Genomic DNA, 282974 nt, shown 5'->3' with positions numbered 1-282974 from the left:
GGGCTTCCCCCACGGCTGCCTGTCCTGCTGCCCGGCACGGGGACGGCCCCAGCTCTGCCCCGTCCATGGGGACTGGTGGACGAGCAGGGGTGAGACAGGAGGATGCAGGAGGCTACGCTGACCGCTGTGAGTAATGCTACTTTCTTGAGGGGTGACTTGAAACCTCTCGTGGAATCATTAACTTTAAAATAACAACCTGGTCAGACAAGGATCAGGGGACCTGACCTCCTTCCTCGAAGAATGAAGGATTACGGAAAGGGACACACTGGTCATCCACAAGCGTGATAACACGAGGTTTCACTGTGCAATAGATCGACGTAATGAGAGACTGTAGGGTGGAACTCGAGCTTTCCACGTAGCTGAGCAAGCTGCAGAAAGAATTATCAAAACCCTCACCCGGGGAACAACGATGTCATTGCAGAGGGGACGGCCACTTTGTGAAGCAGCCTTCTTTCAGTGAACTCTTCTGTACTTTCACCAGTCGGCTTGCTCTTGAATTCCTTCCCATGTGAAGCACCCTCTCGGGGAGGAGATTGAGGCTTTGCTTTCTGGGGGTCTCTCTCTGTCTGGCCACAGGGGACGCGGATGGCTGGAGCAACACATGCCAGGCCCCGCTCCAGCAGCGGGACATCGTGCCAGCCTGACGGATCCCACCCCAAGGGGCTCAGATCCTGGTGCCGGGTGGGGAAGGTGCTTCTAACTGGAAGCTGAAAGGCGGAGCTGCTTTGTCAAATGATTCGATTATTAGGACCATAGGGAGCAGAGCCTGTCATCTGTGTTGATTTTTATTAAAGCTGAATCCAGGAAATTCAAAAATAGCTGCCTGAGTCACCAGCCGGGGTTGTGTTTCAGGGCGGACGGCAGTTGGCTGAGCACAGGACTCAGGCTGGGAGGGGACCTGGAGCCCAGAGGACATCCAGTGTCCCTCTGTGTTTCTGATTCTCATTTGCCACGTGCAGAGTGATCGTGAATCTGAGCAGCAACCCACGCCGTGGGATGTGATGTCACAAGGCTCCACGCCACACTCACTCACGACAGAACCACAGTGGGCTTTGCTCCGTGCCAGGCCTGGGGACCCAGTTTCTGGTTCTTGCTCCTTTCATCCCATCACAGAACCGTTATCCTACCCTGCATCTCCTGTGACCTGCCGGTACAGAGGCACTTAGGAACTGAAACTCTGTGCCGTGGGCAATGGGAGCGCTTCATCAATGTGCCCTGACAGGGGACACGACCGATGGACAGGAGAGGCTCAGGACAGTGGCCTGGTTCCAGAAAGCGGGTAATTTGTGGAACAGCTCATTTCCCTAAGTGGCCTTGCAGAGTGGCTGGGGCTGGAATCCCACAGGACTGGAGATACTGGCAATGAAGGAACAGGCAGCGAACTGTCCAGAAGGCCCCAGGAGCCTCGCCAATCACGGAACCCCACAGCACAGACGCCCGCATCAGCATGACGCAGGTGAGTGACACCGAGGGAACTCGGCCACTCCGTCCGCCTTGCCAGGCCCTGGCCCACGCTGTCTGCCTTGTGCACGACCAGCCAGGGCAGGAGCCCATGCCGGGGAGGGTGAAGGCTGCAGGGCGAGCAGAGCTGGTGTGCCAGGGCTGGGAGACAGAGATCCGAGTACGTGGTCCTGTCTGCCCCCAGCCAGCTGCCCAAGGCCGGCCAGGGCTGCCCAGCCCCTGTCCCGTCCACCAACCCAGCTCTGGCACTGCCTGGAGGAGCAGCCGGCAGATGGGGCAGGAGGGCAGGAGCTGGCGTGCTGGGGGGAACTTGCACATGACCCAGGGCCAGGCACCCGACCTGGGGGAGTTGGAAAGACAGGACAGCAGGCTGGGTCCCCTGCCCTGCTGCTCCGCATCTCCCCACCCGCCGTGAACAAGACTGATGCTCTCTTAGAAACCACATTTTAGAGGCTGTGGCTGCTTTCTGGATGGTTCCACCCCACTATCCAACAACGATCAAACCCCCTTCACCCCGAACAAGGCCACGTGGCATGGGTCCTCCTGGTCCTGACATTGACGAGGTCTTTGGCTGCTCAGCCATCAGATGACGGAGAGTCCGAGTGTGACAGGGGAAGGGATCTCTCCAGGAAAAGGAGTGTCCACGCTCCTCCAGGACAGAGACTGTGTCCAGCCACCTGTGCTTAGGACACAACTCGTTCGTCATCTTCGAAAGCCCGGCCACTGGTCTGCACTTGGGGGCTCTGAGGCGGCCCCGGCTCTGTCCCCCACACTCCCAGGTGCCCTGGCCACCCGCCCCAATGCTGCTGGCTGCACATGGCCCACCCACCTCCCACCCTGGCTCCCCGTCCCCGAGCTGCTCTTGGGGACATGGCCGCCATGTGGTCGGAAGCCTTTGGACAGAACACCCAACCTCTGTGTTCTTCTTTCTGTTTCTTCAGCTGGAAAATGGGAAGAATTATGGTCACCATCTTCCTTCCGGGTGACAGAGTCATTGTGAAGACCGCCTGGTAATGATTCTAAGCCCATTGTCTCTTTGGACAAAATGTTGCTGCATAAATAAAACAGCTTGGCCCAGGGCCGGTTCCACACGATTCTTTGAGGTCAGTTTTGTTTACCTTCCTGGTTCACAATCCCCAAAGGTTGGGGTGCCCCAAAAGGCAGACCCGCCCTTGCAGCAGCACTCTCGTGTCAAATTAATCTGCTGACTTGCTGGAGCAATGGGCTTGGAAGGGAGCGTGTCCCCGTGGGGTTGGCAGTGGAGCCCCTCGGGAGACAGGGCAGACGCGGCCCCAGAGCGACGGGCCTCGTGCCCCGCCTGGAAAGCCATGCCATCCTCGGGGCCTAGGCTCTCTCCTCATAGCAGGGTAAGGCCACCAACCCTACCACCCGAGAGTATCCCTACCATCTGGTCTGAGTGTCACAAGAGCCATGTGGGGCTGGCAGGCAAGGGGTTATTTTCCCTACTGTACAGAGAAGGAAACAGACTCGTTCAGAGTTACAGAGTTGCATGGGGACATGACCCCAGCCTCTGTCCACGTGTCTCCTGGCCGTGCAGTGCACATCCGCACCCCAGCCCTGAGCTGGAAGAATGTGCGTCCCCTTCTGGAAAGGGGACAAAGCCCTGCACGGGGCTGCTCAGCAGAAATACCATGTCAAGCTACATATGCAGCTTTAGAACTTTCTGGTAACCACATTTAAAGACACAAAAAGAAACAAACAAAATCGATCTTAATATTATATTTCACTTAACCCTATATATCCAAAATATTATTTCAACGTGTATTCAATGTAACAAAATTATCAACGAAATATTTCACCTTCTTACTGTCTTCAAAATCCAGCGTGTATCTTACACTTCCAGCACATGTTAGTTAGCCCTAGCCCCCTTCCCATGCTCAGTAGCCACACGTGGCCGGTGTCTACTCTGTGGGGCAGCTTGGCTGTGCCCGCCGCAAGGGTGGGCACCTCCCGTAAGGCTGTCCCTAATCTGAGGCGCCTCCAGGGAACAGCAGGCCTGCTAGGGGCAAACTTGAGACGCGGAAGCAACCCGAGTGACACTAGGGCCCGGTGTCTTCAACCTTCCTTTTGCTCACGACAGAAATCTTGTGCAAAGCCTCAGTACAGGAAAGATCAAATTAGAGCCCCCTCGTGGAAGGGGTCAGACCAGCCACCAAACCTCTCCAAGGTGTCCCCCGAAGCTGCCTCCTATCACAGGTCGAAAACTGCTCCTGGGGTCCAATCCGCCACCGCCCGCCCCAGACTCGGCATATATCTGAGGCACAACCATGGAACCGTGCAGCCCCTCTCTGTCACCTGCGGGCGGAGGTGGCAGGAGGTGCTGACGACCACCGCCCAGTGCCCGTAGCTTTTCAGACTGCGCTTAAGACACCTCTTGACTCCGTGAAGTGGGCGCAACTGTCCTCATTTTGCAGAAGAGCAGTGCGACCTGCTCCAGGCCTGCAGCTGGGACGTGGACCGCGGCCTGTGTGCCGCAGAAGCCCATGGACTTCCCGCTGAGCAGGGTCAGCCCCGCTTCAGACAGCTCTTGCAGGGGCCAGCGTCAGGCCGCAGCACCGTTTAGGACATTAAGGGTGCTGAGATCTGAAGCAGCACACGCATCAGACGGGCCGTGGAATCAGGCCTTTGGAATAAATATGTTTGGTCCGTAGGGTCTAAAGCACTATACGATTTTTAAATATTATTTTAGATGTCTCGTGTGTAGATATATTTGCTAGGGATGTCATTTAAGTGTACCTACGGGCCTAAAACATGCCTTGAAAGAGTGTAGATTTATCTAAGGTTTACCAGGTGACTGTCCTGTGCTAGGAATGTTGAAAGTGTGATCTCACGCTCTTGCCCATTTTGGACAGAAGCTCAGAGAGGGAAGTTATTGGACAGAGACCCAAGAGCCAGGACAAAGGGGTCCCACCTGGCTGCTCTGGCTTCTCCCCATCGCGTGGGAAGCTCCCAAGCTGGGCTCCGTGTCCTCTAGAGGAGGTATGGTTGTCCCCACTAGAGGTGGCATTTTCTAGGCACGAGTCCCAGGTAATTAAGAACATGTCCCACAGTAGGCAGCATGCAAAGACATCCCATCCCAATCCTGGGAATGTGTGACTACGTTAGGTTACATGACAGAGGGGAATTAAGGGTGCTAATTAGCGGCCTTAAGACAGGGAGATTTACCCTGAACTATCCAGGTGGGCCCCATGTCATCAAAAGGGTCCACAAAAGTGGGAAAGGGAGTTGGGTGAGGAGATCAGAGGCAGGTGTGGCTGCAGAAGAGAGGGACAGACAGACGCCACCTCGCTGGCTTTGAGGATGGCGGGAGGCGGTCAGGTGCCAAGGGGTGGGGGGCAGCCTTTGAAACTGGACAAGGGGAGGAAGGATTCTCCCCCAGAGCCTCCAGAAGGAGCACGGCCTCACTAACGCCTCGATTTTATCTCAACGAGACCTCACTGGACTTCTGACCGACAAAAGTGTAAGATTAATGGAAAGCCTCCGTTTGCATTAACTTGGGTATAGCGGCAATGGACGGCTAATGCGTACATATCCTTAGCCCGTCCCTGGGGTCCTGTCACTGCAGATGCGCACCCCGACTGGAGTGAGACGACGGTCAGAGGCGAGGGTCCCGGTGGGCAGGTGTGAGGACACTCTGTTCTGCACACTTGTCACCAGCAATCCTCACTGGATCAGTTCAGCGTGTTTGTCAAAAGCAATTCAACTTATACCAGGGCACTTCAAAAAGTCCATGGAAAGATTTATAGGATCTTTCGAGTCTATTTTCCCACGGACTTTTGGAAGATGGTCGTATGTCTGGAGCTCTTTTTTTGAATTCATGCCAATTCTACACTATCTTTATCAGGGGGACTTTACAATAAGTCTTGAAATCAGGGCAAATCCTCCCACTTTGTTCTTCTCAAAATTGTTTTGACTACTCTTGGTCATTTCAATTTCCACACACATTTTTAGAATCAGTGTATCAATTTCTACAAAAACAAAAACAAAAAACAAAAAAAAAAAGCTCTGCTAAGATTTTATTTGGATGGCATTAAATCTATAGATCAATTTGGAGAGAATTAGTATCTTCATATTGAGTCTTCCAATGCATGAACATGGTATCTCTCTTTATTTATTTGCCTTTTTAAATATCAGCGACGTTTTGTAGTTTTTAGTATGCAAGTGTTACATTGATTTCGTTAAAATTTCCCTAAGAATTACGTTTTTCAGTGATCTCATAAATGACATTTTAAAAATTCATTTTCCAACTTATCACGAGCGTATTGAAATAAATTGATTTTTGTGTATTTTCCTTCTTCCTTATGACCTTTCTAAATTGGCGTTCATTTCTAGTAGCTTTTTCTGTGGTTTCCTTAGGATGTTCTATGTACATGATCACGGCAACTGCGAATAAAAAGAGCCCTAATTTTTTCTTTTTTTCCCAATTGTATGCCACTTATTGCGTTCTCTTGCCTTAAAGAGCTGGCTAGGACACTCGCACGGTGTTGCGTAGAAGGCAAGGCAGGTGGCCTTGCCTAGTTCCCAGTCTTGGGAGAAAAGCATTCAAACTCTCACCATTTAATACGTTGTCAGCTGCAGGATTTTTGTAGATGCCCTTTATCAGGTTGAGAAAGGTTCCTTTTATTTCTAGTTTGCTGAGACTTTTCTTCATGATTTGGATGTTGAATTTTGTCAAACACTCTTTCTGCATCTATTGAGAGGATAATAGGGCTTTTCCCTTTTATTCTGTTAATATGGCGAATTACATGGGCTGAATTTCAAATGCTAAGCAAACCTTGTGTATCAATCAGGGCTCTCCAGAGAAACAGAATCAATGGGACATACATATGTATATATGGACTGCAAGTCTGACAGTGGTCCCATAGGATTACAATGGCTACACCATATAGCCTGGGTGTGTAGTAGGCTATCCCAGCTAGGTTTGTGCAAGTGCACTCTAGAATGTCCACACAAATGGCAAAATCACCTAACAAAGCATTGCTCAGAATCTATCCCCGATGTTAAGCGATGCATGACTGTAAACGTGTGAGTTTGTCTATTTCTCTTTTCTGTTCTGTCCATCTTTGTTTCGTGTATTTTGAAATTCTGTTGTTAGGTATATACCAGTTAAAGGATGTTATGCATTCTTAATTAGCAGACCCCTTTTTCATTAAGAAAGGTACTTTTTATCCGTGATAATGTTCTTTGTACTAAGTCTAATGTGTCTAATAATAATATATCCCCTCCAACTTTATTTTGATTATCAGCTACAGGTAACACGGTATATTCTTTTCCAATCTTTTACTTTTAACCTGTCTGCATCTTTATATTTATAGTGCGTTTCTTGTAGACACCACATAGCAGAACTTACTGTTTTATCCGTTCTGACAATTTCTGCTTCTCAACTGGAGCATTTGCACTACTTACACTAAATGTGATTATCAGTACAGTGTTGCGTACACCTATGTCTTGTTGTGTTTTATATCTGTCCCATTTGGTCTTTGTTTCTGTTTTTCCTCTTTTCCTGCTTTCTTGCTGATTATGTTTTAGCATTCCATTTTATTTCCACAATTGACTTTTTACCTATGCATCTTGCTTTAATTTTGTAGTGATTGCTCTGCTTTTTATAATTTGTATGTTTAACTTATCACAGCCTGCCTTTACAGAACGTTACACCACTTTGTGTACAATGTTAGATCTCTGCAGCAGTATTCGTACATTTTACTTTCTATATATGTTACAAATGCCACAATACATTGTTGTTATTTTTGCTATAAACAGCCAATCATTTTACTAAACATTTTTAAGTCTGGGGAAAAAAAAGACTAATGTATTTATCCACGTATTTACTATTTTCTGCACTATTCAATCCTTCGTGCAGATCCAAGTGTCTGTCTAGTATCATCTTCCTGTTGCCTAAAAATCTTCTTTTAATATTTCTTGTAATGCAGGTCAGCTGGTGACACATTAATTCAGCTTTTGTTTATCTAAAAAAGTTTTTAATTTGCCTTCAGTTTTGAAGGATGTGTTCTGTTGGATGTTAAACTCTAGGTTGACACTTCTTTTTTTTTTTCCCCAGCACTTTAAAAATGTTGTTCCATTTACTTAAAGCTTGTATATTTTGGGATGAGAAGTCTGCAGTAACTCTTATTTGATTTTTTTTTTTTTTCTCTGTGTACCTAATATTTTCTTTCCTCTGGGTGTTCTATAGATTTTCTCTTTCTTACTGATTTTCAGCCATTTGTGGCATGCTTTGGTATGTTTGTGTGTGTGTGTTTACCCTACTTATTAAACTTCATTAAACTTCTTGAATCTGTGTATTTATAGTTTTTATCATTTGGCCATGATTTTTTCAAAGTTTTTTTTTTTATCCCTCCCTCTGTCTCTTCTTCTAGGACTCAGGAGACTCATAACATTGGATCCTATAATATCTTCCCACATAACACTGAGGGTCTGTTTATTTTTTCCTAATCTTTTTGTTTCTCTGCTTCATTATGAATATATTCTACTGCTAGGTCTTCAAGTTCAATAATTTCTGCAGTGTATCATCTAATTTTAATGTAATCCAGTGAAATTCTCATTTCAGATATTGTTGTATCTCTGTAAGTCCCATTTCTCTCTCTGTTATTTTCACATTCTACTTTCATCCTTGAGCATATGCATCATGTTTATAACAGTTGTTTTAATATCCTATCTGCTGATTCCATCATCTCTGTTATTTCTGAATTGGCCTATGGGCTTTTTCTCCTGTATATGAGTCCCATTTTCCTGCTTATTTGTACATCTAGTAATTTTTGATTGATTGCTAGACATTGTAAATTTTATGTTTGGTGTTAGATTTTGTAATATTTTTATAAAGAGTGTTGGACCTATTCTGGCAGGCTGCTAAGTAATTTGTGAATTGGCTTGATTCTTTCATGCTTTGTTTTCAAACACTTTTAGGGCACATATAGACTACTCTTTCTCGTAAGGCTTTTGCACTTCTAATGCATGGCCCTTCAAGAATCTCCGGTGAGAGCCCCACATATTCAACATGGCTTGCACTTTGGCTGGAGGGAAACTGGATGATTCTTGGCTTTCTGTGAACTCTGGGACTTGCTCATCTTACAGCTTCCTGGTAACTGTTATTTCCTTAGAAGTTGTTGTAGCCCATGCACTAGGGTTTCACCCTACAAGTGCACAGATTGGTCTTTAGCCAATGACTTAACAGAACCCCTATGCAGATGTGTAGAAATCTTTCTCTGGAACTCTGCCCTCTCACATCTATCTCCCTTGACCTCCCCAACTCCAGACTCACTCGCCTCAGTTCAGCAAGATTGCCAGGCTCTGTCTGGATTTCTCCCTCCCTGTGCTGCAGAAATTGTCCCAACATACTCAGGAAGAACCCTATGTGTATTTCTGGAGCTCTTTCTGTACACAGTTCCCTCCTGCAAATTACAGCCACCTTTTCTTCCCCAAGCTCATTCTCCTAAGCTCAGAGAGACTTCCACGCTGTGCTGAAGATCACCCTTCCTGCAACATGGTCCAGAAAATGCCTCAAGCCAGAAGGCCAGGACAATCACACTTCCTCTGTCTCCCCTCTCTCAGGGATCACGGTCTTGCACTGCCCACTGTCCAAAGTCTATAAACAGAGGTTTTGCATAGTATGCCCCCCTTTCTAGTTGTTTATAACATGAGGGTAAGTGTAATCCCAATTGCTTTATCACAGCCAGAAGCAGAAATCCCACACATTTTTGTTGCTGTTGTTGTTGTTATTTAAAATTTTTTTTTAACTGAAACATAATTATTGTACATATCCATGGGGTACAGCATTGGATATCAATACCTGTGTGCAATATGCAATGCTCAATCACGCACTTTTAAGAATTTCCAGCTATAAAATCATTGTGTGCCCATATATTTGGCCTGCCTCCTCCATTAGAAGAATGTAAGCCCCATGAGGGTAGTGACGACACACTGCTGAATCCCAGTGCCTGCACCAGGCTGTGACATAGTAAGGACCATGAAGAAAAAATGTATTATTGTGATCCTGGAGCTAGATGTTGGCGTGAATCAGGGGAGGGGGGCAAAACATGGGGTGGGGGTAGGGACACAGGGCTGGAGGTGCAGGAGAACTGCTGGGCCGTGCAGTTACCAGACTTGCAGGTACACCTCACTTCCACTCTGGGCTGTCCCTGTGAAACTCACTTTCCACTTGGACCTGGATATTTTCACAATAAAAGATTGGAAGTAGATGCTTTAAAATGCTGGTGTTGTGTTAAAGCCGTCCACCATGTTTTTCACACTTTATGTAATGTAGTTAGGTGACTTAAAATAATTTTTAAACACCCTCACACATGTTATTGTCTATGATTTTACTGGGTGACAAACCCTTAGGTGGAGTAAACTTCAGGTTGCTGTGGTGAAGGCGTCAGCCAGTGGATGAAATCACCTCCCCACCCACTCAGCCTGCGTGGCTTCTGTCCCGCAAGGACCAGGGCATCAGACGTCACTAGTTCCCACCCCACTCTCCTCCCAACCTGTTCCATCGCCCCAGCCCCATACAGAAGTGCCTGGATTGATACAGGGGGCATTATAGATGTTGTCTGATGTGCAACTACAGAGAGTAACACAAATCGCAAACACAACTGAGCCACAAGAGACCTAACCAGTGCTGGCCAAGGGCCACCTGTGACCTAACACTCCAGCTAAATAGATGAGACTGCTGTCCGATGCGAGCACTCAGCAACAGAGCTAGGCTGTGGGACGTCTCACCTCCCTGCAAGCAGGCGGCTACTGTCACATGGTGACTGGTCCACTGAAGACCCCTCTGTCATCATCCTCTCCTTCCACCCCATCCCACCCCAGCTCCTTCCATGGGCGACCATTTCATTCTTTCAAATGTGCCTTGTTTGTGGGGACATTTTTAATTTACACGATGGTATTGTTATATACATTCCAGTTTGTCCTACATTTTTTTCTTTTTTACAAAGTAATGTATTTGTTCAGCTCCATCCGTGTTTCCATCTGTACATCTAATTTGTTGCTTTTAATTGCTGCATAATACTCCTGGGGCGGGTCCACCACATTTTATCTGGCCCTCCTCCTGGTGACAGACATCAGCTGGCCACCAGCTCCTGCAATAGCACTGCAGCCAACGGCCCTGGGCAACGAACAGGCCCAAGTCCCCGGGTGAGAATTTCCCTGGGTTGTACATCCTCGAGGGAGATTTCAGGGCCACAAGATATACGTATACTTAACGTGGCAGAGCAGTACCAGATGGCTGTCAACACTGGCTGCACAGTTCCCAGGACTCCTCAAACTCAGCACCATCCACATTTTGGGCTGAGTGACTCACGGTCGTGGAGGGCAGCCCTGCGTGCCGGGGGACATTTCCCGGCGTCTCCAGCCACTGCACACTAGGTGCCAGGAGCAGCCCCTCTCCAGGAGTCACGACTCTGCTACATCTCCCCAGCGTATCCCATTTCTGTCAACACGTGGCATCACCTGCTCTCAGTTTTTTTCTCTGAGTACCAATTATTTCCAGCTCCTTTCCACATGCTCCAGTTTTCAGGCTGTTCTCCGATAATTTCCTATCGCAGCTGCTCGGTCTCTTTTTGTAAATGGACAGGAGCGCCTTGTGTGTTCCTGATGCTGTCCTTTATCAGAAAGACATAGCAAATATCCGTCCTGTCCTTTCAGCTAATTAGCTCTCTCCACAGTGCACTTCACAGACGGAAATCCTAGATTTTTACGTACTCGGATTCAATACTTTGCCTCACGGTTTGCACTTTTGAGCTTTTACCAGAGTCCTCCCTTGTCCCGGGTCACAAGATGCTCTCCTCTGCTAGGTCTGTTTTACCTCTTACGATTTGGTCTTTAATCCACATAGAGCCCACCTTTTGCATAGTACTGGGTAGGAATCTACATTTATATTTCTCTGTACACTGAGAACCCATCCACTGGAGAATCCTTCCTTTTTCCTGCCAGTCTGTGGTGCCACCTGGGTCGTGAATGAAGGTCCCACATATGAGTGGGTTTCTCCCTGAGCCCTCCATCCTGTTTCCTTGGCCTACTCATCTGTCCTCGCACCAGTACCCTCAGACTAATTCTGTGGCCGCTTTCACAAGTGACAGAGCAAGCCTCTCCCCTTTTAACTCCTCAGTCAACCATGTCTGTTTGTAATTGAGAGTAAATTCACCAAACTGCTCTAATTATCCAACTGCAATTTTTATTTGATTGCACGAATGTTATAAGATGATTTGGGGAGAATTAACACTTTTATATGAAGTTATCTCATTCAGAATTATTTAGATCTTCTTCTAATTCTTTTTAATTTTTGTAGTTTTTGTGAAAGAAGTCTTTGCATGCTTGTTAAGTTGGTTGGTTTAAGTTTAAGTTGGTTGCAGGATACTTTATATATCTGATTGCCATGACGAGCGGTATTTTTGTTTCTAGTTTGGGTTGCTGCTTGTTAGGAGCTGAATTATGCCCACCTCAAATTCACATGTTGGAGTCATAACCCCCAGGACCTCAGACAGTGGCTGTATTTGGACATATGTCTTTAAAAAGGGTGTCAGTTAAAATGGGGTGTCGGGGTGGGCCCAATCCTATATGACTGGTGCACATATAAGACAATGGGATTTGGACATGACAACACAGACACAGGGACAGCCTTTTAAAGGATGCAGCAAGAAGGCCCAAACTTCTGACATGCTGATCTTGGACTTCCAGCCTTCAGAACCGTGAGAAAAACATGCTGAGGCCCCCGGTTTGTGGCATTTTCTCACAGCAGTCCCAGCAGCCTCATGCTGCTCTTCATTTCTGGGTTTACCTTATACCCAGGGGTGCTCGTCTCTGCCCCAATTCAGAGATTCAGAGACACCGGTTTCCTCCCGGGAGCCCACGCTTGGTATCCAGGTACCTGGAAAGCGGGCAGTTCACCAGATGACAGAGGAGCGTGGGATCAGCCCAGAGAAATTGCTAGAAAAGCCCCATAACCATCCCACCCCACCACAGCCGGCATTCTTGTCCCCGGACTCAGCACCTTCCCTCCCTGGCATACCGTGTCTCTATGTCACAGCTCCCTCTTGCGCAGACACACTTTCTGGACGTGTTACTATCACGCACTGAGGTAGCGTAAAAGCTGCCAAACCCAGGAGCTTGGGAACTATTCTGTCCCCTCCCCTACTGTGTAGGAAGAAGCATCCAACACTCAGCGGTGCACAAAAGTCATCAAAAGCCCCATATACCAATACATCAGCAAGGACAATCCCTTGCTCGCCCCAAAATCTTTGGTCCCAAAGGCAGCAAAGGTCACAATGTGCGTGATAAGAAGTTAGGAGAAACCTGTCACCCTGATTCACCATTTTCCTGATGGGTTTTAGTTCTAAAAGCTTCTTTGATACGGAAAATTGACATCTAAGCATTCTCCTTAATCTATAGTTGGTCATTTACCACCTGCACTTTATTTAGTGACTAGAAAAGGCCATGCTTTAATTCTGTATTTCTTAAATAAAATTTTTTTTAAAAATCAGCTTCAACCAGACTCGACATGAAAGCTCTCAGGGGGACAACATTTGCCTTTGAGTCACTGTCACTCAATACAATAAGCTCGTCTTGGAAAGTCTTGTCCCACAGCCCTCCAGGGCAGAGCCCACCCTCCCGCCAGGAGCTGTCACCTCCCTGACCCGCAGAGAGGACTGAGCCAGGACTGTGCAGAGTCAGCTTTCAGGCTGGCTTGAAGTAGCATGAATCCAGTCTCTTCTCTCCTGGGTTCCATTACCATCATCCTCACAGGCGTCCTGACGCCAGCAGAGGCCCAAAGCAGACACATCTGGCATTTTTAAATGGCTTTATTAAAGGATATTAGTATAAAATATGACCAAGTTACAAGCTGTCAGTAAGAATTTATCATTTTTGAAAATGTGTATCAAAGAAAGAGACGCTGCAGTGACATCCACACGAGGGGTGGGGCTGTGGTGGTGACAGGCCCCGCAGTTCCCCACGTGGGCAGTGCTCCCAAACCCAAGGGCCAGGGAGAGGCCCCCAGTGAAACACAGACTGATGGAGTCTGACTTCCTGGGGAGCTCCTGCAAAATGCAGTCTAGGAAAGCAAGACATCGAATCCTTGAGCTGAATCCCAGGTGCGGACAGCGGGGTTGGGGTGGGGATCCAAAATGACCCATGGCTTCAGCCGAAGTGTGCATTTTTAAAAAATATAAAGTCCTGATTTTAGAAACTCCACCCTGATGCGTTGGGGACACGGGGGGCACAGTAAACACAGAGCGTAACTACTCCTGCCACTCACAGAGATTATCTGGAGGAACTGGAAAGAAATCATCTTGGCACAGACTTGCCCGGGCGTGGAGGAAGGTCTGCAGGGCGGGCAGGGTGGAATCCCACCAGCCACGTCCCCCAGGCCCTCACCTCTCCAAAAGCAAAGCCAAGCAACACGACCCGAGGACACCCTCCAGGACTTGCCAGGCTTGGATTTTACGTTTATGCTCAGGAGGCTATCCCACTAAGAAACACTCTTAGGAAGGTTAACTAGATGCTGCTGGGCACGGGCCCCAGGGGGTACTGAGGCAGGAGCTTTCAGTGATCCCCACACCCCGCAGCTCCGGGGAGAACTTGAAGGCAACACTGGGCTTCATGAGAAAGTGGGAAAGGAGTAAGCATTTCTCCCAAGAGAACAGACAGACGGCCTTGATCAGCCGTCCTGACCAGACCTCTCTACGGAACGCCGCTCACAGGGCGTGCTCCCGGGTCCTCGAGATGGCGGTGGAGGCCCCTGATACCCGCTCAGCCTGTGCCACCGGGACTCGTGAGTTCCTTCCCTCATCACCAGCTGGGAACCTTTCTACCCACATCAACTATACTTAAATGCAACGTAATGAACCTGTATTTGCAAGTTACGGTCAGTCCCTAAAGGAGGAAGGTAAATCCCATGCCCCAAGGGACCAAATGAGGTTTAGGGACACAAAGCAGTTGTTGGGGACCAAATCAAACAGAGGCTACACCACAGCCCTGGCAGAAACCTCCCCAGGCAGGAAGGCAGCAGGGGCGGCAGGGGAGGGGTTGCCACGTGCTAGGAGCCAGGTAAGATATTCTGGAAATCATTTCAGAAAGTCCTAGGAAAAGGGCATTAAAAAAAAAAAAAAAAACAGACACACTTTGGTATTGAAACCAAGTGCTCATTGGCAGGACTCGCAGGGGTTAAGGCTTCAGGTGAGGAAACGCAGCGACACGTGGTGCAGGTCACACTGGACGGGGTGCGGCTCTGCTCGCTCGGCACCTCCTGCAGGCTCGCAAAGCTCACGGGTCCCCTATGTGGTCTGGGACATGGTCACCTTGCTCTGCAGGGCAGCCGCGGAGTCTGCACCAATGTCCATACTGCTGTGGTGACAAAAGTCTCCAGGAGGCACTGCTGGGGTGACCAGAAACCACTCTTCCATTTCTGGTGGTGGTCAGGGTTGGGGGAGGGTCTGCCACGATGCAGCCTGAGCAGTCCTTGGGATGACAGACATCCGCTGCCTGGCAGTCTCATGCTGGAAGGTTCTAACATGACTAATCAGAAGAGCCCTGTCCCCAGCAGCGCCTGCCGTCTGCCCTGACTCCTGCAGGTGCCAGGTACAGGCAACAAACGACGGGTCACAGAAGGAGGAAGAATTTGCAAAAGAAAACTGGTACAAACCAAGAAAAGTGGTGGCCCCATGGCTGCTAATCTACATACAACATAAGGAAAAGTTAATACGAAACTTTTAAACATGCCACTCTTTTTAAACATGAGCCACACCCAGACTAAGCATAGGGGCAGTCTGAAGAGGACATCTGCCACATGCCAACGGTCTGTTTCCTGGAAATGACAGAGGGTGGGGTGCGGGGCACATGGTGGAGAGACGCACCATTGGCAGGAGAAGCCCTGGACGGCCACAAGTGCTTGGTGGCAGCTGTGCCGGGGACAATGTCACCACGGCTGAGGACGTCCCCATCAGTCCACCATCAAAGGGAACCCCACGCAGTAAAAAAGGAGGTGGGGGAATAGAGACGGAAATCGCTTTTACGATTTTTCTGACTTGGCTGAGAAAACTCCCTTTGAGGACGGGAGAAACTGGGAACAGAAGTTTTATTTACAAGATTTATTAAATTCTGAACAGTCCTTAAAAATTCCAAATGTAAAACTTCTGTTATCAAATCACTGAAAATAGCATGTATATATGGTTTTACCAAAAAAGGGAAAAATCTGGCAATACTGACTGGTTTCCAAATGATTAAGAAAAGACTGTAGAGAAACCAGGAAAATACCCAAAGAAACGTTGCCCTTTGCACCCTCCTTTGCCACACCACTTTGGAGAACACTTTGGGGTTCTTAGTTTCATTTTTCCACCAAACACATTTTACCAATTGTCCAGAAAATCAAAGCCCGTCTTCAGGACGATGTTACTTGAGCTGACCTGCAGAGGGACAAAAAACACTAATGTCAGGCACGAATGTGTTTCTCAGTGACGCGTAATCTAAAAACAGCACCTCATTTAAAATGACCCAAAAGACCCAGCCTGGTTCTGTCTCAGCAGCTGCCTGACCTTAATTTACCTTGGCACCTGGGCTGAGAAAATTACAGAAAATTCTACGCGTGCGGCCCTGTGCAGGCCCCGTCACTAACCCCACTCCACCGCAGGCACGTCCACAAGCGGCTGAGACCTGGTGCAGGGAAAAGGAAACGGTGCACTTCTCCTGTCCTGTTCTGAATGACAGACGTGCTCCAATTTAGTCACCACACAATATGAGAACAAGTTATAAAGATGTTGTTTCTAACGTGAAACACACACACATGCAGACACGCAAAACAAGAACACACACACAAAACAGAGAAAAACGTGGGGAAAGAACCTGATGCTTCCTTCATTCGGATTATGTCAAGGTCACAGAGTGATTTCCCCAAATCCAGGAATGTTCTCCGTTTCCAGGGCAGTGGGGCCATCCCATCCTATGGGGCCCCCTCTGTGGCCGTCCCTTGGGGCTGGTGTGCTCACAAGCCCCCCGATGGCTTCTACGCAGCAGCCTGTAGTTCAAGCTGCCCTGGTCTCCAGACTAACCCGAGCAGGTGTCCCCGGTGGGAGAAACCTTGACGCCCACCCCCCACACACCACCAAGCACAAATGCTCGCGTGGAGGCCCTAGAGGCCCCGGAGCTGGTGGCCTACCCTGGGAGCCTGTCTGAGCCTGATGCCACATGCGCCAATGCAGGGAAAGCAGAATTCTGGCAAGTGTCCCTTTTCCTGGTTTCCCTCCGGTTTCTAGAATGCGGTGGCAGCTGCCTCTGCACTGTCCTCTCAGAAATCCCTTCTTTCTCAGGGACCCCGTGAGCTCTCTCCTCTCCCTGCCCCACCACACACACTTTTCTGTGACTCTTACAATCGAGACTTGAGGGAAGATCCGGCTGCAGAGTCTCGGAGAAAGACACTGGGGCACAGGGGAGAGCTGGGCCCGTCTGCAAGAGGGAGCCGATGGGAAGGAAGGTTCGAGACAGAACACACCAGTGGGGTGGGCAAGGTGCCAGTGCAGGTGACACACTCCAGATGGGGGATTAATGTGAAGAAGAGGACAGGCCACAACGCTGACGTGCGGCTGGTGGAAGGTGGAAGGCACTAGAGTCCCCGGGCTCCCCCTCCTCCAGAAGATGGCAGACGCGGTCATCCATGAGGCAGGCGGGGACACACCAGGGCCCTCCAGGAAATACCCAGTCATTAGGAGATGACCACAGCTCAACGACAAAAGAACAAACAAGCCAGTGAACGCATGGGCCAGGGATCTGAATGACATTTCTCAAAGACACACAGACGGCCACCAAGTGCACGAGAAGACGCTCGCATCCACCACAAGACGCCACCGCACAACCATCAGGGTGGCTGCCATCCAAGACACACAAGCAGCAGGTGCTGGTGAGGAGCTGGGGAAACAGGGCCCTGTGCCACCGCCGGGGACACCAGCTGGAGCAGCGCTGCGGAAAACAGCGGGGCGATTCCTGCAAAAGTACCAACGCAGCCACCACAGGCCCCAGCGACTCCACAACGGGCACAGACCCCACAGAACTGAACGCGGGGTCTCGAGGACAGAGTCGCACACACGGGTTCAGAGCAGTGTTACTCACAAGAGCCAGAAGGTGGAGGCGGCCCGAGGGTCCGTCAGCGGATGGGTGACAAGCAAAACGTGGCCCCTCCACACAGTGGAACACTACCAGCCTTAGAGGAAGGGAATCCCGACACGCTCCAACACGGACCTTGAGGACACTGCACTGAGTGACATAAGCCAGGCACAAAAGGACAGGTGCCGTGTGACCCACTTACATCAGGTCCCCAGAGCAGTCAGATTCACAGACGGGAAGTAGAACGGGGGTTGTCAGGGGCTGGGGGACAGCGGGGGTGGCCTGGTGAGGGCGTTGGCGTGTACGGGGGACAGAGTTTCCGTCTGGGAGGATGAAAGACTTCTGGAGACGTGTGGCAGTGATGGTCGCACAACACTGAGAAGGCACTTAGTGCCACTGAATTTACTCTCTAAAATGACTAAAATGGCAAAAATGTGTGCATTTTGCCACAATAAAAAGCTTTTAAAATACGTAGAGAAACCAAAAGAAAAGTGACCACAAGACAGCCAAGGGGTCCCAAGGGACAGAGGAGGCTGGATGACACAGACGTGGAGGAAAACACATCCTGGCCCCATCAGCCAGGCAGCCAGGAGCCCAGCGAGGCCCTGTGCAGGGGGCACCCAGTAGGACCTCGCCATGTGCCTGCCTGCCTTGCCAGCAGGTGGCTCCCCCCACCCAAATCCAGACCCAATCCTAAGGACGGGCTGCTGGCTGGGGGGCAGCTCCCCCACCAAGCAAAGGCCTAAGACCGCCTGGAGCCATGGTGGCCCTGGGTGCAGAGCCTGCAGGCTGCGTGGGCAGTGGCGAACGTGTTTGAGGACGATAGGGTTCTTGTCACCACACGGTCCCATCTCAGGCCAGCACCGCTGGGGAGTGCTCCGGGGAACGGGGGACCTCGCGTACTCCCTATACCCCCTCAGGACTCAGCCAGCACCCGTCCCCTCCAGACAGGCTCCAAATGGCCGGGAGACGTGGCTGTCCCGGGTCACAAAGAGCCATCCCCAGAGTGGACAGAGGAGTCTTGCAGAGGCTGGGCCGGATGCACGGGTCGCAATTCCCCAGTAACACGTTTGTCCTGAAACAGGCCTCTAGGCCGAGGCCGCCCTCTCAAGTGTGATGAGCGTCTTTCTCTTCTTAGTTTTGTGTAATCCTCCAACACTAGAGCCATTTAAAGTCATCCACAAACATTTTGTCTTCTCTCTGCTGTCTCAACGTCCCAAGCACCCCAGGCCGACTGGTGCAGACCACGGTCCCCACTCCAGGACACGGGACCCAGACACAGGCAACCGGGTGAGTCTTTTTCTCATGGGTCCTGCTTTCCCCAGGATCCGCCCACCTCTCCAGGGACCCAGGTCTTCCTCCTGCTCCTCGGTCCCCTGGAGAGAACTCTGGACCCCTGACTCCGTGCTGCCTGGGCATTCAGCAAGAGTCCCCTGTGGTGACGCTCCTGGAGGAGGCTCCAGGGTCCCTTCCTCATTAGCGCTCGACTCCCAGGCCCCCCACGCTGTGCACCTTCTCTCGTAAGCTGCCTGTGCTCACACCCAGGAGGGGACACGTTATGTGGGCCACCAACAGGAAACAGGTCAGGGCACCAGGACGGAACTGCAAGCTCATCTCTTGGCATATGTATCCATGGCAGAGCCGCTAGTAACCCGGCCCCTGACCCCAAAGCCCTTCAAGGAAGAGGCAGGGAGGGCAGGAGTGGGGGAGGCGTGTGCAGAAGGAAGCAGGGCCCGTCGCCCCTGGAAGAAGCACCGCTCACCTGTACAGGCATGGGGTCTGCGAACAGGACATCCTCCCCGTCATCCTGCCTGTCCTCGGAGGTCGGCAGCTTCCCAGTGGGCTCGGCCAGGACAGCCTCGGGCCACGCCTCACCGGGGCCCTGGACGGCAGGGGTCCACTCGTGCAGCTCCTGGGGGACAGTGCCGGGCCTGTCCACCTTGGCCTCCCTGTCCTTCAGGGTGGGCTCTGGCCGGTGACAGGCGGGCAGGACCTTCTCCCCTCTCTCCATGGACTTGATCTGGCTGGGGGTCAGCGACTGGAACTCGGCCTCAGGGCCCTCCCCGCGGGACCGCTCCGCATTGACCTTCCAGAAGGACGCCTCCTCCTCCTTGCGGGCGGGCCCCAGCGCATCCAGGCTGGACGACCGGCTACCCTGGGAGCCCTTGAGGGTCTGCGAGCCCTGCAAGGCTTTGGACAGTGGCCTGGGCTCGCTGGCAGCGGTGCCCAGCTCCTGGACGGGCAGCGAGGAGATGCTGAACTCCATCTGGCTCTGTGGCGGGCATGGGAAGGAGAGAAAACAGACAGCGCCCTTAGAGTTGACCGTGACATGTGGCCCCTCTCCAGCATGGTACCAACACCAGCAGCAACGTGCTGGGACTTTCCGTCTGTCCTGAGCCACCCAGAACGCACCAGAAGCCCTGATGCCAATGCCCTGCCATGCGCTACACTACAGCAGCTCTGGGGCCCCTGGACCTCGCCAACCCTCCTGCCTCCCCCAGCGTGGTCTCTGCACCTTCCTGACCAGGAGCTGCCCAGTGGGTGATGGGGTGGACCCCAGCCTCAGGTGGTGATACCCCCAGAGGGCAGGATGGGGCCTGGAACCCAGCACAGCAGGCACCCACCCGAGCACCGCAAATGCTTTCCTTGACCCGGATGCTGGCCTCCCTAAAACAATACTGCTGACCTGCTCTGACCAACAAATCGCTGCCAGCAAACCTAAACCTCTTCAGGGCGGCACACGCCCAGCCTGCCATCCTCCAAGCCCTGCAGAGCAAGCAACCTGCCGTCTCGATCGTGCCTAAAATCAATCCTGAAAACATCTCCTCCCCACCGTGTCCACTCCCTCCTGTTCCTCCCCACTTTTATAGATAACTAAATAATAAGTAAAACTACATTACGGAAAGTTTGGGAAATAGAAGAAAATCAGTCATCAGCCTCCGCTCCCATCACGACGACTTTTTGTATTTTTGTGTGACCTTTCCCATTTACGCATTTTATGAGGTCGGGGTCCTGTTAGACATGTAATTTGGGGTATAGCTTTTATACTTCATCACAAGCATTATCCATACTGACCTGACGCAGGGTCTCTATACCGATTGTTTTTAATGCATGTAAAGTATTGTATTCAGTAGCTGTCCCATCACCTGCTGAACCGTCTCACGGTGGGACAATCTGTCATCTCCATTCTGACGCTGAGGGCTGCCACGCGCATCCTCACGCGTACAGCTCTCCGCTATCTGGGGTCATTTCTTCAGACAGATTTGCAGAAGTGAAATATCAAAACACAAAGGGCTTAAACCTTTCTTTTTTTATGGTTTTAGAAGCATACTACCAAACCTGCTTTCTAAGGATGCCCCTTTTCTAATGCCATCAGCTATACGTCAGAGTAGCATTTTCAGTTACTGAGTATAATAATTCCACACTGTGCTGACTTAATATACAAAACACAGCTCTTTATTCCTTCGTCATATGTCTTCACTTAATCAAGAGGCCATTCAGTTCTTTCAAGTTTCTATAGACAACAGCACTGTCCACTCTCTCCAGTGGCCAGGGACGTGTGTGTCACGGCAAGGATAAGAAAATACGGCTTTGTCTGCACACACCACAGTGTGTGTTCTCTGAGTCTGGGACTTCTCCTAAAGCTCGGTTTCTGGTGGCCAGAGGTCTTTGCTCCAGCTCGGAAGACGAGATCATGAGGCCACAAAGAACTCAGGTTCCGGTCACCAGCCCAGGCTGCCCTGAAGCTCAGTGTTATAGGAAATAAAAGCCAAAAAGCAGACATCGAAGCACTGGCTCTGCCAGGAGCTGCGGCTAAGAACAAATGTAGATCTCTGCTGTCCCAGATGCATCAGGCCTGTAGCCTTTTTAATTTTTTTCATTCTCAAATGAAAAAAATGGGAGTTTGGAGTGATTACGTAAATTGCCCTAGGTCATTAATCCATTAGGAGACAGAGCAGCTGGGATTGCAACTCGGGTTGCGTGTTTGCAAGGCCTGAAGTCGCAGCTGGTCATCACCGCAGGTTCAGAAAGCCACTGGCTGCTGCTACTGCGTCCACGGAGCCGGCCGAGAGCCTGAGCGTGGGCAGCAGGATTTCTATATGCACATCCACCACCTCACTGGAAGGACTATCTCTGGGAGAAGCATTCTGAATGCTCTGCGCATTTCCAAATTCCACACAGCACAGGAGACTGCAGGCACAGAGATGGTGGTTTCCTTAAATAAGCAAATCGTTAGCCCAACTCGGAAGTGGGGCCTGAGACTCAGGACAGAGCTGACACTGATCTGGAAACTGTAGTGTAAGGAAGTTTTAGTAAAAACGGAGCTCTGTGTCAGATCCAGGCTCTTGAAAGATGAGCAATTTCTCCAGTGGGCATCTTTGCTTAGAAGCTTCCGGAAGGTGAGGATGAATATTTTGTCTACATGGAGGTCAGCCATGGCCCAAGCCAGGGATGCCAGGGAGACACCTGTCACCACAGCTCTCCAGCTGCTTTGGGGACTGGCTGGGTGTGACCTCCTCAAACAGAGCGTCTTGGGTAACCAAGGCCTTGTGACAGCCCCTCCAGGGTGGGTGTCATCTGGTTAGAAGACAGGGTCACGCCAACAGAGTGGTGACCAGATTTGGGGCTTCGGAGATGAATATGACCTTAGAGAAGAAAAATGCTCTCAGACATTTTCTCCTAAGTCTTTTTTCCTAGGTGTATGTTGTTCTCAATTTTGCCAATAAAGGATAACTGAAATTGCCTTTAAAATGACAGTCCTCCCCGATCACCATGCTGGGTGCCGACGTGGGACCTTGCACCACTGGACGACAGCAGGAGCTGCAGTTGCTGGGCACATACCACGTGCCCAGCATGGGGCCGAGACCCATGGCCGCACCTGGCGCCCAGTGTGTGAGCCCTTCCCAGAGCCCCACGAGGCAAGGGGCACCAGCAGTCCCATTTTATTAAAAAGGAAACGGGCCCAGCTGGGCAGCCCTGCACACCCGCTACCTGGGCCCTCAAGCAGCTGCAGGGCCGGGGAAGGGCAGGGCGACGGTGGAAAGACAGCAGAGTCCCAGATGCGACCCTATTTCTGGAAAATAGTCCATTCTGTCCGGGTGTGGGAAAAGAGCAGGGTGTTGGGACGGAAGGTCGTGTCGGTCTCTCACGCCACACAAAGCAACTGGAGCCAGGGCACAGCAGCTGGCAGCCCTGGATGGCAGGTCATCGGCGCTGGCCATAGGCAGAAAGCCAGGCAGGGGGTTCAACTCAGGGTCTGCCACAGTCTTTGATACAGAGGAGCTGGGAGAGGAAATCAGGAAGCCCCTCTCCTTGCAGCCATGCTGACAGCCTCCTGACCCCATCAATGTCCCAAATGCCCACGAAGCCCAGGGAGGCTCAGCCAGGCTGGGCAGCGGTCACCAGCATGGGGACATGGGTCTCTGCTGGCCACGCCTGCTCTAAAAACAGAAAGACCACAGTGGAGCCCGGTACCTATTTTTACGCCCCACTCACTGGAGAGGAATGTGCGATATTTCAGGAAAGGGGCTGCACGCTGCCAAAGCTGACTGCTTGGCTGGCAGCTGGCACTGGTCTCAGCTGTTGAGACAGAGGCGACAGAGATGCTGTCAGAAAACGTCCTGGTGCACACGCGGCCCGGTAAGTTCACCCTCGCACGTCTGTTCTTCCCGCCTCCCTCCAAGAAGGAAGGGGACAGACAAGAGGGAGCCCCAAGAACTTGAGAATCACATATCAGCACAAGCGGCCGGCAGATGGGACGTGACAGCACAATCGGGACCCAGCAGTCCCCCTGCCCAGGATAAACAACACACTCTATGTTCACGGCCAAAGCCACAGGGAGCTGGATGACAGTGACGGGGCTGGAAGGGGTCAGGTTCCTGGGCAGTGTCCCCGGGGGTAGGAAACCTAGTGGAGGCCCCATGGGTGGGGGTGCCCCAGGGTCGTCCAGGTTGAGGGATGAAGAACAGTCTCTGCCCCCCAGGGGCTGTCATCCCCCGGGGACAAAGACAGACCAACAAGGAACGCACGAACACCACCTCGTTCTCATCTCGCTAACATGGAGGAGGGACAGTCCTGGAGCAGTGGCAGGGGCAGGACCGCCTGGCTCTCTCTTCACTCTGTGCCTCGGATTCCTCACCTGTAACAAGGGTTGTCATGAGTGTTAAAGGAGGCCAGGCACCCAGCACAGACCAGCCACTTGGCCACTGCCGGGACAGTCGTGAAAACAGGATTTGTGCTGGGTCTGGAGGGCAGCTCGAGCAAAGATGCCAAAGTGACAAGGGGCATGGCCCCTGTGGCAGGAGGGAATGGGGGCTGGGGGGCTGCAGGAGAGGGTGGGGGGGAGGACCCCGGCGCTGCAGGGCAGGGTGGGCAGGGCTGGCACGGCGGGGCTGGGGGCTGCATGGCTCCTCACAGGCAGGGCAGGGAAGGTCCAGGGCAGGGACTGCAGGGGTCAGCTTGGGGGTCTCAGGACAGGAGGCAAGGACAGCTCAGAGGGCAGGATGGAGGCTGCAGGGCAGAGATGGGGGTCTCGGTGAGGACGATCCAAGCCCCTAGCAGGGCGGGGCTGTGCTGTGGAGGGTGGGGGTGCAGGCCCTCAGTGACGAGCAAAGCTGTAACCTGGAACCAAGGGACTCCTTGACATACGGGAACTCCCCCACGGAAGGGCTCTCTGTCCCCGTGGGCAGCAGATACCTGCACACCACACACAGGTCCGATCCCATCTCCTCACACACTCAAGCTGACAACAGCCTGATGTCCCTGAAGCCGGTGTGCTGACCACAGCAGGAGCAGGCATAGACCTCCCAGGAGGGAAAGAATCCCACGTGGGCACATCCCCACCCAGGAATGGCACGGACGAGGACGTGTGCTCCCGATGCCACCTCCTGTCCCTGAGGAAGGGGCTGGCAGCCGCCCTACTCTGGGAACGAGCTATATGGGCTCTCAGGGATCTTCTCATAGACAAGGAATCAAGGAAGCGATCCCCAGCCCAGCCCACTCACTACCCCAGAACAGACAGCTGGACACCACGTGCGGGAAGGGGGTCGGCAGGAAAAAGAGGCCAGGTAGCTTGGAGGAAGGGGGTAAGGACGCAGGTGGGGGTCCCAAGAGCCCTGGACAGCCATCTCCTCCAAATGCTCCAGCTCAGAGTGCCTGGGGGTGCAAAGGATCCTCCCCACGCCCTTCCTCCTCTGTCTGGAGCATTCCAAGGGCTGGGCTCTTCCACTCGGAACATCAGTAGCACAAGAGAAGAATGTGACATCAGGCCCCACAGCCCCGTCCCAGCACACTTGCCACACTGCCAGATGACAGCCACCACCCCCCAGGACAGGCGGGCTTCGTCTGAGCCTCCCACCCTGGGTGGGAAACCAGGGCTGGGGGACAGGCCTGGGGAACTACTGTTGAATAGGTACAGAGTTTCAGTTTTGCAAGATAAAAAGAGCTCTGGGGATGCTAAGTGGCTTAGTTTAATCATCCCACGATCTATACTCATATCAAAACATCTCATTGTACACCCTAAGTATATGCAACTTTCCACTGTCAAACAAATAATAAAAAAAGAAAAGAGTTCTAGAGATGGATGGTCACACAACAACATCCATGTCCTTAATGCCCCTGAACCGTGCACTGAAAAACAGCAAAGATGGTAAATTGTATGTTATGCATATTTTACCACAATTAAAAATAAACCTTTTTAAAAATCAATGAATGATGGTTTAAAATGGAAAGAAATGACCAGGATTAACAATGGAATGAAATGACCCAAATGCTGGCGTGCAGAAGCTTAGATTAAAACCGGCCTCCGGCGAGAGGAGCAATCTCTTTCCTGCCGAGCCCCGGCTGGCCGGTGCCTTGACTTGACCAGTACGACAGAGACGTGGGACTGCGCAGCCTCCAGCCCGAGCCTCACGAGGCCGCATGGGCCCCCCACCCACCACAGGTCTCCGCCGCCACCATCAAGAAGCCCACGCCGGCTGACTGGAGACGGGGCCCAGCTGATGGCCAGTGCCAACCAGACACATGAGCAAGGTGGCCTTAAAGTACCCAGCCGCTGTCGGGCTGTCCGATGACCCAGGAGTGATCCCAGACACGGCCAAGAGACGAACAGCCCCACTGAGCCCCACTCAGACCGTGACCACAGACCCATGGGCACATGGAACGCAGCTTCAGGTGGCACATTGTGGAGCAGTTTGTCATGGTGCGGGCGATAAGTGACCGGGTGAGGAAAGCCTCGACTGAGGAACCGCAAGAAATGGGGTCTGAGTCTCCGGCCCTGCACATGGGGATCGAGGCCCTGCCTTCTCTAAAGCCACCTCCTGTTTGGCTCTCCAGCAAGGTTCTTATAAAGAGGGTAGCAGATCCGTAGAAGCAGGGGACAGGGCACCCTGAGGCCTCTGCTCTCTGGGATGTCCTCTGTTTTGCCTCTAGAAGGTTCTAGCACTGAACTACAGAAGTCTGACCTTGAGAGGTCAAGCGGAAAGGCGGGGACACAGAGTGAGCCCACCGGTTTGTGAAACATACTAATGCCCTCTGCAAGCCAGCATGGCATGGGACAGAGAATTCTGAACCACAGAGACTGCATTGTCCTCCGAAAGGACGCAGGTTATGGGGGGCAACACACATTCACTCAGTTTTGGCGAGCTGGGTCCTGAGGGACACGGCTGGCCTCTGTGGACAAAGAGCGTCAGGATGCTGCGTGGGCTCCAAGTGGACCGTCTCCACTGTCCTCGCTCTCGGGACCTTTTCCAGGCACCTGTTTTCCACGCTGGCCCCAGGAGCAGGACCGTCTGATCCCAGAACGTCACTGGCACTCAATTAACACACAGCTGACTTGGGAACATCTAGCAGGGTAAATTCTTGAGAGCAGATGCTCTCCTGGGGCACGAGGAAGGCTTAGGTGTTAGTGCATTTCAGCCACTTCGACTTCCCTTTGTGTCCATCACTGTGACATCAGCAGACGTGGAGCCCAGTCCAGGAAAGTGCACTGCTCCCTGGGACACTGCACCAGGGGGCTGCTCACCCCAACACGCAGAACACAACCTGCCCAACACAGCTGGCGTCACCTACAGTACTGGTGCATCCCACAACTACTGTCACTCCTGGCCGCCCCTGGACATCCCCCAACTCAACCTCAGTCACCTCCCAACCAGCACCCAGACCCCTGGGAAGACCCTGGCTTTTGGGGAGACCATTCACTCACCCTGCCCTCTGCACAGTCCCAGGTTCTTTCTTTCTCTGCCGTGCAAACGAGAAACAGGACACGCAGGATGCAGATGTTTGCATCGTTACATTTGGGATGTTTAGGGCCCAACGTGATGCTGCGCCAGAGGCAGAGGGAATCTGTGCTTGCCAAGTGAGCGTGGTCACCTGCATTCAAGCCACGTATTCCCCAGACCACCTCTCAGCTCTAATGTAAGAACGATCTCAACTGTCACAGGCCTCTGTGTCCCGAGGCCCCTCGCTTCACCCAGGGCAATCAGCGATGCTCACTTTAGGGCCGTCCATGTGCAAAGAACAGCGCCTGCTGTCCCTGCGCCTCTGCATCCTGGAGAAACATTCCATCTCAAGACGCAGTTCCCCATGCAAGAGCCTCTCGGGGTCCCTGTGGAATCCCCAACCACCTTGTCCCCCCGACCCACCCTCCTCTGGGCCTCCTGGACGCCTGTGTCTGCTGGGCTGAGGGGCTCCGATTAGCAACTGCAGGGACAATAAAAATCCAAGAAACAGGCCTTAGTGTCAACACTTGAAAACCCTGGTCTGGCCCCATTCCAGGCGTGCAGTTGCGTCCATCTGTAGCACACCCTCATTCTGGAAGGAACTCTCCAGACCTCAACACTGAATGTTCTGGATTCAGAAAACCTGGTCTTTTGCTTCTTTTCCTCGGGTTAAAGACAACTGACTTTTGGTCCTTTTGTTGCTTATGAATCTACTGGGGCAACTTGGGAGGGAGGAAAATGAACTAAACTCAGCCAGGCTCGATGCTCTGCAGCAACTCTGGCAATGATGATAATAATGAGGAGGGGGACTCGGGACCAGAGGCGGCGATCCGTGGTGGTGGCATTAGCCACATGCATGCGCTGTGTATGTACGAGGGGTCTTCAGAAAGTTCCTGGAAAGATTCCTAGTAACTTTCAATTCCATTTTTCCATGAACTTTCTGAAGGACCCTTGTATGTGAAATTGCCCGAAGTCACCTACCTACCGTTTGCTCAGAGCTGGGTCTCTGGAGTGCCCCCAACCACCAAGAGCTGAAGTGCGAACAGAGAGGGGCCCCCAACAGGGCTGACCTTCCCCGGGTGGCCAGGGAGCCCAAGTCAAGGGGCGTCGTGGGGCGTCACTCTGAATTCTGTCACCAGACCACACACAGCTGGTTCCCAGCTGCTCACAGTGCTCCCAACCCCCACCCCCTCCTGTCACCTGCTGCCTATGGGGTGGCCGCTGCCTTCTGAGTCCCTCAAATATCAAAAGAAAAATATATGACAACTTCATTCTTTTTCACAGGACAAATAAACTTCAATTTAACCCGACTTACCCTTGTTTCCCAGGAGAAGGGGGCAGAGTGCTCATCCTGCCACGTAATGTCCTGAAATAAAAATTCAAGAATAAATCTGAGACCCAAACTCAGACATACCCCATGCAAACATCCACCCAGGCCCAGACATACTCCATGCAAACATCCACCCAGGCCCACAGGGGAACCATTACTTGGGCATAACCCTGACCGCTGGGTGGTGAATAAGCCTGACCCTGTGACACTCCGCACACAATGTGCAGACGGCTCGGTCTTCCCTCCCCTTTCCAGCTCGGGCTGCCAGGCGCCCCATGCCCTGCCCAGTGCTTAGCGGGTACCAGGGAGGCCCCGAACGGGTCGGCCAGAGAGGAAAGCCAAGGAGAAACAGAACAGGGCTGCACGGTCTCTGCAGAAATGGGCTTAGTGATCAGCCATGTGGCCGTGGAAAGAAGACTTAGCCTTTGCGAGCCTCAGTTTCCTCATCTGTAAAAGGAGAATCATACTTCCCTGGCAGGGTGGTTGTGAAAATCACACGAGGTAACCCAGGAAAAGAATGCCAGGCCATGATCCGCCCGTCAATGCCAAGACACCTGAGCTTCCCTCCGCCCTGCTGTGCCAACCAGACACCTGAAAGGCATCGGTGGGCAGAATCAATGAAGAAAACGCCAATTTAATACATGTGACTAATCACAACAGAACTCTGAAGTCACTCCCCACGCTCACACGTCCACGCAGACACGAAGGAAAGAGCCCTTCAGAAGGAGCACTGCGAATGGGACCTGGGACCCCGTGTGCTTTGTCCATGGGCCCGAACAAACCACTGGGGAACGGCCCCTGCCCGGCTCCCGTCCCCGCCCGCAGTAGCCTCTGCTAGCAGACGTCCCGTCTGTGCCCAGCTCCTGCTGGGGATCACAGTTTCTGATCGAAAACTGGGACATGCCGGGTGATACAGACAAAAGTGGGATAAAGTATTTTTAATTGAGACTGACATTAAGATGATCATATCCATAACTCCCCCACCCCCTGCAAACCCCAGTGATGTACGTCCTTCCATAAAGCACCCCAGGTCAATTCTGTCTCTTCCCACCCAGGTCAGGTGGCCCAGCTCCCCACTCCACAGGCAGCTCTGGCAGGGCCCACTCCACCCCCAGCTTGGCCTCGGGGATGACAGAGATGGGGGCGAACGCCAGGGCCCATAGTGGCAGAGCCTCCCCAACACGACTGCACACTGCAGCCTTCCGGCCTGGAGTGAGCATCCCCTGTGCAGGAGGCAGCCAGTGGGCGCTCAGTCTATAGACAACAATCATGCAGGCAGGCCCAGGTCCAGGAGGGAGCGGTGTGAGCACTGCCCAGCATGCCCCTGGTGCGGCCAGCCTGGACCACAGAGGCACGAGGCCGGGGCCCTGGTTCACGATGCTATCCCAGCGCCTGCTCTAACTCTGTGAATAGACGAACTCTGCACTTGCCCAGATCCTTCCACGGGTTGATCGTCCTCTCCAGCCTCTCACGTCTAACACCCACACACACCCCCGACTTCCTAGGGTGGGGGCCCAGAGCCCAGGCACTTCAGGGCTCCTGGCTGCAGGAGGTGGAGTGGGCCACCTACAGGGCAGAGAGCCAGCTCTGTGCCTGGCCACACTGGGGATGAACGCTCAGTGGCTGTGCAGTCGGGACGGGTACACCTGTGGCCCCCAAACTCACATGTACTGGGGACAGAGCAAGGAAGGCCCAGAGAGGAAAGGGTTGGAAGGCCAGGACACAGGTTTTATTTTCCCATGAGTGCATTTAAAAGGGCTAGGTTTACTTGTATCAGGAAAAAACTCTACTAACAAAGGTACTATTGATAAATATTGAGAATGCCCCACATGGGGAAAAACACCTAGAAACTGGGCTAAGCAGCATAAAAGTCGTGTCGAGCCGTCAGTGTCGAGAACCACATGGCGTGTGCGACTGACTGCCACGTGCACAGAAGGACGGTCCCATCCCCGGAGGGTCGGATCCGTTCTCAGGCAGCAGAGCTTGGTTAGGACCCCGGCTTCTGGACTGCTCTGCACCCTCTGCCATCACTCACGGCTGTCAAGCAAAACTTTTAAAAATGAGAGGGACGGGGTCACTGCCTTCCCGTTTGGAATTTCAGTTAAACCCAGTTACTTTCCAACATACAAACTTAGTTCCTCCAAAAATGGACATGGGCCGTCTGGAGGAATGTGAGAGACCAGGAGTCTCCAGCAGAGGCTGGGGCCGCCTTCAGCTGCAGAGGCTCCCGGTCCACATCTGTGTGCCTGCTTGGGAGGAAGGCGCGGTGGAGCCAAATGACTAAACTCTGTGATCTCAGGACCCTCTCAATTCCTGTTAGAAATAATAAAACAAAAAGGGCTTTGTTTCCAGAGGGAAAAAATAAAGGTGCCCAGTGGCATGTAAATATTTATTCTATATTTGGATCTGTGGAAAAGGTAAAAGGAAATCAACTGGTAAATATGCTCCTTCCATCCAGAAGTGACAGCCTCCTGGCTGCCCCTGGGGACAGAGAAGGGCACAGAGACTCACGGGGCAGGCAGAATGCAGGGTGCAGGGGTGCAGGACCACCGGCCCATGGTAGGGCAGGCTGGAACTGTACCCCCTCCATGTGATAAGATCTGTCTTTTGAATATTAATTATGTCACTTGAGGCCATTTGAAATCTGCAAAGATTAAAATAATACAGCTTTTGGGCTTTGAAAGGTGACTGAGTGAGTGCAAGACTTCGAGGAACAAAGATTTTGCCTAGAGCTCTGCACAAGCCCAGTCTCCAGCGGTTACAGCCCCTATCGGCTGACATTCCAAGGGGGTCACAGAGAGGGGCTTACACTGTGACTTCTCCCCAACTTGGTGTCAATAGTCTTTTGTTTGCTCCAGCAAGAAACAGTCAAGGGACAGATGCCTGGGATTTCTGCAATTCTGAGCTCATAAAAAATAAGAAAGCGCTTATAAAAATAAACATGCCAAGCAAAAATGTGATGGAAGCTCTGATGTCAGCCATCAGCAGCACACTGCAGCCACAAAAAGCGCTGGCAGCAGGAACAGGCTCCCCAGGCTGTTGGATGCAAACGGCACCAGAATTGCAAAGCGGCAGCACACGCACGCACACATGCACATGTGCACACATGTGTGCGCTCAGACACACGCACGCCCACCCTGCTTTTCTTTCTTCTACTCCCACAATGACCAGCAGGCAACTGAGGTGTGCCAGGCACCTGCTTGCAGACCAGCCACATGGGCTTCCTCTGGGGCTACTTCAAAGTCTCCCCTGAGCAGGGGAGACTCCTCCCTGGCACCCAGGGTCTGAAATGACTCAAGCACTAAAACGTGTCTGTTACTTAGGCCACAGGACAATGCAGAGTGAGCTTCATCTTATTTTAGCCACGAGTTACCCTCAAGTTCTTGTCCATAAGAGACACCCACACCCACACCAGAGGCAACACCGAATCTCTCTGGACAGCAGAGGACAATGCCTTGGTCATGAAATCCCAAAGGAGAAAGCCACACTGCAGGGTGGGAGCCACAGAAAGCCACGGGGAGCAAAGAGCACTCGGCAGTTATCATTGACCAGCGCTCCTGTGAGTGGCTCTGCCGGTCCCCACGGCAGCCCCAGAGACCCAAGGACAGACACACACAAAACCATGTTTTCCTCCAACATCCAGAGGCCTGGAGCACTCTCTCTTCATCTAGGAAATGCTTGTCCAACTCAGTGTGTACCTACTAAGGGAAACAGTATTTTTTTAAAAAAATAAGAACACATATTCTCTGCCTGTAGTACTGGAGCGCAGGTTTGCATGAAATCTCCAGCATCTACTACTTCACTAGTTGGTAAAAAAACATATGCCAGAGAGTTTAAGAACTCTGCAGGCCCTGGACGTTTTTAATTTTGGAGGCTGCAGCCAGAGGTGTGCTGGAGCAGGCTAGCAGCAACTCACGAGCGCTGACGGGGGAATTTGTAGTACACGTCACACCCCTAAGGATGGCTACAATCAACAAACTGAAGGTGACAAGTGTTGGCGAGGACGTGGAAAGCTGGAGCCCTGGCGCGTTGCTGGTGGGGATGTGCAACAGGTAGCCGCTGCGTGGGAAACGGCTGGGCAGGTCCCAAACAGTTAAACACAGAATCGCCATCTGACCCAGCAGCTCCGTTCCTAGGTATTTTATACCCAAAAGAACTGAAAGCTGGGGCTCAAAGAGATACTTCCACGCCAGAGGTCGTACCAGCATTACTCACAGCAGCCAAAAGGTGGAGGCAGCCAGGTGCCCACTGACAGATGAATAGATTAAAAACACGTGCTATGCACTTACAATGCAATATTGCTCTGTCTTAAAAAGGAGGGAAATTCTGACACATGCTACGAGATGAGTGAACCTTGAAGACATCATGCTAAGTAAAATAAGGCTTTCACAAAAGGACAAGCACCGTATGATTCCGCTTACACGAGGTTCCCAGAGGAGTCAAAATCATAAAGACAGTGCAATGGTGGTTGCCAGGGGCCAGGCATAGGGAGAGTGGAGAGTTATTGTAATAATGCATGCAGAGTTTTATTGATTAATGAATACAGAGTTTCCTTTTGGAAGCCAATTCTGAAAAGGCTACATATGATTCGTATGATGGCAAATATGTGACTTTCTAGAAAAGGCCAACTATGGAGACAGAAAAGGGTCAGTGGTTGTCAGGGGTTGGGAGAAGGGGTTAGATCAGGAGCTGCACAGAGGGTGTTTAGGGCCGTGAAACTGCTCTGCATGATGCTGTGATGGCAGCACACCACGGAGAGTGAGCCCTGATGTAAATGAGGGACTCTGGTGACAACGCTCTGGTTTGGGATGGTGACAGTGGGGAGGCTGTGTGTGTGTTCAGGGGCAGGGGTACGTGGGAACTCTCTGTACTTTCCATCCAGCTTTGCTGGGAACCTAAAACTGCTTTAAAAAATTAAATCTATTTTTTTAAAGTGCCCCCCCCAAGGTAGTAAACATTCAAAACGCATCATTTCTTAATTAGTTAGCACATTTCACTGTCGGCTGCACGTTTGAGGTTATTTCCATCTGTTGTATGTGTAAGGTGGAAGTGCTACACACCGCCCCACCCAGCACTCGCTGGGAGCCTGCAGCAGGCCACCATCGAACACCTGCTCCACGGGGACCAGCAAGCGCTAGCAATCGGGGCTGGTCCCCCTTACCCGCCTGGAGCCAGACGTTAAACATTTACCAGCACACCACAGGCTACAACCAATATCAAGCACCCTGAAACATCACATTCTACTATAAATGTAATCTTTTGATACAAAAATTTTAAAGAATTTTGGTAATATTGCTTTTGAAATTATCTACTTACAAGTACTCGTTTACAACTGGTTGTGATGTCTCTGTAAAAGTCATAACTATTCAAAAATTGTTCTAAAAGAAGAAACTCTGGATTTCAAATTCACATGTAGTGAAATTTTATACTAACATTTCCTCCAAATGAATTTGATTAGAGACTATTAAGCATTTATTCTTGGGTAACTTTCATTCCAATTTTAGGACCAGGGTTTTGGGTTTCTAGGGTGTGGGAAGGATAGCACGCATGGACCATGCTGTCAGCGGGGGACGGGGGGGGTCCCTTAGGTCCTCCACAAGCTGCTCCAAGGAAGGCAGCCCAGGAGCAAGGGGCTTTCGCTGTCACCTCCAAGTACCACCCACAGTGCAAAACGAGGAGCTGGCAGCCAGCAGACAGAGGGCTTTCAGGGGTATCCAGAGGGCATGACCCCCCTCAGTCCCCACTGCCCTGGGTTGCACTGCAGCTGTTCATAGACCCAGACTCTCTGAGACCCCCGCCTCGTGGTTCCCAGGTCTGGCTGTAAAGCAGAACCACCTAGGGTGCTTGCTGTCTTAATCACAGGTAATCTGTGGGTCCCACCTTAGTTAAAAAAACAAAAGCAAAAAACAACCTGCCTAGGTAATTCTTTCTAATGCAGCCATGTCCCAGGGCTGCTTACTGAATTCAGCCCTTCACAGACGCCCGACTGTCCTCTTCCCACGTGGCCACATGGGCCATACTTGCTCCTGGTGCTCAGGGGTCCCCGTCTGTGTGCCCAGATCTGCACAGGCCCACCACGTGCCAGGTGCCCTCGGTAAGTAAAGTTAGCTGCGTGGCTCTCGTATCCCCAAGATGTAGACACCTACTAAACCGACCCCAGCTAAGGGTGCTCTCACGAGGGCCAAGGTTCCCTGGACCCGCTGTACCCCATCCCAGTTTGGAGCCAGCAAAACCATGGCTCTGTGAGTCATGATAGCCAACCAGGACAAATTAGCCTCCCCACACGCTGCAGGGCTCCGGCAAAATGAGAACCTCATTTAAAGGCTTTTGTTCTTGCCGGCATTCAAAGATTACATACAAAACGACTGCCACAGCGTTTTTAATAACAACGTTTCACAACTACAATGACTATGTTACCGGAGACAGTAAACACTGTCATCCTGTACAGTCAGAATAAGGGCGGACAATTGTTAAATATCACCTCCTGCCTGGAGTGCTGAGTTTCTAAAAGTCAGAATCTCAACTACTAAGCTGCCCAGAAATAGATTTAATTTTTCTTGGGTGATTCAGAAGCAGCCTCAGGATCCGGAACACTGCAAGGAGCTAATTGGAACCATAAATTGTCACTGTACTCCTGAAGTCCACAAACTAGGGGAGTTTCTGGTTGATAAATTTCAGCAGCTTGGCTTGAAGTTAAGAATTTTAAACTGAGAAATGCTATAAGCTAGAGAAATATGGCTCAGACAGCAGAGCCCACAGGAAGGGACAGAGGTCCCTTACGTCGATGACGGTGTCATCCCAGTAGTGCTGTCAGGGGACAGGGGCTGGCTCCTGGCTCATCCAGGATGGAACATGCCATTCTGGTGGGCTTTTTAGTGTCAGTCTGTACCTCCTAGATGCAAGAGCCTGTCCCGTGGACCAACTGCAAATACCAAGTGACAAGACAGCAGCCAGGACAGGTTAACCAGCTGAGCACAGCTCACAGCTCCACTGGCAAACTCCACGGTGCTTCTACGACATTTATTTCTCCACATTAAAAGCGGGAGTGAGGCAGTCATGCCCTTTGGCATCCCAGTGAGTTGAAAATGTACGTCCACCCAGAACCTGCATGCAGATGTTTACAGCACCCGTATTCATAAACGCCCACACTTGGAAGCAATCAAGATGCCCTTTCGGTAAGTGAATGGCTAAGTAAATGGTGTACACCTAGAAAATGGAGTGTTGCTCAGCACTAAAAAGAAACAAGCGACCAAACCATAAAAAGTACATAATAAATACCTATTCCAAAGTGAAAGAAGCCAATCTGGAAAGGCTGCGTACTGTATGATGCCAAGTATAGAATATTCTGGAAAAGACAAAACCATGGAGGCAATAATAAGATCAGTGGTCGCCAGGGGTTAGGGAGGAGGCAGGGACGAGAAGATGGAGAACAGGGGATTTGGGGGGCGGTGGAACTACTTTGTACGATGCTGTCATGGGGGACATATGACATCACACGTTTGTCCAAACCCACAGAATGTGCAGCACCAAGAGCGAGCCCTAACAAACTGTGGGCTGTGTGTGATGTGTAGGTTCGTGGATTTTCAGCTGTACCACACCGTGGGGGACAGGGATGGCAGGGGAGGTGGTGCACGCACTGGGGCAGGGGGTCTATGAGAACTCTCTGGATCTTCCACTTAATTTTGCTGTGAACCTAAAATGGCTCTAAAAAATTACATCTAAAAAATTTAAAAAGGGGTAATAATGAAGATGATGAAAATATGTTCCTTTTTACCAACTGCTTATGCTTAGGAAATATTGTTGACATATTGATGGGATCGATGCTTTTCCCTTTTACTTGAAATATATTTAACTCTGCTGAGATAAGGGGGTTTCCATATCTGGAATGCAAAACTGCAGTTCCCAAGACAGAAAGCAGTTATGATTTAACTACTGGGCACATTTCACCGTGAACACAAATTCAGAAACTCAGGCCTCCGCAGATCACAGCAGGGACAAAAATTCAGTGGCCACATGCTAACGGGGACGTGGTGCAGAGCACGTGGAAGGAGTCTAAGGAAACAAGCAGGACGTGAGCGGGAAGTCTGGACAGACAGATTGGGCCTTTGTTTATTCGATGAATGCATGTTTTTCCAGTCGTGTGGGACTCTCTAGCTCAGAACGTAAAAGTGAGTCCAGGGCTGGCCGGTTAGCTAAGTGGTTAGAGCGTGGCGCTCATAACACCAAGGTCCAGGGTTCCGTCCCTGCACTGGCCAGCTGCTAAAAAAAAAAGGACAGAATGCAAAAGTGACTCTGTCAATTAAAATGATGACTCTAAACCTACCAACGTGCTTCCCAGCTCTGCCCCCTCCCTCCCTGATGACAGCAAACGAGCCGCTTCACTTCCTTGCAAGACCTGTTCCCTGGCCACCACTGGGCCATCCTCCCACAGAGCCAGCAGAGGCTCCTGGGGAGGTGAGGTCGGCGTGCTGCCCCAGCTCCCCAGGCACCAGGGGACCACTCTGGGTGCCACTCTGGGCGGAGAGCATCAAATCTGAAGCGGGAAGCCTGAGGGACTGGCCCGGCAGCCCCCTGGAAGCCTGTGGAACTGGCTTTGGAGCGCGGGTCACGTCTCCACTCCTACCCGGTGCCCGCGCCATGGCCCCGGGGGCAGGGACTCAGAAAGCCACATCCACCCTGTCATCTTTTCCAAAAAATGCACGGATGTGCCAGACAGAAGCCAGGACTCATAATTCATAATTCTGCCTTCCTTAAAAAAACAAGCCCAAAATACTGAGAGAGCAACTCCCAGATTTCCTTGTTTTTTAGCAAAGGCTGAAAAAAGAAAAGGCTGAGCTGCTAAAATGCAAGAAGGAGAGAGGAGAGGTCACCTGCCACAGGCCCTGCGTGATGAAGCCACGCGGCCAACCAGACTCACAACTAACCAAGATCTCACGCTGAGGAAAGTGCTGGAAGGATACCGACTGCTTTCTATGCTGCTTCCGCATGGTTTGGAACTTTCATAAGAAACTAGTTTATCATAAAAAACATCTAAGCTGACCAGAGCCCAGGCCCCCAAGACAGCCAGAGCCTGGACATTAGGAACGGAGGGGCCAGGCAGGCCTGGGGTTTGCTGAGCACAAGTGTTCCCACGCAGCCCCAGGCCACAGGGGACACCTGTGGACTCAGTTCCTCAGCACAGGGGCTGGGGAAGCCATGGGGCCCTAGGGAGCCTCAGGTAGGACATGGCCCCAGAAGAGGAGTTAAGACCAAGAGGAGTGAGAGCATTCCAAAGCACCCAGGGTCCTGCAGGGGGACAGGTGCGGCCCGGGGCAGCAGCTGGTCACACTAAGCTGCTGAGGAGGGACAGCACTACCTGGCTCCACATTCTACAGCATGTAAGACCTGGCCCAGGGTCCTGAGGGCTGGCACCTGGGAACACCACTGCTGCCAGCTCCACCCCCTTTATGGACAGGTGGAACGAGATGTGCCGGCTGCCCGAGTTTCCCCAGTCATCCGCTGCAGGCGCCTCTGAGCCAAGAGGGTGGCACAGAGCATGGAACCCTGTGCCTGTCACCAGTGTACACAGATCCTGCTAGATCAGCAGCAAGGAGTCTGGGGGTAGGTGTGGGGCGGGGAGCAGCACATTCCTAAAAATGCAGGGTTGTTTTTTTTTTTTTTTCCTAATTGCTAACAGGACGCAGCAGAAGCAGACAAGGTGATCCCTAAAACCTTCTAAGATGAAAACCTTTGATCTCCCAAAGTGAGCCATTCCGGAAACTTCACTCTGGAGGAAGAACACGGCAGTCATGAAGCACCAGAGAAGTCAGTCTGTTAAAAGCATCCGTTTGCAAATATGCCTTCATGTTCTTACCAAAATACCCAACCCAAAGGGCATGTCTCCAATGTCAGTGCCTGCTCCAAGCCAGGCCTTGTGAGCCACTGGTTCTGCCCCAGACTTCACAGAGGGGAAAACCAGCCCTGCAGAGGGTGGCGCCTTGCTGCGGACTCGGCCAGGACTGGAATCCAGGTCCTGTGGCTCCGGGTAGACCTCCTTCTGCCGATGATAAGCGTCCTGCAGCTCCAGATGCCCCACACAGGAGGGGACTGGGGAGACAAGGAGGTGGGGTGGGAAGGGGCTGGTGGCCTTGGTGAACTTCTCTAGTTTTTTACTAGATCCTGTGTCCATGTGGGGGGATTTTTGAGCCAGAGTGCCTCTAGTTTCTAACTCAACAGGCCTTGAGAAATTTTTGCTCAATTGATTTCCAGGGAAGTAAGAACTGAAAAACTGACAGGTCCCTTCACTTCAATACTCAAAGGCAGCGATCTCCTTCTCTTCAGAGGACCAGGTAAAGTCACCAAGTCAAGGGGGGATCTTCCTGCCTCAGGAAAAGCACAGGTGAAAACGCACACACGGATGCCACATCACTACGCCTGTCCTCTGCACAGGCAACGGCGGTGTGTGAACTGGCCCCTGGCCACACTCAGAGCCACCAAGACCCATGATCGCTATCCTGTCATCAAGTTTCTATTTGTTCCTGCAGAACATAAAAGGGACCAGAAATGTCACCACATTTGGAGTCTATATTTGCATGCTGACTTAAAATGTTGCTATGTGGCATACAAAAATGTTACTGGCAAAGGGGGACAGGGTTTTCAAAGAAACAGGCAGCACCGTCTAAGTAGCTGGAGGAGTTTGGAGGCCCCTGGAACCACGTCAGGAGACAGATCAAATGGGAAAGGACAGAGGGCCCTGATCAATCCAGTTTAGAGTCCTTTTGGACCAACCATGGGCCACCTCTTTGGGCTGGTCCAGCAATTTACTGGGGGTCATCCCCACCTTGTCATCATCTCTCATGCCCAGGAGCTGGTATTCCTCCGTGAATGACCTTTTGGGACCACTTGGGTGCCAACCTCTCCCCCAGTCCAGGGGACTTTAAATTCCACAAGGCCAGTGCTGGCTAAAAGGCACCCGGGCAATGTTCCTGTGTTCCTCTCCTAAACGCAGGGTCTATCTGTCCCTCTGCCATCTGTGCGGAAGTTGGTCAGAGGCATTCCAGGGCATGAGCTCTCCCAGCCCATGTTGCAAAGCTGAGTTTCGATTCTGAACAATGGGGCTGGTCTGCTCCCAGAAGGGCACGCAGGCACCTCAGCACACAGTGCCGTTTGCTTTCAAATCACAATGGGTTACGAATTCAGAAAGAGCTCAGTCTGGCACCAGAGAAGGAGTGAGAGTAAAAACTTAACTTGGACACATCTTTCCTTATCAGTGACACTGGGCTCTTACGTGCCACGGGCCCTTTGAGGATGAGCATGTGGCTATCGTTAGATGACACCAAGCTAAGGGAACGTGGCAGCCCCCCTCCCATGTTTGTAACACAGGTTCATTCCCTCTCGTGTTTATTTACTCGCGATTCCTAGCAAGGGGCACTGGCCGCTTTTCATCCCCCAAATCTGAGCGCCATGCACATGCTTTTACTGAAATGCTTTTACAGAAACACACTGAAAATGTTTTGGCTCTAGGGACATATTTTAAAACCTATATTTTCATCTTCCCATTTGACCACACCCTTGTTTTTCCTGGCAAAGCCCTCTGAGTTTAAAGTCCAATGGAGAATTTTCTTTTAATTCCATCAGCATCAGGCAACGTCGGCAGCATATTTACGTCGTTTCGCACGTCCCTCAGGTCTAAGCGGGCTCATGACCACAAACATTTTGTATCAATAAATGTCTCAGCATACCCAAGCCTCAAAATCTGAAACCTCATTCTAAACTTGGATTCTTTCCACAGCCCACAACTTCCTGGGAAAACTCCCAGCTCCTAACAAACAGGCTTAGCCGCCAATGGACCCCATGGCTCTGTACAATTCCCTCCTCTTGACTCTGCTCCTGGCTGCAGAAGTTGAGTCGGGAAAGGCCAGGCAGCCACAGTGCAAGCTCTAAGGCCACCAAACAGCTTTTGGCCAAACACATCTGCAAGAAGAGCAGCAGCAGCTCTGTGAGCAGCACGGAACACTGGGCCCTTGTGCTGGAGCCGGCGATGTGCCCAGCTCTTCCTGCAGATTCAGGCTCTGCCACCCGAGAACTCCAGGCACAGTGTCCAGCGCTTACCAGACCTTCTACACAGCCGAGCCTGATTGTCCCACTGGAACTTCTCCTCCCAGGGTTTTTTGGTAGAGAAGTGGGGTCACCATGCTCACCCCAGAACACACACCGTGCATTGTGCCCACTTGGGGAACAGGGCGATGAGCGTTGCCCCCTATCTTGGAAGACACCTCTTCCTTCCTGTCACCTCCCTTGGCAATTTCCCTTTCCCCACACAGCTCGTCACAAATGTCAACATTAACATACATCATGGGTCGAGTGCCTTCGGGGGCAGGCACGGGGTGGGTGTCACCGTCCCCGTTTTACACGCTGTAAACTGAGGCTCTAAGGTTAGGTCACCCACGGCCACACAGCCACTAAGAAGCTGGGCAGGACCAGAACCAGGCTCGTCTGCCTCAGAATTCCTGGCTGCTTCCACTTCGGTGTCCGCCTCGTTCAGGGGCAGCTGCCTTCAGCTCGGGGACAAGTCTCTGGATGGGTGGGGGGGCGGCCCCGCGGGGCGGGTGCGGGGGGTCTTTAAACACCTCCCCCCTCGGCGCTTTTCCTAACGTCCCCGCCGTAGGATCCCCCCAACCCCGACCTGCGGCCCCGGGACGCCCCCCAACCCACCGCCATCCCTGTCTTTCCCCTTCCAGCCCCGGCCGAACCGAACCGCGACCGACGGCGGCGGCGACGGCCACACGCGGGCAGGTGCCCCCCGGGCCGGGGCGCGCGGACCCACCTCGTCCCCGAAGCGCACCAGCTTCTGGCCCGTGGGCCCGCGCAGGCCGGGGAAGCGCGCGCGCCCCTCGGGGTCCCCGGGGTCCCCGGTCGCCGGCGCGCGCGGCCCCAGCAGGCGGCGGTCGATGATCGCGTCCTGCTGCGCGGGCGGCAGCCGCGCCCACTCGGGCCCGTACTCCTGGCGGATGCGCTCCTTGTCCTGCATGATCTTCCTGGCCATGGGGCTCAGCGACGAGAAGTACGAGAAGCGCTTCCGCTCGCGCTCGTCCAGCGCCCGGTTCCCGCTCATGACGGCCGAGCGCGACGCCGCAATCGCCGCCGCCATGGACGCCATGCCCGGCCCGCGCCGACGCCGCCGCCGCCGCCCACCCGAGCGCCGCCCACCCGAGCACCGCCCACCCGAGCACCGCCCGTCCCCGCCCACCCGAGCGCCGCCCGTCCCCGCCCACCGCGACTGTCCCCGCCCACCGGAGCACCGCCCACCGCCGCCGCCACCGCCGCGCCCGTCCCCGCCCCCCGCGCCCGTCCCTGTCCCCGCCCACCCAGCGCTGCCGCCACTGCGCCCCTCCCCGTCCCCGAGCCCGTCCCCGCCCACTACGATCGTCCCTGCCCACGGCCACCGTCCCCGCCCACCCGTCCCCGCCCTCCGCCAACCCCGGAGCTGCCCCACCCCGGAGCCCAGCCTCCCCCCCCCCCCCCCCCCGAGCGCCCCCCTCCCCCACCCGGAGCCCCGCCCACCGCCCCCACCGCCCCCCGGAGCTCCCCCCTCCTCCACCCCAGAGCCCCGCCCACCGCCCCCACCACCCCCGGAGCTCCCCCCTCCTCCACCCCCGGAGCCCCGCCCACCGCCCCCACCACCCCCGGAGCGCCCCCCTCCCCCACCCCCGGAGCCCCGCCCACCGCCCCCACCACCCCCGGAGCGCCCCCCTCCCCCACCCCCGGAGCCCCGCCCACCGCCCCCACCACCCCCGGAGCGCCCCCCTCCTCCACCCCCGGAGCCCCGCCCACCGCCCCCACCACCCCCGGAGCGCCCCCCTCCCCCACCACCTCTACCAATCTCCCCCCGCCCCCATCACCACCCCGGGAGCCCCGCGCCCGCCGCGCCCGCCGCGCCCGCCGGAGCCCGCAGCCCCCCCCCCCCGTGAGACCCCCCTCGCCGCTCCCGTCGCCCCTCCGTGGGTCCCCGCGGTGCCCGCCTTTTTCGGGGGGGGGGGTCCTTGGCCGGCCCAGGCGGTGGCTGGCGCGTCCCCCGAGGCCGCGCCCCAAGGTCTAAAAGAGTTTTAGGGCTTGTTCCCGGTGGTGACCCCGGTGGTCACTGCTGGACCGAGGAGGCTTTTCTCCCCGCAGGGCGCCCCCGGCCGCTCCGCCCGCTTGTCGCTCTCCGAGCCCCCAGGACGCCGGCGATGAGCGACACATGCGGGTGGCACGACCTGGGGGACCGGACAGTGCCGGGCCTAGAGCGTTCATAGACGACGAGTCCCCGCCCTCCGAGAGGGACCCGGCAGGTGGCTCGTGCCTGTCCCCGACCCGCCGCACCTGGACTGGGTCCCGCCACTGCGCCTGGAGAGCTTGTCCCTGAGCCGCCGCGTGGCCTTTGCTTTCTCCGGTGCTACGAATGAAGTGGCAGCACCTTTTTGGTTTTGGGGGGGAATCTCAGAAATCCCAAGGACTCTGGGCAGCTCAGGGGTCGCCAGCAACCTGCAGAGGGGGCGACAGTTTTCATAATCGGGCGGAAAAGCGTATCAGTGGGGCCAGGGTGTGCAACCTTGAAGCGCGTTGCAGGCCACACAGTTAAAATTGTGCAAAGCCCAGGTCCGCTTGACCACCTGGCTGGTCGTCACAGGACTGTGACAAGTCTCAGCTGAGAATTAATGACCCACTCTTAAAAGAAAACAAAATTACGCATTTCACTTGGTAGTTGGGGCCTTTGCCTCTGAGGTGGCACTTGGGTAATTCTGAACCCAAGCCCAGAAATCACCTATTTTCAAGTCAGATTGTCTTACCGTCTTCCGGCCCAGCAGCCCTAATGTCATGAATGTCATGACATTGGAATGTCATGAATGTGGCAAGCTCCACCATAAACTACCATGTACTATCAACAGTGTTGTCAGCATAATATATCGAAGCCGTGGGAAAAAAGCACTGTCACCAGATCGTAGCCTGGGTTGCTCAATACTAGTTAGGAAGGCTCAAGCTCGAGAAGTTTCTTTAGTGGTAGTGTTCTCTATTTAAATCGATGCTATGTAGGCACACGACACTAACCGAATCCGCTGATTTCTCTCCTCTAGTCCTGTTTCATGGGAGGTGTTTCCAGATGTATCCTGGAAATTTAACATTTCAGAGCTTTCTTTGAAATTCACATAGGGAGGGTTCTGTGCCATTAGAAAGTTGGTCCCATGCTGTTTTCAAAGCAGTTGCAAAAATAATTGTTGCTGTCAAGAAAGCACAACCCCCTTAAATGTTTCGGATTAAATATGATTTATTGCCAGGGAAGTTTCAGAAATAATCTAAGTATGAGATAATGCAGGGATATTGGCCAAAGGATATAAACTCCCTGTTCTGGATGATAAAGAGTAAATGAAAGAAAAATTCTTCCAGATTATAAGAAACTCAGGGGAGTTAAATGGCTCTGACAGACGTCTTGGCTGAAATTAGAAACATTTTGTGTTTATCCATGTCTCGATCTATTCCAGAGAAGAAATAAAAATAGCCAGGCTGCAAATATGTAATAAAGTGCTATGACCGGAATGTCTATGATCCCCCAAAATTCTTACCTTGAATCCTAACCCTTAAGGTGATGGTGTTAAGAGTTGGGGCCTTCTGAATGGGATCAGTGCCCTTTTAAAAGAGACCCAAGGGAGCTCATTTGCCCTGTCCACTAAGCGAGGACACAGCAAGAAGGTGCCCTCTGTGACCCAGGAAGCAGCTGTCACCAGACACTGAATCTCCTAGTGCCGTGATCTCAGACTTCCCAGCCTCCAGAACTGTAAGAAATAAATGTCTGTTACTTACAAGCTACCCAGTCTATGCTATCCTGTTATAGCAGCCTGGGTGGGCTAAGACATAGGTAGTTCAGCGTGTGGCTCTCACGCTAAGCACCTGCCTGGGTTCCGGCTGCTGTGACAAAGTAGCACGGGGACTGGCCAGTGAGCGCAGGTGGGCAGAGGGCGGTGCTGATAACAAGGTCCAGGGGTCAATCCCTGTACCAGCCGGCTGCCAAAAATAAAGGTGTCAGGGGAAGATTTAAAAGTAGCATAGACTGGGTGACTTATAAACAACAGGAATGTATGCTCACAGTTCTGGAGGCTGGAAGCCTGAGATCAGGGTGTGGCACGGTTGGCACTGGTGAGGGCCCTCTTCTGGGCTGTGCACTGCTGACTTTTGTTATATCCTCACAAGGCGGAAAGAGAGAGATGAAGCAAGCTCTCTCCTAACTCTTGTAAGGGCATTCACGGGGGCCCCACCTTCAAGACCTTGCCCAATCCCAATCACCTCCCGAAGGCCCCACCTCCTAACACCACCACCCTGCGGGGTAGGGTTTCAACATACAAATTTGGGGAGAACCATCCAGTCCACAACAGCATGTTCTTAAGAAGGAATTTGGTGGAGGCAGCCCAGCCTGACTGTCTTTGGGAATTTGGTTCAGCCAAATTCATTCACAAAACGAAGAGACTAACAAAGACAGGGTCCCTGACTCACAGAAATGCTCTGGAACCTTGCAGTCTACACACAGCAATCCCTCTACCCACCCACGTGTTATTGGGACACCGGCTACTATACGTCGAGCACTCTGGGAGAGATAAAAAGGGTGTGAGAACAGAACACAGGGTTACTTTAACTAGATCTGCTGGTGGACCGTCATATTCCACGCAAGCACCCTGAGTTTTCCCATGGCCACACGCAGCGAGTGATTTAACTAAGGACCAGACTGTCCCTGGTGTACTGAGCTGTGGAGTTCTTCCTTTGCAAGTGTCATTTTAGATGTTTTTCTCAGAAGTGTTCCTAAGTCCCCACCAGAATGTAAACTCCACAACAGGGAGAACCGTGTCTGTCTCGTCTTCTGCTGTGAACAATAATGTCTGATTCAGAATAAGGGCGCCGGGACTGTTTGTTGAATGAACTATGAATGAATAGTCACAGTTGGCATTTTTAACCACCTCTTTACAGACAGGGAAACTGAGGCATCAGAGGAAAAGACTCACCTGAGATCGTCCCCTAGCACCCCTCACAGCATGGATGGAACTGAGATCACAGAACAGGGGTTCCTTTGCCTTTTGTTAAATCCCTAACATTATGCCTAAGGTTGATCACTGGGCATACTACTACTACTGCTAATAATAATAATAATAATAATTTTAAAACTGGGTTTATGGGTACAATTTATTAAAGCTTCCAAGTCACTCATTGGCCAAACACAGTGCTAATTTTTCAGTACAATAATAGAATACCCAAGGCAATGACCCACATTCCCATGGCACGTGTGACATCCTGGCTAACAGCCAGAGCCTGAGATCTCCTCTGTCTGGGTCAGACCCACTTAAAAAATCTATGAAGAGAGACCGAAACAGCAAGGCCAGCTGGCCTCGAGGGGCATGAGCAGCCTCTGCAAGAAAATCGCTGCACTTGTTTGAGCTGAGCCTCGTAATCCTCTCAAGGACAGAGCAACTGTCACCTTCCTGTCTGTGGTCCCGGGTGTTCACAGGGCACGTCAGTGACAGAGATGGCATCTATTCTACTCACATGCCACTAGTGTCTTCCGGTAGTAACCAATCTTATCATTTGAAGTAATCAATCGTACATTTCATCTTGCGTCTTTGGCTTTTATGCTTACACGTTCTCACGTTTTATCCCACTTCTACTGAGCAGGATGGAGCTGAAACCACTGAGACCCAGTCTGTGCTACATCTGAAATTGTTTTTCCTTTGTGTGTGGTGTGTGTGTGTGTGTGTGTGTGTGTGTGTGTGTGTGTGTGTGTGTGTACAGGGATGGACCCCTGGACCTTGGTAGCAGCACCACGCTCTGCCCACCTGTGCTCACCGGCCAGGCCCCGTGCTACTTTGTTACAGCAGCGGAACCCAGCCAGGTGCTCAGCGTGAGAGCCGTGCACTATCCTACCTGTGTCTTCGAGGACGTCCACTCAGGCTGCTATAACAGCACACCATGAACTTGTATTTTATGTTTTCAAAGAACTGTCAAAGAGCTTCCTGACTTCTGTTTGCTCGCTCTCCCCACAGGTTGGCGTGAAAAGATCTTCAGGACTGAGAAGAGTGGGGTGCACGTGATGGCTGAAGTGGGACACGCTGGCCGCAGACCTTTGGCCCCTGGAGCTGCGTTGGGCAGGGCAGAGTTACCTTGTTAGCCACAGAGTGCTGGGCCCGGCCTGGCCCGAGGGTTTCTGATCTGGTAGGTCTCCAGTGGGGACTAACAACTTGTGTGTTAACTGGTTCCCAGAGGCCGCTGCTCTACCGGTCCGGGGACCACACTTTGAGAACCACCATCCCTGACTGCTCGGTGTTTCTCTGGTCATGTGGCTCACGACGTGTGAGCAGACCTGAGCCCCGAGCGACCTGGAGCACAAACAATGATGTCTTAGAACTTGCTTCCGGGTGCCGGGTGCCCGTGAGTGCTTCACAGGGAATCAGAGTGACCTGGTGGACAGTTGTGGCTGACAGGAACAGTGAGCTGCCACCAGGGCTCGAATCCATGTTCTGCACAAGGACACCTAACGGTATCTCAGCCATGATTAGCGTCATGACACTTCCTGACTCAGGAACTGTGAGGACCTGTGATTGTGGCACAGGGGTCTTCTCTTCTGTCACCTCCTCCTGGCCTCTCTGCAGCCCAGGCCCAGGGGCCTGCCTCTCCCTTCCTTGTCAGTGCTCTCCGGGTCCCTCCTCCAGGCCTCTGATCAGGACTTTCACGCTCCCCAGAGCACCGTCTCTCTCTCCCATGCTGGTGGGAGCCCTCGATGGCTTCTAGGTCTGGATCAAAGCCCGGCACTCTGGGAAGTGTCCCCTCCAGGCACAGAGGACTCCCGCGGGTTTGCTAACTCCTGGCTCAGCCGCTTCCCAGCTGTGTGACATTAAAGAGTTCCCTTAGCCTATTGTCTTCCTTTTGGCTCCCCTAAAGGCAGAGACCGTGACAAGGACTTGGATGTGTGTAGTTTGTTTGGGAATAATCCCGGGAAGCTGGAACCAGGGAGTGGCAGGTGGGAAACACCAAACATGCCGGGCACTCTCGGGAACCGTGTTGAAAGCACCTCAGAACTGTCCCCACAGGATGGAGGCCGGGGCCTTTACCCTGTGACCCCACTCCCATCCCCCATGGTTGACGGCACCCTGGGGGCTGACAGGATTCAGAGGCATTGGTGAAAAGCCCTGAGACTGTGACAAGGGGCGCACTTGAAAAGGGGTGTGGGTGTCACCCACCTGCCTGCCACAGAGGGGGCCAACGGGTGACGTGAGGCTCACTACGAGCTTCTGCTAAACACCCATCTGAGCCTCGGTTTTTCCATCTTTAAAATGGGCTGACCATGCCAGCCTTCTGGGGCAGCAGTCAAAGGAGAGTCCTCCCCAGCATGCAGCAGTGACTCCGGCCTCTGAGTTCACGTCCTGTGTTCGTCATCTCTACCTACCGGTGAGGTCGCGTGCTGTCAGTTGATGGCTATTCCGGATCTTGGTTGAAGAGAAGGGCAGGGCTCCTTTCTTCTTTTTCTGGCCCACATCCCAAAGTGCCTAGTGCTCAGCTGAGTGCCAGGTGGGCTCTGAATGCCATGTCTGTTGAGTGACTTTGCTGTCCCAAGCAAATAACTTGTGATGGGACTGTTCTCCATGGCGATGCCCACGAGGTCAGGGAGGAGCCGCAGGGCAGGGGCTGGACGTGCTTCTTACAGCTCGGGGAGCAGCTCGCACGTCCTGGGAACCCGCTGCTGAGCCGAGGGGTGGAACGCCAGGCACCTGGCAAACATGGCAATTTGGGGAAGGGAGACTTTTGGTGACCTGAGCCATGGCAGGGCAGAGTGTGGGAGATGAAGCCAGCCTTCCAGATGCTTCCGGTGTGGGTGCAGGCGAGGCTCCCCAGGACAATGACTCAGGCCTGCCACTGTCACTGGCTGTCCCAGACGCTGCCACCACAGGACTGTTCTCTGCTGACCCCCACGCCCACGCCCATGAAGAATGGGTGACAGGTGAGGAAGGGCCTATGCCTCTGGGGAGTGACCATGTGACTGGACAGCAGTGTCAGGACCACAACTAAGCAGGGACAGAGCAAGAAAGGAGGACAAGAGGACGACATTACAAATCTGCTCTCAGCAGAAAGCGTGCTTTGAATATTTGGGGCTATTTTTCCAACTGTAGGGAGAGTCTTCACTGAGACACCATGGTCTGTCACAAACCCGGCGGGTCTGGGACACTCTGCGTCTACAGCCTGCAACAGAGTCATCACCCCTGGGCAAAGCCACTCACCACGTGAGGCTCAAAGCCGACCCTTGTCTCCGTCCACGTCATACTTAGCAGAGACAAGTGGCTTAACCGCCCTGTGAAAGACACTAAAAGGTTCTCAGAAACAGCAACCATCTGCCTGCCCGAAATGCGACATTTGGAAAAGCCTCTGAGATGTTCAGCCTCTAGAAGAAAATAAATCACTGCAGAAGCAGAGCTTCACTCTTCTCTCCCTTCCCCTGGAGCTCCCACCCCGTCATCTCCAATTGCACTAGTGCCATCCTTAAGACCCAGCTCAGCGTCCCCTTCTGCAGGAAGTCCTCAGGGTCACCTGCCCCCGAAAGATGTCTTCCCCGGACAGCAGACACACAGCAAAGGCAGGCATGGAAGAAGGAGTTGACCGTCTTTGCAGTTTGAGCTCAGATGGCCCTTGGTGGCCTGGGAAGAATCACACAGCACTGTGACATTACACTGATACAAATGTAGTTGGAGGCCGGCCCATGGCTCACTCGGTAGAGTGCGGTGCTGATAACACCAAGGCCACGGGTTCGGATCCTATATAGGGATGGCCGGTTTGCTCACTGGCTGAGCGTGGTGCTGACAACACCAAGCCAAGGGTTGAGATTCCCCTACCGGTCATCTTTTAAAAAAAAAAAAAAAAGAAATGTAGTTGGGATGAGGGAGATGGGAATGGCCCGTGCAGAGGAGGGTCCCAGGGCACGCGGTGACGACTTAGTGACTGAGAAGTCGGGATTCTTCCTCCTCCGATGCTCTGTTCCCAGCACTAACCGCCCCAGATGTGGGATGCATCTTCTCTCGGGGCCGCCCCAGCTTTGTTAAATGGGCTCCCGGGCCTGGCTGGCGAATGTCGCTACTTTGAGACCCATACATGGTCATCTGTCTCCCCTGGGAGTGTCCTGGAATGCACCAGAACCATCTGCTAGACAGAAGACTCATCTGTTTGTTCCATGACCTCTTTCATCACTCGCCAAAGCTCAGGGACTTGGTTCAAACTTTATGCAATTAAAAAGACTGACTTACAGGGATCATAGTCTTTTTACCACACTGTCCCTGCTTGGATTTAATTTATGTCCTTGGGTCCCATTATCCTGAAATGCTATCGAAATACCAAGATGTTATGAAGGATGGTGTTGAGCCTGGGAGAGTAGAAACAGCAGGCCAGGGAGCTCAGCTGGTCAGAGCCTGGTGTTGTGACACCAGGGACAGGGGCTCAGACCCCAGTACCTGCCAGCGGCCAAAAACAAACAAAGAAAGCTTTTTTAAAAAGAAAGGAAAAGCGGGCCGAGCCCGTGGCGCACTCGGGAGAGTGCAGTGCTGGGAGCGTGGTGACGCTCCTGCCACGGGTTCGGATCCTATATAGGAATGGCCAGTGCACTCACTGGCTGAGTACCGGTCACGAAAAAGACAAAAAAAAAGAAAGGAAAAGCGAACGCTGATGTCCATGTGTGCAAGACGGGAGGTGCGGGTGACAGCCCTGCCTCTTCTGATGGCCCTGCTGTGGCCAGTGCCTTGGGGAGCCCCCAATAAAAACTTTTAAGTGAATGTTAGGTGGACGGAGGAGGGAGTCTTGCCAGTAACTTGGACCCCACGTGTCTCATTGTCACCCAGCTCATGACTTCATCCTGCAGGGCCACTCAGGAAACAAGTTACCTCTGCTTGCAGCGGTCTTCAGAATATCCCCGCCTTTCTTGCTTTCCCACTGCCACCCCGTACTCCAGTCGTAGCTTCCGTCTGGCCCCAGGCTGGCCCCTCTCAAATGCTCCTGCCTCCCTGGGCCGCCGCCACCTCCATGAACCCTCTGACCTTCACCAGCCTCATCAGTGACACCCCAGAGCGTCCGGTGGGCACGTCCCTTCTTGCTCCTGCTGTGGTGCCCCAGCTCACGTCAGTCCTTTCTGAAGGTTTGGTTTATGTGCCACCTTGCTAACCTTCATGGCACCTGCTGTCCTCTGTGCTGTGACCACGGTGTGGAGACAACGGTCACACAGCTCCAGCCACAGCCAAGTGGCTTAGAGGAGGCCACAGTGATTGCACAGGTGGCCGTGTGCCCACCTACAGGCAGGTGGTCCCCAGAGAGCCTCCTTGCCCTGCCCCCTCCCCGGCCCCGGCCTCCTGCTGTTCTGGCACCTGCAGTGGCTGTCACCTTCCACAAAGCCAAGGTGAACTCCCCAGTTAAGGGCACTCCTGTTGGTCTCTGGAGGAATCGTTGGGTTAAAACTCAGAAATATGGGGCTGTGATTAAGGTGTTTTGAAAACATCATAAAATAGAGACCAGAGAGGTCAAAAAGCTACATTTCAGAAAAGTCCCGCTCCCCTTTAAAGCAGACTCAGAAAAAGCTAAAACCAAACTTTCCATGTGTCATGGACTCAGGGGGGAGGTGGGGACAGGGATCCAGGAACTTCCATCCGAGGAGCTCTAAGTGCTTCAGATGTGTCAGCACCTCGTCCTGATAACATCCCAGTTACGAAGAATGAGGTTAAATTCCCTTTGCCTAATGGTTGGGGAAACTAGGACAGGGGCAGATAATCGTGATTTGCTCAGGCTCACAGAACACAACAGCGTCAGACATGGAAATAAACCCTGGAGCCTGGAATCTCAAACGAGGGTGCCACGACAGTGTGCTGCTCAACACACATCTGTCCATCCGTCCTTCCGTCCGTCCATCCATCCATCCATCCCTGTGTTCTGTGCCAGACACTGCTAGTGGCTGGGAACCAGCAGCAGAGGAGCCCCCACCGTCACCACGCCCACTGTCCCACAGGTGGGCAGATGCAGGCAGCAGATCCACAGATGAGGTAACCAGGCTGCACTGAACATCTTTCAGACCCTTGCTGTGCCCAGCACTTGTCCCCACAGCACCTGTGATGAATATGTGTTATGAGTGAGGAAGTGGGAGCTCTGAAAGGTCAGGTGTGCAGTAACATTTATAAAGCAAATATATTTCACAGGACCTAACTTTTTAAAATTACACATAGGAATGTTAAGCTTGCAAAAGGCAGGAAAGTTTCCCCAGACTAAAGTCTCTGTTGTAGATAAAGAATTGTAACACAGCAACATCACTGGCTCAAGGACAGACGTCCTTGGTGCATTTTAACCTACTGATTGATATGTTGAGAAAGTTGCTTGATTGCTATGTAAACATACTGAGGAAATTGCTGTAGGAAAAGACAGTATTTGCTAAGAACAAGCTTTTGTTGGTGGATTGACTTAACCTTTTGCAAATTGCATTATGGAATATCACTTTGTTTATCTCACTGTTTCCAGCTTCTGTTGTTAAACTATACTTAGCCATAACTCTGCCCATGTCCTTGTGTTCTTTGTAATGATTAAATCAACTGAATTTTCCTGTGAAACTTCCTTGTCTTTACAATAAAAGGGAGAAGCTAACTTTGAATCTGGGCTGTGACATTCAGCTTTCTCCTCCTGATGGGGAAATTACTGAAGTGCAGCCCTTCTGGGCTTCTCAATGCATTCATAGTGCTTTGAGTAATTGAGTAATTCTTTTTTAGGTCTCCGTTACACAGGGGGAAGTGTAACAGTCAGGCACTTGCCCAAAGTCCCACCACTGGCAGGTGGAGGCACAGCAGGAATCTAAAGACACGGCCAGTTCCCTCCAGCAACACCTGTTCCTGCAGAGCCCCTGTGCGGCCACCCACTCCAGGGCTGGCCCCCGAGGGCAGACACACAGGGCTGTGCCAGGCTCCCTCCTCTTCTCGAGTTCATGCCTCTTCCTCCCTGTTATAGGAGAACAGGGTGGCACAGCCTAGTGATGGGACGGTCTCCATCTTAGTGGCTCAGGAGCCCTCAGGGGGCGCCTGCCTCAAAGGAGCATGGTATCCTACCCTGCGGCCTGTCCTGTCTTCCCCAGGCTGGGAATGTCCTGACTTAGCCCAGGAGGGCTGAGGAGGGACCATGGCCCTTGGGGGTTTCTTGTGCCTTTGCAGGGGCCCCTCTGAAGGCTCGGGAGCTGGCCTGGTGGGACAGAGGCCAGCCGTGGACACCACCGCCTGACACAGGGTGGAGCGTAGGTGGCACTGGGCTGCCCTGTCCGTCTGCACAGCTCCTCCTCTGCGTCCAGAAGGGCACCGGGCCGCTTGGCTAGAAAAACCATTGCAGCCCTTTGCACTCACATGTGTGCGGGGCCCTTCTCACTCTCCCCTGCTCCTGACAGTGATCTGTCCTGTCCACTCTGGAGCTAATCGTCCCTCCCACCTCTGTCCCTGTGGGCCCAGGTCTCCCCTCGACACACCCTGATGTCACCAGGCCTCGGGCCCCTCCACTGGATGGGACGGATGGGGCTGTGGAGCTGGTCCTGTGGGAAACTCTCCTCTCTGAAGCTTTCTCCAACATCCTGGGCTTGTTTCTGCTTTTCCCTCATTCCTTCTGATTTCCTTCCTTCCCCAGGCCCAGGCCCAGCCTCTCTCTTCCCACCAGCTTCCAGCACTTCCTGGACATGCCCCACAGGGCTCCGAGGACACATGTGCTGCCTCGCAGGCAGCTGGGCCTGCATTTCCACCAGGCTCCAGTTCGTGCTGATGTCACACACCTGTGAGGGCTGGTGGACCGAGTGCCACCCAGATGTCTCAATTCTCCGCCTCTGAAAGTAAGGAGCATTTGGGATTTACTTGACTGTGAGGCCATCCAGGAGACAGAGACAGAAGGAGCTGAGAGATGTGGAGAGAGACCGTGACGACGGCCACAGGCCTTCCTCGTGGCCACCTGAAGTGCCCGTGCTGCCATGTGGTGGGGCGCGGGACCCTCACCGCAGTTGACACCCTGAGATTTGTGGGGCCAGAGCAAGAGTACAGACAGAGGGTCATACGCTGACCATGTATCTAAATATCTAAGTCATAAACCAAAGCAACCAGGTGTTAAAAAATCATATGTTCTGTCCTCTTAACTTGGAAGGTGCACCTTCATACAGACCTGGATGGCCGGGTTTCAGTTTAGAAGTTTCGGGACACTTAGAGTTCCACCTGGATTGGGGCATGGCAGGGTGGGGGGCAGGTTCCTTCTCTTTCCCCCCAGCTCCGACACACACTGGGAGGGACCCCCATGTGAGTGTGGACACCCCGGCCCATCCAGCCAAGCCCCATCAGCAAAATGCCATCCTGTGTGCGTTATTGAACTGCATATACTGAGCCAGGACAAATGTCATAATAAGGATAATTTTTTAGAGGAGAGAGACAGAGGGTGACAGCACCTGCCATCCTTCCAGAAGCAGGGGCTGCATGGAGACAGCAGACCCGAGTCCGCTGCGCTCCTGCCGAGTCTCAGCTCTCACCCACCTTGCATAGAGGGAGCGTTGAAAAATACCGTTTTTTTCCCAAAAATGGCATCTAAGTGTAGCCAATTATTTTATCTAGTGCTCAGCATAAAAGAGTACAATGCAGTCCCATCCTGGAGGAGAGAAAGGCATTCCGTTTGCTGCTGGATTTGGGAGAGATGCTTCAATATAGCATCATCTTAAGAGATGTTGAAGGATAATTTTGATTATGGTCAACACTTACCTTCTGCATGGCCCTCTGTGATCAGAATAGGTTTTTAAAAATGATGCCACAGGAGGGTGAGCCAGCAGAGCCACCAGAGACTCGGGAGACAGGCAGGAGGCTGCTGTTTCTGGAACAGGAGGTGTGGAGGTCCCGCATGGGCTGCTTGTGGCAGGAGCGGGGACGCGCCCGCACCTGTGCCCGATATGACAAAGAGCTACTCAGCAGAACGTGGACGTGGGCTGGACACGAGGGACAAAGAAGAAACGGGAGAGGTAGCGGCAGGAGGGTGTTCAGCTCGGATAATGGGGACGAGGGTGGACAGAGCCGGGAGGAAGGGCTGATTTCTGGGGGAGAAGAGGAGTCTGGCTACGCACGATTTGCACTTAAGGGGCTGGTTGCCCGTGCGGGCACAGAGGGTCAGTGCCAACTGGAAACGCAGGGCTAGAGCTGGCGGGGAGGTCAGCTGGACACTAAGCAGAGTCGGGGTGGAAACCATGAGAACAGAGGCGCTCAGCAGAGACCAGAAGGACCCAGCACAGGGCCACGGGGCGCCACAGAACCCCTCCCACTAAGGATCTGACCAAGGCACGACCACAGGGAAGGACTCAGGGACGGAAGCAAAATCTGCCCTCTTTAGCTGTCCTTGGTGTGGACGCTGAACCATCTTCTCACGTCTAATCAGTCATTCCCACCCTTTAAAACCTCACGAGAGGGTGACGTCCAATTCCCTGGGCTGATGCAGGACCCCCGCCTTCGGCCCTCAGCCCCGCTCCAGCCCCGTCTCCCATCCCCACACGCCACGTGCTCTCACCTCTGAACATTTTCTCCCAGTTTCGCCTCTGCTGGGGAGATGCTACCCCACCTGGCAAGTTTCTCCTCGCCCCCCGAGGTCCATCACCTCCCCTGTGAGGCCCCCTTGGTCCTCCCCCCAGCAGCTTTCACGTTGTCCTCCTGTAGTCACCGTCATTCTGTGTGACTGTGGTATTGACGCCTTCTTTCTGAATCAAGCCTGAGAGCAAGCCATCGGACTAGGGAAGCAAGAAAAGCCCCCAAACAAGACATCAGACAGAGGAAAGCAGAAGCCAGGGTGACGCTAGGTCCAGGATCAGGTGTCAGATCAGAGGCTGAGCCAGGAATGACAGACACAAGGCCACAGGGGAGCACAGCTCCAGAGCCGGCAGATGCAGGAGCGGTGACCGTGTTTGGACTTTGAACCACACCGATCTTCCAGAAGCTCTGCCCTGGCAGTGTTGGGGGCAGGGTGAGGCTCGGCACTAGCTGTCTGTCCTGAGATTTCATATCACGCTTTTCTAATTAACCTTGACTTTTTTCCTGACTTTTCCAGACTAGATCCCATCTCCAAGATTCCTAGTAAATCCTGTGTCCAAACCTCTTACCGGGTGTCCCCGTCAATGGTGTGGTTCTGGTTTTGAACCTTCACGTGCTGGCTAAGCAAGGGCTGAAGGAAAGGCCCGCCCACCCCAGCCTCTGCAGCAGGTGCATTGTCACCTGGAAATTCCCCTGGATACTGCCCCTCCATGATCCCCTCACTTCACTGTAAAGAAAGAAAAACCAGTGGTTTACGTGGAACAGTGAGATGCCCATTTCCCCCCAAAGAAGTTTCTCTTTCTGACCTGTCCACCTTTTTCAATCATATCTATTGCTAGAATTGTTATTCATAAATTGCAGGCAGTGTTTGAATTATGCCTCAAATACTAAAGACACAGCTCTTTAAGATGTTTTAAAGACACGATTTCTGAAGCAGTGACTTCAGGCCAGGACCCTTTCCAAGATCTTGACTTTGCAAGGAGCATTTCAATAGAACATTACAAAATTTTAAAGAGAAGGTATTGAATTATCTCCTCCAAACTATTTCTAAAAAGAGCCACTGACTCTTTTTAGGTCATCTTTATTGCATGTATTTATATGTTGACTTTATTTTTCGTGCTTTATCTTGTTTTATTGGCAGCTGGCCAGTAAGGGGATCCAAACCCTTGACCTTGGTGTTATCAGCACCACACTCTAACCAGTGAACAACAGGCCATCCCCTATTTGTATGTCTACTTTAGAAATTAGAAAATATCTGATTCAGGATATAAATTATGAGGTTTCTTTTTTTTCATTCCCATCTCAGGTAAAATTTTATTGAATTTGTTGGTTCGTTTTAAAAAGCAACTTTGTTCTGATTATAAATGTAATAAATGGCAACATAAAAAATTGGAAAATAGCAGGACACACACATACAAAATATAACTATGTGCATGTCGCGCTGTATACACTCGGGTCTTTTCTCCATACACGTTTATATACTAAAAATAACAAGGAAATTATTTCTATGCAATTAAGTTACCCTTATTATATGCTAAAAATAAATCTCACTCTGTAACTAACCCCTTTCCCTCGACAATATTACGAACATTTTTTTTAACCTTGTTAAATATTCTGAAACATGATTTTAAAAGTCATATAGTATCCCAAAATAAGAGAATACATCATTTATTTAACCAAACCTATGTTTGGGGGCTTTTATAGACACCAGGAGGAAGGTCCTTAGGGCAAACCCACTTTTCCTGGACCCACAGCCCCCTCACCCCACCCCATGGCCCTGGCGGTATGATGCCACATGTCCTGTCTCCCTGGCAACAGGCCAGGGCCAGTTGAGGGCTTTACTTAGGAACCTGAAACTGTGCCCACAAGACAGGTCAGACAATCTCTGGGCAGTAGGGACTGCAAGAGAGAGAGAATCCTATTCTTTTGAAACGTGATTTGGAGGGAAAGGGACGCCAACCTCCTGGCTCCTTGATAACCAAACACCTCCCGTCATGGCCTGAGGCCAGGCTGCAGGAAGGACAGGAACAGGCCTGTGCCCTTGTAGGAAATTGTCCCCAGTGAGCTTGAGTAGCCTTCTCTTTCTTGCTACCCAAAGAGTTCTACACAATAATAAAGGAGTAAACATTTTTAGGGGTTTGGATACATACTGCAAAGCTTTCTTCCAGAAAAGTCACACCTACGTTGTAAGTTTCCTGAATTTTGGTACAAAGGACCTTTAGTGGATGTAGCTCCTGCTGGAAGAGGCCACTGTGGCATGAGGGCCACCAAAGGCAGAGAGCAAGCATACCCATTCGCAGGTGTCAGCTGCGCCTGAGCGTGCATTTACAGGGACAGTGACGGCAGCTATTGCAGCGACGTGCGTAGGCACAGCACCAGAGTACATGTGGAATTTTCCTTTTGAGAGGCTGAGGCGAGGGTAATTTTCCTGCCTAATTCGAAACAGAGCTGTTCCTGTAAACTGCAGTTATCCAAGCCCATGTGCAGGGAGGCGGTACACTTAGGGGTCCGTTGCCATCGTGGAAACCCATTTTAGCATCTGAATGTTAAATCCTTACTTGCTGGTAAGTGGTCTCTCCAGGAGAGGACTGCAACAGGAAGGAAGCTGACGCAGGCTTCTGCAGACGGTCTGTCTGCACGCGGCTCCCGAGGGGCTCATGCCACACCCCACTGTATGGACGACAGATGTTTTCCCCGTAGCTCATGAGTCCTCATATCAAACCCTCCGTGGTTTGCTCTTGTGTTAATTTTCCATCTTTTGCTTCTCATGATTTCCAAGCAGCTGTCATGTTTGCTCAGTAGCTGGGCCCTCTGATTCTGCACAAAGGCAAAAGTAGATAAAGTCTGGCTGGACCTGACAGCCCAGGCCACCTCCTCCTGTTCCTCTTAAAAGGAGGAATTCCTCTGCAGCAATTTAGCCCCACAGGTGTCTGCTCAGTGACCCCTGGCAAGACCCACCTCATTTTACAAATAGGGGATCTCTCTGTCACCCAAGTGAGCAAGTTGGTAGACTTAAGACTAGCTTATTACAGTGCTGCAACACCAAACTAACAGAGGTAAACTGAGGCCTGCAGTGTGCTCAGGGCAAGGGCTGAATCCGCTGTCTGTGCTGAAGGAGGTGCTCCTCTGCTCTGCAGAGTCTCCTTGAACTGCACCACCAAGCCACTGTCAAAGAAGGATTTCAGGACATCAGCATCCCCCTCACGCCTCTGTCATGGCTCTTATCTCATTCGGCCCTAATCACTGATCTTCTCTGGAGGCCATCAACGAAGTCGGTAAAGACCCAGGCCCTGCAGTGAGACTGCCTAGGTTCAAATCCCACTCCCCTGCTTGCTGGCTGTGTGACCCTAGTACGTTGCTTATGTTTTTGCCTCTCCCATTTCCCATAGGTGCTGTTTTGCTCTGTGTCTCACATGAGGATCAGACGAAGTAAATGCCTGGAAATAGTAACTGCTCCCCCACTGGGAGCTATCGCTATTGTTTGACTATTATTATTTACTTGTCTATTTCCTTAATTCAGCTCTGAGTCACTAGAGATTGTGTCTTTTTCATCTTATATCCCAGCACTGGGCACAGGGCCTGGCACTTGCGGTGGGTTCTTGGGAAACCTGTGTTGACTGATGGATGGATGAATGAAGGAGCTACAGACGGGCTGCGTGTGAGGTCCCCTTCCTTCTTCTTGTATTGGAACATCAAGAAAAGAGCACGAGCTCTTCCCGGTGTCTGTTCTATAGATGTCATGTTCCTTGTCTACTATCATGGTCTCAGAACCATCTATTTGCTATTGTCACCAACATGTTTTTCCCTGGACAAAAAGATGAACTATCTACCTTTATGATTAAGAAAGTAAACTAACGAGTGAGCGATCGGGTTTAAGTTATTTCATCACCAGCGTGGTTCTAGAGGATCTGTTGTCTAGGGAGGCACGTTGTGACGGATACAGCCATAAGCACAGGAAATAGTACAGAAACATACATGGGTGGTAAAAACACAATGACATGCATGGGCCGTATGACCTCGAGGGGGGTAGGGTCGTGACCTCCTGGGGATGGCAGGGAGTGGGGAGGATCACGTGGAGGGCTTCAACTGCATTGGTCAAGTTTTCTTTCTAAAGCCGCGTGGAGAACACACAGGTTTTTGTGCATCATTATTGATACTCTGTGTGCATTTCAAATACTTCTTAATAAATTGAAAGCAGTAGCTGAAGATCATGAAGAGAGTCCAAAAAAGAAATATAAATGGCCAATAAACACCTAGGAGATTTTTTTTTTTCTTTTTGGCGGCTGGCTGGCACAGGGAACCAAACCCTTGACCTTGGTGTTGCCAGGTGGCGCCCCAACCAACTGAGCCAACAACTTAAAGATTTTTAAGTTGGGGGCAGGGAAAGAAGAGAGACAGGTCAAGATCGAGATCTAGCAGAAAGGGACCCTGGACAAAGTTTCACCAACAGACAGCAGGCAGCTGAGCGGAGGTCGCTTTTCTGCTCTGTGTCCTTGTGGGGGTATCCGGGGGCACCGGGCACTGAGTCGGGGACACACAGCCTCCAGCTCTTGACGCTGAGGACACGGTGAGTGTCTGTCAGTGGGAGCCAAAGAACAAAGGGGCATTCGAAAGGCTTTCCTGGGAGTGCTTCTGAGTTTTGCTTTTCTACTCTGAGGAGGGAGAAAAAAAGGCAAAGTTGAGACTGTGACGTTATTTCAGCCCTGACGCCCAGCAGTCTGGTTTCACTTCACCAGCCAGCTCTTCTGTGGCTGGTTCCCCTCGAACGGCCCCTACACCTGCCATGTGGGATTCCAGGTGCGAGGGCCCTTTGATAAAGGTCTTGATTAGTGGAAAGACCTTTGTGGTCACATCAAGTGCATGAAAAATGGAGACGCTACCGTATTTTAAATTGGCTCTGATTTTTTTGAATCTTGTTAAATTAGCAAATTAGAGAAAATTTGATCTAAGCATTGGTAATTGCCTCGCTATACGACAAATCAGCATTTTAAAGCAGGAAAAAACACCATGGATTATTCAGCTTCACACTTTCGTTGTCCAGATAAATTAAGGCCCAGAGAGATTGGGCAGGGTTGGTTGGGGAGCCCACGTGTCCTGACGGTACTCTGCAGCAGGTGACACCCCTTCCTCATCCTGAAACCTCAGGGGACTCCCGACCGTGGACTCCCACAGGACCCTCTCCAGGGACTGGCGGACGTTCTGGTGTTTGCATGTGGCATGAGCACTTCACGCTGTGCTCTCCTGACCACCTGCACGCACACCTGGAACACCTATTCCAGACTGACCTTGGGGATGGGGCAACATCCCTGATGTGGTTCTCCAGGCCAGCAATCACCTGTGCGCCTTATTACCAACAACTGTCTTAGCCTTGCATTGTGTAGCTAATAAAGACGAGAGAGAGGCATATTCTAGCATGCCAGCGTCAGCAGTTAGGAGGCGCTTGTCACCCGGTCCAACATTGCACCCTGTGGGCCCTTTGCCAGTGTCCTCAGGCAGAGCTGCTCCTGCTACTGTTCCCACCCAGACTTCCTAGGCCACGTCATGACCAAATTTAACAGACCTCTCTGCCTTCAGTGGGTTCACGCCATGCATTTACTCAGAATAATGTTTATTCTCTTATTGCGCATATTGACTAAGAAGTTATTAATGAGATAGAATTAAGATACATAAATTATGCAGGGCCAAAGACCTTAGTTTAGAAGGCCGAAGCCTATAGTTAGGTGGCCAAAGCCCAACCCTTTAGGAAAACACATAGGAATGCTGAGACAGAGAAAGACCAGAAAACTTACACAGGACTAAAGCGTGTGATGTAGGTAAGAGAATTGCAGCAGAGTGGGGACCGTTCCGGGGGCAGGTGCCCTCAGTGCAGCTAGACCTAAGTCACTGGAAAGTGTGTGAGCTAAAATCTTCAAGGATATTCTGCTGGTTAGTGCTTGGAGGACGTTCCACATCCTACCCTAAGCTGTTTCTTTGAGTTTCTTGGGGAGTTAAGCACTTGGGTGATTATCTCATTGTTTCTTTTTATACGTCACACAGCTTAGTTTTATGACTCCTTTTGACAGTAAATTGCTTGAACTATTTTAAACTACACCTGCTTTAATGAAGATTGTCACGTAGCCAGTTTGTTCGTGTTTTCACTATGATTGATTAACCACCTGTTTCTGTTCTGTAACTTTCTTGTCTTTACAATAAAAACTGAAGCAAAAACTGACCCGGGGCTGTGCCTGGGCTCTCCTTTTTGAAGGAGTTTTCCTCGGTGCAGTCCCTTCAGGTTTCTCACTGCTCTGAATACATTGGCTCTGAGTCATCTTTTGCATCTCCATCACTCTGTGGGAGGTGACAAGAGGTTCAGCTTTCCAAACCTGGGTCACAAGGAAGACGGCCACGCAGCCGAGTCTGTGCAGAACAGTCCCGATCTGTGCCCAGCGTCCCATTGTAAAGATTGATAATGCCACCTTTTCTTCAGAAGCATCCTGGTGTGAACGCTGATTCACGTGGGGCCCTGACTAGAAGTGACCTTCATCTGGTGAGTGGAAGTTCACTGAGATGTCTGTTTGGCGCATGCAGTGCCTTCCTCTCGGACCCAGCCAGCAGCTCCCAGAGGCCAAGCTGTGTTCTCAGTGCTGGAGACAGTCGAGCAAGACAGAAACCTTGTCCGGGGGAGCGCCCAGTCCTGACAGGGGACTACACAATCACAACGGACCAGTGTTAGTAAGATGGTGTTGGACGGAGGGGACAGAATCGCATCGGTGGTGCAACAAAGCTGCCTTAAAGGGCTGCTGCAGTCTCTGCTGTATTTACAGAAAGCCTGTGATATGTTATTTACGGACACACTTACGTACATTTCTGGGCTGCTGGTCATGTTGTTTCTTGATCTCAATGCTGGTTATAAGTGTGTTGGGTTTGTGAAGATTCACCAATGTGTACACTTACATATGCATTTTTCACATGTGTGTTGCACTTCAATAAAAAGATTTGAAAAAAGTGAAGATAGCTCCTTTACCCTCTGCACTGGCCAGACCACACTGGACTGTATGTTTAAGCACGAACCCTTCATTTTCAAGACATGAAGAGGAGGTGGGAGCAAGTGAATGTGTGGTCCAGGCTGAACAAGGGAGGGCCGGGGGAGTCTGGAGTTTTCTGTGCGTCAGGCTCAAGGACACTGCTTACTGAGGTCGACCCCAGCTCTGCAGCACCACTTGTGTGACCTTCAGGAACCTACTTGCCTCGTTAGGTCCCAGCTTCTGCGACTAGAAATTACAGGTGCTCAGCTGAATGGCTAAGACCTTCTGAAATTCGCAAGTGTCATCAACATCAAAAGGCACATGTGCGACATGTTTAGGTCCACGTGCACCAAAGTTCGCTGGTGCCCGCGCGTGTTTTTCTTTTGTGTTGCGTGTATTTTTTTATATGGTTGTGAAGCTGGAATGGATAGTTAATATTTATACGTTCGCCTGAAGCGGGAAGTGCTACATCCACTTTAGAAACGACTTCTATGCCAAATTGGTAATTTAGGAGTTCATTTGCACGTGAAAATGGCTCCCGCTTTGTAGAAGTCTACTCACTGAAGGATTGATTGATTCAGAGTCTACCTGGGGGCAGAGATATATTACATAAAATTCTGATCCTAATAAATGACGATTCTTAGTCTTATGTGGAGATTATAAGCCATGGTAAGTGTGTTGAGTCTTACATGAACTCCTCCAGAATTGCTGTAAATAACACCCCAATCCCCACGGCCCCCTGACCACTGAAATCCTCTAATAACATGGCGGCATTTCTACCCGGCAGGTGGGGGCTGGAAGCAACGCGTCCCCATGACCCCAGGTCTGATCTGTGTGCATGAGTCCGGGAGTGGAACACTCGGAGTGACGGCCCAGAGCACGGCGGCCAAACCCCACGGCCCCGCCGCTAGGCTCCAGGCATCCTCAGTGTGTGGCAGGTGCGCTGCGCAAACTTGGAGAGCCAGAGTGGGCAGGCCACTTGCCCATCAGAGCCCTTTGTCACTGCAGTGGGGATAATGCCAGTACTTACCTCACAGGCCTTGTCAGAGGATTAAATGGCTGATCAGTGTACGATGCTTAGAAAAATGCCACCCACAGTACGAGGCAGCGGGTGACGGTCCCTCTTGGTTACTTACAGCTGCTGGCCGCACGCAGAGACTCAGCACTTGAAATGCGGCTAGTGAGACAGGAACAAGCGTTCAGTTCTGTTTCATTTTAATTACTTAAGTGTAAATAACTCGGGCTTGGGTACAGAGGAGATGGGCAGACATGAACAGATCGGGGATGTTCCTGGCGGTAAACTGGCCACACGTGGTGGGGACAGTCTGGACATGGGGGAAGGGCCGGTGCAGATGGGGAGGCCACCGGGGCGTCTGGCTAAAGCTGCCGGTGCGAAGGGAGCCGTGTGACACAGGAGGAGCAGTGAAGTGACGGGCTTCGGGGTGAGGAATTGCAGGCTCCGGGACAGACACCTTAAGACGGGTTCACGAATCCAGCCAAACCGCGCTGCTATGGGGCGTGTGGGCTCCCCAGGTGATCTGGCTCGTCTCTCCTCCCATCGTATGGGTCTTATCCCCGCACCTCCAGATCACCCCAGGGTAACTATCGGAGAGCTGGAGGAGGTCACTTTCCTGTCCCGCAGACTTTCTACCCCAGGACACACCCGTGCCATGCTGACATTCCCAGTTTACCACCCAATTTTGATCTAGATGATGTTTGAGTTAATTTTTTGAAACTTTGAACATCTCGGTTCATAGGAGCAATTTTACAAAGAGAACTGTGCATGATAAGAAATACAGTCTCTGCCCCTGGTTCCTTGAACAAATCCCTAAAACTCTCGTGATTTCCTAGTGGGTAAGAGGAGTCTTGTTTTTCATGATAAGCCCCTTTCAACCTTCCCTGAGTGTGCTCATGAGTGGATCCTGGGGTGAGGGGCCAGAAGGAACAAGGGCCTTGGGGACGCTGATCACCCCTGGCCAGCAATGTAGTCAGCCATGCCACAGGCACCCCACCTGGAGGGCTCAGGGCACGATGGGGTCGGCGCACCACCCCATCCCCCACTCTGTGCACCCTTTAGTTGCCATTGCTTTGTGTCCCTCATAAGAAACCTGTAGTAGTAACTGCAGTGTTCTGAGTTCTGTGGGCCATTCTAGCAAATAAAGAACCTGAGGAGGGTTGTGGGGCCCTGCTTTGCAGCCAGTCAGTCAGAAGGATGGGTGGCCTGGCCTCGAGACTGGCATCTGAGGTGGGGGCGTCTTGTGGGGCCGAGCCCACAGCCTGCGGGGCCTGCCTGCGGACCTCCAGGAAGCGGGTGTCAGGACTGAATTGTACGACACCCAGTTGGTGTCCGGAAAGTTGGGGAGTTGGCAGGTGTGGGGAAAGCTCCACACATCTGGTGTCAGAAATGTGAGCAAATCGGATCGTGGTTAGAGCTCAGCTACTCAGGCAAGTCTGTAATGTCACATTCAGAATAACACTACATTGCCGCTAGAGAAGAGCATTTGGGATTATTTCTGTGGAAAAATCTTATTCTGAAGTCTACCTAGGAACTCTTGAGGCTGTGTGGTCCCAAACAGTGCCAGCAGCCCACACACGTCATCACAGGAGCTCTACAGGACGAGGCACAGTGCGGCCAGCGCGTGCAGAGGACGAACGGAGACAGCTCGGCGTGGGAAGCTGAGCCAGGCCCCAGGAGGTGGCGGCTTCGCGTCCAGGCAGTGAGCAGCTGTGCGGTTGACACAGAGCCGCTGGGGATGAGCCAGAAGACGACAGGAGTGTCCGTGAGGAACCACAGTGGACCAGGGAGAAGGGCAAAGCGGAGGGACAGGTGGTGCTCTGCAAGGGGACAGGACGGCGGCCTGCCGATGGACGGTGTGGGAGCGGGAGGGAAGAGCGGATCCTGATGACACCCGAGGGCGAACCCACAGTCCAACACATTCCAAATCCCCCAGGGGGTGAAGGGATCCAAAGATGGACAACCTGCAGGCAAATGAATGAATGGCCTGGGGGTTTCTGACGGTGACAGCCGCGGCACTGGAGAACCGCGATGCAAACACACATCTAGTCGACCCGCACAGCCCCGGGAGCTCGGCCTCGCCACCCCCACCCGGCGCGGGCAGAAGCGCGCCCCGAACACCCTCACCGGCGCACCCCGATGCTCACGCCAGGGATCAGCAGGACGAGGTCACCAACAGGTGGAAACTGAGCAGGCAAAGAGCAGCCTTGTTGCCTCGGAATGACCAGAAGGTTTCAATATTAAAGCAAACTTGACTCTAATTTTTAAGAGATTTATGTTTTTAAAAAAGCTGTAAACACAGGACAAACTTTTATGATGGAACCCTGGTTGGTTTTTAGGTGAAAGTTCTCAATTTTACAGACGATGTGATGAAAGAACTTCAAATATCATTGTACAAAATGCGTTCCCTGTCTCCATGGTCTGAGACAGGAGCCCTCGGAGACGGGAACCCAAGCACCAGCAGGTGTCACCTTCTCGTCCACCGAACACAGCTGAGGTGACGTTTTGTTCAGATCACATCCTACTTGGCCCAAGCACCTGTATTTAGAGGCCTAGGGCAGAAGATGGAATGCTTGCCCAGAAAATCTTGCAATCACAGGCTTTAGCGTATCATTTCCAATGGTGTTGTAATTATGTAACTCGCATGAGTGGAAAGTGGGCTGTTAAAATAAAAACTGAAATGTAGTCACTTGGAGTTGATAAACTAAGTTCCAAGAAGCATACCGTCTAATTCTGGGGTGCTATGGACTAAATACTTGTGTCCCTCCCAAATGCATAATTTGAAGCCCTAACTCCCAATGTGACAGTGTGTGCAACTGGGGCCAGTGGGAGTTATTTAGGTTTAGATGAGGTCATTAGGTGGGGTCCCCGAGATGGATTGGCATCCTTATAAGAGGAGACGCCAGAGTGTTCTCTCTCTCTCTGCACCATGTGAAGACATAGCTAGAAGGTACCATCTATAGGGACGGGCACTCACCAGACACCAAATCTGCCAACACCTTGATCTTGGGCTCACAGCCTCCAGGAATGTGAGAAATAAATGTCCCTTGTTTAAGCCACCAAGTCCATGGTATTTTGTTACAGACTAAGCTAAGACATGAGGTTTAGACACACTCCATCACATCTTAGAAAAGTCAGTTTCCCAAACACTAACACTTAAAAATCATAAAAAATTGGTGATAAAAAAAAAAGAAGGATTTTAAGATAATAGGCAAGAAAGAGGGAAAACTTTAGAAACCTCATTCATTTCTACTTTGCTAAATGTCTGCGATGCTGGTCTTGCTCTGCAATGCTGTGGGGTGTGTCTGAACGCAGCTCGTGTGTGCCTGGGAGTTCAGCTGGAACTCTGGGAAAGAAAGTCACGCTCTCACCTACACAGGACTGTGCGGCACGTGTCCCGCTGTGGTCCACACTGCACCTGGGACCAAAGATGCAGGTTTCAGGTTCGCTCCTTATTAGCATCAGTCCTTTCTCTAGGCCCCCTTCCCTGGTTCGTAACACGTACAGAGGGCGGACCAGCTCAGTCAGAACAGGACGCAGTTAAGATGCAAAGATACATGAAGATTTTGCACAGTATGGTGTTAAGAATTCCGAGTCTTGAGGAAAGCCAGAGAATTGAATCCTGGGCTCCCCAAGACCATGGTGGGGCAGGGCAGGCCTAGGGTCAGAGGGGACTGGTTAGAATCCCAGCACCACCACTCCAACAGCTGGGTGACTTTGGAGAGTCATTAACACCCCGGAGCCCCAACTCCTTCACCTGCAACATGAAATGAAGACGCTACTCTCTTCCGAGCTCAGCCTTAGCCTCAGCAGAAAACTGATCTGTGGATGCGAAGTTTGTTCATAAAAGGAGGTGTGCCTAGAGATTTGTACCTTATCCTCTTCTCCTTGGGTGGTTGGTTACCCAGATGAGAGAGAACATGAGCCACGTCTTTGGGGCTATTTCAAAGCTCGTGTCAGTACCCAGAACAGCACCCGTGCAGAGGGCACGTGCCATGTCCTGCCGTGATGTGCAGACGCTCTGCTAACAGCCAGCGCCATAAGTCACCGCGAGCACAGACTCCTGACTGTGAGACCCCGACATGCTACTCTTATGCAAAGTTTCTGACGAAAAAACTGAATAACGAAGTAGGAACAGCTTGTTTTAACTCCTTAGAAATCAGAGAACAAAAAATGGAGGTGATTCGGAAAGGGCAGCAGTTTAATAACCCATTTCACTCACTGTCATTCACCCTGTCTGGAAAACAACAAGAAAAAGTAATTTTCTGAATGTTCTTATACCTGAAAGTGAAACTAGCTCACAAGATGAAAACATACATCATCCAGTGCCCAAAACTGGTGATCTACAGAAATCACCTCAGTTTATTTTTTTCCAACAAAAGACATGGTTCGATAACTCAGTGTTGGGGACCTTGGCGAATACCGTCTGCGTCACTCAGAATCAGGTCCCCTGGTGCAGGCTGTGACACACATCCTTGGCTCACCACCTCGCAACGTTCACGTGAGACAGAGACACGGAGATCACGCCGTCGGAAAGAGATGCCCCATCACGATGTGCGTGAGAAGAAAGTCTTTGAAAAATACCCTAATCTCTGACGGAAAGAAAACACCCCGATTTTGCTCTTGGTCTTGCTCATCTTAGTTATTAATTTTTGGTTTTGGAGGTAAACTTCTTTGTGCAAGGAAGGAGTCGTGTGACTTTAGCAGTGGAAACCACCGGGCCGCTGGCTGACGCGCACACGTGCCCTCCCGGTCACGCAGTTTTCCTCTCCCCAAAGACCCTCTTTCGTGATTTTTGTTATGGTTCAGAAAAGTAAAGAAAATTATTTCAAGTATTGAATTCCTATCAAAAATTGGTATCAAAAGTAATAAAGGACCTAATTTCTTTATAATTCCATGTTTTAAAAAATAACTTAAGTAGCAAGAGGTCCGGCCCTTTCCTGTATAAATCCCACAGCGTCACTAGAGTTTCTTAAGACATGGTGGAGAGGAGTCTGTGTTTAGCACCTCGATCATGGATCTTAGCGTGGGGAACGTCTCTGATACTGACGGAAGAGCCTTGTAAGAAGGTGAAATACTGAAAAAAGAAAAACACAAAGTGCAAGAAAATTAACACAATTTTACCAAAACAGGGGGCAGAGCTTAGGTTATATTTATTCCTGCTGCCATATCCATTTTCCGGCACCCCATAAGTGCATCGTATCAGGCAACAGCAAGAAAGCAGAGAGGAACAGTGAACAGAACAGAGCCTCCAGCCAAAGGCTGGGGTATCGGCAGCTCCTGCTCTGAGCTGCCTGGGAGTCCAGCTGGAGCTCTGGGACAGCAAGTCGCGCTCTCATCTACACAGGACTGTGCGCCATGTGTCCCGCTGTGGTCCACGCTGCGCTTGGAACCAAAGACGCGGGCTTCAGGTTCGCTCCTTATCAGCATCAGTCCTTTCTCTAGGCCCCCTTCCCTGGTTGGTAAGAACAGGGTTGGTATTCCCAGCTCACTGAGTAACCTCGGGCACCGATGCCATGACGTACATCAGAACACGTTGTGACATGCTGTCCGCACGGCATAAGGCCTGCTGCTGCTCACAATGTAAAATTACGTAAGAAATGGAAGCAGGATCTTTGATACTGTGGTCATAGGACCAACCAACACACGTGCACTAGCAAACCCCACACAAGAACTCATCAGGACGAGGTGGGACTGCCACAAGTTTTCATCGCAAAGCTCATGGTTGCTAATAAACTGGGCGACGGTGGGTGGCAGACAGGAGTTTCTCCATGTGGACAGAGTACAAATCACCCAGCAACTACTGGAGTGGTCGCTACAACAGACAGACATGAAGGCACGTGGGGCGGTTAGGATGTAAGAAACATGGAGACGGGGCAGGAAGACGCCAGGTCGGAGCTCACTCTGTCTAGTGAGCTATGAATGTGTCTGTGAGCTCAGTGTCACAGCCTCCTCTCCAGTGCTCTGGGGACACCGGGGTCTGCTGGGCCCCAGCCAGGGATAATCCCCAGCTAGTATTTATGGGCTTGCACATGCTCCCTGCGTAAATGACAGTGAGGTGCCACTTTCTCAAAATGGGAGTGCAGTGAGACGCAACTATGTGCGCAAAGTGCCACCGCCTGGACTGACATGAAATGGCTCAGTGTTCAACTGAGCCCAAGCGTGTGGGATAAAGGGTGACTGGGCAAGAGAAAGGAACAGCTGGTGACGGGAATGAGACGTTTGTCACTTTTCTCTCACAAACCATTTTCCTTATTTCCTATTCCACACTCATTGTTATCCATACACTCGCCCTTAAAGGGTCTCTTACAACAGCAAAACATTGTAACCTTGAAATCGTGGATTTAATTCACTGTACGAAATATTAACTTCTAAAAATGGGTGTTAACGGTTCTGATTTTCACGTAGCCCCACAGCTACAGGAAGCCCCTTCCCGTGCTGTCTGACGTCCCCTCACCCACCCCTTCAAGTGGTTACCTTTTCAAGTTCATCCAGCTTTTAGCTATTTTGCTAAAAGCCTCTGAGCCGGGGGCTGTCATAGCTTCAAAATCAACTAACTGAAAAAGAAAGACATTTGGAAACGTGATCAACGTGGAGGCCTCCGTTTAGATCGGCTGAACTCGGGCAGCTCACGGTCAGCACCCGCGACGGGATCGAACGCCCGGCCAAGCTCCCCCTCCACATCCCACGTACCTTCCCCTTGGGGATCTTCCCAGCTACTTCCTTCCCACTGGCCATCAGCGCCCCCACGATGACTGAGTAGGCGATGACGCTACAGATAAACAGCAACTGTCAGTTGGCGCCTGTACTGGATTGAATTATGTCCCCCCAAAACTCACTGAAGCTTGAATTGTGTCCCCCAAGTTTGTGTATTAGAAACTTGGTCCCCACTGTGACTGTTAAGAGGGTGGGAATCCTATTACGGTCACTGAAAGGTGGGGCCTTGAAGAGGTGATTGGATTGTAGGACCGTGCAGCAGTGAATGGGTTAACAATGGTGGTCAGGGGCCTGGTTCTGAGGGCTTTAAAAGAAGAGGGGAGTCTGTCTGTCTGTCTGTCTGTCTCTCTGCTTCCACCATCTTGCAATGTGAGACCCCAGGATGAACTTTGGACTTCCCAGCCTCAGAAACCATAAGTAATAAATTTCATTTTCTTATAAATTATGCAGTTCCATGTATTTTGTTATAAGCAACAAAAAACAGACTAATACATGCCAGTTTGCAGTCACCATGGTAACACTCACCAAGGATTTTCCATTGTAAAACATAGAGTTTTACTTAAGAATTCTTTGGAATAAAACATTAAATGTTTAAACATAAGAATACTCTCGTTTTATAAATATTTAATCATTTACTACTAAAAAATATTTAATGATTTACTAACTTAAGGGTAAATTGTAACCAAGAACATTCTTTTTCTCAGGGAAAAAGAGTGTTTCTTTTCACGAGGAGTTTGTTATTATTAGTAGGAGGAGGAGAAGGCGTTTTCTTCCCACTTGCTTTTTCTATTCCTGTGAAACAATGAGTTTAAAATGTGCCTATTTATATTTTTAACAACTTTCTGAGGCTTGGCTTTAAAATGCATTACCGTATGCAACGTACTTCATAAATACAAATTAAGCAGCAAAAACATCAGCCCCCAAATAAGAAAAGCAGAATACATTGTCACACTGTGCTGAGACCGCCGGTTTGGAACTCCAGGGTGTGCGTACAAACTGTGGGTGAGAGGCCTCCAAGGGGGGGGGGTCCCAGGGGCTGTTCACGGCCCAGGGGATGTAGGGGCCTTTGCTTGCTGGGTGGGGGCTCGTGGGGTGGGTCTGCTGCCTGGTCACTCCTAGACAAGCGTGAGCAGCGTGGGTGCAGGGCTTAGGTAGGTGTTTGGAAGGAGACACACTCCTGCTCCCAGCCAGAGGAGAGAGGGGCTGGCTGGGTCTGGAGGAGAGGACGGCAAAAGGCTTAGGGACCCGACAATGGGAGCAGGTGTCCTGTTTTTCCCAAAAGCCATCAGCTCACAACACCTAAGGCTCTCGCCTCTGAGCCTGCGGCTAAGCAGGGAGACAGGGTGGCCAAGCTCCGTAGGGGGCAGCTTCCATGTGCCGTGGGCAGACCCCAGGGAAAGTGAGTGGGTTCCTGGTGCTGTCCAGGGCTGGCGGCACATGGACGTGAACACTGTACACTCAGTGCCCCGCACAGTGGGAGGAGGCAGCGGAGGGGGCCCGCAGGGGAGAGACGGGGCTGTTGGGCGAGGGGGTGACAGGCCAGGCAGCCCTGCCCCTGAGCTCTGGCCCCAGGAAGGTGCCCAGGGGTGGTGGGGCTGTGCACTGGGAGCGGGGCGGGTACGGGCAGAGGAGCAGGGGCAGGAGGCAGGGCCGACAGGCTCCACTCTGGATTGCGGCTGTGGGCACGGGGCAGGGTCGAGGACTGCTCTGCTGATCTCCCCCTGCCACCATCCTGCGAGTCAGCAGAGCAAGGACAGAGATCACATGTCGCTGGTCCACGCTGCACCCACGTGGGCGGTGGTGAGGGCAGCAGGCAGAGTCCTGGCGCCTACCACTTACCCAGCAGACGCACGGACAATAACCATGCCAGTAATGTGACATTTACGTTCTTATCTTGTTTCAATGCCTTTTAAACACCATAACACAATTTACCACCACAGTTTAGGGGAGTCTTACTTTCTCAAGCGTTGATGAAAGATAAAGACATTCAAGTGTATCATTTTAACCAAAACCCCTAAAGTTCAAACGAGGGCTGGCAATGGCAACGTGCCACTTACATGACTTACAGGACACGGTACTGGGTGTAAGAGAATAAAAAGAAAAGGCAATGCACGTGTCCCTTGTTTTAATGACTCCTGAACAACTCCTGATGCACTCACGCAAATAGGAAGATTTATCCAGAATAATAAAAATAGTAAGGAATGACTGCTGACCCGAAAGTATAAAACATTAGGGTTAAAGGTCAACTAATGGCCAAAAATGGAGGAGGGGTCGGGGGCAGGTGAGGGGCTGCAGGTGGATGTGCCATGCACGGCACACGGTGAGCCTCAGCGTGCTTCTCTGAGTGCATAAAGCCCTGTCCTACTAAACGGAAGCACACTTTATTAGAGCTATCTTTTATAATTCTTTTGATAATATGGTAGATCAAGGAAATAACTTCATGTGGATTCTAGGGAAAAAAAACCCAAAAAACCGGGGGCCTTGCCAATTCTTGGTGTATTTTTGAACCTATATCCTTCACAGGGAGTGTAAGTAAAAAAGAACATTTTTTTCGCGGCTGGCCGGTGTGGGAATCCGAACCCTCGACGTTGGTGTTAGAACCCTGGGCTGTAACCAACTGAGCTAACCCACCACCCCAAGAACCCGTTTTCACATTTCAAAACATTTTAATTATAGGGTGTCTCTTACCTGGATCCTCGAGAGAGTGGCATTAAATTATAAAAGTAATAAACTAAGGACAAGATCAGGTTGCAGACAGCATCAGCCTCCTAGGAAAGAAGACACGGGTCATAAACTCGCACGCGAGATGACAGGCTTGCTTTTGATCGGGTGACAAGGCACATAAGAACCATTCACATCAGGAAAAGGATGGCTTCTTCCTCTCCTGTAAGAACCTACTTGCCACATTCTTGAACATTCCACACTCTCTTGTGTCATTTTTCCTAGTGAAGGAGTCTGTACAGTTCAATGTGGGTCATGTTTCCCCTCCAGCTGTTTCTTAAACGGTAACCTTTTGATAAACATAAAACTCTGTGTCCTTCGATGCTATTTGAAATGTCAAAATATATACTGTGATTAAAATTTTAAAAAGCACTTATTCATACCAATCAGCTTTCTGGAACAACATGTATCCCTACCCCGAAAGGTTCAGATAAGCCCCCACCCCACACTCTGCACTGAGATTTAGATGACACATATGCTTAATTACGTATATAAACTCAGATGCTCAGTTACGTACGTGAACTGATTAAATGTCAGAGAAAGAAAGTGATTTCCGAGGGTCCAAGGCATCTATTCTGGAACATGGGGTGGGGCGTGGTGGGAGAGGGCACCCACCACACTTGGCACAGACCAGCAAGGCCCCACGGGGGGAGGCCCACCCCAGTTGGGGCAGATGCCAAGAGAAGAGGCCTGAGGCCAGAGAAGGTAGCTGAGTGCAGAGGGCACACGGCTCCAGTGCCCTCAGTGCCACGGCCGACTGGAGCGCAACGCTGCTTCCATACGGACCAACGTTCTCATCTAAGCCTCATCAGAGCCCAGACTCACAAGGAGGCAGCATGGTGCTAATGACATAAACTACTGCAGTCACCAAATATGGAGATGTTTTCCCCATAGGAATATTGAGAAATATTTATAGGCCAGCTCGATCTGGTTTGGAGCATAAGATATATGATCTCAATGAGAAGGCAGAGGTTTTATTTAACACGTTTACAAAAGAACCACAGGAAGAATAAAAAGGAATGGAAACAGAGACCTACCCCAAATTCTGACGAAAGAATCAATACTTTTCCTTTTGCTGTCAGATCTTTGTAAAGTGCATCTATTTCAGCGTGATATAATTGCGTCCTCTCTTCTGTGGTTTGAGTTTCCACTGAAAACAGAATATTGCCAACTCTGAAAATACAAGAATGAGGGTCAGAGGCATGTACTATACAGTTCAAACAGCCAAACACAGAAAGTTTTTTAAAAAAATCACACAGCACTCCAATGCGGCTCTAAACACACCTAAGCACACGCTCACCTCTCTAAGCACAGGCAAGTGAGCTTTTCCCACCCTTAAGTGAGCACAGATTCGCTTGCTCGCAGAAAGTCTAACCAGATGACAAGGGTACTGCTTGTGGAAAAGCAGAATTAGAAGACAGTATGACCAATCTTTCCATGAACTATTTGAAATTCCCTTGCGTGCACTTACGTGAGCTTAAGATAATAGATGGGAAACAACACACATGGTAAAGGATGCGTGTAAACGCCCAGTGAGCATTTTCCCAGACAGCTGCCCCATGAGGCCTGCAGAGCAGGAGCGAGATCGGCTGTAGGAAGGCAGCTCGAGGACCTCACTGATTTGTTTTCTTAAGCCTCGGTGGCATGCTTAGCTGCACAGAGGCCCTGCGGAGGACTAAGTTGGATGCGACAGGTGTTTACTGTACAAGGCCATTGGCAAAGCATTGCACTCAGCTCTCAGGCTCTACAAAGAAAGGCTCGGCCATTGCCTTTACTGAGGAAGGCAGAGAGAAGCGAGGTCACAGGTTACCATGTTAGAGCACGGCCCATCGGGGGCTCAAGAGGGGAGAGCTCAGGTCTAATTTGGAAGATGTGGTAAAGGCAGGAATGTTTCATGGGAGAAGAGGCCTTTACGTGGGTCCTCAGGATCCAGATGAGAGTGGGCGGCCCAGATGCTGGAATATGGAGGTGAGCTTGGAAACAATCTGTCCACTCGGACCAGCAGGCCAGGCTCCACCAGGAAGACAGGCCAGGTCAAGCAGCAAATGTCATTTGAGGACACATTACTGGGGGCCTTGATGCCCAGCAGGAAGCTGGTTTGGGCAGCAACAGGCAATGACAGGGTACGGGGAGGAGAGTGGTTTGGGGGGCCGGAGAACACCCAGCGGAGTGGAGCCTTAGAAAGGCTGGTGATGCAGGGGACGGGAGATGGGAGAAGGGACGCCAGTCATGAGTCGACAGGGGGTTAGAAGGCCCAGGGCCGGGAGGAGGCAAGTGCAGAAACGGGCAGTGGAGGAGAGATGGCATGTTTCAGCGGGACTTCCACGTCCTCTTACTCAGCAGCTCCACTTCTACCTGGAATTTGATCTGACGATACACATCAGGGTGCATGAAAAGGCAGGAGAATAACTTTTACGCTAAATAGCACACCCTGCAATTCCTGTGGGGGATATGACCTTTACTGGGAAAGTTCGTTGATAAGAGGCTTGGAGTAGAGATGGAGACCTCAGGGATACGGAAAAGCTGCAAAATCTGAAGTAGATGTGTGCTAACCTGGTGTTCACTCATGAAGGCCTGTGTAAATTGTGACACGAAACTTGCAATGTAGCTCTTTGTCATTTGAGTAATAGCACACGAAAAAGTCAGAGCTCAAGAGGCAGAGGGACTGGGCGTGGGAGCCGCGACCCGGCTGAGCTGGTGGAAGCCACAGGGAGGGCTGGAAGCCTGCGTGGGCTCCGCAGGAGAGGAAGGGGTATGGGTGTGTTTGTGTATGTGTTTCTGTGTGCGTGCATGTGTGTGCGCGTGTGTGTGTGTACACACGTATGCACGCATGGTTCGAGGTGGTTCCACCCAAAATCCAAGGGATACAGAGGCTCTTAGACAAAGTTTGGATTTCAGATGTCATTAAAACATAGTTATAAATACGTTCACTGCAGTGCTGTTTATAAAGCAAAAAAGCGGGAAACACCAAAATGCTCAACAACAAAAAAATCAGTGGGAGCAAATCTTCAACAGCTACAAATGGAATACGCAGTTACTGAAAATGCTTGTACGAATGTGACTGAGAAGACGACGGTGACAGTATACCGGTAAGGGGAGGAAAGAACAGGTTACAAAACAGTTCGTACAGTATGATCTCAGTTTTTAAAGAAAATAACTTGATTTTTATTTTGTTAATTTTGCTTGTCTATTCTAAATTTCTGACAATAAGACCATACTATTCTTGTGATAAATAAAACCTGTATAAATATATATATATATATATTTTTTTTACTCTTAAAAATCTTACAATGGCCTCCAGTCTGCCAACTTCTCATCTTTTTTTCATTTTATTAGTAAAAGCCTTCCCCCCACAATGAACTTCAACAACCTAGAAGAAAGCTTTCTGCAAACTACAGTAGACATTATCCGCAGTGTCCAGAAAGCTGTTAGATTATACACAGTGAGAAGATGTGTCTGCTGGTGCAATGCTCCTGGAAGCACATTAATAAATACTGGGTGTAAGTGCACCCCCGGACCTAGACCCTTGACCAGGAGCCCCATGGCAGTGGCAGGCACCCATGCGGCTCCTGCCACCAGCCCCAGGTCAGTGCCCCATGGAGAAGCACACGTACTTGTCTCCTGTGACGGTGACCGTGAATCCCTCATACTCCTTCCCCTGGTCCTTGAGGCTGGGGACTTTTGTGTTCACGGTGAACCCATCCTTCGTTTTAGTATTAAACTGCTTTCAGAGAAAGAGAAAATTCACGTTACTTGTGCATAATTCCTTGTAAACCCAACTGCAACTCTGCAGAGCTGACCCCGACTCAGATACTTTTAAGAAGCGTCAAGGAAGTCACCTGATGCGAGAGACTGGACACCTTCCACCCTAGCCAACTGGCCATGGACACCCCTGCCTGCCCACAGGCCCCAACTTGTTACACCCCCATGGCCCCCACCAGCAGCCAGCAGAGACCTCTGCCCCTATAGCACACAGGCTCTCTTAACCAACAAGAGGTCCTGCCCACTCCTATGAGCTCCTTTTGAGTTTTTCCCTCATGTCCACCTTAACAGGCAGCAACTGTGATTCTTAGAACAGGTGCAGCCAACATCTCATATCCCGTAACTGAAGAAGCAACCATGTCCCCACGAGTGTTCCTTCAGAGCAGACTCCGATCTTCCTGAAAAGCATGAGAATTCTCTCAGTCCACTGCAGACACTCTTCCGCGCCCACCACAGGGAGGTCCGTGGAGGGAGCTACTCAGAGCTGAGAATGGTCCTGGGTCAGGAGCGTGGATGCATTTCAGATGCTAACACGTCTGCGGCACACCCGAAATGCCAGGAGACTGGTCTTGGGAGTGCTCTTGAAAAATCAGTTGCTTAAGATTGCCAAGTTTTTTTAGGACTGATGGACGTGAAGTAAGAGAACAAGCAGAGAGCAGAATCAGGAGGCACCGCTTCACCCAGACATGGCCAGGCAGAGGCGTCCACACCGCGTGCACAGCAGCTGCTCCCTGAAGGCCTGGGGAGGGGCGGAGAGAGGAGGGGCACCAGCCGGGCCAGCATCTTCTACGCAGAGGATGACTTCCCGAGGAAGAAACACGTGGCACTTTCCACACGCCCAGGCTCCCCTAATCCTCACGACATTCTGGGAGGACCAGGTCTGATGTCCACCTTCTGGATGAGAAAACGCACTGGGAGAGGCAAAATCCAGCCTGAGTTGTCGAGAGCAGAGGCCTGGTGGGAACGTGTGGCCTGGCCTCGGTGGCTTCCAGCCCCGCCTGGCTGCTACGCTGCCTCTGGGGGCTGAGCAACGGCCCGGCTTGGTGCTTGGTCAACAGACAGCACCTAGTGTGTCACAGTGGAAGCTGCCTTGGTACATACCCCATTGCATCAAGCGCTCTGGACACTCAGGTACTTCTTTTAAAGACTTCTGTGTGTGCCTTGTAAACAGCAATGTGTCCTTGATCCTGGGCCAAAGCTGGATGCACGATGCCCAGGTGGACGCCACCCCCAACCCAGACGACACTGGCTGGCAGCGACTTCGCCCCAGCGGTGTGGAGTCCAGAGCTCAGCCTCGCAGGCTGTATTCCAAGTGACTCTGGTCCTGTGGTCCATTTTGCCTTTGTTTTTAAACAAAGACATATATAAAATATTACAATCTCCCGAAGCTGATTTTGTATTCGGCCTAATACCTTAGTAAGTTTAAATAAATAAAACACCCACAGGAAAGCAGGTGAAAAGCAGATGCACTCCAGTTTCTTTCCATGGGGCACACCCCATGGCTCACACCCCGTGGCCTTCTGTGAGGCTGTTCTGCCCTCCAGGGGGCACTGGGGGTATCTGTGGGAGACTCTGGTTGTTACAGCAATTGGGTGGATGGGGGCCAAGATGGCCAGATGTCCTGCAGCGCTGGGGATGGTCACACACTGTGCATGACCTTCCGACGTCCCCCCTGGAAGTCCATGTAGACAAAGCACCTGTTTATAACTTAATAATTACATGGGCCTGGAACCAGACTCCGTTTTACACTTACACACAATCTGTTACAGTTTAATCACACACCGAATTTTCCAGGGATGCAAATAGCATATAAATGGAGAAGCGAATGTGTTACACACAGTTTGGGACTTTACTAAGTGTGGTTTACCATTTCGGAAGTGTGTCACCAATGACAACGTGGCTCACCAAGCACAGATATGGAGCTGCACCTGTGACCGTCACGATCACCTAATTCTACATATAGGTGTGAGCCGCTAGCCACCTCTTTATGGCTTCTCAGGAAGGTGCACCCAGATATCGACACACTGAAATACACACAGGTATGAACTACCTACTTTTCCTAACTCCTTCAGGGCACTATGCTGACTCTGCATGGAATGTTTTGAGGAGGTGGGGACTATTCCCTATGAATTCCATCTTAGAGCCATAAAGTACTCAGTAAAGGGGGCATCCGGACACGTGTGCTGAGTCAACGCAGTGGGCTTGAGAAGGCTGGGGACCCCGCACTGATTCGTCAGAATGACCCCCCCGAGGCAGGCGGGCCATTTCCTGGTGTGGAATGGCAGCTGAGGTACCAGCGTGGCCAGAAGCAGGATTCAATCCCACGTACTTTACATTTTCTTCTGTCTCCTACACTGACTGCTGCCTCACCAGGTGTTTTTCTGTTTGAGTCTGATGCCTGTGTTTTATTTTGGTGACTGTACGGAATGTGTTCATATTAGTGATTTCCGATGGCATGCTTTATGAATTTTAAACACTTACGGCATAATAGGAACAAACACGCATTTAATAATCATGAGCTCTTTTTAAAAAAGTGCTGTGGGGTTTTTGTCCCCTCCAAAGACACCTACTGCTTGGATCCCCATACCGGCCACCCACCACAATAAATAAGTAAATGAATTAAAAATTAAAACGTACAAATGCCCCCTGCAGCTTTGGTGACAGACTTACCTTCATAACGGGAAGAAGGTCCTCGACTCTGTGCACCTTCTCCAGAGCCTCTCTAACTTCCAACAAGCCTTTAGGGTTATTAGCTCTTGAGAAAGAGACAGAGGAGAGAGATGCCAACTGAGATTGATGCAGAAATGTGATCATTAATTATGCTATTATCTTCAATTTAAATAAACTGTCCTTAATTATGAGTGACTCAATATTCAACATGTGGGTGACAGCTAGTTTCTAAGCAATGGGATGGTTTGATCCTAATAAGTCTGGGGCTGCAGAGGAGAATTCAGGAAGCAGCCGCCCATCTAGAAGGCGCAGCAGCGAGAAGCGGAGTGGACACCGAGAGCCGGCGTTTGCATACACGTGTATGAGTTTGGTCACAAAACCTGGATTCCCCTGTTCCAGCTCTGAAATTAGAAGCACCGTTGTCCCTTGGTTTCCGAGGGGGATTGGTACCAGGACATCCGAGTATACCAAAATCTGTGCATACTCAAGTCCTGCAGTGGGCCCTGCAGAACCCACATGTATGAAAAGCTGGCTCTCCCTATAGGCGGGTTCCAATCCCGCAAATACTGTATTTTCAATCGGCAGTGGGTTGAAAAAAAGTCTGTGTGTAAGTGGACACATGTGGTCCAGACCGGGTGGTTCACGGGTCAACTGTACACGTTTTTTTTTTTTTTTTTTTTTCCTAAAGCTGCTTGAATGAAAGTATCTTCTAGGTTTTTATACCCATTTTATACTTACCTGGTGATATTTAACAGTTCAAAATTTCCTCCCGTCCCCCATCTCTGCTCACTACCTTTCAAGACTGAAATGAACTGTTAAAGCTGGAACCCCTAGCAGATAAATCCAAAGAAACATCATGCTTTTTAGAAGAAAGACGTTAGAAAAGTCACAATATTGTGTGCAAGGTTAACAAGACTTCCGCTGGGGCCCGTGGGTTTGGTGAGGCTATCAAAGAGAAGGCCGGAGTGAGTAATTGTGAGACTCTGATTCTAAACGCTACGTAAAATTTGATGCCGTTTTAGTCTGTCAACGGGCTCAGTGTTCAAGTTTCATAAATATAACAAGTGTAAAATGTATGAAATCAAGCCATTACTATGAAAGAGAAAACTGAAAGCTTACCCATGATAAACAAGGATTCTGTCTTTAATAAAATGAAGTATTTTCTCAAAATATTCCAGGTATCTCATGTTAATCACCTGACCCCTACAAGGCAAAAATAGTAATAAAATTAAGAATCTTTGTACAAAGGAATATGCTCAAAACAACATGTAATTTCATAGTTAATTAAAAAAAAAAAAACAACAACAATAGAGCTATGAGAATAACATAGCAAAAAAAAGTCTGGGAAATCTGCTTGTTCACAGTGAACGGGAGAAGCAACGTCCCGCCTCTGCAAGATCGCCGGCCAGCTCCCGGGGCTCATCCTGCTGGGAAAGGTGCAAACCCAGCTCCAGCTACACCACGATGGGAAGAGAAATCCCCATGCACTGAACCGAGGCTCCGGCTTTGGGTCCAACACCCTCTGCGGGATCCGCCACCTTTTAGGCAGCTGCATCCTGTCCCTCAGTCCCCCGGCAACACGGCCTGCTGATGCCTCCTGCCTGTCACTCACGAGCAAGGCTTCCTTCCTCTACCCGCTCTCAATATGACTTGCCCCACAATTCTATGCCCTTGTTCTTTTTCTATGCTCGCTCCCAGAACTGCACATTCAGCCAACGTGCCATGTCACAGGACGCGTCCAGCTGCTCCCGGGGCATCACTCCCTGGGTCCCCACGGGCATCCCAAACCTCCAGGTCATATCTGTCAAAAAGGAATTCTCTCCCCACACGGCCCCCCCCCCCCCCCCCAACACATCCGCCTGCTTTTTGTCCTGGCGCTACCCGGCTAATGGGACAGCCTTCCTCTAATCGCACGCCCTCTCGTGCCTAAACCTCTGCGGGCTCCTGCTCCACCTTCTAAACACCTCCTCTTCCTCTCCAGCACATAGCACATGGCCTCCGAGACCGTGGCGCGGTTCACCTGTGCGACTACAGGTGAACCTTCTAACCTCTTCCCCGCCTCCACGGTGACTGCCCCTCACGCATCTATCCTGCACCCGCTGCCAGAGTGGTCATCCAAAGGGCAAAGCTGGTCATGTCCTTCTCTGCTCACAATCCCTGAGTGGCTCCCCATCGTCTTCAGGGGAAAAAACAATTCCTTGGCATGGACCGTAAAGTCACTCACATTCGGGTTTCTAAAGCCTGTCTTCCTAGCCTCGGTTCTTTATAATTTCTAAACTGCCGACCGATCACAGGCATGAGCTGGTCACAGTCTCCCGGCCACGTAGTGCCGCATCCCCACCTCTCTCTTCCCAAACAGCTCGGCGTCACCAGAGGCTGTGTTAGCGTCCCTTCTCTGGCCTCCCAGGGCATCCGGCCACCTGACCACTAATCCTCTCTGCTCACTGCACAGTGGGCTTTACTCGTCTGTCTCTTCACTGGGCTGTGAGCATTCTGCAGTCAGGGGGACCGTATTTCCCGTCTACATCACTGCCATGCAGCACAGCACGCTGACTGATAAAGCTAGTTGGCTGAGTCTACCTGTAAATGTTGCTAATTATTCCATGAGAAACAGGAATATACAAGTCACAGGGGAAAAGAGATTTATTTTCTAGAAATTAAAAATATATACATACAAATGCCATTTCCATGAAAACCCAAACTTAAGTGTCAACGTGGTATAGTATCATATTTTCTTGATTCAGGTTCCTGGAACTAGAAGCACTTTAGATGTGACACCTCATTTGTAAATGTTATCTAAAATTAAATTCATTACAAGACAGGCTAATAATTTGGGCCCCTTGCAGCTAATACTCTGTAACACCTGTTCATTTATTTAGAGAGCTGCTCAGCACAGAGGTGGGCGTTTCGCTTCTGGACAAGGCAGAGGCTCTCCAGTTAACCCGACACGCTCTCCCCGGACAGCAGCTTAGTGATCAGACAGTGTTATTTATCCAAGCCCTGTGTGTGTCGGGGACGCAGGGGGGGCGTTTCCTCTACCACAAGAGACCTGTCAAAGAATTTCTCTGAGCCAATCACTATTACCAGGATATCACGGTAGATGTGATGTTCTCTGTCTAGTTACTTTCTACGCTGTTTAAGAACCCCTGAAAGACGGACATCTAGGCAAACTCCTGGCAGCCACCTGTCGACTGCACTCCGCCCCAGAGAGCGGAGCTGGGGAAGCGTGGCACGTGCTGCATTTCCTCCTGCTCTGAATGAGCAGAAAGGACTGCAGGCACGATGCCACAGGTGCAGAGCTAACCACGCGTTTCCTGGTCAAAGTCACCAGGCAAGGAGCCCTGGGTCATTCGTGGTCTCCACGGCCCGTCTACTGAGAGTAAACTCCTGGGAAAATAGAAAAGATGCATGACAGCTTCATACCTGATTAAATTGATGTGGTTGTTAAAACCTCTGCTGAGACTTCGTGCTGGCATTTGGTCTAACCACAGCACAGGCTGATCTGGGTCAGCAATCCTGCAAAACAGAGCTTATTAAAGATGAAGACTTTATAAAACTTACAAGGGTTCAAAAACATTCAAAATAAAACATGTAGAAGCCTTGCAAAGGTGGGGGTAAGCCACAGTTAGTCCCAAGAACTAAAACTACGATGCACAGCCTTGCAAATTCCAAACATATGGTCCAAACGGACCGAGTAAAAAGCCAGTAAAGGTTTCCAAGAAGAGCAGTGTTCTTCTCATGAAAATGAGTGTCAGAGGCTCCACCCTCTAAAGCAGCTGTCGGCCAGGCAAATGCTGAACTACAAAGGGATGAAGTCCATTCACAGTTACTGCAGTAATAACCCGCTCTTTCAAAGAGATTGCTTTTCCTAAAACACTTCATTTAAACATGTGCTTGGAAACATGACCATCGATTCCTATTTCATATATACTAGTCAAGTGTATTTCAAAGAATAAAGATGCCAGCAATTTCTAGCAAACTTTAGAGAGGAAACCTTAATTTAGGGGGCCCATTATTAGTAAAAAAACAGGGTTCAAAACCTGTGAGCCAGAAAAGACTGAGCATCTGGCAATGCCGAGCCCGTCTATTTCCACCGGAGCGCCGTTACCTCCGCCACTTCACCGCGACGTCGAACATGTCTCTCCACTGCATCAGCCGTGTCTTCCCGTTCATCCGGACCTTCGAGTTGGTCCACGTACGCTGTACGGCCTGCATGACTTCCAAAGCTGCCAGACCCATGGCTGCAGGAGAGAACGGTGAGAAAGCAGGGTTGGTAGGCACACGCTAGAGGACTGGTGTGTACCCACTGTACACGGTCCCAGGGATAACTCAAGGGCCACCACATAAAGAATCAGAAAGACAGCACGCTTCTGTCATGATGGTCCTGCTAAAATGAAAACCCATCAGAGGGAACTAGGGACACCCCAAGCTGTATCCTCCCCACTCTGCCCCTACTGAAGCAACTGGAGGTCCAAACCCTGCCTCGCTCCTGTAGTAAGGACACAGCTTCCTGGATGAGCTGTCTGATCCATGGCAAGGACCTACATTCTGAATCTACACTATGGCAACAGCAAAAAGCCAAGCCTGGAAGCTCCTCTTTCAGAATTTAGTGTGAGTGATTCCACATATTTCTGTTCTGATCACACGGTGAGTAAGCACAATAAAAAATACTTTTTTAAAAAGCACAACATGGTCTAACCACCCTCACTGTGATGCCAGAAATATTTCCAGTTTCAGAAAGTTCCCAGAATACCTCTGTGTATCCTCTTGTTTGGCAGGAAACCAGGCGTCTCGTACTGCATCAGGGATCCCAGACGATCGGCCGCACAGATCAGTTCCTGCACTTCAGGCTTATAACTCTCAAAATTCTGATGTAGCACATCTCTGGAAGAAACACCACACAAGTGAGAGAGGCTTTCACAACAGACATGTGGCAATCCGATCCCACCTGAAAGTTCTCCACTGGGAACTAATCAAGAAATCCATGACCAATAATCAATGCTTTGCGCCCAACTGCACGCAAATTAAAGAAGGAGTCTTTACAAGAGTACATGCACAACTGCTACAGCATGCTGGGTGGTGACCCTGACAATGCGTGTGCAATTCAGAAGGCACCTCTCACCATTATCTGCTTTGCAAACTTCTCCAGAATACAGTCATCACTCGGTATCCATGGGGCATTTGTTCCAGGACACCCACGGATACCAATACCCAAGGATGCTCGAGCCCCATAAATAAAATGGCATGGGACAGTTGGCCCAATACGGAGACGGTTGAACCTGTGGATTCAGCGCCGACTGTGCGTACCTGCATGGACCGCCTTTTTCAATGAGCAACCAAACCCTCGCCCGCTGTCCCCACCCTCCCGAGTCGTATCACAGCAAGCACACTTGGAATGACATACTAATTGCTATTGTGTAGCTGCCAACCTGCTCAGTGTTTCTACAGCAAATATTGCAGCTCTAAGTTACAGGTTGCTTTGAGGTCTCCGAGACCACCTTCAGGCCCAGTAATTTGCTAGGACTCAAAGGACTCAGCACATAGTCACACTCACGGCTGTGACTTACTACCGCAAAAGGACACAAAGCAAAACTGCAAAGGGAAGAGACGCATGAGGTGTAGTCTGGAGGACACCAGCTCCGTGCTTCCAAGGGTCCTCCCCGGGGGAGTCACCCAGCAACGAATGTGACATGTGTGACATGCTACTAACAGGGAAGCTCGCTGGAGACTCCATGCCTGGGGTTTTCACGGGGGCTGATCACACAGGCACCTCTGCCAGGCTGGCACCCAAATTCCAGACTACCAGAAGGAAAGCAAGTGCTCGGCGTGAACCATGCTGTTTATACAAACAGTTTAGGCCCAGAGAGCCACGCTTGTCAGTGAATGACAGGACCCTCCCAAATCCATGTTCCCAGATGCCAGCCAAGGGCCACCCTGCAAGCAGGCCCTTCCAAGGACAGCAGTCTCGGGCCTGCTGTGTGAGCTGCATTGTGCACACAGGCACTTCTCCAAAAGGAACAGCAGGGGACACATACAACCCCACCAGAGCAATCGACTTTCTTTTTCTTATTTTTAAATTTTTCTTTTCCTTTTTTGGTCCAACAAACATTTATTCTTAATTGAACTGCAGGCTCCAAGACAGCACTTCATTCTGGTTATAGGGGGTTAATTTATTGGTCAAAAAATATCATGATGAACTGATAGCTCAGTTTTGAAAAAGAAAAAAAACAAAAACAGAAACACTCCTCCTTACTTTATGTGGGGCTGCAACCCAGGCTGCTCTTCATAGTCGCCTATGAGGAAAGGCAGATTTTTAGCCCAGTGGTCCTTAAAGCTTCCAGGCAGGTCCACGTCAACGTTATATTCCGTGAGGGGGGTGTCAAGGTGCGCGTGGAGATACCGAGAATACTCTGCAGACAGGAAGTGAGATGTGACACACCTGAATACTGCTAAAGAAACATGTTTACAGCTAGCTGCCACACGAACGCTTGACAGCAAGCTGTGATTTAACTACAAGATGCTAGAAGGAGGCTCTAAATTTCAGTAAGTTGCCATTATTATATGATAAGAGGGGTAACCTGCCACTGACTTGAGTCATCAGGGTCCAATGTAAGGCAGTCGGTCTGGGTCTCCTCTGGCTAAATTTTAACTGCCTTCCCATGAACAACACCAAAGATCTCATTTCTTTTCAATTCCAGAGCCTGAGAATCCAAGTTCAGTGTCAGACAGAGCCTGAAACTCCGTCGACTGATGGATAGATTAACTGGGTATATGGTTTTGCCAACTGATGACCTATCCCTAGAGAAAAAATATGGGAAAAACCACAGCACAGAGTGCCCGACCCTGCAGTCTACAGTTCACAAGTAAGTTCTGCTAAAGCTGGGGAAAGGAGGGAGTGATTTCGGGTAAAGAGCGGTGCTATCCAACAGGCAGCGCCTAGCCACTTGGCCACCCAATACTTAAAAGGAAGCTATAGTGACCGAAAAACTGAATTTTAAATTTTATTTAATCTCAATTAAACTTAAAAACTGACATTTGATTCAATTATTAGAAAAACTTCAGTATGTTTAGAACAATTTGCGTATATGAATCTACTTTGTCAATTGCAAATCTTATAAAATCTACATTCAGAGCAAGTATTTCCAATGAAAATTTAGCATTCAAATTGAGAGGTACTGTAAGTGTAAAATATACACCAGATTTCAAAGACTTAGTGCAAAAAATAATGTAAAATATCTAAAAAATAGTGTTTTTATGTTAATTATATGTTGAACTAATATTTTGGATATACTGAACTAAACAGCATGTATTACTAAAATTAACCGCACCCGTTTTTTACGTTTTCAGTGTGGCTGGTACAAATGAAACATTACAGACATAGCTCGCGATCTTTTTCTGTTGGACGGTCACAGTACAAGGAGCCAATAACAAAGGAGAAATATGTGAGCTTGATACAAAAACAAAAGTATCTTTATGTATGGAAGAGAAAAGGTAAGACAATGGCGAATAAAAGGATAACAGAAAGATCTGCTTTCTTCCTCACCTCCTTTTAATTTCTCCAAAACTTATGAGAATTCGGATATTAAGGAAAAACAGGTCAAAGGCACCGAGTTCACGCTCAACAGTAAAACCTCACGGGAGGGGGCCTGCGTGTCCTTCAGTGACCGGCACTGAATACCCTGGAGGAGCATTGCCGTTAGTTCAAGACAGTTTCTTATGACTCAAGCAAAACTTTAACTTCAGAAAGAAGAACTGCAGGAAGTGGTAGAAGAGGCATCAGACGGGTCTACAGAAGACCCGGACGCTGTCTAGTTCTGACGCCGCCCCTCACGAGGGTGGCCGTGGACAAGGCACCCAGCCTCTGTGACACGCCACTGACTCATGTGGAACACAGAAGCGTCACGCAGTGTGATTTCTACAGCGTGGAGCATGAAAATCCAGCGGTTCTGCGACCTCCTGACTCACCTCGAAGGTACTTCACTTTAAGGTACTCCGGGCTCGCCTTCTGGCCTGGGAGGGGATCGTTTAGCATCACTTTTGTCTGTGCTTTTATTCCTTCGTAAAACTGGCCCATCGCCACGTGGCTGAGTCCCTTCATGTACTGGCACACTTCGTTGTACGGCTCCAGCTGCAGACACCGCTGAGGCATTGACAGACAAATGCTGCGTTAGCACCCACATGGTATGAGAAAACTTTGACATGCTTTATATTCTCTCGTCTGGAATTGCAAGTTTCCCCTCCAGGTTAAATCAGACCAAATACATGCTGTGCACATTAGTCTGCACAACAAACAGTGATTTTTTTCTTTCTTTGTGTTGACTTATAAACACTAGACTCTGCTGGAGAACACTGCGGGGACTCCAGCGACAGTGCCGCTGACCCACAGAGGCTCACCTTGAAGTTCTTAAGCGCTTCCTGCAAGCTGCCGTGGTGATAGAGCGTCATCCCCCGGAGCTGCAGGGTCTGCACGTGGTTCTGATTGAGCAGCAGTGCCTTCTGAAAGCTCTCGGTGGCCGCTTCAAAATTGCCCAGCTCTCTAGGTATTTAATAACAGTTACGAACACAGGATGGACATTGCAGTCGACATGCAGAGTAAGCTATCCTCAGAATCACGGCCAGTGTGTGAATGAGATACTGCGACGGGGGAACTTCCTCTGTCATTTGTCACTTCACTCCACGGCCTTTGATGTGGCCCATCCACCAACTCCTCCTGAATCTCACCAGCAGATAGGATAACCACAGAGCTCTCGAAACTGTCTGGGGAAAATTAATTTATCGACTCCCACAGACAAATGCCTATTCAGACCCTTCTTCCCTTATTCAGAGCTTCAACCCCTGAAAAACTGTGTGTCAATTTTAGCATATGGATAAAAGGACACTTTTCCCCTTTGGAAAAAAGTACACAGATTATAATCATACACAGGTTTATCATTCTGAATCAAACTCACAGGCTTAAAATTGTATTCTTTTTGGTCACTGAAGTTACCTCACTTAAAATCTAGTAAGTCATAACGTAATTTAAAATTCTGAAAACATAGGGATATTTTAGGATTGCAATCCTTCCAGAATGGAAATGGTTGTTACTAACCAATCTTCTTTTATTTATTAAAAATTTTGCATAGAACAAAAGTAACATCAAAACACTCTATATATCAATTTCCTACAAATAGCGAATATTTAAGAAGATATACTGCCTGCTTATATTTACAAGACACTTTACAAGGCACTCTGAAATCCATTTTCAATTTATATTCCCAGCAATTCTAATGGACTGGAAGGATAAGTATCATCCCTTAACCCCAAAACAAGTCCAGACACACTTCCTCCAATTTAGTTGTAAGAGAGCTTCTCAAACTATCACATCCTCTGAATTTTTTTTTTTTTTTTTTTTGAAGCCCAAAGTCAGAACAGCTCTACTGGTCAGCAAAGGTGGAGCCAGGGAAACGGGCGCAAGCCACGACCTCCTGCTGCTGACGAGATCTGTTGTCATCATAACTCATCCACCCCTTTATTCTAGGACTCTTCAAACAGACCACAGCAGCGACGTGAGGTTCAACCTTAGTCACTGCCTAAGCAAGCAGCAGCCGCAGCAGCTAAAACCCGGCGGCTTCTAAGGCCACAATGCAAAGCAATAGCCCTGGAAGGATTTCCATCTTCTAGGCACTGAAGTTAAGAGAGGAGACCGTGCATGGTGACATCCCTGACACATGGGTCTTTCTACACTCCAGAGAGGACATCAAGGATGGACGTGCCCATGCAATTTAAAATAACCATCTCTTTTGGTTAAGAAAAGCAGTTTCTTTTTATTTATTTATTTTTTTTCTTTTAAGAAGATGACTGGTAAGGGAATCTTAACTCTTGACTTGGTGTTGTCAGCACCACACTCTCCTGAGTGAGCCACGGGCCGGCCCCTGAGTTTCTTTTTAAATCCCACTATTACGTGAGGCTCTCTCGTCTTCCCGCCCCAAAAGTTATTACTTTACCCACCTGTAGGCCTGCCCCAGACTTTTATACGCATCAATAAAATCGACTTTCTGCTTCAAAGCTTCTTTGAAGGATTCAATAGCTTCCTGTAAAAAGTAGATAGAAAATTATTTCATTTGCCTAACTGTTAAAATCCAGTTTCACTTAAATCACTAAAGGATTTAAGTATATGTTACACATGGTCTCTGACAGATTTTCTTTTTAATAGAAGGACTTAAAAAAAGAGAAGTAGAAAATGCAATAGACCACGAGTCAGCAGGATTTCATTTCAAGAGCAAACAAACGTGTTACTACAAAAAATAAGAAAGCCTTAACTTTCTCCCTTTTAAAATGGGAAAAACGGCTTCCCGTTTACCTACTGCTTTACTAACTACTTGATTAGGACTTTGAGTACTAATGATGTCACCTTCATATTGACAGCACTTCCTTAATTAAAGGCTGCACCGACCAAAAGTAAGCCTAATAGGTGTGTGAGATAACTCAGTGACTAGCGGCACCTAAAACTGAGCCAGCAAAGGAGACAAAAAGGAAGAGCCAATGTGAAGTTGCATGTAAAACAAGCAAAAAGGCCCCTCGCTTGGCTATCTAAAGGACCCCTGTGATGTATAATGAAAAAAGAAACAGTAAAGCAAAATAAAACAAAAGCCTCAAGGCTGGGGGCGTTGGGGGCACAGCTGTGCCACCGTGACAGCACGTGTGTGGCTACAGAAGTGAGACCGCGACACAGGCTCTGCGCTCGGGAAGCCGCCTTGGACATGTGAGGTGACTTAGCTACTGCGCGGGAAGCCGCCTTGGACATGTGAGGTGACTTAGCTACTGCACGGGAAGCCGCCTTGGACATGTGAGGTGACTTAGCTACTGCCCAACCCCCTCCCTGTCTGCAAAAACTGCTAATAAAACACACCACTCTGTTCAAGAGTAGAAACCTAGGCTTAAACCCGTACTTTTCACTGTGACTCAATTATGTCCTGTACTAGAAAATTGTAAAGATGTTTCACACTTCTCCCCAGGAAGAAGTGTGTCTTACTAATGTTAACTGCTACAAAGCATCGTGATCTGTACCAGCTTTAATGAAAAATACTCTCACTCTAGGTGACTTCACACCTGCTTAGGTGATTCATAGAGGAAGCTACTGAAGATGATATTTGCTTTGCACATGGTAGGCACTCAATAAATATTTAACGATGTGGCAGGCACACAAAACGGTTTTGCAGAAGCAGGACGGTCTTAGCTCTTTTCCAAACGCCATTCATCCCCCGCATCCTGCTTTTCTCTGGGAAGACGGCGGGGCAAGAGGCTGGCTCCCCAACTCTTCAGAGACGGCAGTGGGAGTCGCAGCCCACTTATTAAGGACTCTGAGTGTCTCCGGTTGGGTAGAAAGATGAAAATGGGTAAATTTTAACCTTTAAGAAACGTTAAGGATCACTCTTAATTAGGCTTCCTGCCTTGATCTTTTAAGATTTTTACAACTATGTTAACTCAGCAAACATGTATTGAGCGCCTACTATGTGCCAGGGGCAGTGTGGGGGGCAGGGGACACAAGATGAGCGCGTCATTATCTCTGTCCTCGAAGAACGCAGTCTAGTTAGAAAGCCAGTTAGGGAACCGGGTTATTCGGGTGCGAGTTAAGAGCTACAATAGAGACGCGAGTGAGTCTCTGGGAACAGAGAGAGAGAAACCACGGACGGAGCCTGCGGGTGTCAGAACAGGCTTTGGGGAGGAGGTGACAAGTGAGCCGGGCCTTGGAGGAAGAAAAAGAGTTTGGTAAAGAGAGAGGGCGTCTTGGAGAGGGGAGCGGTGGCAGATCTGGGGCAGCAGGCGCACGGGTACATGGTGGGGCAGGACAGGGGGAAGCGGGGTGGAGAAGGGGTGCAGCCAGCCTGGGAACCTCACCTGTTAGAGGTGATTCCCACCAGCAGCCACAGAGAAGGCAGCCTGGGGAGGGGAGAGGGTGAGACCGGGAGCCTGACCCGGAGGCTGCTGCGGTATCCCAGGAAGAGATGATGAAAGCTCTGAGAGTGTGTCCACGGAGAGGACGGGAGGGTCAGGGGCAGGTGCAAAGGCGACAGAACGGGGGGCTGCCTGGGGGTGGGCGTGGGGGAGAAGGAAGGGACGGAGGCTTCTGAGCTGAAGAGCTGGGGGGATGGCGGGGTGTTAACCAACACGAGGCAGGACGGTGACAGGCCGGCGGCGGGTGGGGGTGGGCGGGCGGGGTGTGTTAGGTCTGGAGTGCTGTGGACATCCGGGTGGACGCCAGGCCATCTGCCACCCACTCCACTTACAGCATGCTCGACGCCAGCGTTCTTCAAAGTCTGATCTGTCTTCAGCTTTTAAGAGTCTTTGGTTTCGGGGTTCCTGTCTAATCACTGCACAGCTGTCTACCTCATTCTGCCAAAGAGGGGACACAGCAGAGTCAAGATCTGAAGCCGTGGGGACAAGGAAACGACGCTCGCATGAGTCGGTCTCTCCGCACGTGGCCTGGCTCTGGCAAGGGCCACCACCGCCACTCTGGGTTCCCGTCCCTCTCGCCAGCTGGCAGCAGCTGGCTTGCAGAGCTGCTCGTTACAACCCCGAGAACGCTCTCAACTCCTGAAGCGAAGGCGCCCATGAGTAGGGACTTAGAACGCGCAAGTCTTGAAATATCCTTACAACATAGATAAAACAGATGGAATCCAATGGGAAAGTTTTTCATGTTGTTTCCTATGAAAATCCGAAACACCTGGTTTAGCCACTGAATCGGACAGTTGTGAGATCTGTAGTGTAATAGTGTCTGACATACCTTTAATGTACTGTATCATAAAGTAAATGTGCCATCACCACCTAATTCATTTCTAAATTGCTGCTGGCCTGGAGAGTGTGCCTTTAGGATAGAAAGATAGCTGAAATGCATTGGTCCATTGAGTACCTAGTCTCTATGGTTAACAAGAGAAACAGAAGTGTCTAGACTACGTTCATTCGTTAATTCAGACATTTCACCACTGCCTCAGTTTTCCAATCTGTGTAATGGGGATGCCCTCTGCTCCTTCTGTGGCTCACGGAGAGGCCACTGGGACGGAGACAACGTGTAACCACTGTGACCTCCACGGGCAGCAGAATCTACGAAATTCATAGCAAGAGTTCCCATCTAGCACCCCTGCTGACGCTGTGCTTGTGAGCCCGGTGAGAAGGAGAGAGGACCAACCAGCTTGGAAAGACCGAGGGGCTTCTAACGCTCAGAAAACGAAAGCATTGTTTCTAGGTTCCCATCCTGTAGATCTGGAATAAACCAAACTGAATTTTAGCCCTTGTCCAATTTGTAGTTAGTGTCTGTTACAGATCTTTTCTGAAAAATGCTCGTTTCCAAATAACCCAAAGAGCCCCTCCCACATCCCTAAACTTGGCTTTAAAGTAATAAAGTTAAAAGTGAAACCATTTGCGTTTGTTTACTTATAAAAATATTTTTAACGTCTTAATGCTAATGGGTTGGAATTTCCTGTATTTCTCAGCTTTCTCTCCTCCGTGAACTAGTCGGGAGGTAGAGTTTGAGTGTGGTGCTGGGGTCCTGAACATTTTTGTTTACGGCGACAGTGAGGGAAGATTGGACCAACGGGGGGCAGGTGCAGACTCAGCTGCAGGAGTCCCTCTGGCAGCTGCTCAGAGCACATTTTATAAACTGCTGTCAAAGCCCACGGCAGCCACTCTGAACCCCAAGGAAGACAGACATGTGAGGTGTACGACCTGGAATTTGTAATGGGACAGGAGTTATTCATTTAGAATCTATAAAACCTAGATTAAATTTTTCCAGGTAAAATGATCTATAACAATTAATACTTGATTCCTGCTTCCCTCTGCCACCTCCTCCCGATGGTCTGGCGGTCTTCAAACATTACAATACCAGCCACCTCAGAGATGTCCCCGACTATTCCTGCACCCCCCAAGAGCTCAGGCAAGTCTCATCCCCTCGAACCTAAATGCTAGCAATGTCTCCTGCTCAGTCTCTGTCCCTGCTCTCTTCGGCCAGCACAGTGTCAGAATCTACTTCCTAAAATGCAGGTGCGATCTCAACTGTGCAGAATTCATAGCTCCTCTGGGCCTACAAATTTAAGTCAAAATGCTTAGCAGAGGGGGCTGGCTGGTAAGTTCAGTAGGTTAGAGCGTGGTGTTATAACACCAAGGTCGTGGGTTCGAATCCCCATACAGGCCAGCTACCAGAAAAAAAAAGAAAGAAAGAAAAAAAAAATGCTTAGCAAAGTAACTAGACTGAGAACCTGCCCCAGCCAACTTTCCAGCCTCACATCCCTGGGACACACGCCCAGTGACCCGTCATTCCATGTCATCACTCATGCCTGCGCTGCCTGCAAGGACTCTTCCCCACCCCAACCCTACAAGAACCTAGCAGACAGTAGGAGCTCAATAAATATGTCAATTCAGACCACTTTGTAAAATAGACTGGTTAGATGCTTGAGACATTGTTTTAAAACATGTCAAACTAAATTCTGCCAAATTCCTCCCACCCACGAAAGAGCAGCAGAACCTTCTTGCTGTGCACATGCTGCACGTCACACCTTCACCTTCAAAAGTCCTCTGTGGAAGAAAGTTAAGCCTTTGTACAGCATAGCTATGGGCTGGTTTTTGTTCAGTTCTAGGGACTGCTGAAAGTCTTCGTGGGCTGTCGCATAGTCCTATGAAAAGAAGAGTGGGAAAAACAAAATAGTATCCATTCGATATTTGAATATTTCCTACTTTTGAATGGTAGGGAAAAAAAATCTCAATTTATCCTGCACGCTTTTTGGTTTTAAAGGAAAAATAATTATTAGCTGAATGCTCATGCCACTTGTTAAAACAGTCGGTTTTCTCAGGAAACCGATTGTGAGAAAGACCCACAAAGGTTTAATTTAAGTATTTTGTCTCAACCATGAAAATATTATTTTAAAGGCTATTAAAGTGATAATATATCAGAGAAACTTCTGGTACCAGCACTTTATCATACTGGATACTTCTAAAATAATTATGCCATAGATCAACTTTAAAATATGTTATGCTGAGATTTTTTTCATACATTTTCTTTCACAAAAGAAAAGTGTTATTAAAGGTACTGCAATCCCACAAAAATAATTGTAGAAGATAATCCTGCTAAATTTGGGTCACTTACATAGAGAAGCTATAGTCTGCAAAGCCTTGTTATTTCAGGTTGTGGTACCCAAAGAAATTCAAATTGTACCTGCAGATCTGTTGTCACTGTTACCACACTGCTATCATGCACCCCTGCTTTGCTACGCTGACATTGGCAAGAAAGGCTGAAGTAAAACCCGTGAGCCAAATTTTTCTTCTCTGTTTCTCTCTTTTTTATGCCAGTCCAGAATTAGTTCCTGCTGACAGCTCAAAAATGAAAATGTGTTTTCGGTACTTAAAGTTCTCCACTGGGTTTAATTTCAGCTGAAGAAGATGCTTTTATAAACGTCTTGTAGCGTAAACACATTACTGAACAGCCCACGTCTATCAAACAGCAGCCGAAGTCAAGGGAGAAGTGAAATCTCTGCTATCGTGGACGGAACTGTCTCGAGACAGAGCAGACTCACCTCGGATATGAAGTACAAAGTGCCCCGGTGCCTGTACAGCCGGGCCGAGGGCTGGAGCTGAATAGCTTTCGTGAGATCATTCACTGCTTCATTAATTCGTCCCAGAGGTGACAGGATCTAGAGATCCAAGACGCGCAATCAGGAAAAATTCCAGTGATCAACCCTGAAACTGCTAACGTTCCTGACTTTTCCATTCCACCTCCCCACACCCCACGCACAAAGTCACTCTCTCTGCGGGCTGCAGTCCTGACCTCGTGCTACACGGTGGGGCTACTGGTCACCAAGCCGCGTTGCCTGTGTCTCCTCTGTTCGGTCAAGGGGGCTGCTGGGCCCCGACCACACGGCTGCCCTGTCGCTGCTGCACATGTCACCGGGTGACAGTGGATTCTGCACTTCTCGACACATGACCTTTTTTCTTGACCTGTAATTTATCTTTCCAATCAAAATTTGGCATACATACATAAAGATGCCAAAATTATTCTGAAAGATAACTTTGAACCACTGAAACAGACTAATGGTTGGACACAGATTAGTGTCTCCCCTGGTGCTTAGTTCTGTCCTCTGTGGTAATCAAAACTGAATGACAGTTTCTAAGACTCCAGGTGCCCCGTAAGTCCTCATGTGTTAACTCTTAAATCATCGGTCACGATCTGCAAAGCTGGAGGAAAGGTGCCCACAAGACCGTTTGGAAAAGCTCTGCAGAGCAAGTGATCGGTTGTGGTCAGGCAACACGACAATACAGAATGCAGCTCAGAGTGCAAAAGGAAACCAGAAAGACATAAGAAAGTCCAAAATGGGTACCAGCATTCTTGCAATTGAGCCCAAGCAGCTTATTCTGAACAAACGTCCTTAAATTAGGGTTTATTTTGTTCTTATAATACAGGTCATTTCTATCAAGTTTTACTAACTGGTTTCTTACTCTGCACGAGCTTAAAACCAGCAAGAGAAAGGATCCGGGCAGGCTCACCACCGGCAGTAAGAATGCCATCCCAGAAGGAGAAAAGAAATGCTATGCCTGAGAATTCAAAAAGCACACTGGGCCGGGTTATATTTTGGAAGAAAAAAATCCCTACCTGGTTTATTAACCCCTAAGGACCTAACTGAATGATCACACCCCAGCACAATAATCAGTATGCATAATAATGAGCAAACAAAAAAGGTTAAATTATGTTCATTAAATACAGACTACTTGGGAAAGTATGAATGTGAAAAATTCCTTATAAAATAACTTCTGACATGTATAATTGGAATGCTATAATTCAGTTAGAAAAATCACTACGTAGTGACCTTAAATGCTGGAAGAGAATATTACTAAATATTTTTAAGATAATGAAAATTATTATTCTAATTGCCAATATCAGTTTTAGATAAACAATTAGGTTTTTACTGTACGTGCAAATTTTTAAAACCCTGTTAAATAAATCTTACCTAAGTACACTTGAATAAATTCATGATTTATCATAACATTTTAACATAACACCAGAGTAACGGAGGGAAAAGCTTCAATGCCCCTCCCAGGAGCAGATGAAGATCAAATTAGCTCCCAAATGCCAACTAAATACCAACGAGAGTCTAGAGATGTGACACTTAATCCACCTTCACTTAACCCTTAGCGTTACCACCCAAAACAGACAAGAGGTAAGGAATCGCATGAGAAAGATTTTATGCAAACAGCCAAATCCCCAACAAAATATGAAATTCACTTTACGAGGCTGAACTATAAGATGCTACAATTTTGAGAAAAACATAGCAGTTTTTAAATCACTAAATACTTAGCGCTTCATGTACTTAGTAGTTTTCTTCCCAAAAGAGAAAAAAAGGAATTTCTTCTGTAGTTCAGCTATGAAATCACACCATCTCAGACGATTAAAAGCTAACTTTTCTGCAGACTGGATAGTCACACACATGAAACCTGGATAGCTTACTATTATTACTTTAAGAAAACGGTAGAACAAACACATTTCACTCAAAAACAGGATAAGGAGCATCTCTGCACACCCCGCTCCCTGCTCTGAACCCTTGTGTGCCTCTCCCCCCAGGCCAGCCTCACCCCTGCAGAAGCTCCTCCTCTCAGCGCCTACTCAGGCCAGCGCTACGTGGCATCTCTGCACACGTGACCACTCTGCCACGTGGCATCTCTGCACACGTGACCACTCTGCCACGTGGCATCTCTGCACACGTGACCACTCTGCCACGTGGCATCTCTGCACACGTGACCACTCTGCTACGTGGCATCTCTGCACACGTGACCACTCTGCTACGTGGCATCTCTGCACACGTGACCACTCTGCTACGTGGCATCTCTGCACACGTGACCACTCTGCTACGTGGCATCTCTGCACACGTGACCACTCTGTCCGGACCTCAGGTGATAAGCCCCTTTAAGATCTGTTTAAACTCACCTGCACCTGATCCACGTATCTATGTAGACAAGTCTATCTACAAGAATTATACATGAGCCCCCCCCGCACACACCCGCACATCAGTGTAATGCACACTCCCTTCCAAGGGCTATAAACTTCAGTTTGGCCAAACGGTCATAGTAAGTCTTGCTAAAGTATGTCACATACACAGCAAATATCACGTGTGACATATTTTTCAATGAATATTAATATGCAGTACATGTCACGACCGCATATTTTAATGCTAAATATTGCTCTCATGTGTTAGGTCAGTGGTGCCATTCGGTCCATAGTTTTCCAGTCATTTCACCCATGCTTAAAGACACCAAGGACCTATGTAGGAAAACACAATAGGCATAAGGGAGTGTTAATGTTTACAAGTAATAAAATAACAGGAAAAAATATCAGAGATTCGACTAACCCAGTGACAACAGAGGGAGAAATAAAATCACACTCACTTCTGCCCGCTGCTCAAGTACCTCTGGGCGATCTGGTTCCAAGGTAACTACTCGGCTCAGTTCGAACAGAGCAAGCTCAGCGTTCTTAATGTCCTTGAAAAGGCATTACTTAGTATGAGACATGCTGTGACTCGAAACCAGGCGGGAAAGATTTTCTGAAAAAACTAATAACTTAGTAATGAGATAACCAGTTGTTTAGAAATAAATACTAACTTCACTTCAGTCATGACATTACAATTATTTAACTCACTCAAGTCTACCTACCCACTGGCTACCTATCACAAGTTCCACAGGCGGCAGGATATCGTCTAAATTTAACCTATTTAAACACTAGGTCAACAAATTTCAAGGGATGACTGACTGTGACAACACTGGCACGTGAAACGGTGCTGGCCAGCGGCAGCAAGCCTGCGAGCGAGCCAGCACCTGCAGAAGTCTAGGTAAGTTCTCGTTAACACCTGCACGCAACTTTCACATCAGAAACGCATGTGCACCTTTTACTAAAGATAGAAGCAAGTTTTGTGTCAAGATACGAAATTTAAAAAGAACAGAACTAGAAGGAAGCAGTTTATCTCTGAACTTTTCCGGGGCAACTTCCACCGTCACTCGCCGACACGACGAATGTCATATTGTTTGCTCCTTAACATGTCCACCACGCCCAGCTCTGAATTCATTCTCAGTCCCGTGTCTCAAAACTATACGAATCTTACAGAACATTTCTCCAACAGACAGCACCAGCTGAGAACAATGTTTTTTAATTTTAATATTTTTAATAAATTTTAATTATAATACGAAATTAAAATGTTAAAGACTTGAATATTTTTAATGCGAAAGTTACAAAAGTGTTATTTCTACCTCAGAGCACAATATCATGTGAATATTTTTAGTATACAATAAGACAATAGAAAAACTTTGTGGACCGTGTTCTAGACTAAAACTCTGGAGAGCTGAACTTAGCCCATTTCATGAATTACTACATAATCTCAGGAAAGTCTTCATTTTTATGCCACGGTGCCTTAGTTTGCGTAAAATACTCTCACTGTGACCTTCCTCCTGCCTGTCTCAGAGAAATACCGGAAACGGCTTAATTACAGCTCAAAGATATTACTCCTATCTGTGAAAAGTATAAAACATAACAAATAAAAAAAATTTCACACACTAAATAAAACCTTTTGGGTCTGGCTGGTTGGCTCAGTTGGCTGGAGCACAGCCTTGTAACGCCAAGGTCAAGGGTTTGGATCCCCATACCGGCCAGCTGCCAAAAATTAATTAATTAATTAATTAAAAAATTTAAAAACCCTTTTGTTCTTTCATCTGACATTTAACGACTGTGAAGGGAACTCAAATTCTCAGTCCCACTGCACTGTCGATGCCTCGTCTCTGCTTCCGCCAGTGACTATTTCTTAGGAATGCAGTTAAGGGCCCGTGCTTTGCTCGGTCTACGTCCTGTTCATCAAAGCTGACTTCAGAAGACGCTGGTGGAAGCCCCCAGTCTGTGGCTCACAGTCGCGTGACCTCGAGCGAGTCGTCTGCAGCTGTCTGCTCTCTGTGAACTGGAGCGCTGCCCTCCCTGCCCCCTCGGATCTAGAAAACAAGGAGTTCTAGGAGAAGCCTGGTCTGCATTGGGGCACGTGGGCGCAAAGGCGATGGTGACTATCACATACTCACATGCAGTCCCTTCTTTCCATAGGCTATCCCTCGGCCATAAATTGCACTAACCAGATCAGGCTCCTCCTAGTCAGACCAAAACAGAAACACGTCAAAGACTATAAACAAAACAAAACAAAAAATCATTTCTGCTTACAGCATGTTAATGCCGTGGGTGGCACCTCTACGTCTTTATACTACAGCCATGGGTGAGTCAACACGCAGTCCCCAACCTGGCCAGTCTGTGTTCTTAAAGCTCATTTGAATGAGACGTGACTACAGTTTTGCACTGAAAAAATAACAACACGAGGAGAAGGGAAGGAAGCCACGAGCTATCCCGTGTAGAATGTAATCCTCTTGCCAGCCCCACGACTGGCAGCGTCTGCGACTGCGGGGCACAGAGGACAAAACAGAGGCTCCGAAGTGCAGAGCTGTGGTCAAGAGTTGGACACCACCTCTTCCTAGTCTGTTTCTACTCACATATCCACGAAGAGTCTGAAAAGGAAAGGACCCCCAGCGCCATCAGAGCAAGGCACGAGGAGTCCACCCCACGTCTGCAGGAGGTTAAGCCCACCCTTTGTACCAACGGGTGGGAATTAAAAACCAGACCTTTTCTGCAACCTGCTTGCTCTCTCCCTTTACCTTCCAGTCCAGATGAAACTCCTATCAGGCCCAAGGACAAAGCACCTGAGGTCCCCGGCCATCAAGTCCCTACGCACGGGTTAGTGGGATGGGCTGTCCCAAGTGCTGAGTGAACAAAATACCTCTGGTCTACACTCAGCCTCTGAAACGTCTACCTCTTCTCTGAACTCTCAGCTATACATTTAAGGAAGAAAAGTAAACGGCCTCTGGCTGTGAGGTCCTGGGTGAAATGCTTGACACAGATGAAGAAAACAGAACTGCTCTGGACTAGGTGCGTGACAGACTGATCCATTGTAGAGTTCCACATCTGAGCCAGTGTTGCAGAAAAGAACACAGTGACTTCAATGATGAGATAAGTGGAAAAAATAACGGAGAAGGTGCCATGCGTTTAACTTTTTTTAAAAAAAGTCTACTTAAGCCTGCTTTATGACATCCATATGCAGTGGTTGATGGGCACATTGCTGACATGACCCAGACAGTGGGCTGTCCACACAGTGTATGAAAAACTGCACAAATTCAACTAAGCAACTCCAGGGTTCTAGCTTCTCGGACTATCAAAGGATCCAACAAAGACAGTCAACATCTTGGCATTCTCACATGCAAGAAAAACCAAAAACCAAAGTAACTAGAGCGAGGTACTGCTGTCTCTTCAGACAAGGGTGCATGTCCCGCGGTCTGCCACGGGCCACCCATGGCTGCACGTGACATCACCTGCTTTATTACTTCAGTTACTGCCCGAGCCCCGACACCGTTTTGGACTTGTGATTTGGACTTATGTGTATCTGGTCTCAAAGCTGTCCGTGCTATTTGATAAGGGCAAGAAGGACCAGGTGGGGGCTCCAGAGGAGTGCAGTTTCATCGTATAAATAATACTTATACAGTATGAGACTGTGTGGGCTGTTGCATGCACAGGAAAAAACTCTCCAAAATACTGATAGGGCCGGCCGGTTAGCTCAGTTGGTTAGAGCATGGTGTTGACCCCCACACTGGCCAGCCACTGAAAAAAAAGAAAGAAAGAAACGAAATACTGATAGTAACTTACTCTGGGGAATGACATCGCTAGATATGTTCCCACTGTGCTTACTACATTGCTGTATTCCTCTGAATTGCTTAAAACAAATCTGTATTCATTTATAATCAGGAGAAAAAGATGTTTTAAGTAACACATTTCATTACAGAAAATTTTCAAGTTGAAGAAAGGCATAAAAAAGAAAGAGTAAAGGTCACCCTAGAATGCTGCCACGCGGTGTCACCACTTTAAACATTTAACTAACCTTCCTGGCTTACAAAAAGGCAGGGCAGGTGCTGAGGAGGCAGGACAGAGGGAGAGGGAGCAGGAGGCTGCCTAGTGCCTCTGCACAGCAGTGACCCTGGCCGGAAGACAGACCGTCATCAGAACAGAGCCCGGCCAGGCTGGGGTGACAGCAAGCCCACAGAGCTCATCTCTGGGCTGACGACAGCTCCAGTGAGAAGCTACTGCTCAGATTTGCTATGGTTCAAAATATGCGATCCAAGCAGCTTTCCTTCCAGCTGAGAAAATGTTTATTCCAGATGACCAGGAGGTGAACCAGAAAAAGGTGTAAGTAGCTATTCTATCGAGGTGACTGGCATCCCCTGAACCCAGCAGCCAGGCTGCCCTGCAGACATCCTCCTGTCTCCCCAGCTCACCCCCAGGTCGTCTCCTGGACCGACAGGTACCACCCTGCACAAGGTGGCCACTCTCACCTGGCTCCGGCACAGCCACCTAGCCCGTCAACCCCCACCCACCTGCCCAGAGCCAGCCTTCTAGCACTGAAGCCCGAGCACGTCAGCCCCAGCACCTGCAACGGTGCCATGCAAACTTGCGCTTCCTCTCCAAGCTGCCACTGAAACTCTTTTTCCACAGCAACCCAGTACACACACACCCACGTGCGTAACCTCCACACATATCAGAAAACACTTCCACTAAGTCATACCCACACCTAGCATCACGATGCACACGGGATCTGCTATTTCCTAGTCCCGTGCACTTCATTTTTTAAGAAGTGCTAGCCTTGACTGGCCAGTTAATTTCAGAACCCCCTAAAGAGCAGCAATCCACAATTCCAGAAACACAGAGATAACATCTAAGTGCCTCTGCAGAAAGGATGGACCACTTTCCTGCTCAGCCTCATGTCCCCCACTCACCTCCACACTCTAGAAATCGGAACTGTTTAATAATTCCCTATGGAGGAGACTTCTGGTCAAGATGGTGGAACAGACGGTCACCGGCGTCACTCTCTCCCACAAATCAACCAAATTTACAACTATAAAAATGTAACATCAGCCAAGCCGTGGCCGCTGGAGCTCAGGGGAAGAGGAGGAGAGACCTATGAAGTTCATAAAGGTGGGAGAAGCCACGAAGAGAGAAAGAAAAAGCTGCTCTCAGCGTTTCAGGCCGCAGCTGCTTTAATGATGGAGCACAGGAGCAGGAGCCGGCAGAAGCTGCAGCTGTGCGCTTCAGATGGCGTTACTTGGACGTGGCAGGTGAGAAGAGGGCCTTGGTGGCCCCCAGGACAGCAAGACCACTAATAGGGTTCCCGTAGATCCACATAGGAGCAAGGAGCCACAACAACTGAAAAAAAGGATCCACTCAGAGGCTGGTGGGTCATCACAAGGGACCAGCGCAGGGCCTGTCCCATGGGAAGCATTTGCAGCACAGGCGGTGGGGAGACGGGCCCACCAGGGAGAACACTGGGGCACAGCAAGGACAGCCAATCTGTCCCCCAGTCAGTGCAGGACCACTCAGAGGAGACTGGTCGGGAATGAAGAATTGCATGGGGTGCAGTTTGATGAGAAGACTCAGGCCCAGATCAGAGTTTCTACACAATCCAGGTGCATCTGGTCTCTGGAGAGCTGGAAGTGCCTATAAGATCAACTATTAAACCCTGAGCTGCACAAAAAGCCTTCCCTAGGGAAACAGCAGGAAAGCAGCAATTTAGCTCAACCACACAGCTCAAGTACTGGTCCTCACAGGAAGTTCCCCCAGGTTAGAAGCAAGCAAAGGACAAAAACATAGTTCCAGCCCAGGCACACCATGAATGCCTTGGGGCCCACCAGGGGACATGAGTTATGGAGCCAGCGGCAGGACCCCTGCCCACAGCTACTCACACCACCCACACCTCAGGGCCCCACCCAGAACTCGAGGATTGGAGTCAAGAACCAGACCCCACTCCCACATACCGGCACACCACCAATGCCTAGGGGCCCGTCTGGGGACCCTGGGCTAGCAGCCAGGGACTGGACCCACTTCCAACAACCAGGCATGCTGTGACAGTGCCTCAGGGCCCCACCTGGGGGCCCAAGGTATGGAGAAGGGGACCAGACCTCCCTCCCACGACCAGGCACACCACACCAGCATCTCTGGGTCCACCTAAGGACCCGAGGCATGGAGATGGGGACCAGATGCCCCTCCCACAACCAGGCACACCATACCAGTGCCTTGGGGCCTGTCCGGGAACCGGGGGCATGGAGACGGGGACAAGACCCCCCTCCCACAACCAGGCATGCCAGGTCAGCACATCAAGGCCCACCCAGGGGCCCAAGGCATGGAGAAGGGGACCAAACCTCCCTCCCACAACCAGGCACCCTACACCAATGCTTTGGGGCCCACTCAGGGACCTGGGGGAAGGAGAAGGGGACCGGACCCCCTTCTCACAACCAGGCACACCATGCCAGTGCCTTGGGGCCCATGCTGGGACCTGGGGCATTGAGAAGGGGACCAGACCCACCTCCCACAACCAGGCACTGCATGCCAGCACCTCAGGGCCAGCCCAGGGAGCCAGAGTATGGAGCCAGGGACCAGACCCCCCTCCCACAACCAGGCACACTGTGCCAGTGCCTTGGGACCCACTTGGTGACCCAGGGCATGGAACTGGGGATCAGACACTCTCCACAACCAGGCACACTGCCAGCACCACAGAGCAGTCCGAAAACATCTCCTCCATGTGGGTGGCCCACCATAGCTACCACGATAACCATGGCTTCCTCAAAGGCGGCTAGATGCCACAAACACCATGCAGATGGTCCGCCAGCCACTGGAGTGCATTGACACAAGGAGAGTCACCAGCAGAGATAAAGAAAAGAAGAGGACGTCTCTCTCCACAAAGCCCATTCCAGAGTGACAGGAGAAGCATCTGCTCTATGATAGTATTAGGGGACCTGATCACACCTCTCAGCACTGGACAGATCATGTAGGCTACAAATCAACAGAGTAACCATTACTCTTTTAGAAGGAGAGAAGAAATCTAGGGTAATTAGAGGGGGGAGGGGGGAGGGAGGGGGGATTGGGAGAGATGGGACAAGGGGCAGAAAGAATAATTACGATTTGTAACAATACATATGGTAGTAATATTGATTTGATCAACATATCTCAATGTTGACCCCCAAAATATATATCATCAATTTTGATTCAATAAAAATTAAAATAAAAAAGTAATACAAATAAAAATAAAAAATAATTCCCTGTGTACCACCTGCCCTCCTCCCAGCCCAGGGCATCAGCACCCCCCACCACCCCACTGCCTCTGCACCCAGGAAATTCCTTCTCTCCTTTAAGCCTCAGCTCAGACACCACTTCTTCTCCGACTCCTTCCAGACTCCTCTGGAAAATAAACATGTTCCTTCTCCTTTGTTCCCACTGTACACTGTGTGGACGTCAGTCCCTCATTCAACAACTTTCACTCAGGGCTACTGTCTACCACATCGGGTTCCATGTGCCGGGAACACCATGCAAAGCCTAGCACAGAACCACAAACGTGACGTTACATCTTGCACAAGCGCCAGAGCAGTGAGCGGTGCTTTCAGAACATGCACAAAGACCTAGACCAGGTTCACGAGGACTCCCTAAGGACGCGATGGCTGCGCCGAGATCAGCAGGAATGGAGCGGGCAGGAATCCCAGAGTGGCTGGTCCAGGCAGAGAGCAGACTGTGCAAAGACAAGGCTGGAGAGCGGGGGAGGGACCGGACAAACGATGTGCGTGTTTAAAGGGCACATGTGTGCAGGGTGTGTTCAGAATGGGCATGAGGACAGAAGCCAGGACACAACAATGCTTTGGTCATCGGGCAGACAATGGTGTTGTGGGTGTGGCCCGCACCGCAAGAGAAGGGCTGGATTCGAGATCCAGACGAGGCAGGCAGCAGAGCTTGGTGAGAATGAGCAGCCACCCGCTGGGTGGAGCACGGGGACTCACGCTTCCACACGCAAGGCGGTGCCTGGCTCTGAGCTGGGCACCACTGGAATACGCGTGGGTGGGTGTGTGCAGGGATGGGGGAGCAGGAGGTCGACTGGGAACCCCTGGAGCTGAGGACCTTGCTGACAGCACGGTGGATACAGCTCCATGAAGGTGATTCTCTTGCTATGTCATTTTGCATTCACATGCTTGTGACTCTGCCGGAACACACCACTCTGAAGACACGTCTTCTCATTTTTATGTTTGCAGCACCCAGCACGATGCCTGGCACACAAGCCTTAACACGTGACAGTGATTATTCAGCAACAAACACTAACCCTATATTAGGCAGCTAGGAAAATCTTAATGAATACTCAAGGCTATCAGAACAAGGTCAGCTTCTCCAGGGGGATGCAAGCAGGGTGCCACGGTTAGAAGCAGGGCTAGAAACAGATGGGGAAAGGCCAGGCCCGCGTTCCAGAAAGGCAAAGCTCACGAAGGACACACCATGAAGGGAGTCTCCATCTACCATGGCTGTGACATTTTTAAAGCAATATAAACATTCAAAAAAACAGCCATTCAAAAGTTTCTAACAGTTGAAATATCAAACACTGACAACCTCCTGAATCCAGTGGTCATCGTCCTGGCTTCTGGATGTGACACGTACCCCCACGCTGCCCCACGCACTATCCTCCCGGGGTCTGATCATCACTGCAGCACTGAACTTGTTACTGTGCATTTAGGTTTTCTCTATTCAATTTACTCTTTCTTATTAGAATTTTTTTCCGACAGCATAGAAGGATGTGTAACTATTGTGGCTCTTATTACATTCATAGTCTAGTACTAAGTGTTCCTAAATTTAAATAATAGATTTTTACTACTTTTTAAAATTGATACAACTTTATTCAGTTATGTTTATATTTTATAAAGCTTTTAGAATTTTAAATGAGTTAAATAAAAACTATGATTTCAATCTTCCAATTTTACTTACAAGCAACTGCAAAATCATGGTAGAATAAGGTAGTTACCTTAATGGAATTGTGTCCACTTGTATGTCTCAATTCTTAAAAAAAAAGTTTAAAGTATTATCCTCATTCTATTACTTATACAAAGGTACTACAAAAAGCTCATGGAAAAACAGAAGTAAAAGATAACGTGAATCTTTCCGTGAAGTTTTGTAAGTGTCCTCATATAGTGTAGACATTAAATTTTACAGATAATTTATTTTCCCCCACAAGGCTGGGGATTTTTGTTTGTTTTGTTTTGTAATTTATTCTCTTTTTTAATTTTAGCTTCTCAATATAAGGCTGGGTTTTTTATTGAAACTGTCAAGTCACTGGATCCAAAGACAATTTTACAAAGTCAGTGTGCAAGCGACGTAACATGTATTTACATAAAGGATGTTTTAAAAACTGCTTGCAGAGGAATGTTTTCAAAGTTGTCTGCTAATGTAGAATAAGAAGCAAAGTTCCTTGATGAATTCAGCTCCAGCATAATCAAATCAGAACAGATGGGCTCAGAGCCACACAATTAAGAGCAAAGGCCACACTGCCTCACAAACTTGCTGAAGCATTTCTGGTACCCACGGGGACCAAAGAGGCAGAGAAAGCAGGAAATGTTCTGGTCCTCAAGAACACAGTTATGGATACGCAGACACGTGTGGAAGTGTCTTCAGAGCACAGATGCGGGGACAACACTAACTCAAAAGCTTTTAAAATCCAGAGTTTTCAGTGCGGACTGAACCTTGTAGCTGTGCTCAGTTATAACCCTGCTGCCCGGGGAGCATTTTGTTCCTTTATACGAACCACTGGGGATAAACATGCAAGTGAACACTTTGAAGCACCCAAGATTATGAAAATGTCTCGTACCCTCATGGTGTGGCTAAGACAACGGGGAGGTATAAAATCTTTACATCAGCAGGTCATTCTGGAATTTAAGGATCCCTTATATGTGATCTGAATTTCACATTAAATAATCTTATCAAAATAGTGACTCTAATAAAATCCAAGCCCCTGTGGTCCCATCTGTTGTCGGCTTTCTACAGATGAAATCAGATCCCACGCTCTACTCTTTCATACTGGAGTTCATGGGCTGTCTAAAAGGAAAGCTTTGTCAAGAGGTAATGAACTCGAGGAAACCAAAAGGTTTGTGTGGGAACAGTTAGCACTTTGCAGACCTGTTAAAGGATTTACTGTCTTAAAAACACAGAGTTTTTGCACAGGACCATCTGAAAGGTCCTGCAACGAACAGGTAAAAACATGTTCACACTGTACTGACAAAAACAATTCTCTAGCGATATTCAGTTTGGTTTTAACTTGAAGAATGAAACACAGTACAGCAACAGAAAAGCTTCACCACTAATGTGAAATACTGGATACGAAAACGCCTTGTTGGGGTAAAAATCCATTTCATTACCAGAAGAAATGTTATCGCTACATTTGCCAGTAAAAGAAAACAGAGCAATTAGATTCAAAGAATGATCGTACCTTTAAAATAGAATCTAAAGAGAGTGGTTTATGTAAATTATGATTCATGGTGAGAAAAGGAGTTTTGTCAACTGGAGAAGCGACATTTGCCGCCACTTGCTTGTACAGTGTCTTGATGAAACTGGCTATTGAGAACTTGAAGAAAGCAACAGAAAACTCTTGTTTAATAATTGTGTGCATCAATTTCAAACATAAAACCTAATATAGGAAAGTTTTGTCCAGAAAAGCAGGATCACGTTTCTTATTAAAATTTTTGAAAATAATTTTAACATTTAACATCGAATCTTTGTATTTTTCTAGTTCTTATCATAATATAATGCAAAGAAAATGCGACAAATTTTTGCCAAGCTCTATCTGGGTCCCTCTAAATCTGCTCCCGCTTAACTCCAGCGAGCCGTGCAAAGATGACTTCCCATGTGTGTCATGATGTGGAAAAAGCTGGGAAGCCCCGCAAGAGGGTGAGAGAGAAATCGCCAAGAAAAGCACGTGCAGGGAAGCCGAGGGCATGCTCACTGCCACATAAAATCACATCATAAACGATCGCCCCATTCTCTCTTCTGCATTGCAATGTCCTGCTGCTTCCACCCAGGCCCCAGCAGTAGCCTGAATCACCGGGAAAGCAGCCGACCTTAAAATCCACACATTCTCAGAGAAAAATTCCTGGTTGAAAGCAACCCATCATATCACAAATTGATGAAAATGCTGTATCGAATTTCAATACATTACTATATTTTCTCTGCACCGAGAGAAAATCTGAACTGCTTTCCGAACGCAACTGCAGGAGAAATATATTTTACAACTATAAATGGACAATTCAAAACCATATTATAGAGCCATTAAAACCATAAGATTGTAGAGAAACACTGAAAAACATTTATAGTATAAAATCAAGTGAAAGACTAATACAAAATAGTACAGATATTCAGATTACAAAACATAAATGCATGCTTTGAAAAGGCAATAAAAAAAATAATGTTAGAGTGGCAGAATTAGAAAATTTTTATTATTTAAAATTTTTCCTTTAACGTTGTTATACTGCCTTCAATTACACGGTAATAATATTTTCAGAAAGTTGAATGAAATGATAATACATCTGCAGACTCCTATTGTTTTCTGCTTGTTGGTCACCATAAATGAATTGACATTTGCTCCCATAAATATATCAAAACCTCCTTTTCAAACCAAGGCCATGTGTTAACTGTGTAAAAGTGCTTGCTTACCTTTTATAACATTGCAACACTAAATAGAAAGGTAATTTAAAAAAACTAATTATAATCTACCCTGTGTACTTCGAATTCCACTGAAGAATATTTTTCTGTATAACCAACCAAACACACAGCTGATTAAATCTGAGGACTTCAAAGTAATAACTAAAAATATCTGGTCAGTTTTTTAAGAACACAGAATTATCAACAGAATTAATTTTATCTTTTAAAAGGGAACACAAACGCAGAGCTAAAATTTCAAAATTAATATTTTAAAATTAAGTCGACCTGCTAGATTGTAAGATATCTGTTGGCTTTTACTATGACTAACACAGAAGAATATACCAGAATGGTACTTGGAGTAGCTAAAATTTACTGAGCACTTACTACATGCCAGGTGCTGGGTACTAAGTATTTATAGGATATTCATTTAAACCAAAAAAGAATTTTTGTGGGGGTGGTTATTATCCCCATAACCCAGGATGTTAAATAACCTAGTAGCAGGCAGCAGAGTAAATGAGAAACTGAGTATCTTTAACTCAAAACTCCATGTCTTCTTCACTGTACTTTACTGGACAGACATGTCAACAATTGATAAATGGTCAAGAACCTACAGTGAAACCAGCTGAATAACGACACGAGACATAAGGCCAGGGACCCTGGGCTGCTGCGGGTCCCTCACAACTCTTGTACACATATATTTACGTGCCTTAATTAGACTTTGTCACAGCCACTGGTCAATAAAGGCCCAGTGCTTCCATCGACGAGTCTAGTAATTATACTCTAAGGTAAGAAATGAATCTGTGGGTGAAAATTAAGTTAAACATGCAGACCAACTCCTGTGGAAAACGGAGCTGGAATTTCAAGACTTTGCAGGGTCCACGTCTCAGGGAGACAGTGTGGTAGAGAGGAAAGTTGAGCCGAAGCTGATGTCTTTTTTAAACGTGCATTTGAACCCCATCTCGGTTGCCTGGTGGCTGGGAGACCACGAGCTTAACCTCATTAGAGTTCCTTTTCCTCGTTTACAATAAAGCAATACCCCAAAGACGAAATGGAAGCAGGTCACGAGACCCAGCACCAAGAAAGTGCTCCGTCCACGCTGATTCTCTGTACTTTCTTGCATGAGCTTAAAACAGACGTGCCACTGCAGCACATCAGCCACGCGTGAGTTCGTATTGTCACGACTACAAACTTGAAATTACATAATTGAGAAGAAAAATTACCTGCAGCATCGTCGAAAAGTGCCTTATTGCTTCGTCGTAGAGGCCACTGCCAATCAACACATAAGCGATAGCTATGAGACAAAATACAAAAATATTAAAGGAAAGACCGAAGGAGCACAGACTAGAATCAGTGACTGAATTCCTTGCTAAATCTCAAAAGGCAGCTCCAAGGACTGGAAGCAGTTGAAGAAAACCGAGGCGGTCATAAGATGTCACTGAATTCTTCCACTTTCACCAGTCAGCACTTGCTAATCGGCCTGCCAGCTCCATCTGGATTTAAACTTCTGAAGCCATCTATTAAACATCTGCCTACAAGAAGTACTTACCTATTTCCAAGCCCATCACTCACTTTCAAATCCCAAAGAACCTTTGTGATGTTTCCTATCTAAGTAGCAAAAGAGCTAGCAATGGTATCGCTAGAATGATAGTCACGTAACACGGCAACGTGGTTTCACCGTGAGCGTCCTGAGAAATACCCACAGAGCATCAAAAGTCTCCACTCCTGGGAGTGCTGAATGTGCCGCCAACTACCTGGTAAGAATGAAAACCGGGGCTCAGACAAAACACACTACTGTGATGCTTAACTGTGGGTAATTCACACCCCTGCAACAGAAGGAGCCTTTTTCCTACTTCTTCTATCCCAAATATAGCCAAAACACTGCTCAAAATATACACTGAAGATGAATAGTGTTTGGCCAAACTGTTTAGGAAAATAGTGTTGTGAAATTAAGAGCCAGGACCATCTCTTAAAACAGGACAATATTCTGACTAAACTCTCTCACCCATTCAAAAAAACGACATGTGAGTATTCTAGATTACATTTCCAACTACAGTATTTGCCCTAACCCCTTAACCCCCCAAAATCCCCGAAAAGCATTTTATTCCTCACTTAACATGATGACTATTTTGATCAAATTTCTTTACCAAAAAAAGCTTTACTGGAATACCCTCTAATTCTAGGACCTAACAGGTGTTCAAGAAGATGGGCAACTTCGACATTTAGTGTCATTCAGAGCTTATACTTCCTGACCGTTAAAAGCAGTGGAAACATTAGATGCAGAAAAAGATTTAGAATATTTGTTTAAATAACCTGAGAAAAATAAAGTCTGAAAAAACAGAGCATCATAACAATACAAGAGCTTTGGGGAGCATTCTTGGAAACAAAAGGAGGGCTGTTTTTACTCTGGTTTCCTGTTCAGACAAGATAACCTCCAGGTAACCAGAGACACGCTGGGGGTGGGGGTGGGGGAGAGATGGAGGCTGCAATGGTACTACAGTAAAGGTGACAACGGTAACAGCAGCGGTTACATGCGCAGCACTCTTAACAGGTGCCAGGCACAGTCCTAAACCTTCCCAGGTATTAGCTCATTTACTCCTTAACGGCAATGAGGTAGTTACAATTACTAACCCTTCTGCAGACAAAGAAACGAAGCATGAAGCAGTTTAAATCCATCATCCGAAGACAACAAGCAGGGAGCAAGACACGGGAACCAGGCTGCCCGGCTCCGGAGCCCACCCTCCAGCCAACCTGCTGTACTAAAGCAGATCCGGCTGTAGCGAACCTCGGGGCGCTGGGCTGGACTGCAAGCCGGTCAGATGAACAGGGACTGAGACACACACTTGCACTGTTTTGAATACAGGAAGATGACAATAGTGGAATGCCATGCTCCAGGCTCCCATTCTGGCTCTGCCACTCCCGGGGCATGACCACGGGGTCCTCGGCCGCTTCTCGTAACTCCCTGGGTCGTGCGTAACAAGCCTGTAGAAAATTTTCTGAACAATTCCTTTCCAACCTAAACTTTTAGTATTTCCCATCTGTCTTCCCACAATCAGTAACTATCTGCCGAATGAACAGATGAATAAATTAGCCATAAAAACAAATGCAATTTTAGGGATAAATTTTGTACTTTAGGAACATATATATTCAAATTGTGGTCCACGGTGAGGCTGCTGAATCCCATCGAATAAAATCAAATGCAGTTCTCGAATCTTTCCATCCAAAAGTAAACACTTTGTTGGAAAAACCCAAAAGTATCCATTAAAAAAAAAAAATACCCTAACCCAAATCTTGCACAAATATAAATATTAGGATCTAAGTTTTGTTGTGAGAGTCCAAAAAAAAAAAAAGGAAAAACTGGTATAGCTGGAATTCTCACAGAAATCTCTATTGACCAGCAAATCCACAGCTCCTGGCCATGTACATGTTGATGGAAGTCATCTGTCCAAGAAAAAATACTGTGGTACAAAAGACTCTAGACCAGCTCAGGGCCTACACCACCCCAGGGTCTACTGGGATTATCCTTGGAGAACAGGACAGGTCTGGCACATAGCAGGCCTTTAACTCATGATTTAATAAGTGAACAGAATCCAAGGACTTCAGAAAAGACCAAATCTGATGCCTTCAGGATTAATATCACTGATAAGTGATTGGCATTTTCAAAAACAGTCAGCTCCTGGTTATCTGCACTAACAGAGGAAAGGAGCTGATACAAGCAGCGTTTAATCGGTAAAGACAGAATCATCACGGGCTAACTAGACAGAAAAAAACTCCTGCAGGCGCTCTGGTGCTGGCCCCGCAGCAACGGGCGCAACAGGGCCCCAACTCTGCCCTGCACTCGATACGTTCCTGCTCCCTCAAGTGCCAGCTCACCAGGCACCACAAGGGCATGCCCTACACCCAACACCCGCAAAGCCAGCCCATTCTAAAACACATCACGCACATACCAAACTACTGGGCTCATTTGCCGCTTTCCACAAATTCGATCTTTCTACACCCACATTCTTAGACCCACTAATAACTGACTGGCCTCCTGAGTAAAACAAATGTCAACGTCGCTGTTTCATTACACAGATTAAAGCAGATGTTTTGACATTCTCTTCTGCTTTCTCTTCTCTGCTTTCCACGTGCGATGACAGCACTCAACCTTTTAATGAATGGTAACTGCTCATGAGAACTCATTAACGTAATTATTAATTTCCACAGAAACACGGAGCTGGAACTGTCCTTAGCAATCATTCCATTCAAACACATGACACGCGGACCCCCAGCAGGGCTGGATCAGACAGCTCTGACCGCAGAGCCAGTCTCTGGGTCCTCTCTATCTCACCATCTGGCTTCCTGCTCCACATCAGATCACGAATCCCCGGCAAATACTACAGCAACATTCCAGGTGCACGTCTTACCTAGTTCCTCATTTGTGCTGTCATTGTCTGTAGCAAACGGGAATCTCCTTTGTTCTGCAATAGACTTGGCCTGGCTCTGAAAAAAGAAAGAACCAAACATACATTTTAGCTTATCACAGATGAAGGAAAACTTGCATAAAAAAACCCTGTATTTTAAAAAATTAAAGCTACATTTGATTTAATTGGAAGCAAGAAGATATTTGCTTTAAGTCCTGTCAATTATGTATGTCAGAACGGTTTGTGGTGTAACTGACGTGCTTCCTCCCTTTATCTCTGGTCGCTCTGTTTCCAAGAAAAAGCGTCTCTGCCTCCACAAGGATTAATCTCCTCCGCTGCTTCGACGCTCCCTCCACATTTTCAGACTATTCAATGATCTCAGCGATGTTGCAAAGATCACATTCCAGTCATCAGTCCTCCAATGTGGCTTGATAACAGAATATTGCTTTGCAAACCCTAAAAAATATTTTAGAAATAACAGCGATAGGATGTACAGAGAGAATGACATAAAAGGACCAACAAAATCTGACCAAGAAACAAGACACTGTATTAAGTGATCACAGCAAGTGGGGGATATAACCTTCCTGCTTAGTGTAGGAGACGCACCCTGAAGAATCATGCAGGTACACACACGTGCACCTGGAGCAGGGGCGCTAGGACAGAAGCAGAAACTAGGGAAAAACAAAGTAAATCATTTAGCTTGGTTATTGGAATGGTATTACATGGAGTATTTTTCCACCATGCAAAATGATGGCCCCATCGTGTTCTGGAGATAAATCAGGTCTGATAATATAAACATCTGCCACTTCACCAAAAGATTTGACTGGTACCAATAAGAGGTGATGAACTTATCCGACAGGGTGCACATTAAAATTATAACTTTTTACCAAATTCACTAAGATATGACTAAAACTCACGTACACATATACAGGAAACGCTAAGACAGTAAGAGACTAAATCTGTCACTTTGAACAAATCCATGGGATCAGAACCCAGTTATTGGGATTCCTCTTTTCTTAGTTCATAGTACGGATGCCCATTGGCGTATGTGGTAGGTGACACTTATAAATGGAACACTCCTGTGACTGATGTACGTGATATTTCGCTAAGGATTGCTATTCGATAGCCATGGCTGTGATCTTGGCACTTCACTGACCCAAATAATAGGATCACTTATACTCCTCTGCACTCAAAACCTAGTCTACTGTTCAGACACAGAGTAGTATTTGGCTTGCCTATAAAACAGGTCAAAATAAGTGAGTTGGTATTAAAACACAAGTCACTGCTTAAAACCACAAGTGAAAAGAGGTGGGCCAGCGGGGCGGCCCATCTCAGCAAGTCCACGATTCTCACGTCATTCCACCCAGGAGTCTGGATGAAATGAAACATCAGGAAATCCCAGTACCCTGGAATGTCCACCCTTTCTCTCTTCAGTAAAACCTCAGTGACTAGAGAGAAACTCTTATCAGTTGTTTCTTGCTCTGTCGTGTAGCTGGGAGCATCCACACATGGGAACCTCGGGAGGCTTCTCCAAGACGCAGCAGATGTAACGACACATGTGGGTGTCACTGCCGATGTACGTCTGGGTGTGACCGGAGCAGAGTCCCTCCCCATTGTCAGATGGTTACAGACAAGCACACAGATGCAAAAGATTGTTCCGCTTAATACATCGCTTAGGTAGCCTGATTAAGGTAATCACCTCACAGTGCATGTGCACATCACATTCAGTGTGATCACTGAACACCTTTATATGTGCTTTTTTAATTTGTCAGTTAAACCTCAACAACACTGGAAAAAATAAATTGCTTAGAGACAAGAACAAGAGTCTACAAATATTGCTCTTACGACTTAAAAAGGCTTCTCATCTCATCTAGTTTTTGATGGAAGTCTACCATTGGCCAAGCCTTTGTGCAAAAAGATTCGGAGAAGTGGAATCCCAGGAAAAGGAGAAATCATTTGTCAGGCAACACCAAGAGCACACTAAAGAGTGCATCTGATTTTAAATTGCTTTTGTTACATTAGGAAGTAGAGAGAAAGCATAAAGTACAGGCAAATTAAATCCTTGATCAAAAGGAATGGCTTCCATTTCTAACGCTGCACCTGTAGTTATCTTCTGCGGACAGAGGTGAGAAGCTTCCAGAAGCAAGTGTAAACACACAGCCCGACATAACGAGCAGACTGATTCCAACCCAGCCTTCTCACCCCTGCTTATGTTTCGCTTCCTGAATGCTGCCCAACTTAGGGGGGATTATTGTTGACCCTTTGCTTTTCCTCCGTGTGATGTGCACAACTGCACGTCTAAGTGTATCTGCATAATTACCTGGTTGGTGACTGAAGGAGTCACGGAGCAGGGATGGGGGCTGTCTGGCTCACTGCTCTATTCCCAGTACCAATCTAGCACAACGGTGGCATGTAACAGGTGCACAATAAATATCTGGAGAATGAATGAGTAAACAAATAGTCTAAATCCCAAATTTTCAATTTAGGAAAAATGAAAGGCCAAGACTGATGAGTTTCTCCCACAGATTACTAGTTAGTGCCATCTTAAATCGGAAATGCAGCTAGTAGGAAATGCATGCGTTACTACCATTAAGAAGGACCCTCTTAATTCCAAGAGTCCAACCGCCTGTGTAAGGTGGGATTATCCAGTTTCTACACATTGACAGCCAACTCACTATCTTACGACATAGCCCATTCTGGTTCTGGACAAGTATAATTCACAGGCTTTTCCCTATATCAGGTTGACTGCTGAGCAGCGAGTCCGGTAAAAGCAGCTGACCCTTCTCTAGTTTGCAGTTCCTACCTATCCATCTTCAGCAGTTCTGAAAAACATGAAAAGGCAAAGCTCTTTTGGAAAAGAAATAGAATCCTGAAGGAAATTTTAAACAAAAGACACAAACGATTCCTACGGGAATGTCCAAGGAAAGGGCCTGGAGAAAAAATGTTAAACTTGGGCACTGAAAGAACAGTCAGCTTCACAGGGTTAAATGTGAACAGAGATGACCTTTCCACCTGGACGCAGCTGGGCAGACACGTGCTAACACGGACAGGCAGACACAGGTGTTACCTAGCCCAGGTGCTCATCCCTGAGGTGGAGAGGTCCCCTGCACAGTTTAGTTGGTACTGATACAAAAATACAGCTATAAAAGACACCCACACGGGCAAAGGCTGAAAAACAAGATTATGCTATACCTCATAAGGGTGAGCCATGATCTCCTCTTATTCCTTGGAACTTATTGAAAGTCCTCGCTCCAGAATGATGAACCATCTGACTCGTAAGTCACAAAAATTTAATGTGACCGAATACCAGATGACCCATCTTTATCTTATGCACATAGACTCCTAGTTGAGAAACAAAGGTGACCTCTACCTTTGGGAACGAGCATCACCGTACTTCAGGTCACAAGAACAGAAAGCGTGGAGAGAAGATGCCTACCAGAATCTTTTCAGTGTTGAGGGAGAGCAGGGAGTCGCAGGGCGGTGACCCTCTGGGTTCGCAGTCTGAATCGTGGAAGCTCAGAAAGGATGACTCTGAAAAGCAAGCATTTGACGTTACTGTCCTCCTCTTAAGTCTATGCTCTCAGGTGCTCAACTGTGAACTGTAGGGTAAGAATCCACAAAACCAAAACAAGGACAAGTGTAAAAAACACCAGAAGAGGCATCCTCCCCTCCACCTTTACCACTGCAGATGCTGTACGGTGTGCAAGTATCTCACACGTCCATCAACAAGGGTCCCCACAGCCATTTGCTCTGGAAAGGGGTAAAGCCAGTTAGCTTCCCAGATGGTAAAATGAGGCTTAGACAGTTTGTAACTCACGTAAAGGCAACGGGGCAGAAACAATAGTTCAACGCTCGTCTCACTACACACACAGAAGTATCAATGCTCATCTCATTACACGCACAGAAGCAATGTAATTGTTAAGACCTTACAGTCAGACATCTCCTATCCAGCAGCATTTACCATAGGTTTAAAAAAAAATCACAAAAGGGAGAACAGAGCCAAGTAAATGCAAATCTAACCATAACGAGCTGCCTCTTCCCACCTAGTAGGACGACTATAGTCAAGAAAACAGAAATAGCAAGTGTTGGTGAGGACACGGAGAAACTGGAACCCCTGCGCACAGCTGGTGGGGACATAAAACAGGGCAGCCGTGTGATAAAAAGGTGGGCAGTTCCTCAAAAAGCTAAACAGAATTACCACGTGACGCAGCAATTCTACTCCTGTGTACACGTCCAAAAAGACGGAACACTGGGACTAAAACAAGTACCGTACACACGTCCACAGCAGCACCACTCACAACAGCCGAGAGGCGGAAACAGCACACACGTCCATCAGCAGAAGAATGCACCAACAAGTCACAGTATGTGCACACGTGACATGTCATCCAGCCATACAAAGAATGAAGTACTGACACGTGTTACAACGCAGAAGATCCTACTCCAAAACATTACTCTACGTAAAGAAGTCAGACACGAAAGGTCACATATTATCTGACTCCACTTATATAAAATGTCCCGAACAAGTAAATCCATAGAGACAGAAGGCAGATGGGTGGTCGCCGGGGGCAGGGGAAGCGGGGAATGGGGGAGCTGCTCCGTGGATAAGGGGGTTGACTTCGACGTGATGGAAATGTTTTGCGGTAGCTGCACAACATTGTGAAGCCACTAAATGTCACTGAATTGCTCACTTTAAAACGGTTAATTTTCCGTTATGCGAATATCACCTCGTTAAATTATTTCATAAAAAGAAGCGTTCTCACTCAGGAGTCATTAAAGAGCATCAACTGTGTTCACGGAACCATCTGAGGGAGAGAACGGAATATAAAGTGGTATCAAAATCAACCCGTGTCCTCAGGGAACTTACAGTGTGGCTCACTTCTCATGTGGGACGTTTCAACCATAGGAAAGAGGATACAGGGTTTACAAGGATGGATGATTCACACTGAGGTTCAGAAAGGATGTTCCAGGCAGAACGAGTGGGCTACGCAAAGGTACAAAGGCAAGAAAGTGCAGCCGGGTGGTTAGACAGCCAGCCAGAGCAGGGAGCCCATGTGGGAAAAGAAGCGTGAGGGTCGGAGATGAGCAGGGGGCTGGAGAAAGTCTCACCTAAACCCCAGAGAAAGGCTTTAGTCATGATTTGTGGTGGGTGGTTTGAGGACAATGACTCGATGAAGGATATTTTGGAAATACACTAATCTACAACCTGTTTGTCATCCCTATTTTAAGCTAACATGTGAAGACTTACCACATGCCAGGCATCACGCAAAGCACTGCGTACACAAACACTGCCTCATTCTTTCTATTCTAATGACCTCTCTCCTTGGTGGAGTCCATCTCTGCTTCAATAAACACACATCTACATAACTTTAAGTATCTGCACAGCACTCCATAGTATGGAATTTAACCATACTCCATCACTGAATCCATACGATGCACCTACTTTTTTCCTTAATATAAACAGTATTTCAATGAGTATCCTTGATCTACGTTTTTGCAAGTTTATCCAACTGGGATAAATTCCAACAAATACAATTGTTGAGTCAAAAGGCGTTCACAATTTTAAGTCTTTCCAAATATGCTGTCCCATTTCCTTCCCAGTGCGTAGGAACAATTTCATTCCCACCAGCAGTTTGTTCCAGAAAGTCTACTTTCCCTCCACTTGGGTCACTGACGTTCTTTTTATTCTCCAATCTGGAAACAAAACTAGGAAAGTTAAACTTCTGGCTTATTGGCCATCTGTATCTTTTCTTTTGAAAGTCACTTATGTCCTTTGCTCATTTTTTTTTTTTCCCTGACCGGTAAAGGGATCACAACCCTCGGCACGGTGTGGTCCGCACCACGCTCAGCCAGTGAGCACACTGGCCATCCCTATATAGGATCCGAACCTGCGGCCTCAGCACTACCAGCGCCGTACTCTCCCAAGTGAGCCACAGGGCCGGCCCTCCTTTGCTCATTTTTAAGTAATCTGAATCTATTCTGGCATAAGATATTGAGAAGAATTTCTAATCATCTATATTCCAAATGGGTAGCCGGTCATCCCTGTACCACTAATTTAATTAATTATCCATTTGAATGCCACCTTGATAAAACATTATAGTCACTAGCATGTTTCTAGATTTATTTTTTAAAAAAGAAATCTGTAAGATTATTTAAATCCAACTTCTACGATAGTTCTGATACATAACTGTCCAATCACTACATGGACTTTTTTTTTTTCAATTACAGTAATAATCCATGTTCACTGTAGAAAACATGGAAAATATAGAAATTCACAAAACATTAATAAAAGTGATTTAGAACAGCACCATTCACCAAGAACCACTGTGAAATTTCTGGCATATGTAACTAACAGTGATAATTCTGAAATGAGAAGACCTCGCTTTGAATTATTAGTGTCTGCCTCTACTTACTAGCTCTTGGCCACTGAATTTTCAGGTTCATTTGCAAAACAGGGTCAATAATAGTAGCTACTTCTCAGGGGTGGTTGAAGAGATTTAAATAAGGAAATACTCATATATGTAAAGCAAATGGTACAATTTCTAGTACACAAAAGGAGCTCAAAAAATGTTGGCTCCTCTTATCATTGGGTTGTAAGAACCGAATGAGATACATGCTTTGTAACTGACCCTTTAACATAACAACATAAACATTTTTCCATATGATTAAATTTTCTTCTACATTATTTAAAGTTACATCATTTTTAATTTAATATTTCAAATAAAATTCTAATCTCCTACAATGAACATGCTTTTTTGTTTCCAGACTTTCTAATCTCTTAAAATGATCTCTTTGACTTCATATCACATTGTTTCAATTACATACCCTCACAAGAAATGAATGCATTTAATGTAGAGAAAAGCTATCAATTTTTTCCCACAAATTTCTTGCCTACTGCTATAAACATTCTTTCTCCAGATAAACTTCATTTTGTTAAGGTTCCAAAACCAAACAAAAAAAAAATCCCTCTATGATTTTTATTACAGTTGCATGAAAAGTGTAGATTAATGAGGGGAGGAATACTTCTTTACAAAATTTGATCTATGTATCCTTTCATTAACCTTTGTGAAATTTTATAATTTTTATGTAGGATTTACACGTTTGTTGTGATTTTTTAAAACACTGGTTGACAATCGATTCAACACATATTTGTTGAGCATTTACTATGTTCCAGTCACTGTGTTAGCCTCAATGGTCAGCAAAACCAGAAAGGTCCCTTGTCCTGTATACAGAGATGACAGTTCAGTGGGGGAAACTGAGAGCAATCGGGGTCGCACCAAGCAATGCAAACTAACAACAGCGTGAGAGTACATGAGAGCATAATTGCAAGAGTGGCCGGGTCAGGGACGGTTTCCTGAGCAGGTAAGTAACACATCACTAAGACAGTTGCCCTCGTTGTCCAGGTACTAAAATCCACGGATACTCAAGTCCTTGATATGAAATGGTGTAGAATTCGCATACAACCTGCACACATCCTCCCGTGTACTTTAAATCATCTCTAGATCACTTACAATACCTAATACAATGTAAATGTCATGTAAATAGCTGTTCTACTGTATTGCTCAGGAAATGATGATCAAGAAAAAAGTCTGTGCATGTTCAGTACAGGCACGACCGTTCACGTTCTCCCCCTGAATATTTTCCACCCGTGGCTGGTTGAATCTGCAGGTGCAGCCCTTAGATATGGATGGCCGGCGATATTTAAGCAGTTAGCACATACAGGCACCTTCTAATCCCCATTTTAACGATGAGGAAAACGAGACAGAAGTGCTTGCAGTGATCTGCCCAAGGCATGCACTAGCAAGGCAGAGGGGTGGGACTTGAACCCAGGCAGTCTGGTTCTGGGGTCTGTGCCCCGCGAATGACTGAGGAAGGTCTGGAGGGGACAAAGGGATGCCCTGGGGAAGGTTCCCGGGGGATGGGAGAGGGTTACAGCCCCGGGAGAGAGGTCCAGGCAGAGACACCAGCCTGTCGTGACTCTTCCAAGTGGCCAGAGCTAAGTATTTTATCTGCCCACATCACTGAACTCTTAGGAGCTCGAGTAACGTCTCCATTTATTCCATCGATAACTATCATCTACATGTGACTTTATCAAGGTCTTTTTAACATGTACGCTCATTTATTGTATTGATGAACAGTGCTCAGTACTAGTGTTGACAGGCACCCCACTATCCCTGACCTTAACACTCCACTTAATAACCCAGAATTTCCTTAACTTCTTTCCTTAACAAAACCTTTTCGTTTAACATTTATCAACCTTTCCAGTGGAAAGCTGCTCTGTGTTGACTATGGGTTGAGACAGATGTATTTTATCATGTAAAGAAAGTATTTCTCCTACTCTTTATTTCACCAGAAACTTTAAATCAGGAAAACGTGCTGAACTTTATCAAGTACCTTTTGAGATTTCTTTATGATTATATGATTTTTCTCCTTGGACCTATTACGGTCATTAACTAATTTTTTTAACAGAGGGAGGGAGAAAAGCAGGAGGAGCAGGTGGAACACAGAGGATTTGGGGGGTAGCAAACCTGTTCTGTATGATACTGTAGTGGTGAACACACAACATTATGCATTTGGGAAAACCCACAGAACTGTACAACACAAAAGGGGAACCCTAATATAAAATTAATAATCATATCAATATTGATCCATAATTGTAACAAATGAACCACACTAACGTAACATGTCAATAATAGGAGAAACCGTATATGTGGTTGGGGGAAGGGTATGGGAACTATTTATAATTCCTGCCCAATTTCTCTTTAAAACTAAAACTAAAACTGCTATAAAAACAAAGAAAAAAGTTAAAGCATTTTTAATTCTAGAACAGACTCTAATGGATAGAGAAAGATTATTCTTTTCATTGCTTTCTGGCTTCGGTTGACTAATATTTTGCTCAGCATTTTTGATGCTAGGCTTGTAGCTTTCTGTTTTGTCCCGACTGTATCAGATATTGGCATCAGTGTTTTTTGCTAGTTTGGTAAGATCTGTGATAGAAAAGCAATTGTTAGAGTTGTAACTACAGTTATTTGGAGCAGGAGGTTAAACTTTTCTTCAGCCTAAAAATATTTAACTCACGATGGCCTCAATTATTTTAGTATCATAAATAATTCTACTAGATAACTACTTAATATAATAAATAATTACAGTCCAATCAGCTGTATTTAAATAGTACAGATTCCCTTGGGTAGGAAAAACGTAGGTTTTCCTCCTTGCTCAGGTTTACACAGAAAATTGACGCTGATGACTGCAGCAGTGGTCTCCACACAATCACAGAATCTTACCTTTCTCCTGTATCACCTCTGAACATTTCTTGGTTGCTTTGGATTTTAACTATCAGCAGGGATTTCTGCACGGTTGTCTCAGTGCTGACAGCCATTGCTCCTGTGCCCCTGTCCCTCCTTCACAATGAACACCGCATCTCTCTCCTCTGAACTCATTAGCTTTACCAGGTTTATCTATTTTATTCTTTTTTTTTTTTAAGCTTAAGAATTTCTTCTCGTGTGTGTATTTTTTTTTAATTGTGGTGAAAAGCATACATAACATTTACCATCTCAGCCATGTTCAGGTGTAGAGTTCAGTAGTGTTCAGTACATTCATGCTGCCGCTAGAAGGATCTCCAGAACTCCTCATTTACTCTTTTAAAGAACTGCCTCGGGGTCCATTTGTCGGTCCCATGGCTGCTCTACCTGGGATCTGCTCCATTCAGTCCCTCCAGTGCCTGGATTACCTCTTCTCGCGTCTCAAATGCAGTGTCTAGCTCACTTGCTCCCTTCCTTCTGCAGCACTAAGAGGCCAGGGGAGGAGTGAGCAGAAACAGCACTAACTGCCGTGTCAGGGGATGGCAGGGACCAGGGGACAGGGCAGCCGGGGCACTTAAGATACGGGAAAGTCTGAACAAAGGTAGAGGCCGTAGGGTGGGACAGGAGGGTCAGCATCTGAAGAGATTACAAAGTGGCAAGGACACACGACGCATGGAGACAGGGAGAAGGCACAAGCCCATGCGGCTAGGAAAGAAGGTGCCATCGACAGAAACTGGCCTCTTCAGCAAATGGTGCTGGGATAACTGGACATCCACACTCAGGAGATTGAAACTAGACCTGTACTTCTCACCATATACTAAAATCAACTCAAAATGGATTAAAGAATTAAATATACACCCTGAAACAATAAAACTTCTTAAAGAAAACATAGGAGAAACACTTCAGGAAATAGGACTGGACACAGACTTCATGAATACGACCCCAAAAGCACGGGCAACCAAAGGAAAAATAAACAAATGGGATTATATCAAACTAAAAAGCTTCTGCACAGCAAAAGAAACAATTAACAGAGTTAAAAGACAACCAACAGAGTGGGAGAAAATAGTTGCAAAATATACATCTGACAAAGGATTAATATCCAGAATATATAAGGAACTCAAACAACTTTACAAGAAAAAAACAAGCAACCCAATTAAAAAATGGGCAAAAGAGCTAAATAGGCATTTCTCTAAGGAAGATATACAAATGGCCAACAGACATATGAAAAAATGCTCAACATCACTCAGCATCCGGGAAATGCAAATCAAAACTACACTGAGATACCATCTAACCCCAGTTAGGATAGCTAAAATCCAAAAGACTGTGAACAACTAATGCTGGCGAGGTTGCGGAGAAAAAGGAACTCTCACACATTGTTGGTGGGACTGCAAAATGGTGCAGCCTCTATGGAAAATGGTATGGAGGTTCCTCAAACAATTGCAGATAGATCTACCATACGACCCAGCTATCCCACTGCTGGGAATATACCCAGAGGAATGGAAATCATCAAGTCGAAGGTATACCTGTTCCCCCATGTTCATCGCAGCACTCTTTACAATAGCCAAGAGTTGGAACCAGCCCAAATGTCCATCATCAGATGAGTGGATACGGAAAATGTGGTACATCTACACAATGGAATACTACTCAGCTATAAAAACGAATGAAATACTGCCATTTGCAACAACATGGATGGACCTTGAGAGAATTATATTAAGTGAAACGAGTCAGGCACAGAAAGAGAAATACCACATGTTCTCAGTTATTGGTGGGAGCTAAAAATTAATATATAAATTCACACACACACACACACACACACACACACACACACAAAAAAAACGGGGGGGAAGAAGATATCAACCACAATTACTTGAAGTTGATACAACAAGCAAACAGAAAGGACATTGTTGTGGGGGAGGGAGGAGAGGGAGGAGGGAGGGAGGTTTTGGTAAGGGGCAACAATAATCAACCACAATGTATATCGACAAAATAAAAGTTAAAAAAAATGTTGTTAATTCTAGGGCTGGCCCATGGCTCACTTGGGAGAGTGTGGTGCTGATAACACCAAGGCCACAGGTTCGGGTCCCTATATAGGGATGGCCAGTTAGCTCACTTGGGAGAGCATGGTGCTGACAACACCAAGTCAGAGATTGAGATTCCCTTACCGGTCATCTTTAAAAAAAAAAAAAAAAACAACTTGTTAATTCTTCTTTAAGTGCATCTTCTTCCTGACTGACCAATCCTGTTTTGTTTCCTTCACATGTTTCCTGGCATATAGGAGATTTAAAAATGTTTTGAGTTTAAAATGAATTACTAAGCAATCTTGACAAAAAAAAAAAAACTTCAGAGGGCCCACATTTCCTGATTTCAAAAGTTACAAGTGCCTTGAGGCCCTGCCCAGGGGCCTGGGGCATGGAGCTGAGGACTGGACCCCTCCCACAGCCAGGCACACCACCAGCACCAAGGAGCACACCAAAAATGTCATCTCTGTGTGGGTGGCCCACCACAGCCATCACAGTAACCATGGCTGCCGCAAAAGTGGCTAGATGCCACAGCCACCAAGCAGATGGTCTGCCAGCCACTCAAGTGCCTTGACACAAGGAGAGTCGCCAGCAGAGACCAAAGAAAAGAATAAGATGTCTCTCTCCACAAAGTCCATTCCAAAGTGACAGAAGAAGCATCTGCCCTATGATAATATTGGGGGACCTGAACACACCTCTCAGCATTGGACAGATCATCTAGGCAACAAATCAACAGAGTAACCATTACTCTTTCAGAGGGAGAGAAGAAATCTAGGGTTATCAGTGGTGGGAGCGGGGAGGGAGAGGGGGAGGGGAGAGATTGGACAAGGGGCATAAAGAGTAAGGACAATTTGTAACAATATACATACTAGTAATATTGATTTGATCAACATATGTCAACATCGAATCCCAAAAATATGTATATTCAATTATGATTCAATTAAAAAAAAACACCACAAAAGTTATGACTAAGCTACCATAACTAAGACAGTGTGGCACTGGCATAGAGTTCAGTGGAATATAATTGACAGTCAAGAAATAATCCCCTGAATCTGTGGTGGATTGATTTTTTTTTTTTTTTTTCCAACAATGGTGCTAAGACTATTCAATACGGGAAAAAAGCGTGTTTAATAAATGGGGCTGGGACAAATAGATATCCACACGCAGAAGAATGAAGCTGGTCTCCTACCTCACACCATATATAAAAATTAACTGAAAATGGATCAAAGACCTAAAAGTAAGAGCTAAAGCTAAAAAGCTTTTAGAAGAACACATAAGGCTAAATCTTTATGACGTTATTTTTGGCAATGGTTTCTTACATATGATACCTAATTCATAAGCAACAAAATTAAAAAATAGATAAATAGGACTTCATCAAAATTAAAAAACCTTTGTGTTTCAAAGGGCATTATCAAAAAAGTGAAGAGCCACGGAATGGGAGAAGATTTTTTGCAAATTTTATATCTGATAAGTAACTTGTATCTAGAATGATTTTTTAAAAAAAACCTATACAACTCAACAATAAAAAGACAAATAACCCCCCCAAAAAATAAATAAATAAAATAAAATAAAATAAAATATTTTTTAAAAATAAAAATTAAATTAAATTTTAAAAAAGATAATACTGCCAGTTAAAAAAAAAAAAAAAGAAAGAAAGAAAAAGAAAAAAGAAACTGGTCGGAGAGTAAGAACAGTCCCAGAGGGAGATAAACAGACATAGATCTGATAACCATTAACTCAAGGTGGATGATTAAGCCGGGAATGTAGGAAGGTCTCCAAGAAAGCTTAGGACACTTACGTGTAATGAGAAGAAAAAAGCTGGCCCTGGTGGGGACAAGACATTTAAGAGACAACACAAGAACTGACTTGGTAATTCACCCTTTTTTAAAGAACTACCCATTTCTATGAAATGTTCTCCATCTTGGCCGTAAAGCCATACACAGAATTATTATAATGATTTGCACATTTCACTTTACTTCCCCGTTCCTAAAGTCGAATATTTGTTTCTTCTCTTTTCTTGCTTGGGTTTGCCGGGCAATTGTTTGAACTTTACCAGTGTTTCCCCGACTTCAAATTTCACTGGACTGGAGGCCCTGGGACACCGGCTGGGAGCACGGACCAAATGCCCCCTGGTCTGTCTGACTCTGGGCAAGTCCTTTATCATGTCTCAGCCTCGGTTCTCCCTCATCTGTAATGCAGGAGCAGCCACCAGCCCACACCCGCAGGGCCATGGAGAGGACGAAGGGCACAAAGCCCAGGTCACAGGAAACAAGTGTGGAATGTTCGCGTCACACGCGCAGGCTGACGCTGCCGTCGACTCTGTCTGTCCCTCCTGCTTCCCGCAGGCTGACTGTGGCCTTCACGGTACCTCGCAGCTGTCAGACGCTCTCACAAACATTATTTCTTGGGTCCTCTCCCCTCTGAGGTGGGCAGAACATGCTGCACCTCACGGCCACTGTACGCAGGGAAACAAGCTCCACGCAGATGAATGAGCTGAAGGTCACTGAACGAAGACAGGCTGGGCCTCGCCACATCCATGGAGGACTCGGTGTGTTTATCCCAAGTCATCGTGGCCCAGAGCCGGTCCTAGCAGTGAGCAGTTCAGTACAGACACATCTTCCAGCTTCTCTCCTCCCCTCCCAAACCTCACACCTCCAGGAGAGCAGGTCTGGTGCGATCACGAGGACGAAAGCTGATGGCAGAAAGTTCGAGAGGGCGCGGAGGAACGGGGACAGTGCACGTGACCACCTCCCCCGAAGAACTCTGCTGTCAAAGAAGGCAGAAAGGCAGGGCAGTGGCTGGAGGGCCGTGGGGTCCTGTCCTGTCTTCTCAAGGTAGGAGCTGTTACGACCACAGCTATGCTGATGGAAGACAAGAGGGACTGAGGGTCAGGGCACGGGGGAGCTGGGCCAGGAGGCAGCGCCACTGCGCAGCCACTACAGCAGGACACAGGCAAAGTCCACCGTCCAGCGGCGGGCAGCATGGAGGTCTGTCCAGCCAGCGTCCCTCTCAGTCATGTAACAAGAGGGTCAGCGCCTCCAGGGGAGGGGGTGGCAGCACTGGAAGCAGCACGTATCTGTCACACGTGCATGTCTACACACAAAAAACCGAACACTTGTGAAGCACAACCCCACTGCATGCCAACATACAGGGAGCGAACAGCTGCCGGGCTGCACCCAGCACCTGCCACCCAGCTCTGGTCCTAGCAGATGGGATGCCACGCTACCTGGAAACAGGGGTGCCTGGGCTCTTCCTGTGGATGGGCTAGAACGTGCCAGCTAAGTGCCAGACACTTACTGGTCCCAGGTGTGGGCAACCTGAGAAGAGGAGACAATCGGCGTGGCAAGGTACAGGCTGGAGGCCAAGTGGCTGTAGTGGCATCTAGCTGTAGTGCCTTTTGTCCTCATCAGTTTCTGCACTCAGAGGACAACCACTGTTGAGGACACCGGCTACTACAGTGCCCTGTGGCCCCAAGTGGTAAACTTCCTTTAGGATGCAATAACAGGAAAAATTCTCTGAGGAATTTATATGCTTCATTTATGCTACTGAGACCTTATACATCAGTATTTGAGATGTACATGTTATTGTAAAACAACTTGAAAACAGAGACTGCCCACTGAGGACTAAATTATAAAGTAAACATACAATTAATCCATTAAAGTGGGGATCCGCAAAAGCCATTTTAAAAAGACGGGTGGTTTAACAAAGCTTGAATGTAATCTGATCAAAGCTACATAAAACCTCTACAAGTATTAATACATATAAAGAATGTATAAAACAGAAAGAAAAGGAGTTGGCTGCACAGGATAGAAAAAGAGGCACAGAAGCCAGTTACATGGTGCCAGTCCAAGAGCAGGACAGACAGACGCAAGGTGCCACACCACAGACTGCCCAGCCAGGCCTTGCCCAGAGGGCGAGTTACATAGCCTCGCAGGTCATAAACTAGATGAAGACACATTAGAAACTTTCTCATAAACCCACACAAACTGTCAAATACATCAACTCTACGGGGAATGTTGAAGATCATCTAGGCAGTGACGTGAAATGATTGGTGACAAGGGGACATGGGAGTCACTCACAGTGTCCCAGGCACAGGCAGGGAAAAGTCACAAGAGAAGTCGACTGGTCTTTACATGCAGAGAAGGTCCTGGGCAAAGTACAGGCCATCTGAATCAGACATAAAGCCAGATAAAATATTTCCCAAATGAAACCAGTGTTAGCATCAAGGGAGACTTTACTAGCAAGCTTAGAAACAAACAGTCATTGATTCTGGTTCTCTCCAGTGACACCAGTTGTTCAGTTTATGAAAATTCACTGAGCTATATACACTTGCACCGTATGCATTCTTTTGCATATAGGTTGTATTTCAATAAAAAGCAAAAATTAGACAGTACTTGCTTTGGCAGCACATATACTAAAATTGTAATGATACAGAGAAGATTAGCATGGCCCATGTGCAAGGATGACACGCAAATTCATGAAGCAGTCCACATTTTTAGGAATGCAGTTAAAAAAAAAAAAAACTAAACAGATAAAGAAAAAATGTTAGGAAGTATTCACCCAAAGTTAAAAGTATTAAAATTCTGCTACTTTGATAAATCTTGTATTTACCCCACCTGCAAGATAAGATGGGCTCAAGCAAACTGGCCTCTTTAGAACAATAGTGTGAAAGGGAGAAGCTTGAAAAGCTGTTCGAGAATTCATGGGGAATTGGGGTGCAGCCAGGCCACCCCCCACCTCCTGGAGAGACTTCACCAACAGTTTATACGAGAGCCCTGCCACTTTCCTGTAGTCATGCTCCACGTAGGTCCTAACTCCCAGGACACATATCTTTTGCCCTCTCCCTGTGGCAAAAAAAAAAAAAAAAAAAAAAAAAAATGAACCCTTTTCAGCCAAAGCCAAACATGCTTAGCAGTGTGCAGACCTTTTGAAAGGTCAACGTTAATTCTTAATGACCACAGATATATATGAAAAGGCTAATGAGTTTGCAAACACCACAGGCTCTCACCTCCATGGGGCTCTGGCTACAAAATGCCACTTCTAAACCAGAGGACTTTCTGAAAGAGGCTGATCAGTTAGCAAGAGACACACACGTCCTCCTGGCAATGCCACCGAGGCCAGGAAGTGGCAAGATGACAATACATGAATCTCTTCATTACTCTGTGTCCCGGGCTCTGCACACAAAATACCCTAGCTACTTTACACTGAAAAAAAGACCTGCAGAGATTTTCCACAAAACTGTACATGACAACAAACACAGAAAATCAGGGCGAAGGGGGAACAGGACCATGAAGAACAGTAACGGTGAGCGTTACCGCAGCTATGACTGGGCACAAACTTTGGTCCTTAAGTTCCTCACAGAACAAAAGAGGAAACAGTGTCACTATGAAAGTTTCCTTCTATTGATTCTCTTCCATCTCTGGGCGTAGCAACGATTTCAGTGCTGTGAGCAACTGAGTGCGATTTCATGTATTTAAATGACTGATTCTTCAATTAAGGAAGATGCTACACGCATCGACAACCTAAGTCTTACTGACTTTGTCAAAACACCTACTTCAATAATTTTCTGGCAGTTAACACCTCCCAAACTGGACAGCTACTAAGTGCTGCTTTCTCCATAAAGCAGGGTGGGAAAACAAACTCAGTTCTGGGATTATTAATGTCAGCAAACTAAAGAAAATTACGTCAGGCTGTGTATTAATCATTCAAATTGATTGAGCCATTCAACACGGACAGTGCTAAAGTCAACAATTAGAACGGAAGTGGTTATTTGAAAAGTGTCATAATTCTAGACATCTAACACTAAAGACTTAGCAGCAGTCAAAAAAGTCTGAAAGTAAAAAAAAAATCACATAAACTCACTGTTATTATTATTACATGTTTAAGAAAGTATTTTTGGAATAATTACTAAAATTGCATGTGTTTGAACTCAACATACATCTTAGACTGTAGAAAACACATAAAGATCTGTTTAATACGAGATGATTGCCACACCTGAGATGTAGCTTAGCTTTGGTAGGAAGGGCAGACAACCAGAGTTCTGAAATCAATGGACAAGTTACAATTTGTCTAGACCTTACTTTGCTAGGTCTACAAACTAGCGTGTCCAATTAAGATATCTCTGAGATCTCCCCAAATCTCACCCTATCCAGGTCTCGGCTCCAATGCCACGTTCCCCTGCCACCTCTCAGCGCAGCGCCTCCACATTACCTTTTATGTCTTTGTGTGCTTTATTCTTCAAGACAGGGCCCCCTGGGCCTATCGTGTGCTCATTTCCCCCTCCCCAGCACACGAGCTTCACGGGGAACACGGTCAACCGGGCTGCATCTCCAGCGTCTACAACTTGGAGCAGCGTCCAGCAGGCACACAGATGGCTCTTCAATGAAAGAACAGATCCATTCTAGCCCCACACTCCAAAATGCCAGGTCAGTGAAGCATCCTTGTCTACACGGCAAACACGAGATTCTAGAAGTTATTTAAGAATCTAACTTTCAACACAGCTTAAGGGTATAGGACTTTATCATGAATGTCAGTAACAAATGATATTAATACACAAGTGGCCATGAAGTCAGGTTCAAATCCTGGCCGTCCTCCTTACTGTTTACCCTTGCTTAACTCCGCTTTGCCTCAGTTTCCCCTTAGGTAAAATGGGGATAAAAACAACACCCTCTTCAGCATCCAAAACAGGAATGCAAAAAGTGTTTACAACTGTATAACTGGACAACTGGGGGGAAAAATTGGGAAAAAAACTTCTGTTCATTACTTCCTCCCACAATTGCAAATTAAAAATAGAGCCAAAGTAACAAGAAAAAAATTTGCTTTTATTTTATAAATACATACAATACAGTATTCATTTTTTTAAGAAGAGTGAGATTATTTTCTCCACAGGAGAACCAGAGAGAAGGTAAGTATGTGGTTATACACGCTTTTGAAATTTTTTTAAAAAGTGAAATGTAAACATTTGTTGGAGGAGAAAAAGGTAAGGGGGGCAGAGAACAGGTAAACTAAGGCTGAGACACTAGCACCAGGGGCTGTCATGCCTGTCACCTCTGCAGTGGATGGCAGGGCAGGGGGACCTCAGCCCACCGAGGATTATGCTGTTCTGTGGGACCTGGATTCCCTCGGCTGGCGGTGTGCACGGCTGGGCCCACCACTGCGGATGTGCTATCTTCAGACTGGTGAGCTCCCTCCAGCCGCTGTCTTTCCTCCTACAGTCACTGGCAGCTGTCGTATGGGAACACACACGGCACCCATCAGAAGGCATGCCGATTAGACCCGAGCAGGCATCAGCTCAGCCATCTGAACCTGAGCGCTGCGGGAAGCATTCTGAAAAGCAGTGTGCTGCTGTGTCTGTCCTCAGTACAGGGGCTGGCTTGATACGGACAGGCTTGTGGTTGGGTGGGCAAGCAAGTGACAATGACATGATCCAAGAAACTGATGAGTTCTGGCTCCTGGCATTTGTCTGACCCTAATGTGGACCATGGTGGGGCTCTGGATGCAGAACATCAGCACCCCTCAGGCTGTGACACGGTTGGTGGCAAAGCCTGAACTTGTCCCTACATCCTAGGACAGAGAGGAACTGCAGCAGATTTCACAGGGTCCAGCTTCTCCATGGTGACCAGGATGAGGAGTGAGACACGAGAGGCGTTCAGCTACGGGAACGTTCGAGTGAGTCCAGGGGAGTATGTCTGAAAGACCCATGCCGCTTATTTGCAACAGCACATTTTAAATTCCAAACCAAGAAAACAAGTACTACGTGGGAGAAATAAAAAGAAAACTGAAATATTTAAATAAATTATGTTTAAAGCCTCACGATACAGCGTGCAGCCTCTGAAGCATCGAACACTAGACAACGTTTTCTGTATGTGAGTGAATGGGGGAATGGGACTCCAACTGCCTAGTTTATGAAAAACTGTATTTATCATTATCTGGGGGGATCATAATACAAGTCAGGGTGGCTCCAGCGAGGACTCTTAAATACCGGTGTAAGCCACAAGATGAGATGAGCCATCTACATCAATACTCCCAACCAATTTCAGCATACTAATTGATACCTGTCTTCTGCCCGGGACCTGGCTCTCCCTTAGCCAGCGAGTATCACGTGACTATAGGAGGGAAGGGAAGATTTATCCAATATGGACAACACGCTCCTAAATACCACAGATGTGTCACCTCCCACCAAAACCACTTAGAGGTTAAGACAAAAAAGTTTTGTCTGAAGCTTGACTACTTGGGATCCTCCTTTCACAGCTGTGGGACCTCAGGAAGTTGACAATTTCACTGTGCCTCAGTTTCCTCATCTGAGAAAAGGAGCCACCATTCACTGAGGTAATTACTGTTTTTCTGGTGGCCTAACATACTCGGATAATAGACCTAGAGCACTCACAACAGCCCCTGGCATACAGCAAGCGCTCACTGTATGTCAGCTACTTTTCACTCTCCTCACAGCACCCTGGTGAGGAACGTAATACCCTGTGATTACATGAACGGTGTCTTCCATTTCCAGAGGAGAATTTTGCAGAAAAGGATAAGTTTACTTGCTCAGAGTCACAGACAGTGGCAGAGGCAAAAGCCATTCTTTTCTCACTATGCAGTGATGGCCATGCCAGCCAAGCTGTCACCTGCCAAGGCCTACTACAAAATGAAGAAGTCACATACTCCTCGATGGCTGAGACTTCTTCAAGAAAGTCAGATTGTGTTAAAAGGAAGTCAGACTGTGCTAATCTTGACATCTCATCTCAACTAAAAAAATAGGTATTGTCTCCCAGGCACAAAATGCTAAGAAACACCAGCTGTCAAGCCTTAACAGGAACCCGCCAGCCCGGGTGAGTTGGTAGACCCAGGCCCTTTCCAAAGCCATTAGGAACGCACACAGGACAGGGGAAGGGGAACGGACTGAAGAATAAAAAGACCCACTCACAGAACTGCAAAACAAAAATGTGCACGTGTATTTTGCCCCAGGGGCCTCTGCCATGATTTAGGAAACTGAGGCCAGTACAGCCCCGTCTTAATGAATGACACTGCGGAGCTCCAACACGCTCAGCTCCGATAGCTCAGGCCCCAGGCCCGCACGGCCCTCTCCACCCCCTTGGAAGACACCTGACAGATCACAGGTCAGTCCCGGACCACCGGCAGCAAGGTATCAATGCACGGTCACAGGGGCTTGCTCTTTGGGTCCCTTCTTTAGGACCTGTGCTCAACACAAGACAGACACGGAGCTGGGAGATCAGGAGGCCTGACGGGCAGGCCCTACACGGCTGGGTCCCCGTGTGCCCGCTCCCCCCCCCCCCACCGGCTGCACCTGCCCCGTCCCCGCACCCCCGACCAGCTGCACCTGCCCTGTCCCCCGCACCCCTGCCCCGCTGCACCTGCCCTGTCCCCCGCACCCCTGCCCCGCTGCACCTGCCCTGTCCCCCGCACCCCTGCCCCGCTGCACCTGCCCTGTCCCCCACACCCCTGCCCCGCTGCACCTGCCCTGTCCCCCGCACCCCTGCCCCGCTGCACCTGCCCTGGCCCCCGCACCCCTGCCCCGCTGCACCTGCCCTGTCCCCCGCACCCCTGCCCCGCTGCACGTGCCCACCCCAGCAGCCGCTGCGGACTGCGGAACGCGCGGGCCCCACCCCCGCCCCGGGGCGCTCCGCAGCCCACCCAGCCCGAGCCGCCCACTCACCGCCGCACTCGGCCGCGTACTGGTCCCCCCAGTCCCCGGACTGCGGGCTGCAGCCGCCGCCGCCCACGGCGGCCTCCTGCGGCTGCCGATGCTGCAGCTCCTGCTTGAGCAGCGACAGCGGCGAGAAGTGCTCTGTGGCCAGCGCGCCCGGCCGCGGCCCGGCCCCCAGGACCCCCAGCAGCAGCACCGCCAGGGCGCGCCCGGCGGACACAGCGCCGCCCCTGCAGCCGCAGCCGCAGCCGCCGCGGCCAGCAGGTGCCATCTTCCCCCAGCGCGCATGTGCGGCCGCCTGCGCCCTGCACCCCGCCTCCACGCTGCGGCGGGAGAGAGGGGGCCGCGGCCAGGGCCCCGGCGGGACGCGCTGCCTGCTGGGAGTCGTAGTCCCGGCGCTCCTAGCCTCGGGCTGCCGTACCAGGGCCGGGACTACGAGTCCCAGGGAGCCCCGCGCGGCGCAGGCCTTCCGGTCCGGCGTCTGACGTATTTCCGTCGCCGAAGCGGAAGTCGCGGGCGGAGTGGCTATGGGTACCGGCGGGCGGAGCGGACTGCGGCCCGGGAAGGCGACCCCCGCCGCCGACTCGGCCGCCGGCCCCTACAGGTGCATCGAGTGCAACCAGGAGGCCCCGCAGCTGTACCGGGACTACACCCACGGCGTGCTGAAGATAACCATCTGCGTGAGTTGCCCGCCGGGGGCGGGGGCGGGGGCGTCCTCGGGCCGGGCACGGGCGGGCCCCCGAGGCGGGATTCGGCCGCGCCGGGCCTCCCGCCTGCCGACCGGCACCCGAGCGGCGAGCACCGTGCCCGGGCATTAGGGGTCGGACCGCAGGCAGTCGTTACCGTCCTGCCCTCCACGGCCCTGTCACCTGCTCCTGCAGCGCTGTCGTCTGGCTTTCTCCGTCGTCGTTGCTGGACGTCTGCTGTGTACAAAGCCCTGAGCCATGCGTCGGTGATGCGAAAGCGAAGGAGAGGAAATTCTACTCTGAAGGCGCTCGCGGTCTGTCTGTAGAGCACGAGTTCGTGTTGAAAGGGTCTGCAGCACTGGAGGGTCTCTTAGGGGCATCAGCGAAGAACCTGTCCCCGAGGAGGCAGTCAGTACATTTTTGGTCCCTTTCTGGTCTCCTGATGACTTTCTAATCAAGATCCTCATTAGTAAAACATGGTGTGTAGGAATGTACAGTACAGGCGAGTAGACACACTGTCTGTTGTCAGCCATGCACCCTCGGTCTCCTGTTCCTTTCTCAAATGCCTTCCCTCACTTGGCAAAATGTCAGCCCTTGTTAAATCCAGCATATTGCCTGTTCCTACAGCCCTGCAGCTGCATATTGCTGGGGGAAGACACCTTAAATTCATGGCCACTGACCTCATGTAGCCTCTTCGTGCCATCTGGCTATCCTGTTACATTTCCCTAGTCCACTCACGTGCCCACTCTTCTGGACAGTCATCACATACCTTCTCTCTCACCAGGTTTCCGTAACTTTCACAAGCTTTGCGACCACATTAACCAACACTAGCATTTGTTATTCGTGCGCTCTGTCGTCCCCCTGTTATTGTGCATGAACTGTGGGTGCACCTGTCTCGGGCCAGTCCTCCACTTGTACACTAAGTGCTATCCTCTGCCACTGACTTGAGGACATCCCTGTAGCCACTGGCTTCTGCTGTCTGCTGGATCCTTCCCACCGGCATAGGTACTATTATTTCTTACATCAAAAAACAAAACAGAAAACCCACAACAACAACATCAAAATGCTCTCGACCCCATTTCCCTTTTAGCTTCTGCTCTTTTCCTCCTCCCTTAACAGCAGAACTCCTCTGAGACGCTTGCGTTTACCATCCTTCTCTCCTAGTTTCTCTTGAGCCCACTTCAGTCAGGCTTTCTTCCCACCCACCACTTCACTGGAAACTGTTCTTGTTAGGATCACAGCTGACTTCCACTTTGCCAAATCCAATGGTCAATTCTCAGTAACTATCAACAGCATTCGACCTCAGGACTTCCTCCTGCTTGAAGCATTGTGTGCACTTGCCAGGGCACGGTGCTCTTCTGGTTTTCTTCTCACCGCACTAGGTGTTTCGTCTCAGTCTCCTTCCGGGTTTGCCTCACCTCTCAGCCATGGAGTACTCTAAGGCTCAGTCCTTGGGCCTCATCCTGTCTGCATGCTTTCCCTTGAAGAGCTCATTCTGTCTCATGGCTTTAAATACCATTTACATTTTGACAGTTCCTCAATTTACATCTCCAGCCTGAACCTCTCCCCTGAACTCCAGACTCAGGTATCCAACCATCTGCTTGACTTCTCCGCTTGGGTTCTGGTAGACACCTCAAGCTTTCCCATCACTGTTAATGGCACCTCTACAATTTTAGTCCCTATCACCAAAAACCCTTGGCATCGTCCTTGATTCTTCCCTTTCTCTCACATCCCGTATTCAGTTGCTCAGCAAACCTTGTTAACACTATCTTCAAATTATGTTCGAAACCCACTACTTGTCACTGCCTGTACTCCTATGACCCTGGTCCAAGCCACCATCACGTCTCACCCAGACAGTTGTCACAGGTCCTGTCTGGTCTCCCTTCAGCACCCTGGCACCTCGCCTGCCACCTCCACACAGCAGCCAGACCAGACCCTTCAAAAGTGTGACTTAGATCATGTCATTCCTTTGGTCAGAACCTTCTAGTGATTTTCCCTTTCTCTCGGAGTTAAGGCCACAGTCCTTGCTCTGGCTTGCAGGGCCCTGTGTAGTCTCCTGCCACTCTGTCCCTTAGACCACTGCAGCCTCCCTCGCCTCCTGATATTTCCCAGACACACCAGGCCGGTCTTTCCTCAGGGAACACTTTCTCTCTCTAGGAGCTCTGCCAGGAACACTTTTCTCTCTAGGAGCTGCGTCCTTCAAGTAATTTTCAGACATCTTCTCAGAGAGGCCTCCGCTGACCACCCTGTTGAAAATGATGACACCCTTGCTGGCCTTTTTCTCCTCCACACCCCTGTCGTCTTGTAGTATTTTACATCACTGACTGGTTTATTGTTTATTGCCTGTCTCCTCCTACTGACATGTGAGCTACACAGGACAGAGATTTTGTCTTATTTCATTCATTAATGGAGCTGGGTCACCCAGAACCGTGCCTGACACGTAGTAGATACTCAATAAATATTTGTTGAACAAATGAACTGTTCCCAGGTTTTTAGATTAGCATATTTTTGGCCATCCTGGTATAAGGGAGAGAACGGTATCTTATATGTGGTCTAAACTTCATGACTTTTGTGTTTTGGGGGGTTTTTTTGGTTTGGTTTTTTTGTTTTTTTTCTTTTTGAAACTTAATGATTTTCAGACTGGCCCAATTAAATGGTCCATGTGGAAGATAACAACCACATAACTGTGAATATGGTCTTTTGTCCACAGACAAGCTAGTATTTGTATATGCATTTTAGTTAGTAATCTAATAATATAAAACAATCCATTTTTTAATTGCCATTAAGCTAACCATAAAATCCCTTTCCTAATCATCAAATGCTTCTTCATACTTTTATTTATGGAAAGACAAGTTACTTATTGGACAGCTGATTAGGTCAGCAGCCTTCGTCACCCCCACCCCGGTCCCCTAACATCATACTCTCTCTCCCAGGAGACAGATTTGAGAGTTATATTTGGAATATTGAACGGTGGCACAGTACATAATGGATTCATTATTGTGCACAGTCATTCCGTAACGAGATAGAACACGTAATATCCTTGCTTTTATCATGCTAATGCTTAGTAATCTTTATGCCATAATAGTATTACTCAGGAAAAATCATTTAGTTGATGCCAGACTTTGAGAAATTCAGCCGTACAGTGACTAATTTATTAAAGGCTCTCCAGCTTCTGAGATAAACATAGTCTGAAGTGCTGAGACATCAGGCTGTTTGCTGTGAAATTGTATCCAAAGTTGCTTAGTGGTTACAGCAGGGAACTTGCGCGTGCTTTGGTCTGTTCCCTGCTGCTTGTCATCCTAGTCTTTCCCTTTGCCCTTCTTGTTTCCTGCCGCCCTTTCTCCGAGTTCGCTTTTCTGTGTTTCCCTCATTTCCCTCCATATAATGCAGCATGGTCCTTGCTTTTATCCAGTCTCTCTGCTTCATCTTTTCATAACACGTTACAGTTAGGCTTAAAGATACAGTACTTTCAGTATCCTATAGTTCTGGCCCGTTTGACTATTTAAGTGCTCACATATTTGATAATCCATTATCATGGTGACAGAACAAAACAAGACTCTCCTAAGTTCCAGTTCTGTCCAGGGCCACAGAATTCGGCTCCCACCCTTGGTATGCTGGACGCAGGATGAGTTAAAACACACTGCTGCCCTTGAGGGCTTAGCCCAGAGGGCTCCGCCTTGAACATGTGTGCTTACTTGTTGTGGAGCAAAAATTATTTCTCTTTGTTTTGTGTTGGTGGCTGGCCAGTTCTGAGATCGAACCCTGGACCTTGGTGTTATCAGCTTCACGCATGCTTCAATCAACTGCACTAACCAGCCAGCCCTGTGGAGCTAAAATTAAACAGCTTTGAGTGTAAGCGTGGAGAGTAGTGGTCCTAGAGATGATGGGAAGGAGGAAACAGCAAGAGTATTCATGAAAAAATTGGTTTGGCCAATTTGCATTCTGAAAGAGGTGTGACTCTCTGGGGAATTGGAGAGCATAGCAGGACAGAGTGACTTATGTCCCTCTTAAGACAGAGGAGGCGGAATCCGTGTTTAAGTCCCAGGGTGTGCACGGTCCCTGGGCATAGGGATTTCTTAGAGGAAAATGTTCTCTTTTCAGGATAGTTTGTCTGTTAAGTAGTAAGTGATAACAGAATGGAGCAATTTTGCCAGCATAAGAAAACATGTTTACTGAATTTAAAATAAGATGTATTACTACATTGGTTTTGTGTGTGGTGGTTTTCCTCCTTGCATTCGAGGTGAAAGACAGAACGCTGAGAGAAGCACGTAAGGGAAAAACAAATAACAAAAGAAGAACGAGGAAAAATTAGGTCTGGATTGACTGGGAGGAACCAGCAGACTTTAATGAGTCCTCGGTGTTCATAAAACACTCAGCTGCGAAGGGAAGATGGACAAGGCTTGTAGCACCTCACGTGACACCAGAGCCGCCTCTTCTGCCTGCTTTCGTGTCACCCATTGCTCATCCCATCACTTACCAGACTGTGTTGTAGTGGCATGCTTGTCTTCTCCTTCCAAACTGTAAGGTCCTTGAGGACAGAGACTTCTAGCACCTCGGAAGGGCCTGGCCCATAAAATGGCTAAGAAAAGAGAGCTGTTGTCATGAATGTTGTCAAGCAAGTGACTGCAAGAGTAACAGCTGTGTCCCCTGGTGCCGGTTTCTGCCTCCCTCCTCCTAACAGTCGTCCACATCCCGTCTCAGACGTGTGGTACTGGCTGAAGGCGGGCTTTACAGAACCGCTAAAGGTCAGAGAGAGGACCTCTGGCCTCTTGCTCAGCGGTTTCATTTTGAAGTGAAGTAGCATCTGTGGTCTTCCAGAGTTGTGTGTATTAAGGGAGGGAACATGCCGCACACGCGTAGCACGGGGACGGGGTCTGCAAGACAGCTCTCTGTCGCAAACGTAGGATTTCTGGTTCTGTGGCTTCTGTTCAGAATCATGCAAAAAGTGCAGAAATAATAACTCGTAGTGTCTGGGTTTTATTAGCTAGATTTAAGTTTGAGGGGACAGCACATCTCCTGTCGTTGGTTCAGTGATGACTGGGAGAACATACGTATTCCTAGTGGTGACATGTGAAGTGGAGAAACTCTTTCAATTGGAAGTGAATCCAGTTTTCCACTGCGTGGGAAGTCAGTGTCAGTACTCAACGTGCCGCTGCTTCTCCTCGCACTTGGATGAGACTGAGAGGCCATCCTAAGAGTCCCTGTGCACCCATCACTCCTCCACTGTCCCTATTTTATCTTCTCCGAGTTCCAAGGCGTTCTGTGTTTGAACTGTAGCAGCTTCAGGACGTGGCTCTGTAACACCCCACTTCACATGCCACGTTTCTGATGACTTTGTTCCTGCAGGAGTATATCTGTATTTTCTATGTTTTAAGGGTGTTGGGATTTGATAACATTGTAATTGCATGTGTTTAGAGAACCTAAGTTCTAACTTGGTGACCTTTCATGGAAAAAAAAGCCACTTAACAGGAACTGCTGAGAGCCATGGGACCGTTAACATTGGGAACCTAGAACCCAGCTGCACCGCCCACTTCCTTACACACAGCCCAGCCCTCGGCTCTGTCTCCACTGAAGCAGAAAAAGACCATTTTCCTTCCATTTTCTGGATGTTACTGGAGGAGAAAGCCAGGCTTCCCCTGGTATCTGCCCCTCGAGACTGTTGGCACTGTGGCCATGCTGTACCCACTCAGAGCTCCCAGAACCTCAGGGGCACAGTTACTCTGCTGAACGCTTTTCTCCAAATTGTGTTTCAAGAACCACAGAGTTAGGGGCCATCTAGCCAACAATACATCAGTGAAAGTACATTATAAATGTATTCCTCTTATAACAATTTCTAGAAATCGAAAGTAGAATTGAAAATAGAATTCTTGCAAATTGAAAGTAGAATCTTCTGGGCTACTTTCCTACCTAAAATCAGTCTTTAAATCAGATATCTTTTTAGCTTCTTAAATTTGAGGTTAAAATATTAATATTTGTAGCCTAGAAAGTTATATTTACTCATTTCTGAAACAATTTCTTATATAGATGAACATTTGTATCCGAATAAAAGTTTATTTGAATAAGTATGCTGGTGTGGCCTTATTGCTGTACAAGTTCAAAATAGACTCTGCTGTTTTGAAATCCGTTAAGAATTTAGTATGTATGAATTTGCCTGTTCTAATATTATCTTGCATCATTTCAGAAATCCTGCCAGAAACCTGTAGACAAATATATCGAGTATGATCCCGTTATCATCTTGATTAATGCTATTTTATGCAAAGCCCAGGCCTACAGGCACATTCTTTTCAATACTAAAATAAATGTAAGTTATGGTAACTTTTTTATTTTTTAATTTTACTTGATGCTTTTGCATTTTAAAAGAATAATGAGAATTTTGAACATAAAGAATATTATTTTTAAAAAAAGAAATTTTAACTTGAGGGTGGGTCTTTTATATCAACACGTCTGGAAGTTTCTATAAATAACAGGTGTTGGTTTAAAAAGGTGCACAATGCTTAGTGAATGTTTAAGATTGTGGTCACTGGCAGGAAAGTGACAAACCATGATCTGGATTGCCTTTTAGTAGGTAACCTATTGAAACAGACGTCACTGATTTTGAGCAGAATAGAATTAAACATATCCAGGTAGGGAGAGAATTATACCTAAAAGAGGTAAGCAAACATTAAAAGAAACATTTTAAAACATAATTTATTATATTTTACACTCTGCTATTAAAGGAATGTTTGAGGTAAACAGCATTGAGTTTAATCAGAAAAGTCCGGGCGGGCCCCGTGGCGCACTCAGGAGAGTGCAGCGCTTGGGGGCACTCCCGCCGCGGGTTCGTATCCTATATAGGAATGGCTGGTGCGCTCACTGGCTGAGCGCGGTGCGGATGACACCAAGCCAAGGGTTGCGATCCCCTTACCGGTCACAAAAAGACAAAAAGAAAAAAAAAGGAAAGTCCTAATTTACAAAGTTAGGCTTTTCAAAATATAGTTTTAGCGTATTAAATTGTGAACTCTTTAATTGTTTGGGTAGGGTTGACTGATGAAATACAGGACACCCAGCTAAATTGGAGTTTCAGATACCCAATGAATAATTGTTTTGTATAAGAATGTTCCGTGCAATATTTGGGACATATACTAAAAAGTGATTCATGTGTTTCTGAAACTCCAGTTTAACTGGGTGTCCTGTGTTTATTTGCTGAATCTGTCAACCCTAACTTTGGGCTTACATGAACAGTAACCATGCAATTTATTTATCCTGCCCAACCCCCCAAAATGAGTAACCAGGGTGAGGGTGGTTCAGCCTTCCAAGCCCCACCTATACATGAGTCACGTAAATTCTGTGCTTTATTCTGTGTATAGGGCACATTTCAAAAATACAATAAAAGGTGAACTACTACTACTTAAAGCAGAGATTCTTAACTAGGGGTGCACATTAGAACCCGCCAGGAACTGTTTTAAAATACACATGTCTAGGTTTCATTACCAAAAAATCTGAATCAGGACTGGGGCCTAGACATAGGATTTTTGCAAAATCTCCCCATGCGATAGACATTGCAGATTAAGAACCACTGATTTATTGGGCAGTCCTGAATTTGAAAAGTGAGGAGATGGGTCTCCTTCAGAACCACACGTACTTAGCTACACCTGTGCCTATTGATGTCAAGTGCAACTAAGTGTTTCTTTACCTAACTGAACAGCACTATCTTTGTCAGATCCATGGAAAACTCTGCATGTTTTGTCTGCTTTGTGAAGCATACCTGAGGTGGTGGCAGCTTCAGGATTCAAACCAGAACACAGCCCCTGACGACTTGATCAGATATGCTAAGGAGTGGGATTTCTATAGAATGTTTGCGATTGCTTCTTTAGGTAAGGAGACCCCCGCCTGCCTTTCTTAGTTAGCTAGTGCTGAACTATTCTGATTAAAATCAAGACAGGTGGTGTCAATCATTGGTAAGAGGAGCTAGTTAATACAGGACTTGGGACTAAATCTTCAGCTCTACCACTAACCTACTAGACAAGTTTTCTAAATCACCCGCTTCCTTCATTTTTTGTTACCCGACATATGGTATGGAAATACTTATGCTTATCAGATTAAAAAGTTTTATGAAATATTTTGATGGGTAATATTGTCGATAAAATTCTTAATGTTTAAGTTCTGATTATCCAATTTGAAGATTACCTAGGTCCCATCTTTATGAAAACAGGTTAATTGCTGAATCCGATGCATTGTACTAATTGCGTTATATTAATGCAACTTAATGGGGAAAACTTTTTACTTATCTGACTGCATACAGGGAAACTGGCTATTCTCCAGAATTCCTTAAGTTCAAAAAGTGCTTTTCTTCAGAATTTGAATTCGTGACATAAGTTATCATTTTTCTAGAGTCAGAATTGTGTTGAATTAATTTCTATAACTATTTTATTACTGGTTCCCATGCTTCTCTGCTTCTAAATCCTTTGCTTACAATGAAACACTAATTGGTAACACTAAGTCTCCAATGTCATATTTCTGGGCTGTGTGTCTGTTCTCTCCCCTTTTCTTATCTATCTGCCCTCATTCCCTTGGTCAGCTCATCTGTCTGAGGAGAACTCCCAGATGCCCGTCTCTAGTCTAGACCTTTCTCCTGACCTCCAGACCCTGTGTGCATGTCCCTTCTCCGCGTCTGCACTTGGATATTTAATAAAGCACCATACCCACAACCAGGCCCCCCGTCTCTCTGCCTCTGCTCATCTCAATTGCAGGTAGCACTGTTCCTTTAGTTGCTTGGACCAAAGCCTCGGAGTCTCCCTGCTACCTTAACCTAAGAACTAGAACCTAATATAATTTTAAGCTTGAAAGCAAAGCCTCTTAAAATTTCTAAAAATAAACTGCTGTATCTCCATATTTTTTATCTAACATAAAAAACAGGATCAGGCTGGTTAGATCAGTTGGTTAGAGTGTGGCGTTCTAACACCAAGGTCAAGGGTTCAGATCCCCATACCAGCCAGCCATCAGAAAAAAGGTGGGGGGAGGGCCTTATTTTCAAATAGTTTGGAATTTTTGTAGCAATTAATCTAATCCCTAATAGCATTATAAAGCCCTAAGGGAGTTTATTAAGAATATCTTACACAAATATAGCATCATATAATTTTAAAATTACTTTGATGGGTGTGATCTAATTTAATTTCACAACCATGTTCTGAGGGAGGTAGGTTAGGGCTTCTCCCCTGTCTACAGCTGCAGGAACATAGATGTAGAAAGGGTAACTGCTCTCCCCACAGCCCCGCAGTGGGGCAGTGTCAGGACTGAGACTGGGGGAGTCTCCTGGGTCCCACCCAGTGTCTTCTGCACGGCAGCATCCTACAGCAGCCAGCAGCTTCTACTGAATCGACCTAATGGGTGACTGCCTGAGGGCTGGCACAGCTCCATGCCTCTCTTAATCCTGAATCAGACATGGAGGTAATCTGGTTCAACCTTCTGTCTGGCGCAAGAAACCCTTCTCTCTCTAGATTCCTGAGAGATGGTCAGGCTTTGTTGGAGTGTACCTGGTGACAGGAGACAGATGGTCAGATAGTCACCCACTGCAGTCAGATGGTTCTTGTTGTTGATAGGAAGTTCTTTATAACTTTATTCTTTTTTTGATCCAAAATCCAAGCTTTGCAATCTGCCTGTTTGAGCAGATCCTTGCAGTTGACAGGCCTTTCAGTTATTCTGAAGGGAGGTAGCATGTCCAGAATAAATTTCATGGGGGTTAAGCATCCTAAATTATTTTTGTTGACCCTAATTATCTTTACAAGTACATGGAACCTCTTTAGTTTGGCTACATTAAGTTATAAACCTTTAAGAAGAATATAGTTGTTTTTGCTATAATAAAAATGCGTTCCAGGAAAACCTGATTGTGCAGAGACCTAGACTACATATGATATAGCTTATGGGGGAAACATGGGATCAAGGACAGACCACTCAGAATGTATGCAGCTGGGTAATCAGAGGACTAACAATCCTAATGAAAATAATAGCATGGTTACATGAAGTGTGAGATTCCTAGTGAATAAGAACTTGAGCAGATCATGCTGTGTTCTGACCATAGGACACAGTAGAACCGTGGCTGCTTCTAGTCTGGACTCTGTTCGTGTGTGAATCCTCCCAGGAAATAGAAGGAATTGCACTCAAAAATGTTGCTAAAATGAATAAGGGAAATCTTAATTTAGGCAACAAATACTCAGGATCGTGTAGATAGCAGGCACTCGGTGAGTAGTGGAAGAATGCACAAAGAAGAACGTCTGCGTAGTTATCCCCATCCTAGGACAGGCTCCGCCTCTCAGACTGACCCATTCCCCAGGCAATTCCTTCTGTGGAGATCTCTCACCCTGGAGGTGTTCAAACAGGACCTTCCTTCCTGGAAGCAACTTTAGAAAGTTGATGATTATAGTATTAGTTCTTTAGCGGATGATGAAAAAACTTGAAATATGTTCCTGAAATCATACCAGCAGGTTTTGGTACAAAAGCCAGGGGTTTATTTTTTAAAAAGAAGAAAAAAAATTTTTGATCATGAGAAAGTATTTCATATGAAGCTGATAAGTGACATTTTGGGATTGTGGGTTATTTGTTCTTAGGGGGATATGTTTGGATGGAGACATTCATATTTTTATTTTTCCATTTCTTCCTTAGAACAAACTGCCTTTCTAATTGGCATTTTTAGTTTCCTGTGGGTGGAACGGCCCATGACAGAGAAGAAGAGGCCCGACTTCATCTTGCTGCTGAAAGCTCTGTTGCTATCTAGCTACGGGAAACTCCTGCTGATCCCAGCTGTCATCTGGGAACATGACTACACACCTCTGTGCCTCAGACTCATTAAAGTGTTTGTCCTGACATCAAATTTTCAGGCGATCAGAGGTATGTTTATGTTTTTATCCTGCCTTCCCGGCTTTCAACCCATAAAAAAGCTTAAAGCCTTGTTTCTAAAGCAGTTCTTATGTGACCTGCCGAGCACTGGGATTCTTCATAGGGTAACAGCGATCCCTGATGTTCCTATAGTGCCTTGTGCGTGGCAGGCACTCAGTGTTTCTTCAGTTTAACTGCGTAGCGCGGTAGAGTTTCCAAATGCTTCCGTGTGCATTCTCTCTGTCCTGTGGGGTTAGTCGGGCACCCATTATTACTTCTACTTAATGAACGAGTTCGTGGGCTGTGAGGGTTAGGTGACTTGTCCAAAGTTACATGCCTAGGCAGTTGGAAAGCCAGGATAGATGCCAGGTGTCTGCCTCTTGGCGCAGGACAACTCCTGCTGTACCAGGAAAGAAAGAAGTAGACCTGTGTGTCTTCATGTTTCCCGCACATCATGGGGAGTGCTCTTTAAGTAAAGACATCATCTGGTGCTTTTTATCATCATTGTGCAAACTGTGACACTGGGGGTATCACTTTTTTTCTGTTATTTATAACCTTGGAGTTTTTTATTTTCTCCTTTAATCTCCATGGGAATCCGCCTCTCAGTTAGAGGAGCTCAGTGCTTTCCTTATAAGCAGAGGCTTTGGTTCTCCCAGCAGATGTGCAGATGGAAGAGCGGGAGCAGGTGACAGCAGGGACTAGTGAGAACACATGCACGTTTTCTGAAAACGCTTTACAGAATGGCTTTGCACACTGCCACGTAGTTTACCTGCCAGCGTCATCTCATAATGTTCCTAGAAACTTACTCATGCCTTTTCTTTTCCAGTGACCCTGAACGTCAGCCGGAAGCTGTCCTTGCTGGCCGTCCTAAGTGGCTTCCTGCTGGAGAGCACCATGGTCTACATCCTCCAGAGGGTGGAATGGAACGTGGGCAGCGACTGTGCCATCTACAGGTCCCAGGACTTCTGAAGAGGTGCTACAGGCATGTCACCTAGCCCGTCCCTGGCACCTGACTGCCTCCAGCTTGCCTGTCTCCCTCCAGGCCCTCAGTACACAGCTCTTGGGGTCCACCAGTCGCTGGCCTGCCCTCCGCACGCCTCGCCATCCGCCTCTGCAAAGCCTTGTGGTGCTGCTGCTGCGGCTTCTCTGCCAGGGCCCGGACCTCAGCGGGGCCTCCACGGCCATTCCGACGGCTCCCCAGGCTCCTCGCCCCAGGTCCACCCTCATCCGGCTGAGCATCGAGGCTGCCGCGACCTGCCCAGACCTCTGGCCTCGCTGCAGCCGTTCTCCAGCCTTCCCCGTCCTGCCCTGCAGCCGCCTCTCTGGGGCTCTGTCCCACCCGAGAGGTCACTCCTCCCTTCCAGCCTTCAGTCGCCCGCGCTCCCGTGCCCGGCTCTTCATGCTACGGCAGTTGCTCTCGGCCTCTTCCTGTTTCTCCACGGCTTTTTTTTTTTTTGTGAAACATTCTGTCTCCAGCCTCTGGGATCCACAGTCCTGAAGTGCACAGGAGGCCACTTGCTGGCTCCTTTCAGAGGCCCCGTCCCCGCGCTCTGCTCTGGAAGCCGCTGGCTCCTGGCCCCTCCTCAGACAGGCCACCCTGCCCTTTCTGCATGCCCCTCTCTGCCAGGTCACTGCGCCCTGCCTCCCCCTCCTGCGTGATGCCAGGACGGTCCTGCCCTCACCTTAAAGGCCAGCAGGTCCGAAGTGGGGCTCAGGATGTGCCGAAGAGCAGAGCCCTTTCCTGACGGCTTCTCTCTGCGGACGGTCTTCACCCTGCACTTGGGCCACCCGAGGTCAGACCAGCCTCACCGGCCTTCAGCCTATGTGCCACGTGAATCTTCTTCATAAAGCGCCACTTGGGGGCCTCCCGAATTTCTCTGCCATCTCATGTGCTCACGTAGGAGTTTCTGGTATTTTCTGGAGGGGCATCTTTGGTTTTCTCTAAGCCCTGGTGTGGCCCTGTGTACCCTGGTGCTGATTTCCCCCCCAGGCATTTTCCACCACGTTCCATGTCCCTGTGGGTCCCCTCTTCTCCAAACCTGCCAGTGCTCTCTCCAGGCCCTGGAGCACTGCCCCCCTCCCTAACCAGAGAGGGTCATCCGTGCCTCTCCATGGAACACCCCTGCCAGCCGTGCCCGCTCCTCTGCTGGTTCCAGGTGCTCAGTGTAGCACCACGGTGGCCACGTGCTGGGCCCAAGACTGTGCCGCTGCCTTTCATAAGTGCCTCACTCGTCAGGCTGTCAGTTATCATTTACGATTAGGAAAATAAGGTCACAGTCGCTTGCCCTGTTTCACATCATCTCATGTTTTATACTTGTCTATGTCACATTCACAGGCCCACTTCCCCAGTTCAGGGCCCTCTGTATCTGCCATAGCACGGACCCTGCCTTTACAGGTGTTTGTCAGTTTAAGCGCCAGCAGGATGTGCCCTTCTAGATACTTCTTTCATTGCCCACAGTTGCACCCTCCCTCACAATCTATGGCATGACCAGCTACATCTGAAAGAGGAGACGTGAGATATCAGATGAAGACACACATCATTTCTGATGAGTGGAATGAGGCAAAGATTTGGAAGCACTTCCCAAAAGAAGCAGTGACGGTGGCAGTGGAGACCCAGCCCACCAGCCCACAGCCCCAGGAAGCGGCCAGACCCTTTCCACGCAGACACAGACACACGCACACTCGAGTGTTGCCAGGGGGCTGCCTGTGCAGCAGGTGACGATTATCCCTGTAGACGGCCCAGGTGAGCACACGTCATTCTTCTGCAGTGAAAGGTCTAGGTTTTGTTCCCTTAACATATTTATGTCTGTTCAATTTAAATGTTAAGTTACTGGCTTAGAATTTTCTCTGTTCTTACCATAGAAACACATTTATTAAAATCTGTCAACATAAACTGAGTTCGTAAATTTTCAATTCAGTGACTAAGTTATGATCCAAAACTAAACAAGATACCAAAAACCACTGAACTGTACACTTTAAGGGTGAATTGTATCTCAATTAAGCTGTCATTTAAAAAACAGATAAGACAACACCTCCCCCCTCTGCCCGTGTCATTCACTTGTTCTTTCGTTCATTGTTTGCTTGTTCATCCCCAGCTATTTACTGAGCCCCCGCTGTATTGTGCCAGGCCTGTGGGTACAGTGATGGTGAGACCTGGCTCTCTTGAAGCTTGCTGGTAGCGATGGGTTCAGAAGCCTGAGCAGAGTCGCAGTGCAGAGTGATGGGTGTCGTCGAGGGGGCCGTGCGGGTGCTGGAGAGGAAGGAAGGAAACTTTCCAGTGCCCTGGTGGGGAGAATGACCACGCATGCCCAGTCCTAGAGGGCAGAGTGTGTAGGGTGGCACGCAGAGGCTGGCAGCATACGAGACAGCGTGGCGGAGCGTGGCAGTGGGCTCCAAAATGACACCAGGAGGTCACGTGAAGAGTGGGCCATGAGCACTTCCTGAGGAGTAATTTATCCCCAAGGACAATGAAATCAATGCAGATACAAGAATCTAAAGTTTAAAAAGTCAGCTGGGACAGCATCTCAGAAAAGCCACAGAATGAACAGGGCTGCTGACCACCAGCTGGAGCCTGTAAGTGCTAAGAAGGAAGATGCGGGGCCAGAGGCGCCCCCCAACGCAGAAGGCTGGTGAAAAGCGAGTGTTGGGAGAGTGACAAAAGCCTAACGCAGTGGCTCCTGCTTTCCAGATCTTTGTCCATTAACTCGTAAGTGAAGACAAGCACCTCAACCATTGATAGATTCACATGCAGCACACGTCAGTCTGTTCTGATCACCGCAAGGTTATTTATTAATCTTTAAGAGAATAAATGAGTATTGGGGCCCCTTTCCCCAGCATCAGGTGTCCATGAGCAGTGGCTACCTAGGGGCTGTGGGGTGAGCAGCAGAGGACACCCCCGTCCACCTCCAGTCTTAGACCCCGTCCAGCGTGTGATCCATGCCATTGCTCCTTGGTGTGAGGAAAGAAGGGGCGGCCCCCAGGCAGCAGGCAGAGGACACCCACGGCCTGGTAGGTCGACAGAGCTGGTTGTCCCCCTGCACCTGACCCCGGGGAGTCCATCACATCTCCACACTGCCGGCTCATGACCCTGGATTTCCATATTTTTTATGAAAAGTTGCAAAGGTACAGATAAGTTGGAAGAGTCGTGTGTCCACCACCTAGTTGTCAGTTTTGCCCTGGCTTCTCTTTAGAGTTAGTTCTAAATGCAGTTCCTGAGGCAAGGCAGCATTGCCCACCTGGTTGTGTTGGGAAGTTGGGAGGTGGCCATGGTGGTGCTCAGAACCCTGGAGGGGTGTCTGTGTGTTCCAGTCCACCCCTGTCCCCAAGTAACTGTGACATGATCTAACAACAGCAACTATTTATACGAAAATCCATTTGAAGGTAGAAAAATTAAGTCACTTTGACCTTTACTGAAAAGCACATGCACCCGCCATCCTGGACAGCCTGCCTTGTACCCACAGTTGCGACGGTTACCCTCCCATGTGGTCACATGGACAGAGCCCACTGCCAGCTCTTGAATGCGTGACGCAGCCAAGAGCCAGAGGAGAAAAAGGACTCAATTTATGAGCTCACAATACAGACCAGTAAGGCACAAGCAAAATGGGCTTTTGTTAGATTTTCTGCCAGAGGATCTGAAGCCCTTTGAACCAAACTGAGAGGAAAACATCATGGTATATACATGAGCCAAAGAAAGGGTATTTTTTAGATATTTACAAGACAAAGTACTAATCAGAAAAGCTAAAGACACTTTAAAAATCACAGTCTTGGAGGGCATAAGGGTCGTGCCCAGGGTCTCACGGTACATTGCAACAGAATTGGCTGTGCCTTAGTCTCCACTCAGCCTAATGATGGGTCCCTGGTCTGCCCTGACCGCTGTTCAGAGTCTAGTGGTGGGCCTCTGAGCGTCTCTCTCCCTTTATTGAGAAAAAGAATAATTTACTCTTCTTCAAACCCGGGGAATAGAGAACAAAAGGGTTATAAGTAAATGGGGAACTCCAGTGACCAGAACCAGCTGTGCATGTTGGTCCCGTGTCTCTAGGGGCAGAAGCTGGAGGAGCAGGTGCTGTCCTGTGGTCTCAGTGGAGCACCCAGGAGCCTTGACAGTCGGGATGTGCCTCTCCCAGGACTGCACAGCTAGCCACAACCTCCCATGACAAGACAGGACATTCTGAAGGGAGACATTTTCAACGCAAGACTAAATTTTAAAATTCCCTGGCTCCTGAAGAGCCAGCAGAGGAAGAGCATTATGAAAGCAAGAACCTCGGCACCCCAAACAGGATTCTGTTTATTCCTATTTAACAAATATTTGTGTACTCTGTGCCTATTTTAAGGACTTTATAGTTATTAACTTGCTTAATCCCTATAATAACTTAGAAGGTGACTGTCGACCAAAGCTGACTCCCAAGAGCCCGTCAGGAAATGTTTTCTGAGCCTGTTGGAAGGGTCAGCACAACACGTGGGTCAGCAGATTGAGGGGCACTGTCCCATCGTGACACACATGACCAGCTGGAGGGAAGGAACATAGTTCTCTTGCTCTCAGAGCTATCTCTGAGGCAGAGGAACTTGCCCTCGGGGCAGAGCTCTGTGGCCCCTATGGGTGGCGGACATCCCTGCAGCGGTGGAGACGTGGGTGGGGTATGACTGAAGATTCTTTTACAACATTTAAAGAATGCCATTCTAACTCTCCCCTGTGTTTTCCAGAAGGCACCCTGCTTGGACACAAGTGACAAGGAACACCAGGCAAACACCTGCTCTGGCGCAGAGCATTTGTCATTGACGGGCCTTCACTTGAATCCAAGGCCAGAGCCTGCCTCATTCGTGTACTGCAAACAGGCTGCTGGTTGGCTTCGTAGCACGCGCTGCCCGCACTGACTCCTCTCCTGGCTTCCTCTGTCTGTCCCACCATCGCACCCCCTTTGTCCAGATGTCTAAACCCACATTTTTAAAACGGCACTTTGTTGTGTGAATTTTTGTAAAGCAGCCTTAAGTGATTTAGGGAACAAAGGTGGTATGTAAGTGATGTCAGTCCACTTACATAAGCAAGCACGTGGTCAGCCACACCTCTGCGTCCTAGGAGACACCTCCTGCCCCGTGGGGCGTGCGTGGGCTCTTCACGCAGCAGCAGGAGGCAAGCTCGACTTGCAGGCCTTATGTTGGGCTCCTTGTGGTTTGGGTGCCAGCACGGTGGAAACGATCTGGTAAGGGTGGCTGGGCCCGTACGGTTACTGACCGATGAGAGTCACTTAGGGTGTGTCTAATAGAAGCCTGTCAGTACAAGTCACGGGGTGTGTGACTGCAGGGGCTTGTGCTGAATCTGTCTTCCCCGGGGTTCCTGCTAGAGAAGTCACTGGGAAGAACCCTGGGGGTCAGTCCACAGAAGGAGCAGCGCCCAGCGAGATGCGGGCAGAGTCTGGAGTGAGCGCCCACCTCCCCCTCCAGACTCCTCTGCATCGTGAGGACTCCCGAGGCACGTGTGCACAGGGACACACCAGAGAAGCAGGATCCCTAGCTCGCCCTTTGACCTCACGTCCCCAGGCCTTCCTACCCTTGTGCTGGACCCGGACTTTGATGGCAGCAACTTGCCTCTTTCGTCCAGTGATGTTCTGCAGGCCACCTTCAATGGCCTCTTCCACCGTCGCTCCCCAGTCCCCACGCTGGCCTCCTGTCATGCCACGGGCAGGAGTGTGAAGGGTGAGACATTCCTCCCAAGTCCCAGACCACGGCTGAGCTGAGCTTTCCTTCCCGACTTCCCTTCTCTCAGGCTGCGCCCTACGGGAAGTGTCTGTTTCTCACGCAAGTCTCCTCCTGTCCAAGTCCCCTTCCCAGGAGAGTGGTTTCTGTTTTCCCAGGGCCATCCACTGAGCTCTTCTACCCTAGTCTCTGAGCTTCTGCCAGGCTGGGGATGTGCCATTCTTCGGCCTGGCACCTGCCGCCGGGCTGTGCCCGCTTCCTCTCGGCTGCTCCACGCTGTTCTTTTGGTAATGCCAAGCTTGTTTGTGGGAGCTCTGCAGGGGACCCGTCAGCAGAATCCGGTAGGAAGCTGGGTTTCAGGAATGTGTCCTTAGGTGACCGGTAGCCAGAGAAGTGGGGGGCGCTGGGACGAGGCGAAGTGCCATCCATCTCTCCATCAGCCGGGAAGGACGCTGGAGCTGAGCGAGCACTACCGCGGCATCTGGTGCTTTGCTGAAACCTCAGATGCACGGCCCTGGCCAGGCGTCTCGGTTTCACAACATTGGCGCATTCGTCGCATCCCTGGGAGTTGCAGGCCTCCAAGTCACCGCAGCTGAACCAAGAAGCCAAGTGCGGATTTCTGCAGAGATTATGATTCCATGAAAGATTTTGAGGAGGTGAGGAAGGCTGGTATCTTTCAGAGTGAACTGATTTTGGAACATAAAGACTTTGTGTGGATTGAGTTTTACAGACGTTTGTCACTGACCTGTGCTCCTGAACTACGAAACAGGAATATGTGGGCTAAGGAATAGTTTCTCTTGATTATAAACAATTAACAAATACTGTGGGGTGGGAAGCATTGGGCAGGCTGCTGGGTTCCCAGAGCCCCTACACTCACATGGTCACCCACAAAACTGTCATCCAGCAGGTGTAAATTACAGATGTCATTGTTGTGATATAACCTCCACTACCCCCAGATGGAATGGGCTCAGATGTGTCTCCCTGCACTGAAAGCTCACTCTTTCATGAAGAGACCACCAGACATGCTGCGACCCCTACAACCAGCAGGTTTTCTTTGGGCAGGAAGGTGCACTTGAATTTGCCCCCTACAGAGCTTTCCGCTACCCATCCTCGTTGCACATATTTATAACAGGCTCTGAAAGAGACTAAGCCTGTCCACTCAGAAGTCAGGCCAAGATCCAGTTTAAAAAAAGAAAAAATTACCCAATAAATCATTAAACAAGAAAGTACTGTCACATAAGATGGAGGGGGGTACCCGGTAACCTCCCTAGATTTCAGGCTGTATCGCAGCCCTTGCCTGTGCCTTAATCGTGGATGCAGCACAAACCACACCTAGTCAGGACTCAGCCTTTATTTAGCGGGGCCTTTGGTGAGTCACCTCACTGTGCTTTCACTACAGAAATGAAGTGTTTGACAAAGACAACGCTACACATGAGAGCTCTGGGGACCTTGTTCATGCCACCCCATCCGCCTTCCCACCCTTTCCTCAAAGAATTTGCTCATCCTCCAAAGCCAGCTGAGATGTCCCAAGCCTCCTTCCAGGCCTCGGTGGCCATGGCACTTCCACGATGACACTACTTTGCCACAGGTGCCCACCACACCTGCCCATGGCTCTGCTCACTACTCACCTTTGTCCTCTCAGTGCCTAGCTCAGCGTGAGCCAGAGAAATGCCGAATAAACGCTATTGCATGGGTGACCTCAGCCTGGTTATGGATCGACGAAGGCAGCTGGTCGGGTTGGTGAGTTGACTATGACTCCTGCTCAGGACCTGCAAGGAACTGGATCATTTGTGAACTGCAAGGCTTAAGTTGTCAACGCTTCTGGGTCCGCTGCACAGTGCCTTAGAAAGAGAAAGGCTCTTCTTTTTGACTCTGTTTTAGTCCATTTTCTGTCACTTGTAACAGAATTCCTGAAACTGGGTGATTTATAAAACAAAGAAATTTATTTCCTACAGTCCTGGAGGCTTGCTTCTGGTGAGGGCCTCCTTGCTGGCAGACTCCACAGTGTGCGGAGGTGGAGCAGGCGGCACAGGGAGAGAGGACCAAGCATGCTAGCCCCGGTCTCCCCCTCCTTAGAAAGCCACTGGTCCACTCCCATGATAACCCGTTAACCCATGAGGGCTCGGCCTTCACGACCCAATCACCTCTTAAAGGCCCACCTCTCAACACTGCCACATTGGGGATTACGTTTCAACATGAGTTTTAGAGGGGATGCTCCAAGCACAGCAGATGATTGCGTGCTATGCCTTGCAGGGCAGATCATGGTCTGTCCAGCTTTCACCAGTGAACACAGAGATTGCCTCCCTGCCTGCCAGCCTCCCTGTTGGGCACTGTGTTGGGGAAGTGAAGGAAAATGGTCAGGGCCCCTCAGATGTTTAGAATCTTGCTGAGCATTTGATGTAAATAGGCACGTGCACCCAGTGCTCCTTGGTTGTTGACTGATGTAATTGCTCATGTGCACCCAGGTGTCCTGGGTTATGGACTTAAGTATAAAGGACGAGTGGCTCTGATCCATGGTGCCCCCCGCCCCCAGGATGGCCACGGGGAGGCCGCTACTGCCGCTGGAGGCTGTTGCTGAAAGCTGCTGCTGGCAGGGTCCCTGAGACCCTCCGAGAGGCTGCTGCCACCGCTGGACCTGTAAGCTGCTGGACCTGTAAGCTGCAATGCCATTGCTGAGAACTGGGCTCATGTCGTCTGCCAATGACTCCCAGGATCTTTCCCAATTACCTAGTGCGGACCTGTGTGTGAGGGGTCTGGGGACCCAGCCTGGCATGTGAGGGGTCTGGTGACCCCATCTGTACAATGGGTTTGAAGGGTCTGAGCCCTAGCTCTGACAATATAAATGGAAACTTAGTATAACTAAAATAATGAAACATTTTGGCTTTAGTTATGATTCGCCTTACTCGACAACTGGCCTCGTTTTGTAGCTTTACACACTGAGTTAACTTCAAGACTAGCAAGAAAGTCCCACTCCGAGCCTAAACGTAATGATTCACACCAGGTAGCAATAAAGGACACTAGTTAGGTTGTCTAATCATCTGTGGAACCTTTGTAAAGAGGGTATGTAGGGAAAGTGTAGGAAAATGGTCAGGGCCCCTCAGATGTTCAGAATCTTGCTGAGCATTTGGTGTAAAGAGGTCACTGCGGAGGAAGCTGAGGACTGAGCTCTTGTCATCTGCCAATGGCTCCCAGGATCTTATCCCAATTACCTAGCGTGGACCTGCGTGTGAGGGGTGTGGTGACCTAGCCTGTACAACAGGTTTGGAGGGTCTGTGGGCCCTACCCCTAGCCCGGACAATACAGATGGAAAACTTAGCGTAACTAAAATAATGAAACACTTTGGCTTTAGTTATGAACTGCCCAGCCATACAATTGGCGGAGTCACTCAGCAATACAGGGTATATTAGAAAACATTCTGTAGTTTGGTAAATTGATATTCCTGGCCAAGCTATACTTACAACAGTGCGCTGTTGGAGTCTGGGGTGACTGACATGTTTCGGATTACTAAACAGTGCGGTGGTTTGTAGAGACCCGCCACTGCCCCGTAGCGTGAGAAATGGGTTAGCTCCCCCCAGCCCTACAGGAGCGGCCCTCACCTGCCTGCCTTCACCCCACTGCCAACTCCGACAGACGTTCCAGCAGCAGTGAGATGACAGCCCAGAACTCAAAGCTACAGTGAGTCTTTGTGGTTCCAGAACAGCCCAGAAGCAGCAGAGCAGGGGAGGGAGCCCGTCGTGAGCCAGTGAGCGCCCCGGAGCCTGAGCCAGCCCCTCGACCTTCACCCCCTGGCTGCTATCGACCCATTCTGAGAAGACCAGGGACTCCTGACCATGCCTGGGGGCCTGGGGCAGGCCAGGCTCCTCCTTAATGCTGCAAGGAAGTCCCAGCAGCCCTCCAGAGCAGCAGTGGACCTTTAGGTGCTGGGCACTGGGCCGATAGAAAGTCATTTCCCAGGTGGTGCAAGAGAATCGTCAGGGACATCTTAAGACAGAGCCTGATTCCTTAGGGCTGGGGCAGTATGACATTCTGCAGGTCTGATCCGCAGGCCCCACTTTGAACCCTAAGGAGCTGAAGCACATTTAGAATCACCCGGGACCTTCTAGAACCATACAGATGTCCAGGCCTCACTAGTTAAAGCCAGATTGGGGGAGGGAGGTTCTGGAGCCCAGGCACCAATATTTTACTAAAAGCTCCACGGTGAGGAGCTTAATGTGGTCAGGGCTGACATAAGGTTCCATCACTGTTAAAAGCAGGGCCCCACTTCAAAGGAACAGGCTCCTGCAGGTGACCAGACTATCCCTGGTCTTACTGCTGGCATGTTCTTATCCCACGGCACAGTGTCACAGCTGAAGGCCATTTACTGCCATGCTTGTGTCACCTACTTTCAGCGAAGGAAGCAAGCAGGAACTCTCTTCTCTGTCTCACCCATTCCTGACCCGGGTGGTCTACACAGCAGGCTAACACTGACTCGTGAGGCTGAGTTGTAGCTCTTCTCTCGGACCAGAAAGAGGCCCCAGTGAGCAGTGATCAGACCTAACAAGAACAGCGCTGGCACCTGGCTGTGTATGGTGGTCTGCTATGGATGACATGGTTCCTTCAGCCCAGGGCAGAGCAAACCTCTTTCAGAATCATTTCACGGCAGGAGAAGGGACGGCCGTCGGCTTTTGTATTCGATTGACTGGACTCAGTGCAGCCACATTATAAAAGCTGCTGACTCTGCACTGAGAACAAAACGACTCCGGCTTAGCGCGTTATCCTCATTTTTAACCCGTAAAGCTCTCACCCAGTATTTTGTTTTGTTTTGTCTTTTTCGTGACCGGTGCTCAGCCAGTGAGCGCACAGGCCATTCCTATATAGGATCTGAACCCGCGGCGGGAGTGTCGCTGCGCTCCCAGTGCCGCACTCTCCCGAGTGCGCCACAGGCTCGGCCCTCACCCAGTATTTTAATAAATATATTAAGGCTTACGGTGATCAGTTTTGAGTGGAGAGCAGTTTGCTTTCTAACATACTAGTTGACATTCAGAATCTTTAAAAGTAAAAACGCTGCTGTCGTGCGGTGACTGATACACACCAGCTTGTCCCAGGTTAACCCCCCACTAAATGTTGTCTTCGTATTACCTTCCTTATTCCTACATCTGGTAGACAAAGAATGATATAAAGCAGGCAGCTGATGGGTGCGACCGGAAATGTTTACTTTGTCACTAAAAGCTTTTACTGAGTCACCTGAATAGCGCATAACGCAGCTTACAAATCAATAAGGCTGAGCCGAGACGCTTAAAGGCTCCCGAAGCTGCAGGAACAGCTGCAGGGAGGCAGCCAAGAAATGCTGGTTTCAACAGGCACAACCTGCAGCAGGAGCCCCAGGACAAAGAGGGTGTCAATGACCTGCCACCTGCAAGGAAGTCACTAGCTAAGAGTTGCCGCACACAAAACACCAGCGGAGGCCTTTGCCGGGGATCCCCGTGGTGTGTTCTCGTGAATCCCCAGCAGGTGCACCTCCAGCAAGGGTGTCCAGGGTACTGCTCAGCCCCTCCGGGTCACCTCAGCAGAAGCTGCAGCCGTCGGAACATGCTGTGACCTCCCAGCCTGCCACTCCAACGGGCAGCGTCAGTCCTCATGCTGAGCCCCGTCCCCGGCAGAGCAAAGGAGGTGCTCCCCTGCCAGACGACAGGCGGGCTGGCAGGTGGCCGGCAGCAAGGGCTTCCCCGGCAGTCACGTGCCTCCTGGGGCCTCTACAGAGACTCCAGAATCCAGTCGTGGCCAGAGAGTGGGGAGACCGCTGGAGAAGGGGACAGCAACATGTCCCGAGGGGGGCCTCGGTCCCTCCCGGCGTGGAGCGACTTCTGCTCCTGGAAATACTCCTCCTGCTCGTCAAAGAGGCCGTTCTCCAGCGCTGAAGTGCGGTCCGGGGACGCTGCCTGGCATGCCCCCTTGTACTCCTGAATGGACTCATGCAGGTGGTACAGCTGGCACAGCAAGGACATGTCCAGCTGGCGGAGGCCAACCTTGGGGGAGACAGAGGCGAGAAGTCAGCACTGGCCTCTACCCCAAACACTCAGCCCGCACACTCCTCCCACCAGCACATCCTCCCCGGACCGCCAGCCATGCGGTGTCTGCACGTCCTGTGCTGAGGTCACCTTCACTGCCTTATGCCCACACCTCAGACATTACTCGCAGCATCTGGGAGAGGTCCCACCTGCGGGGGGGTCCCACCTGCAGAAGTCGCCGGTGGCCTCCTGGGCACAGCTGGTGAGCAACAGCACAACCCGCTCTGTAGCCCCAGCTGTGTTCACTTTGGACACCAAGATACAGGTGTGTCACCTTCTCTCCCTGTGATCAGACCCCCAGGAGCCCCACACCGGCCTTCCTGCTGCTGCACTGACGTCCGAGCGACACGGTCATTCTCAGCTCTCGGGGGCAACATAGCGCCCTGCATGTGACAGGCCACCCTGGAGCACCTGCCTGTGACCAGCTCAGCCCCCCGGCGCTGGAGAGGAGCAGAGGTCAGACGGGGTCCTCCAGACGGCTGTGGGACCCCTGCCCAGAGCATCTGATTATAAGAAGAAACCTAGTAAGAGGCAGGAACTCTAGTGGCTCCTGAAAACTGTTTTCACAAAAACAAGTGGGGAGAGAACAAGCAACCCTGATAATGTCACATCTTTGCAGATCATCGTGTCTCCACCGTCCCTCCCAGGGAAAAGAGTGGTCAGGACAGGCGATGCTTCCGTCACTTCATCCCAAAGAGAGGGGTTCATGTGCTTGGAAAGACCTTCACCTCGGTGTGCGGGAGGACCCCCGGGGCCTCATTCCAGCAGCAGCCTCTGCCGCAGGCCTGGGCCCCCCGCGCGGCTGCACCTCCACCCGCCCCAGCGACGCAGAGCTGGGCACAGACGGCCCTGGACACGTGCTTCTCGGCCTTCAGCAAGTCACTCATCATCTCTGTGCCTTGGTTCATGACAAAACAATGATGGTTTCTATGACAGGGCTCCTGGGAGGATTAAATGAAATTTCAGCCATTTTAATAAAAGTACTCCAATGGGCCGAAGACACGTGGGTGGGTGCGCACGTGAAAACACACGGTGTCAGGGAGGATCTCCAGTGTTTCTAGTGGCCGAAATGACTCAACTCAGCAATGAGATTTTCCACCCAAAATGGCTTGACTTTCACAAAGGGAAGCTGAGGCCCGACTGGGTGTTAAAGTCCGGGTTAAGCTCATGTCCCTGAACCTCTCTACGCTGCCACGTGAACGCTGGCTACCTCCTCTGCAGCCTGAACAGACACAGAAACAGGACCACGTGCACATACGCGCCTATGCTGCTAGGGGACTCGGGAGAGGACTTGCAGAAGAAGCCTTTCCTGGGAAGAGCCACCAGCCACAAGTCAGGCGGGAGGGGGGTCTCCAGGCCCAGCCTCACCATTCTCGATGCTTTGCTGAGGTCCTCCCACGAGCGGCCTATAAACTGAGGATTTAACTGGATCGTGTACAACTGGCTCCGACACTGTGTGACTTTGGGTAGTGACCTGTTGCTTCTTGTCCTGAGTAACCTGCAAGGGCCTAGAGAGTGTTATCCTGCTCTGGAAAGCACACCTTGAACAGGTAAGCAAGGGCTAGACCGAGAGGTGCCTGGGTCTGCACACCCTCGGCCAGACGCCGTCACCCTTTTTCCTGATTAGAGTTTGTGTGGGTGTCAGGAGGGAGGGAGGGTACGTGGCATTTGTGTTTTAAAAATCACCTAGAAGATTCCGATGCCCCGCTGCAGTGAAGATCCGGTGCTGCTGACACAAACACCTGTCTGTCCTGGGCCTCTTCTGTGTACTCTCCTGCAAGCATGGGCTTTCAGGCCAGCCCAGCAAACAGCACCACTGAACACAGCACAGGCTCCGGAGCGAGCCCGCCCGCCTGCCCGCCTGGGCTCAAATCCCGGCCCTGCCCCCTCCAGCTGCGAGACCAGGGACAAACCTCTCAGCTCCTAAAAGCAGCAGTGGCTGCTCCCATTGCGGTCACCTTCATGACCTCCTTTCCACTCTGCCAGCATGCAGACTCTCTCCTTGGGAAGGTGTGGCAGGTGCCACAAGGCCCCGGAAACAGCAGGGCTGTGTGTGACACCACATTCCTCCCTGTCCCCGTTCAACACTGAGATGGCAGAGCAGCACAGGTATGTGAGAAAGAGCTACCTGGTCCCCTTTGGTCAGGAGACACCCACGTAGTCAAGGACTACGGATGTCTTACCCCAGAAAGGAGGACCTTCCAAGCCAGTCATGCCTTTTCCAGCAGATGTGACTATTCTGTACCAAGTCAAGTGGCCCAGCCTGCAGGCTCTAGAGCCCCAGGTGCTAGGTGTTGCCGTGCAGCATACGAACAGATCTGCTTTCTCTCTTCTACCTCCCTTTACATATCTGAAGATAGACTTCATTCCACCACCCCTATGCTGTAAAAAAAACCCAACCTGCCTTCTTCAAGCTAAATATCTCAGGCCCTCCCACTGTTTTCATGGTGACCTAACCACCCGGTCCTTTCCTCCAGATCTGCTCCTAATTCCCAAGATCCCTCCATGGTATTGGGTCTGAATACAATAACCACACCATAGGATTCTGACCTAGCAAACTCCAAAGCACCCACACCTTCCAGGACTTAATACAAGGAATATTAACTTTAATAAACAAAGTTACACCCTCCCAGAGTCACACCTATGTCTGCTCAAAAAATCATGGAAAAGGTTCGTCTGGAATCCTGGGTACACTTCTCCTGAGTCACTCTGACACCACAAGGTTGGGTGATCCTGAGACTCTTTCCCACCTCAGGAACGAATGCAGGAAAAACACGTGAGGAGTAGGGAGCAGCTTGCTATTCCAACAGGGCTGGGTGCCACCCTCCTAGGGCAGTTTGGGGTCCGCCCAGGTAAAAAGCAGGAGCCTGGGCCTGGTAGCTTTGACTCCCCCGGGCCCCGTGCCAGCCAAGGACGTGCGCTTCCAGGCTTTTCTCCTGCAGGTGCCGTTTCCAAAGCACTCCCAGGCTTCCTGGGGTCTGCAGCAGGCAGGGTCGGAAGCAGAGGGTGGTGCCCTGGCCCTGTCTGCGTGACATCCGGGTGACTCACAAAGCCACCTGTCATCAGGTGGAGCACTGGCCTAGAAACGGAGGTGTGGCCCGCCCAGGAGCACAGCAGGGTCCTGCACACATCCTCACACGACCGCACATGCGCCTCGCGTTCACACGAATGAGGCAAGGGTGTAACCCGCGCACACACAGACACGTGCACACACGCCCGCACACGTCCCAGCTTCTCAGCACCGCCGTCTTCAGACACCAAGCTCAACTTCCTGACTTCCCAGAAATCTTCACAATGAGCTAGGAGGACAGGAGGGGCAGCCGCGTGACAGCCCGACTTCCAGCCAGGACACCTTCTTCCTCGCCTGTCTGGTTAACTCTCACGTCTGTCTTCCAGAGGGACACTGAAAGCCACAGCAGTGTCCCATCATCTGGTCGGACTCTGTCCGCCAGGCTCCCGTCCCCTCCTCCCCTACCTGCACCGCGAGCCACACTCAGGTGCAGGCCCTGTGGCCAGGTTCCTCCTTCCCCTCCCCTCCCCTACCTGTCCCAGGGCACTTGTCACCCTCCACCCTATAGACCAGACGTGCACGTAGGCCTTCTTTCTCCTACCGCAGGACATGCCCCTCAAGGCTGCAACCCCATTTCCCTCCTGGCCCCTTCAGCATCCAGCCCAGAGCCTTGCCCAGCAGACACGCAGATACCTGGTGAAAATGCCTGGGTGTGGCGATCTCAGACACCCTCCCAGAGAACAGCCTGGCAGTGGGGTCATACTGGGAGTGGCAGACACTGGGCCGTACCACCGCGGTGGCCGCAGAGGTGGCAGGGCTGAACGGGCGGCCCCTTTGTGCCTGGCACACCCCTGAGGTGCCCCTGCAGAAAGCCTCAGACCACTGAGTGCACACGTGGTCTCCACCACGTCGTCTCCACCACGTCATCACAGTGACACATCCTGCCAGAGAGGAGTAAGAGACGCCACAGCCAGCTTCCTCCTGCAGCGCACCAATAGACCAGCCTGCAGCTGGGGACAGACACACAGCAGTCTACACTGGAAGTCGGACTGTCTGCACTGAAAGTGTGTGGGTCTCGGGTGGGGGACCCTCAGCAAGCCCATGAACGCCCACCCACCACGGTCCCCTCTAGCAGGGGACACCTGCCCCGCAGTGATGGGTTCCCACATGTCCTTGAAGGAAGGTGGGTCTCCTCATTCACAGCCGGATTCAGAAGATGCAGCTGTCTTTGGAAAACCCACTTTCTGAAAATTCAGACAGGCTCATTTAAGAAAGATACAGAATTCTCCCACCCAGCAATGTGCAGCCCCTTATTCTGGACTTTATTTAAAACTGAGAACAATCGAGTAGCTTCCACGGCTGCAAACCGCTGAGACCTTCCTCTCTGTTCGGGCTTCCTGTGTCCTTCCTGACCATGCCCCCCTCTCCGCCCAGGGCGGCTCCTCCTACCCCAGCTGCCACACAGGTGACTAGCCAAGCCACCACGGCGTTCCCAGCAGGGGCCCGACCTTGAGCCACCCTCGAACCGTGATTTTTAAAACTGAACGACAGAATCCACACACGCATATGCCTCAGACAGGGCGGCAGTTCCCAGCTGGGTTTCGGCTCAGAGACCAGCATACATTGTCCAGCACAGAAGGTCACATCACAGAAGCGTGAGTTCAGTAGGGTCTCCCTGTACACGTATGTGTACATGCATGTGCAAGCTTTTGGCTGAAAGAGGAAATGTCTGTTTGCAGAACTTTCTGGAAAGTGGGATTGGGTGGAGGTGAGGTGACCAGGCAGCACTACCCACTCAATTTACAGCCTTTTGTAGCACTTAACTGTTTTTCCCAACCAACACGTTTCTCTTAATTTTAAAAACTTGCAATAATAAAAAGAAATATACAATAGATACACACTGCTAGTAGGACTAATACTTTTGTAAAACCTTTTGGAGACCTAGTGGGTGAGAGCAAAAACCCTCAAACAGCACATCGGGCTGGCCGGTTAGGTCAGCTGGTGAGAGCACAGCCTTATAACACTAAGGTCATGGGTTCGGACCCCCGTACTGGCCAGCCGCCAAAAAGATAAATAAAATAGCACACAAATTCGTTCATTTCTAGGGATTCATTGTAGAGGGAAAAAATCTCAGCTGTGTACAAAGACCTCCTCCTGATCCTTGGTCTCAGGTAGGCTCTGATTCTGCAAGAGGAGGAACCTGAAACACAGGATGACAGAGGCCTGTGCGTAAAGCCACAATCGGGGGCAGTGCAGAGAGCTACGCAGGCCTGCGGACCCCACACAGGCGCTCCGACCACCAGCCTGCCCTGCCCTTGCAGGGAGATGCCCACGTCAGCAGTGGTATAGCAAGCTGCTGCGATCCCGGGCGACTTTTATTTTTGGTGTTTCGGAATATTTTAAGTTTTCTACCGTGAATATGTATTAACTTACAGTGAGAGAACTTTTAGTTTTCTTTGAAAAATGTAAATAAGGAGAAAGCATATACAGATGGCTTGTAAATTTAATTTAGAGGAGCCTTGGTAAATGCCCCAAATCTAATCAAGGTGTCTAGTCTGTGTCCGCAGGAATGGGTTGTAACTGGAGAAAGCAGAGACCTAATCGACTGTCACCTGATTTCTGATAAAGCATGTGTTGACAGAAGACACTGGCCTGCACGGTTTGGAAAAGGAAAGTCAAAGAGGGAGACGTCGGGGTGTTGGTGTAGCTGGGAAGAGGCTGTGAACTCGGCCACCCAAGCAAGACAGAAACGCCCCGAAGGCCTCTCAGCTCCCCACGGGCTCCAAGCAAGCTTCGGATGACAGGGTCTCCCAGGCCACCTCCTGCTGCCCTGGGCGGAAACAGCCTGCTGGTCCTGGTCAGCTTCCTCCCCTACTAATGTTTGAGCCCCAACAAGCTGAGAACCAGACCCTGCAGAGCCACGGTGATTCTGAGACAGGACGTAGACCAGGCGGGCTGCAGGATCAAGCCCAGATCCAGCCAAACCCAGCCCTCGCCGCCCCCCACACCTGCCTGTGAACTCCTGTGCGGGGTAAGGCAGTTCGTGTGGGGTTTTCTGCCAGCTTACAAGTGAGGGCATCCACACAGATGCAGGCATTCTGCAGCGCGACAATTCTCATAGAACATTCTGGTTCATCTCTAACCTAAACTCACATTCATACGAGCCAAGCCCCCTTCCTCTTGTTCTGTCCTAGGATGAAGGAAAGCAAACGGCCACTTTCTTTAACAACTGTCTTATATGTTCTTTTACTTTTTCCTGATTATAAAAATAAAACATTCTACTTGTATTAAAAGTTCGAGTGGCTCCTAATCAGAGGAGCCAGTCTTCCATAATTCCCTACGGTAAAGCAGCAGAATGCCAATGTTTTGGTCTCGGGACTCCTTTACACCCTTAAAAATTATTGAGGGTCCCAAAGAGCTTTCGTTTATGTGCGTTATCCCAATGTCTACCTTCTTAGAAACTAAAACTGAGAAACTTGAAAATACTTATTAATCCATTAATAATAAACCCATTACTTGTTCACATAAGCAACATCTTTACGAAGAGTAATATTTTTGTAAATCTTTCTGAAGGTCTGGCTTATGTGCTTTTGCATGGGGTCCTTTGTGACACGTTTAGGTTGAAATAAATGAAGAAAATCCGGCCTCACGCAGATAGGTAACTGGGAAAGAAAGGAGTATTTTAATAGCCTTTTCAGACAATTGTGGATATTCCTCTTTGCCACTATGCTTTAGTTAGCTGCCGTGTGGAATTTGAAACTGTACCAACAAACTTTTCACACGCTGCTGCATTAACACCCATCCATCGTGCACTGTGAATGGCTCTTTTAATATCAAGCACTAGTCATATGAAAAAATGTGTACATTGATTCAGTGAATCATGCAGATGTTCCAAATGCTGGTACATTTCCTTTGATAATAACAAAAAAGGTACTTTGTCAATGTCCCATAATTATGGACACCCCTGAAAGGATTTTAGAGACCCCTAGGTGTCTCCAGACCATACCTTAAGAACCAAGGTTCTAAAGATATCCACTTGCAGCAAATTAGAGCACACATCCCTCAAGGCACTACACATATCCATTTTGTTTTTTACCACCAGAAAGGTGATGTGATGCACACCGCTTCCCATCGGGGAGTAATTCTACGTCTGTACTGGTGTAAGAAAGATTCAGTAAGTGGCTTTAGCTGTATGAAGGTATAAGAGTCACACTGCAAACATTTTGCATCCCTTTTGTGACCTAAATTACACACATTTAAGAAGTGTACTGGGCTGGCTGGTCAGCTCAGTGGTTAGAGTGCGGTGCTGTAACACCAGGTCAAGGGTTCGGATCCCCACACCTGCCGGCTGCCAAAAAAATAAAATAAAGAAACTGTATTGCACTTGTGTTTTGCTATTTAATAAAAAGCCACTTTGAGAGTTTTTAAAAAATGAAAAGTACAGGGTCAAAAGGCAGGCATGGATTCTATCTCATAAGTGTTACCAAACTGCGCCCCAAGAATCTACCACTTCACACTCCCACCCGCAACACAGGAGAGGCTGGTTCCCCCAACCCTCATCACCGCTGCGGTCATTCCTTAAATCTTTGTTGGTCTTTTAGGCACGACACGATGCCTCACTGTTTTCATCTGAGTGTCTGTGGTTGTAAGGGATGCTGACATCGTGCCATTTCTCTTTTAGCAGCGTTTAACTTGGATATTTCACCTCCATTTCTAAGTACAATTGAGGCCAAAGAGGTTTTGTTTGTGTGGGTTATCCCCATTAATATTAACCTTATTAGGAATTAAAGCAGCAGATCTTCATGAATCCACCTGGAGAATACACCAACCCCCTCCTTCCACGCTCTCCGGTCCCCATAGGTATCTCAGTCACCATCTTCCCAGCCCAGCCTCTCCTGGCCAGGGTCACCCTGCCACCAGGGAGCTCTGGTCAGGGGACAGAAGGCCCTTGCTTCTCCCCAGGCCCCTCCTCCGGTCAAGGACAGCGCCTCCCTCCCGAATCCTTGAGACTCAGATGGACACAACGGCAGAACTAGGCCAGCCCGAGGCTCTCAGGGCCAATCAAGGAAGTGACCAGAACGAGCTCACAAAAGCGGAAATGGCCACGTCTTAACCAATTTCTGTAGACCCACAAGGCAGGCTGAGGGTTTTCTGTCTCCGAGCTCCTAGGGGAGAGTGACCATCTCTGTGTCAAGTGTCTGCGGGGACCGAGCAACTTTACAAGCCCTGTCTAATCATCACTTGGAAACATCAGGAGCCTGCAGGCAAAGACGGGGGCTCTGTGTCGGGAATGACATTGGCAAGAGGGGCAAATACCAGGGCAGCCAACCTCAAGCTTCTTTCCTGCTCCGGGAGTCTCTGGGCTGTCTGACCAGATTCCTCCACAGAACTGTGAAAAACTAGGCTTTTCAAAGTGGGCTCTCCATGGCATTTACGTGGGCATTGCAGAAGCAAATTGCAAAACTCCCACCTGCTGCTTGGTGGGCATGAACTGCAATGGCGCCTGGGCCTCTCCTCCAGTCCCCCCAAACATCCTTGCCCACCTGGCCTCAGAGAGCCACAGCACTGCCAAGACCGGGCCCCAAGCAGGGGGCACGCTGACATGTGCATGATGCAGAAACCCCTGGAAAAAATGAAGAGGTGCCCAAGTGCGCATGACCGGGGCACTTCTACCTTTACACATAACAGACGGATGCCTTTAACCAGGAGCAGAAAAAGAAGGGTCGTGCTCCCTGGGAGATGCCCAGGCGTTAGGAAACAGTATCAGTTCACAGTGCTCTACAGGTAGGTCCAGTAACAGATAAAAGTTTAAAAAATACCTTCCAAGTCTTTATATGTTCAAATATTGGACTGTGACTATAAGCTCAGGTGGAGATACATCACATAAATGAAGCCCACAATCCCACGGCTGCCCTAATCGTCCCCCACCCCACCCACCCACCCCGCAGACACAGCCATGCATTCAACGCACGCACGAACTCTTATTCTTTCTTAGTCTTTGCTTTTTTTTTTTTTTTTTTTTTAAAAAGATGACCGGTAAGGGGATCTTAACCCTTGACTTGGTGTTGGCAGCACCACGCTCAGCCAGTGAGCGAACCGGCCATCCCTATATGGGATCCGAACCCCGGGCCTTGGTGTTATCAGCACCGCACTCTCCCGAGTGAGCCACGGGCCGGCCCTAGTCTTTGCTTTTATTGGGTGGACACTGGACAGTGACAAGTGTGGAGTAACTATGGCCTAAAAATCTTAAGAACTGTTGTAGACTGCCTAATTTGTGATGAACTGAGTCCAAGAATAGCAAGCTTGCACCATGCTTCCTGTTTTGCTCCCAGTTCTTTGCAAGGGATTTACAACCACCAGGCACAGGCGAACAAGTGTCCTCAGGATGCCAAGCACATCACAGCAGATGGTCCTTACGGCAGAGCAAACCTCTTCTGCAGGCATCAGAAAGACCCGGAGAGGCGTGAGGGGGAGGATTCACACCGCAACTGCCAAAAGGATCGTTTCTGGCATATACTTCTCATTTTCCCAGGAGGGGTTCTGTCACCCGAAAGCATCAAGTGGCTTGCCTGCTTTACACTGCACAGTTTAATGACACAGAAATTGAGCTCTTGAAGCCTAATTCACATACTTGCCAAGTCTTAAAAAACTTAAGACTGCAGATTCTGCCTTCTCCCGGATTCTGATTCCATAGTTACAGGATGGGGCCCAGGAATCTGCATTTTAGCAAGTAGCCTAGGAAATTCTGGGGCTTGCGGTCCATCCTTTGGGGAGCACCACATTAAACCATGCTAGTGGAAAGACTAGTGAAAACAGAAAGACAGAATTCAAAGCCATTGGACATTCACAGGCTCTGACCACACCAAACAAGAACAATGCATCGGAAGCTAATGCTCTTGTTCCAAGGGCACCCGCACCATCGCTTCTCTTAAAGACCAAAACCTCTGTAAGACACCAGCTTCCGTGTAGGATAAGGGGTGCACTGCACTGGGGTGTCAGCTGTTCAAGCTAATGCTTGTCCCCTGGAATCCAGTTCACCAGACAAGCTCATTAGGCATGCAGTGGTTGTTTTAACGCAAATGTGGGAAAGCGAATTGTTACCGGTTCTGAAATCAAACTTTTTTCCTTAGACTCAGTTAACTGCAGTTCAGGATCTCAAAATGTCTGTGCACGGCTAGCCACTTAGCTTGCTTGGGACAGTGCAGTGCTGGTGACGCCAAGGCCAAGGGTTTGGATCCCTGTACCAGCCAGCTGCCAAAAAACAAGCTCTGTGTGGTTGACTTTCCACACTGCACAGGTGGGTGACCAAACTAACGGACATAAGAATGAAAGAGGCAATGAGATTCCAAGTCCAAGCCCAGAACTTGCCGCTGCTGCTGTGAGAAGCAGAACCCAAGAATCCCCAGGACACTCTCCTTGAAGATCTCCTGTCCCTAGGCTGAGGGCCTTTGTGTCTCTATGCTCTCCGGGACTCTGGAAATCTGTAAGCATGATGACCTCATAGAGCTGCCGGCCGGGAGGTCTGTGCTGAAATCTACGCAAGGAACGGTGTGTGCCAGGGGTCATGGCTGCCAGCAAGAGTCAAGTGCATCCTGCAACCATGAGCAGGATGAAAGGCCCACCGAGATCCAGTCAGCAAAGCCAGCCATCAGCTTAGCAGATAAAGGGGTCTGCGATGGATACCTAGTGTTTTGGCTGCCCAGCAGCCCCCTACTCTGTTATTGCAAACTGTCCTTTCTTCGGGGACTGCCCCCTGCCATGGTTACACCATCTTAAGAGAATACTATCAGCTGGCTCAGGCTGCCAAGCTGGACCGGCTTTCATCCGCCCACAGTGTTTACAAACTGGAACTAAGAAGCGTGGCCGAAACTGAGTGTGGACGCCGTTAGTAGCCAGGTTCCAAAACGGAGGAAAAAACAAAACAGCAGGCGGGGGGAAGGCCTCGGTGGACTTCCTGGGTCCCCATCAGCCCTGAAATAAGGTGCTCCTTTGTGCAAGAGCTAGTTCAGACTGGGCTGCTGTTACTAACGTGGAGTCTGTGGGTCATGAAAAATGAGAACTAGTCCAAGCTAAAGCAATCGCACTGCTGTAAAGATGCCCACCTGTACCAGGTGTCACAACTCCTCTACACCTAGATATTTCCCATCCGTCCTTGTGTCCCCACAGCACCTTATACCCAACCTAAACCCAGTAAACACCTGTTGAATGTGACCTGAAAATACTCTCTGGTGTAAGAATAATAATTAAATAATAGTAAAACTTTTTGAAAGCACTTTTTTTGGTCTGTAGAGCAATAACCATCTGAGTGACCTTCACAGTTTTCCAGAAGGGCCCTTCTGGAGAGGGGACAGGGATTCACAATGGTGCCAAAATTCAGACAAGGGGTTACTAGAGCAGAAAGTGTTGAAACTCGGGAGATGAAACCACAACTCTTGGAGCAGAGCAGGGCGTCACCAATCCCGGGACAGAACCCTCCGCCCACGTGGGACAGGCCCTCCCAGCCCTGGACTCCAGGTGCCCCTCACTGTCTCCCCCCCACCCCAGCACCAACCATCTCTTCAATCTGTTATCTCCAGGCCAAAATCTCTCTTCCGGCTCCAGCTCCACATTCTGAAATGTCTAACATGCTCTTCTGCTGATGTAACAGCAAACCACCTTCCCCCCAAGCAACAGCCACTCCTGAGTCCCTGCTGCTGTGACAAACCTTGCTTTCCCAATGATCTATTGTCAAGGTTCCAAACGTCCTCTATGACTGCTGTACAACAGCACACTTAGCAGTCATCGGAGACACTGTAATCATATCAACTGGGAAAATGTTTGCAATAAGTGTCCACAAAAAGCAAACCAGAATGTATAATGTGATCGTGGGCACCTGCAGATGGTAGTAAAATGGTTAAGCAGGGCTTTGGAGCCAGACAGACCTGCCGCGGTCTGTGACCTTACAGGACTTAAACTCTACATGTCTGATTTTTCTCTTGTTGTTTAAATAAAAATAGACTTTGAGTACTTATCTCATGAACAATGTAGAAACATTACATAAGATAATGCATGGAAAGCGTTTACAGCGCTGGCCGGTTAGCTCAGTTGGTCAGAGCGGGGTGCTGCTAACACCAAGACCTTCAAATGAAATAGATCGACACAAACTAATGTGCAGATAATTCCGGAATGAACTCCCAGGTATTGTCTTGCAAGGGCCCAGTGCCCATTCAGACCCCACTGCCCCAGGTTAGCAAGTCTCTTAAAAAAGCTGAAAGACCAGCATACTTTAAAACCGGTGACAGTTCTTGAAAGGGACTAGTCAAGGCCTGTGGCCTTACCTTTATCTCAGCTAAATATCAGGCACACCAAAGATGGCTGTTGATTTTCCTTGTGCGTCAAATAGGTTGAGAGCACTAGTCCAAGCCATAATTATAAGGTGGCGGCTGTCCTTTCGTCACACCAGGAGGGACCTGGAAAAATACTCTGGGGAATGGCACACTGACTCCCAAGCCACCGCAGCAAGACTCCGGAGCATGTTTATACACTAGAGCTTCACAACAGGAGTGGCCCTGAGGATTCCTGTCCTAGTTCCACTATGAAACCAACAACCAGGGAGGGGTCTTCCTATCCCACCCCCGCGTTTCTGCCAGGTCCAAGTTCAGACTAAACACAGGACTGTGGATCCATCTCATTCCAGCACCGCTCACCAGCTGAGCCGTGCTCCTGTCAACTGATGTGTATTAATAAACAAAAACGGTTGGCTTGGAAGTTCAGGGTTCTGTAAGAAGCTTAGAAAAGCTCTTCAGAGAGAACAGGAAGTCACTTCAGTGCCACATACAGTCAATTTCTAATTGACTAAAAGAGTTAAGGCTTTGCACTTGCGGGCATTTTTCTTCATGCCTAGAAGAATGCACCTGCCCCACATTAGATTTCCCTAATAAAGTATTTACCTGTCCCAGCAGCACAGGTGAGGGGAGGCCCAGCTTTCAAGGGGGCACGAGGAGGTCATCAGGGGGCAGCAGGAGGGTCGAAAGGGGACAGTTTTCCTGTTCCCTCTGGCCCGGCCTATGGCTGGAAGAAAAAGCTGGGGAGAGGTTCGCTGTCGCCTAAATCCCTGCCCCTGTCCTACTTTCAGCGACACCCTCCTGGTCCACAAACACCTAATGCTCTTACCACGGACCCAGAAAAACTAAGCCGCATTGTTCGGAGCCAGACACAACCCGAAGACGCACGTGGACCTCACCGCACGTGGGGACACCTCCCCGCGGTCCTCCCGAGCGGGTCCGGAACCGGCTGCAGTCACCCGTCTACACTCGCGGCGGACAAGAAGCCGCGCTCGGCAGGGGGACCAGGCCGGCGTGGGACACGGAGGGGCGGTGGGCGCGGCGACCCTCCCCGGCCGGGCCCCTTACCATCTCCCTGCGCAGCAGCGCCAGCGCGGCGTCCAGGCTGGGGGGCTTGGGGGGCGCCGAGGCCCGGGCCCCGCAGCTCAGCTCGTCCTGGATGCGCCACCTCTGCGCGTACAGCCGCTCCAGCCGCCGCCAGCCGCCCGCGCCGCCGCCCGCCGCCGAGCGCAGCAGCCCGCGCAGGCCCCGGGGCAGCGGCGGCAGCCCGGGCAGCCCGTCCCCGCGAGGCCCCGGCGCCGCGCCACACCCGCTCATCGCGCCGCGGCCCCGGATCCTTCCCGCCCGCCCCGGCCCCGCCTGAGCCCGTGTCCCCGGCCCCGCCCCCGCCCCCGGCCCCGCCCCTTCCCCCGAGCCTCGCAGCGCCCCGGCTCACGTCCAGCCCCGTCCCCGCCCCTGTGTGTCCCCCCCCAGCGCCCCGGCTCACGTCCAGCCCCGTCCCCCCCCTGTGTGTCCCCCCCCCAGCGCCCCGGCTCTCGTCCAGCCCCGTCCCCGCCCCTGTGTGTCCCCCCCCAGCGCCCCGGCTCACGTCCAGCCCCGTCCCCGCCCCTGTGTGTCCCCCCCCAGCGCCCCGGCTCACGTCCAGCCCCCTCCCCGCCCCTGTGTGTCCCCCCCCAGCGCCCCGGCTCACGTCCAGCCCCGTCCCCGCCCCTGTGTGTCCCCCCCCAGCGCCCCGGCTCACGTCCAGCCCCCTCCCCGCCCCTGTGTGTCCCCCCCCAGCGCCCCGGCTCACGTCCAGCCCGGTCCCCGCCCCTGTGTGTCCCCCCCAGCGCCCCGGCTCACGTCCAGCCCGGTCCCCGCCCCTGTGTGTCCCCCCCCCAGCGCCCCGGCTCACGTCCAGCCCCCTCCCCGCCCCTGTGTGTCCCCCCCCAGCGCCCCGGCTCACGTCCAGCCCCGTCCCCGCCCCTGTGTGTCCCCCCCAGCTCCCCAGTTCACGTCCAGCCCCCTCCCCGCCCCTGTGTGTCCCCCCCCAGCGCCCCGGCTCACGTCCAGCCCCGTCCCCACCCCTGTGTGTCCCCCCCAGCTCCCCAGTTCACGTCCAGCCCCGTCCCCACCACTGTGTCCCCCCCCCCGGCGCCCCGGCTCACGTCCAGTCCCGTCCCCGCCCCTGTGTCCCCTGCAGCGCCCCGGCTCACGTCCAGTCCCGTCCCCGCCCCTGTGTCCCCCCCGGCACCCCGGCTCACGTCCAGCCCCCTCCCCACCCCTGTGTGTCCCCCCCCAGCGCCCCGGCTCACGTCCAGTCCCGTCCCCGCCCCTGTGTGTCCCCCCCCCCCCGCGCGCCCCGGTTCACGTCCAGTCCCGTCCCCGCCCCTGTGTCCCCTGCAGCGCCCCGGCTCACGTCCAGTCCCGTCCCCGCCCCTGTGTCCCCCCCCGGCACCCCAGCTCACGTCCAGCCCCCTCCCCACCCCTGTGTGTCCCCCCCGCCAGCGCCCCGGCTCACGTCCAGCCCCATCCCCGCCCCTGTGTCCCCCCCCCCGGCACCCCGGCTCATGTCCAGCCCTGTCCCCACCCGTGTGTGTCCCCCCCCGGCGCCCCGGCTCACCTCCAGCCCCATCCCCAGTCCCTATGTGTCCCCCGCAGCGCCCCAGCTCACCTCCAGCCCGCCCCGGACCCCCTCTTCACCTGCACGTGCTCCACAGGGACAGAGCCCTGCCCCACCTGTCCACTTCTGAGGAGGCGGGCTCCCCAACCAGCCCCCATCCCTGTCCAAACCTGCGCGTGTCAGGGATGGGGGCCCAGCTTCGGGCCCTCCCCGATGAGGCCGCTGGTGCAGGGGGTCTGGGTACCGAGGGTCTCGGGCGGGCAGGGCAGGGGTAGGGGGGCCTGGCTCTGGCCGCAGGACCCCCGCCTGTCCCCAAGGGCGGAATCCAGGCTGCCTCCTGGTAGGTCTATCCCGCCAACCTGCCGGGAGGGCTGCGGACACCCAGACCTGGGCCTGTCGCTCATTCCCACCAGGGCTCAGGGCCTCCTCAGTAAGTGGCACTGTCCAGCCGCACCCGCAGCAGCCAAGAGAAGCACCAGGCCCTTTTGAAACTTCCAAATACCTGCAAACACGTCCTTCAGCCTGGCCTTGAACACGGGAGTAATTCTAAGTGAAAATGTCAGGAAGTCAGAGAAAAAGGTTAAATCTGGACACTGCCCTCAACTCAGGCAAAAACAAACACGACTCACACCTCATAGAGGGAGAGAAGAGAGATTAACAGGTGCCCTACCTGCCAGGAGGACTGCGAGTGACAGACAGCTGTGACCAGATGACAGACATAAGATAAGGGAGCAGGACCAGCGCAGGTACTGCTGTGCGGAGTGGACACCTTTGGGCGGCCCGTTAGCTCAGGGGTTCAGAGCACCAGGTTATACAGCGGGTAACTTTAATGCCCACTCATTATTGGCTTTAATTATTAAAGGGATTTAATTGTTTAAAATATGCTCAGGGTGCTGGCCGGTCAGCTCAGTTGGTTAGAGCGTGGTGCTGATAACACCAAGGTCCAGGGTTCGATTCCTGTACCCGCCAGCCGCCAAAAAAAAAAAAAAAGTGTAAAATATATTCAATAGGATCGTCATGACAAAGTGTTCTGAGCGCTTCAGGCACCCAACATCAGAGAGCCCTGCACTTTTGAGGGCTTTTGCCCCTTTAATCTGTCACCTCACAGAGCCCACCCCAGAAGCAATGTCCTCGAAATCGGCAGGATGTCCTCGCTGGACCCCTGCGACTGGGCGAGACTGATGTGAAAACACCCTAGTGCAGGCAGTGGGATTTGCGGGCACCCAGGAGGCTTCCCACCCCCTCCTCTGCCCACCATCTCCACCTCCTCTCTGTGCCTCACCTTCCACTAACCATCTCGTGACGTCGCCAGGTGTCAGGTATTCATTCTTTCGCCTGTTTAAACAGGGGGTGTCTTCAGGAGAGCTCCCGGCTCCCCTGTGTGGGAGTAAGGGGAGAGAAGGGACAGACGCTGGGACCTGTCCCCCACACCTCGGCGTGAATTCCTTCAGTTTCACCTATCACTTTGCTGTCTCCTGCAGTACCTGGCAGAAATCAAGGTGCCAGCTGATCGGGTGTCTGGTGAGGGCCTGTCCCTCATAGATGGGGCCTTCTGTGTCCTCACACAGTGGGAGGGTCACTTTTAAAGGGCACTTTTAAAGGGAATCCCCTTCATGAGGACGTCCTCATGACCTAATCACCTCCCAAAGGCCCCACCTCTTAATACCATCACCCTGGGGTTAGGTTTTAACATATGAATTGGGAGGACACGTGTGCTCAGACCATAGCAAACGCTGACCTTCTGGCCTCAGACCAGGCCACCTCCTACACAGCTAAGTCAGTTTTTCCTTTTCTGTTCTGTTTTCTTGTTTTTCACAGTCTCTTGAAAGTCAGAAAACACTGACTTAATCCAGCACTGTGTTCTCTAGCCCACATGTCGCCTTAGACTTCACAGATGCAGGTTGAGCTCCTGGGCCTTGGAGCACAGACAGTCACCAGTATGCAATCCGCTGGGTGGATCTGAAGCCAGCTTTCTCAGCCCTCTTAGCCAGAGCACACTGGGAACTCACCTGGGAACTCCCGAGGGTACACCTAGAGGTCATCCCAGCCCCTTTCATCCCGTCCTTCCACTAATCCAGCCACTTATTCATAGCCACCGCTAATCCCTAACCACTTGGCGTGTGATTTCTGGAACTTCACAGGAGTCTTTGTACTCTCCTGTAATTCTGAAAGTTTAGGGCTGGCTGGTTAGCTCACTTGATTAGAGCCCTGTGTCGGTAACACCAAGGTCAAGGGTTCAGATCCCTGTACCAGCCAGCTGCCCCCCAAAAGGAAAAACACTAAAAGTTTAATGACAGGTTGTTGATAGAATAGAAAGAACCTGAAAAACACACTGATTCCGACTGAGCTTTTTAGAGCCAACGACTTTAAACACTGCTAACCATAGAGAAGTTCATCTTCTTGCATGCAGTAGTCATTTTTCACTTGTTGCAGGGCCTAAAATTGGAATGCTTTGAGAGCAATTATGCAATTATTTGAACTAAAGCTTAGCAAATATATTTCTTTCAAGATATAATTTCTTATATTTCTAAAACAAGTTGTAAATTTAAAAGTATACATAACACCTCTTAAAGCTTTTTACATTCAACTGTGTATACATATAAATGGGACTAAGAACTTAGCACTAAGTGATTGGCTCTTTCACGTAGTTTTTAAATTGTCGCTTTGTTGCCTCAACAATACAAGGGCAATGCTTTTTTCTTATTCTATTTTATTTTTTAATAAAGCACTCTATCAAGCAAAGCAATGCTTTTTTATAGCTGCTGAACCACAATACCGACCATCTGATGACAGTAAACACTTTTTGAAATATAGATGTACTATTAGATGTAATTTATTGAGTTCCTATTGTTAAAATAATTAATTGGGAGGTCATTAGGCTTGGCTCTGCAGTGCCCTGGGCTCTTGCTCAAGTACACTGAAACCCAACTCAGTATAAGCAGTAAAACAAAACTTAAGGTTAAACAATCAGAAACCACCACCTAACTTGTAACGAGAGACTTTCTGCTGGAATGATCCAGACAGAGGCTACTGTTCCACTTCAAATATTTCCTTTGCCGTTCTTCCGCATTCACCCCATAAAAGCCTTCCCCTCCCACCCCTATGGCAGAGCCCAGAACCACCTGCAGTCTGGAGCTGCCCATTTCCTGACTCCTTGTTTGGTCAAATAAACTCATTAACATTTTAATGAGCCTCAGTTTACCTTCTGACACTACTGCCTGTAAGCCCCAGTGCTAACCTCTATAATGAACGGAGGTGGATGAAGATCAGTCCATGACTTCCAGTAATTCACACCCCATCAGAAGATACCCCACAGGAAGCTTGGTGACAAATACAAACCGAGCCTGTGGCAGTCTCAGGGGAAAGACTCACCGTGGGGTGCGGAAAAGGTGGAACAGAAAAGCATTCTCTTACGTTGGGCATGAAGGGTCCGTGGACTTTCTGTAAGTGAAGACAGACCAGGGAGGGTGGGCAGAGTCCTGGCTGGTTGAAGGCGGGCTGGAACAGTGGCTTTGACCTCAGACTGGGGAGGGTTTCCAATTCCGTGCTGAGAAGTGTGGACTCTATTTTCTAGGCAATGAGACACTATTGTGCATTTCAAAGCAATACAAAAGTGGAGCTTTGGAAAGATCTTCTGGTGCCTGGGTTGAGGTGGGCGCAGACATTAGGGGCAAGGAGAGTACTTAAGAGGCTAATAATGCATCTTTGAGTTGAGAGGAAACGAGGCTCGCATTAGGTGGCAGGAACGGGGACAGGAAGTAGAAATAACAGCACCTGGTTCTCCGTGACGCACCTTCTCCTGTGATCCACTCAACCTCGGGAGGTGACAGGCCCGTCCTTGTCTCCTCCTTGTCTGCTCCTTCCTTCCTCCACTTTAACCCACTTTGTGCCAGGCCATAAGCCAGGCTCAAAGATACTAAATAAGTCACTCTGACATAATGAATAAAATACTTTTGGAAACAGCGTAATCATTTTGGTCATTGGGGAACCAGCCCCTCCTTAGACATCGGAGGTGACTGAAGAGACACACCCGTGAAGCCTGCCATTGAAATGTCGGACCTTTCTAATCGTCAGGAATGATCTCCCTCCGTGGTGGCTGGCAATTTAAGAAGCGCTTTTACATGCACGACCTCTCTTTGTTGCCACAAAAGTCCTAGTTATTCAAAATATGCCGCCCAGCTAACAACCCTGGCTAAGCGCTGCTCCCCGAGGTCACTCGAATGGCTGTGTCTCCTTCCTCTGGCACGTCCCTTCCTCGGGTCAGACAACCTTCGGTCCTATGGCTGGTTTGTCAAGACATGGTTTTGAACGACTGTACCTCCCCCAGACGCACACACTTGGTTCCTGACATGTCTGATCCGTTCTCTAAATAGCTTCGCACTGTTTTCTCCACTTTACTGTTAAGCTACTTCTTTTGAAGCTTAAAACCAAATTAAAGTTTGGAATTCACACATCGTACTTCTGAATAACACTGAACTTTAAGATAACTTTAGTTTTAACCCCTTTCCAAGTGAGATGCACAAGAGAGTAACGATCTATCCCCGTAGTGTTAAAATTAAAAAAGGATAAACAGATATATCCTTGTTTAGGCCTAGGACATTTCTGGAAGGACATGTTAGAAAGGGTTAACGGTGGCTCTTAACTTCTAGAGAGCAGAGAAGAGAGGTTTTAAGCCTTTCACGTTTACACCCTTTAGTACTCTTTGTAGTTTTACATAAAACATGTAATGAAATAAAAAGCTTTTTTTAATAATTTTATCTTGGTGCCAGCCCCTCGGGTGAGTGTCGGGGCCAGTGGGCTGAGGCAGGGACTGGGCCACAGGAGCCATACTCCGGGCTGCTGGGAGCTTCTCCTAAGAGTCCCGGGGTGGCCCCTTCCCTGCCTCTTCACACCAAAGCCAGCAGTGCAGAGAGCCAGCCAGGCACTTATCCAGCCCGTACCATGCCCATGGCTGATGCACCAGACTGTGCCATGGCAAGGCCTTTTTCTCTGGTCAGGACCATCTCGATGGGGCTATCAGGGCCCCACTCCATCTGGCCTGACCCAGCCTGCTCGAGTCCCGCAAGCTCTGCAGATAGGTTAGCAGGCAGACTCCAGCCCCACGTCCTGCCACCCACCTGCAAAGGATCTGGGGACAGGTAGCAGCACCCGGCCCACTCCAGAGTCAATGTGGGTCTCAATAAGGCCAGGTGACGCTCCAGAATGGGAGACAAGCCAGTTTGGGAACAGATTGGATCAGGTTCATTCAACATTATCATCAGTTATTTGATAATGACAGAACCCAACTAGGCACAAGTGACATTGATGCATCCTGCCTTACGTGGGAAAGACAGCAGTTCCAGGGGAAAGCTGCGTTGTGGAGAAGTTGTCTAGCCTTCCGTTCCAGAACATCCAGCACAGCATCAGGGTGCAGACCATCAGCCCATGCCAGACAGCTGCATCATCAGCATGGTTGTGGGCCAGCTCAAGGCCGATGAAGACCCCATCACGGGGTTCCACCAGATGATCCTATCAAAGGACGTCAGCGATGCTTGGGTTTGCACCAATGACAGGTTCGGGCTTGCCCTGCACCGCTTCGGCTGACCTCCTCCCAGCCAGGCACCCGCACTGTTTCCTCCTTGGTCCTCTTCCCGATACTATTCATGCTCCTCCAGATGCTCCAAACATCATACACAGACCAACAGGGCCATGGCGGGAGTGCTGCAGGGCACAGCTGCCACCAAGGTGTCATGCACGATGTTTGGACTCTAGACTAGTTGCATCTGACAGGAGAAGTTTGTGCTGTACCAGCACGTGCCTTGGAAAGACTTACATAATGCAAAAGGTTGTCCTTTTTTTTTTAATCTACTGACAAGTTGTTCTAGTAACCCAAAGAAGTAAAGAACAAAGCAGCTGCCTCAACGTCCAGATATTGATGCGTTCGGATATGTCAATGCCTCATGATACAATAAAACCACAAAAAATTTAAATAATAATAATTTTATCTTAACTATATTTAGTCAAATGAATGAGTAAAGACTTCTTTTTACATGAGCTACCTACAGTTAAGCTGAAAGCTTCTTTTTGTGTACTTGGGTTTTTTAACCTGAATGCAATGCTTTAATTTATCCATAATAAATTTCATCTTGTTTTATTCCATTTATGGGATCCTATCTAGGAAAAGCTCTCCGAACCTTGATTCTTTAACTTAACACCTATCTTTCCCAGAATTAGCTCATCTGCCAAATTAATAAATACACCATTTATGCTGATATTCATAGTGGTAATACCTAATATTTTGAAGCACTTAATACGTTGCGTGCATGGTGGTGAGCATTTTACTGGCAGTGTCTCATTTACTCTTCAAAACAGTCCTTTGAGGCCTGTGTGATTATCGCCACTTATAGGTGATGAAACCAAAGTTAAGAGAAGGAAATTAACTTTCCCGTGTTCACACACACAGTTAGTGGGAGAGCTGAGATTCGAAAGTCAGGTCTCTGATGCAGAGTGGGTGTTCCTTTTTTAAAAAAAATTAGGATTAAAAAGCACACAACATGGACTCTAGCCTCTTAACGAATGTTTAAGTGTACAGCCTGGTATTGTTAACTATACGCACACTGCGGGGCAGGTGTTCCTGACCACTGCACCACCCACCCAAGTCACCGATAAATGATAAACAGGACGGGGTCAAGGACAGAACCTTGTGCCAGAGACCCTTCTCCAGTGTCACAACAGTCTTTGTGTACATTACATTACATTAGGACTCACATTCTTTGTGTGCATTATTGTGTCACTAAAGTGTGGTAACCTAAGAGTGCCTAAAGCTGAGCTGTCCAATGTGATAGCCACAAAATACCACAGAGCCCGAAATGTGGCCAGTCCAAATTGAGATGTGCCGTGAGCATAAAAACACACTGGACTCCCAAGATTTAGTACGAACTAGGCTGGCTGGTTAGCTCAGCTGGTTAGAGCGCAGTGTAGTAACACCAAGGTCAAGGGTTCGGATCCCTGTACCAGCCACACACACACACACACAAAACCACAAAGCTTTGGTATGAAATAAAAAATGTAAGGCATTGCATTAATACTAGTTTATATTGACTGAATGTTCAAATATCATTTTGGATATAGTCAGTTAAATAAAATATATGTTTCATTTCATCTGTTTATTTTTTCAATGTGGCTACTAAAAAAAGCTAATTACATATGAGACTTGCATTTGTGGCTCACATCATATGCCTACTGGACAGCACCAGCCTAAAATAAATTCTGGACGCCTTGAGGCTTACAATTCAGATATACATATATGAAAGGATTTTAAAAATACAACACAAAGCACTAATGAAATAAGTACTAAAACTGAGTGCTAGAGACTCCAGTTCATAAATGGAGACCATCCATAGACAAGGGCCTTGGAGAGCAAGGAGGACTTCTCTGGGCTTTTAGGTAGTTAAGGGACCAGCACTAGTGACACCCACATCCTGGAGACAGGGAAATCTGTCCAGCACTGGGGAGCCCTGCAGAGGCCAGGTGGGCATCGCCAGCCTTGAGGTCCAGGCTGAGGCTCTCAGACTTGCTCTTGGGCAACGGGGAAGCATAAAGCGTGGGTATTTTTAGTGCAGGAAGGACGACGCCTGTGTTTTAGAGGGTTAACGTGGCAGGGGTGCGGTGGGGGAAGGGAGGAGCTGACTCTGGGAAAAAGGCAAGAACAAAGGAGGAGCTGAGGTTTCAGTCCAGCCGCTGGACCACAGGCCTGGCTGTGAGGATAGAGAGGAAGCAGGTGTAAAAGAGATGTTTTTTGTTTTTTGTTTTTTAAAAAACAACCTTGTAGTACTTGATAACTGGTTGTGCATAGAGATTTGAGATTTATCCTCAGAGACTGTCTGTTCATGTTTTCTTTTGCATCCTGAACAAATGAGACTTCAGAGAATGACCACAGTGGTCACTGAGACTGTCACACACAATGAAAGTCACTCTGTGGATGAGATTTTCGTTGGAACGTACCGTCCAAAAGCCACCCCTTAAAAATAGCTGGTGTTTCCAAGAATCCTTTGGTTGAAACACTGTTTGCAAGCCCTGCTCAGACAACAGCTTAACTGAAACTAAAACTCCAAGTTTCCCTACTTGGCACCGCTCACTGTTTAAATGAACAGCAATAGTGGTTAAAGCTCACAGAGCAGAATGTGGAGGAAGACCAGAGGCTGCTGGCACACACGGGCCAGGAATCTGCACAGAGAGCAAAGAGGAGCTGGCTGCAAACAGGATCAGGAGCACCAGACAGGATTAGTTCAGACAGAGTTACCGCTGTCCCGTCCAGCACAGCAAAAGCGAGCCGTGCCCAATGCCGCCTCCAGATTAACCAAGCTCAGCTCCACAGTAAATCCCCCGCTGCACAGAGTGGTGCGGTCAGCAAACAGCTCACCACTTTCTTTGTCCTTCTGGTGGAAAGTTTGGAACCAACGTTTGATCACCAGGTGAAGTGGATCTATGCGCTCACTCTGGGAAAATTTATGATAAATTGAAAGTAACTTTTAAAGCGATGGCCTACCTGTCATGGATCCTAGAGACCCTGAGATCCACCACTCCTTCTTTCTTTCACTTAATTGATTCATTTGCTTATGATGAGTTTTTTACTTACTTATTAAACATTCTCTACGTGCCAGGCACTGTGCTGCGTGGAAGGGATACCAACCAAGCAGCAGCTTCTCCCCGCAGGAAGCACAGGAGACCAGCACGTCAACGCACCAGTCGAGCACAGGTGACTGCTCCCGTGACAGAAGTGGGGCAGACAGAGCCCAGTCCCCCAGGTCGGCACAAGGCACCGGATGCTCAGGCGGGAGCTTCAGGCCTGCCCTGCACAACCTGTCCCCACTGTTCACAGGGTCTGTACTTGCAGGTTCTGTATTTGTGAATTCGCCCACTTGCCAAAATGTGCTGTAACTTCAAGATCAATACTTGCGGCCCTTTTGAGGTCCTTTGTGGACATGTGCAAAGTGGTGACAATTTTGAGTTGCCCTTGGAACATGTTCCCAGTGGAGGTGGAACGCGGCAGCCTCTGCCTCCTTGACTCAGTGCTCAGACTGTGACAAGTGTCCTTTCCACGGCCTATTTAGTGCCACATTATCCCCATCTTTGGGGTCTTTGTTGGTGATTTCACTGTGTAGCGCTGAAGTGCTGTCTGGTGTTCCTAAGTGCAAGGAGGCTGGGACGTGCCCTGTGGAGCAAACACGTGTGTTAGATAAGCTTCGTTCAGGCATGAGTTACAGTGCCGTCGGCCATGAGCTCAATGCGAACGCATCACCAGTATGTATTAAATAAGGTGCCTTTCAACAGGAACTCACATAAAACAAGGTTATGTATTGATGGATTGATGAAACTATCATGACCAGAGGCTCGCAGGAACCTAACCCTAGGAGCGGTGGCCCGATATTCGCTAAATCAGCATCTGTGCAACTCTACACAGCGTGACCACTGCAAATAATGACCACGGAGTGAGTGCATTGTGGAAAGATCCCTTTGCAGAGTTGCAGTCAGTGGATCGGAGGGTTTGTCGCTTGCTGTCATTGAATCCAGTTAGACTATCATAGCAGTTCATCGGAAAAGACGGAGCCTACACCAAGGTAGCAGCAGTGAGGACCCATTCATTTATTTGTTCAGTCATTCACTCATTCACTCTCTATGGAACTCCTGTGACATGCTGGGCACTGCCCTAGACGTGGAGGATATGGCAGAGCCTAAGGTGAACAAGGCCCCTGCACCATGCAGCTGACGGCTGAGTGCGGTGGAGAGGAGGGTCTCACTGCAGACACCAGGACATGGAACCAGCAGCGGCTGATCAGGTATGAGGGGAGAGAGGTAAGTCGAGGATCAGGCTGGGCCTCCAGTTCTCTCCCAAAGAGAAGGCAAGAAGTAGAAAGATCGCTTTGCAAGGGGACAACGTAGAAGTCAGCTGGATGCATGTGGAGCTTTGAGGCACTGGGGGAACTTGCAGCCGCAAGTCCAGCAGGGGGTAAACATACACCCCTAGAGATCCAGAAAGCAGCCGCTACCCCTCACGCCTCCCACGACAGGCTCCAGGCGAGACTGTGAAGGGAAGAATACCCCAGCACCTCCCGCGTCCTTCACCCTGCCCTTGGGGGATGGGTGATGTCCTCCGGCCATTTGCCTCTGTCACACGTCCGCCCTTCCTCTCGGGGCCCCGGCTTCCGTCTCTTTCTCCACATCTCAGCCTCTTCCTTCCTCCCTTCCATGTCCAGCCGGGTTCTGGTTTCCTACGTGCAGCCACGCGCCACCAGCTGCCCACCAGGTCGTGCAACAGCCCGGGAGGGGGGCAGACTTTCCAGACAGTGCCCAAGACCCTGGTCTGCTTCCTCCTGCTCCATGCGCTCTACACACCCACTGCTGTCACGGGTGCATGCACTGGCTTCCACCCTGTTTCTGGCTCCCTTGGGTGCCCTTTTTTTGCACCCTACTCCTAGCCCTGTTTTTGGAGGGTCTCCTTCCTCCGTGTCTGGCCTGTGGAACCGAAAGGAGGATTGCAGAGACCGAGCTTCTGGTGTGGCCAATCTCATAAACAAATTCTCTTGGGGCATGAGTGGCCCTGGGGACTTGAACTTACCATTCCTGTATGTGCCTCAGCTCCCCTACCCACGTGGAGCTACTCGGTGGCAGGGCCGGGCTCTGCTCACCTCTGAGTCCTCCTCGGCACCCAGCACACGGGAGAGCACATGGCAGGTACTGGGAAAGGCTTTGTGAAGTCAGCCCTGAAAGTGGCACGCTAGGGCAGACCGGAGGGAGAGGTGGTGTCCTGGCAGTGGAGTAGCAAGAGGATGCTTTAGGACAAGGACGGTGCAGAGCTAGGACTAGAGTCTGAAGCTCACAGACCCCTCGAGCCTGTTCACAAACCTTTCACACGCAGGCCTATGAGCTAGGTAAGCAGCAAAAGGTCCTTGGAGCCTTGGCTGACGTAGGAATAGTCTTCATTCAGCACACACACATCTAGGAGCTAGGCAGTCCAAAGGAGAAACTCAGAAACTCAACTGCTACCAGCAAGGTCCAAAGGAAAACTGAAAACCGAGCAGCTGTCAGCAGAGTAAACACGTTCTGGTCTCTGCCGGCCAGCTCTGCTTACTAACTGACTGCAGCACACACAAAAGCAATAAACTAAAAGATACATGGGTGCACATGAGCACTAACTCTACCTACACACAACTTGTTTACAAGAAATGTGCTGCTCAACCCCCAACCAGACCTGAGCCGAGGGAGCTGACTAAATTATCCTGTTTTCCCCACCCAGGGCTTTTCTTTATCCTTTAAATTGTCCCTTTGAGACTGCTACTCACTGGCACCATTGAGGTGGCACTTCTAAAGTGAGTCCCTCAGAGCAGGATCTTGACGTCTCACTCTCTGCTGTCTCCCCAGGGCCAGAGAAGAGGCTGGCACTTAGAGGCTCTCGACGATTATTTGTTGAGTAAATTATCCCTCGATACTGCTCTGAAACTCTCCCAGGTGTTAGAAGGGATACGAAGAGTATTCCATGTCAGCCCCCCACGTGCCAAGTTTCTGATCCAGGATATGAGCAGTTCCTTTCAGAAGACAAAGGCTCTAACCTCAAACATTTGTGTAGGGACTTCTGCCTCTGGCCGTAATGGTGTCACTAGTGCCGGAGCTGCTCTCCTGTCATAAACAACTACATCACTGGGCAAAACACAGGAAACAGCTGTTTTCAGACATTGGACAGCAGGCCACTAGGGACTATGATCCAAGGGGACATTAACAAATAAAGGGAGTCCTGCACTTGATACAGGAGGGGCTCAGTGTCCCTGGGCTGGGGTTTCAGGACAGGCCTCTGGGTTTCCAGCCACTCCCTGAGGTCTCAGGTCCCCTCCTCTGGGTTCTCCCCCAGGGGAAAGTTACTGTTGCCAGTTAGACCTGTTTTTAGCACCAACAAGGGGAAAATGAGACCACAAGGGGACTGGCTTCTGCAAACCCAGTGGCTGGGCAGGCTCAGTAGAGAGCACAGAACATTCTCGAATGTGCCTGGTGCATGTGATAGGGTCTGACCTGTGAATGTGCTCCAGGAAGAGACTGACTGAGCATGTGCAAGATTCAATGTTACACAACTGGGAGCCACCCCCTTAATTGAATATTCATTAGATGGAGAAACTGTTGTCCATCAGCTTCCTGGAGGCAGCTGCACTTTGCTGGCCGAGGGGCGTGCGTGTTACTTTGTATCAAACTTACTTTCAGCAGCAGCTGCTCACTCTCGAGCCAGCCTGTGCTCTGTACTGAACGTTACTCACTTTTGTGTTAGACTCGACCTCTGCACTGAACCCGCTTTTGTGTTAGACTCCACGTCTGCACTGAACGTGATTTTGTGTTAGACTCGACGTCTGCACTGAACGTGCTTTTGTGTTAGACTCGACGTCTGCACTGAATGTGCTTTTGTGTTAGACTCGACGTCTGCACTGAACCCGCTTTTGTATTAGACTCGATGTCTGCACTGAACGTGCTTTTGTGTTAGACTCGACGTCTGCACTGAACGTGATTTTGTGTTAGACTCGACGTCTGCACTGAACGTGCTTTTGTGTTAGACTCGAGGTCTGCACTGAACCCGCTTTTGTGTTAGACTCGACGTCTGCACTGAACGTGCTTTTGTGTTAGACTCGACGTCTGCACTGAACGTGCTTTTGTGTTAGACTCGACGTCTGCACTGAACGTGCTTTTGTGTTAGACTCGACGTCTGCACTGAACGTGCTTTTGTGTTAGACTCGACGTCTGCCCTGAGCGTACTTTTGTTAGACTCGACGTCTGCCCTGAACTTGCTTTTGTGTTAGACTTGACGTCTGCACTGAACCCGCTTTTGTGTTAGACTCGACGTCTGCACTGAACGTGCTTTTGTGTTAGACTCGACGTCTGCCCTGAGCGTACTTTTGTTAGACTCGATGTCTGCCCTGAACTTACTTTTGTGTTAGACTCGATGTCTGCACTGAACCCGCTTTTGTGTTAGACTCTCGGTGTCTGCACTGAACTTGCTTTTGTGTTAGACTTGCTGTGGGCCCTGCTCAGTCTCTGGGGTTAGGCCGCACTCTCTCCATGGAACTCGTATTTCTTATTTTATTAAACTTCTTCTGTCTACTGTGACTCTGCCCCTGAATTCTTTCCTATCGTGGAGTCAAGAACCTGGAAAGAGGACAGGATGGGCTGAGGCCGTCTTCCAGACCCTACCTCCCACATCAATAGGACGAAAACAGATCAAGCAAACACTCTTAGAAATAAGCAGAAACACCTGACATGGAAGCGGGAGCTTCAAACTTGTGTGCAGTGGACAGTGCCTCGAATTCTGTGACAAGCACCATGAAGGGTCACACAGGAGCTGGACCGGCACCAAGCGAGAGCCCCGCCCCTTCCCTGAGGGGCCCCTCCCAGGGGTGGGCAGGGCCAGAGATCACAGCTTTCATTGTGACTCCGCCCTGCCCTGTGTCCTGGCCACGCCCTCATTAGTTTCATCTTTCTCATCCACCAATGGGCTGTGAGCGTTGAGGCCACGCCCACTTTAGTGTTGCCTAGCTCCGCCCGCTCCCACCAGCTCTGGCTCGGTTGCACGTCTGCACTGTCAGCTGAAGGAAGTGACTCCCCAGTACTTGGATGGTGGTGACGTGGCCCCCCTTTCCTTTCCCTGCCCCGAGATGTCGGAGGAAACACGACAGAAGGAATTGTGGCCAAGAATAAGGTATAGCATGTTGGGTCGCAGGCCCCAGACCCAGCCTGAGGCCACTCTGATGGTGGGACAGGGTCACGACTCGGTGTCACTTCTGGGGGCTTGTCCCTCTGAGCCTATTGACTCCCCTCACCAAAGTCTTCTCAGCCACCCCTGTCCTCTCAGCAGCCCGGCCCCTGCCCTCGCCAGGTGCCACCTGTCATTACTGCCTGGAGCCCAGCCTTTGACCTGATGACCCAGTCCCCTCAGTGTTTTCACCCTCTTTCTGACTTCTCTGGTTGTGGCACAAATTTCCATTTGGAAGGTGACTTGGGACTAGGGGACCCAGGAACGACAGGTTTCTGGCTTGCTTAGTCCCTTGACTTAGACATTGACAAACTGAAAAGCCTACACTTCACCAGTGGGCTTGAAATGTTGTCAATGTCTCTGGGTGACACTTGGGAGAATGGGTTTTGTTTGGTTCTCTCCCAGGTTTCTACTCTCTAGAGACACTTTACAATCTATTTCTGAGTCTGTATCTCACATTAGAATTCTCCAGGATTCTGGGACCAGAGCGCCTTTCAGTCAGTGCCCTCTGCAGGGAGATGCGCTTATCTTCTGTGGAACAAATCCTGGGCAGCTGAGCTTCACAGCTTGAGTCTTGCCCAGATCATCTCAATCTGTGGTGCCACAGGACTCATAGGGGGCGTCCTTCTGAAGAATCAGACTTGCTCGATTCCTTTGAGAGAGAAAAAACCTATTAATGTCCTTAGGGGTGACATTCACCTAGGTTTGTAAGATCGTGATAGACTTCTCTCTGAAATGATGCTTGGCTTGTCCCCTTTTTGTTAGGTCCCCAGATCCCTAGGGGTGTGCCCTCATGACTTCTGCCATTAGAGTACATTGATGTAAACATCTGAGAAGTGCTGGTGTGCAGCTCTCACAGCTCTGTAAGGGAGGCCCCCAGTGTCTGATTTGTACTTTGTCACCTGGCAGCTGCTGATTCATGACAAAGCCCCAGAAGACTGAAGTTCAATTCCATTATTGCCTTTTTTTAGTCATGTTATCAATCCACTTCTTCAGCAACTTAGTGATCATTACAACACCTTGTAGAGTTGCTGGTGGCATTAAATCAGATGGTATAAGGAAGAATATTTTGTAAAAACTGTATAGTAGGATGCAAGTACAGGGGCTTATAGGTCTCCTGGATATTACTGCTTTTCCTTTTCACAGTTAAGAGATTACCAATGGGGAAACGGGCCTGGTGGTCCTCCGGGAGCAAAGAACGAAAAACTGGCAGCAGCCCTGATTCAACGACTTCTGGGGGTTGCCAGTTGCCTAAGGAGCTGAGTCTTGGCTGTTCAGGCTCCTGGGAATGGGGCTCAAGGGGCAGTAGGGGGTAATGGTAATGATCATGGAGGAAGTGTCAGGGGCTTGGTAAGTATGGGTTTGAATCCTGCCTCTCCCTCTGCTAGGGAGATGATTGAGGACTCTTCTCTGAGCTTCTCCCTTGAAGCTGTGCACACAAAGATGGACCACGGGCTTGGCTGCCATTGGATGCTGCTGCAGGAAGCACAGGATGATGTTGATGACACCAAGGTCCAGGGCTCAACCCCTGTACTGGCTACCACCAAAAAAAAAAAAGTACAGGATGTGAGCTGTTCAGGAGGGGAGGGACAATGTGGGAGAGAGACCTTGAGAAGTGGGTGCAAAGGGGCTACAGGAGGCGGGCCTGGTCCAGGTCAGGCAGGAAAGAGACTTTTGGCAGCTGATGAGGAAGAAAGGACGTCAGAGGGTTTAGCCATTGAAGGGGACAGAGTGTCTCCATGTGCACCGTCATCTCTTCTTGCCCACATCATACATCAGTGGGGAGGCCTTTGTGACATCAATGGGGAGGCCTTTGTGACATCAGTTTACATGAAGGAGCTGGAGGTAAGTGCCCCTGCAGGCAGCCTCTTGACCACCTCCCATGCTGGGGGCTGGATGCCCTGCTGCCAGCTGAGACAGCCGCCACCCCACCCTTAATTATTTCTCTGTCTACCTCTCCCCCCAGACTTCCTCCAGCTCCTCCTCTCTGCATGTGCCTAGAGCCGGTGCCTAGACCTGGCAGTGTCTCGGTACCGCAGCTACATAGAAAACCAACATGAAAGGAGCATGATCCAGGAATTGGTAAGAGTCCAGTGGGGTCCCCTGCTTCCACGCTGCCAATCCTGGGCTCCAATTTCCCCTTGGGGCTTTGAAGAAAAGGGCTGGGGGCCCCTGATGCCAAGGGAGAATGGGGTGCTGGGGGTCTAGGTCTCAGCAGGAGGGACCCCAGACCATGCAGCATGGCTATTTCTGTTGCTGCCCTGTCTGCCCACCCTCACTTCTCCTGACACCCTTGCTTGAGTCCTTACCACATGTGCCCTGGGCTGTCCCCTGCTGGAAACACTAGGCTGACTGTTGTCAGAAGCCTGTGTTCCTACCCTGACTTAGTTCCAGCTTTGCTTTGTCTTTGGTTTTGGACAAGCCACCTCTCCTGCTTGGGCTTGTGTGTCCTGAGATAGAACTAGAGGGTGTCAAAGGCCCCTTTCAGCTCTAAGAATGAAAGATTTCTAGGCACACATGAGACATCAGGGAGACAGGGATCTTGCCTGTCCTTTTAATTCCTAGATCCCTGCTATTAAGAACAGTCCCTGTCCCGTAGTATGTGGTTTGTGGTGAAGACATGCACCCTTGTGAATCACAAGCTGGGAGAAGGGTAGTCTTTCCTTTCTCAGCCTCCATTTCTAGAAGTTTCCATGGCTGTCCTTTAAACAGAATCCAGACTCAGACATTCAGCTCTGTAGCTGTGAGTGAAAACCAACAAAGACCCAAATTCTCTTTCCTTGGGAGTTCGAGGAGAGTTTGTCAATTTGCGTCCCCATAGGGTGTGAGAGCTTTTCCTTGAAAATCCATTCCTGTCCCCTGCCCACCACTCTGCTCTGGGGAATGGAGCTGAGGGGACAACCTCAGTCACTTTCCTGTGATTATCCACACAGAAAAAACAGCAGCAGGAAACTGTGGATGAACTGGGAAGAGGAGCAGGATTTCTTTGTTCGCTCCTTCCATGGCTGATGGGTTTGGGGAGAGACTGAGATGGAGACGCCGCAGGCTTATCCTGCCCACTCCCAACTTGGAGAAGGCTCATCCCTGCACCCCAGCCTCAGCCCCACAAGGTCCCTGAGAATCTGGTCTCAGTGGTGGGCCTGTCCTGTGCCATTGGTGGCATTCCTGGGGCCTGTCCCTTGCTGCTGCATCTCTGCCTCCCTGGTAAGAGACGTTTCTTTCCTCTTCCTGCTGCAGGAGAGTAGGTGTCAGCAGGTGAACTCCCTGCAGGAACAACTGCAGGTGAGTGGACTGTATGGCATCCCTCATGTCCCCTGGAGAACCTTCCTTTCCTTCTCTCAGCACCCATTTGGCTTTTCTCCCAAAGGCTCAGATTCGGACCACTGATGTCTCAATGTCTGAAAAGGCACAGTTAGAGAGAGCCCTGGCCGGTGCTGACCATGGTGTCTGGCAGAGAGCAGGTGTGGATCTGGGCACCCTTCCTCCCTCAACCTGGTGCCTTGGCAGGCCTTTGGGGGAGTCCTTTGGGCTCCATCTTGACCTCTGTCATTCCAGAGCAGTGTGAACATCTGGTGAGCTGCCTGTGCTCACGTGAGTGCAGATAAAAGAGCTGCAGTGGAGTCTGACCACTGTCTCTGCACAACAGAAGAAGGCGAAGAGGGTGAGTCCAGCCACCTGCCCTCACACTTGCACCTCCACCCCCGGGGGAAAAATGGCCTTAGAGAATTAGACAGACCTAGATGTTCACATCCCAGCTATAAGTGATCTTAGCACTTAACCTCTAATACCTTGTATTTCATCTACCAAATGGAGCTAACAATAGTAACTGCCTCCTATGGTGGTTATAAGGATTCAGTGCATTGTTAGCATGGTACCGGGTGACACACTCAACACAGAGTCAAACAATGGTGATGACAGTCATAATAATGGCAACATGACCCGATATCTCTGGGCCTCTGTCAGCAGCTGTAAATCAGATCTCTTTCCCTGCCTCTTCTGCCCTTACTGAGATCTTAGTAAAACCAACTGAGAACATGGGCTTGGAAATGCTTGAAAAAGGTGTCAAGTGTGATTCATGGGAGGAAATGTCACTGCGGGATGGCTCCTGTAGGTGTCGGTATTCGTGTGCCCTGACTACATCTTCCTCCTGCCCAATCCTGACTTGACCTTTCTGCATTTGCAGTCCTACTGTGACCTGAAGAAAGAGCGAGATGCTCTCCACCTGCACTTGGAAGACAAGTAGGAGGGGGACGGTGGATGGCAGGTCTGGGGACCTCAGCGTGGTCGATGTGGTGGGAGGTGGGAGGGTACAGGTGAGCACGATGAGGGGGACGCACAGGTTTGGACATGTGCAGAGCCAAGCTCTGGCCCCAGCTGTGCCAATGACTCATGTGTGGCCCTCAGGCAATTCATGTCCACTCTCTGGACTGGCACTTGTGCCTCTTGGTTCGTCAGGCCCCCATCCCATGCCATGGTCCTCTGGTTGTGTGGCAAAGTCAGTGCATTGATCACCAAAGTGGTCTTTTCTGTTCCTCATTCTTTCCATTCTTCTCCACCTCTGGCCACAGGAGCAACTATGAGGACTGCAAGTGTCACCAGTCCCAACTGAAGGGGAAGCTTCAGGTCCTTGTGATGGAGAAGGCGGCCTTGCAGCTCCAGATGAAAAAGCTCAAGACATGCAAGCTCCTGCCACAACAAGTGAGTGGCTGCAGCCCAGGGTTTGGGTTTTATGGGGGTGAGGTAGAGAGGAAGGTGACAGCTTGTCCCTCCTGCAGCTGCTCGCTCCATGGCTCAACCCTGTGCTCTGGGCAGGTGCATGCTTCAAGGGAGGAGCAGGGCCTGAGTCAGGTCCAGGAGGCAGAGACCTGCTAGGCAGGTGGACAGGTAAGCTGGGGCTGGTGTGTCCTGGGAGCAGGTGGGAGGAAGATAATGAGGTGTGTGCACCTGCAGACGGCAAGTCTGCTCACCTGAGCCTCAGTGTCCCCATCTGCAAAGAGGGGTGGGGTGCCCACTGTCAGCCACCCACAGCTGTCTTGAGCACAAGAATGTGAAGAACTCTGTTTGAAAGTGGTTTGAATGATTGACCATCATCTGGGCATGAGGAATGATTAGACAGGAAGCCATGGTCTGGGCGAGGCTGAATTAGGAGCTGTGGGTCAGGAAGAGGGTTTTGTGCAGCTCCAGAAGCCAGAATCCCTCATCATCTGTTTCCTTTCTCAGCTGAGCCTCCACCCCTGGAGCCTCCAGCAGGGCCCAGCGAGGAAAAACAGGGGCTGCAGGTGGAGGCTGAGCAGCTGCAGAAGCAGCTGGAGAGCATGGCAGGTCAGCTCCAGGCTCAGGGAAAGGACGAGGGTCTGAGCCACCTGAACTGGGAGCAGGAGGAGCGGCTGCTGGAGCTGGGGCAGCTGCTGGGCTCTGAGGCAAGCAGCACAGGCAGGTGCTGGAGGGCACGCAGTGCCACCATGCCACCACCAGCTGTGTGCTGTCCCAGGCCCGTGAGCTCCAGGAGCAGCTGGCTGAGCTGTACTGGCTTCAGCAGGCTGGTGTGCCACCTGCCCTGCCAGCCTGCCCTCCACAGTTGCCCCCTGGGCCTTTGTTTCCCCACCTGTGAACTGGGGTGCTGGAGACCTCACATGAAATGGTACCTGAGAAGGCACCTGTGAGCCAGTGCCCTGTGCCCCCTTCCCTGTGCCATGGGTCTCCAGCGGCATCAGGTGGCCGCCGATTGCTTCTCTCCATCCAGACCAATTAGGACATGGAGGTCACCAGTGTGCTACAGTCGGGGCAGCATGTGACAGTGGAGCTGGCTGAGAAGTTGGGCCAGAAAAGAAAAAACCAAAATACGTGAAATAAAAAAAGAGGTAAACACCAAAAAGGAGAGGAAAACACCAAGATGAAGGAGAAAACACCCAAAAGGTGAAAAAGCCCAGAAGAAGAACAAAACACCCATAAAAGGAAGAAAACACCCACAAGAAGAAGAAAACACCCAAAAAGGAAAACCCCAACAAAAAGAAAACCCTAACATAAAGAAGAACCCCCCAAAAGAAAAAACCCCAAAAGAAGACAACCCCAGCAAAAAGAATGCCAAGAGAAGGAAGAAAAATCCCCCCAAAATAAGAAAACCCCAACAAAAAGAAGAACCCCCCAAAAGAAACCCTAAGATAAAGAAGAAAACCCCCATTAAAGAAGAAAAAAAAATAGAACAAAAGCCCAATGAAAAGAAAACTCCAGGGCCATCCCATGGGTCACTCGGGAGAGTGCAGTGCTGATGACACCAAGGCCATGGGTTCAGATCTATGTATAGGGATGGCCAGTTCGCTCACTTGGGAGAACGTGGTGCTGACAACACCAAGTCAAGGGTTAAGATCCCCTTTCCGGTCATCTTTAAAAAAACAAAAAAGAAAAATGAAAACTCCAACAGAAAGAAGAAAACCCCCCATGAAAAGAAGAAAAGGCCCCCCAAAAGAAAAATATACCTCCATGAAAACAGGAAACCCTCCAAAAGCCCCAGAAAAAGAAAAACCCCACAAAAGAAAACCCCAACGAAAAGAAGAAAACCAAAAAAAGAGAGAAATTTTTAAAAAGGAGGACAAGAAAATTAAAAACAAAAACAAAACAGAAAAAATACAACAAAGAAGAAAAATAGCAAAAAAAAAAAAAAAAAAAAAAGACAAGAAAAAATTTAAAAAGAATAACAACAAAAGAAAAGAAAGCAGCAGTCAAGTCTCAGGGGCCCATAGGGGAAGACCGGTGTAATTGGTCCTTTGGGCGGGCTAGGCCAGGGCACTTAGGGCAGGCCTGCCAGGCCAGGCAAGACCAGGGGAGTCTTAGAGCCAGGCCTGACCAGGCCGGGTGGGGGGGCAGCATTAGCATGAAGACAGGTCAAGGGGTGCCTGGACAGACCAGTCAAGGGAGCACTTAGAGCACTTAGGGGTGCCCTTAGTGGCAGGGTGGCCCTTCTGGCAGTGGTCTACTAAGGGAAGACCAGTAATGGGGGGGGCATGTGGGAGGCCAGGTCAGTGAGTTCCTTGGCAGGACAGGCTAGGCCAGCCCTTAGCTGTAGGAGACCCATGGCAGCCTAGGAGCCAGGGCAGCCCTTAGTGGCAGGAGAGGGCACAGGGGCCCTAGGGACAGGCCAGGCCATGGGAGCACTTAGTGGAAGGCAAGGGACACCCTTAGCACCAGGCCAGGACAGTGGTGGCCCAGAGTGCCAGGCCAGGACGGGCCAGCAGGGCCCTGGGGACAGCCCAGGGACAGGCCAGGGGAGTCCTTGGCTCTGGGCCAGGCTGGGCCAGGCAGGACCATAGTGCCAGGCCAGGCCTGCAGGATCCCAGGGATAGGCCAGGCCAGGACAGGGCGGCTCTGAGGCAGTGGGTCTCTGGTGCAGGCCTGGCCAGGCCCACCCTTAGTGGCGGTGGGGCCATTAAAAGGCCTGGACAGGGAAGCCCTTAGTGGCAGGCCAGGAAACACCAGAGGTGCCCTTAGTGGCAGGACAGGTGAGGCCAGGGGCTCTCTTAGAGGAAGACCAGGCCAGGCCAAGGGGACCCTAGGGGGCTCTTTCTTTCCTTTTCTTACTTCCTCCCACCACCCTCCCTTCACTAACCTCCACTAATCTTCCCTTAACCTTCACTAACCTTCCCTTAACCTTCACTAACCTTCCCTTAACCTTCCCTAACCTCCACTAACCTTCACTAACTTTCCCTTAACCTTCCCTAACCTCCACTAACCTTCCCTTAACCTTCCCTTGACCTTCACTTAACCTTCCCTTAATGTTCACTTAACCTTCACTTAACCTTCCCTAACCTTCCCTTAACCTTCACTAACCTCCACTAACCTTCCCTTAACCTTCCCTTAACTTTCACTAACCTCCACTAAGCTTCCCTTAACCTTCCCTTAACCTTCACTAACCTCCACTAACCTTCCCTTAACCTTCCTTTAACCTTCCCTTAACCCTCCCTTAACCTTCCCTTAACTTTCACTAACCTCCACTAACCTTCCCTTAACCTTCCCTTAACCTTCACTAACCTCCACTAACCTTCCCTTAACCTTCCTTTAACCTTCCCTTAACCTTCACTAACCTCCACTAACCTTCCCTTAACCTTCCCTTAACCTTCCCTTAACCTTCACTTAACCATCACTTAACCTTCCCTTAACGCTCCCCTCCCGTTTCCTTCTTTCTTTCCTTTATTCAGGAGCTCTTTCTCTCTTTCTTTCTCTCTCTCTCTTTCTTTCTTTTTCTCTCTCTCTCTCTCTTTCTTTCTTTCTTTCTTTCTTTTCTTTTCTTTCTTGCCCCTAGGGGACACCAGGCCAGGAGAGGGGGCTTCTTAGAGGCAGGTCAGTCCAGGCCAGGGGGGACTAAGGGGCTCTTTTCTTCCTTCCTTCCTCCCTTTGTTCCCTGCCTTCCTTCTTTGCCTTCCTGCCATCCCTTCCTTCCTTCCTTTCTGCGTTTCCTTCCTTCCTTCCATTCCTGCTTTGTCTTCCTTCCTTTCCTTCCTTCCTTTTCTTTCTTTCCTTCCATCCATCCTTCTTTCTTTTTTTCATTGGGGGCTCTTTCTTTCTTTCCTTCCTTCCTTCTTTCTTTCCTTCCATCATGCCTTCTTTCCTTCCTTCCTTTTCTTTCCTTCTTTCCTTGGGGTCTGTTTTTTTTTTTTCCTTCCTTTCTATGTTTCCTTCTTTCTTCTAGCCCACCTATGTCCCTCCTGGCCTGCCCTGCCACTAACGGTGTCCCTGGACTTTCCTGGCCTGCCACTAACGGTCCCTGGCCAGGCCTACTAAGGGCCCAACTGCCACTATGGGTGAGCCTGACCAGGTGTAGAGAAGAGACCCACTGGTTGGGCCTGCCTCAGGTCTGCCCTGTCCTGGCCTGGCCTGCCTCTAAGAGACCCCCAGGGCAGGCCATGCCAGTCCAGGGGGTCTCTTATAGGCAGGCAGGCAAGGCAAGGCAGGCCACAGCACTAAGTAGGCCAAGGGGGTCATGGTCCAGGCCATTCAAAGAGGGCCCTTAGTGGCAGGACAAACCATGCCAAGTGATCTCTTAAAGAGGCAGGCCAGGGGGCTCTTAGCGCCAAGATAGGCCAAGGGGTTCCGGGGACAAGCCCGTCAAGTGGAGCACTTAGTGGCAGGGGTGCCCCTAGTGGCAGGGTGACTCTTATGGCTATGGTCTGCTAGGGGCAGACTAGTAAAGGGGGGCCATATGGCAGAAAAACCAGTGGGTTCCTTGGGCAGGACAGGACAGGCCAGCCCTTAGCAGTAGGAGGCCCTCGGCAGCATTCCTGGCCAGGGCAGCCCTTAGTGGCAGGTGAGGGCACAGGGGCCCTAAGGGAAGGCCAGGTCATGGGTGCTGTTAGTGGCAGACCAAGCCAGGACAGAAGTGGCCCAAAGTGCCAGGCCAGGACAGGCCAGCAGGTCCGTTGGGACAGCCCAGGAGTGGTCAGGGGGGTCCTTGGCTCTGAGCCAGGCTGGGCCAGGCCAGCAGTGTCCTAGGGACAGTCCAGGCAAGGCTAGGGAAGCCCTAGGGGCAGGCCAGGCAGGGCCAGGGCTTCTCTAGGGGCAGGCCATGACAGGTTAGAGGGCACTTGGGGTAGGCCTGCCTGACCAGGGGAGCCCTAGGAGCAGTCCAGGCCACTCTATGGGGTCCCTCGAGGCAGGCCATGGCAGGGGTCCCTAGGGACAGGCAAGGCCGCTGGGCCTCTTAGTGCCAGGCCAGACCAGGGAGGCCCTTAGCAGAAGGGGGCTGTTAGCAGCACGGGGGTCCAGAACAGTAGGCCTAGCCATGGAAGCCCTTAGTGTCAAGTATTCTGTTATAGCCACACAAAATGGACTAAAACAGAAAATTGGTACCAGGAGTGGACTGTTGCTCATAACAAACACTCGAAAATGTGGAAATGGCTTCAGAATTGGGTGTTCAGAGTTTGGAGGAGTTTGGAGGACACAGAAGATGACAAAAAGATGAGGAAAAGTTTGGAATGTCTTAGACCTATTAAATGGTGGTGACCAGAATGCTTATGAAAATATGCACTGTAAAGACCAAAGGAGGTCTCAGAAATAACGAGTTTATTGGAAACTGGGGCAAAGATCACCCTTGCTGTGAACTGGCGAAGGATTTGGCTGCGTTGTGTCCTACGACTGTGTGGAAGTTGGAACGTATGGTTAGTTGTGAACCAGAGTATTGGGTGGAAGAAATTTCTAAGCAGCAAGGCATTAAAGGAAGCTGCATGGCTGCTTGTAAGAGCCTGCTCTGGGTTACGGCAGCAAAGGAGTGACATAAAGCCAGAATTTAGAAGGGAAGCAGAGTGTAAAGATTTGGAAAATTTGCAGCCTGGCTGTGTGGTAGAGAAGCAGAGAGCGTTCTCAGAAGGAAAATCCAACGGTACTAAGAAGATTAGCACAAAAGGATGGGATTAGCAGGAGGAGAAAATGACCCCGATGGCATTGCAGAAGCTCCTGAGGTCAACTCTTCCATTTCAGGCCCAAAGATCTAGGGAGACAAAATGGTCTTTGGGAACTGGCCTGAGGAGCCCTCCACGGGCTCACTGCTCAGGGACACATTGGAAAACTGCATCTAGCACCAGCGCCCCAGCAGCTTTGGCTGCTCCAACTGTGGCTAAATTGGCCCCAGGTGTGGCTGGACCCACAGATTTGGAAAATACAAGCCAGAAGCCTTGGTGAGTCCATGTGGTGTTAGGTCTTCAGGCTCACAGAATGCCAGAGCTCGGAAGGCTTGGGAGCCTCCACCCAGATTTCAAAGGATGCATGGAAAAGTCTGGGGGCCCAGGAAGAGATTTGTCACAGGGGCAGAGTCACTGCAGACAGCCTTCTCTAGAGCAATGCCAAGTGGAAACGTGGGGTCAGGGTCACAGCAGAGAAATCCTGTCAGCACCATGTCCAGTGGAGCCATGAGAGCAGGACCTCCATGGAGACCCCAGGCCTGTGGAGCTGCAGAGTGGAACGACAGCCTGGGATTGCTGAAGTGTGGCCTGCGACCAGGAAAGTCATAGTAGCTGAGAGGCCTGAGGACTTGGGTACCCAACCCCCACACCAGCATGCAGAGGACATGGAACATGGACTCAAGGTCCATGATTCACCATCTTTGAGATTTAATGCCTGCTCTGCTGGATTTCAGACTTGCTTAGTACCCGATATCTCTTTCTTTTGGCCTATTTCTCCCTTTCAGAATGGAAATGTGGAATATGTACCCTACGTATGTCCCACCACTATATCTTGGAAGTAGATAACTTGTATTGATTTCACAGATGGAACTTTGAACTTTGGACTCTCAGGTTGAAACAAGTTAAGACTGTGAGGATAAAATGAATGTATTTGCATGTGAAAAGGACATGAGTTTTGGGGGGCCAGGGGCAGACCATGCCAAATTGAATTGATTAAAAATGGTGGTCAGGTGTGTGGTTCTGAAGGCTTTAAAAGAAGAGCACGTGAGAGTCTCTGCTTCCATCATCTTGCAAGGAGAGACCCCTGGGTCACTGTTGCCACCACCAGATGGACTTTGTACTTCCTAGCCTCATAAGCTATAAGCAATACATTTTGTTTTTCTTTATAGATTGCCCAGTTCCAAGTATTCTGTTATAACAACACAAAATGGACTAAAACAGTGGCCCTGAGGCAGGCCAGGCCAGTGGGTCTCTTCTGTAGGCCTTCCAAACTAAAGACTGATAGCAAAACTGGGGAGTTAGTCAAATAATATATTAAAATAAATATTTTAAATGGTACATTTTTTCACGTGTAAATAGTTCTTTACAATTTTTTAATTAGGTATATCATATTTAAAATGCCAATGAGTGTGTGAATAGACCCACCATCTCTGCACCTGATAATTTATTCCACAAGATCGACAACGTTGGAACTGCCTCATTTAGTAATTTTTGCCTGTCAGTGTACATGCAACAGGATTTCCTTGTGACTTTTATATGGCTTTTTATTAATTACCAATGAGATTGAGCATTTTCCATATATGGTCTTTTGTCTCCTACAAAATATCAGTATTTTAATTCATTTGTATGTTTATTGGTTTCTTAGGATTTCTTTATATTCTCTGGACACTAATCTTTTTCATTTCTAGGTACCACAAATATTTTCTCTCTGATGGTGATTTATCATTGCAGGGCCTTTATTCTACATTTTAATTTAAATAGAATTGAATTTCTCAATCTCTTACTTTGTAGCGTACTGTTTTTTCTTTTATAAGAAAACGTCCCCTATTCTGAAGTGTCAAAGGACAAAATTACAACAAATTGAGCTAAAGATCTCATTGTGATTCTACAATCAGGCAACAGGTCATTCCACGAAAAACAATAAGTTCCAATGAGCCAAGCAGAGGAGGCTGGTTTTATGAACAGAAAAGGCTGAGGAAAGCAGAAACAAAGAACAAAAGCTGGACTGGTCATTTCAAAGTTCCTTCCATTGTAAGGTGGGGACAGGGGGACAGATTATGTTTTATTTCTTTGCAGCAAGTGTGAGGAAGAAGCATCGGCTAGTGAGAGTGACAGAATCAGCACAGTCACTGTCCTCCCTTTGCACGTATATTTTCTAGTACAGATGCGATACAGGAGGGACCCAGTGTCCCTGGGCTGGGGTTTCAGGACAGGCCTCTGGGTTTCCAGCCACTCCCTGAGGTCTCAGGTCCCCTCCTCTGGGTTCTCCCCTGGGGGACAGTTACTGTTGCCACTTAGACCTCTTTTAACACCAACAAGGGGAAAACGAGACCACAAGGGGACTGGCTTCTGCAAACCCAGTGGCTATGCATGCTCAGTAGAGAGCACAGAACATTCTCGAATGTGCCTGGTGCGTGCGATAGGGTCTGACCAGCGAACGTGCTCCAGGAAGAAGAGACTGACTGAGCATGGGCAAGATGAAACGTTACACAACTGGGAGCCACCCCCTAGTTGAATAAGCACTATAAACCCAACCTGCACCTCCCTGGCTGAGGGGTGTGTATTTTACTTTGCATCAAACTTACTTTCAGCAGCAGCTGCTCACTCTCTTGAGCCAGCCCGTGCTCTGTACTGAACTTTAAGTATGTTTTTCTTGCTTTTGTGTTAGACTTGGTGTCTGTGCTGAACTTGCTTTTGTGCTGGACTTGCTGTGGGCCCTGCTCAGTCTCTGGAGCTTGCCGCACTCTCTCTGTGAAGCCTGTTTTTCTTTCCTTTGATGGAGTCAAGGACCTAGTAAGGGCACAGGGTGGGTTGAAGCCAACTACTGGCCCCCCAGGCCTTACTCTAACATCATGCTTGCCCTGGCTTCTACCTGGAGACACCTTCTGGAGCCCAGGCCAGAGCTCACACAGGCCTGGAACAAGCTGAGTTCTGAGGCCAGAGGGGTCAGTGGAGAAACCAGAAGGTTCGCTTCTCAGGAGGAAGATTCTCCTAGCCCTGGGTCCAGGCATTTGTTGTATTTTAATTAACTGGTTTTCCAAAAATTGGCTGACTGCTTATGTTACCAGCAGCCAGGCTTAGCTTTCCCTCTCACACTAAACAAATGACTTGAAAGTCCCATAGTTGGTACAAGGATTGAAGGTTCATTCAGATAACCAGCATCTGGGTGATGACCAGGCTAAAATCAACCCACTATCTAGTGCTTGTTCTGGGGTTTATAAAGGGAAGCAGTGGGAAGGTGAGGTAAGGGTTTTGTCCTGCAGGCAAAGGGGAGGCTGGTCACAGGATCAGCAGAGGGTCTGAGTCAGATGTCAAGGGCCCAGGATGGACTGGGTGCTTTGATGTCATGGAGTCTGTAGCTGGCGGACTAGTCAGCTTCAAACCTTTGCTGTTATTTTGGGGCTGGAGCCCTTGTCTCCTAGGCAGAGCTCAAAGACAATAACCACAGTCAAGCATCACCGGAACATAATACCTGAGTCGTACCTGTAACTGATGTGGATGCAATTTTCCATTAAGCAGTAAGGTGAGTTAATAGTCAGGCAGGGTGTTCTGCCTTTCTCTTGGATTTCTTTTGTTTGCAGTTGATTAGGAGAGGTAAGAAAAATAAGACAACTTAGTTTCAATCCTTAATCTAAAGCAAATCAACATAAGAGGGTGTAATGGGAGATAAACAGAAATAAACTTTTGAGAGGGATCCTTTCAGGGCATGGTTTCATCTCCAGGCAGCCTCAGCATGTGGGCGGTTTCTCATCTCCTCTCCTAACCTCAGGAATTGGTGATTATCAGCTCCCAAGTTAGTGGCTCGCTGAAATTTTCTGTTTGGTCCTAGTTACCCCAGAGATGGCCATTCTTTGGCTAAGATCCCTTTCACTTAGGACCACGGAAAGTCCTCTTTCTATTTTTCTTAATGTCTGAATGTACAGCTTAACTATTTTCTACGTGCTCAGATCCCTCAGTGACACCCTGACACCACCAGATTGTAGCAATTGATGCATTTTATTAGGAAAATTTATAAAATTAGAGCTTAACATGAAAAGAAGAATAATTGTAATAACTTTTATTTGTACAGCACTTCATGCTTTCTTTTTAAAATATATAACATTTTAATAAATGAAAAAAAATTTTTGAATTATTTGGTTTCTTTGGAAGTTTAGAAATTACTTAACCTGAAATGCATTTTTTATACTTAAAGTGGGTGTACTTTATTTTAAGTAGATCATACCTCGAAAAAAGTTTAGAAACACATACACACACACGCACACATGGGACGCTGACTATAAAGCAACGTTAAAGATAGAGTGGAAGGAGGGCGGCAGGGATGGCTTTTTGTTTTTGTCATTTCATACTTTTTTTTGTCTTTTTATTCATTTTAATGTTTTTTCTCCTCATAATTGATTATACGTATTTTGGGGGTACAGTGATGGCTGTCAGTATTCATGTACAATATGTGATGATCGAATCAGTATTATTAGCATGTTCATTATTACACATCGTAATTATTCTTTGTGTCCTTTACCCAATTTCTCCCTAAACACCCCCCTTTGCCCACCTCTCGTAACCATAGGTCTGTTCTCTCCTTCTGAACGTGAAATGATCTTTTTAAAAAGAGTTGATTATAGAAAACAGGAAGATGTACATGAAGACAGCCTCCAACCCCCAGCTCCCTCACAGGGAACATCCTTCCCACTGTGTCATTTGCAGAGAGCACTTTCTCATACATTATCTCATTTGGTCACCACGACAACTGATTAGGCAGGCAAATGCATATTATTATCCACATTGTATGGATGAAATTTTGTGGCTTTCCTAAGGACACGTGGCTTAATGGCCAGGAAGCCAGATCAGGGACCATACACTCCAACTGCAGATGCTTCTAGGCCGTGAATGCTGCAGTTCCCAAGGAGAGTTATGCCCCGACAGTCTTCACTTAGTTTCTCTAGCAAATATAAATGGGGCCAAGAAAACATTTCAACTGTAGCTAAAGTAGTTAAGGAAAACCTTTCAGAAATTAAAAAGAAATAGCCAAAGAGACTGGGTTTCATTGCACTTTCAGGTGACAGATATTTTAAGGGGGTGAGGAAGCCACCCCGGTTACCTGCTGTCACACATCAACAGTCGATTTACAGCCTGTGGGAGCCACACCAAGAATCACACTAGGATAATACAGGAAGCCCCTAAGCAGATGTGGGGGAAGGGCTCTGAAATTTAAAATGTCATTTTGGAAATCGCAGAATAGAGAACCCCCCATTTCTCAAATCTGCTATTTTTTTTAAGCTGATTCCTCAGTGAGTCCGCCCTTCTTAAAATCAATTCTTAAAGGAGTCTTCAGTCGTATTTCAGTCTTCCTGGCTTTGAAAGCAGCGTGGGGATCCCAGCAGCCTGGCTCCTCCCAGACTGTGGCTTACATATTTAGGTACCTAGAGCCCAAAGCCTTCCCCTGTTTTGAAAGTTTTTTGCTTAAAGCACAACAAGCAAGAAAACTAACAATGACCGGCCGTTCCACACTCAGCCTGAGTTTGCATGTAAAGAGGGACACGGGGTGGGTTGCTGACACTGGACACCAGGCATGGTCTGTGCTCTGAGCCAGGGTCCTCACAGCTCACTCTGTTCTCTCCTGTCATGCTCACCATTGCTAGGTGGGGTTTCTACCAAGGGCAAGAGGCCTCATTTCCTAAACATTCCAAAATCACTGACTACCCAAAGTGCTTCTCAGCAGGTATTAACTCTCTTATCTCAAGCTAACCCACAAGCTGCAGTGTGCACAGCCAGGTCTGCCATCTGGCACATTTTGCTGCTGCTGAGGGATCACATTCTAGAAATAAGGTGAATTGTAACAGGATAGCTTCCTATCTCAGTCTTAAGAAATGGCTCATCAGCCAACTTAAGTCTGTGTTTTTCTAAAATAGATCTATTTAGTCATTGCACAGCTAGTTCATGAACCAAGGTCAGAAGTTATGAATTTCTCCTTCACGTAATGGAACAGGAGTACCAGGGTTCAAGGTATTACAGAGGTGAAGAGAAATGCATAAGAGAGAAAATCACAGCATTTCATAGGAGGTAAGTCCATTTACTGAGAAATGCTGTCTATGTTCAATGAGTAACAAAGACTGTATAGCATGAGGGGCCATTGAATTTAATGGAGACCCTGACACCAATTTGGCAGAACAAAGCTGGAGGACTCACACTCCCAATTTTAAAACTTACTTCAAAGCTACGGTAATCAAAACACTGTGTTATTAGCATAAGAATAAGCATATAGGCCAGTGAAATAGAATTGAGAGCCCAGAAATAAACCCTGACATATGTAGTCAATTGATGCTCCGCAAGGATGCAGAAGAAAAGTCTCCTTGACAGATGGCGCTTGGGAAAACCGGAAAAGTTTGACTCACAAGCAAAAGAATGACGTTGGGCTCTTACCTTACATCATACACAAAGATTAACTCAAAATAGATCAGAGACTTAAATTTAAGAGCTCAAACTATGAAACTATTAGAAGAAAACATAGGGAAGATATTCATAACCTTGGATTTGGCCGTGTGTTCTTAAATATGACACCAAAAGCACAGGCGTCAAAAGAACAAACAGAAATTGGACTTCATCAAACTAAAAACTTTTGTGTGTCAAAGAAAACTATCAAGACAGAGACAAGACAACCTACTGAATGGGAGAACATATTGGCAAATCATATATCTGATGAAGTTTAATATTCAGAATGTGTAAAGAACTCCTACATTTCGACAACAAAAAGACAGCCCAGTTTTAAAAATGGGCAATGGACTTGAACAGACATTTTCTCCAAAGAAGATGTACAAATAATAGACAAGCTTATGAAAAGATTCTGGACATCATTAGTCATTAGGGAAACGCAAATCAAAACCAATGGTGAAAATTTTAAAAACAGAAAATAACCAGTGCTGCTGACGATGTGGAGAAATTGGAACTCTCAGACACCGCTGGTGAGAATGTGAAATAGCGCAGTTTGGTGGTTTCTCAAAAGTTAAACATAGAAGTACCAAATGACCCAGCAATTCCACTCCCAGAATTGAAAACAAGGACTCATAGACAAATAGGTACACCAATGTTTGTTATAATGTGATTCACAATGGCCAAAAATGGAAACACCCAAGTATCTATCCAAAGATAAACGGTAAACAAAATGTGCTATATGCATGCAATAGAATACTCAGCCATAAAAAGGAACGGGGTTCTGATACATGCTACAAAATAGATGAACCATGCAAGCATTATACTAAGTGAAATAAGACGGACACAAAAGGACACGTATGATTCCATTTATATGAAATGTCTAAAGCGGCGAATTCATAGATGCAGAAGGTAGGTGAGAGGTTACAGGGGCTGGGGGAGAGGGAACCAGGAATTATTGCTTAGTGGTCACAGAGTTTCTATTTGGAATGACAAAAGTGTTTTAGAAGTAGATAGTGATGGTGGTTGCACAACACAGCAGATGTAATCTACATCACTGAATTTTATACTTAAAAATGGTTGAAATGGCAAACTTTATGTCATAAATATTTTACCATGATAAAACACACACACACACACACACACACACACCAATTTGACAGAAGTTTCCACTAGTTTAGCTGCTGTGGTTATTGCACTTGGACAGGTGGGTTGGCTTTGCCACTGGATCAAGAGAAAGTGTAGTATGTTCTCGGTCTCTGATGATCCCAAAAAAGTTAAGTCCCACGTACATATATACAGAAAGGCTATGACATTAGGAAGGCCCAGAGTGGGAGATTGTGAAGGGCTCATTTTAACTAATAAAAGTCCCATCGTGTTGAGATACCCCAGGAAGAGATTCGGCTCAAGGATTTGATTATGTCATATGTCAGCACAGCAATGTCAGAGGACCTGGAAGCCATTGCCAGCCACAGCCAGTGAGACCCAGGAATCCTCTCGCTGTCTCTTAGGTACTGGCCTGGAATGTTCAGCGCTCCTGTGGTGTGTCAAAAGTAAGGGGCATGTCTCATTGACATAAAGCACGTCCTCGTATTGAAGCAAACACTTCAGGCTGTAAGGAAATTCGAATGAGGCTCTTATTTAGGTCTGCAAACCAGGAAGACCCCCTCTCAGCATGAGAAGTAAGTCTGCCCCCCAAGCAGAAAAAGCAAGGGGGCTTTATAGGCAAGCTCAGGGAATTCTAAGCACTAGAACAAATCCCAAATGTTGTATGAAGACAGAATGGGTAGGTGACTGTGACATGTTGAACAAAGGCTTTCTCAGACCTTGTCCAATACTCCTGGTGAATCTAATCCAGTCTACTCAATTCGTGAGTACGTTCCATACGTTTAACAGGCAGACATATCTGGTCTTCCCTGGATTTATCTAAACAATGTTCCAATCTGTGCTTATGTACGCAATAATGGGTTTCCTGCTGATAACAAACTTCTGAGAAAAGAGTCTGTTTACCAACAAGCAGTAAATTCGTTTCTTTTCTTTCTTTTTTTTTTTTTTTAAAGATGACCGGTAAGGGGATCTTAACCCTTGATTTGGTGTTGTCAGCACCACGCTCTCCCACGTGAGCCACAGGCCGGCCCAAGCAGTAAATTCTAATGTTCATCACCAGGAAAGCAACTTAAACAAAACTGTAGTTTCTCTTCGGAAACCTTATACTCTTTCCGATAGATGCAACCAGACTTACAGCTCACCTGCTCTTCAGAACACACCAAAAGGTCACCCGGACATTGGATAAGAGCAGAAGCCCAGGGAATGCAAGGTCCTTGAGGCCCTGGCTGAAGACGTGTGGAAAGGGTGACTGGCAAACCCTTGGGGCGTGATAGTCAGGTCTACTGCTAACCTCCCAGGAGTGCAGACAAGTACTGACATTTTTTTTTAGCCTACAGTAGCCAGTGTTTCCTGGCAGTCTCCCATCCAAGAACTAACACCAGCCTGGTGTCTGAGATCAGAGGAGAAGGGCACATTCAGGGTAGTGTGGCTGCAGACGTGTATTGACTGTTTTGATCTAGTATTTTGAGACACTGAGGAAAGCAGAACACACATGTCTACACCTGTTAAGTCTGCACCCTCGGGAGGCACCAACAGGAAATTATACTTGGGTTTGTACTACAAGGAAGCAAAGAATGACCATTCTAGTTATGGCGCTGAAGTCCTCAGTGAATCTATTTCTCTGCCCACTGGGCTTTTTGGCAGGGAGCATAGGAGTGTCACATGGATTGGTACAGGCCACAAACGATGGCTATCTTCTCTGTTAGGCTCTCAACTGATGCTGGAAGAGGTCTGGGGAGGCCTGATAGCTGGCCTCAACCCACCCCGTCCTCTTACCAGGTTCTTAACTCTGCCACAGGAGAGAATTCAATAGCAGGGTCACAGTAGACAGTGAGGACAGGTTAAATATAACAGATAAGAAATACAGATTGCACAGAGGGAGTGCGGCATAGCTCCGGAGACTGAGCAGGGCCCGCTCCAAGTTCAACACAAAAGAAAGACGCACGTAAAGTTCAGTACATGGTGCAGGCTGACTCAAGAGAGTGAGCAGCCGCCTGCTGAAAGTAAGCTTAACACAAAAGTAAAGCTCACACCCCAGCCAGCAAAGTGCAGGTGGCCCCAGGAAGGTGAGAAACAGCCCGCCTTCTGCAGGGATTTGGCTTCTATAGTCTTGCTATCTACTACATATTCGTGCCACCTAATGCATATAAATCCCACTTTACTGAGCATGCTTGGTTATTAGGGTTATATAACCGCTTTCTGCTGAGCATGTCCAGCTGCTGGATTTGCATAAGCCCACCCCCTGAGACCTCAGTTTCCCTTTCTGGTGCTGAAAATAGGTCCAACAAGCAACAGTAACTCTCCTCTAGGGGAGGGCTCAGAGGAGGGGCTGAGACCTCGGGGAGTGGCTCGAAACCCAGAGGCCTGTCCTGAAACCTCAGCCCCTGCAAACTGGGCACTTGCTGTCTCACAACAACAGGTTTTAGTCCTTCTTTAGTTTCCTGTTTAATAGGATTTTGTGGAGTTTGGATAAAGAGTTAGATAAATCAATCTGAACCTTAATTGTTTTAGCTCCCCAATCCTGCCTGTATCTAAATTGTTTGGGCATCTTCTTGATAGCTTCACTTTGGGCTTGATTCGGAGGGTGGGGAACAGGAAAGCAACGTTCAGATTAGCAATGATCTCGTTGTGAGCAGGGAGTCTTTGGGGCTATCAAGAAGAGCATTTAATCTGGTATTTTATCTGCACAGGAAAGCCCTTCCTACCACGTTAGGGCCATGGAGTCACCAGGAGGAGAGGACGTTCCTTGGCTAAAGGTCAGAGGTGACTGTAATTGGCTGGCGCATTGGGAATACGTAAGGTGATTAGAGAGAGGTACCCATCTCTGGACTAGTTTGTTGACTCTGGGGGAGGGGTTGTAACACTGGTAGGTTGACAGTCGATTTACGGCACCTGAGTTAGTGAAACCTTCGCACATTGTTCTTTCCTGTTTAGAGAAATGTCTCCTTATGAGTTTATGGGTAAAACAGGATGCTGGGTGCTTAATTCCCTGTTGGAGCACTTTACAATCTCTCCTCATTTCTTCCCTTTTGTTTCTTAGCTGATACAGGACAATTTTGTTTGTTTGAGGTTTTTTTGGCAGCTGTGTGGGGATGCGAACCCATGGCCTTGGTGTTATAAGGCTGCGCTGTCACCAACTTAGCTAACCAGCCAGCCCTGTTTTTTTAATTTGTCCTTCCTACGAGTGTCATTGCCAAGAGATTCCCTCCTTGGGGAATTATGACTGGAAGAACATCTTGCTATTTTCTCCATAATACCAGGAGTTGGCCAAATTTTTCTGCAAAGAGGCAGGTACTAAACATTTGGTAATTTGTTATAGCAGCTCAAACTAAGACATTGAAGTATAAATTATGTACTCTTTTAAGTGTAGAATTGAATCATTTTTAGTAAATTTTCAGACTTATGCAGTCATCACTACAATTCAATTTCAGGACATGCCGTCGCCCTAAAGAGAGCCTTCTTGGCTATTTGCAATCACTTCCTGTCCCCACTCACAGCCCTAGGCAGCCATATATTTACTTTCTGTCTCTGTGCATTTGCCCATTCTGGGCATTTCATATAAATGGAATCATACCATATGCGGCCTTTTACATCTGACTTCTTTCATCTAGCATTATTTTTTGAGGTTCATTTCATAAGGTTTTGATGAGTGACCCAGGTCAAAATTCGTCCAAAGGATGCTGGTCTAAGAAAAGCCTTCTGAACTCATCAGTCCTCAGGGCAGGCCTGAATGACAGTCAAAGAGCCACATTGTTAGTGATAAGGCAGGTCTTCAACAAAGTTAAAGTTTTTCCAAACCTGATGAGATGGCGAAAAGATTCCTAGAAGGGTTTTTTTACTCTTAGAAACAAAATAAAGTCAGCATTGGCGGAGATCAACAAAAAGAAATCAGGGTTGATATTACCTGACACATAATAAATGCTAAATAAACATCATTCTGTATTATAGGCATTCAGTATACAGCAGGTTGGATGAATCGTTCATTCATTCAATATATATCGAATTAGTGATGCAAAGCATAACCCTAGGTCTAGCAAGGCAGAGGAGACAGTAAGTAAATGAATACACTGAGTGCCATCAGTGCTGCAAGAGATGGAAGCTACTAGAATAGAGAGGGGAGGTACGAGACCCACTCTCGAGGGGCTGGAGAAAGTTTCCTGGAGAGTGACTCCTAAGCCAGCTCTTGAAGACAGAGCAAGCATCCTGCTCACATGGAAGGACAGGGGGTGGGGAAGATGGGCTCACCCTGGGAGCTTATGAGAGTCGGCACAGCGGGCATGAAGGAGTTTGGGTGAGTGGGGTCAAGAGATGGGAATGAGGAGCTAAGGGGCTGGCCTTGGGCACCATGCCAGGGAAGGTGACAGTCACCGAGACATTAGACTCAAAGCAATCAGGTGATCGGATCTGTGTGTTCTGTATCCCAGGCTCTGTGCTCAGTACATTACACACATTCTCTTATCTAAGTGTCTTAATAACTCCGTGATCAGTTGGCTAGAGCACTGTGTTCTAACCCCAAGGTCAAAGGTTCAGGTCATGAAGTAGACATCGTTTGGCCTGTTTTACAGGTGAAAAGCAAAGCTTGTGGCAGTGAAGTAGTTTGGTGGCAGAAGTGGGATCTGAATCCAGATCTTCCAGAGCTCCTGCCTGTCTCCTGACCCTGCCCTGCGCCGGTGAGCGTTTCAGGGCCCCAAGAGCAGAGTCCAGCACAGTAGCAGGGAGGAGGGAGAGACTGGCGTGTGTTCAAGAGGCCTGTGGAAGTGGGACCTGCAGGAATCGGTAAACCAAATGGGAAAGAGAGAAAGGAAAGAGTGAGGGACTTTCACACCCTGGAGATTTCTGGATGGGACGGCTGAGGACGGTGGTGCTGTTTGACCACACAGGGACTCTGGGCAGAGGAGGGGCAAGCTTTAGGGCAGACGATGTCTTTGGTGGGACGCGTTGAGCCGGGTTACCTGGGAGAACACTGAGTGGAAAAGCCCCTCACGTGGAAATCTCCAGGGTGTGAACTCAGAGGAGAGAGAGCAGCTGGAGAATCAGGAGTGGGAGACGTGACCTTGGCTGGGGCAGGTGGAGCCCGGCAGGGTTTGTGGAGTAAGAAGAGAAGGCTGGTGACAGGATGCCACAGGACATGGTCTCTGTCGTCAAGACAGAATTATTTTGGATTATTGATTTCCTTGTCAATTGACTAAGGAATTGATCCTCCATTCGGATGTGCAGGGATGAGCCAGATGCCTTTTCTTCAATAAGCTTAGCAATGTCTCACTTCGTAGAGTAGGTTGAACAAGAAATCCTTTTATTTTTATTTATTTTTTATTTTTATGTGGAACGCTTCACCAATTTGCGTGTCATCCTTGTGCGGAGGCCATGCTGATCTTCTCTGTATCGATCTGATTTTAGTATGTATGCTGCCAAAGCAAGCACAAGAAACTCTCATTACCATCATTATTATTATTATTGCCAGCTGGCTGGCAAGGGGATCCGAACCCCTGACCCTGGTGTTATTAGCACACTCTGTACTGACTGACCTAACCGCCCAGCCACAGGAAATTCTTATCAAGAATAATCGTAACGCTACCTTATGCAACCCTAGCTTACAGCTGTAGTTTCTAAGGTCATATAAACCTAAATAGCACAGTCTCATCAGAGAGAAGAAAAAATGATCAGCCCCTGACATGGGAGAATGTGTTGTCTCAGACAGTCGTTTGATTCAGACCCACCAGGGGCAACTTCTGGGCTGGCTGGTTAGCTCACCTGGGAAGTGTGATGCTGGTAACACCAGGTCTCCACCCCGCAAAAAAGAGTAACTTCTGAGTCCAGCAGCCCATACACAGTCTTCTCCACGCATTTCTATTAACAGAAGCCTTAAATACTTAGGGGATCTACTTATCCGTCACTCATCACTACTGTGCATTCATTTGTGAAGTCCTATAAGGTCATTAAATAAGCATCAAATGAGAAAATGCATCTCGTGGTGTACCATAGACAGTTTCCCATAATAGAATACTTAAGATGCTAAGTTTCCGTCGAACAGACCAAAGAATCCTCAACTGGCACATGCAGGGCTGGTCAGATGGAGTTTTTTCAGCATTTTACGATGTTCTTTAAATCAAAAAGGGCTCAAGTTAAAAAAAAAAAACAGTAAAAATTGTCCTGAGTTATGGGCTGAATTACATCCCCCCAAATTCATGTGTTGAAGTCCTAATCCCCAGTAACTCAGGATGTGACCTTATATTGGAGAGACCTTCTAACAAGTTAATCGGGTTAAAGTGGAATCGTTAGGCTGGCTGGTCAGCTCACTTGTTTAGAGCAAGGTGTTGACAACACAGGGTCAAGCACTCAGATCCCAATACCTACCAGCTGCCGAAAAACAGACGAAAGAGATCATTAGGGTGGGCTTTAATCTCATATGACTGGTTCCCTTATAAGAAGAGGAAATTTGTACACTGACAATTACAGAAGGATGACCATGTGGGGACACAGGAAGAAGACGGCCATAACCCTAACCCTAACCTCACACCAAGGAGAGGCCTCAGAAGGAGCTTTACCACACCTTGACCTGAGACTTTCCCAACTCCAGAACTGTGAGAGAACAAATGTCTGTGATGCTTTGTTATGGCAGCCCAAGCAAACTAATACATCAATAACCAATATTTCATGTCTCTACCTGACTACAAACCAACAAATGGCTGGATACAGGTGGAAAATTCCAGCCTGCAATGTTTTCATGAGTGAGCCATAAAAGTGGACGCCACCTTAGGAATGGCTAAGTCCTTGGTGACTGAACAAATACGATGCTTCAGTCCAGGAGAAAGACAAGCTGCTTTCAGGGCAAGCTGGAGACAGTCCCCTGAAACTCCACCTGTGCAAAGGCCGCACGCAAAAGCAGGTGTGCTAGCAGTGCACTTGCCTTCTGCCTGGACTTTCCTGGGCCAAAACTGGGTAACCTGGCACCTCAATCCCAGTGTGCCACTTATGGGTAACGGCTGGCAACAGGGACAGGCAGATTTCCTGGACAGGTGGGCGGGGAGGGGTGCAGGATGTGGATGGCAGGTTAGTGCCCACGGCACTCACACCGGCTGGCCACAGGCCTGTGTTTGGGAAAAAGGCAATTTCTCTAATCAGTGTTTGCTGCAGGAGATTTTGCTTCTTTGCCCTGGTGAGATGAAGGCCCTTCTGCAAGTAAGCAGGAAAGAAATTTACTTTGCTTGCTCTTTTCTTTGAATTTGTTTCCTGCAAGAAAATACACTGAGTTGACTTTGAAGACCTGCACGTTGGTGGTTCTCTCGGTTGCAATGTGTTTCCTCCTCCATATGGTTTGCAATTTTGAACTGCTTTTTCCCCCTTATCTTATTTCTTTTCCCTTACATCCTTCCCTTCCTCTCTCCCTCCTTTTCTTTTTGAACAGGGGCTATCTTCAACATTCCCATCCAAAGCCACAAGATGCACTGCCCTGCTGGGCACCCTACTGCATTATATGTGAACCCCAGTCTTGCCCGTAGACTCTGCCCAAGGTGGGCTCGCCTGCGGCAGGGTTGGAGAGGAGGAACCCTGGCACATGGCCCTCGCCCACCCACAGTCACAGGAATCATTCATCCGAGGACTGGGAAGGGGCCCAGGAGTTGGCAGAGTTGGCTGCAAGGGAGTATTTGTAAAGTGTCCCCTTCCTCCTCCTCCAACGACGCTGTCTCCACATCCTTTCCCAGTAACATCCTGGGTCAGTGGTCTAACCTGGGCTAACACACCTCATTGTCTTCTAAGGCCAAACTGTTCTCCTGTTTGGAGCCCAGGGAAGTTGGCCTTTGCCTGTCTTCCCTGAACCGCTCTCGGGGAGTATTGGGGAGTCTCTGTTCCTCTGCTGATCTGTCCTTGAACATTATTTGTTTGGGTGGTCTTTGCCGTTTTTCATCAACGTTTAATAGTTTTCCTCCATAAAGGGAGCTTGAATATATTAGATTTGTTCCTGGGTACATTACATTTTTGTTGCTCATATATATAAATCTTTTTTAAATTACCTTTTATAACTGATGGATGTAGGTGTGTAGAAATACAATTGAAATGCAGTCAAAATATTGATTTTGTATTTAGCCACCTGGTTAAAATCTCTTATTAATTTTAATAATGTACCTGTAGGTCCTTTGGGGTTTTCTACATAGACAATCTCATCATGCTCAAATAATGACTGTTTTGTTTCTCTTTGCAATTCATTTTACTCCACTGGGAAAGAAGTGAAATTAATTGCACCCATACCGAGTTTCTAGTCTTAACAGGATAATTTCAACATTTACCCCTGAAGAATGATGTTTGCTGTGTTTTGTAGGCACCTTAAAAAAAAATCAGGCTAGAGAAAGTCCTTTGTGCTCATAGTTAACATTTTTTTAAAAAATCATGAATGGACATTAATATTATCAAATAATTTTTCTGCATCTATTGAGATAATTACATAATTTTTTTCCTTTAATCTCTACAAAAACCACAGTAATAATAGCTAAAGGCAGGTTATTAACAAGCAAAAGAGAACTAAGATACTAATAAACAATATCACATAACTTGAGAAGGTCCCAGCTGAGTTAAATCATTCTAGTCTTTCTGTTGTTCAGGAAGAAGTAAAGATTTCTGTTCACTTTATATTTTAAATGTTTTTAAATACACATTTAACTTAATGAATCTCTAAACCAATGCTGTCCAACAGAAATCCACCGCTAGCTGCAAATGCAGGACACATATGTAATTTTTAAAATTTCCACTAACCACATTAAAAAAGTAAAAAGAAACAGGTAAAATGAATTCTAATAATATTTTTTATTTAACCCAATACATCCAAAATATTGCCATTTCAACATGTAATTAATACAGACATGATTAATGAAATGTTGTGCGCTCAGTGTCTGTGAAACCTGCCGCCTCATAGCACATGGAGGGGGTGCTCGCTGGCGCCCCCTGCTGGAGCTGAGCTGCCAGGATGGCTCTGCAGGCACCAAAGTCCACTCAGGGTCCTCCACAGCCAAGGCCACCCTGCTCTGGGACTGCTGGGAGCTGGGCCTGTGATTCACACATTCCCCCAGTGTGGGTGTGGGACCGTGAAGGGATTTTATTTAAGACGGAGTGTGTGTAGATGTGAGTGAAGCCAGAGGTGGCCCGGGCACCTTGCAGATTTAGTGGAGGCAGGGCTGCTGCTCTGCTCACCTGTCCGCTCCCCGTCCTTGAAGGCAGCGCTGCATAACTAAAGTCACTGAAAGCATAGGGTGATTCCTTTCATTTCTCTCCCCTTAAAACCTCCCAACTGGGTGATCTGACTCCCAGATCTGGGAAAAAAGGCAATCAGGATGGTAATATTGGTGGATATTTTGCACTGGAGCAGCAGACATTGTCGCCAGCCTTCTAAAGACACCCTAAAGGTGAACAATACAGAAAATGCAATTCTTTCTTGAAGAAAGCCCACCCAGGGCCCGCTGGCTTTGCAAATCCCCCTTCTCTCTTGCCTCGCTCACGTAGCACGCTCGGTGGGCCCCTGCAGAGGGAGCTGCTGCATGCATCCTTGGCCACTCCCTCCGTAGGGCTGGTGACTCCTCTGTGGCCCTCTGCCCTGGGCTCCCATTCAGGCAGAAATTCCCATCAGACACTCCGCATGGAAGATGGGACCTCCTTGGCAGGTATTGTGCTGGGTTGAATGGGTCCAGCTGCTCTCTGGCATTTTGATTGATGCTGCGTCCAATGCGGCCTTTTAAATCCCAGTTTCCTTTGGAAAGGCAGCTCGGAAAATCGCTCTGGTTGTGAGTGTGTGTGTGTGTGTGTGTGTGTGTGCGTGTGTGTGTGTGTGTGTGTGTGTCCCCTGCACGCTCTGAATGACTTTTCAAACACACCATTTGTTCCTACTGAATTTAATTCAAGAGTCTCCAAAGGTAAGAAGCAAAACAAATTCCACACTCACAGATCCTTGACAGAAGAGAGCTCCGGGCCTTTCCATGTCTAAAACACACTAGAGGGACTTGTCATTTCACCTTGGCTCAGAGACCTCTTCAGAAAAGGCAGAGGTAGCAAATGTCATGATGCTCCTAACTCCAGGAGCTCCCTGCTGTGCCCTCCCCGCCCAGGTAAGGACAAAACGTGAACTTTGCCCTACAAGACAGCTGGTGAAAAACCCAGACATTTGTCCCTGGCTGTGCAGGAAAACAAGGCCTGGTGCTTCTGGATTCCACAGTGTCAACAACAGGCAGGTGACAAGACTCTGGAATTTGCATCTGTATAACCCAGTCAGTAATCAAAGCAGCCGTAGACACACATCAAGCCGATTCAGTGCAGAGGTTCAGAGCGTTCTCAACATTTCAGTCACACCAAGCTCTGGCATTTCTTTTGCAGTAAGAAAGACGTGAGGTGCAGAGCAAGCTTTTCCCAGTTTGTGGAGCTGCTGGACTCTGAGTTAAGAAACCCATTTCAATAATTTCATATTTTTTGCACATGGCAGTTGCTCTCATTACATTTTTCTCAATGTTTCTGCCACTCAGTTCCTAATCCTCAAAGATTTCAAGACATTCATGGTGACTTCACAGTGTGACCCTTAGGATTTGGAGGATGGGGCACCTTTCGAGAGATAAACAAGTGAAAAACTAACACGTCACTGATGGTAGGAGCCACCTGCACCCAAAGAGAGGGTTTCGAAGTGTTTCCTAAGAGACCTGGAGGACACTATACCCAGTGGGGTGAACAGCTCACATTTGTAGGACTGGAGTGTAACTGAAAACATGTGCTTGAATGCATTTTGGTAACCCCATATTTGAACGCACGATGTACTCACATCAGGGTGAAGGATTGAAGAAACAGGGAGGAGGAATATCAAAACATGTGCTGTGTCCCCTCCAGGAGGAGGGCGTCCTGATGCCAAAAGAACACTCTTGTCCTTTAGCCAGAAATGCCTCCAGGGACATTTTTTCAACCTACTTTGGGTGGGTAGAAATGTCCCTTGATAACCAGCTCTTTCTCCTGCTCTAATTCTGTGCTCAAAGCACAGCTTTCTTGCCTGAGAGCTGTATCTGGATTGTTTACTCCATGGAGTGTCCTGGGCAGGTGGAGGCCACATTCTCCATCTGCAAATGCTTCTGTCTCTGAGCAACGCACTGGCTTATCAACTTGTGCCATGTGAATTTGGCCCATGAGCCTGTCCTCCAGAGGTTCACCAACTCTTAGGGCAGAGATAAAATTATGTTTCTGGATATTAAACCTGGACCCCAGACTCTGAACTGTGGAGACCATGCAAGGTATTGCCTCCCCGAGAGGCCCTGCCCAGAGCACACAGTAGGTCACCCTGCAACTTGAGCTCCTCTCTAGGTTGTAAGTGCACTCGCTTGGCTTATTGTCACGTGATATTCATGGAGTTGGAAGTCATGAGTTGAGTCTCTAGATAACTTTCACATAGAGATTTTGGTGGGTCCAGATATACTGTTTTGTTATTTGGTTGTTTGTTCAGTTGAGTAGATGACTGGTTGGTTGGTTAGTTGAGTGGGTGGGTGGGTGTTTGGTTGGTTGGTTGAATGGTTGTTTGGTTCTTTGGTTGGGTGTATGGTTGGTTGGTTGGTTGGTGGGTGGTGTTTGGTTAGATGGTTGTTTGTTTCTTTGGGTGGATGGTTGGTTGGTTGATTTGTTGGAAGGTTGTTTGCTTGATTGGTTAGGTGGCGGGGTGGGTGGGTGACTGGGTGTTTTTTTGGTTGGTTGGTTGGATGGTTCTTTGGTTGTTTGTTTGGTTGAGTAGATGGCTGGTTGGCTGGTTAGTTGAGTGGGTAGGTGGAGGTTTGGTTGGTTGGTTGGGTGGATGGTTGGTTGGCTAGGTAGGTGTTTGTTTGTTTGGTTAGATGGTTGTTTGGTTCTTTGGTTGGGTAGATGGTTAGTTCACTGGTTGCAGAGATAAGATTATGAGCAGCTCATTGCACCCACATTTGCTCTGACATTTACTCCTTAAAGTGAGGTCACTGGCCTAGGTTCTAGTACCAGCTCCATCCCTATCTAGTGTCACTCCTTGGGTGTCTTAGTTTGGGTTCCCTGAAGGCAGACTGTGGGACAAGAACTTGGGGACAAGTGGCTTATGTGAGAGGTGATCCCCGTCCGCACAAGTGACAGTGTGGAGATATGAGACAGGGGAGAGAGGAAAGTCAGTGAAGGGTGCATTGGTCTCCACCAGCGCACCTGAAGTTCAGTCCCACCAGGGGCCCGCAGTGGAGAGTGTAGAAACACTCAAAGTGACAACCAGGCAAGCAATGGAGCCAGCCACCCAGGGTCCTGAGATGGGGGCCAAGGGCCAGCACCACACCCCCACCCACGACAACATCCTAGAAGGTACTCATTAGTCACGTGTGTTTCTTTGGGGTGTGTGACTTATCTGCTCATGTCCTTCACCAAATTTCTGCTTAGATTTTTCTAATTCACTTTTAGAAGTTCTTCTGGCATTAAGGATGTTAATCTTTGAATGCTAAATTTGTTCCTTATCAATTGAATTTAAGCTTAATTTGTGATGTTTTCCTTCGTTTCTGTCTTGAGAAAATAATTTTCTATGTAAGCATTAAATTTAAAAAAAAAAGAAATCCCTCAAAGCTGTCCATCGGAGTGAGCACCTCACCAGCGCCACTGCTCTGGTTGAAGTTTGCCCTGGGGACATGAAGTCCTCAGCATCATCCAGGCTGCCTACATGCAGGCTGAGCAAGCCCCCCGTGGCAAAGGAGAAAGCCCTCGTGGAGAGAAGTAGAGAAATGAAGCCCCAGGTGGACACCATCAGCCTTTGGGGACCGTCCACTGAAGCTGCAGACGAATGCAGAGGTGGCCAAGGGGTCAGCAGCACGTCCTGCAGGGGCCCCAGGGTCTTTGTCAGTCAAATGAGAGGGGGTGGAACTAGAGCGTGTCCCTCGCTCCCTCTGTCCCTAACGACCTCTGCACGGCCCTTCCTGTCACAGACATGCTTGCAGGGCAGGCAGGGCCCTGCTGTCCTCATGGGCTATGACTCATGCCGACATGGGCTGCAAGGCCATGAGACAGCTCCCACGTCAATGTGTGACCTCAGAGTGCTTCACATGGTGGGCACAGCCACACGAGCATCCAGCACTGCAGGAGGCAGCAGAGCCCAGCAACACCGGAGCACAGGTGGGTTGCCGTGTTCTTATAAGGTCAGGGGACATGAAAGCCTTCTAGGTGTTGAAAAGTGCAGAAAGCAGCCATCCGATGGAGAGGCTGTCGTTTCCAGCCGAAAGCTTGGTTCTGGTGACCCTTTCTTTTTGCTTAGTTTCCACCCAAAAGTGAAGAAGACACAGTCTAATTGGTAATATTCGCCTTACGTTTTTACCACTCCATACTTCACAAAGTCCCTTTGCATCCGTTATCTCACTTAGACTCCCCAGTGACCTGTAGGACAGGTGGGAGATGCTTTCCCCACCTTAAAGGTAAGGAAATCGAGTCTCAAAGAAGCTGGACGTGAACATTAAAGGCGAGTCACGTTTGTCCAGCACAGGTCACTGCAGACACTGGTGCCGCTTGTCCTTGCCAGACCCTTCTGTCGTTCTGCTAACAGACCAGTCCTTGACCGCAGGGGTGGACACGTGGCTTCGTTAGGGTGGTCCGTGCCCTGGGCGCAGGCTCCAGGAATGGTCCAGGAACGAGCTGACTTTCTTCCTGCTGGAGATGATGGGGGGGGTCTCTTCCTTCTCAGATCCTGGATTTGGAAGGGGAAGTCTGGGTCCTGACATAGGAAGGGAAAGGGGAAAACGGGTCCAAGCAGAGGTAAGGCTGGGAGGGGACTGAGAGAAAGCGATCCCTGGCCGAGCCCTGTTTCCAGTCCCAGAGACCCCAGAGTGGCCTGGGTCTCTGTCGCTCTCAAGCATCCCGGTAAGTCCCTCTGGAGCTGAGCCTCCGTATGTGAGTCAGAGTCTTCACTCACCAGGCATCGTCAGGGACAAGTTCCCTATTGTGACTTACATATATGTTGGTGACTGACTTTAAAGGATAAAAATCCCAGGATGATTTTTCATCTTAACTTGAATTGCTTCCAGATTTAAATTTAATTTTGTGTATTTGCTCTGATTATAACCCAACACCTGCTCCCTGCAGAAAGTAGAAAGTTTAGTAGAGTGCAAGCAAGCAGGTAAAGGTTTACTTATAATCCCACCACCCAGACACCTTTATTATGAAAGCATCCCTCTAGCCGGTCTATGTGGAACCCGTGTGCACATGCCACTGCTAGCTCCGGAAGCCAGTGGTGTCACTGTGTGCTGCTGTCACACTGCAAAGCAACATGAGCCCCACATATCCTGTTCATAGGAGTACAGCCTTCCTACCACCAACTCTGGTCCCTACACACCATACGATCTCTGGGGATCTTCAAGAGGAGTTCACAAGCCTCACAAATCCATCCCAAACCTTCTGATGGCCCGTCACACTCACACTGGATTGTGGCTGTTCCAGAATGTTCCTTGTTCAGACACTTCTTGCACCTTCATGATCCACTTCTCCAGCCTATTGTTGCTTGTAGTCCTTACTTATTGCTGTGGAACAAATTACCCCAAAACTTAACACAATAAACATTCTAAATGTTTTCTAAAAGTTAAAAAAATAAACGTTTGGTGTCTCACTGTTTCTGTGGCTCATGAATTCAAGAGCAGCTCAGGTGGGTGTTCCTGGCTCAGGGTCTCTGGTGGGGCTGCAGCCAGAATGTTGGCAGGGGCTGTGATCTTCTGAAGGCTTGAGTGGGGCTTGAAGATCCATTTCCGGAATGACTCATTCACATGGTTAGCAAGGCTGACTTGGTGGGAGGCCTTGGTTCCTCGCACATAGACCTCTCCATTGGGTGGCTTGAGTGCCCTTGCAGCATGGCGGCTGCCTTCTTCTGAGCAGGAGATCCAAGAGCGGGCAATATAGATTGCCACAGAACCTTTTGTGGTCCAGCCTCTGTCCTTTCCACAATATCCAATGGATATACAGCTCTGTTCAGTGTGGGAGCAAAGAACCAGGGGTGTGAGACTCAGGAGGCAAAGATCAATAAGACATACACGTGGCTCAACACTTCAGCATGATAACCAAGCTTGCAGTGGAAGACAGCAGTTGCCTGCATATGCTGCTAACTTCTGTGTCCTGTTCTCCTTTCATTTACCTTCATTTCCAAAAACATGTTTGTTATACTAATTCCTGGTTTTTCAGTGTAACTTGTTATCCACTGGCTTTCTGCTACAGAAGATGTGGAGTAAGACCCCCTGTATTGTTCTTGTAGCCACCTCCCACTTCACCATCCCCTTCCTCCATCTTTCCAATACAGTTAGACAACTTTTTTTTTTTGGTTAAATCAATATAGAATTTTAAAAATTATTATGTGTAAATATTATTTACAATGAAGCTATGTTGCATACTATGATTTCCTTGTGCTGTTCATTTTTCCTGGAGTTAACAATTGCCTCATATTTTATTTGCTTATTTATTTATGTACCTTTCATCTCCAAGATCTCTGACAGAATTTTTAAAAAAATCTTCTCCAATATGTTCAAGCAATAGGGTGGTCCACACCTACCCCCCAAAAACACCTTTTCTGGAGCCTTCTGTCCTCTCATTGGTCTGGTTCTCCCTAGGCCTGCTGCATGGTGGTTGCCCTAGAATCCTCTGCACCAGGAAATCCTAAGAATTTTTTCCCCTCCCTCCTGCTGGATTCCCTATTTTCTGAATACTCCATCTTCCTCTTTTTCCTTAACTTTTGAACTTGTTTTGGTGAAGAACATCATCCAGCAGATTTTTGTGAAAGAGTACAGGAGATTTAAAATTTTTGAGGCCTTGCCATATTTGAAATAATTTATTCTATCTACATTTTTAATCATCCTGTACAGAATTCTGGTTTGGAAATAACCTCCCTAGCATTCCACAGGCATCACCCATCCTCTTCAGCCTTCTGGGGTTGCTGTTGGGCAGCCAAGGAAGTCTTTCACATCATAGGCATTTCTGAAATGTCTGATAACTCTTGTTTATTCACATTTAAAAGTGAGACCCTAAAGTCTTTGTTTGGAAGCTTCATATGTATGGATGGGAATTTTTGAGTTTTTAGCTTTCCTGTAGGGTGATCAGGTGGGAAATGATTTACTGGAAAACTCCCAAAGGCCATTAGCTATAGTTCTCTTCCTTTGGGCTCATTAATTTTCCCAGAGAAAAATCCTACGATCTCCTGTCTGACTATTAACATTCCCAGCGAAAGATGGGGAGAAAACTGGGGAGGAGGGTGTCATCATTCAGTGCGTGGATGTTTACTTATGCCCCAGTGTTCAGTTGCACCTGGTGCCCGCATTCAGAGGGACAGTCAACCTCCAGTTTTCTGCTGGGCAGGGCAGGGGCTTGGCTGCATGTTGGGGGAGAGGGGATCTGAAGTATAACTACCCCTTGTGATCCTTGTAAACACTTCAATTCAATGCACCCTCCTATTTCTGGCCTCATCTCATGCCTCTATCTTCAGAGACAGCTGGAACCTCCAGTCCCCATGCCTTTTGGGGACTGCAGTGTGAGCTGGTTTGCATCTTCTCAGCATGTGCATCCATTCTGGTGCCCCATGCTTGTGGTCTTACATTCTGCTCTAATTAACAAGACAGGTGCCAACTATTTATCTGCACTCTGCCTTCCAAAATGACATCCATAGTACTCATCTCATATTGCAGAGTTATAGTTTTTATTCCTTTCTGTAATTTCAGCAGGCGTGGCTGGGAGCAAAGGTAATGTATGTGCTCCATTTGCCATGCCTACACAGGAGTCTTATCACATGTTTGTATGCCATTCTTATTCCATTTTTTGAGACTTACCTATTCATGTTCTTTCTCCACTGATAAGATTACTCACCTTTCTTTTCTCATATTTGAGCTCTTGACATATACATAAATATGGTTGTTTTAAATATACTGTGTTTTCATTTCAATGATTTTTTTTTTTTTGATGGCTGACAGGTACAGGGATCCAAACCCTTGACCTTGATGTTACAAGGCTGTGCTGCAATCGACTGAGCTAACTGGCCAGCCCCTCCATGGTAATTTTTTTTAAAGCATATTATGGATTAACTGGGGACTGACTTATGAACGAGTACTGGCAAGAGTCTTTAGTGCCCACATTTGCATTTGTGAAGTTTGTGCACTAAAGCCCAAATAGCATAAAGAATTGAACCAGCCACAGCAAGTGGTAATACGAATTCCAAAGATCCTACTCTCTGGCAGTCAGTCCATGTTCATGTTTAAGAGTGGTTGTATTGAGCATCCTGTTTATGCATGTACCAACTAAAATAGTCTGTTAGCAATGAAGAATGTTTTCCTTTCTAATTCCAGCAATAATTGAGCTAGATAATATTTAATGTAGGTTTAAGTAAAGCTACAATGATAATTTTATCCCCCAATGAGTCAAACATCTTTATGGAATTATTGTTGGTAAAATTTTAAGTATTAGTTTTAATTTTCCAGGATTTGCAAAAAAAGCTTAAAGTTATTCATATTATTTTGTACAATACATTTAAATAAATTACAATTCTTGGCATTAGAGTTTTTAAAATCAAATGTAGAAACAGACAAAATATTGAGACAGTCCTAAGAAGCCATCTTTCCACTATGAAACCCTACATTGGCACCTCCACAAAACTAGCAATATCAGTTACATCACGTTAGAGTTGTTCATTTCAATTTTATTGGTTTTGTAATTTAGAATTTTTTGTTTTTTGTTTTTTGGGTTTTTTTGGCAGCTGGCCAGTACAGGGATTGAACCCTGGACCTTGGTATTATCAGCACCACATTCTAACCAACTGAGGTAATAGGCCAACCTAGAGGGATATTTAACTTGTAGATATGCATATTAGTCAGCGATCTCCAGAGAAACAGAACTAATAGGATTGGGGTGTGTGTGTGTGTGTGTGTGTGTGTGTGTGTGTGTGTGTGTGTGTGTGTGTGTGTGTGCACATGCATATGTATATACACATAGAGAGAGAGATTGCTGTATTTTAAGGAATTGGCTCATGCAGTTGTGGAGGCTGGCAAGTCCAAAATCTGTAGGGTAGCCCAGCAGGCTGGAGACCCAGGAAAGAACTGATTTTGCAATTCAAGTCTGAAGGTCTTCTGGGAGAATTCTTTCTTGCTCAGGGGATGTAATCTTTTTTCTCTTAAGGCCTTCAACTGCTTGGATGAGGCCCACCCACATTAAGGAGGGTATACGCTTTACTTAAAAGTCCTGATCTAAGTATTAATCTCATCTAAAAAAAGACCCTCACAGAGACATGTAGACTGGGTATTTGACCAACTCTCTGGGTATCATGGCCTAGCTAAGTAGATGCATAAAATTAAACATTGCAATTTGTTTTGGCTTTAGAGTTGTATAGGAGCCACAAGGATCAGGACTTTACATCTTATCTTAAATACATACTTTTGAAGTATAACAAAATCACTTTTAAAAAATGAAACATAATTGATTATACATATTTGTGGGGTACAGCATTGACTATCAATACCTGTGTACAATATGTGGTGATCAAATCAGGATAATTAGTATATTCATCATTACAGAAGGTAATCATTCTTTGTGACTGTTTACCAATTTTTTGTTAACCCTCCTCCCCTTTCGCATCTGTGGTAATCACAGTTCTGTTCTCTCCTTTTGAAAATTCAATGTATTATTGATTGTTGTGTCTTTCTTTCTTTTTTCATTTATTTGCTTATTTTTTTTAGCTCCCACTTATGAGTGAGGATTGAGATATTTCTCTTTCTGTACCTGGCTTATTTCACTTAACATAATTTTCTCCAAGTACATCCATGTTCCTGCAAATGGCAGAATTTCATTCTTTTTTATGACAGAGTAGTATTCCATTGTGTAACCACATTTTCCTTATCCAGTCTTCTGTTGGTGGACATTTAGGTTGGTTCCAACTCTTGGCTATTGTAAATAGAGCCATGATAAACGTGGGAGTGCAGGTATCCCTTCAACATAATGATTTCCATTCCTTTGTGTATATACCCAGCAGTAGGATTGCTGGATCATATGGGAGTTCTATCTGTAGTTGTCTGAGGAATCTCCATACTGTTTTCCATATTGGCTGCACTAATTTATAGAAAACCTGAACAGACCAATAATAAGCAATGAGATTGAAGCAGTAATTAGCAGTCTCCCAACAAAGAAAAGCCTAGGACTAGATGACTTTACTGTTGAATTCCACCAAAGAGGAATTAATACCAATTCCCTTCAAACTATTCCAAAAAATTAAAACAGAGGCCATTCTCCCAAACTCATTCTATGAGGCCAGCATCACCCTGATACCCAAACCAGATAAAGATACAACAACAAAAAAGAAAACCAAAGGCCAGTATTCTTGAAAACCAGATAAAGATACAATAATAAAAAAGAAAACTACAGGCCAATCTCCTTGATGAACATAGATGCAAAAATCCTACACAAAATATTAGCAAATAGAATACAGCAGCAGATCAAAAAAATTATACACCGTGATCAAGTGTAATTCATCCCAGAGATGCAAGGATAGTTCAACATACTCAAGTCAATAAATGTGATACATCACATCAACAAAATCAAGGACAAAACCAAATGATTATCTCAATAGATGCAGAAAAAGCATTTGACAAGATTTAACATCCCTTCATGGTAAAGACTCAGCAAATTAGGTGTAGAAGGAAAGTATCCCAACACAATAAGAGCCATCTGTGACAAACTCACCACCAACATCAAAAAGACAAGGATGCCCACTCTCACCACTTCTATTCAGTATAGTAGTAGAAGTACTTGCCAGAGCAATCAAGCAAGAGAAAGAAATAAAGGACATCCATACTGGAAAAGACAAAATCAAAATAAAAGCACTTTAACTCAGCACCGGGGGCTGTCTGTATGTTTTTTTTTATTTTAAAAGCATCTGAACTTTCCTCAGGTTGAAGAACACTGTTGACAGAACTGAAAGGCTTGTTAAAGACATTTTTCCCTCAAACTAAAGAGCAGTCTTCCTTGAAAGACAGTTTCTGCCTCTGCCCTCAGAGCAGTGAAGAACTCTCTGGCAGCCCTGTCCAGGTCCTGTCAGGGTTTCGGAAGCAGGGTCTGATCACCTACACACTATATAGTCCGTTTTTTTCCAACTAATACTTGGTGTAGGGTGCTACTTAAAAGGTTTCTTTTCTTGCTGGTCTGGTTTCTATTCTGATTTCAGGGAAACTTCATAAAGTTATTTGCAATGATCTCTGAAAGTAGCAACTACAATGTGACCTAAAAAACCAGTGCTGTGAACAAGCATCAGGACATATTGAGGGTGATGGTGTATTATGAAGTGCATGTGTATTTAGCAAAAGATTTTATGCAATCCCTGAGTAACGAAGACATCTCATGCAGAAAGGAGAACTCAACAAACAATTGCATTAAAGTAGAAAAATCACATGAATAAAAATATCCAACCCACGAGCACAGAGACAATATATTAAGCAAACCTGCACCTATTGCCTTAAAATCCTAGGCTTGTGGTCATTTGTATTTCCTGTCAGGAATGCTCATATTTCAGCTAAAAATAGAACATGGCAGCAGGCAGCGTAGCTTTTTAATTAGGTCATCCCCAAGAATGCATGGTTCATTTTCTTTGAGTCTTTGCCATATTTTACTTCAGATTTGGCCTCTTTGTGATGATGATGCAACATGACAGTCACACCAGACCCCGGAGAGCTGCCTGGCTGCTTGTGAGCTCTCTCAGTCTCTCTCTCTCTCTCTCATCATTTACACACTTGCTCTGTGGACACCTCTTGCACAAGGCAGTGATGCGGTGAGAGCATCCATCATCTGTTGGGACCATATCAGTTGAGACTCACTTCTGGTCACTCTCCCAGCTGGAACCAATGTCCCACCTGGAGATTGGCTCATGTCTGGCTCTTCCTGGACCATTTACCTTCTTTCCTGAACTTTGTGACTGAGGCTAAGGGCCTGAGCATATGTGACAGGCCTGAACAGTGGAGACAGACATAGACGATCTGTCATGAGCAGTTGAGTGGACCTCATTTTCACAACTTCCTTCCTAGACCCGACTCAACAATAGCTCCTTCTGGCTTCTGACAGGTGATGAAGATGGAGATGACCTTCTCCTGTCAGCATCCTCCTCACGTGATGTGACTTTCGAGATGTCAGGAAAGTCGTCCTTCCAAATTCCCCACCCTCCTGCCCGTCATGGGCACATGATGACACTTTGGTAGGGACAAAGACTCCATGTCCAGTGGTGGCACCATTGGTGGCTCTGGAGGCTTCATTGTTCTCTGGTTCTGTCAACACCTCTGAAAGACACACGACCTTCACAGGCCCTCCAGCCAGCCTGCCTCCTGCCTTTGTCCCAGGGTTACTTGGGGTCCCGGGGAGGTAAAGGTAGCCCAGCCGTGTGGCTGGGCAGGCCTGCCTCCTGGTCCGAGTGTGGTCTTACAAAGACGGGATGTTGTTTTCGCAACTCATTTAGCAGGCGCTCCTAACACAACCTGTCGACACCCAGGTTTCACCCATTTTACAGACACTCATCTGTGGGGGTGGGGGTGGGGGGTGGAGGGGGTTGGTGTGGTCTCAGTTCTGTGCGATTTTATCACATGAATAGATTCATGTGGCCACCACCGTGGTCAAGACACAGCAGGATCCAGCACCAGGACCCCTCAGGCTGCCCTATTCCAGCCACCAGCCCCTGCCTCCTGCTCTGTCCCCTTCACCTTTTGCGTCTCATTTGCTCAGGGAACTCTTCCTGATCACCTCGTCGACACTTCCCTGTTGAACACTCCCATAATATCTTCTTCGTGTCTTCTTATGACAATTTAGAGGTAGGAGTCATGGGCTTAATGCTCTTGCGATGTCTCCCGGTGTCGGTTTCCTTGTTGGTAGGTGGCTTCTCCGTCCCTGCCCCGGCCCCCGCTCTGTCTCCAGCAGAAGGTGAGGGTTGACACTACTCCAGGAGGAGGACAAGGTAAGGCAGGGACGCGCCGACCAACAGAAAGGAAAAGGTAAACCATTGCCGCTTTTGCTCCCATGGCCTGCGGGAGAAAGAATAGGACAGAGACTGGAAGCCTGGAGACACGTGTGTCCTGGCCCCCTGATCTGGGCCAAGTCTGAGAGGGGCACACGTGTCTCCTAGAATGGAGCAGACAGCAGAAGGAAATTTCCCGTTTCCCACTTGGGACTATGGAAGGAGGTCTCCTTGCTGAACTTGGGGCCGCTGCAGAGTCAGGCAGAGCAAGCCTCTGTGGTCCTCCTGTGTCATTCAGGGGATAGGCCCCACCCAGTGCCCAGTAGTGGGCTCAGAGGTCCCCATGGTCCCCTGAGACCAGGACTGGTGGGGAGCTGGCCAGAAAGGAGGTCCATGTGGAGGCTGAAGGAAAGCAGCACTTGGCCAAGGGCTATGGACGTGCCCCAGGCCAGGGGCTGAAGTCAAGGACTGCAGCCAGAGCCAGGGTCGCGCTGGGCCAAACCAGCGAGGCACCACCAGGCCAAGAGAGCACACGCTGTCACCCCATCTCAGACTTCAGCCGCAGCAGGCAGTAACACTGTGGGTAACCTCTGCAATCACACCCCAGCCAGTGACACCAGGGGACTGGTGCCGCCTGGCCCCTTCCCTCCATGCTGTGAGGTCACGCGAGCCTCCTACACACCCAGAGGCCAGTCTGGAAAGAAGTCAGTAGAAGATGAGGAAATCTGAAAAATGAATTCTTCCCAAGGGAACTGAATTTAAGGTGTGGGATTGAACTGAATTCAACAGATTGGAATAAATTTTTAAATTTCCTCCAGGATCCAGAAGGTGACTTTGGGGGAAGATTAGATCAGGTTTGAAAACGAAGCAGCCTTTTTTTCTTTCCATAGCTGAGTACATTGTGGGTAAATCTGCAACCCTGTCACGTATATATTTGTTGGTATAATTACCTGTTTACAATCTACCTCTCCCATTAGGTTATATGCTCCACAGGGGGAGGACATGTTTTGTTGTCTTTATTGTGAATCTGCAGAGCCCAGCATGTGGTAGGCACACAAACATTATTTATCACATAAATGAATGAATGACTACGGATTTGGCTCTGCACTTTATTAATGACTCACCCACACTGCTACTCAAGTCTGTCACTTAAAACTCATTGAATGTATTCTAGACACCATAAGTGCCCTCCAAGATAAAAGGTTTCGTTGGCTCAGCTTTTCAACATAAAGCTGGTCAGGCCAGTACCCATTGTGTTATACATAAAACACAAATGGCTCAGTGACTCTCCCCTGCGTGGATGACTGTGCCACCAACTCGTCGTATAAGCTGAATAAGTAACCTCTTTGTTGGCGGAGGGGTGAAGGTTTCATTTTTTTTCTCTCCAAGGAAGGAAGGCCCACCACTCCCAGCTTCACTGGCAAATGAGGAATAACTCATAAATATGATTACAAAACTTGCATCCTATTGAGATAGGAGGTGCTCAGTTGGGGTTTGGGTTTCAGAACACAGCTCTGAGTTTCAAGTCACTCCCCAAGGTCTCGGGCCCCTTCTCTGGCCCTCCCCTAGAAGACAGTCATTGTTGCTTATGGCCCCTATTTTCGGTACCAACATGGGGAGATTGAAACTACAGGAGGCAGACTTATTCAAATCCAGTGGCTGAGCATGCTCAGTAGAGAGGAGTTATAGAACCCTAGTTGCCGAGCATGCTCAGTAAAGCAAAATTTATTATTTGAATGAGTTTCCACTGGAGGCACTAGAGAGCACCAAATATTCCTGATCATATTTGGTGCATGTGACGGAATATGACCAAAGAGCATGCCCTAAAAAGAGACCAACTGAGCATGTGGAAACCTGTTGCATAACCTGTTACATAACAGGGAACCACCCCCTTAGTTGAATATTCATTAGATAGCATGAATATTATTAGATGGCAAAACTATAAAAGTGGAATCCCAGGAGAAGGCAGGGTTGTTGCTCAGTTTCTCGGGGCCAACCCGCCCTCCACCGGCAAGGTGTGTGTGCTTTACTTTTGTGTTAAACTTGCTTTTAGCAGGCTGCTCTTGAGCCAGCCTGCACTCTGTACTGAATTTGAAGTGTGTGTTTCTGACTTTTGTGTTAAACTTAGTGCAGGCCCCACTCAGTCTCTGGAGCCAGGCCACACTCTCCTTGCAAAGTCTGTGCTTCGTATTTCCCGTATTAAACCTGTTTTCACTTTCCACTGTGACTCTGCTCTTGAATTCCTTCCTGTGGCAGAGTCAAGAACCTCATAAGAGGATGGGGTATGTTGAGGCCAGGTGTCAGTCCTCCCCAGACCCTCTTCTCCATTATCACTATGAAGATATGCCTACAAAAAAACCCCCCAAAAAACCTTCAAAACAAAAAAAGCTTGCTACTTAAATAACATACTATTTAATGACATTTTTTCCAAGGCTGTGCTGGGAAATCCTGGGCCAGAACTTCAGCTGAGTCCCATGAGTCATGTGTCCCATGGAAAGGTAGCTCAGAGTTTGCAAAGAGGTACCACAGGGAAAGCTCCACAGGAAGTTGGCAGCAAGAAGGGGCTTCCCCCCTAGGAGAATCCACGTGAACCACAAACCAGCACCCTTGTCAAGCAGCTGGCCTTTGCTTCAAAGAGAAAGTCGGCCTGGCCGGTCAGCTCACTTGGGAAAGCGTGGTGCTGGAACACCAAAGGCACTGGTTCAGATCCCCACACCGGCCAGCCACCAAGGAAAAAAAAAGAGAAAGTCAAAAACCAACCTGAGGTTGGGATGAAAAGGATGGGATACTGTCTTGACTGTAGTCACAGCAGTTTTAGTAGCTTATACTATGCATGACACAGATGTTATTTACTACAAGTGCTAAGAGTCCAATCCACGTTATTTCTGATCTTCCACTCCCAAAGGTGCGCAGCTATATTATGCAGCCAAAGACTTTTTACTAATGAGAATCCTCTTTTTTTTTTAAGATGTGGCAATAGGTGTTTACATCGGGCTACTTCTCAAAGATAAATTGTTTCAGTAATTAGGCTTTGTCCAGGAATAGAGTGTGGTTGGCTTTTAATTAAATTATTAATCAGTATGTTTTTTAAAGTGCTGACACAAGGGTACTTCAAAAAGTTCATGGAAATTTTCAAATTAAAAGATAGGATAAATCCTTCTGGGAACTTTGTGAAGAACCTCGTGGCCCACGGACTGTGTCAACTTGTGATCAAAGTGAATAATCCCAGATCTCCTCTAGTTTAGTCAAAGCTCTTTGGGTTGCAAGTCATGAAAACTCACTCAAACTAGTTTAAAAACAGGAAAGGAGTGGAGTGGAATGATACAGGGTTATCCGTGGAACCAAGTGCAGGAAGCCAGCTGCCCATGGGGCTGGAACCGGGACCTGGAAAGCCAAAGAAGTTTCTTTTTGGAAGTGTTTGGACCCTCATCTCCACTTCTCTCTGAGCACCTCCTTGATTTCTCTCTCCACAGACTCAATTTCTTTGCTTGTACAAGAAAACGGCTTTCTGAGCTGTCTGAATGTTCTCTCACTTCTAGAACCACCCATCTCCAGGAATGCCTTTATTCTCATTGCAAATCCCAGGAAAGGAAATGCTGCCTGCTCCGCCCATCAATGGATCAGCTCTCCTCTGCTCAGGGGTGCAGCCCCAGTTCATTTGGAAGAGACCTGCTCATCAGCCAAGGTTTGGCCAGGGAAGCAGAGCCGTTCCATCCACGCAGGATGAAGATTTCATTCCACGGCACAGGAGGACCACACATGGCTGCAAAGAATCGGGGAGAGATGGCCAGGCCAGCCTGCCAGTCACCCAGCCCGCCCAGCCAGCAGGTGGTTCTCAGGAACTCACCAGAACGGTGAGAGTCTCGAGGACATTGGGCTCATGCTCTCCACTGTCTCAGCTTGCACTAGGGTGATTCTCAAGTTCACCAGGGGCTGCTGCCCTGCGCTGGAGCCTCCTGGAAGCTCCTGATCTGTGTTAACCTGCAGCAAGGACAGTGCTGCTCAGAAGCAGCTGCAGCTCTCTCAGCTGCCTGGACCCCCAAGACAGGTGCCCAGACACTGCCGCAAACCTCACATCTGCCAGCAAATGCCTCCAGACACCATCACTTCTCCTCTCGCCTGTCTGCTGAGCCTTGCGAGCACCTCATTGGAAAACTGCAACCAGAACCCTATGCTGAGCAGCATTTCTGGGAAATGCTGTCCCAAGCAGCCCGTGGATGATGTAGAGGAAGTGGGGGAGGGGCATGCTGAAAATCCATGATCTGCACAGCTGAAACCCCGGGAGGCAGGACCACCGTGCAAACCTGGGCTACGGGGCCCCGTGACTGTGTGTGTGCGGGGAGGGGATGTTGGGAGACAGACAGGCCTCAGGGACCAAAGCCTGGTCTGGGCATCACTTCCTACCAGAAGAGGGCAGATTTCTCAGACTATCCTCTCTTATCCATTCCTGCACGGCCTGAGCCACCCGGAGAGCTGGTCTGTAGTGAGCATTCATGGCTTTCTCCTCCCAGCTCTCCCTCCTCCTTCTTGCAACAGGCTCCTCCTCTGCTCACGTGTTCTCCAGGCCTGTTTCCCTGTTCCATCTCTCTCTGCTGAAATCCACTCACCCTTTCCGAACAGGCCAAACTTCCCCTTCCAGACGGAGCCTGCCCCGTGCTCCTGGACCCCTCCCCGGGTTGTGGGAACACCTTGTTCCCGCTGCTTCACCAGTGCTGCGTTCGTGCGTGGCTCACACGCGTTGCCCCGCACGTGGTGAAGCGTGGAACTCTCTAGTGCCAGCCTCCTGCGACTCATCTTTGCATTTCCTCCTGCCCTACCTGGATTCTTGCAGGTGGTAGCTTCTAACGAGTCACTATTGAATTAGAAAATGCCTGAAATCAACAAAAAAAATGAAATCACTCAATCAAACTTGGGCAAAGGACTTTGACAGTCATTTCTCTAAAGAAGATATACAAATGGCCAATGAGCATTAAGGATGCTCAGTGTCACTGGTCGTTAGGAAAATGCAAATCAAAACCACAGTGAGATACCACTTCACACCCATTAGGATGGCTGCTATTGAAACTACAGAAATCAAGTGTTGGCAAGGATGTAGAGAAATTGGAACCCTGGTGCACTGCTGCCCACCCCGAGAAGCCTCTTCCCTCCCTTGACCATCGCCCAGTGGTCCTGCCAGGGCTCTCTCTCTCTCTCAAGGGTGAGGAGGGGACCCACTGCTGCTTGTGTGTGTTGGTGTTGCCTTCACCGGCTTCTCAACCCTCAGCTGTCAGAACTCATATGGACCAAACCATCCTGAGATCTGGCAGTGCCAGATGGAGAAGAAGGGAAAGAAACCAGAGCCAGGGAGCTAACCCTGTATAGAAAACACCTCCAGAAGTACAGCCACCAGCAGAGTGCCCAGGACCCCACCAGGGATGGAAAAGTCCAGCCCTGGGACTGAGGGATCCAAACTGGCCAATGGAGCCAAGGTGGAGGTGTGGCATCCCTGTGGCTCCGAGTGATGGTCTTACTGGGAAAAGAATGCCAGCTGTCAGCCACAGGGCAAGGGGTGGGGTCCACCCCCAAGGGGAGAGAAAAGGGGACAAGCAAGAATTGGACAGGGCCTGCAGCTAGCATCTTATGCAATGGTGAAAAACTGAAAGTGTTTTCTCTGGAATCAGGAGCAAGACAAGAACATCTCTTCTCATTATGTCTATTTAACACTGTACTAGAGGCCATAGCCAAAGCAATTAGGCAAGAAGAAGAAATAAAAATCATCCTAACTGGAAAGGAAGAAGTGAAATTGTGTCTGTTTGCGGACAGCATTTTATATATGTAACTCTAAAGACTCCACCAAAAAAGTGTTAGAACTAATTTAAAAAAATCAGTAAAGTTGCAGGACTGCTCTGCAGTCTGGCCACAGTCCCTGTCTGGTCCTTTCTTCTGTGGTCTGCAGTGGGAGGTCATTCATGGCCCTTGGTCCTCCAACACCTGAAGCCCAGTTCTTCTGCTTTATAGCTTGGAAAAGACACGTCAAACATTCCTGTGAGACTGAAGGACAGGTCCCCAGCCCAGAACCATTCCATATGAGGCACAAGACTGTCCTGCCTTGGTCCCTTGTGTTCTATCTCACTTCTACAGGAGCCTTGTCTTATATCTCAGACCAGTGCTTTGCAAACTTTCTTACCTAACAGCACATTTTTAAAATGCTGACATGGGTAGAACTTGCAGGGGTAGACAGAGGAGGCTGGCCCAGCGACACCCTGATTGGAAAGCTCTGCCCTGCCCAAAACACCCGAGTGCAGACACAGGTGCATTCACCACTGTCACCCCCATTGTTGGTTCTCTTCTTCTCTGCCTTGTTGGAGACAGAATTCCAGAGTGACCCACCTTTGCATTCTGACACTGCCCGCCCCTCCAGCTCTGCGCACTGGAATTGTGCCTGCTTCAACCCTCTCTACCCCTTCCCCCATTTCCTTTGATTCAGAGGCCCTTTGATGCTTTATAAATGCAAATGTCTAGCATGTGTCTGGCACATGGCAGGCATTCAGCACATGCTAACTTAGTCCCTTCTGTCCTTCCATAACATATGCAGCAGGAAAACAACTCGCTCATATGGCAGCAATACATCCCAGATTTTCTGGGACAGTCCCAAATTCAAGTAATTTTATCCTTTTTGAAAAGATAACATTCTAAGTATATAATTACATAAAATTTATTTTATTTTATTTTTTGGGTGGCTGTCCCAAGTGGGGATCTGAGCCCTTGACCTTGGTGTTGTAACACTGTGCTCTAACCAACTGAGCTAACTGGCTAGCCTTAAACTTTAATTTTTAAAGAAAGATGCATCCAGCTATTGGCAGGCAGAATTCCAGGATGGCCTCCAAGAATTCCTGCTGCCCACCCCTTGTATGTGCCCTGCATAATCACCAGGACTGTATATATGGTGGATGTCACTCTCATCAGTAGGTTCTGCTTTATGGAACAATTGACTGTAAGATAGGGAGATCACCCAGGTGGGCCCGACCTTGTCACACGAGCCCTTTAAAGCTGAGTGCTGTCTCTGGCTGGTTGCAGAAATGAGAGAGCTGAAGCCCAAGAAGGATTTGATGTGCCACTTCTGGCTTAGAGGTGGAGAGGCCATTGGCAAGGAGTACAGGCAGCCTCTGGGAACTGAGAGTTGACCTCAATCATGAGCCAGCCAGGAACAGGACCTCAACCAGACAGTTGCAAAAAACTGAATTCTGTCAGTAACAAGAATGATCAGGGAAGCAGATTTTTCTCCAGAGCATCTAGACAAGAAGCTTTGTGATACCCTTAACAGAGGATCCAGCCACAGCCTACCCAGCTCCTGACCAGCAGAACTGTGAGCTCAGTAGGGGTTTGAAGCTGCCAAGTTTGTAGGAATGTGTTACACAGCAACGAAACTAACACAGGTATAAAATAAATTTCATGAATACATAATATTTAATATTTTATTACATAAAATAAGTTCGCCACTCTTAAGAGGTCAGCCCAATGAGTCCTGGCAGATTTATCCAGCCGTGCAACCACATCTCAATCTACATGTGGGACATTTCCATCACATTCCCTGTGCCCCTCTGCAGTCACATCCCTCCCTCTGTCCCCAGTCCCTGAACTGCCTACCGTTTTCTATTCATATGCTTTTTTGCCTTTTCTAGACTATCATATAAATGGAACATAGAGTCTATAGCCTTTTGTGTCTGATTTCTTTCACTTAAGATACTACATTTGAGATTCATTGGTGTTGTATGTGTCAGTAGTTCATTCTTTTATTGCTGAGTATTATTTCATTGCACGTATCGTAATTTATCTGTTGACCTGTTGATGTGTATGTGTATTGTTTCCAATTGTTGGTAATTAGGAATACATGCTGCTCTGAGCACTTGCATTGTCTTTGCCTTTCATGTTAGATATGTGTTTTTATTTCTCTTCAGTAAATATCTAAGGGTGGAATGGCTGGATTGTATGATAAGTTTGTGTTTAACTTACGGGAAACTATCAAACTGTTTTCAAAGTGACTGTTCCGCTTTACCTGCCCATCAGAAACACATGAGAGTTCCAGTGGCTCCACAGTGTTGTCAGCACTTGGTGTCATATTGAATTTTAACCATCAGATGAGTGCGCAGTAATATCCCACGAGGCTTTTGTTTGAATTTCCCTGATGTCTAATGATATTTGGCACCTTTTCACATGTCTTTTTCCCATCCAAGGATCCTCTTTGGTGAAGGGCTTATGTAAATCTTTAGTCCACTCTTACTGGAATGTTCCAAACACAAGCCTTCCATCAACTATGCATTTTGCAAATATTTCTCCCCATCAGTGGCTTATCTCCTCATTTCCTTTTTTTAAAAAAAATTTATAGTAAAGTTTATTTTCATTGATATTTCTTTTAACATAATTTCAAAGTCAGTGTGTGCTCTAAGATAAGCAAAAGAATAGAAACTCTAAATCTCATAAAGAGAGTTTTTTCACATTTTTCCTCTGAGCAGGGCATGCAGTTTTCCTCACTGATTTTTTTTGTCTATTTTTTTAATCCATTGAAGAGGATTGTTGAAGTTTCCAGCTATAATTTGGATTTGTCATTTTTCAATTCTTTCCATTTTTTTTTATGTATTTTGAAATTCTGTTAATACATTCTGCATATACATTTAGGATTGTTATGTTTTCTTGAATTTGTCCCTTTCTAGGAATACAATGTTTCTCCTTATTTCTGATAATTTTTCTAGTTCTGAACGTACTTTGCCTGGTATGAATATAGTTCCTCTAGGTTTACTTTGATTAGTGTTTACTTGGTATATCTTTCTACATACTTTTATTTTTCACCTATTTGTGGTGTTTATGTTTAAAGCAAGCTGCTTGCTTTTTATTTTTAATCCAGTCTGGCAATCTTTGTCTTTTAACTAAAGTTATTAGAACATTGACATTTAATGTAACTGTTAATATGATTGGGGTTAAATCTACCATCTTGCGACTTGTTTTTCATTTGTCCCATCTGTTCTGTGATCTTTTTTTCTCTCTTTTTGTCTTCTTTTTAATCGAAATTTTTTTTAACGATTCCATTTTTCCTCCACTATTGACTTAGTTACTCCACTTGATTTTATTTTTAGTGATTGCCCTAGGGTTTACAACACACACTCATGTGTAGTTTAACGATGGGGATACATTCTGAGAAATGTGTCCTTAGATGATTCCATCGTTGTGTGAACATCACAGAGTGAACTTGCACAAACCTAGATAGTAGATCCTACCACACAGCTGGGAGGTATGGTACAGCCTGTTGCTTCTAGGCCACAAACCTGCACAGCGTGCAACTGTACTGAATACTGTAGGCAACTGTTGCACAATGGTAAGTACTTTGTTACATATCTAACCATAGAAAAGATACAGTAAAAATATGGCATAAAAGATAAAAAATGGTGCATCCATATAGGGCACTTACTGAATGGAGCTTGCAGGACTGGAAGCTGCTCTGTGTGAGTCAGTGAGTGAGAGGTTAGGAATGCAAAGGCTGAGGACACCACTGTACACTACTGAAGACTTCATAAACACTGTATGCTTAGGCTACACTCAATTTATAAAAAAACAAAGTAATTTTGCAACGATCTTACAATGGCTACTCTGTTACTAGGCAATAGGAATTTTTCAGCTCCATTATAATCTTATGGGACCACTATGCACAGTCTATTGTTATATGGTGCATGACTATACACCTTTAAGTTATCACAGCCTGTCCAGTCCTCTCTCTTTTGCTCCTGCAACCCCGATTATGTGTATGCTATATCAGCTGACTTTGTCCTACTGTGAGACTGTGAATATAACTCATTTCATCCTTTATTTGAACCTTGCCCACAGCAGTTATACAGTAACTGGGGGTCAGGTAGTTATACCAACAGATGGAAACAGCTTGCTGACTACAAAGAAGGAACTTAGTGATTAAGTACTGGTATGGCAAACAGTTGGTCTGGCAACCTGCATCCCAAGACCAGTACAGATGATAATCATTGTCATAAGACATTTGGAGTTAGTGATGTTAGCTTATTGCTTAGTTAGTAATTGCTTCTTGGCTTTTTTCCACTTGTTTGTGTGAACTTCCTATATAAACTAGGGCTCAAGAAAGAGGCTGTGTGGAAAAACTTTGCATATGCTTCTGGGTTGTTGCATGCCCGATCCATCATCCTGTAAGTCACCCTGTTAACTAAAACTTCTTTGCTTTCACGGAACTTCCTGCCTTGTTTTCCGGTCACAAGATACCTTCTCGGTTTGGTGGGCATTTTGCCCTTGCTGCACCTTCAGACATCCTACAGCTCTTAGATCCAATCACATCCTTCTAAACTCTTTGGTAAGCTGGAGCACCGGTTCACACAAAGATGGAGTGGATGAGGATGCAAGCAGCAGGCTGAACCATTGCAGCACCAGGATTTAACCCCTCTGGGCTGGACAGAAATTCAGAGAGTGGGTGGCTGAGAGCAGAAGTTCAGGCAGAGCAGCAAAGCACCGTTGGCTCAGAGTCAGAGAGAGGGAAGAGGTGGCACTTAGCAGACTCAAGAGAAGCTGGAAACCATGTCCCAGACAACGTGGGTAAGGAACAGAAGTGACTTGTGTTGTAGCAGACATCACAGACAGAGGTGGCGTGGAGAACGTCAGCACCCTGTGAGTTCTTAAAAACTCTGCAAAGGGCTTTGGGTTCCATAAGATGTAGAATCACTGATTTGAACCCAAGACATCTAGATGTCAAGGGGCAAGCACACCCCAGATGATGTCTGTCACACATTTTAAATTGCTGTCCCCCCCACTTGATCTAAGAAGAAAGGAACCATGTCTGCTTTCTTCATTAACGGTGCCTGACCCATCGTAGGCATGTAAACGTTTTTCAATGAATGACAGTACAGAATCAGAAGGTGTGGGTCAAATTTCCACCCCACCGCTTCATGGCCAAGCACACCTGAGCAGCCTCTCAGTCTTTTCCATCCCTCACATTCTCATCTGTAAAGTGGGCTGATCCCTCACCTCGCTTTACAGGGTTGTTGTGACGATTTAATAGTGGAATATATGAATCAGGTATGAATCTCATGCCACAAACGTAGGGGATCAAGAAATGCAACTTTTTAGTTATCTGTGTAGGTGGATTTAGCTTCTGTTTCAGCCACCGTTCTGTGGGATGATGGAAATTAACGATCAGTCAATCAAGTGCTCTCTCGGTCATTGTCAGGCAGGCCTGTGCCCCTCCCTTCCCTCCTCCTCCCTGGGCTGAACGTCTGATCTAGAGGGTTTTCTGTTGTGAGTGTGACTGTGTAGGTGACCGAGTGTCTGGGCTCCCGTCACACGCACTGCATCTGCCAAGGTATCTGGTTTCAAGTCTTCTGGTCACATGGCTCTCGTAGATGCGGACTGAGAGCCACTTTAGGCTTTGCCAGTTTTCTGGGCAAGGTCTGAGCCACACAAGAAGACATTCTGGTGCTTGTGGTGCCCTTGCAGGGAGGGTAGAGGCCTGGCTGTGTGCACACATGAACTACCACCACAATGCCAGTCCCTCAGGCCCTTGTGACCTGCGGCTCTACGGGCTACACCAGAGGGTGGAACTCCGCTTGCCTCAACTTTCAGCTCCCCTGACCCAGAGAGGGTCTGTTGTCCCTTGTCCCTTCCCAGGGCCAGTGCAAGGATGGGGATCTGGGAGCCCTTCCTAGGGACACACCACTGTCTCCCCTGTCCAACTTCCTTCTAAGTCTGCTCTCTCTTCCTCCGAGGAAGTTTTGTTTGGTTGGTTTTTTGCTTTTTCCTGCAGCAGGAAAAACATTGCAATTGATCTTAGTCTTCTAAAACTATTGTTTATGACATGAATTATATGCACTGGGTTATTCTAAGCTCAGAATTTTTACATACTCAAAACCCAGACTTCTGGAAAATTAATTTTTCTCTTAAAATATCATCTTTGCTGTAAGTCCAAAAACCACGTTTGTGAGTAATAAGCCAAGATTTGGCCTTTGTCTTTCTCTCTGGTTTTGTTATGACGACCACCCCTTGGTAATGGGTGCCGAGTTTATTATTTATTTATTTAGAAATTTTAAGGTCTGTTTATCAAGTTCAATGGTGAAAGCTATCAGAAGACTATTCTCTAGAAAATTATTTTTTCTTAGAAAACAAGAAAGGAAAATCGAAGCCCTCTCTGCACAGCTGCTGTGGCGGGCAGGCCTCTCGGCAGATGGGGACAGTGCACCAGTTGGTTGGGGACAGTGCACCGGTTAGTTGCATGACTCTCTGGGTCAGCGGGATCATAGTCCAGATCAGCCTCCAGCTCCGCGTCATCTGTTTCCCGGACAAGACTCATTGGCCTCCGCATTGCTTCCAGCATCCTGCAAGAACTGCATGTAGATAGCAAGACCGTGACCTGCTTCAAATAGCCGTTTCCCACTTAATTTATTCTTTCCTGCTTGCTCTTCTTCTTTCAGCTGTTTCTTTTTAATTCCCAAGGCTTCTGCATCAGACTCGGTCTTCCAACGTAAGAATTCCTGCTCCGCTGCTTCTCCTTCTCCTTTGTTTTGATATCTTTTATTCCTCTCTTCCAGTTTTTATCTGATCTACTATTTCATTTAATTTTTCCTGCACAGCTCTCTCTAAAGACCGTCACCACACCAAGATTTTCTTCAGCCTGTAATGCTAAAAATTTTAAAATGCCTGAGACGTCATTATCTTGTAGATTCTCCTGGGAGAATATTTCATAAAGGGGACCTTCACCTGGGTATTTTCCACTGTACATAAACTTGAGGGTAGTCTCGACAGTCTCAGCATTTTCCTCAGCTTCGGATGTCACAGCAGCGGTGGAGCTGGTGCATTTTCTGATGACGCTGTGAAGGAGTCAGGACGGTGGACTTAAGAGCCCCTGGTTTATTGCACTGCTGCCCAGGGGTCGCCCAGACACCCAGGCGGCCACGGTATTCCAGACTGTGGCCACGCCGGGAGAACACAGGTGCAGAGTTTAAATAGAAGGATCTCCAGGTAAAGAGAAATCATTGAAAATAAAACATTATTGAAACTATTTTGATTAATATATCAAAATAGTATTCAGTTACATGTATACAATAGGTGTAGACGTATTAGTTGGTCATTATTTAGCATTCTTCCACTAAAAGCTTTAAAATCAATGCTCTTAACCTTGAATCTATGTATAGTATAAATACTTAAACATCTCTTTGTTTTCTTTGTTTTTAAAAAAAAAAATCTTGCTCTCTATTTTTAGCAACTTTGTTACCCCTATGTGTTCTTTGTCTCTGGCGGTGGCAGCTGCCTTGGATATTAAGCTCTCCTGGAGCAGAGACTGCGTTTTACCCAGACACTCCACGCATCTCCCTTAGGTGGTTCTGATGGCCTCCCGTCTCCTGTTCCCGCTCACATGTGACAGTTGGCTCACTTTCCCTCCCATCTGCAACACAGTCCAACACTCCAGCCGAAACAGTCCACTTGCATTTCATTTATTCACAGATATCTATTGATATCAACCATGTGACAGTCACCATGTCATATGTATGGGGGCAGGGGACAGAAAAGTAAAAGGCAGCAATACCTAACTTCTGTCCAGCCCTACATACACGCACTCTCTAGATGTTTTACTCGTGTCATTTCACTGTGTCGTCCTGACTCTCCGAGGTCTATACTTCATTGTCTCCACTTTACAGCGGAGGAATCCTTGTCTCTGAGAGCTTAAGCATCTTGCCAAAGTTTCCCCAGCTAATGAGCGGTAGAGCCAGGATTCCAGCCTCTGTGGTCCAGCTCCCAGCCCATGCTCCTGACCCCCGTGCTGCCTCCAGAACTCAAGAGGCTTGTGGGATTTCTACCCAAACCCGAAGGACCCTTAGGCAGAGATCAGTCAAATGTGGTGGGTGCTAAGATACTGCAAACTAATGCTTCTGCGAAGTGAATTGGGCAGTGACTTGGTGCTGAGTGACACTTGGCTGCGCTGAAGAGGCCCTGCCTGGTGGCATATGGGTCCTCCTCCCCAGCGGCAGAGCCTTGTGGTGGGAGGGCTGAATAAAGCAATCGCAGTTTGAAATGCTTCCACGTGATGTCCCACCAGTTTTGCTCCCATCTCTCTAATTCCTACCAAGAAATGAGTAACTTGGTATCCCCTGTACAGCACTCTACAGTTTACAAACCTTGGGGTTTGCTCTGTTTTATTATGGGAGGCTGTCACACTGTTGGATTGACATGAGACACTCCGAGTGCAATCAACATCCCAGTGACCCCCTGTCAAAGAGAATATGGAGCAGAGAGAACTAGGACGCTGGGGAACCGGGGCTCCTGTGTGGTCGGGGAGAGGAAGCCAGGGGCCCAACAGAGGGAAGAGGTGGCCATGGCAGCTGAGCCAGTGGTCAGGCGAGAGCAAGGGGAGAGGGGAAGCTTAACCGACCGAAGGGGGCAAGCTGTGGGCATGAAACAGCATCCAAAAGTGGAAAGGAAAAGCCGAGGTCAGAATCCAGCAGAGACAGGCTGAGGAGCAGAAACGTCTCCGCATCCAGAGGGCGGAGGCTGCAGTATCCAGCTCAACAAGGGGCCCCTGATTTACTTATTTTATCGTAACAGTTGACTGGACGTATCTGTGGGGCACAGAGTCGAATATCAATACCTGTGTGCAGTAAAGGGGGTTCCCTTACCAGTGTGAACAGGCAGATGGGTCAACCCGTCTTACCCTTCTGAACCAGCCCCCAGCCCGCCCCCCAGCCCGGCCAGTCTTAGGAGGGAAAGAGAGAAAAGGAAAGAGAGGGAGAAAGGAAGGAAGGAACATTTAAAAAGGAAATCATGTGTATTTTAAGGGTAGAGGGGTATTTTAGGAACCCAAGGGCATGAATGTGGCGGGGTCTTGGAGTCAGGCCAGGCTGTGAGATCCTCAGGAGTGCCCCCTTCTCTGCTTTTCTGTTTCATTCTTTACTCTCTGCCTCTTTTGCTTTATCCAGGACAGCAACAGCTCCTCACCTTCTGTGTTGGAGGCCCATTCAGATGCTTTCTCTGGATTCCAATTCTACACTCCAAGGAGAAAAGACTCTGACTGGCCCAGCCTAGGCGGGTACCCCCCACCCCTGGACTAACTACTGTGCCTAGGTGTGGGATCTAGCTGTACGAGGTGGCTGCTACATGAACCTCCCATGTGCTGCAGGACCACTGTTCGGTTTTACCATCTTCCAGCCAGTCCCTGTGGCCGGGAGGGTCAAACTAAATAACCCCTATGGTAGGGTGCCATGACAATGGAAAGCACCATTATAGTTCTTATGGCTGAAATGTGCAACCATGAAGAAGTTCTTGGAGCCCAGGTCACTCTTGTGGTGACAATATTAGTCCCACGCATTATTACAAAACCCTGGGCATATAAAGAGTCCTGTAAACTGATGTCAACTGGCTCCATCTGGGCTTTGATTCTAAAGTCTTCTGCTTGCAAAAGCTGCAGTGAGGGAAGCATAGGCTTTCTAAGACCAGGTCACCTGATGGGTTTTAAAAGTTAGACGGGTCACAGAATTAGAAGTGAGTGGTCATTATTTGGTATTTTAAAAAATCAAGACAGAAGATTGTTAAGCACCAATGAAGGACTTTGAAGGAGAAAGTGGCTAGATTTTAAAATTACTCCCTAGAATCTGCTTTCTGGAAAAGAAGCCAGTTGTAGACCCTAGAGAGAGTGCTTCGTGTGGCACGTGACAATTGTTCCTCATTAACTTTGCCGCAGAGAAGCTTTGTGGGTGTGGTCACTTTCTGCAAGTTAAATGCAAACTTCTTTAGACCATATGGTTCCTGGACTGAAGATTTCTATTAAATTCTCTTAATCCCCCTACACTGTAAACAAACAAACAAACAAACCAAAAAAAAAAAAACTAAGCTAAAAGAACAACACCACAGCTTTTATGTAAAAATTCATTTTAGAGATTCTTACGCTTGAGATTAAAAAGCATCTATTTTTAGCTGATAAAGCCTTAAGTTCCATTCTGCTTCCTACTTGAAAATCAAAGGGTTCTGAAGGCAACGGAGATGGATTGTTTTGCTTCTAACTTGCTGTGTTCACTGGAGTAAATTATTTAGCTTACTTGTGCTTTTTTTGGAGGCAAAGGAACATTAGTCTGCCCCTTGAGTGTTTCTGGGACACTTAAGTGTAAAAAACCATCCTGGCGTACATTATCCAAAGTAACTCATGGTAAAGTCTTTTTCTCTGCTTTGGTGGCAGTGGATTGTGGAGGTTTAATTACTAGTGTACTTTCCACGATTCTAAGTGTTGACCTAAAAAAGAAATCAAGGCCACATGCATATGGCAAGGACTTATTGAGCCAATAGGACAGCTGTAACCGGGGAGACACACAGTCAGGTTGCCCTGAGAAATGCACTCTGAAGATGACCAAGGGAGCTCAGCATTTTACAATCACAAGAGGGGGAGAAATCAAAGGAGAGGGGACTGCCCACCTAATTACTTCATCAGTTTCTCTACTGGTCACACATGACATGCAGATTTGGAATTGTTACTAGGTCACATCCCACATGCTGGGATCTAGAGTAAGGTCTACAAGAAGCATCTTTGGCCATTTTTTGGCTTTCTGGTGTCATTATGGCTGCTTTTAAGTAAAATGTTCTTATGATAACGTTTTTCAGGACAGGTGGACACGACTAGTGACTTGTCCCAGATCTCCCAAGGCACTGTACTCTAGCTGGCTTAGTCAGAGCAGATTCTTTTGGTGATCATAAGTGATTGTAAGATGCACCATCAACATAATACAAAACATCCAAGGTAACACGGGCAGAGGCGAGGCACGAGTATGTGTCAGCTGTAGTATTCTTGACGTCAGCAGCGTTAGAACGTAAAAGTATGTACACGTTAAAATTGGGGAAATGTGGTGATGTCTACTTGCCAGGATTGTTGTGCGGATTAAATGAGATTATGTACGAGGAGATAATTTCATGCCTCTAAGTACTACCATGCAAATATTCCTCACCTGCCCCGCTGCACAGCCCAGCTGGTAGTAAGATACTAGTGACATGAAAAAACGGATATGTCATTTAATCTTGGAATAAAATTTCTTCATGAGGGCCATTTTTTAAGAGTGGGATTTGTCATTCTTAGCAACAACTACTACAGAGACTTTAGAACCAGAAGGAAATTTAAAGTTCAATGATTTCTATTCCTAAATAGTATAATAGGGAAAAACAGGTTCAGAGAAAGCAAATGACTTCTCCATACACATGTGATTCATGGGACAGTTGGGATAGAAAGTGGATTTTTAAAAAATAGATGACGATGACAATTGTTAGTAATTAAGGTTATACACAGTGAAGCATGAAGCTGGCTGCATAACCTCAGCTAGAACAAAGCGGTTGTAGGGTGCCGATCCCCCAAAGGTGCAATGCCTTGGCAACAGCACAGTGCAAGCCTGAGCTGATTTCGGTCATGGAATAGGGGTGGTGGGGATTGAGGGCACGTGAGAAACGCATAGGTGTAGAATTCTGATGTATTGATGAGCTTCCTCTCCATGGAAACCAAATCACGCTCAGCCTGAGTGAAGGAGTTGCTTGGATTTTGAGTCCTCTGTACAGGGAAAGATTTATATACCGCACCCCAGGAGGCCATCCCCACCTGGAGCAGTTTGCCCCGGTCTGAAAATAACAAAGCAGAATGGGTCTCAGGCATGTGACTGCTGGTTGGGGTCAGGCCTGTCACAGTAGAACCGTGAGAGGCTATGACTCGCCTTGTCACCAGGAGGCTGGGCCAGGGTGAGTGAGGACACTGCCACAGTCACAGGAAACGCATCTTCAAGGGCATTCAATCAGGGAGCTACCTATATCTGTGCCACCTCATCTCACATGACATTGGAGATCCCATAGCAACTTGCTTATCAAAGTGTCGCAGGCAGGACCCAGCTCATTGTGGCTGTATCGACAGGACACAGATGAGGATGGGATGTCACCATCTCCCAGCTGGCGGTGCTGATGCCTCCAACTGCTCTAGGCTCCCTAGCCGAGGGTAAGTAGAGGCAGGTCTCTCCGCTCTGTGTAGGGCTCTACCTGGCACGGGGCTGGCCACCTCTTCGGTTTTGAGATCAACTGGAAGCGAGCTCCTCAGCCAACGGCGGGCAGGGCTGCCCTGCAGATTCACAGGGATTTAAAACAGAAAGTAGGACACGTCATCTGGAGCTACGATGACCTCATTCAGCTCTCACACATGAGTATTGTCACAATACTCGTTTGACAGATCAGCGTCTGAGACTGGGAGAGCTTGAGCCGGCTGCTGGGGGTGGGCACCTGGCCCCCAGGGAGGCCTTTGTGGCGCTGCGTCAGGGGAGCTCCCCCCGCGCGTCCCTCAGCGGGCTCCCCGCGGGCCACCCCCGTCCCCGGGGCACCCAGGCGTGGCTCCGGCTGCAGCAGTGGCCGGGGACTGGCAGGCGCTGCGGCGCGATCTGAGTCTTTGTCTGGAGAGCTGGAGAGCCTGAGCCGGGGGCGGCGCGCCCGCCACGGTCACCTCGCTCCCAGACAAGCCATTTGCTCGTGTAGTGTCTGTCTCACGCCAGCGGGCAACTTCCGTAGGCAGAGCGGGCTGCGCGGGGCGCCCTGCCTGCTGCGGTCCCCACCCACCCGGTCCCCACCCAGCCGTGCTCGCGTCTGCGGCCGCCGGCGCGGGCGCCGTTGCAGGTGCCGCTTTCCCCACTCACACAACCCACCTCCCTGCGGGCCGCGGGGCAGGGCCGGGCCGGGTCGCCGGTGCCACCAGCCACCTCCCCCGCCCGCGGCTGAGACGAAGAGACGGAATGGCCCGTGGCTCGATGCACGCGGAGACCGTCACCCCCGACTGACATTGGGTGACTTGCATTTTTTCCTGCTTTGGGGTGCGTTTGGGAAGCGACTGTCCAGCCCCGCGGCCTGTGCGGTTTCCCAACGGCCGGCCTCGGAGGGGCCCCGTTCTCGGCCCTGCGTGGCGGGGGCGCGGCGGGCTCCGTGCGGGCGACGGACCGTGGTCGGCGGTGGTCCTCTCGGCCGAGTCCTGACGGTCGCCCCGCGCCTCCCCCGGCCGCGGGCGCCGAGCCCCCATTCGCCGAGCCGGCGCCTCCGCCCGCCTCCCCGCGCCTCTCCGCGCTCCAGAAATTACAACTCGGGGCGCGGGGAGGCGGGCGGGGGTCCCCGAGCCAGCGCCGCCGCCGCCGCCGCCGCAGCCGCAGCAGCAGCGACCCGGGGCTGGCGGTCGCCCCCGCGCGCAGCTCGCCCTCCGCGCGGCTCCCGGGCGCTGTCCGGCGCTCGTGGTGCTGAAGCGGCCCCGCGGCGCGCGCGCTCCTCCCGCCCCAGGGCGGCGCCGCGATGGAAGAGGAGCTCAAGTGCCCGGTGTGCGGCTCGCTGTTCCGGGAGCCCGTCATCCTGCCCTGCTCGCACAACGTCTGCCTGCCCTGCGCGCGCACCATCGCCGTGCAGACCCCGGACGGCGAGCCGCAGCTGGCCGCGCCCGCCCCGGAGCCCGAGGCGGCGGCCGGCGGGACCGGCAGCGGCGCGGAGCACGCGGACAAGCTGAGCCTGCACAGCGAGACGGACAGCGGCTACGGCTCCTACGCCCCGAGCCTCAAGTCCCCCACCGGGGTGCGCGTGCTGCCCGCGGTGCCCGCGCCGGCCGCGGCCCGGGCCGCCGCCTGCTCCTCGCTGCCGTCGGCCTCGAGCTCCATCACGTGCCCGCAGTGCCACCGCAGCGCGTCCCTGGACCACCGCGGCCTGCGCGGCTTCCAGCGCAACCGGCTGCTCGAGGCCATCGTGCAGCGCTACCAGCAGCGCCGCGGGGCCGCGCCGGGGGCGTCCGCGGCCGCGGCCGTGGCCACCTGCCAGCTGTGCGACCGCACCCCGCCCGAGCCGGCCGCCACGCTGTGCGAGCAGTGCGACGTGCTGTACTGCGGCGCCTGCCAGCTCAAGTGCCACCCGTCGCGGGGGCCCTTCGCCAAGCACCGCCTGGTGCAGCCGCCGCCGCCGCCCGCCGAGGCCACCCCCGCTGTCCCCAGCGCCGCCCAGGGCGCCCCCAGCGGAGGCGGCGGCTGCAGGAGCCCCGGGGGCGCGGGGGCCGGAGCGGCCCGCAAGTTCCCCACGTGCCCCGAGCACGACCTGCAGAACTACAGCATGTACTGCGTGAGCTGCCGGGCCCCCGTGTGCTACCTGTGCCTGGAGGACGGCAGGCACGGCCAGCACGAGGTGAAGCCGCTGGCCGCCGTGTGGAAACAGCACAAGGTGAGCGCGCCACGGGGGACGCGGGACGGGACACGCGCCCGGGGAGGGGGCGCACAGCGGGCCGGGGCCTCCTCCGCGGAGAGCCGGCAGGGGGTCGGCCGCATCCCTTCCAGGGACTCTGAGCCGGGTGTTGGGGACGGGGGGGATACGGCAAGATGACCAAGTCCCCTCCCATCTGAGAGTTGATGATTCTGCACAGAGGGCACCCAAAACGCAGGAGCAGGGCTCTTCCACTCCCCAAATCTGACTAATTAGTTACCTGGATGGCCCATCCCGATTTATGGCATGCAGGACCCCTTTGCTCTCTCTGGGGAAAAAAAAAAAAAAATTAAGTGCAAGTGTTACCACCTGGCTGCAGGACAATGTCTGATGCCATCCTGCACTCGCCAACCTGCTCTCAGGGCTTGGAGGCCGCTCTGCAGACCTCATTGAGGGATGCACTGTTTCCTGCTGCACAGGACCCCGTCAGCTTCCAGAGCAGAAATTGTCCCTCTCAATTAGTCTCCAGCACTTTCTGTGCTAGGAATACCTCTCAGCCTAGAGGGAAGATGTCATTTCTCACGGGCCTTGTTTGAGCATCTGGGTGTGTGCCCTTTTAACGAGGCAGCCTCCCTTTCCGCAGACACCTTCCTCTTGCCTGGACTCTGCCACTGGGGACAGTGGAGAGGGTGGAACCGCAGAGTAAGCTGCAGTGAGACAACCAAGCACACCTGCATCAGCAGGTGCACAGGCCCTCCTCCCCTGGGACTTGCCTGGGGGAAGGGGCCACTCTCAGCAACTCATGGCTGAATGTGTCCTCGTATCTGATTCTGGGATAGAGAGAAGCCATCAAAATCCGGTCAGGCCCCTTATCAGGCTGCAGAGCAAGACTGGACTTAGTTCTTTTAACATTTGCCTAAATTTACCACCCAAAACCTTAGCTAAGCACATGGGCACACTGTCCCCCGAGGTCAATGAGCTGCTAGACAGGTTAGAGTCCCTTGTTCAAGGACCCCTAAGTGCAAATTCAGACACTGATCCCACCTAAAACCTTAGCTGAGCACATGGGCACACTGTCCCCCGAAGTCAATGAGCTGCTGGACAGGTTAGAGTCCCTTGTTCAAGGACACCTAAGTGCAAATTCAGACACTGATCCCACCCAAAACCTTAGCTGAGCACATGAGCACACTGTCCCCCGAGGTCAATGAGCTGCTGGACAGGTTAGAGTCCCTTGTTCAAGGACCCCTAAGTGCAAATTCAGACACTGATCCCACCTAAAACCTTAGCTGAGCACATGGGCACACTGTCCCCCGAAGTCAATGAGCTGCTGGACAGGTTAGAGTCCCTTGTTCAAGGACACCTAAGTGCAAATTCAGACACTGATCCCACCCAAAACCTTAGCTGAGCACATGAGCACACTGTCCCCCGAGGTCAATGAGCTGCTGGACAGGTTAGAGTCCCTTGTTCAAGGACCCCTAAGTGCAAATTCAGACACTGATCCCACCTAAAACCTTAGCTGAGCACATGGGCACACTGTTGCCTGAGGTCAATGAGCTGCTGGACAGGTTAGAGTCCCTTGTTCAAGGACCCCTAACTGCAAATTCAGATACTGATCATTCACAGTGATCTTTCCAGGAAACTCTTGCCCCAGAAGAGTCGAGGCCCAACCCGCTCAAGTGGAAATATGTATTTGAATTGAGGAGGAGAGATACAGGAAAATAAAGCAATTGGCCAGGGCCGTGTTGTGTCATCCAACTGGAAATAAGCAAAAGGGGGGCACAGATGAGAGAGAAAGAAGAGACCGACTGTTCCTGTGTAGATTTACTGTTCATGTATATGAAGTGTATGTAGTTACTCTGTGTAGTTTCACCTGCTACAATGAGCATATTGTAATTTAACGTTTTTTAGTTAAAAAAAATAGGAAAAAAAAAACAAATGGAGAACCTGTTAGAAATACATCTCAGAGAAGGAAATTTGCATAGTAGATCAGAGGAAGGGAGATATGGGATCAAATCCCTAGTTCTAGAGCCGTGGTTCTAAGTTGGATCCAATGTGCACCTTCCCCCTTCTGGACATTTGTCAATGTCTGGAAACATTATTGGCTGTCACAGCAAGGGGGTGCCCCTGGAACCTAATGGGTAGAGGCCAGGGAGGCTGCTAAACATCCCACCGTGCACGGGACAACTGCCTCTGGTGAGAAATCCTGCCGTGTGTGTTTACACAGATCCGGATGCAAATCTCAAGGCTTGCAACTCACTAGCTGTACAGGTTGAGGCACAGTTTTGAACCCGTTGAATAACTCAGATAATTGTGGGAAGGATTAAGTATAATACTGTATGTTTAGCCTCTAGCATAGTACCTGAACCATTGTGTCGTTTATTATTTTTATAGTCTTAATGCTTTTTTTTAAAAAATGCTTATTTATTTTGATGGCTGGCCGGTATGGGGATCTGAACCTGTGACCTTGGTGTTTTAAGGCTGTGCTCTAACCAACAGAGCTAACCAGCCAGCCCTGCAGTCCTAAGACTTAAAACCACTAGATTTGTGCAAAGCTACATGGCAGCAGCAAAGAGTGCTTATTTGGCCTTATTGACTCAGTTGCCCGGAGAAAACGTGAGCTGGTAAATTTTGGTATATTCTTTATACCCTGCCTGAAAATAGCTTTGAGCTGAACGGGAATGTCTGTCTCGAGTCATATCACTCGTATAACATTTTGTTGCATAATGCTTCATAGTAAGTGTAGCTGCCTTACTTATTTCATTTTTAAGTGAAGAGACATCCTTTTACAAATTAAAGAAATGATTTGCAAAGAGGCTTTGATCCATTACCAAGACAAGAAGTATAGGTTCTGAGTCTCACATTCACATTTCAAAAAGTGTTAAGTTTTCACAGCCTAGAGAGCCAAAGCTGATTCTGGGTGCTGCCACCCAAATGTTCACAGTCAATGAAGACTAGAAACCAAAGAGAGTTGAGATTGTGAGTTTGCAATTGTAAGAGAGATGATGAGCTATGATTTCAAGAACCAAGGTCATGCAGGAGAAGTCTTCCCTGGCTTGGTGTCGACAGCCATTTTGTAAAATCTCTATCCCCAACCAACAACACAAAGTTGAGAGGGAAGTATGAGAATCCCACATGATATCTGCTCAAGACAGTGGACAGTAACCTGGGGACCGTGACTATGCAGGATCTAGTGTCTCGATTTTGCAACTCGTGCTTTGTGTCGGAGAACTAAGACATCCTCCTAAATCTAGACGGAACACAGTGAGATGCTGTTGTGAAAACCTGTTTCCAAGAATGAATAGAAGCTCTGCTGTCCTCTTCATTTATTTTATTTTGTTTTGTTTTGTTGATATACATTGTGGTTGATTATTGTGGCCCATTACCGAAACCTCCCTCCCTCCTCACTCTCCCCCCTCCCTCCCAACAATGTCCTTTCTGTTCGCTTATCATATCAACTTCAAGGAATTGTGATTGTTGTGTCTTCTTCCCCCCCCCCACGTTTTTTGGTGTGTGAATTTATTTGTTTATTTTTAGCTCCCACCAATAAGTGAGAACATGTGATATTTCTCTTTCTGTGCCTGACTTGTTTCACTTAACATAATTCTCTTTAGGTCCATCATGTCGTTGCAAATGGCAGTATTTCATTCGTTTTTACAGCTGAGTAGTATTCCATTGTGTAGATGTACCACATTTTCCATGTCCACTCATCTGATGATGGACATTTGGGCTGGTTCCAACTCTTGGCTATTGTAAAGAGTGCTGCGATGAACATTGGGGAACAGGTATACCTTCGACTTGATGATTCCATTCCGCTGGGTATATTCCCAGCAGTGGGATAGCTGGGTCACATGGTAGATCTATCTGCAATTGTTTGAGCAACCTCCATACCATTTTCCATAAAGGCTGCACCATTTTGCAGTCCCACCAACAATGTATGAGAGTTCCTTTTTCTCCACAACCTCGCCAGCATTAGTTGTTCACAGTCTTTTGGATTTTAGCCATCCTAACTGGGGTTAGATGGTATCTCAGTGTGGTTTTGATTTGCATTTCCCAAATGCTGAGTGATGTTGAGCATTTTTACATGTGTCTGTTGGCCATTCGTATATCTTCCTTAAAGAAATGCCTATTTAGCTCTTTTGCCCAATTTTTAATTGGGTTGCTTGTTTTTTTCTTGTAAAGTTGTTTGAATTTCTTGTATATACTGGATATTAATCCTTTGTCAGATGTATATTTTGCAACTATTTTCTCCCACTCTGTTGGTTGTCTTTTAACTCTGTTAATTGTTTCTGTTGCTGTGCAGAAGCTTTTTAGTTTGATATAATCCCATTTGTTTATTTTTCCTTTGGTTGCCTAAGCTTTTGGGGTCATATTCATGAAGTCTGTGTCCAGTCCTACTTCCTGAAGTGTTTCTCCTATGGTTTCTTTAAGAAGTTTTATTGTTTCAGGGTGTATATTTAATTCTTTAATCCATTTTGAGTTGACTTTAGAGTATGGTGAAAGGTATGGGTGTAGTTTCATTCTCCTGCATATTGATATCCAGTTATCCCAGCACCATTTGCTGAAGAGGCAGTCTCTTCCCCAGTGTATAGGCTTGGTGCCTTTGTCAAAGATCAGATGACTGTAGGTGTGTGGGTTGATTTCTGAATTCTCTATTCTGTTCCATTGATCAGTGTGTCTGTTTTTATGCCAGTACCATACTGTTTTGGTTATTATAGCTTTGTAGTATAGTTTAAAGTCAGGTAGTGTTATGCCTCCAGCTTTATTTTTTTTTTGCTCAGAGTTGCTTTGGCTATGCGTGGTCTTTTGTTATTCCATATAAATGTCTGGATAGTTCTTTCCATTTCTGAGAAAAATGTCATTGGAATTTTGATGGGGATTGCATTGAATTTGTAGATCACTTTGGGTAGTATGGACATTTTCACTATGTTGATTCTTCCAATCCAAGAGCATGGGATATCTTTCCATCTTCTTGTATCCTCTATAATTTCTCTCAGCAGTGGTTTGTAGTTCTCAATATAGAGGTTTTTCACCTCCTTGGTTAACTCAATTCCTAAGTATTTTATTTTTTTGGTGGCTATTGCAAATGGGCAGGCTTTCTTGATTTCTCTTTCTGCATGTTCACTATTGGAGAATAGAAATGCTACTGATTTTTGTATGTTGATTTTGTGTCCTGCTACTGTGCTGAAATCATTTATCAACTCCAAGAGTTTTTTTGTAGAGGCTTTAGGCTGTTCGATATATAGGATCAAGTCATCTGCAAACAGGGACAGTTTGACTTCATCTTTTCCAATCTGGATGCCCTTTATTTCCTTCTCTTCTCTGATTGCTCTGGCTAGTACTTCCAGCACTATGTTGAATAGGATTGGTGAGAGTGGGCATCCTTGTCTAGTTCCTGTTCTTAAAGGAATAGCTTTCAGCTTTTCCCCATTCAGGATGATATTGCTGTCCTCTTCAGCAAAAGTTATTGTTCTGTACAGAAAGGGAAATTATCAAGAGTTTATTTCAAGCATCTCAACTAGGGACTGGGGAGCAAAGGACAAGATCAAGGCGGGAGCCCGGGAGTGTGGGTTCTTGCTTTGTGGGTGGTGTTTAGACCTCCATGTGAGCCGTGGGAGTGACTACATTCAAAAGCTAAACTAGAACCCCCCATTTCAGACCCCCACTGTTGGCAGCTGAAGCTCTTGAGTAATACTGAAAAGTCTCTGGATTTTGCTGTTGTTGTGAATGTCTAAATGTCCCAGAGTCCATAACAGAGTCTCAGCTGAGCTGCCAACTAGATCTGGGACAGCGTTTCCCTAACATTCTGTGATTGGAGAAGCCACCATCCGAGTCTCGCTTTTACTCCTCTCTGGTGTGACTGGAGCTTGCCATCAGATTAGTGATTCCAGGCAAAGAGACACGGATGTAACACTGAAGTCTATTTTAAAACGAGATTGATTATCGCCTTTGAAAAACAGTGTAGCAGATTTTACGTCTTGGCTAAACACGTTTTTATGCGATGCTCCTGGAAGGGGACTAAACATTTCAAAGAGGAAGTTCTGCAGGTTGTGAAAGATGGGCCAGGGAAGGAGAGCTGTTGTGTGTTTGCTTATTGACTATGGACTTCTATTTTTCCTGAAGCCAGGGGCAAAGGGTCCGTGTGGGTTCCTCCCTAGTGTGACAGTGGTGTCTGTGACTCTTGCCTTGGGGGGACTCTGACCTGCTGGGTGCAGATGGTCAGCCCTGAACTAAAATGGTTAAAGCTGATTCCTGAGCCGAGGTTGTGGAATGCTGGATGTGCCTTTCATCGGGAGCTCTTTGAGGGTCACAGAGAATGTTATCTCATTGAGAGAAAATCTCACTGGTACCCCAGGATTGCTGTTCCCTAAGAGTCAGCACCTCACAAAAGCAATGGAGATGGACCTGGGAAATTGCTCACTCCCGTGTCTTGAGGCTCTGCCCAAGGGCACGTGGCTTCTCAGCTGATTTTGTAAAAGAGGTATTTTGGCCTTGAAAACTTCAGAGGAAAAACCTCCTCCATTAAAAGAGGTAACATGCACAGGACAAAGGCTAAACATGTAATGATTAGCTGCACTGTGAGCATAGGGATGCTTATTTTAATATTTGTAGCTCTTTGTTACTCAAGTAATAAATGCTCATTGTTAAAAGTTAGAATTACAGATGCAGAAATGCAGAAGTTACATATCATCCCCAAATTTCAATTTACGGAGAAAACATTTTTAAAGTTTTGGATTTTTTCCTTCTAGAATTCGATTGTACACTTATTTTGAAAAGTGTCTTTTTAAAAATTTCATAATACAATATAAGTATCTTTACTGACAATTGATATACACTATTTTTGATGGCTACATGCCATTCTATCATAAGTTTGTATTATTTTATTTAATCAACACCCTAATGCTGAACTTGAGGTTGTTTTCAGTATTTGCTGTTATAAACATGTAATTGTATTGATTATTTCCTCAGGTTAAATTTCTAAATATGCTGTATTTCAAAGTTGCTGTATCAGAAAATACCTGAACTTTAAGACATCTAATTAATGTTGCCAAATTCCCTTCCACAAAGCAAAATTATGGAAATAAAAAAGAAGGCACAGGGACAGGAACCAGAGGGGAAACAAAAAGGTGGATTGTGTTGTTTCTAGTGTTTATTGTTTGCTATTTTTATTACATTATTGTTAGAACTATTTTTTAAAAAGAAGATCACAAGTATTAGGATTTTCATAATCTTAACTACTAGTTGAAGATCTGCCTTCTTTCAAAAATTGATGTAACGTATACGGCTCTATTGCACAATATCCCCTCTTGGATTTTAAGGCCCATGAAAAGAAAGCCTTTAGGGCCCACTGAAGGCATTTGTGGATGGGGTTGAGTGGGCAAACGGAGTTAGGTAGAGAGAGGTGCTTGGCCAAAAAATCTTTTGGGAAGTCTGAAGTCTACAACTCTTGATTGCTGTACACAAGCTGCCCACTCTAAGCAGAAGATTTAGAGAGTCTGAGCTGAATGGAAATCTGTCAGGGCCCTCAGAGCACATGGCAGGGAAATATGCACATTCCGAGTGAAAGCCTGGATTTTGAGAAACTGCATTTTTCATCAACTCTGAAGTTCTGGGAAAAGAGGCCTGACATCTGCTCCATCTGCCCCAGGCTGGCTAAGACCCAATGGTAAATCTGCTCAGACCCCCAGGAGGATGAGCGGACTTTGTAACTGGGGGCTGCGGTGTCTCTTGCCGCCTCTGTGTCAATACCGCCACTGTCTTCAAGCCACCTGCCACAGCCCTGCCCTGTGCTTGGACTTTATTGCAAGCAGGTCAGTAATTCAGGAACAACTCCTAGAAAGAATCCTGTGTGACAGCCTTTGAAAGACACCCTTTCCTTACCACTCCACACATCTGGAAAATAAAAAGTGTTGTTTTTTTTTTTTAAGGCAAGAATTCATGAACTTGAATTGCTTTATCTTCTCTTTGAAGACTATAGAAGTATAGGGGGTTAGAATTGAAAAGGACCTCACAGATTGTGAAAAGACAACTTTCTTGTCCCTATTTATGAATATACTTCATTATGTATGCAGTGGTGGTCACTCTATGCCTAAGGTATTGCTATATTTTTAGCCTGCAGCAGAAGGGCTTTTATGCAGTAGACATTCATGGTAACAGGACCTTACCCCAGAAGAGAGGGATCTCTTAATCTCTTAGACAGATCAGGGAAAGGGTTGGCAAACTGTGGCCCACCACCTGTTTTTGTAAATAAAGTTTTATTAGGACACAGCCACACTCATCTGTTTACATATTACCTATGGCTGCTTTTGGCTATAGTTGCTCTTGGGAGTTGAGTAGTTGCAACAGAGATTATGTGGCCTTGCAAAACCAAAAATATTTAATACTAGCCTTTTATTTTTAAAAATTTGCTGACTTCTAGACTAGGGCCTTGTTGCTGAAAGCGTGATTAGCAGCACCAGTATCTCCTGGAAGTGTGTTGGAAATGAACAGTTTTGAATCCCACTGCAGTCCTACTGACTCAGGATTCATGTTTTAGCAAGACCCCTTGGTGACTTATACGGATGTTAAAGTTTTGTTTTGTTTTGTTTTTTTTAAAGATGACCGGTAAGGAGATCTTAACCCTTGACTTGATGTTGTCAGCACCACACTCTCCCAAGTGAGCCATGGGCCGGCCCTTGGATGTTAAAGTTTGAGAAAGCCTGGTGGGGCTGCTTTTTGGGCTCCAGGGTGCTGGGCCCATCACTTTCACTGCAAGTCATCTGGGAAGTGGGCCTGTCCCCTCAGTGGGTGGACCCTAGGGGAATTTGAGGGGTTGGAACAAGAGAATCTTGTGTGATTACTCTGAGCACTATACAGGATCTCTAGATTAAGAAGACTCTGGGTGCTGGGATGCTATATGGTGCCCAAAGGCCACCTGGCCAGGATGGGCAAGGATCTCTAAGGGGTGGGAAGCATCTGCAAAGCTGGGACGGGCAGCAAGAGAAGGAAATCAAAGCATCCTGTTTAAAACAAACAGGACAAAAGTGTTTGAGGGCTGGTTGGGACCTAAGAGGGTGAACAGCCCTGTCTCTCTCTTTTGCACGTGGCCACAGAGCAGAGAGGTGGCTTGGAGGACAGAGGGCAGAAAATCTGCAAAGACAGGCCAAGGTGAGGTGGGGCCAGGGACCCCAAGAGTAGATGGACTCTGCATGACAGACAAATCAGACAGGAATGTCAACACCTGCCAGCACTCACTCCACAAGGAGGGGCTGGGCGAAAGTCACATGTCATCTAAAAAAAATCTGTCCAGATGGTGCATAGTTTTAAAAAATCAGGTCAAGGTTGTGCCAGGAAATTTAGGCAAATACTAGCACTTACCCAATCTCCCAATCCTTGTTTATAGTTTGATTCTGGGTGATATCTATAAAACCAGAAAACCAATGAAATATGAATAATCAGAAGTGACAGTCCTCGTAAAGAGATGGACTGAGATTTGCCATCACTCAGTGAGCTATTCGCTGCCATATGGTTGGCTTATACTGTCAGCTGAGCTGTGTACTCATGTAACTAAAAGCAATCTCTAGCACTTACTGTAATAACTTAAAAGCTGACAATGCCTCCTGTCCATTACGTCCTTTTTCTGAGCTTATGCCTCTAATGAACCTCTATTCTTCCATTCCCCTAATTACCTGTTCAGTCAGTGAGTTAGTCTTGAATGCCTGCATAACAGCAGGCACTATTCTAAGCACTGAGGCCACAGAAGGAATTATTTTCTTTCCTCAAAGAGCATAAAACAGGAAGAAGAAAACAAACAAGCAAACAAATAAAGAAGCTGGATAATTTCTGATCGTGATAAGAACTGAGATGGAAGTTAAAATAATGTGATGAAAAACACTCAGGCAATCTTCTTTGGTGGGGATCATTGAAAAAGCTCTGAGAAGGATGTATTCAAGCTAAGATGTGAAAACTGAATGAGGAGGATCCAGCCTGCATGGTTTGGAAGGCAGCACATTTCACAGGGAAGCAAGAACCAGGAGCCAGAGGTGGAAAGACACCTGACTTGTCTGAAGGACAGAAATGGATCGGTGTATTTGGAGCATGATGAAAAAAATAAATAAGTGGTAAAGGCAGAGAATCAGGAAGGGGGCAGAGGACACAGGGCCTAGCAGGCCACAGGGAACTGGTTGAATTTAATGATAAATGCATGGGATACAACTAGAGGGTTTTAAGCTGGAGAGTGATGTTTATATTTTAAAAGTGCACTCTGACTGCTGTTTGGAAAATGGATGGTGTGGGGACAAGAGTGGAGGCAGGAGAACCAAAGAGAAGCTATTGTGGTAGTTTGGACTATAAATAGTGGGACTTGAACTAGGAGAGAGGCAGCAGAAATGGAGAGAAGCTTATGCATTTGTATCCTGCTGGGGGTTCTCTAAGCTTCTTGGACTTGTGGTTTTATTTCTTTCATTAGTTTTAGAAAATTCTTGTCTGCTGTCTCTTCGGATAATTCTTCTGCTCTATTCTTGATATCTATCCTCTCTCTCTCTCTCTCTCTCTCTCTCTCTCTCTCTCCTCTCTCTCTCTCTCTCTCTCCTCCCCTCCACACTCCTCTCCCTCTTACCCTTCTGAGAGTCCAATTACATGTATGTTAGGTTGTTTGTGTCCCACAGTTCTTGGGTGCTTTGTTTTTTGTTTGTTTGTTCATTTGTTTGTTTCTTTCTTTCTTTAATCGTTCTTTTTGTCTCTTTGTGTTACAGTTTAGATAATTTCCATTGACCTCTCTTCAAGTTCACTGCTTCTCACCTAGGCTGTGTCAGATCTACCAGCTGGCCCCTCTCCATCTCACGCCTGCCTTTCTCAGTTGTCCTGCCTTTTCCCTAGCACTACAGTGCCTCTAATAGTATTAGCCTATGGCTGTTTTCTGTATTTTGCCTTGGAAGAAAGGGCTTTTTCTTTTCTTTTAACTACAAGGGGTCTTTGCTCTGCTCTGAAGAGGTTGTTTTTCTTTCTTTTAAGTTATGCTCTCTTGAATTTTATAGCCACCTGCAGGCAGCCTTAAATCCCTTTTGAAATAAATAGATAGTTAATAAGCAAACAACTAACCAACTTGAATAAAACAAAAGAGAACTAGAATCCTCTAGAAAGTCACATTAAGGTCGTCTCCTACTTCTGAGCAGTGCCCTGGTCATTGTTACCAAAACCAAATGCTGTTTGGAAATGTTCAGGTCAAAGAACAGGGATCTTCCGGGTCACTGAGACATGCTTCTGCTCCCTGCTAGTCCCATACAGTAAAGAGACTCCAAATGACAGCTGTGCCTGGTGTAGACAGCACGGTCATTGACCTCATTTCACATCTTCTGTGTGAATATCACCACATTCTATCAGCTCCTTTGGTGGGTGTGATCATTACCTCTCAAATTGGTTTCCTTTACTGAAGTGTCTGCAGTTGTCTCTGATGAATGTTGGTCCTGCACACAGCCCTGCCTGCCCAGCTGGGCTCTACACTTGTAGCCTATTGGGAATGTGAAGATAAACAGAAGGGACATCAGGGCATACTAAAGGCAAGATGACCCTGCTGGGAGTGTCAGGAACTGTGAGGGGTCTGAGATTTTAGGCTAGGTACAAGCTAACAAATTAGCCTGCCTCAGTTCCATGGAGGCAGGCAGAAGACATGAACCTTCCATGTCAGAGATGAAAAACAGTGTATTACTCACAGCAATAGCAATATCCACAGTATTGGCATGCTTCGGCCAGTTCCCAGAGGGTGATGTGGACAGGGCCAGATGGTAACTGCACATGCCATAGGCTGCATTATAGCAGAGGAACCCTGAGCTTAGTGGACCCAAGTCTTTTATGAAGGATAGTAAGCACAGAGCCCTTTGCTCCAGAAAGAGACACCATCTGTGTCTTCCAAGGCTGTCCTCTGTGAACCTCCTTGGAGACATAGTCCAGAACAAAGGACAGTTAGTGACTCACATGCAAGGTGTACAGAAACACCAGAGACCCACGGAGAATTATCTTCCAATAGTGGGATTAAGTCAAAATTCAAATATTTCCTCCAGTGATTCCTGCCATTTGAGCTTTGTGGGTAACTTCCTGGGGCTCCTCCGTTTCCTAAGACATTTTGTTTCAGTTGGGGTGTCTCAGGTCTCAGGGCCATCTGGGTAAAGCAGGCAGGACCTGTGCTGTTGCCTGTTGGATTTCCTGGGTGTCACAGGATGATGGAACGTCTGTGGTAGGGCCCAGGTGAAATTGTTTAGTGAAAGCTGTACAACTAAGGTGGCTTTCATTCCTGAGTCCATCCAAGTCCCCTCTAGCACATGAAAGGGAAACATCATCTCGTGGTTTTCTGTACTATATAGTCAAAATATTCCTTCAGATAAACATTCTTGGAGCACCTACTGTAATCCGCAGGCTGTGCTAGGGGCTGAAGATACATAGAAAACAGCCCACTGGAGGAGAGGGGTAATTTTGCAACCAACCTAACGCATGTACAGCTAGTATAAAAAATGGAATAAGGGCCATATTTGTAATGTGAATAAACTGATGGGGAAACAGAGGAGACGGTGGTTAATTCTGCCTGGAGATTTGGAAGGAGAGAGGCAAGGAGCAGTGATGGGAAGAGGGAGAGAAGACGGTGCTCGAGCTGGGGTCTTGAAGGGTGAGCAGGGGTTCTACCAGTCGGGAAAGAAAGGAGAGGCAAATGTGCAGCACTGCGTGAGGGTTAAGAAAGACGTTTAAACCCTGGTTCCTGCTTTCAAACAGCTTATTCCCTGCTGCTAACATGCCAGGGATTCACATCTATTTACACGAAGCAGAGAGACATTGGGAAATAGGACGTCACGTAATAAAACGAGGGAACGTGGGTTACCCGTCCTCTTAGCCTCTGAGACTTACAGAAAACATACTGAATCTGGAGACAACGGGGAAAGAAGGATGAACAAATGGATTCCAGAAGCCACATTTAAGGGAACACCTGGCTTGAGAAGCAGAGGAGGACTCAACATTAGCTTCATTTAAATTTCAATGCAGAAGAGGAATCGCCTGGCTTTAATCTGTTCAGAGACTCTTGCAAATGTTCCTCATTTTACCCTGTTTACCAATAAAACCTGGCAGAAAAAAAACTTTTGAAATCTTCATTTGCTTTGCTGAGTTAAGGGGATAGAGGTGGGGAGAGAGGGGTTAGAAAAAGAAGGAGACTGGCTAAGAAGAGATTCCCAGGAAGACAGTGGCATTGAGAAGCCAATTTTGGACTGGTCACTAGCGCTAGTCATCTAAACGGATGGGAGGGCTGTCTCTGCACTTACACACAGGAAATCAAGAGCAATACAGAGCAGGAGTAATGGGCACTCAAAGCATGTCAACAAACACAGAAAACAGAGCAGAGGAGACCGGAGTACGGGCGGGTGTCAAAAGACTGGCAGGATATGGACGGGTGGAAAGGGCAAAGGCGTCCAGACGAAAAGGCAATACTCCTTGTAATTTGACCGTGGAGAGAAAACTCTAAGACAGATTCTCATCAGAGGCAATTGTCGCAGGAACAATTCTGCTGTGATTACCAGTGACGGGCGTTGGCTTGATTCTAAAGAAGCAGGTTTGGTTACTGGGTGACAAGAGCCCTGGCTGACCTTGCTCGGAGGATGGCCTCTGCACAGCAGCAAAGCCAGGAGCTGGTCCAGGGGCTTTGTGCACTGACATCTCGTCCCAGCCTTGTTCTTGGTGTTACCGGAGCATGATCAGAATTATTCTCCAGTCTCTGGCCTTTCTTCGTGCAAGCGTGATCTTGCTGCACCCGATTTTAGTTTTCTGCAGATTGGATATTCTCAGGATCTCCATGCACATTTATTCTGATACTCTAGACAGCTTTAAAAATAATCCCATCTTGATTAGACTTCTTAGTTGCACCCATCAATGGTGTCTGGTAGCTAACAGAGACTTACAGGACCTCTTTCTTTTTTGCAACCAGCTTTTTATACATCACACACACACATAACGCTGTACTTTGAATGTCTGGAGGGCCCTTGCCCTTGTGTCTTGTTTATCTTGATACTCCCAGGATCTAGTCAAGCAGCTGGCACTCCATAGACTGCAGGAAACATTATTTAATAAATCAATAGGATTTAACACCAAAATGTATTCTAACATCAACGCTATACATTATTATTTCAGTGCAGTCCCTGTTGACTACTGCTGAGTCACAGAACAGAGTGAATCATAAAGGAAGGGTCATTCCAGGGACAGTACAGAAACTGAGAGGAGCAGGTCTGCATATTTCTGGGACCCACATTGAAAAGAGCCATCCATCCTCACCAGCATGGCTGTCCCCTCCCTCCTGTGGGTGGCGGTGGTGTCAGAAACTATCAGCTGATCCCACGGGACGATAGAAGCTGGCCGGGAAATGTTGGCACGACTTTTCCCAGATGTTAATGCTGCTTCACCTTGTCCAGAGAACACACTGCATGTAAGATTTCTAGACTGACATTGCTGAAATCATTAGTGCCACGGAGGCGGTAGGATACAGAACAAGAAAACTGACTGTAGAGACGACAGTCCTAAGACTCTGCCACTTGCCACAGAATGACCTTGTATTAAACAAGAGGATGCATCTTAAAGACATGACACAGGCACACCACTTAGTAAGTGCTCGACTAAGGGAGGCCATTATTAACCACTGTAACACGACAATTATTGCACGTGTCAAGGCTGAGAATGGTGTGAAAGGAGGGGATTGGGGTCCAAGGTTGTGCGGAGAGCACAGCTCTAACCACGGTGCCCTCTTGTGGAAGGGCTGAGAAGAAGCGTTCGCCCTGAGTGACCAGCGGGGCCACTTCCCGTCCCGTCCCGTCATGTTGAATGGAGCCTGGAGAGATCTCCTCCGGGAGGCCTGGCTTCTTGTCTCCCATTGGCTGGAACACTGGAAAGAGGAGTTGAACTGAAATCAGAAGCTCTGGGTCCAGCTTAGAGCTCTATGTCTTTGGATAAACTCTCCAACCTCTCTCAGCCTCAGTTTCCTTGCACGGGAAGGCTGGCATGAGGGTGAAGGTAGGCGAAGTTAGTGATGGTGCCTGTCATCCGTCAAGGCACTCCTGAAGGTACAAGGAACTTTTCCTGCTCCCCTCTTCTCTAGAGAGCCCCACGCCCATTGCTGTGATGTGCAGAAAGAGGCAGGTGGGACGCTAACCTTAGCAGGAATGGGGTCCCGAGCACAAGATAAACCTGAATCTGAGAACAGAGAGCTCGTGCCGCCGGGCTAAGGGCATGGCGGGGAAGTCACTGCTGTGTGGTCAGCTGTTCATGTCCCGGTGGCCGGGTCCTCACCTCTTCCTTGACAAGACAGCATTTAAGAAGATGCAGGGGAACAGCCTGCTTCCACCAGCCTCAGGCGCCTGTGTGGGGAGGAGGACCTCATGGGGGAGGACCCCACGTGGGGAAGGTGCACGTGGCTCTCTGAGGGGCTCAGGAATTTGTTTCTCTGCTCATCTGGGAGCCTCTGCCTTTTAATTTTTTAAATGAGTCCTCCACATTTTTTGTTTATTGCTACTGTTCTGCCCACAGTAAGGGCATTTTTAACTCTTTTTAGGGATTATCATCAGCCACAAATTTAAAAAATGCCCCACCTTGTTGCTGAATGGCTGGTAAAATGGTGAGAGCAATCCTTTGTGGTCCACGTAACCATGTCACAACCTCCTCCTCTGGGCCTCTGGGGGTGCACAATGCTCCCCTTGTGGCACACGCCCCATCGCTCCTGCCTCCTGAGGGGCATCGGGCTGCAGGAGGCGGGGTGGGAAAGGCAGGTCAGAGGAAGCCATGTGGCCAGGCCTCCTGCTTTGTCAACATCTGGGAAGTGGCAAGGGCGGTTCCCCAGGCAGCTGCGCATTTGAAACTTTAGTGGGGTGGAGAGTGGACCATTGGAGACAGGCGGCCCTGCCTGGGCATGCAGAATGCCCGGGACAGAGGCCAGAAGACAGGGACTGTGCCAGCCCATCAGCCCGGCCACTGAGGGATTGTGATGGAAAGTCAGGTCTTGTATTTCCTCCACGTTGGTTGTGTGTCCACAGGGCAGGACAATGGAGTGCAAAGAGCATGGGCTTTGGATTCAGAAAACCCTGGGTGGGAGTCCTGGCTCCACCCTGCACCAGCTGTGTGTCCTTCAGCAACTTATGTCACCTCTCTGAGCCTCAGTTCCGACTTCCATGAAGCAAGGATGGTACGACACCTTCCTGATGGGTTGCAAGCAATTAACTGAACTAGGCGTGTGAAGAGCTCAGCACTTGGGAAGCTCATCATTGCTGCCGCTAATGCTGTTGATCAGAAGTCCCAATGCTATCGATCCTGCCCCACTGCAGGAGATGAGAGGCCACCCATCCAGGATGTGGCTGGGTCCAGGCAGCCAGCACAGAATTGTGCTGGCACAGAAGTACGCCATTCTTGGCAAGGTCCACCGTCCCGGCCTCAGGATGGATCTTTGCAGGGTGGACATTGGTTCTGAGGGTGGGTCTTGTCCTGCTGGCTCCCCCATATGCCCCCAGGAAGGAGCTGGCAGTCCAGGTGGAAACAGACCTTCCATCGAGCACCATTGATTGTAAATGCTACGCTGGGCGCCAGACCCGGAGCTGGGGACCCGATGCTGACTAGATCTGACAGGACCTCATGGAGCACACAGCCCTCCAAGGCAGCAGACATTGAACAGTTCAGTGATCACATGAGAAAGGAGGTTAAAAAAAGGAAAAATGCTATCACCCGGTGTGACAGGCCGAATGTTGGCCTCCAAGGACATCCATGTCCTAATCCTGGAACATGTGAATGTCACCTTCCATGGCCAAAGGGCCTTTGCAGGTGTGTTTAAGGATCTTGAGTTGGAGTGGTTACCTTGGACTACTCAGCAGGGTCCAAGGTCATCACAAGGGTCCTGTAAGAGGGAGGTGGGAGGATCAGAGTTAGCAAGATGTCTTGGGCTGTTCGTGCTGCTATTACAGGTACCGTAGTCTTGGTGGCTCATAAACAATGGGAACTTTTTGCTCACAGTCCCAGAGGCTGGCAGCCCGAGACCAAGGCATGGCAGATGCAGTGTCTGGCGAGGGCCACTTCCTGGTTCACAGACGGCGCCTTCTCACTGTGACCTCACAGGGGGCACAGACAAGGAGCTCTCTGGGGCCTGTTTTGCACAGGCCCTAATCCCATTGTGAGGGCCCCACTTTTTTGGGGGTGGCCTAATTGCCTCCCAAAGACTTCACCTCCTGATACCATCACCTTGGAAGTGAAGTTTCACCGTACAAATTTTGGGGGTCACAAGCATTCAGACTGCAGCACAGGAGGTTGTGATGTGAGGCAGGGGCCGCAGGCCGAGGAACACAGGTGACCCTGGCCAAAACCAGAAGGCCCTGGCCCTGCCGATCCCCTGACTTCAGCTCTGCAAGACTCAGTTCAGACTTGCGGCCTCCAGGACTGTAGGACAGTATATTTGCGGTGTTTGGGGGCCTTATGTTTATGGGGACATGTTACAGCAGCCACAGGTAACTGACGGACCCTAGGAGCCTGAGACAGAGTAAGCCTGCGGTCCACGGAGAGCCGGGTCCTCTGGAGCAGCCTCCAATCTTGCGTCTGCCCTGGAGGACAGTGGGGGCGGTGGCAACTTCAGAGAGAACTCGCTCTGTGGTGACAGTCATGGCAGCAGCTCTGTGTGGAGGCTCTGGAGTTGGAGGTGGCTTTGGTGCACTGAGCAGAGCCCTGGCTTAGTGCCCATTCAACACCTCCCGTCTCCCTTATTCGCTCTGTGGCTCAAACCCAGGGGACAGCAGGGTGGGGCTGACCCTCAGAGCTGCTTTGCCTCAGGGGACCCCCACCTCCAGGCTGCTGGAGAGACAGGCCGCCTGGCCTGGGTCAGCGCTGGCTCCTAGTTCTCCTGCCAAAGACCCCTTCTGCTTCTGGGGGGTCTGCCCATCCTGTGACCACATCCCCAACATTGCCCCCCTCGCAACGCACGCTGAGCCGACTTCCCCACTGTGGGCGTCTACTCCATGGAGCAAAGTCTCCATGACCCAGGGGTGCAGACAGAACCTGGGAGATGACTGGGAAGCGGGGAGCCTATGGGATTGGGGGGTCAGGGGGTCTGGCTGCCACTGCTTCCTGGGGGAGAGGTCCACCCAAGTCCCCCTTTCAGGACCCTGCGTGGTCCTGTCCTTTCCCCACTCCCAGGGCCTCCCTGCACCACCTCATTTTGTCCCTGTGGGTCTCCCCGGTGAGCCTGCATAGCACCACTTCATGTCCAACCTCCAGTCTGTAGCTACATCTGCTTCAAGAGCAGGTGCCAGCAAAGCGCACCACCACATTTCCAAGCCCCGATTTAGCTGGCCACGAGCGCAGCTCTGTTACTCGGCTCCTGGAGCCTGGGGATGGCAGTTCAGAGGTAACAGAAAGCACGGCCGCTCTCTTCTCTGCTGGCTGGGGCCTGGGGGCAGCCGGCGCAGGTTGCTCGGTGAAGGGAGGGGGCAGGGCAGGCGGGGAGCCCTGGTGTCTGCAGACAGAGACAGAGTGTGGGGTGTCGGGGGTTCTGTTCAGTGTGACTCATTCTGGGCCAGATCAGTGGTGGCGTTGACCCTAGACATAGTTAACTCCCAGAAGTCGTGAAGAGCATGTCATTCCCCAGGCAGGGTTGGACTGCCAGTGCCCAGTACTGGACAGGGCTCTGTGTCCTAGAAACAGTGGGTTAGAAGTGACCACATGGCCACTTTAATTATGCCCAGCATGTGAGAGGATTGAGGCTGGGACAGCTCGGGGGAGCTAGTCAGACCAAATCTAGAGCAGGATCAATCCATTGCACAAATATTAATGGAGCACGTTGCCTGTGTCAGGCGCTGTGCCACCCACAGAGAGGCACGCAGAGGTGCCCGAAGGGGGCTGGCAGCGTGGGGTCGGCGACTGGACGGCGAGCTGCACTCTGGGAGCCAGGCCCTGTCCTGTGAGGCCAGAGGGCGCATTCCACGTGGGGAGGGTAGCGAAAGCTTCAGGAGGAGGGGGCATCTGGGAAGGGTCTTCACAGGCAATGGCAGGCAAAGCAGGGGAGGAAGAAGGGACAGACGGGGTGGCCAGAGGAAGACAGCTGGACTGCAGGGTGGACGCCTGGGGGACAGGCTGGCGGGGGAGGCAGCTCAGGGCTGGGCCCCGACTCAGTGGAGAGTAGAGGGCAGTGTGAGTAGAGAACAGGCCGTCAGAGCTGGGCTGGAGGGAGAGCAGACGGGAGGTTATTTGGATGTGCGAGATTCCGTTTTCTGGAGTGACCTTTAAGCCACGATCTTCACATTTCCTCGCCCAATGCATGCTCTCCATGCCCTGCCAGGTGCTGGTAGCTCTGTGGGGACCTTGCCTCCGGTCATTCAGGGACTTATATGCCAAAGGGAAGGACGGAGGGACGTCACAGGTGATAGCTTCTCTTGAGCATTAGCAGGTGGCAGTAACTGCATTCAAACAGCCAGACACTGTGCTAATGGGGGTCTTTTCCCTCATGCACCTCAAGCCGGGGGACCACAGTTTGCCCCCATTTCCAGCCCTTTTATTTTCAAATAAGAATGACCTTTTAATTAGCCACATGGTCTCGGACAAACTCACAGAAAGGAAGGCGTGGGCCCGCCACCCAGCGCTCTTGTGCATGGGGGTCTCTGCTGGAGAGCTGGGAGTCCATGTGCCCGCTCCTTCACAGAGTCCACGTCTTACTAGAAGCTCGGCTTCCTTGTGTGTAACACGAGAGGCTGGACTATATCGTTTCTAAGGTCCTTTGTCTCGAGCATTCTGTACTTCTGTCAGGTCATCCTAATGTTAGAGGACAAGGACCAAGTTTTTTTGTTTTTTTTTTTAAAGATGACCGGTAAGGGGATCTTAACCCTTGACTTGGTGTTGTCAGCACGACACTCTCCCAAGTGAGCCAACTGGCCATCCCTATATAGGGATCCGAACCCGTGGCCTGGGTGTTGTCAGCACCACACTATCCCAAGTGAGCCACGAGCCGGCCCTAGGGACCAAGATTAAAAGGAGGTGACTTAGGGGCTTCTCCATAGAGACCATGGAAAGCATGAGAGTGGTGAGTCTGCATGAATGAAAAATATAGGTGGGTCCCACCTGGGTGGTTTGGATGAATTCATAGATGACAGATCCAGACTGAACAATTGAAAAGGAGTGAGGGAAGGCTCGGGTCCTGTTACTCAGCATGACAGGAAGGTGTGCTGGCCCAGGCTGGCCATTGGTTTGACCCAGTGTGGAAACACGTGGGATTTACTCTGTCCACCTAAACTCAGAGACTCTGCAAGAACCTAATTCTAGCCTTAAAAGACCAGGAAGAAATAAACTGCAGCTTTGGGATTCAGGTTAAAATCCACTCAACCATTAAAAAAATTTTTCATCTCCTGCCTGGATATTTCCTTTCTTTCCAAGAATTTGTGTAATCCCCGTCCACAAGGACAGACCAATCCATCTCCCTTCGGACCTGAAAGGGACAATTTTCAGCGTCCTCTGCTGACATCCCATACAGTCCCTGTGGAAAAAAGGAGCCCATGTCTCAAAAAGCCGATGCAAAACATAATATAAATACAATATAAAAAATATGATAGACCCCGCACGCTGCCAGTAGAGAAATCAATTGCTCCTTCACTCCAAAACCTTTGCTGCCTTTCCACTAGAATCACCAGGTCAGCTTCCACGACGCTGAGCCCTGGGGGAGGAGAAGAGACCTGTGGTCATTTCACACACAGGGGACCTGGGGTGGAGAATGGGACAAGGGATGCTGCCCGTCAGGGCTCTTCCATGCCTTGCACCTGAGCACGCTGCTGGCCCCAGGCAGTGTGCACTCAGTATCGCTTCCGATGGGCAAAGACGGTGGCAGGGGATCGGGTGGCGAGGCTGTGTCCCTGGAGGCTGTGTCCCTGAGCTGAGACTGGTCCCCTCTCAGCCAGGCATGTGTCTCCTTGAAAAACCACTCTGTTCGTGGCCCAGCGGGAAGCAGGTCGTCAGGCCCTGGAAGGGCTGGGCTGCGTCAAGGCCAGGTGGAGCCATGCTGGGCCCTGGTGCCGGGCAGAGGGTGCATGGCCTTCACTGGCCTGGCCTGTAGGCAGGAGTGAGCTCACTGGCTCCTCCAGGAAGGGGCTGGCACGGGTGGCAGGTCTGCTGGGATCTGTCCCACTCAGCATGCACCTCTAGTCAAGCAATCGTTTTGCTTTGTATTCAGCAGGGCGTGTTTTTTCAGCCCCTCCTTGGTGCAGAACTACCGGCTGGAAATGCAGAGACAAAAGACAAAGTGTCTTCCTTGAGAACTGTATAGGTTAGTGGGAGGTGGCCCCTCCTTGGGCAGGCACTGTGGACTGAACGTGTCCCCCCAAATTCATACATTGAAGCCCAAGTCCTCAACGTGGTGCTGTTAGAAGGTGGGGCCTTTGGAGGCAGTCAGGTGTAGACGAGGTCATAAGGGTCAAGCCCCGTGATGGGATCAGTGCCCCTCTAAGAAGAGGAGACTCCAGAGCTCTCTCCCTCATGCACGCCCCGAGGAGAGCCACGTGAGACCCAACCAGGAAGATCCCGTCCCTGCTGCACCCTGACCTTGGACTTCCAGCCTCCAGAACCGTGAGAAATAAGCGCCTGCTCTTTGAGCCACCCAGCCTGTGGTTCTCTGAGCTGACCAAGATGATAGGGGACAGACACAGCCTCGGTGGCCCATGCTGTGGATGGGTGCCTTGGGGAGGGTGTTGCTATCCCTTCCTAAGCACTGATAAACCTCAGTTTGAATGCCCCGTCGGTCAAGGGTACAGGAGAGGCCGGCACCTCAGCCTCCATGCAAGTGCGATTATCTAGGGATGGCCTGAGTGGTCCCAGGCCTGGACCCCTCTGAGGGTGGGTGTAAAGACCTGCCCTGTCCGGCACAGCAGCCACATGTGCTCATTGAAACTTCAACTAAATGAACTTCAGACTCCGGCTCCTCGGTCACATCAGCCGCACGTGGCTGGGGCCACCGTGTTGGACAGCACTTCTGTCGTGGCCCTAAGTCCTAGTGGATGTCTCACAGCCTGGATGCTTGGATGGAGGGTGGTCCACCTGGGGGGCTCTGGAGGGGATGAGCCTCCAGCAGCAGAGGTGGGGACAGGAGAGGTGCAGCCAGGGGACTGCGGAGAAGCTTCTCGGGGGAGCAGCACCTCGGTGGAGCCTGGGTCGGAGGCTCCTGGCCCTCTCCGAGCAGGATGGAGCCCACCCCTCCAGGCCCCCTTGAAAGCCGGTGCCCCTCGTTCTGAGGCCCCTTCCTCTCCTTCCATGTACCTCGCTGCGTCTTCTCGTCCACTCCATGGCTCCATTTGCCGTCTTCTCTAGGGGGTTTCAGCTGAGGCTGCGTCTGTGCAGTCCTGCGGGTCTCACGCTTCAGCAGGACCCCCTGGTGGGCTGGGTCAGCAGACACCTGGCTCCACTCAGCTTCTGACCAGCAGATAGGGCTGGGGCCAGAGACTGCATTTCTGCAACTCTGCAGGTGACGCGGAGGCTGCTGGCCCGGAGTCCTTGCTCTGAGAGCCATCGGCATGGTCTCAAGAATCCATTCATCAGTTTTTTCATCCAACCCACATTTACCTAGTGCTCCATGAGCCAGGTGCCCCTGCGGTGCTGGGCCCTGGTGGTGAGCCAGCCGGGCAAAGTCCCTGTCCTGGGCGGCTTGCATAGTAGGGGACAAGACAGACAGTAAACAGACCTTCTAGGTCAGCGATGATGAAAGTTGGGGAGAAGACTCAGGTGGGGTGGAGGAGAGGGCTGTTTTATAGGGTTGTGAGGGAAGGCCTCACTGACAGGGTGACATCCGAGCAGAGACCTAAAGAGAATGGATGGGGGGGTGGCTTTCTGATCCTGTTTAGTTCCATCCTCAGCATTTTATTTGAAAAATGAGAGTCATGTTAAAAATCGAGGTCATCCGTCTACTCAATAGCTAGGTTTTGAAGACAAATTCGGTTGCGTGTGCATGCAGTTCACTAAAAAGCATGATGACCAAGGCCACAGATCTGGGCTCCGCTGGCAGTTCCACCCTCGTGCCCCCACAACTGCTCCACGTGCTTCGGAAGCCCCCTCTAGGGCCCAGCTGGCTGCACCCCACTCTGCAGGTGGGGAGTGCGAGGGCGGAGGGGACAGACACCGGGAGCCTCTGTGTCCCTGGTAGAAGGTGCTCAAGGATGCCCCGTCCCTAGGGCCTGTCCACTTCCAGGCCCTGCAGGTCTCTTCCTGTTCAGCCCCCCAGGCTGACCGCACCACTGCTGGCCAAAAGGCGACTGTGTGTGTGGGGGGGGGGGTGAATGGAGCTTGGCCTGGGGGCTGATGTCCTTACAGAAGTATCCACCGATGAGGGATAGAACTGCCGCGGAAGAGGGGCTGGGTCGGGCTGAGGACTCTGTTTATCTTCCTGTCCCGGTGGAAGAGTGTAGACCAGCAACACTCATCAGCGGCTGCTGGGAAAGTCAGCACACACTGTAGGGACCGGGCAACCGTGCTGGTCTCTGTGCATTAACACGGCTCATGCAGGATCGCGTCTGTCCCCTCTTATAAACACAAGCATTCACGGGGAAGTGCAGATTGTGTGCCTTTAGCGCCTGATTTCTCTTTTCAGTATGTGACATCTTTTCCAGGCACAACTATCCCAGGCCTTGAATGGAGTTTCAGATAAGGCCAAAGAAGCGAAGGAGTTTCTGGTGCAGCTCAACGACATCCGGCAGCAGATCCAGGTGAGCGCCGCACCCCTGCGGCGATGGGCGACGCTACCCTGGGGAGAAAGTTTGTAGAATATGCAAAGGATCACAACGAGGGGCAAGGCTGGTGACAAGCAGTGTTTCAGTGGTGCGCGTCAGGAGGTTGATGTGTCCTGCTGTGCAGCCTGGTGCGGAAGGTGCCACGTGCTCAGTCTGTTGAGACGTGTGGCACCTAACGTGGGAAAGGGATTTTACATGACACCAGTTAGAGAGAACCGTGCAACAGAGAGCTAGAAAGATGCGATCCCACACACCACCTGGCCATGCCGTCCCATGCGGTATCTGTATATGTGCTTTTGTACGCAAATGTGCCCACGTGATCAAAATATAAACGCATCACTTACCAAATAAATGTATTTACTGATCACCTGCGCTCTGTCCCAGGCAGAGCCTGACATGATACGAAGTTCAATGAGGCCCAGTCTCTGGCCTCTGGGAGCTCTGTCTGCAGGGGCGAGTGCACACACGTGTGCCCCCGGATGAGCGTGCACACGTGGAAAAACTGTTCAGACAGATGAGGGGCCCATGAAACACTCACAAATCTGGATGGAGAAAAGAGACTGAGGGCCCCTGAATGCTTAATCAGCCCATAAAAACCATCCCTCCTAACAAGTTAAAGTCCAGACTTCAGCCACGGAGTGTTTAAAGTCATGATGTTTCCCATGTTTCATACACAAGAGATGTTTTAGCCTGCTGGGGCCGAATAACAAAACACCACAGCCTGGGGGGCTTGAACGACGGATATTTATTCTCTCTCAGCCCTGGACGCTGGAAGCCCGAGATCCAAGCACGGCAGGGCGGGCTCCTCCTGAGGCCTCTCTCCTCGGCTTGCAGATGGTGTCTTCTCCCTGTGTCCTCACGTGGTCGTCCCTCTGTGTGTGTCTGTGCCCTCATCTACCCTTCTTATAGGACACCAGGCAGACTGGTTTAGGGCCCACCCTCATGAACTCACTTTAACTCAATTATCTCTTTAAAGGCCCCTCTCCAAATACAGTCACACTCCGAGGCACTGGGGGTTGGGGCTTCAAGAGAGAGATTTGGAGGGAACCCAGTTCAGCCCACAGCGTGAGGTCTGCATCCACACGATCTAAAGACCCAGAAGGATTCTTTTTTAAAAACTGAGACAGACAGACCCTTCAGCACAAACACTATTTTTTGTCTGTTTTACTTTATTCTGATTGCAAAAAGCAAAAGTATGTGTCACAGAAATTTTGGAAAGTAGGAAAAAACCGACAGAACTAAGAGAAGTTCACCAATGTCCCACCACTTGAGGTGACCACTCTCACATTATGACATGCATTGTCCCATGACTTTAGACACACACCACGCACATGCACACACACACAAGTGCACGTACACAAAACATGCATGGGATTCTTCTGTACACAACTTGTATCCTGCATTTTTTCCTTCTCAAGAGTCCCGTGAGCATTTCCCATGGCAGTAAAAATGCTCCATGAACAAGGTTTGCATGACCACAGAATGTCCTGCCGTGTACATGTACGTAGATAGAGGTGCTGAGAGGCATAGGACCCCTCCCGTCATGTTGATCGTGTTCCCAACTTCACGGCATTAAGAGAGAGCTCTGGCAGGAGCTTCTCTGAAATATTTCTTTGTCTGTAGCTCTCAGCGTCTCCCCCTAAAGCTCTCTGCTTCCCCCCAGGAAAACGGACTGGACTACGAAGCCTGCCTGGTCGCCCAGTGCGATGCCCTGGTCGATGCTCTAACTCGGCAGAAAGCCAAGCTGCTCACCAAGGTGACCAAAGAGAGGCAGCACAAGCTGAAGGTTGGTGCCTGGCACTTACTCCTATGACGTCCTCCGCTCCCAGCGTGGGGTGCAGCATGCAGGAGGCTCCGGGGAAATATTAGCTGAATGAATGAATGAATGAATGCATAAGTGAGGCAAGCAGGGGGTGAGCCAGCTGCTTCAGTCGCACTCACGTGACTGGGCAGAGGCTGGTCAAGGCCGTGCTGTCCCTACAAAGCCGAGGCAGATGCCCTGTGTCCTGCTGTTCTCAAGTCAGAAGCCCACCCTGTCCCACCTCCTCTAGGTTCCTGTTTCTATCTGAGGGGCTCCTCTGGTTCTCACCTTGTGGAGCACAATGACCCATGTCTCCAGCTCTGTCCCCTTCTCCAGGTGCTCTCTCAGGTGCTCAGGAGCCAGCAATAATACATACAGCCAATTTCCACCGGGGCAGGCGGGGCTGTCCCCTCCCAGCACCTGAGTTCCCACTCAGCAGGTGCCTGGGGACATGGTGCACTGATGAAGGGAGCTCCACCTGTGACAGACACATTTCCTAAGTGAGTCAGATGATCTTAGTGTCAAGGACAGGAGGGATGAGTGTTGAGATGACCCATGGTTTACAAGTGCAGTCATCTGTCGAGTCATCCGTGACCCCTGGCAGGTCAGAAGTGAGACAAGGCGCCGGGCACGGGTCATATGGAGAGTTTCGGATTCTGTCCTTTCTCTGCGTTACTGTCCAGAGTTCAGAGGGTTTGCCGTATTGGTGTGGTGGCCCCGCTCTTTGGGAAGCGGGTCCGTTCATTCCCCAGTAGAGAGGAGACGTGGAGCACAGGACGGAGCCGCGTGGGGAGCTCGTCTGGGGCTGTCCCCCGCTGCGCCCGGCAGCTCTTGCTCTGGGGAGATGCTTGCTCAGAGGAGTCTTTCCGTGGCAGATGGTTTGGGACCAGATCAACCACTGCACGCTGAAGCTGCGCCAGTCCACGGGGCTGATGGAGTACTGCCTGGAGGCGATCGAGGAAAACGATCCCTCGGGGTTCCTGCAGGTGAGCCTGCCCCTGAGGGGCTTCCTGCAGCTCCACGCCACCCCCCAGCTAGCCCAGCCTAGGCAAGACCCTCCCACGGCGTGGAGCTGAGTGGGTTCTCCTTGGCGCACTGACTCCAGAAGACCTGGCTGCTCACCTCGGCTCCAGCTCGCACTAGCTGTGACCCTGATTTTGCATCACCCATTAAACAAGGGGATGAAATGGCAAAGTCTCCAGGCCCCAAATGCCAGGCTTCCACGTTTTCTCCACAAATGGGAAAGGACAGGCTTTGCCAAGCAAGCTGGACAGATTGCAATGGGGGCAGGGAGCTGGCAGGGAGCTGGACAGATTGCACTGGGGGCAGGGGGGCCACATACCCGTCACCTCCGTATGTGGCCCCCCGAGCCTGGCGGTGACCAGCTGTCCGCAGGGACAGCCCAGCCTCCTGGGGTCAAGTGTCCAGCACTCGGGCTGACTTGGGGTCATGAGCATCTCTCCGGAGCATGGCAGTGATTCAGCCTCTGTCTGTGGGGAGGATGATGAATGCCCTTGTTTATTCCCCAACGAGGGTGCACGGGATCATGGCTCTGCAGGGACACGTGCAGGGATACATCTGATGTGCAGGGCTGTCCCGCAGCGGGGAGCAGAGCCGTGGGCGGTGCTGTCAGAGTTTGGAGCAGAAACTACAGGACAACTCACCAGGGGTGGAGGGCTTCAAAACTCTGAGGATACAGGATACACTTTCTTCAGACATGGGGACAAGCTCTATATGCTCCATGTTGCAAATACGAGATCAGGCGAAACAGACATAATGAAGGATGCTTTGCACGATTCTCAAGAGCATCGGGTACTTCTCGAAAGGGTTGGGCTCACTTTCTTGAGACAGCAAGGGCTTCTTACACTTAACATGGTGACACTTTGGGGGTCATGGAGAGAGGGAAACGTGGTTACACTGTTAGAATGCGATTGAAACAATGCGTTGCGTTTTTACACGACCCGTGTTGCAGGGCAGGGGTCACTGAATCTCTGCCCGTCTTCAGAGCACGCACTTAGCACGGCCCGTCCCCGGCCTGAGCCCTCTCTCCCCACCAGCTGCGTGGTTTTTCCTTTGTGAATTGAAACCCTAAACTCTGTGCTCCCCCTTAAGATCTCAGACGCTCTGATCAAGCGTGTCCAGGTGTCTCAGGAGCAGTGGGTCAAGGGTGCCCTGGAGCCGAAGGTGTCTGCAGAGTTTGACCTGACCTTGGACAGCGAGCCGCTGCTGCAGGCCATCCACCAGCTGGACTTCATCCAGATGAAATGTAGGGGTGAGCCGCGGTCGGCCCCGCGCTCTCGGTGCTTCTTTCAGGGGCATCTGGTCCGAGGGGCAGCGTGGTGCTGTCGGGAGACCCGTCACACCCTGGGTGTGGCAGAGTGGGCGGTGGGCATGCCAGAGCCACCCGCCAGCCGTGGGAGCCAGAGCTTCCCCACTTGTGAACAGGGATCACTTGTGCATGCAGAAACACGTATGGAGTGTCAACCGTGTGCCAGGCGCCATCTGGGCACTCGGGACGCAGCGGTGAACGTGTCTGCAAACGCCCTGCAGGACTGAGCCTAAATTCTAGGGGCGGAAACAGACAATGTGCAGACAAACCCAGAATATGAGGCCGATAGCAGCAGGCACTATGAAGATAAGCAGAGGAAGGAGAGGCAGGGGATGTCGGGGTGTATTGTGAGGAGAGGAGGAGGGAGAGGAGGAGGGGGAGGAGGAGAGGGAGGAGGGAGAAGCCGTCTCAGGGAAGAACATTCCGGGCTGCAGAGAGACGAGGAAGGCAGGCCCTGAGGCTTCTGTGTCAAGAAGAGCAAGGTCAGAGATGAGAGCAGGACCCACAAGGGTGGCAGGTGCTGAGTTCGGGGAGCCCAGGGGAGCCCGCAGCAGGGCTCAGGTGAAGTCTGTGTCACGTGCCCCAGTTCGGGAATTCGCAGGCGCTGGCCAGAGCCAGAGCCCGTCCTGCAGCCTGTCCATGATGCCAGGGCAGGTTCAGGAGGGGACAGGAGCTGTGTGGTCTCCTGTGCACTGGGGGCCACACCTGCAGAATCTGTGACCTAGGACGTCCCTCCCTGCAGAACCTGTGGCCAGTTTTAAACTAGGTTCTCCCACACGGTTGCACCTAGGCTGGGGCTTGCAAATGCCACCTGCCAGGGTGTGAATGACAGCAGGAGAAGCAGGAGGCTGGCAGAGGGGGGGCCGCTGTGGTGGGAGGGGGCCTGGGGTTCAGGAGGCGGCAGGAGAGCAGAATTGCGGAGCCAGGGCCTGGACAGAGGACTCCATGCCGTTAACTGAGCCCCAGAGCAAGGCTCTGCTCAGCCAGCCCTGGGCCGCATCCAGAACCGAGGCAGGGGGTTCACCCAACTGAGCCGTCATTAAAATCCAGACGATGGTGCCCTAAGTCTCAGAGCCAAACTGAAATACGTATTTTCCACAAAACCAATGTTGCAATTTTCCCATTAGAAAAGGTCAGAGTGCACTATATCTATTGCTAAAATCTCTTGAGCCTGAATAGAGCTAGAAAATAAAGTCTCCCACTCCCACCTTAATAGAACTTGTGATAAAATTGATCCAAATCCCTAATTCCTTGGGTCAATGGTCCAACAGGCTGAGATTGCTTCCCGGTGCCCACATCGTGTTCCGTGACCTTTTCAGCTCCCGGCCCAGGGTCCAGCTGGGTCTTTGCATCTGCACAGCCGTGCAGAGGGTCCACTGGGCTGGCTGGGGCTGGGCAGCACGTGGGATGTGTCCTCGTGTGCTCCTCCCGGGTCTGACAGTCAAAGATAGGGGTTCTCGGGGTGGGAGGCTGGGGGTGGGAAAGAGGGAGCCCTGCCCTAGGGCTGCAGGCTGTGGGGGCACCTGCCAGGCCCCCTGAGATTCCAGGACCCCTGTGCACACCCTCATCCCCAGTCACCTTGAGACTGACTCCTGGGCGGCTGGGAGTGACCACAGAGTGGCCGGGAGCCCCAGGGGTGGGGGTGGGGCGGGGCAGGGTGGGGCACTAACTGTGTGGTCCCTGCCGCAGTGCCGCCCGTGCCCCTGCTGCAGCTGGAGAAGTGCTGCACCCACAACAACAGCGTCACGCTGGCCTGGAGGATGCCACCCTTCACCCACAGCCCCGTGGACGGCTACATCCTGGAGCTGGATGACGGGGACGGGGGGCAGTTCCGGGTGAGGCCTCGTTGATTGTCGGGAGGGGTCCTAATGCAGAGGCGGGGAGTGGCCCCACTGCCCCCGAGTCAGGACCAGCCCGTGGGGCCTCCCGTAGCCCTGACCCCACCCCAAGAGAGCTTCCCCACAGGCCGAAGAGGGCTGTTCAGCCTGGGCCCATGGGAGAGGGGCTTCCCTGCCCAGGGCCCACAGGCACAGTGTCTACCACAGTGACTCCCACGAGGACTGAGCCAGTGTGGGACTGCGGAGAGCTCGGAGCAAGTGCCACCTGCGTGTGCCTGCTTCCCCGCCCACCCCAGCGCACACTCGGCCCCCCACACACAGTGACACGTCCCCTCGATGGGTCTCATCAGCCTGTCTGGTCTGGCTCGTGGACTCACCCGGGCTGGGCTTGGCCCCGGGGTGGGGGGACACGTTCCTGCAGAGGAGGAAGCGTCCCCCGACAAGGGCTAGGCTTGTAGAAAATGCTGTTGAATCAGGATGACATTCTCTGTTCCTGTCCCCACTGCTGGACAGTCATGGGGACAGTGAAGGCTCTTGGTGAGCCAGAAATGCATCTTCTACTCCCCTAGTGACAGTCCCCCACCCAACCCAGACACCTGCCACAGCCCCACCATGAGGTTTCACACAGTGAAGTTCAGGTTGAACAGACACGGGGAGCACAGACCCCAGAACTTCCCAGGCCACCTCCTTTCCAGCCCCGAGAGGACCAAAGAAAGGCTCTCGCTGGCCACCCTCTGCAGCTGGGACCACCCTGGGGTGCTTCTCCTGGGGAGTGGCACCTGCTTGAGCCTGGCCAAGGTCAACACTCCTTTAGGGTCCCTCAAAGGGATTTGTGTGCATGCCATTTCATTTTGTCTGAAAAATACAAGCGCGTGAGGGTCAGGGAAGGACCCGCACACTCCCCTGTGGAGGATGGGAGCGGGGGATGTGGCTGTCTAGGGGAGCGCGACAAGGCAGCTGGCGCCAGCAACAGCGGGTCCCCATTTGCATCGTGGCTACGCAACCAGAAACCAGGAGCAGGGCCCATGGTTTTGAAGTGGGGAGAAAGCAGAGACCACACCGAGGTGCTAAAAGCAGCAGCCTCAGTGCTCTCGGGGACCCTCCTCTCCCAGACACGGCCACTGTCCGCAGCGGGCTCCATGCCGGGGTCTTGAGGCTGCTGTGGCGGGAGCAGGGGGTGACTTGTGGCTCCTGCAGGGCTTAGCTGGGACCTCAGGCAAGCTCCCAACCTTCTCCGAGTGACCTCGTGTGTAAAATATGCAAAGTCCCAGGCTGTGGGAGGTTAAAAGGCCCTGTGCGACGCCTGACACATGGCTGTGACTTCTAACAGCTTGGAGTAATGAGAGCAAAGTCCCAAACACGCAGGCAGACAGGAGCTTGGGACAGACACTAAGCACAGTGTGAGGACACAGAAGCCACACGCTCCGGAGGCTGATAAGACACGGGTAACTGAGGCGAATGGGGGACAAAGTAAATCCCTAGAAAAGGATCTTTGGGGTCCAATGCAGTAATGTCCCACCCTCTCGAGAGACCAGGAAAATAGCTCCAGGGGGGCCAAGGGGCGGAAGATGCTACTCAGCTGGGAAGGACGGGGGTCGATGTCCTCCAGGCTCCAGAGTTTTGTCTGACGGGGCTGCCTCGGTGGTGGCAGGACATTTGTCCCAGCCGGCTGCAGACCTTACACCTCACCCCCCACAGGCAGAGGGGCCAGGCAGCCCAGAGTAAGGGGTTGGTGCCCAACATGGCTCTGCGGCCCAGCCGCGACTGGCTCTAATTTCCCATATTCAATGACTTCTGTTGGGGCGACAGCACTTTTAATGTCAATGTCCCCCAGGAACCAGCTACCAGGAGGAATTGTCTAAATGCTGGAGGGGCCTCACCAGGGTCATGGCTGTCTTCCAGGAGGTGTATGTCGGGAAGGAGACCCTATGCACCATCGATGGCCTCCACTTCAACAGCACCTACAACGCCAGGGTCAAGGCTTTCAACTCCTCTGGCGTCGGACCTTACAGTAAGACCGTTGTCCTGCAGACGTCCGACGGTGAGCACCAAGGTCGTCATCTTATCCCACGATGACCAGCTGTGTGACAGCTGTGGTGACCAGGCAGCACTGGGCGCGCTGGCTTCTCTGAAAAGGAGACACGTAGGCCCCCGGGCCCAACCCACGTTTCATCCCATGGGTGTGGAAAAACTGTCAGTGGCTGGAGATGGAAGAGGGAGATGTAAATAAAAACCACGTTCCAGAGATAGTCCTGCTGCACCAGGCACGGCCCAGCCCGGGCTGCAGAGTCCCACTCCCCACTGGTTCCAGGGACAGTGTGAACGCTGCATTTACTGTCTGCGTTTGGATGCAGCCCACTGGGTGGTCTCTGGGGCGGGGAGGGGAGGGGAGGGAACAGGAGCAGGCACTGGGGTCAAAGGGCACAGCCAGGGCTGCTTTTCTGGAAACCTGCAGCTTTCCACCCAGGACCCTGTGCCCTGCAGAAGGACAGCCTTGGCCATGTGCCTGTGGTCACAGTTTCAGTGTAAGGGCCTTGCTTCCCACAACCTGGGGGCTTTGGAGAGCAGAAGGGGGCACCACCCGATGGGCTGCAAAATGGGAGAATTGGGCTTTGTGATCTCGGCCATGTCCCTTCACCTCTGTGTGTCTCAAATCTCCCACCCACAAGGTGGGCCCGCGACAGCTTCCTCCTTGGGAAGTGTTTGGAAGGTGTTGGAAACCAGGACCCCGTGAAGTGCATCTAGATTTGGGGCTTTGGGGCTGAGTGTCTGTGTTCCTTGGCAAGGTTGGGTTCAGGGGACTGGGAAGGTGGATGAACACAGAGCAGGGAGTGTGCATGTGTGTGCATGTGGGGGTCACACAGGAGGACCATTCGATGCTGATGCTGGTGGCCCAATAGAGACGAGGGAACCCTCATCTCTAAGCCCATGAGACTACCACCAAATTCCGTCGTCTGACCCTGTGCCTCTTGCCTCCTTTCTTTCCAGTGGCCTGGTTCACATTTGACCCCAACTCTGGGCACCGGGACATTGTCTTGTCCAACGACAACCAGACAGCCACCTGCAGCAGCTATGACGACCGGGTGGTGCTGGGCACGGCCGCCTTCTCCAAGGGCGTGCACTACTGGGAGCTGCACGTGGACCGCTACGACAACCATCCCGACCCCGCCTTCGGGGTGGCCAGGGCCAGCGTGGTCAAGGACATGATGCTGGGCAAAGACGACAAGGCCTGGGCCATGTACGTGGACAACAACCGCAGCTGGTTCATGCACTGCAACTCTCACACCAACAGGTGCGTGCCTTTGGGAACGGGGGTCCTGTAGACCAGAGGGTCCTGTAGTCCCTGGGCCAGGTGTCAGGAATGGAGGAGGTGCTCCCAGCCGCCTTGTCTCCAGTTTCCAGGTGGCTTTGGCTCTGGTCAGATAGAAGTGACTGCTTGCCTGCAGCCCAAGTGGGAGTGTGTAATGGTGGCAGGAGCAGCAGCAGCCCAGCCAGACCCAACGTCACCTGGCAAGCCCCGCGGTGGGTGTGCTGTGGGGAGGCTCGGCTCGCGGTTTTCCTTCTGGTTCTGCTCCGTGCTCCTTTGCAACCGTCGACCTACACGTGAGCTGCTGTAGAGTGTTAGCAGGGGTGCCCCCAGGGCCGGTGTCCTCACAACAGTGGCCAGGACTCCACCGAGGGCTGATGTTGTCACCTTTGCTGATTGTCTGCCTGGAGTGCCCCCTGCTGCTGGCCTGGCCTCACGTGGGCTCTGAGCCCAGGCATCGCCCTCAGCAGGGTGGCCCAGCGTGCACACCTTGCACGAGTCTGCCCAGGGCGTACGACCTGCGAGTGGTGCTACCATGGTGGGCGCAGGAGACCTGTCCAGGATGGGCAGGAGGCAGAGTGGGGTGGGCTCCTCCAGGCACTGTGGGTGCCTTGGTCTCTCCTCACAGACACAAGGAGAGGCAGCGCCCCTCCCCAGGCTCCGTAATCTTTCTGTCCCCCAGAGATTCTGTGCTGCACCTGTCCTGGGGAGGGGGTAAGGATGGGGGCACCCCCAAGGTCAGCACTGGCCAAGGAACCAGAAATGAAGTGTTGCAAGTCAGGGCCACCTGGAGCCACCTCCTCGTGGTGGGGCCTTCTTCCAGGGCTGCCCAGCCAGGAGGGGTGAGAAGCCTCCAGGAGCTGACCCCACTGGGCCCCAGCTCGGGCTGCACCCTCCGCAGTGGGAGGCCCTGGCTCCTGCCACAGGGAAGCCAGGTCTGCTGTGGGCAGGGACTTGCCTGAGGGCCCTCAGGACCCCCCTACCCGCCTTTTCACCTCCAGAGGCCTGGGGGAGGGGTAGGCCACTCTGACCCTCTGCCTGGCCCTGCCGGCCTCAGACTGGTCACTACCGCTGCCCGGTGGTCAGTGTCTGAACAGCACCAGCAGCAGGGTCTGGTGCCCGCTTCCACCTGCCCGTCCTGCCAGGTCCTCTCAGCCACCACTCCCCACCCACCCCTCTCTGCCCCACCAGACACCCCAGCTCATGCCTCAGGGAAGAAAAACATGGTTTCCTGATCAGAGCCAGCAGCCAAGGTCCAGGCTGAGACTGTGGCCCTCAGCCAAGGGTGGGGAGGGTCTGCTGGACTCAGTCCCGGGGACCAGGGGGGGGTCGGCCAAGGCCCCCTGGGGAGTCTCCTCACTTAGGGGTTCACCCCACCTGGTCTCACCACCCACGAAAGGCAATGCCCCCACTATACCAAGAGCTGCACAATCACATTCCCCAGGTCCCACTGCTGGTCACGGGAGATGGTGACCTGGACAGAGGACTTGATTCCAGGCTCAGCGTCCCTCCCCCTGTCAGGGTGCTGCCTGTCAGGGTCTCGAAGGTGCTTCTGGGAAGAGGAGCTGAAATGGGGTGGGGTCTTCCCAAGTTTCCCGAAGGCCTGCGTGTCTGCAGCACCATCGAGCTCTGCAGCCGCACCTGGCTAGAACAGAAAGGGCACCGTCGGTCCTTTTCCTTGGCGGGTGAAGGTGCCTTCCCTACCCACGCTTACATGGCAGCCCTCACCCAGCCCCTGCTTCCCTGCTGCGCGGTCCCAGCCACTGTCAGAGAGAAGAAGTCGGACGGCCTGGCTCCCCCAGGGCACACCTTCATGTGTGGCCTGCTAACGGGTGCGGGCACCGCAGCGGAAGGGTCACGGCCCAGGAGCACAGCGCCCTGCCGCCACCCCGGGGCTGTGTTTTCCAGGCGGGGCACTCCCAGCACCCTTTAGATCATGCTCTTGAGTTGTCAGCGACATCCAGGCTGGGAGTGGTGATGCATCTTCCTGGTGCTTGTCTTTCCAGGACAGAGGGTGGCGTGTGCAAGGGGGCCACGGTGGGCGTGCTGCTGGACCTGAACAAGCACACCCTCACCTTCTTCATCAATGGGCAGCAGCAGGGCCCCACGGCCTTCAGCCATGTGGACGGGGTCTTCATGCCGGCCCTCAGCCTCAACCGCAATGTGCAGGTACCACGCGCCCCCTCTGCACCTCAGGGCCAGAGCCGGGCTGGCTGCTCCCCGCTGCCCACCCACCGGCTCTGCAGTGCCACTGGCACAGCAGCTACAAGGATGCTGGCCACAGTGACACCCAGACAGAGGGCTTGAGGCCGGCCCCTCACAGGCATTCCCTAGAGCTGTCCCTTCTGCGTGATAAGGGCCAACTCCTTCACTTGGAACAAGCAGTGCCCCCGGGCAGCCCTTTGGCTTAGGGACTGAGGGAGACAGAGACCAACAGAGCCCAGGGCAAGGGCAGGGGCAGGGGGTGCGATGGGAGTGAGATGGGAGCTGCCACTCTGCTCTCTAGCGGGGTCCAGATACGCCACCCTGAGAACCAGCAGGGCACCTGCTGCAGCCCAGCGGCCACCTGGCCTGGTTGGCTGCGTAATTCCCATGGAGAGGAAGAGGCGCAGACCCACCATGCCATCCACGGCCTGCTCAGTGACACAGTGCAGCCCTGGCCGCCGCAGGGACGGCCTCGAGGTGGCACAGGATGCAGCATGTGGCACCGTGCTGTCCTGTGCTGCCCCCACCCTCAGTCACCCTGCCTTCTTTTCCAGGTCACCCTGCACACAGGATTGGAAGTGCCGACAAGCCTGGGGCGGCCAAAGCTGCCAAGTAACTAGCACGTGGCTGCATCCCCACCATGGGCCTGTGACCTGCCACTGAGGCACTCACAGGCAGAAAGCCTGCCGTCCTCGCGAGCTCCAGCAACCTCCTGGGCAGGATGAGCAGGTCACGGTGCCACCCAGCGGCCCTGAATGCCATGGAGACACATTTCCTTTGGGGTTGGAAGGGTCTGCAGGCCACGTGGTGTGAATAGGCGTGTTTCACCTTCTCTCCACCTGGATGCTGCAGAGACTCACGGGGAAGGACCTTTCTGAAGGCAGTGAGGAAGCTCTCGGGGTTTATGTTTATGTTTCCTGCCATCTGTTCTCAGAGCACTTCTTTTTTTGGAAAGAGAGGGGAAGGCAGACTTCGAGACTGGCCTCCTGAGTGCGGGGTCAGGGAACTACGAGGTCATCCCACGAGAGCGTCACCCCCTGCCGGGACCCTGGTCCTGCTTCTGAGTCTCGAAGCTGCAGGTTCATGTCTTTGCTGGGAAGGGTCACCCTTGAGCTTTTGGTCCTGGAGTCTTCAGTATGATCTGCTACTTGCAGGATGGATAGAGAGGGA

The 282974-nt window shown here is 49.4% G+C and overlaps 5 protein-coding genes, 2 non-coding genes and 2 pseudogenes across 13 annotated transcripts; 4 read left to right on the top strand and 5 right to left on the bottom strand.

Annotated features, from left to right (window-relative positions):
- Positions 1-13298: 13298 nt before the first annotated feature.
- Positions 13299-41283, bottom strand: C18H1orf198 (chromosome 18 C1orf198 homolog). The gene is made up of 4 exons (XM_063082775.1): positions 40940-41283; positions 28120-28170; positions 19349-19858; positions 13299-15896 (listed from the first exon to the last, which is right to left on the bottom strand). The coding sequence occupies exons 1-4, from the start codon at positions 41270-41272 to the stop codon at positions 15840-15842; spliced, it is 951 nt and encodes a 316-aa protein (XP_062938845.1). The 5' UTR covers positions 41273-41283; the 3' UTR covers positions 13299-15839.
- A 25638-nt stretch (positions 41284-66921) lies between these two features.
- On the bottom strand, positions 66922-133832 carry TTC13 (tetratricopeptide repeat domain 13). 4 transcript variants are annotated; one of them, XM_063082713.1, is made up of 23 exons: positions 133571-133832; positions 116020-116114; positions 112587-112662; positions 109404-109474; positions 98679-98744; positions 97011-97103; positions 94151-94267; positions 93143-93253; positions 88596-88678; positions 87003-87144; positions 86574-86748; positions 84862-85018; positions 83362-83492; positions 82717-82849; positions 82032-82124; positions 79728-79811; positions 78609-78693; positions 75791-75900; positions 73214-73349; positions 72144-72223; positions 69432-69510; positions 69216-69295; positions 66922-67815 (listed from the first exon to the last, which is right to left on the bottom strand). In XM_063082713.1, exons 1-23 carry the CDS (start codon positions 133830-133832, stop codon positions 67701-67703), a joined length of 2574 nt encoding a protein of 857 aa, XP_062938783.1. In that variant the 3' UTR covers positions 66922-67700. The 4 variants fall into 4 exon arrangements, with proteins under 4 accessions (XP_062938783.1, XP_062938784.1, XP_062938781.1 ...); XM_063082714.1 differs by having other exon boundaries at positions 75791-75897; XM_063082711.1 differs by lacking the exons at positions 93143-93253; positions 94151-94267; positions 97011-97103; positions 98679-98744.
- On the top strand, positions 128291-128397 carry LOC134366533 (U6 spliceosomal RNA). Its single transcript, XR_010022331.1, has one exon. It is a non-coding gene; the product is annotated as a U6 spliceosomal RNA (small nuclear RNA).
- Positions 133833-134085: 253 nt separating the features above from the next.
- ARV1 (ARV1 homolog, fatty acid homeostasis modulator) lies at positions 134086-151036 on the top strand. Of its 2 annotated transcripts, XR_010022314.1 has the most exons (6): positions 134086-134241; positions 140429-140548; positions 141947-142100; positions 144886-145110; positions 145925-147841; positions 150799-151036. XR_010022314.1 is itself a non-coding variant. In XM_063082745.1 (5 exons), the coding sequence occupies exons 1-5, from the start codon at positions 134089-134091 to the stop codon at positions 146065-146067; spliced, it is 795 nt and encodes a 264-aa protein (XP_062938815.1). In that variant the 5' UTR covers positions 134086-134088; the 3' UTR covers positions 146068-148060. The 2 variants fall into 2 exon arrangements, 1 of the variants encoding a protein (XP_062938815.1); XM_063082745.1 differs by lacking the exon at positions 150799-151036 and having other exon boundaries at positions 145925-148060.
- Positions 151037-156977: 5941 nt separating this feature from the next.
- Positions 156978-171485, bottom strand: FAM89A (family with sequence similarity 89 member A). The gene is made up of 2 exons (XM_063082881.1): positions 171237-171485; positions 156978-157793 (listed from the first exon to the last, which is right to left on the bottom strand). The coding sequence occupies exons 1-2, from the start codon at positions 171483-171485 to the stop codon at positions 157521-157523; spliced, it is 522 nt and encodes a 173-aa protein (XP_062938951.1). The 3' UTR covers positions 156978-157520.
- A 6487-nt stretch (positions 171486-177972) lies between these two features.
- On the top strand, positions 177973-178353 carry LOC134366360 (nuclear transport factor 2-like; annotated as a pseudogene).
- Positions 178354-209767: 31414 nt separating this feature from the next.
- On the bottom strand, positions 209768-209874 carry LOC134366537 (U6 spliceosomal RNA). Its single transcript, XR_010022334.1, has one exon. It is a non-coding gene; the product is annotated as a U6 spliceosomal RNA (small nuclear RNA).
- A 28658-nt stretch (positions 209875-238532) lies between these two features.
- On the bottom strand, positions 238533-243992 carry LOC134366527 (RWD domain-containing protein 1-like; annotated as a pseudogene).
- Positions 243993-245710: 1718 nt separating this feature from the next.
- On the top strand, positions 245711-282424 carry TRIM67 (tripartite motif containing 67). Of its 3 annotated transcripts, XM_063082692.1 has the most exons (11): positions 245711-246346; positions 246404-246616; positions 270205-270300; positions 271988-272110; positions 273001-273111; positions 274238-274397; positions 276144-276289; positions 278195-278333; positions 279281-279584; positions 281606-281768; positions 282359-282424. In XM_063082692.1, exons 1-11 carry the CDS (start codon positions 245711-245713, stop codon positions 282422-282424), a joined length of 2157 nt encoding a protein of 718 aa, XP_062938762.1. The 3 variants fall into 3 exon arrangements, with proteins under 3 accessions (XP_062938762.1, XP_062938761.1, XP_062938760.1); XM_063082691.1 differs by having other exon boundaries at positions 245711-246616; positions 274238-274391; XM_063082690.1 differs by having other exon boundaries at positions 245711-246616.
- The last annotated feature ends 550 nt before the right edge of the window (positions 282425-282974 follow it).

Source organism: Cynocephalus volans, chromosome 18 (assembly GCF_027409185.1).
Source record: "Cynocephalus volans isolate mCynVol1 chromosome 18, mCynVol1.pri, whole genome shotgun sequence".
NCBI classification, from domain to species: domain Eukaryota; kingdom Metazoa; phylum Chordata; class Mammalia; order Dermoptera; family Cynocephalidae; genus Cynocephalus; species Cynocephalus volans.
Note: the sequence above shows the minus strand (reverse complement) of the source record. Positions and strands in the feature narration are given on the sequence as shown.

What these genes read in the sequence shown, in the direction of transcription:
- C18H1orf198 (XM_063082775.1), bottom strand. Translation starts at nt 41,272, where the DNA reads ATGGCGTCCATGGCGGCGGCGATTGCGGCGTCGCGCTCGGCCGTCATG. An exon ending in TGGTGCGCTTCGGGGACGAG is followed by an intron (nt 28,171 to 40,939) that starts GTGGGTCCGCGC and finishes TTTTTATTTCAG; the next exon opens with GACATTACGTGGCAGGATGA. An exon ending in CCTTCTCCTGGGAAACAAGG is followed by an intron (nt 19,859 to 28,119) that starts GTAAGTCGGGTT and finishes TGCCCGCCACAG; the next exon opens with AGCCAGATGGAGTTCAGCAT.
- TTC13 (XM_063082713.1), bottom strand. Translation starts at nt 133,832, where the DNA reads ATGGCACCTGCTGGCCGCGGCGGCTGCGGCTGCGGCTGCAGGGGCGGC. An exon ending in CTTTGTACTTCATATCCGAG is followed by an intron (nt 93,254 to 94,150) that starts GTGAGTCTGCTC and finishes TTCTTTTCATAG; the next exon opens with GACTATGCGACAGCCCACGA. An exon ending in TTCTTTCGTCAGAATTTGGG is followed by an intron (nt 72,224 to 73,213) that starts GTAGGTCTCTGT and finishes CTTCTTTCCTAG; the next exon opens with GAGGCTGATGCTGTCTGCAA.
- ARV1 (XM_063082745.1), top strand. Translation starts at nt 134,089, where the DNA reads ATGGGTACCGGCGGGCGGAGCGGACTGCGGCCCGGGAAGGCGACCCCC. An exon ending in TGCTGAAGATAACCATCTGC is followed by an intron (nt 134,242 to 140,428) that starts GTGAGTTGCCCG and finishes GCATCATTTCAG; the next exon opens with AAATCCTGCCAGAAACCTGT. An exon ending in TTTTCAATACTAAAATAAAT is followed by an intron (nt 140,549 to 141,946) that starts GTAAGTTATGGT and finishes TATCTTTGTCAG; the next exon opens with ATCCATGGAAAACTCTGCAT.
- FAM89A (XM_063082881.1), bottom strand. Translation starts at nt 171,485, where the DNA reads ATGAGCGGGTGTGGCGCGGCGCCGGGGCCTCGCGGGGACGGGCTGCCC. An exon ending in CGCTGCTGCGCAGGGAGATG is followed by an intron (nt 157,794 to 171,236) that starts GTAAGGGGCCCG and finishes GTCTCCCCCAAG; the next exon opens with GTTGGCCTCCGCCAGCTGGA.
- TRIM67 (XM_063082690.1), top strand. Translation starts at nt 245,711, where the DNA reads ATGGAAGAGGAGCTCAAGTGCCCGGTGTGCGGCTCGCTGTTCCGGGAG. An exon ending in CCGTGTGGAAACAGCACAAG is followed by an intron (nt 246,617 to 270,204) that starts GTGAGCGCGCCA and finishes CATCTTTTCCAG; the next exon opens with GCACAACTATCCCAGGCCTT. An exon ending in ATCCCTCGGGGTTCCTGCAG is followed by an intron (nt 273,112 to 274,237) that starts GTGAGCCTGCCC and finishes CTCCCCCTTAAG; the next exon opens with ATCTCAGACGCTCTGATCAA.